Source organism: Phascolarctos cinereus, unplaced genomic scaffold (genome assembly GCF_003287225.1).
Source record: "Phascolarctos cinereus isolate Bilbo 61053 unplaced genomic scaffold, phaCin_HiC Scaffold_4;HRSCAF=312, whole genome shotgun sequence".
In the NCBI taxonomy this organism is placed as follows: domain Eukaryota; kingdom Metazoa; phylum Chordata; class Mammalia; order Diprotodontia; family Phascolarctidae; genus Phascolarctos; species Phascolarctos cinereus.
Genome location: NW_027555847.1, coordinates 604235276 through 604523633, shown reverse-complemented (window position 1 = coordinate 604523633; position 288358 = coordinate 604235276). Strand labels below are relative to the sequence as shown.

Below are 288358 nucleotides of genomic sequence, written 5' to 3'. Positions count from 1 at the left end.
TTATCCCCATTACAGTTAAGAAAACTGAGTCAGACAGAGGTTGCAACTTACCTAATATCACACAGCTAGAAAGTATCTGAGGCTGAATTTGAATTTAGGTCTTTCTAACTGCAGGCCCAGTGTTCTATCTAACTGAACCACTTAGAAAGGGTGAAAGATATTTATATAGATCACATAACTAGTAAATGTAGGAGCCCAGCTCTTCTGGCCCCAGGTCCAGTGCAAAATCCCACTGTCAACTCTACAGCAAACTTGAGAATTTACCTTATTCAGAAAATTAACACTCTAATCCTTAGGTCAATCAAAATTGTCCTAATAGGTCCTTGGTAACATTTCCTCACTGCCAAATAAAGAGAAGTGCCCTAATAAGCTATGCTTCTTTCCTAATTTTTGGTATGTTCCTCAAAGGACTGAAATGTTATCTTTAATATATAGAAGGTCCTCCTGTGTGAATACGGACAATAGACCTCAAAGTTCCAACCTAATAAAACCTATACTTTTAAAAGAGCTGCTTCTTTTCAATCTACTTCTTTACTTCATTGGACCATAGATTTAGAGAAGGAAAAGACATTTGAATCAACCCCCTCATTTTACAATTGAGAAAAATGAGGCCTAAGGAAGTTAAATGACTCACCCAAAGTTAATGTGGTAATTTGTAGCAGAGCCAGTTAATGCCACTAAAATTCTCACAGCCACCCACCTTCAAAATGTAGGAGTCATCTTCGACTATCCCCTGCTGCTTTCTACCTCTAATCCAGAACATTTCTCCAACCTTTTCTTTTCTCCATTTACTCTGTTAGGACCCTAGTCCAACTAATCATTGCCTGTTTCCTGGACTATTATAATATATCCTGAAGTGGTCTCTATTCCTCTCATCTCTCCAATCCATTCTTTGCATGAGCCACACTGCAAAACAATCTTCATAGGTCATGTATCTGAACATGCTACTCTTCTATTCAAAAATCTTTAGCCTAGCATTTAATGTCTTCTATAATATGGCTCCAAACATACTTTTCAGCCTCATTTTAATTATCCTCTCCTTACACATACTACATTCTTGCCAAATTGGGCTACTGCTGTTCCACATACTAAAAGTGATTCCCCAGATCCATGTGCATTCCCATATTGGCTATCTCCCATTCCTGAAATGCACTCGCCTCATTTTTGTTTTTCACGATCCCCTTTCTTCAAATACTTATTAATCTCCTCCTATTTACAACTCTAGATACTTTGGAAGATACAATCACAGAATAAGCTAAGAGAACCTCAGAGATGATGTAGTCCAACTCATGTCTATAATTGAATTCCTTCTACAATTTCCCAACCAATGCACATATGTCCTCTACTTGAAAAATTCCAGGAAGGGGGTAACTGCTACTTCCTAAAGCAGCCTATTCCACTCTTGGATAGCTCTAATTGTTAGGAAGATTTGATTAATCTCAGAACCTTCTACACTTTCCTCCTTGTTCTGCCTTCCATAGTGCTTGCCACCTATTTGTATGACCTTAAGAAAGCACTCCTAGGCTACAAATTTCCTTCTAAAATGCAAGGTTTGAACTAGTTGAACTCTAAGCGTCCCTTCAGTTCTACATCTAAGATCCCTGAAAACCAAGTAACAAAGTAGGAAGTTCATCCTATCCTTGGTGCAGAAAGAACCAATTCAGGGTGGCCTAAGACTTTGTTTAATGTTTTCTGAAATTCCCTCTTTAACACATAGTAGAGTCAGAGAATGTGTCACTTAGGTAGAACATTGCCAAGGACTGGTTTTGGCAAGGCAGTCCAGGCTAACCTCTCCCTACCATCTGGGGCACTCCCGTATTTTCACTAAGCACTGATGTGCTACATACCCATGAGCAGCTACAGGAGCCAATATAGTTTGCAGACTGAGGACTTCCACTTTCTCAAGCCAAGAGGTGGTTGATGGGAAAGCAAGAAGTAGAACTCTTCTCAAGTCCACAGCTATACCCCTTCCCCTTCTCTCTGAGATTTCTCTCCAAAGCTTGAGCCCTTCTTGATGAACTGTCTCTCACTTTGCTTATTTCTGTCTCTAAATTAGATCCAGAGCTTATTTTAGTACTTCAGCCAAGCATCCTTAAGTCTACATTGTGAAATTAGTGATGTAAAAATAGGAGAATCAAGAAAAATTCGGTTGAGCAGAAAGGGAAACCTTGGCCTGTGGGGTGAAGTCCTAGGAGAGAGCACTATAATTCCAAGGTGGGATGAGCTCACATGGTGGGAAAAACACAAGGAAATGTACCACCAGCTTAACTTCGTAGGTGAATAATTCTTCCTACTATAAATAAATGCTAAGCTCAGTTATTTCTACACTGCTAAAAGAGTGAGAGTTGTCAAAACAAATTAATTTTAAAATAGCACAGTCATTGTAAATCATCAATCAATAAGAATTTATTAAGTACCTACTTGGTCCCAGGCTCGGTGGTAAATGCTGGGGATACAAAGATAAAAGTGGAACAGTCTGTGTCTTCAAAGAGCTTCTATTCTAACCAGGAAGACATAACATACATATAAGTACATGTATAATATTTAAATTTTTGCCCCTTCCAATTTCGGTGATCTATAACAAACCGTTGCTCTAATTATTGCTAGGTTCTAAATCTCCCAATATCTTTATCCTTCTGGCCTTTTTTTTTTTTAAATGGCAAGGCAATTGGGATTAAGTGACTTGCCCAGAGTCACACAGCTAGTAAGTGTCAAGTGTCTGGGTCTTGATTTGAACTCAAGTCCTCCTGACTCCAGGGCTGGTGCTCTGCCTTCCTTGTTATTTCCTTCACCAGAGATAAAAGTTTCCTCCTAGTACAGGGAATGGCAAGCTAGTTGTAGAGTGGAGGGATCAATTATTGATGGCTTTCCCGAGAGGTTTAGCCAGGAAGCCAAGGAGAGATAGAGGATAATAGGTATCAGGGAGAGTAGTCATAAGGATTTTTTTTAAAGGATGGAAAAAACATGGGCATATGTGTAGGTAACAGGAAAGGAGACCAGGGAGCAATGGAGATCAAGTAAGTTAGTGCTTAAACTAAATCTTGAAGGAAGAGAGGGAGTCTGTAGAGGCAAAGGGGGAATATATTCCAGACATTGGACACAGCTAGCCTCCCCCATCCTTAAAAAACAAAAGCTTTCCTCCACCCTCCCCCTTTCCTGTTTAACTACTTGAAAAAGCCATCTAACCTTACTCTCCACCTTCATCTCCTCTTACTCTATTCTGAAATTCTGCCCCCATCTTTCAACTAAACTGTCCTCTCCAAAGTTACTGACGATCTTTGAACTGCCTAATCCAATGGCCTCTGCTTAATCCTGATCCTTCTGCACATTTCTGTAGCATTGAACACTGTTGTTGATACTGTCCTCTTTTTGTAATGCTGCTTTCCCTTTGGTTCTTTTCCTGGTTGTCCAATCACTCCTCAGATGCCTTTGTGGGGTCCTCATCCATGTCACACCCACAAGCTATGGGAGTCCCCTGAGGCACTGCCCAGGAACCTCTACTCTTTCTATTGTACAATATCTCACTTCATGTTCTCATCAGTTCCCATGGGTTTATCATCTACATGGCAGATTTCAACAGAAAATTATTTGAAAACACAAAATTACACAAAAAGATACATGCAAAAAATACCCCCACAGAACCAAAGATATATAATGAGATAAGAAAGGTTCTTTCAAGACTCAAGGCTACCTTTTACACGAGGTGTCCCTTAATCCTGTGAATTCTAGTGCTGTCCTCTTCCATCACTCTATACCTATTTAAAATGTACTTTTTATATGTTCATGTTTTCTCCCCTGTAATTTCCTTGAGGGTACGGAATATTTTTTGTATTTTCTGTAATTAGCACAAATAGTACATTGCCAGTCACTAACATTTACTGATTAATTTAAAGAGAACTTAAAACTAGAGAAATCTTGGCAATGTACACAACCAAGCAATAACTGGGGGGGGGGAGAGGAGGGGGAAGAACAGAAAGATTGCTGCAAAGAACTGGGATTCTTAAACAGGAAGTTCAATGGCAGAAAACTTCTCCAAATACTTAATTTGACCTTCTGAAGGTGCTCTGTAGGGCTTCAACAAAAAGGATTTTATTTTTTAAAGTCACCTTTGTGTAAAACCAATAACCACATATGTAGGTGTTGGAAACTTAACAGATCACTGACAGATGCTCCATCCATAAAAATCCAACTAGATTCTGATTGGATTTTTTTATGTGCCTTTACAATTACACTATGGAATATATCTTTAACTAAACTGGCATATTTTGTTAAGGCTGTTTATGTTTGGAAGTGAGAAATAGAGCTGAGAGGGAAAAAACACATTGAAAAATTCCAAAGATATTTTAGGATGGATCAATTACCATGGGCAAATTTTAGTTCTTGAGTATAGAAGCCAAGGGTTTTGAGATTTTGTAATCACACAAATTTTTTAATTAAAAAAACTAGTAAAACTTTTTAGTCAAAATGGCATTTGAGATTCAGAATAAGTTAATTCAGAAGGATGTTCAAATCTTATATGATAAAAGTTACTCCTATCTTGATTTACTTTATAAATAATTTAATCAATAATATTTTTATAGTTAACATAGGAGACCTGCATTATGTCAAATGTATGCAGTTTATACTAAAAATCCATTATTATGCTTCAAAATACTAGAACTAAAGGCTTTCTGCATCTGTAAAAGTTAAATTGATGGATTTGGGGGACTAAAGTAATCAAGATACATTATCTCTATAAACCTGAAGAAAGAGAAATTCTATTAGAGATTTGTTGAAATGTCAGATGTAAAAATGTCTACCATAACTGTAGATGACTTGTTATTTGTCCATATTTACACATGCAATATAAATTTGATAAAACTGAAAAATGTTATAGCTTGCAGGAAACTCTAAAATTATATAGTCTAATACACTTATTTTAGAAATAAGGAAACTGAGGTCCAGAGAAATTTAGTTATATATTACATGACATGTATTAGCTATGTATTACAACACTTTCTACCAAAAAATCTTTATGATGCAGAAAGCCTATATGACAGTCTGAAAGGAAAACCAAGCATTCAATGGCTTTTCTTCAACAAAAATAAAATTCTCAAATTCCTCAATGCTGTATGAAATTTTAACATTGACATACCACTCCAAATCAGAAGAAACATGTGTATATGCCAGCTTGTAAAACAAATAAAATAAGAAAGTTAAAATAGCAGTTTAGATATGATTCAGGATAGGTAACCATGTAGACAAAGTATTTTTTAAAATTGTTTATTTCATTTTTTACACACATTGAAGGAAAGCATAATGGACAGCAGAGTAGGTTCTCCCACCAGAAAATTATTTACACCCAATTTTTTCCAAGCTAGAAATACGAACTTGAAGAGGTACTGGTATATTCCAATTGTAATAATTTCTCTGCAGCAATCAATTTTCTTATATGTTTGGAAGATACTGAAGAAAAATATTGTCTTATAAGTCTTTTCATTTTGTTTAAGTCCCATCTACTAGCAGTTCAAGTGGCGATGAGAGAATCCTGGTATCCTGGATGGTCTGACGAACACATCAAAATCAAGCAGCTTGTCTGTGTTCTAAAAATACTCTTAAACCCATATAGATGAGGCTCATATTGTGGAGCTCAAAATCCTTCAAATGGAAGTGTCAAACATCTGTTATGACAGTTTCACACCAATTTTGTTCTGTTCTTTCTTCATTAGTCGTTGTGCTTCCTTTTCCATTTTCTTCCTTTGTTGTTCTGCTGCTCTCTTTTCTCTGTCGGCTATTTTCTGCTGTCTAAAATTGAAAAGAAAAACATGTATTTTCTCATGTTTCAAAAATGACATACCACTAAATCTAGAAGCATTCCTCAAGGAGAAACATTATCTTTATCCACAGTCAAAAAAAGACTATAATAAATTATAGGCCTAGATAATGCAAAATTTTACATCCATCATCTCATTTAACCTTCAAACTATCTTAGTTTTATCTTTATAACATCCATGTAGGGGTAAGCTGGATATTAATTTCCACTTTATAGATAGGGAAACTAAGTCATGGTGGTTAAGTGACTTGCCCAACATCATATAATTAGTCAGTGGCAGTGTATATGGATGAGAAATTATGTCTCTCAATATTACTGGTTACCAATTATACCAGGTGTCACAGCAACAAATATGCTACAATCTTAGGCTGAATCAATAGAAACAAAATGTCCAGAAAGAGGCTAATGATACTGTAGTTTCTCTCTATTCTGACCTGGTGAGACTATACCTGGAGCATTGTGTTCAGTCCTGGATGCAATACTTTAGAAAGGAAACTAACCAACTGGAAACAGCATTTTCAAAGGAGGACAATCAAGATGGAGAGGGGATTAAAAACCATGCTACATGAGGATTAAAGGAACTGGGGGTATTTATCTCAGAGAATTTAAGATTTAATGGGGAAAAGGACAAAAGATAAGATTTGCTTTCTTTTATATCATCAACATTTAGCACAGTACTTGGCACCTAAGGGGGCACTTAATAAATGCTAACTGACCAAGAGACACTAAAGAAGATGAAAACAGGAATATGATCTTATCAGAGAAAGTACACAAAAAGGAAATCCATACAGAAGGAACAATTTTAAGAGTGCTGATATTTGATCCTCAAGGTTATCTGAAAAGGGTGTGGGGGGGAGAGAAAGAAGGAGGAGGGAGAAAGGAGGAGATTTTTAAATGCATGGACAATATTACTACCAAAAGAAGGTGACTGGGATTCATAAATAAGTAGCCTCTGACTCCATCTACCTACTATTCTCATCTGAATAAAATACGAGAATGATCTGCATATGTACTCAAGACATTCTTGACATTATTAGTAACGCAGAAGAAGATTAAAAGCAAAACAAAATAGCGCCCAAAGGGGGTAACCAAGGAAAATATAAGGTGTAGGTATATCTGCAAACTAAATAATCCACCTCAGAACTAAGAGATAACTAGATTATGAATTAAAGGATAGGGATATGGGCTAGCTAGACCTATAATTTCATTCCTATAGGGAACTCCTGGGTAAGAAGTTCCCTCCACCAATGCAGGTTAGAACCTTCAATGCAACTTAGTCTTACAGAGTTGTTTAGAACATTGAGGGGTTAACTGACTTGTTCAAGGTCACAGTCAGTGTGGGAACTGAACTCAAGTATCCCTGGTTCTCAGGCCAATGAGTTCAATATCAGTTAAATACAATAAATAAAAGTGTTATTGGCACCAAAAGCCATAAATATTTTTATAGGCAATACATTGTACATAGCAAGTATTTAATATCTGTTGAATTAAATGTTTTTGTCTGTACAAGCAGGGTTAGATTATAAATGACTTCAATCCTTTGGGACCCAAAGATAGTACTCCTTCCTCTTCCTATCTAATGCTCACCAGAAGGCCTTAGGAGGCCAAGATATATCTTTATAACTTCTAAATGTCCCTCTGAGCTGGCAGAGGCACATTACAAGTTGAATCACCCTTTGGTTCAGAGCATGTACCATTCTGTTTACCTAAACATGACCTGTTCATTGCCCTTATGTTCTTTTGTCGCACAGTAGTAGCTTTAAAAATACTTAATGATTGATTAATGGAAGAACCTAAAACCATATTGGAAAACTGGGAAGGAAGGGGAGGATTTGAATTATCTATATTCAATGTATCAATATTCAATGTGAGTATGCTTCTACTTAGAATATATCATAACCATATGTAAGAGTCTCATTAGGGTTACCCTTAACTGAAATTTTAAAACTCCTTAGGTTTTCATCTTCAGGATGATTTAACTCATATATACTTTGGGGATAATAATCACAGGTTAAAAATAAATAACATGAAGCAAAAATTATATGTGTCATCCTCTTACATGATATATCCAATATAACATTTGCAGTTTACATATGCAAATTATTTCCTTTGAATTAAGATGTGATCTTCCATGTTATTGACTAAATATTAAAAATTCTTAGTGTTAGTAGTGTTTATGATTTTTTAAAATAGTGTGCTTAAAAGAAAAAAGAAAGAATAATTCTTATTTCTAAGGACTAAATCCTGAAGGCTACACAACAGTAGTTTCAGCTGTTATATGGCTCCCTCTGCTGGCTAAACAAATTAGTTTTAATTTTCTGTCCTTAAAACAGCAGAACAAGAGTCATATGATTTAAACCACCGCAATTTCTTGCAGTGATAACTTCTCATCATTGGATCCTCTCAGATGTTAAAATTCTACCTTGGCCTACAGTCCTGGTGACAAGTTAGGTTCACTGCAAAGCAAACAGTTCAGAACAAAATTATTATTCAATATTTTTTTTTCTTATAAATCAAATGCATTGAAAAAATCATAAATTTAGAATTCGGGAGTTGTAAAATTTAGAGAATTTATATACCCCAATCCCATCAGTTTATAGATGAAACTGAGACTTAGAGATGCTTTGTGTCTTTCAAGGTGAGAAACACATTAGCAAGAGAATAAGGACTATAAGATAGGCTTCCTGATTCAAATCCTGTGCTAATTAAACCCAGTGCTAAAATTCTGAAATCTTTGTTGAACACTTTTCTGATCAATTCATTAGCTAACACAACTAAATTGGGTGAAGTATTTATTATTAGCTACATTTCAAGGAAAGGGTGAGGTATGTCTAGAGGAAGTTAAAACTGCTTTGTGAAAACATTTGTAAAAGTTCTTTTTCATTAATAATTTTTAGTGAGCGCCTAGTGTATGCTAAGGACCGTAAAGGGTAAAAAAACAAAAGACATATGTCCCAGTCTTCAAGATAGCTTTGCAAAAGAGATAAAAGTCTGGACTTGGGGCCAAGTTCAAATACTACCTTTGATACTAGCTGTAACCATGGGCAAGTCCCTTAGCTTTCTGAATCTCAGCTTCCTCATTTGTACAATGGGCCTCCTGACACAAAACCAACCTTACAAGGTTCTTAAGAGCATTAAATGGTAGGATCTAGATAGGTGCAATAAAAAAGAGCTAAACTTGAGTAGGAAATAGCATAAACAAAGGCCTCAGTGTAGGAATATTCACAGTATAGAATTCTTAGAGCTATGAGGGAGCTCAGAAGCCATCCAGAATAACCCTTATACTAGATTTAATTTTTAACTCTTTGGTACTGTGGAATGACATGCCTAAATGAACAAAGAAAAAGGCAATTCCTTAGTTTTCCAGGAATTTTAACTAAGGTTCAAAATAAATTTCTAAAACCTATGGCATATTGAATTTATTATATATTTAAAGTAAAAAGTAAGTTGTATGTAACAGGAATTCACAGTTTCATGGACAACCTTTTTTCTGTTACACTTTGTATATGAAAATGCTCATTTTATTTGGTGTTTGTTAAATTAAGTTTAGAATAAAAAAGTTATTGAAAATAAAATAAAAACTGTCATTTCTTCCTACAATTGCAAAACCCTTATGCTTCCATGATAAAATAAATATTTCAAATGCAAATTTTGAAATTTGAAAATAAAACCAGAAACGTTATTTCTAAATGAAAAAAAGGTCTTTAATATTTCTAATAGCAGTGATACCTTGACAGATCAGAACATTTACCTACGAAACTTAGTAACTTTCCTCATCTTCTTTCCTAATCTCTTTCCATCTTGCCTCACTTCTCTGTTTCAGTAAATAACAATAATGACTGTAACAACAACTCACCCTTCTATTGGGCTTATAAGATTTCCAAAGCATCTGTCTCTTCTCGCTAAATATCATAATTCAGGTTCAATCCAATGAATCTTTATTAAAGTAAAGAACCTTTACTTAAAGTAAAGTATGGGAAAGTCACTAAGGAAAAATCAATTCGTCTGGCTATGAGAGAACTCTCAGAGTCAGAAAGGACTGAAGAGGTCACCTGCTCAAACCCATAGCAAACAGAAGCAGTATTGTAGGACTGGAGGAAAGCATTCATTTTTTTTTCTTTTTGTAAAGAGAAGAGAGTGACATCTTAGAAAAGAGAAGAGTCTAGAAACTATTGGCCAGCAAGGCAGGTTTCAATTCTTGCAAAAGTGGATGGTTTGTGAGTAGTTAGAAAGGATGTAGTGATCAATAAGCTGGAACGGCTTCATTAAGAACAAGTTATATGGGACTATTTCCTGTTTGACAGGGTTTCTAGACAGATGGATGGTAATATGCTTTAGACATTGTCTGCCTGAATTTTGGCAAGGCAATTCACATCACAAGCTAAAATGGAGATATCTCCACATCTCCATGCTAAGATGGAGAGACATCAGTTAGCAGATAGGACAATTAGACTGAAACTAAGAATCCTAAAGGTTGTCAATAATAGGTTAATGTAAACTTGGAGGGAGAAGAATCTCAAGAGCTGTCCTCGGTCCTAGTTTAATAGGTTTGTTAATTATTTACATGATAGTATAGGTGGTGTCCTTTTTAAATTTCCAGAAGATGCGAAGTTTAGAAGGACAGTTAATGTTAAAAGAGAGTTAGTAGTAAAAAAGATGTGTGAATCCATGTAGTAGAATGGAAGGGGCACTGAGTCTGGAACAGGAGGGACTTATGTTCAAATTCTTCCTCTAAATCTTACTACTACCTCTGTGACTTCAGGCAAGTCAAATTTTCTAGGTCTCAATTTCCTCATCTATAAAATGAAGGGGTTAGACTACAAGGCCTTTAAGGTCCCTTACAGCTTTAGATCTACAATCCTATACTTGGAAACGGCAGGAAATTAGATGTAGGAAGTTCTATAAACAGGATATTGCAAATACATGGGTGAGTTGTTAAAAGGGCTTATGACTAGGGTGGTAGCAATGGGAAGAGAGAGAAGCAGATAGATATAAGGGATATTTGGGAGGTAGCAGAAATAGGATTTGGTAGCTGACTAAACATAAAGATACAGGAAAGGGAAGAGTAAAAGGTATCCCAAAGATGGTGGTGATCTATTGAAGAAACTACCATACCTCGTTCCAGTCATACAGATTTGAAATTTCATCCTTCTCTGAATCAATAAGTCGCCAAGGCTAGTCAATTCTACCATCACAAAATCCCCTTATTTCCACTTATGTAACCTCATCTCCTTTTGCCAGGCCTACTGCAATAGTTTCTAATTAGCTTTTTTTGACTCTAGTCTCTTCCTTCTTAAACAATCTAACATAGTTGCCAAATGCAAAGTCCTAAAACACAAATCTGATCATGTCAACTCTCCTGCTTAAAAATCTTCAGGGGCTCCCTTTTGCCTTTAGAATAAAAAATGAAACCTGTAGTACAGCATTTAAAGCCCTCCATGATTGGGCTCCCACAATCCTCTCTTCAGGTCTTTTTCAGATTATTCCCCTTCATTTACTTTTTATGCCAAGTGGTAGTAATGTTCTTTACCTCAAGACTTCCTCTGCCTGCCAGGTTGCATCTTCTTCTTCTTCCCATGCATTTGTATTCTCCTGCCAGGTATCCAAATCACCTAATTCAGGCTACAGTAAAGAAGAAAAAAAGCAACTAATTATAAGAAGATTACAGAATGGAAAAAAAAAACTACAAAAATCAGTGACAATACATGGGGTTCTAAAACAATTCTGTGGAGCATATGAATGCCTCAAGGCAACATATAATTAGCAGTTTATTATATGGAGCAGTGGTCAATAGCCTTTTTAAGTTAGAGCCATGCTACATACAATTTGATATTATTACATATTTTTGATATCATATTACATATAATTTGATATTATCGATTGCTTCAACTTCCTTGTCTTTACTACATTTACAAGGTCAAGCACTATATTATTTTAGACTTAAAACTACATCAGTTACACACAGACCCTGAAAACCTAACAATTACCAGTAAATAAATTTCCTTTATTTCCTTTTACCAGAGGGAAAAAATTTAGTACTTGTAACTCACATTTATATACCACTGAAAAACCCTTTCTTCGTAACAACCCTGTTAGTTAGGTAAGAGAGGACATCATGAAACAATGCAAGAGGAATTTCAACTACAACAAAGCCTTCAGCATTTGTGAAAGGGTGCCATAAAATAAGACATTTATTGGACACTGGATAAAAGATGGAGAGTAGGATGCAGAGTACATTATGTTTCTATGTCTTCATTCTTCAGGGAGAGGGCAAAGGGATACCAAAAGGGACTTGACTAACTTAGCCTTAGGCGAGAATATAATTAAATTTGGTGAAGCAGAGGTTTTACAATCTTCTAAACTCATCATAATACCTTGTTCTGGCTATCAGAAGTCATTTTTAGTAGCACATTAGAAACTGTTAGTACCATTCTCATACTCCTATCTCCCTTTCCAACTCTATATTTCATCTCCTGTATCCTTTCCTGTGCTCTCTAGAAACCCACTGTGATAGCCCAAAACCCACATCACTTAGTCCTGCCCTTGAGAATGTACCCTTTCTCCTCATCTATAAAATCAAGGTTTTATTCTCTGAATGCAGAAGTAGGTTCTACATTCAGGATCTGATTATATGGATATAATCATTCACATTAAGGTATGAATGAACAAAGGAGTAGTGCTCTGGATACTGATGGCAATGAAAGACCAAGCCAGAGAATACCATGGGGCTGTGGTAGGCTGCCTGGCAACTTTGTTGTCCCAGGCTCTGGCAGGTATCTCTCCTGTTCTGATACCAGTCTTTCCCAGAAGCTTGCCTTATGTGAGTGGTGTACTTGGCCTCAGTGCCTCTGGGTTCCTGTTAGACTCTCTTCTGGCAACAGGTACGTGGTGCAGTAGATAGAGCACTGGGCTTGGAGTCAGGAAGACTCATCTTCCTGAGTCCAAATCTGGTCTCAGACATTTATTAGCTGTGTGACCCTGAGCAAGCCACTTAACCTTGTTTGCCTCAATTTCCTCATCTGTAAAATGAACTGGAAAAGGAAATGGCAAACCACTTCAGTATCTTTGCCAAGAAAACCCCAGATAGCATCACAAAGGGTCAGACATAACTGAAAATAAATGAACAATTTCTTAACCTAAAATAATATTGAATTGGTAAGGACGATATTTTTACAGAGGGTGAGGAAGACATTTCTTTGAAAGTCTTTAGCCTCTACTTGCCTATTTCCTATGTTACTTTATCCTCTCCTATCCATTACCAAGACTCCCCAAAAGAAAAATATATTCAATCAACAATGTAACCACGTACCATCCCTCTTTTATTTACTCACAACTTTAAGAGGCTCTGCTAACAAATAGCTCAGTAAAACAGTCACTGCCTGAGGATAGAGCATGGGGTGGCATAGCTGACCATAAACACCTGAAAGCCTAAATAATGAATCTGAAAAACACGGAATATTATGATACCTTATCAAGTAGTTCCCTAGTCTGGGGCAGTAACAGAACAAAATTGATAAGATTTTCTTATATGAAGTAGCTTAAAATTACTCAAATTTATCCATTATTACATAAAATAATGCCTTACTGATGGAAAGGAATATTCAGACATTCTAATATCTTGCAATACTTGAGGCTCTAAAATTGAAAATAAGCATAAAGGTACAAGTTATATACTTCACACACACCAAAATGTTTTTGAAAAGATGCAAACTTAATTTACTTATACCTTCACTTTCTAAAGTGAAAAATATTTTGATTAATCACCACTAATTTAAAGATCAGAGTTTTGAGTACAATATTCAGTATCCTCCCACTTTTAATGTGTATGCATGAACTAAGACCTCAACATTTTATGAAAATGTATTCTTCTAAAAGGCTAGGTAGAATAAAAATGCCAAATTTGTCTATGGCAGGCATGGAATTTCTCCCACTGTAAGTGTCTTCATAGATCAGAAATAGTAATTACTTTTATTTCCAGATAAAAAAATTCTACCAGAATACTTACAGATTGGTGAATAAAAGGAATATCTTGCGTAGCTGCTAATCTACTAGAGAAACCTGTAGTACCATCTGGGATGCCAAAATTTAATGGTTCTCTCTTCTTAATAATAATCTGAAAGATAACACTGAAGACAATCAGGACTTTTTTATTCACTGAATTATAAATAAACCAGCTTGTAAAACATATAAATTATTCACTAATTTTTGATTCACAATGTGGACATAGTCACTTAAAGATACAAAAAGTATTAGGTAGCAATTTCACAAATTTCCCATTAAATAGTAGGAAGAGTCTATACTACTTTACAGGATCATAGGATTTAGAGCTCCACAGGTTCTTAGCAATCAGCTAGGCTAAGCTCCTCATTTTACAAATAAGGAAACTGAAACAGAAAAGGGTAGGTGGCTTTCCTAAGGCCACATCACAATATAAGCACAGGTTTTCTCACTCTACCATTTTGCTTTAAATGCAAACATGCTGAGTTATATCCTGTCAAATGAATAATTCTCTTAATTAGTACTACATACTTCTAGAACTAAATTAATCCTTTCCAAAGACAGAATATAACATCCAGGGAAAAGTTTATTAAATATCCAGCTGATGGAAAATGCCCAAAGCATACACACTTTAAAAAAAATTCTGTTAAAAATAATTATTTAAAATATCTTCTATTTATTAAGAGGCATGGGTTAGAAAGTATGGCTGATTTAGCACAGATTTAACACTACTACTTAAACAATTCAGAGCACAACTGTAGCTTGCAATGGGTTGGCTGTGTGTTATCTGGGAATATGATGGACAGCACAGTGTCAGAGAACAAAATTTAAAAGGCAAATATTGCTACAGAAATATTGGAATAAATATGGCTTATTTATTTCAACAAATATAAAGGGGCAGGTAGGTAATACAGTGGACAGAGCCTGGGCTTGGAGTCAGGAAGACCTGAGTTCAAATCCAGCCTCAAACACTGACTAGCTGTGTGACCCTGGGCAAGTCACTTTAACCTCTATTTGCCTCAATTTCCCTATCAGTAAAATGGGGATAATACTAGCACTTACCTCACAAGGATACTGAATCAAATTAAATAATAATTGTGAAGTACATAGCATAGTGCCTGGTGCATAATAAGCACCATATGAACATTAGCTATTATTATTGTGGTAGTAGTTATTTTACAGATATGTGACCTTTTTTTCATCGTGATTACTCTCTTACTTAACAGAGATTACTAACCTAACATTACTGGCTGGACAGTTTTTGTAAGTTGTAGCCAAAAAATTCATCACCTTCTTGACAACCTGGTGATGAATCTCTCTAAAACTTGAGTAGGCTGGTCCTTAGACAAGGGACAAGAGCCTATCAATGGGCTCATACTCAAAAGCCTTTCTAGCACAAGACTTGCCAGAGCTTGTACTCCACTAGCACAGTCTTCAAGAATACAGGTTACAGATTGTGAATAAAAGGAATATCTTGTGTATATCTTGTGTGTAACCTCCACAACACAATGGGGCATTGGGACAGGACTTTGGCAGAGGAGAAAAACAACCACCACCAAAAAAATTCATCATCAAGTGGTTAATTAGAAAAGGGTTTTCTATGATTTCTATGTTAGCCAATTCTAATTAGAATAAGAATATGTTTTCAGTTACAAACTCTTTTAAATATAATTAATCAATTCCAAATAATTCCACTGACTCCCTCGGACATACTTTCTGTGTTTTCCTTATAGTTGGTGCCATGTCTTTAAAATAGTCAGGTTCCAACTGTTCCATTGTATTTTGCTGCGCTGTCCCATTTCCATTCCCTCCTTCAATCTTTATACTTGTAGGTGCATCTTCATCCCAGGAGCTCCAGTCTTCAATTTCTGACTAAATGTAGTTGAATAACATCATGTTAACCACAAAAGAAAATCAAGTTTATATGTAACAATAATCATTTAAATGAGAATTAGCTAAATCAAATGAACCCTTTGCAGAAGTTACCTGCTTAGGAACTGGCGAATAATCCACTGTGGTTGGCAAAGTTATTTGATCTCCACTTAATTTCCGTCCTCTGCCAGACCTGAAATAAAAATATGAATAATTCCTTTCCAAAATTACTAAATAACAAATAATATCAATCAATGGATGGAAAAAAAGGCTTGCAAAATCAAATAGTAGAATGACAAACTTACTTCTTAATAGAGCTACTGGTTAACATGCCAATAAATCAAGAAAAAACATTAATAAAAGATTTTTGAGATTTAAAAAAATACCAGAAACGGGGAGTGATGGTATGACAAAATGTCTAGCATACTTTGGATTTTATTAGTTATGAAGAGAAAACTAAATTGTTACTTCCTTCCTGAGGCTAAAGAAAATAGAAGTTTGCTTCCCCCCCCCCCAATTATTGATCACATCTTAGAAGATCCAGGAGAAAAGAATTTAGCTCCTTGGATTACAGAAGCAAACTTTTTGTTTTCTTCTCCTGATTGCTATTAATGTAAAAATGTATTCTATGTGTAATAAGAGAATCTTACTAAAAGCATTTTCTGACCAACTGGAAGGATAGTTATAGAAGAGTTATCCAAACCAAAGACATTTTCATTCATGCAAAAATTATCAGTTACTTGCTAATTTTTCAAAAGTTGATACACGTTTAAACTATAGCAACTTTGTCTTTATGCTTTCGCATTCTTCCTGCTATCAACACAATGATCTGTGAAAGTAGGAATCACTTATAATATTCTTTATATGCCCCATAACATCCAGCACAGTGTATTGCACATAGAAACTCAATAAGGATCCACTGAATGAATGAAGGAATAAAAACTTTAGTAGTACCAAAAGCCAACACTAAAGATGTTTTCATTTTCCTCCAGCTGCTCTGCTTGGTTTCTACTCCAGGAACATCATGCTTTCCCCCAGGATAAGATCATCATTAGAAATCTCATCATCATGAAGCCTACGTCAACTCTGGTCCTCAACACCTCTTTACTATCCTCAATTGCCTCTCCTCTCTAATTGGAGTGCAGAGCAAAAAAACAAACAAACAAAACAAAAAGAAAAAGAAAAAAACAAAAAAAAACACCCAACAACAACAAAATAACAAACTCCCTCCAAAGCGAGCTCAGAATTCCCAAACCTTCATTTCCTACCAACTGCTCCACTTGGTTTTCAATTCCACAAACATCCTATTGCTGAGAAGCTTTGGTGAGTCCCCACTTCACCTACAGCTTTCTTTTGTGTAGTCTCTTCCCCTGTTAGATTGTAAGCTCCTTGAGGACAGGGACTATCTTTCTTATTTGTATCCTCATTAATAAATATTCACTGACTACTAACTAAATAACAAAGATAATAGAAAAAAAGCAAAAGAAATCACTAATGTTAATTTAAAGGAGCAATAAAATTTTTACCCATTTTTTTCTTCTCCTATAAACATTATAAAATGTTCCTCTTCAATACATGAGTGAATCTTTTTTCATTTAAAAAAGACACTTAAAATGTTTAACAGATTTCCCTACTTTTATTACCATAAATTAATTTTATAAATATATTTAAATAAAAATTCCAACTTCCCAGAAAAATTCAGAAATGAATTCTATACCATTGAGTCTTCTAATAATGTCTCATTTTCCTCAGTTGTAAACAGAAGTGTGTCTGATTTATCTTTGCATTTCAACTAGTTACTAGTACAATGTACCGCATGTTATTAAATGTTTGTGGAATATTGAGTGAATATGATACCTTTTTGAAACAAAATAATTAAGACTCTGTGTGTGTGTGTGTGTGTGTGTGTGTGTGTGTGTACCTTTTCAAGCAAACAATATGCAGAATTTCAAACCTGAGCAATTGAAAAGGTAGCAGAGGATAAATCCCAAAGTCTATAAAGTGCTTCTGAAGTTTTGAAAATGCTACAAAATAGGCTTTGCCACCAAAGCACTGATGATTAACCATCTTAACTAAACAACTTTCCACAAATAGTCCAAATTGTTTGTTTGTTAATCTGAAATGGGGGAAAAAGCATTTGTCACTGAAATCTGCTTGTGAATAAATAGTCTAGAACCCCTACGCCCCATAACAAAAAAAAAGGCATTCTTTATTCTATAGAAGAGGGAAAACTAATAACAATGTACCTGCTTTCCCTAGAGACTTTTGATAAAACATTTCTTAGAATACCTTAACCTTGGTGTAATAAATATAAAACAAAACTTTCAGAAAAAAAGTTTGATTTAATTCAGCATGCTACTTAAAATAATAGAGATGTGGCCAAAAAAACCAAAACAAAATCCTACAAAATAATTTGTACATGCTTCAAATCTCATTCAGTTCTCATAAAATACTGGCATAAAACAGTATATAATCATTGGAAAGAGATAGGGTCTTGTTTTGAGAAGCAGTTCGTAAGAACTGGAGGCTAATAGCTGCTAAGGCAACCTCAGTACTTCAAAAAGTACTATTGCATTGAAAATTTGGGCATGTCTTTACAGAGTAATATCAGCATCTCTGCCATATACAATTAATTTGGGTTGTTTCTACTTCAGGTTCACAGAGTTTCACTAAAAAAGTTCAGTTAACATAAAAACAACCTTTAAAAAAATATCAATGATGATTTCATCAGTATCAGGAATTTCCAGAGGAAGTCCCTCTACCAATAGAGATTGGCACTTACTTTCATCAACATACAGTCTTATACAGTTGCCTTGGGGCACTGAGAAGTTAAGTGACTTGTTCACTGTCACAGAGTCAATATGTGTCAGAGAGGCCTTAAACCTAAGTCTTCAGACTCTTGAGGTCAACTTTCTATCTAATATGCCATGCTGTTTTACTTAAAGCAGTCCTAAGGTAACACTGAAAAAACAAAATGGACTAAGTAATTTGCTACTTAACTTCTAGCAGGGAAATCCCTCTTATCTGCTTATAAAATATCAGAATTGTGAAGTAATAGTTACTTCAAAACTGATTCAATAACAGTTCATGTGCAAGATTTGGGAATTTCAGTGGACTGCAAGCTCAATTAGAGTAAAAAAAGATGACAAGCTAACTTGGTCTTAGGTTGTATTAACAGAACTACAATTTCCAGGACAAAAGAGGAGACAGGTACAAAGCACTTTAAGAGCACATGTGGAGTTATTACAGTTGGTCCTGGGTGCTACAACAACACAATGAAGAACATGCAGAAGAGGAGGAACAGGAAGGCGAGAAGTCTGGACCACACAAAGGTATATGATAATAAGTTGATGGAATTCAAGAAAAGACTGAGGGATAGCATGTCAGCTGTCTTCAAGCATTTGAAGGGCTGAGAGGCCAAAAGAGATTAGACTTGTTCTACTTAATATGAAGAGGCAGACCTAGGAGCAATGGATTGATGTTGCAGGGAGGTAGATTTAATGTGAAGAAAATCTTCCTAACAATTAGAACTGTGCAAAACTGGAATGGGCTACTTCAAAAAGTGGTAGTTTCCATTACTGGCTGTATTTGCTTGTAGACAATCTAGAACCCCACCTATTCCATAAAAAAAAAGGCTTCTTTATACTAACAAATACAATAAAGGGAAACTAATAACAATGATTCTCTACTTTCCCTAAATAGAGTTTTGTAAAACATTTTTTAGTCTATCTTAATCTTGATATATAAATTAAAAAAAAACTTTTGAGAGAAAGTTTGATTCAATTTAACATACTACTGCTCAGCTCTTTTTAAGGGGAAGCTAGCTGATCTCATCAAGGGCATTACAGAAGGCACTATTCAGGTACAAGTTGGATGGGTCTTTACCCAGGCTCAGATTCTATGATTCAATGATGCCTATACCTAAAGTACACGCACATCATTCTTAGAAACTCTGATAGTATACAATTGATTTTAGCAGGTCTACAATAGGCTGTTCAGGAGAAATAAAATATATATGCAACTATAAAAAGGCATAGTAAAGCTGATAATCTAATGCACTATTAAAATGTAAAACTATTTCTGTTCTTAGATAAGAGAATCTGTAGCTTTCTCTTAATGGCTACCTCAACAGTACTATCTTAAACAAAACAGCTTCTTCAAGAGTTGTAAGAATACTTTGTTACTTCTTCTTCCCTTTAAGAGGAAATGTTTTCTCATTTGATAATGAATCCATCCAACTGCATTCCAAAAATTTCCCCTTTTCTCCCTTGAATGATTCTTCTTTTCTTTACACATCATTTTTGTATCAAATGCTTTATTTATCTTAATTTGCTACAGAATGCTGCTTATTGGCTATGCACTCTAAGAAGGCCAAAAAAGTATAAAAACCCAATCTACACCTTAAGAAGCTGAAATTATTATCAGAACAAGCAGTCTTTCCTAGAGTATTAATACATTTCTTTTCCTTTCAGTTTGGTTACTCATTTCATCTGACCACCAGTCTTAAGGATTGATGGGTAAGACTGTCCCTTTGCTTCTCAAAGAACTCAGGATGAGAAATTAGTGGCAATACATAAGGTTATTGTTTTGTCTCTAAAATTAAAGGTATTATTTAAATTGTATATCTAGGAAACATAGATGTTTTAAGGAAAGAAATAAAAGAAAGATGGGGAAAAAAAAGAGTTGAAGGTATTCCACTGTGTAGTCATACTGGCATTTAAGAGTTTCTTCCAGCAGAAGACATATTCTTGTTTTGGTAAGTATACCAAAGAGAAAGGAAGTAAAATTCTAGGAAACTAGTATCAATGTGAGAATATAATTTGTTTCAAAGAACTGCATGCCAAGTGAATATTAATAAGGTATTTGGAACAATCATAATTTGACTGGACAACAATTAAAAAACACCATTATTCAAACACATAAAGAGCAGAATAGTTGAAGCAAGATATAAAAACTTCTATTTACCTGCATATTAACCTCTTAATGAATGAGAGCACTGTGGCTAGGCAGGTACAAACTTTAAACAACCGGAACTGTGTGATAGCCATGATGGGAAGCAGAACCTGTCAAAAACAAACAACACAAATGCATCAAGGAGATGTCATGAGCCAAATGCTTCTCTCCAAGCTGAAAATGTCAGATTTAATAAAAGGAACAACTCTGACAGAATGTGATAAAACATTTTAAAACTTTTCCTTGGTAACCACAAATATAACAAGGTATATTTTTGAAAGCAAATCCTTTGTCAAAAGATCATCTAGAAGACTAAAGAGAACCTATTTTTAATAACAGAATAGGCTAAACTTTTAAAATTCTCTATAAAACAGGGTATTTACATTGAATTAAGTTGCTTAATTAGACTGCTATTCACAATGATGTGAAATACAAAGATGAGCCATATAAATGGGACTTGAGACAGTGGATTAATTCTAACAGAGAACAAACCTTATTTATGCATAGCAGTACCAAGGTAGAAAGAATGCATAATTCCAGGAAAAGGACATTGAGGGAGTATTTTGGGAATAATCTCTTTGAGTTGAGATAGCATAAATTTACCAGCTGTTCTGACAGTGAAAGATATCCTAAGACTTTAGGATTTAGGCAAAGTACTAAAAGTATAGAGAGTTTGAAGAGGTTGAAGAAATTTATTTTACTAAGTCCTATTAGTTTCAATATTCCACTACACAGAAGGTGTGAGTGGTCAGTCTATCAAGTGATGGCCCAAAGAAGAGGACAGAGAGGAAAAAAAGATCTTTCAGAATTGTAGAGTATCTCATAACTAAGGAGTAGTCCAAGAATGGAAGGAGCTGGGGTCTTGAATGGACTGGTCTCACTGGAATAAAGGACAGTCATGCTATAAGGAGGGTAAGAAAAAGTTGTTGACATATCTAAGTGAAAATTCAATATCTAAGAATGTCCTTAACATGAGCAGAATCTAGGATAAATAAGTTTAAAAGGGTTATATAGGATGGGAAAGGTCAATGGATGAATATCTACCGTGTGTGTGTGTGTGTGTGTGTGTGTGTGTGTGTATATACTTGATGAATCTTGTAAGACAAAAGCTAATTTCATAAACACAAATTTTAAAAGTTAAGAATGAATATGAAAGTCTTCTTAAAAAAACTAAAACAATATAAAATGGTTATTTTTACTACTGTTTCTAGTACATATCAAGGTAACAAAGATACTACCTACATGAAAAACACATAGGGAAATACAGATCAACTGCAGCATAAACATGAAGAGAATATATTGCATTAAAAACCCTTTAGATCCTGGAAAGTGAAAAAATAATCATCACATAAAGCTTTGTTCAAGCTTTCCCTGAAGTAATTCTTCCTAAAGACATAGTTTTAAAATGAAATGAACAAACATTTAGTGATCTAACAGGTAACACACAGCTAGACCTATCTCTAGCAATCAACAAGCATTATTAAGAGGCCACTATGTTTATCCCACAATATTTTACAATCAATCTAATGAAAAGTGGCCTGAAAATCTGATGCAATTCACCAAATACATATTAAAAGGGACAGCTAGGTGGCACAGTGCATAGAGCATAGCCATGAATTCAAATGTCCTCAGATACTTACTAGCTGTGTGACCCGGGGCAAGTTACTCAACCTCAGTTTGTATTAGTTTCCTGATGTATAAAATGAGGATAATAATTGCATCTTCCTCACAGGGTTGTTGTAAGGATCAAACTGATTTTTCTAGCTGAGTCAACTGTTTAAGCATCCAAACATTATTTGTTTCAATTCTTTAAAATAAAATTCTTACAGAAATGCATTAGTAAACACTATATTGGGGCACCTAGGTGGCACAGTGGATAGAGCACCAGCCCTGAAGTCAGGAGGACCTGAGTTCAAATCTGACCTCAGACCAAATACTTGACACTTACTAGCTGTGTGACCCTGAGCAAGTCACTTAACCCCAATTGCCCTAAAAAAAAAAACACCACTTATGTTAAACACATTTTGTGAAGATTCATGGTTACCATAATGACTAGTTACTACTCTGCACTGTGAATATTTTAGAATACAGTACTGGATTTATATTAACCCAAAGGCCGTTTTACAGAATTTTTTTTGCACAAACTTATGATGATGAAAAAAAAGCTATCTTTCCATTTTTCACACAAAGAGCACAGAATGATGCTTTGTGCTAATAGCTTAAAACTGCACTAAGACTTTTTAGACACCTACATAAAAGATGCCTTTTAGCAAAATGAATTACTAAATCAAAGCAGTCTTCTTTTAATCTAAAATTATTTTAAATGGAATATCCTATACTGTGGTATAATAGAAATAGAACTAGACTTAAAGTCCTAAGAATTGGGCCCAAATTGTGATTCTGACATTTCTTAGTCATGTGACTTTTGGTCCTCAGTTTCCTTGGGAATAAAATAAGGGGACTAGATTAGACAAATTACAGTATAATATCCTTTTCCAGATTACTATAATTTTACATTCCATTATCTCTACATCAGTAACTATTCTAACCTCATTTAACTTCAGGACATTAACATTTCCCTCTTATGTAATACATGTTTGCAGGAAGACTTGCTGCAATGCTGGATACTTGCAGGCATCAAGAATAAGGTTTTACCCTGAATATATACACACACTGCTGTAATCCTGGATATATGGTTATTACTGAGCACAAAGTTACTGACCACATAACCAAGATTATCCTACTATGACAGACTTTCTTTTCTTTTTTTAACCAATAAAATCTTTTTTTCAGCAGTAGCTTTTTTTTGTTTGTAAAATGACACCTTTTGGAATATACAAACAAAATTTAGAATATTTTTTGGTCTCTTGGCATTCCCTCTTATTCCTTTACATTTCTTTGGCTTAAGTTACCCACTTTCTATGGATAGATTACAAGGAAATTTAATCTTCACCCCAACTTCTCTCCCTAGACCTTTAGTCTAATATCTTTAAGGGCCTACTACACATCTGCACCTAAATGTTCTGCTAGTACCTCCAACATATCCAAATTGAACCCAGAGGATCATTGATTTAGATCTGGGAAGGACATTAGAGGACATCAAGATCAACTCCCTCATTTTACAGGTGATAAAACTGAAGTTCAGAAAATTATTTGCCCAGAATTGCACAGCTACTCATCAGTTTTCCTTGCAAAGTTCTCAACTCTAAATTATTCCCACAATCCACCTCCTTCACCTCTATTTACATGATACCAAAAGGGAGCTGGAGGAAATTACAAAGCCATGTTAATTAGCCACTACACATTTATGTTCTCTAATCTCAGTTGCAACCTCATAGCAGTAAACCTTCTCCTCTTCTAAACTTCCCTATTACTGCCCAGGGAATCACCATCCTTCTAGTCACTCAAGTTTGAAACCATAGAGTTTAACTCATTCTTCCTTACTCAATATAGCCAATCAACTACCAAGTCTTGTTAATGTTACCTTCACAATACCGCCTCTCTCCCACTCACCTTCTTCTCTCTACTTTTGCTACAACCACCCAGTCCAGGTTCTCATCACATTACACCTAGACTACATATAAAAGCTTCCTATGTGATCCTGCTGCCTCAGCTCTTTCCTCTCTTCAATCCATCTTCCATTCCTAAGTAATCTTCCTAAGGCACAGTTCTGACCAAGTCACTCCCCTCCACAATATATTACAGCAGTTTTCTATTGCCTCTAGGCTCAAATATAAATATTTCTACTTGGCCTTCAAAGTCCTTTACCATTTGGATCCAAGATTTCCTAGGATTCCTAGGTTTCTTATACATTACTTTCTCTTCATGCCCTCTTGACTGCTAGGTGACTCAGCAGATAGAGAGCTGGGCCTGGAATCAGGAAGACAGTTAAATATGGCCTCAGACACTTACTAGCTGTGTGATGCTGACAAATCACTTAACCTCTGTATGCCTTAATCTACTGGAGAAAGAAACAGCAAACCACTCCATTATCTTTGGCAAGAAACCCCATGGACAGCATTGCCATGTTTATGGTCCACGGAGTCACGAAGAATCAAATACTAGTAAACAACAACATGTCCTCTTACAGCACAATCAAACTTCCCTCCTGTTTGTTCCTTATTCGGGCAGGACATTCTCTCATTTCCATCTGTCTCTTAGAATTTGTCTCTTTCAAAATTCATCTCAAACACTATCTTTTATAAGAGGTCTTTCAAGATCTCTGTTCCAGCTGCTAATACCTCACAACCCCTCCCCTCCCCCAAAAAAGGTTATATTTATTTCACATGTACTTGTAAGCATATAAGCTGAATGCCTAGATAGTAAGTTTAGGGTCTGCTAAACTTTTCTTTGGGCACTCCCGGAGCCTTGGCCATTAGGAAGTGATTACCAAATGGTAGTTAACTGATTACCTTTAGTCTATTCCCTTTTCAAGATCCTTCACACTAAAAGGCTAAGTAATTTTCTTAGCACATTCCTCTGATATTACTCTCCCTATTCAAAACAGCTGGAACAAATGTACTTTTCCTGACTTCTCATACTTAACCTCTTTCATGTATTCTGCTTTCTAATCTAACTAGACTACTACACACTCCAAAGATTCAATCAAATCAGCAAATTCTGCTCTGGCCAATCTCCCATGCTGAGAATGTTTAAGTTCCTCCTTCAAGGCTAAACTCAAGAGTCAATCTCTTCCATAAAGTCTTCTTAACTTGCCCTCCTCTACCTCCATCTAAAAGTGATCTTGGTCCTCAAATTTCTCCTTCCACTGTTGCTTGAACTTTTCATTCAATTACTTGGGTACATTTCACATTCCCTATTAGACTATAAATTTCCTGAAAGCACAGCCTGTTAAACCTTTGTTTTCTCATAACCTTGCAGTGCCTTGCACATGGTAAGCCATTAATAATTTGAATTGAATATGAATCAACTTTCTTGTGCCAACTTAAGTTATACATGTGTGTAAGTATTCTTAATTGATATGTTTTGTTACAACTGTTACTTCCCAGCAAAGACTCAAAAGTACAAGCTGTCTAACAGTATGATTAGGACTAAATTGATTTTCAAAGTGGTAGAACAGTTCTATCAACAATGAATTAGTGGTCCTGACTTCCCATAATCTCTCCAACAATATATTTTTCAAATCTTTTCAATCAACTAACAAGCATTTGTTAAGTGCATACTTACTATGAGCCAGAAATTGTGGTAAGCTTTAGGGATACAAAGTAGAAAACAAAACAAATATTGAAGGATGGAAGGTATATTACCAAAGGGTTGTTTTTATTTATCTAATTATTAGTGATTCTGAACAATTTTTCATATAACTATTGGAAGTGCATATTTTTTTTTAAAGTTTGTACTTGGGAATATACGTTAAAATTGAATACTGACAATAAGCATGTGCTGAAAATTCTAGGCTCAAGAGGTTATATAAAACAATTTTTGGACTAAAAAAAAAACCAGGATGTGACAATTATGCGTTGAAATGCTGTAATTTCATAGGTGTTTGTCAATACCCTGTTGCATTTTTATCAGAAGTACTAAATGATCCCCCTGCCCCACCAACACATTTTTCTTTTCCAGAGTCATGCTCTTCCAACACGGTTCTTCTCCATATATACTTGGTTCAATCTGGATGCAATTCCCATTTATGTTTTCTTTAGTGCCATTTCTACCCCATCATAAGAAAATGTGGGTCTGTAATGTTAGTATCTGAGTGTTGTGGTTCCAATATTCTCAATGGTTAAACATTTGTTAAAGTATGCTTTATAGCTCTTACCCCCACTTTTTCTTTTCTCTTTGTGGTCCTCAAATATTTGCTAAGTCGATTCTTGATGCTTCTCTTTTCTTTATGTTACTGCTCAGAACTGTCCATCATTCATTTACCTTAAGATGTTACAAACAAGTTTATATACTAAAGCTCAGAAAGATGTGACTTACCCACAAGACAGAACCAAGATCTTTATAACTAAAAGTCCAGCACCCTATCCACTACAGAACTGCTATAACAGTTCGAATTACATAAATACTTTAACTTGAAATTGCTTGTTCAAGGGTGAACAAATTCTTAGCTAGGAGAATAAACTTCCAGAAGCTACAATCCAACATGCATAATTTCTTGCTAGTATTATTTAAAATAAAGAACAAGAAGGCAGTTAAGAAATAGTGTGATAGACTCAGTTGTTCAAGAGTCAATAATCTTTCTGAAACAGTGTATAAAGGTATGCATTTGGAAGGTACGCAAGAAAGTTACGAAACAGAATTAGCAATTTTGTAAGAGGTACAAAATCTTACTGAAGAAAATAAACTCCTTAAAAAATTAGAATTGGCAGGGCAGCTAGGTGGCGCAGTGGATAGAGCATTGGCCTTGGATTCAGGAAGACCTGAGTTCAAATCCAGCCCCAGACATATAACACTGGCTGTGTGACCCTGGGCAAGTCACTTAACCCCCAATGCCTATACTAAAAAAAAAGTAGAATTGGCAAGAGGATTCTAGGAAAATGGTGAAGTAGGTCAGAAATTCCAATCTCTCCAGATTTCCTCCACCAACCAGACAAAACAGTGTCTCAGGGTAAATATAAAGCAGCAAAAATAAACCAGAGTTGGGGTACAGCAGTGTTCCTCCTGAGACAACTGGAGAAGACCTGAAGAAAGATCCTACCTAGCCTGGAGGTTCAGCCCGAAGGGAAGCACAAACACTTCTAGGCTAGCTCCACTGAAACAGCAAGTGGTGAGCCCTGGGGGTAGCTAGGTTAGGAAGCAGCCTAGACCTCAGCCACAGGAATTTTCACCTCTCAGACAGCGTGGGGAGTCAGGTGTCTGAGCAGGGGGGAAGAATGAGGGAGCCTCTGCTGATAAGGGACTCCAGGCCCAGCTTCGCTGCTGAGACTTGGTCTTGGGTGAGAAGGAACCAGCACATGCCCAATGAGTGCAGAAGCAGTGGAGCAGGAATGCTGCCGGATGTGGGCACTTAAAGCTGAGTTCTTAGTTTGGGTTCCAGGCCAGAAGTGAGAACTAAAGGTCACAGCCACTGGAGGGTTTTCAAGGAGCAAGAGCATGTCCAGCACAGCATGCTGGGGAGCTCTTGCTGTGGCTTGGAGAGGAAAAGGAGTCCAGAAGGTGGGTCCAGGACAAAGCTCAAAAAAATAAAAGCAAGAAGGACCTGAGGCCAGAGACACCATTCCCCACATCCCAGAATTAGAAGTGATTATAATAACAAGCTGCTAAAAATAAAAATTTTAAAAAGAGCAGGCAAAGGAGATGTAACTCAACCACAGACAGTTACTACAGGAATAGAGAAGACTAGGGTTTGTCTTGAGAGGATACTGAAGCAAAAAAAGTCTCTCCTACCCTAAAGAATAACATCAAATGGTCATCTGCCCCCCCAAAAATTCACAGAACTCAAAAAAAGACTTCAAAAATCAAAGGAGAGATTGAGGAAAAAATTTTTAAAAGTAAGAATAATCCAAGAAAAACAAGAAGATTATGAAAAGAGTCAATCAACTAGAACAGGAGATCCAGAATCTTAAGTAAGAACAATGACTCCTTGAAAATTAGAATTGGGCAAGAGGAAGTCAGTGAAGTTGTAAGAGACCAAGAAATAACAAAACAAAATATAAAGAATGAAAAATAGAAGAGACTGTGAAACATCTCATAAGAGAAACAACTGATCTGAAGAACAGATCAAGAAAACATAAGAATAATCAGACTATCTGAAAGCTACAATCAAAATAAAGATTCTTGATACAATAATACAAGAAATAATTAAAGAAAATTGTCCTGAAGTGTTAGGACAAGAGGAGAAAGCAGAAATACAAAAAAAGCCACTGATCACCACCTGAAAGAGACCCTATGAGGAAAATCTATGGGAATATCATAGCCAAATTCAAAACCTCCAGGTTAAGGAGAAAATATGAGCAACAAGGATAAAAAAAACAAAAACAATTCAGATATGGCAGAGTCACATTTAAAATTACACAAGACCTAGTAGTGGCTACACTAAAAGAGGGCAGGTCTTCAAACACTATATATCAAAGAGCAAAAGAACTGGAGTTATGGCCAAAAATATCATACCCAGCAAAGTTAAGTATAATCTTGAATGAAAAAAAAATGTTCAATGAATTAACAGACTTTTAGGACTTTATTGCAAAGAACAATATAAAATTTGACAAACAAGATCCAAGAGAAATATAATGTAAACATCAAAAACTAATTATAAGGTACTAAATATAATGATAAACTGTTTATTTTTCTTATATGAAAATGTAAACTGTTATGCCTAAGATTGTCATTACTAATTGGGTAGTTTGAAAAAGTGGGGGGAGAGCTGAGTATGATGTGATTCTAAAACACAAAATGATGTAGGAAAAGGTAAAAAAGAGTAATTATCTCATACAAATGAAGTGCAAGAGGAAGAACTGATACAGAGAAATAAGATGGGAGAAGAGGGCAGGTAGTTCTGGAACCCTACTCTCATCAGGAATGGGTTAAAGAGGGAACAATACATACGTGTGTGTGTATATATATATACATATATAGAAGGGTATAAAAGTCTTCTAAATTCAGAAAGAAATAAGAGGGCAAAGGAGGGACAGGGAATAGGATGGGGGGGAATTTTGAAGGGTGTGTACATTAATGGGAATGGGATAGAAAGGAAAGAAGATATATATTCAGAAGGGTATAAACATCTTCAAATTCAGAAAGAAATGATGAGGGAATAGGGTACAGGGAGACGATAATGGAGGGATAGTGGGGGGGATAGGTTAAGAAATAGGAGGCTAAGGTAGTGGGTAGAAGTAAAGTAGAGAAGGGAGAAGGGATAGGAGTAGGGTAAGAAGAATAGTGAGGAAAACAGAAAAAAGGAAAATATACAACAAGTAATTATACTTTAGAATGTGAAATGGAAACTGACAGATTAAAAATCTGAATTCAACAATAGGCTGGCTTTCAGGAAATGCTATAAAAATGACACAGTAAATATAAAGGTCAGGAGCAGAAAAAAAGCAGGGATAGTAATCACAATCTCCAAGTTAAAGCTAAAATCAGATTTAATCAAAAGAGAGAAACAGGTAAACTACACTACGTGTCAGCTATATTAATCAATAGTTTTAGACCATATAAAATAACTAGACAGCATAAAAAAATTGAGTATACCTGCCAAAACAGACATGGGAACTACACAAATATAAACACAAAATACCTTTTATACAAAGTTAGATCCAAATAACTGAAGTAATATTTATTCTACATGGGTACGTAAAGCCAATACAATAAAAAATGATAATTTTACCTAACGTATTTGTGTAATGCCATCCCAATTAAATGACTAAAAATTTATCTTACTGAGTCAGAAAAAATAATAATTAATAATAGGATTTATTTGGAAGAATACAGAGTCAGGAACTTCAAGGAAACCAAGGGAAAAAGATGTAAATGAACTAGATTCAGTAGTATCAGATCTTAGATCGTATTATAATGTGAGAGCAGTGTTGAAGTGTAAAAGGGATAATTTTGGTTATTTTAAATTAAAATTTTCCTGTAGGAATAAAATCTATAAAGCCAAGAATAGAGGGAATGAAGAAAATTAGGGGAAAAACTCATAGACAACCTCCCAGATAGAATGTGATTGGGTGGGGATATTGTTGCGGTGTAGGAAATGACAAGATGGTGGATTTAGAAAAATATGGAAAGACTTGGACTTATGAAGGAAGATATATACTATCCACCTTCAGAGAAACACATGCCAAGTGGAAATAAAATAATACGGCTTTACGTATATGCATGAGTTTATATGTGTGTATATATGTGTATGTTTATGGATACCTATATTTATGTATGGATATATGTATGTGTGTGTGTGTGTGTGTGTGTGTGTGTGTGTGTGAGCGTGCACGATAGCCATGCTTAATTGTAGCTTCCTTAAGGGCTGGGGGGAGTAAGCGGGAAAAACGTAAAAAGTGTGTAGCAGAGGGCAAAAGAAAACACACAAAGAAGCAAAGAAAAGATGGACACCTTTGAAAATAATATGTAGTCTAATGCATTGCTCCAACCACTCTGGAGACCAATTTGGAACTATGCCCAAAGAGCTGCAAAATTATGCATGCCCTATGATCCAGCAATACCAATACTAGGTCCGTATTTCAAAGAGATCATCAAAAAAGTGGGAAAGGACCCACATGTACAAAAATATTTATAGCTGCTCTTTTTGTGGCAGCAAAGAATTGGAAACTGAGGGGATGCCCATCAACTGGGAAATGGCGGAACAAGTTGTAGTATATAAATGTAATAGAATACTATTATGCTATAAGAAATAATGAGCAGATTTCAGAAAAAACTTGGAAAAACTTAATGACGCTGAGTGAAGTAAGCAGAACCAGAACATTGTACAAAGTAACAGCAACACTGTGCTATGATTAACTTGGATAGACTTGGATCTTCTCAGCAATACAACTATCTAAGACAGTTCCAATAGACTCATGATGGAAAATACTTCCACATCCAGAGAAAGAACTATGAAGTCTAAACACAGATGGAAACATATTATTTTCACCTTTTTTGTTGTTTTTTCTTTTTCTTGGTTTTTCCCTTTTGTTCTGATTCTTCTTTTACAACATGACTAATGTGAAAATATGTTTAATATGATTGTACATGGCAGATTGCTTGCCATCTTATGGAGGGAGACCAGAAGGAGGGAGAAAAAAGTTTGGAACTAAAAATTCTATAAAAGTGAATTGTGAAAACTTTCTTTTCATGTAACTGTGGGAAAAATACTATCAAAGTTCAAAAAAAAAAAAGAAAAAGAAAAAATAATATGTAGTATTCATAATATAGGTTTTCTTCAAATGGAAATTTATTGCTTTATATTGAATCCTCTCATGTTCTGCTGTGTACATGGCAATATATTTTTTCTTTTCTTATTTAGTATTTAAGTTTTTAAAAATTTTTTAAACTATTTAAAAAATTAGAATTGGCCAAAAAGAAGTTAATGATTCCATGAAACATGAAAAAACAAAACAAAGTCTAAAGACTTGAAAAAGTAAAAGAAAATATGAAATATCTCACAGGAAAAACAAAGGATTTGAAACACAGATCAAGGAGAGATAATCATGGACTACTTGGAAAAACTATGAAGGAAAAAAAAACCTGGCCATCATATTTCAAGAAATTATAAAGCAACACTGCCCAGTTATCTTAGAACTAGAGGCGGAGTAGAAACAAAAAGAATTGACAATTCACCTCCTGAAAGATGCCTCAAAATGAAAACTCCAAGAATATAGTAGACAAAATCCAGAATTTCCAGATCAATTAACAACAACAACAACTGAAAAGTCAGAAAGAAAGAATTAAAATACTGAGGAACCACAATCAGAATTTAGCAATCAATCAATCAACAAACACTTATTAAGTACCTATTACATGCCAGGTGCTCTGTTAAGTGCTGGGAACAAAAAAGAGGCAAAAGAAAGTCCCTGCCCTTAAGGAGCTTACAATCTAATGGGAGAGACCACATACAAATATATGCAGAGGAAACTACGTACAAGACAAGTAGGAAATAATTAACAGAGAAAAGGCATTAGAATTATGAAGGGCTTGAGGAAGGTTTCCCGTAAAAGATGGAATTCTAGTTGGGACTTAAAGGAAGTGAAGTGGGACAGCAGGCATGGAGGATAGCCAGAGAAAAGTGCCCAAAAGCACGAGTTGAGGGGCAGCTAGGGCACAGTGGATAGAGCACTGGCCCTGAAGTCAGGAGGACCTGAGTTCAAATGCGGCCTCAGACCAAACTTTTGACATGTACTAGCTGTGTGATCATAGTCACTTAGCTCTAATTGCCTTAAACAAACAAACAAACAATCAAACAAATAAACAAACAAAAGCATGAGATTGAAGTGTCTGGTTCATGGAACAGCCAGTTCTATTTAACTGAAGAGTAGGTGGTGGGGAGCAATACATACTAGAAAGGTGGGGGGGGGGACCCCCTCAAGGGCAGGCTAGGTTATGAAGGGGTTTGAGAATGCCAAACAAAGGATTTTTATTTGCTTCTACAGGCAAATAGGAAACCATTAGAGTTTTTATAGGGGGAGACACAAATAACCCCTCAGAACTTTATCATCATAAGGAGTCTTAAAGGGAGTGTAAAAAACAGAGAGCCTTAGTATGATTTTATATCAGGATGATATCAAAAGAAGAATAGAAAAGTGAGGAAGAGGAATATACTGGGAGAGGGTTAAAAGGAGAAGAATGGGGAAAATTACCTCACATAAATGGAACACATAAGGAAGAATTTAAACAATGGAGAGGAAAGTGGGCAGGAGAAGTGAGAACACTTAAACTTCATTCCTATCTGAACTGATTCAAGGAGGGAAGGACATATATTCACACAGTTGAGTACAGAAATTCATTTTACCTAACATGGAAATAGGAGGGAAAGGTGTTAAGGTAAAGAAAATAGGAAGTGAAAATAAAAGAGGGTAGATTAAGGGAGGCAGTGCTCAGAAATATAACAAACTCTTGATAAGAGGACAAGGTAAAAAAAGAGGAGAGGTATAAGAAAATAGGAGGAAGGAAATATATAGTTAGTTAGTACTCATAAATGTCAATGTGAATGGGAGGAACTCACCCAAAAAACCAGAAGATGGCAGAATGGATTAGACATCAGAATCCAACAATATGTTGCTTACAAGAAACACATTTAAAACAGAAAGGAGCTAGAACAAAATCCACCACGCTTCCATTTAAATGAAAAAGGAAGGAGTGGCAATCAGTGACTTCAAACAAAGCAAAAGCAAAAACACCTAATTAAAAGTGATCTACAGGGAAGCTACATTTTGTTAAAAGGTATCACAGACAATGAATTAACATCAATACTGAACATATATGCATCAAATGGCATAGCATCCAAATTCTTAAATAAAAAGTTAAATGAGGTATAAGATAAAACAGAAAGTAAAATTATACTAGTGAAAGGCCTTAATTTACCCCTCCTGGACCTACATAAATGCAATCATAAAATGAAAAAGGAAAGATGTTAATAAGATGAACAGAATTTTAGAAATGTTAGACATGACAGACTAACGAAGAATACTGAATAACATAGAAAAGAATATATTCAAGTCTCAGCTAATACATGGTACCTTCACAAATAACTGACCATGTATTAGGGCATAGAAACCTCACCAACAAAAGCAAAAAAGGAGAAATATTTAAATGCATCTTTTCCTGAACATAATACAATAAAAATTACATTCAATAAAGGACCTTTGAGGAACATATTAAAAATTAATTGGAAACTAAACAACAATCCTAAAAAAAGAGTGGGTCAAAGAACAAATCACAGAAACAATCAACAAATTTATTAAAGATCAAGATAACAATGAAATAACACACCAGTATTTGTAAGATGCAGGTAAAGTGGTACTTAGGGGAAATTTTATATTTCTCAATGCTTATATCAATAAAAGAGAAAAACAGTAGATCAAGTAATAGGGCATACAACTGAAAAAAAAACTAGAAAAAAAGTTAACCCCCCCCAATTAAAAAACAAAATAGAAATCTTGAAAATAAAAGGAGATTAGTAAGAATGAAAGTTTAAAAAAATCCATAAATAAACATTGGCTAATCTGATTTTTAAAAAAATAAAGAAAATCAAATTACCAATATAAAAAATAAAAAGATAAACTTACAATCAAAAAAGAAAAAAAATTAAAGCAATTATTAGGAGCTATTTTGACCAACTACATTCCAATAAAATTGATAATCTAAATGAAATAGTTAATATTTGCAAAAATATAAACTGCCAAATCAACAGAACAGGAAACAGAATGACCCTCCCCATCTTAGAAAAAAAAATAAACTGAACAAGCCATAAACAGGTTCTCTAAGGAAAAAAAAACCTTAATTTTTTTAAAATTTATAAGCAAATTATGCCAAAAATCTAAAGAACAATTAATTCCAGTATTATACAAACTATTTGAAAAAATAAGTAAAGAAGGTGTTCTACCAAATTCCTTCTATGACACAAATATGGTCTTGACACCTAAATCACAGACAGTTAAAACAAAGAAAATTATAGACTATTTTCCATAATGAATGTTGATGAAAAATTTAAAATACTAGTAAGGAGATTATATCACAATATATCACAAAGATCATACACTATGACCAGGCTGGATTTACATTAGCAAATGCAGGGCTAGTCTAATATTAGGAAAACTATAAGGATAATTGACCACATAAATAACAAAAGCAACAAAAATCACGATTATCTCAAAATATGTAGAAAATTCTTTTGACAAAAAAACACTAATTCCTGTTTAAAAAAAAACAAAACAACACTAAAAAGCACAGGGATAAATGGAGCTTTCCTTAGTATGATGAGTTGTATCCATCTAAAACTATGAGTAAGCATTGTTTGTAATGGGAATAAGCTAGAAACCATTTAAATAAGAACAGGGGTGAAGAAAGGATGTACATTATCATTTTTGTTGTTCTTTCTTTTTTTTGGAGGGGTAAATTAAGGCCAACTATCTGTGACCCCATTTGGGGGTGTTCTTGGCAAAGGTATTGGAGATACTTGGCAAAGATATTGGAGTGATTTGCCATTTCCTTCTCCTGCTCATTATACAGATAGGGCAACTGAAGCAAAGAGGGTCAAGTGACTTGCCCATGGTCATAGAGCTAGTAAGTGTCTGAGGTCAGATCTGAACTCAGGAAGATGAGTCTTCCTGACTCCAGGCCCAGTGCTCTATCTACTGTACCATCTGGATGCCCTATCCACTATCACCATTACTATTCTATACTGTACTAGGAGTGCTAACTACAGCAGTAAGACAAGAAAATGAAACTGAAGGAATAAGCATAGGCACAAAGGAAACTAAGCTATCATACTTTCTGCAGATATCATGGTTTACTTAGAGGACCCAAAAGAGTCACCTTAAAAACTAATTGAAATAATTAACTACCTAAGCAAAGTTGCTGGATTAAAAATAAACCAAAATAAACTTATATAAAATCATTCCCATTTCTGCACAGTACCAACAAAATCCAACAGGAAGAGATAGAGAAATCTATTTAAAATAACTACAGAGAGTATAAAATGTTTGGGGGTCAATCTGTCAACTTACACACAGGAACTTCACACTAAGGCACCTGAATAATTGAAGAAATATTAATTGTGTATGGGTAGCTAAGCCAAAACAAAAATGACAACACTACCTAAATTAATTTATTTTTCAGTATCATGTTAATCAAAATACCAAAGAATTACTTTATAGAGCTAGAAAAAAATAACAAAATTCATCAGGAGGAATAAAAGGACAAGAATATCAAGAAAACCAATGGGGAAAAAATGGGAAGGGGGCCTAGCTGTATAAGATCTCAAACTATACTGCAAAACTGTAATCATCATAACAAGCCCCATTCTTAGATCACTCCCACCATTTCTCACCCTTGCTCCTGAACACAGGTGCTGCTGAAAGAAGGGGGAGAAAATCAAGAAACTCTTCTGACTAGATCCTCAACAACTTTGTTACATAAACTCCACTGGGCCCTCAATGATCCTAGGCAATCCTACTATTAGCTCATTATCTCAATGGCTAGAGCAGCTCTTCCAAATTTCCTCATCCCTCCTCAAATCTCCCATGGCCCCTCTCTCCCCCCACTCTCCAGTGAGAACTTTTCATCATATTTTATGGAAAAAATTGGGGACATTTACCACGAACTCCCTCTTCTCCCCTCATCTCCTAACACTAAGATACCTTCTGCCACTACCTCCTCCTTCACTATTGTCTCACATGATGAAGTAGCCTTACTTAGTTATTTACCAAGGCTAATCTCTCTACTTGTTTAAGGAATCCCATTCCATCCCATCTCCTCCAACAGACTGCCTCCATTGCCATCCCTACTCTTTAACTTATTTCAATTTCTCTCTCTCTCTTTCTGTTCATTTCCTCCTACCTACAAACATGCCCATGTCTCCCCTATCCTGGAAAAACCTCACCTGACCTTCCCATACCTGTTATAAGTCCTGTATCTATCTTCTGTCCCTGGTAAAATAAACTGCTCAAAAAGGCCATCTATTATAGATGTTTCCACTTTCTGTCCTCTTCTTAATCCCTTACAATCTGGCTTCTGTCTGACCTTACAATTCCATAGAAAGTGCACTGTCCAGAGTTACTAATGATCTCTTAGTTGACAAATCCAATGGCCTTTTCTCAATCCTCATTCTTCCTGACCTCTCTGCAGCCTGTGACACTGTTGATCACTCTCTTCTCTCTAGGTTTTCATGACAAAACTCTCTCCTGGTTCTTCTCCTACCCATCTGACCACTCCTTCTGTGTCTCCTTTTTTGGATCTTCATCTAGATTAGGTCTCTAACCATAGGTGTTCCTCAGTGTTCAGACCTAGGCCCTCTTCTCTTCCCCCTCTATACCACTTCACTTGGTGATCTCATTGGCTTTGATGGATTTAATTAACATCTCTATGCTGACAATTCTCAAAATCTATATATCCTGCTCCAAACTCTCTGCTGACCTCAAATATTGCATCTCCAACTCCCTTTCAGACATCTAGAACCAGATGTCCAGTAGACATCACAACATGTCCAAAACAGAATTCATTTCCCCCCCAAACCCTTTCCCCCTCCTACCTTCTCTGTTACTGAAGAGGGCAAAACATCCTCCCAGTCTCTCCAACTAGCAACCTAGGAGTTATCCCTGGAATCCTCACTATCTCTCATTCTTTCCCCATTTCTGCTCTGATGTCAAGGCCTGTATATTTTACTTTCACATCTCTCTCCTCTGACACTGTCACCAGTCCCAGATAAGCCCTCACTACTGCTTCTGGACTACTGCAATAACCTGCTAGTGGGTCTGCCTTCCTTAAGTGTCTCCCAAATCCAATCCATCCTCCATTCAGCAATTGAAGGGTTTTCCAAAAGCACTCATGTCTCGCCCTCCTACTCAATAAAACCTCCAATGGCTTCCTACTGCCTCCTCACCTTTTATTGGAAGCCTCCTCCAACCTCTCTTAATTCCAGAGCAAGGACTGTCTTTTGCCTCTTTTTGTATCTCTAGGGCTTAGTATTGTGCCTGGTACCTAGGAGGTACTTAATAAATGTTTATTGATTGACTGGTACTAGGTAAGAAATAGACTGATGAGTGGAATAAATTAGGTACACAACATACAGAAGCAAATGAGTTTCAGTAACCTAGTGTTTGATAAATCCAAGATTCTACCCATTAAAGTAAGAACTCACTACATGACAAAAACTTTTGGGAAAACTGGAAAGTAGTCTGGTAGAAACTAGGAACGGACCAACATCTGACACCACATACAAACATAAGCTCAAAAGGGGTTCATGATTTAGACATAAAAGGTGATAAAATATGTAAATTAGCAGAGCAGGAAGGAAATTACCTGTCAGATCTATGGCTAGGTGAAGAGTTCATGACCAAATAAGAGATAAAGAGGTTCACAAGATGTAAAACAAATAATATGGTAGAAAATTAAAAAGCTTTCCATCAACAAAACTAATGCAGCTAAAATTAGAAGAAAAACAGAAAACTGGGGCGAGGGGAAAAGGGAAATCTTTGCAGCAAATTTCTCTGATAAGTGCATCATTTCTAAGATAAATAAGGAACTGAGTCAGACTTACAATAAGAGCCATTCCCCAACTGATAAAAGAGTCAAACAGGCAATTTTCAGAAGTTAAAACTATAACTAGTCATATACAAAACAAGCTCTAAATTTCCATTAGGTGTTCAGTCATATCTGACTCTTCATGACACTATCTGGGGTTTCCTTGGCAAAGATGCTGGAGCGGTTTGCCATTTCTTTCTCTAGCTCATTTTATAGATGAGGCAGACAGGGTTAAGTGACTTGCCCAGGGTTACATAGCTAGTGTCTGATGCCAGATTTGAACTCAGGAAGACTAGTCTTCCTGATTCTGGCACTGTATAGCACTGTACCACCTAGCTGCCCAAATCTCTATTAGAGAAACACAAATTAAACCAATTCTGAGATACCACCTCATAGCCCTAAGATTGGCTAAGACGACAAAAAAAGGAAAATGATAAATGCTGGAGGGCATATGGGAAAACAGACACATTAATGTATTGTTGGTGGAGCTGTGATCTAGTCTGACCATTCTGGAAAGCAATTTGGTACTATTTCCAAACTATGCATAGCATTTAACCCAGCAATATTGCTACTTAGGCTATACTCCAAAAAGAACAAAGAAAGAAGGAAAGGAGATGTGTATGTACACACACACACACACACACACACACACACACACACACACACACACACACACACACGCTTTAATCAAAGCTCTTTTTGTTGTGGCAAAACATTGGAAACTGAGGAATGTCAATCAACTGGAAAATTGCTAAACAAGTTGTGGTATTTGAATATAATGGAATACTATTGGGTTATAAGAAAATGATGAAGGGGATGGTTCAGAAAAACCCAGGAAGATCTATATGAACTGGTACAAAGTGAACTGAGCAGAAACAACAGAACAATGTGCACAGTAATAGCAATACTATAACAGTAACGGAACCTGAAAAACTGAGTAATTCTCATCAACGCAATAGCCCGATACAATTCTAAAGGACTCATGATAAAAGATGTTATCAAACTCCAGAAAAAGAACTGACAAACTCAAGGGGGAAGATAGAACCATATTTTTCCCTTTTTCTTCCTTCCTTCCTTCTTCTTCTTTTTATTTTTTGGAGGGGGGGGGAACATGGCTAATGCAGAAATCTGTTTTGTATGACTATACATATTTGTAATAGGTTTTATTTCTTTTGCCTTCTCATTGAGTGAGGAGGGGAGGGAGAGAATTTGGAACTGGGGGGGGAAGTCTCTGTGCTTTAAAAAAAAAAAGAAAAAAGGAAAACGCAAAAACAGCTTAAGAGTCATTCATATCTTAAATCCATTATTTTAAAGGGATTACTTGCCTGATGAAAGCTAGCAGAAAGCAGCTGCATACAAGGAACTGGAATTCTGAATGGGGGAGAGAGCTACATTTTCAGCAGGGTAGCTTTGAAAAGACAGACAGCCAATTAAGAGTACTTTGTGCTTGAATGGCAAGAATTAAAGGGGGTGATGCAATGTTCATGATTTTTGAGGAGGTTACAGAAGAAACCATCACAAAATCAAGTTATATCACATTTCAGGAAGAGCACTGGACCACCTTTAGCCCAAGGCAACTCATTTCTCCTCTCTGAATCTCAGTTTCCTCAACTATAAAATGAGAGAATTAGACTTGAACAGTAAGGTACCCTCAACCTCTAAATACATGATCCTATGACCTCTACTCTACAAAACCACCCTGGTAATCCCTACAAATGAAAAGTACCCCCTACCTCTCCACAGGTCTGATATCTATAAATAAAAACACAACTCTTTTCTTCTGTACTTTAAAAATCAAAAAGCATTGCTTTAAAACAACCCTATGAAGACAAAGATATTAGATAGAAGACAAAGATATTAAATGACTGGCCCAGGTATTTAGATAAGAATTAGATAAGAAAGTCACTCCTCACTTCAAATTCACTGTTCTTTCAACTATGCCTTTTCACTGCTTCCTCTCTATTAGTTCACATTCAAGAAACATTTGATGAACTGAATAACCAGAACTAAAGAGTAAACCGGACATATAGCTAAATTGTGTTTACCTACTGAAACCAATTTGGAAATGACAATTGTTACTCATGGCAAAATACAGGTAATACAGGTAGGTACCATTTGTTCCCCACACTTTGCTTCCCAAACGATCAAGAATTTCCTCATTCCATGCTAACTTCATCTTTATTATTAAAGATGCTACTACTGAATTTGGTGGTAATAACATATTTGCAGCATGGCAAAGTGGATAGAGTTGGTCTGGAAGGCAGGTTAACTTAGTTCAAGTCTTGCCTAAGTGACCCCTAGCAATTCACTTAGCCTCTCATTGTTCTAGGAAACTTTCTAAATAAAAGTCAACATCATAGGTGCTGACCAGCATTGGTTAAGGTAGTTTCCTTCCTTATACAAGAATTCTCTAAGCCAAAGATATCACTGATCAAGTCCCTATCTCTAATATATTTGGTATACTGAATTTTGCAATATAACAAAAGCATCATATAGTCTGTGAATACTTCAGCACAAGCCATCTTATCAAGAAACTCGAGTTTGTGCTACCCATTCATACTTCTTTGCTAGCATTAAAGGTATAGAATTTTACTTTCTTTAAAATACACTATGATATAACTTTATGCTCCAAAACTTTTTGGCACCAACTCAAAAATTTAGGACTCAGCAAAAAGGGGAAAAATTTGTCATCATTCCATAGTCAATAAGATATATACAACAGTTACTAAGCATACAGTTGACACTCATAAAATGTTCTGAATTAAGCTGAAACAAATTTTGTTCTACATGTGCATGGAGATCCTGCCTAAAGCAAAAATAGTAGGTAGAACTGTGCTAAGTAATCAAAAGGATTTTAAAACCCTCAAAAGCTGCTTTAGTATTTGTAGGAAGCTAGCACGGATGGACAGAGTTATTTTCTATCTCCTTTAAATGTGCAATAAGCATACCTGTCAGGATCACAAAAGTATAAGAACAACTCAAGACGTTATTTAGTATGTACTCTACTACACTCTTCTGGAATATTTCTCATGTAATTTCCATGAAAAACCTAACATTTAAAGCAAACTGAAACCTATAAAAAGCATATGCTGTTGACAAAGTCCTATATAATGATTAAAGAAGGTACTGTTTTCTTTTCCAAGTAATAGCTCTAATACATAGAAGTATTGAATGTTACTCATTTACGTGAATGCCAGACACAAAACTATCCAACTACTAAATCTCATTCAAATCAGCACATCTCTCTAAAATCATGCTCACTATTTTATTGAAATTTTTGAAATTCAGTTATAAAATGAGATAAAAACAGGCCAATTAAGTTATTTTTTGTCTTAAGCCACTTTGTAAAAAAATAAAAAGTTACTAATCCAAATTTCTGATGGGTTTACTCTAATAAGTCACCTAGATCGTTAACACTTCTATTTTTAAGAAACCAATAGGAACGTTATACTGAGAAAGTAACACTAAAGGATGTTCAACTCCAAAACCAAAAGAAAAAAAATGGCATCACAAGTTGAAGGTTCAAATTTACCTTTTGCCTAGGTAACCGCCAGCAGAAATCAATGCATGCACATAAAATAACTAGAATTAAGCTGTCAATGTCACTTCGAAGAGTATTTTCTATCTGCATTTACCAACCCATAATTCAGAGTTAAAGATGCATTAAGTAGAATCATTTTTAGTAGAAAATGAATTAGACACTATGTCCTGTGCATTGTGGTTTTGTAATCTTTATGCCAAATTAAAGAAATTACGTGATCAAGCACAACATAGCCCATTCCTACTTTTGTAGCACTAATACATGTCCCTCATTTTATGGGTCAAAAAATGAAAAAAAAGAAATGAGTTAATGCAGCTTCTTAGAGAAAGGGGAGTAAAATATTGTGAAATTAAACAGGCCACCTAGAAATAAAGATGATAGACTATCAGAGAGAATTTGAAACGCATTTTTGGGCATGGTCAATGTGAGAATTTCTTGCCTGACTTTGTTTTTATGATACAAGGGTTCTGCATTTCTCTCTTTCTCTGTCATTTTTATTTCTTTCAAGTGGTTAGTGAGAAGAGAGGAAAAGGAAAAAACATGATAACTGAAGAAAAGTATTTTAAAAAGTCCAAAAACTTAGGGAATTACTGAGTCTATTAATCTCCCGGAAGTATTTTCAGGAGACCTGTGTTCCAGTCCTAGCCACGTTTTTTGCCAAAACTCACACAGGGAGTCAAGCCACTAAATACATGCCACCTCAGGGTTCTTCGTAAATCTGAAGAGGGCAAGATTAAAGTTCTTTAATCAAAAGCCAAAGAGCCCTTTGAGCTTTTCCGAAGTGATTACTGGCAAAACATAATCCTAACGTCTAGCAACACCTTTACTCTTAGGAGCTCCATTTGCTTTAACCCAACAACGTACCTTAAAATGGGGGGGGGGGGAAGATAGGGGAGAGCGTCTGGGGAGCTATTGTAGCTACTTAATCTAAAGCTAGACAAAGTGACATTTCAGGTCCACACACGCCAATCAATGCCCGTGCACGCAACATGAGGGAAAATGCCCGGCTAAGGAAACAAGGGGGACGCACAACTAGAAATAGCTGGCAGGGGCCAGGCCAGCTGGCTGAGGGCACAGAGCTAGTCCTGGGGCACTGGGTGCTGTTGGAAAAGCAGCCCCACATTTTTAAGAGGATGTGTTTTGTTATGGGGGAGGTTAAGAGCAAAGTGAGGTGTCCCCTAAAGAACGATCCCCCTTCCAACCCCAGGGCTACGTAAAGGAGCTAGGATGCTAGCACCTCTCCGCAGCGAACCTGGACATAGCCACCCTCACCTCGGGGTGGGGTATAAAAGGGGGGGGGTGTCAGCCTGACCCGGAACCAGTCCCCAGGCTTGTGATGGCAAAGGGGATAGGGGGCGAAAAGGAATAAAGGAGCGGGAAGGACCGAGAAAAAGGGCAGTTGGGGGAGGGGACGTGCGGGGATGGTGGGGAAAGAAGGGGGAGGGAGAAGCCTGCAGGACTGAGGGGAGGGGGACCCCCCCAGTCGCGGGCGCGCGCGATTCGCACACTCACCTGCCCCTCCCCCTCCCCGCCAGCCCGGCGGAGGCTCCGAGTTGCCGCGGGCCGCGCGCGCACCCAGGCACGCGCGCGTGCGCTCCTCCTCGGCCTTACTCAGAGGCTCATTCAAAGCCACGCGCGGGCTCGCCGCCGTCGTCTCCGTCGAATCGCTGCCATGGACCTCCTCCTCCTCCCGGGAAACCCTCCTCCCGCCCCCCCCCTCCCTCGTCGCCCCTCCCCACGTTCCCTTCCTCGGATCCCTAGTCTACAGCTGCAGCCTTGTCTTCCTCACTTCTTCACCCCACCCCTTGGCTCTCTTAGACCAATTGGCCCGGGGCCGCTGGTCACGCGGCGGAACCACGAGCCAATGAAGACTACGGTCCTGGGCGGCGGGGTGGGACGTTTGCCTGCTCTGTCGCGTGTTGCTTTTGTGACCGTTGCGCCAGCCGCCAGCCTCTTCCTCCTCCTTGCGCAGCGCTTGGTTGGCGGTAGTGTTGGCCTCCGGTCGGGCTGTCTCCCTGGACCCTGTGTTCCCTCACACCCTTGAAAGCCTTCTCAGCAGAGTCACAGACAGTGGAGAAGCGGAGACGAAGAATGAAACTAAATGCCCTTTCCTGCGGGCTGGGATCGGCCTGGCCCCTCTGCCCCGTTCTGTAGGAGTCCGCTTGGTTCAGAAACCTTACGGTTCACGACCTTGTCTTTTCACCGCCAAACCCAAACCCAGCTTGTGCTGTCTGTACTATTTTCTGGGCTCCAGCTGGGCACTGACCACTCCAGCTTATGCAGCTTCATCCTCTTCCTCAATCGCAGACACCTCAATATCCTTCCCACACCCCCACACCCTGCCCTCCAGCTGTTTTCCTTTCTCAGTCTTGTGGTCCGGTAAAAGCCAGGCTCATTGATCTCTAAAATCTAAAAGTCCGATACCCTTTCACCAACCACATCCCCAAAGCTTTAGCTAGCCATAGATTGAATTTAGAAGACCGACTGCCTCACTGGGTGGTATGTAGAGATTTCCTCTGAGGTTCTTAATAGTACTAATTGGTGACCACAGTTGATTAAATATTGTACCTTGATGCTCTCCAGCGAGCGCCCCTTTGATTAGTCTGGGACTTGAACCACATAGCCCTGGGGAATATAGCATTGAACTCCTACTCTTCCTCCGCTTGCGTGCCTACGAATTTCATTGCGAACATATTTTTCTTTTTCTTTTTCTTTTATTCCTCTTAAAATACGTTGGAAGGACCCAGCGACTGCCAACTTTTCCTTTAGGTTGGTTCGAGGTGTCCTTACAATTGGCTGCTACGTGGCGTGACGGACGGTGTACTGGATTTGGAATGAGGCCGACCTGAATTTAAATTATGCCTCCTTTATTAGCGGGGTTACCTTGGGCAAGTTACTTAACCTGTCAGCCTCATTTTCCTCTTCTATAAAATGGAGAGTTATAATACACCTGCCTTCCAGGGTTGTCTGGATCAAATGAAATTCAAGACAGTTTGATTCACTGATTATCTTCAGTTCAGGTAATCTTTTTTGTGGCATGATCTCGTTTCCTCGCTAGTCTTAAGGAATACCCCAGTTGATTAGTGTTCTTTCTAAAATGTGACACCCAGATTGGAACAATGCTCCAGATGAAGTCTGACCAGGACAGAATAGTATAGCAATGATCAACTCCTGTGTTCTTTTAATATTACATCAGCTTGCTGTTGTGATGATAGAATCTTGACTCATTGACCTTGTAGTCCACTAAACTAAATCTCTTTCACATAAACTGTTATCTCATCATTTGCCCCTCATCTTGTGAAGCTGATTTTTTAAAACCTTAGTTAGAAAAATGTATATTCTATTTCAATTTATTGGATCTTGCCCATTAGCCATTCAGGATCTATTTTTATACTGTCATTACATGTGGTAGCTTTACCTCCTAGCTTTATGTCATCTGAAAAATCTGATCAGTATGCTGTCATCCCAGTCACTAATAAAAAATGTTAAAATACCAAAGACAAATTTCATTTGACCTCCCTTCAAGTTGATGTTAACCCAAAAGGCAGAAAATACCCTCTTTACAGACAGTTCATAATATCCCAGATTTACTGAAATTAAGAAAAAATAAAAATTCTGTACTAGCAACTCTTTGTTTCAAAAATCATATTGTATATGCTTTCTGGAGACATCATATAGGGTCACTAAGGAGAATCGCAAAGAAGGACTTATTGGTTTCTGCTATGCTGCTGATCTCTGTTATCCTGAGCTGGCATTTTTCTCTTTGAAGATTTGCTACCACTTCGTCAGACACCTTTCTGGAAGTGGCAAGTTGGCACTCCTACACCACTCTGGAAGCCTGAACTCTTGATTAGTGAGAGTTTACCACAAACTCTTTCCACCTCTTGCTCTAGGAACAGTTACCAAATCAACATTCCTGTTCCTGGAAAGAACAGGTTAATCAGTTGTCCTGTGATCCCACTTATCATACTTGTCAGACTGAAATACTCCTCCTTGGCCCTATTTGGCTCTCTTATTTGTGTTGTATTCCTCTGTTGGAATGTGAATTCCTTTAGAACAAGGACTATCTTGTTTTTTTGTATATAAAAATATATGTTTCTATCACTAGGACTTTGTATACTCAGAGATAAACAGTGCCTGGCATAAATGTTTATTGACTTGACTTGGCTCTATTGTGATTCATTGGGGAGGGACATTGGCATGTGTTCTAAGCTAAATCTGGATGGTATGTCATCACTACTCACATTCCTTCCCCTCCTTTGGCTATGTAATGACACAGGCATGATAGGTGTGTATAGACATAACTGAACAATATGTATATACATTTATAGACACATGCATATTTAATGTAAAACAAATGAAGTATGAAATGACTATCATGTGATAAATGGTATCATGCATGTAGCATATCATGTGTGCGATAACAAAGGACATGAATCAATAAATATTTATTAAATGGCTACTGTGTGCCCCTCTGTGCTAAGTGCTAAGGCTACAAAAAGAGGCAAAAGACAATCCCTGCCCCCAAGGAGCTTACAATATAATGAGGGAGACACATGTAAACAAATATGTCAAACTATATATAGGCTAAGAAATAATTAAGAGGGAAGGCACTAGAATTAAGAGTTGAGAAAGGTTTCCTATGGAGGTGAGATTTTATTTGGAACTTAAGGGAAGACAGTAGACAGAATTGAGGAAGAAAAGCATTCCAGACATAAGGGACAGCCAGAGAAAATGCCCAGGGGCACGAAATGGTGTACCTTGTTTGTGGAACAGCCAGTCCCTCTGGATTGAATTTGTGGCTGGGAGTAAGGTGCAAGAAGACTGGAAAAGTAGGAGGAAGCTAGGTTATGAAAGGCTTTGAATGCCTAACAATAGGCATTTGATTCTAGAGGCCACTGGAGTTTATTGAGTACAGTGTGAGGGAGGGTAATATGGTAAGTTCTTCACTTAAGGAAAATCACCTTAGTTGCTGAATGTAAGGTGGATTGAAGGGAAAGACTTGAGGCAGGCAAACCCACCTGCAGGCATGAGGTGATAAGGGCCTGTAGTAGAATGGTGGCAGTATCAGAGGAGAGAAGGGAGGTATTGGAGAGATTTTGCAAATGTGAAGTATACAGGCTTTGTCCACAGATTGGATATGGGGGATGAGAGATAATGATGAGTCCAGGGTGACTCAGATTTTGAGAGACTTGGAGACCTCAACAGTAACAGGGAAGGCAGGAAGGGGATTATTCAGCAGACAAGAGAATAAGTTCAGTTTTAGACATGTTGAGTTTAAGATGTCTATTGGACAGGCGGTTGGAGATGCTAGATTGAAGGTCAGCAGAGAGTTTGAGGCAGGATAGATAGATTTGAGAATCATCAGCATAAAAATAGTAATTAAATTCATGGGAGCTTAGGAAAACACCAAATGAAATAGCATTGAGGGACAGTTGTGGTTAGAGGTCATGATCTAGTCCCAAAGTGGACAATACCACCCTATGGAGTGCTAGAACAATGGGGGGACAGTAATAGCCTTGGGTATAATGAGGGGGAGGTGTTGAATAAAAATAAGGGAACAGTGGAAGCATAAGAAAAGAAGAGAAGAGAAGAAAACTTTGAAAAACTGTCCATACATGTTGCATCTATTGTGTAATAGAGTTAAAGTCAGTGATTACATTATTTTCCAAGTAAACACACAAAATGTGAGTTATAAACAATCAGTGGTTAAGTCTGCTGACAGGTCTTAACAAGCAAGTATTGGCAGGTGAGCGTGTCCTCCATTATCAGGAAGTCTAGCATGCATCAGCAGGAATATGTGCATGTAATGACCTTTTTACAATATGATACTATATAGTTACATGATACAATATTGCATCATCAAAATTTCAATGCAGGAAAAAACCCACAAATTTACAATAAATTATTAAACTTAAGATGCATCATTTAAAAATATATTTTATATATTTTTTGAAATGATGCAGATTTTTCTTTAAGAAAATCATTAACAGGTTAAAGAAAGTAGATTTCCAGGGGAGCACTGAGTACTTTTTTTTAAAAAGGGGGCAGTAGCCAAATAAGTCTGGGAGCCTCTGATCTAGATGAACATTGACCAAAGGAGAATGAGAAGAAGTAATCAGATAAGTAGAAGAATGAGGAGAAAGTTGTGTCCTGAAAACCTAGAGAGAAGAGACTATCAAAGGAGGAGAAAGTGATCAAGTATGACAAAGGCTGCAGAAAGATCAAGGAGAATGAGAATAGAGAAAAGGCCATTGGATTTGGCAACTAAGAGATCACTGGTCATGTTGGAGACAACAGTTTTGGTGGAATGATGTGGTTAGAAGTTGGATTGTAAGGAGTTAAGAAGAAAGTGAGAGGAAAGAAAGTGGAGGCATCTATTATAGAAGACCTTTTTGTGAAGTTTAGCTGCATAGGGCAGAAGAGATATAGGAAAATAACAGGAATGGAAGGGTCAAGTGAGGGTTTTTTGAGGATGGGGATATCTGTAGGAAGTAATGAATGAACCAGCAGATAGGGAAAGATTCAAAGTAAATGAAAGAGTGGGGAAGGCAGAGGGGGCAATCTGCTGGAGAAGATGAGATGGAATGGAATCTCTTGAACAAGCAGAGGGGTTAGGAGTAAGCCTACTTCATCATGTGAGACAGGAGTGAAGAAGTGAGTAGTAGAAGGCATCTGAGTGAGAGATGAGAAAGAGGGAGCTTACAGGAAATGGCCTCATTTTTTTTTTCTGTGTAAAATATGAGGTAAGGTTCTTAGCTGAAGGAGTAGGGGAGAAGGAACTATAGAAGTTTGAGGAGAGATTAAAAGGTTTGAGAGAGCAGCTGTGAAGTGTGGGTTAATGAATTGATTAGGCAGGTCTAGGATTGCCTAGCAACGGTGAAGGCCCATTTGAGGTTGTGTAATGTAAATTTGTAGTGAATCCAGTCAGAAAAGTGTTGTCATTTTTCTCTGTTCTCATTTTAGCAGTATTCGTGTAGGGGTAAAGATGATGAATGGTAGGAGCAATCCAAGGCTAAAGCATGGCAAGATATAATTGGTGAAATAATAGGGGACTAGGGATTTAAGAGAGAAGGACAGTGTAGAGTTGAATTGGTTCACTAAGAAGAGTAGCTAGTTCAGCAGAAATAGACTGGGAGAGAATTGAGGGATCAAAGGAATAGAGGTCCTGGTGTGGATGAAGAATAGTTGGTTTTTTTAATCACACATATGTGATGAATGTAACATTGTACATGAGTGATAAATGATATTACATGTGAGATATGTGTATATATGTGCATATATGTTGTTCAGTTGTTTTCAGTCATACCCAATTCTTCATGACCCCATTTGGGATTTTCTTGGCAAAGACACTGCAGTGGTTTGCCATTTCCTTCTCTTTACAGATGAGGAAACTGAGGCAAACAGGGTTAAATGACTTGCCCAGGGTCACATAGCTAGGAAGGGTATGAGGCCAGATTTAAACTCAGAAAGATAAGTCTCCCTGACTTCAGGCCCAGCACCCTGTCCAGTGTACCACCTAGATGCCCCAATGTGTATGTGTATGTATGTATGTATATATGTATGTATGTATCTATCTATTTATCTATGGGGAGAGAGACAGAGAGAGTTAGTTAGGATATTACCAAGGTTTACACCAAATGTATGTTACTGGGTTATTGAGGAGGGGGTGGTGCAAGGGGAAAGCACAAAGCATGAAAAACATGTAAAGAACCCAAATCCTACTGCTCCCATTCTTTGTATTAGACTATAAGCTCCATGAGGATGGGACCATGTTTTTTTATTATTTCCCCTAGTGCTTAACACAGTACACTGCATATAATAGATTCCTAATAAGAGAAATGATTATTAATAACCAATGATTTGGGGAGGCCCAGAGTTCCCCCATTTTTCTAAAGGCCTGATTTTAAAAGTTCAGTCTCTTGAAGGACATTACTGAATGAGATTGGACTAACTTTGGTTAGATAGCATCCCAGTAGGGTGGCCATTGTGCTCTACTCAGGTTTAACCAATCAGAGTTGATTGCCACCCTGGGAACAAACCTCTCTTCCAATGGGCATGTAAGTGGGAACCCACCACCATGATTGTCTTTGGTCTAAAAGAGAGACAGCCAATTGACCGCCCTTTTATTAAAATGTTGGCATTATTAATAAAATGATTAAATTACCTAGAAATTATGTCTCTTAAATCTTTTAAAATGCCACACTAATAAATATTTATTGAATTGAATTCTCCTTGAAATTTATTGTTTAGGCCTGGAGAATATCAATGCCTTTTAGGACAAGCAACATTTTTGAGAAGCCACTATGGATTCTTCTTTCTAGCCTAATACATAGAGTTGTACTATTTCACAACCCTGGTTTTCTGAGTTTCTGGTTGGTTTCCTTCTCACAAACTGACTCTCAGGCCTCTAAGTTCAAATCAATTAACAATTCATTCACAACTTTTCAGGGCTTTGAGGGGTAGTCCTGTGAAGAATGGGTTTGTAGTAGAAAGGAAGGGAAATTTGTTATCCTCAGGCTCATTTTGCTCTCTCTGTTGCATTCAAAAGAGAAAGCTATTAAATAGCAAAAGCAGCCAGCTGGAGAGTTAATTTCAAACCAAGTGAAGAATTTTTAAAAAGTCAATGGAAACTTATTGGGGCTGGAAGTCTGGACATCTATATTCCGTTCTGACTCTGCTGCTAACTACAGATGCTATGTCATGCACAAATCACTTGATCTCCTTGATTTCCCAGTTTCTCAGCTATAAAATGAAGGTATTGGATTAGATCTCTAAAGTCTCAGACATTCTAAGATTCTATTTGACTTGAAGACACCAGAGGAAAACTAATATGTCTTTCAAAGTACAAACTGCCATCCTCCAAAGTTCAGCAGCCAGGGCAAAATGAAACAAATACAGAGAGAAAAGGTAAAGAAACCCTCAATTACTGAACTTGGCTGTTCAGTTTTTATCTTGCCATGCGCGCGCACACACACACACACACACACACACACACACACACACACACACACATACAAATAGGCTGGTTTGATCAGTAAATATTCATCACCAAGTATAGTGGGAGTATTGAGGTCTAGCGGGTGCTGGGACCCCCCAAATTCAAGGGCAAATGATGCAGCTCCTACCTCGAATGAATTCAACTCAAGCTTCAGCCAGAGACAAGGTTTATTAAAACACCAGTTGGGATGAGTGAGATTCCTAGTGAGTCTGTGCTATTGGCCAAATTTTAAGAATCTGAGCTTTTGTGACACTTGTATTAACAAGTGGGCCAGACTCTTAAGGAATTTAACTATTTAATGGGGGAAAGATAGACACTTATATACAGTGGTCAAGAAGGGGCCAATAGCTTGGGTGACTGGGAGATAACAGAGAAGGACCCAGAAGGGCTGGGTGCCCCAGCCTAACACCAAGTGGGAAAGTACAGAGCCTTTTAGGAGTCCATCATTACTGCCCCATCAGGAACCTGCTTACTCTTTCCCAAACCAGATCCCAGAAATTCATTCCTGGGGCATGGCCCCAGATGAATTCATTACCAGCACAGAGTTCTTGACTAGTATACTTGCTGTAAGTTGTGAAGAGGGAACCAGAACTCAGTTCTCTTGCCATCTAGTATTAATTTCTATTTTATTTCTTATTGTCTGTGTGAACCTTGAACCCCCTGAACCCCACAAACCACAATTTGAAACAGAGTCTGCTCTAAGAAAGAGACAAATATGGGGTACATGTGTCCATGGCTTAATTTCTCTCAAGGTGGATTGACATGCATTACATGGGAGTTCAGTCCAAAACAGGGCCCCCATAAAGGAGCCAGTTCAAAACTATCTCAGTTTGGGATTTGGGGTACAGCCTTATATGCCCTTCAAAGAGAAGGTATTCCTAAGGGGTGCCAATCAACTGTGATTGGTTGACATACTAGGAGGTAGGTCATATAAAAATGAGGTCTTGATTATGTGCTTTAGATCACAGTCCACAGAGGCCAATATTGCCCACCATCAAAGGAAACACCAGTCTTGGAAGTCTGTCTCCACCCAAACCTGAGTAGGATAATATCATTTCAGGGCTGGTTTGGCATTTGACCAAAATAAGAAGATTTCACAGCAATATCATTATCAGAGATGTCCTTCTGAAGAACTGTGGTCAGAACGGTGATGGTGGAGGTGGTGGGACTTCTGAGTCTCTAAGACACAGATTGCCAAAAGAAATCGTTTTAAACATTTGTAACATAGTTTAATCAATCAATCAATGAATAAACATTTACTAAGCACTTACTATGTTCCAGGGACTGTACTAAGCACTAGACTAATGCTTAATTATTGTATCTTAAATAAATATTTCTAGACTTTTGTGTATTTTGCCACCTACACGACAATTTTTTAAGGTCAGAAACTGCATCTTAAACTTTTAATTTCTCTTATATATAAGTATAATGCAGCTAAAATTGGATCATTCAATTCAGTTCTCAATGAATATTCATTGATTGCCTACTGAACTTTTCACTGACTATTTTTGCTTGACCCAGGTAAAACTTCCTAAAAGAAACTGACTTTGAAGATTTATTTGACCGTGGCACAGGGGAAGATACTAATCAGTTGGTGAGAAGAATTTTCTTCCATGCTTATAATAGCAGAGTATAAATACTTGGCCTGATTGGTTTCTATTGAATGTATTAAAGGAAGATTTTTTTTAAGCTTTTCTGTATAATGTGAATTATATATTATACTCAGCAGATATTAACAGTGTTGGATTAAATTATGAACTTGTGAAGAAATTAACTTATTGCCTTGCTTCTTATTTACTTTTAAAACCAGGTGTACCAGTGTTCCTTAACAAAAGCACAAAACCACTTGTGCATGTAGTACCTTTTATATGGTTGAAATCATATAAACTCATAATTGAAAAACATCACTTTGTGCAATTCTTGCTTTAATTACATAGTTTAAAAAGTTGAGAGGAAAAATCTCTAGAAAGTTTCAGTCAATCCTATCTCCCAAACCTGAATAGACTGCTTTCCTTTCTAAAAAAAAAAATCTGCATTTGCATCTGAAAAGAACTAGCTACTCAACTACTCTGAATATTCTAATATTAATAAAAAAAAATTTTGATTCTGTAATTAGTAACGTAAATGGATGTTTGGTCTTGGGCAAGTTACTTAACCTCTTTGGGTCTCAGTTTCCTCATCTGAAAAATAAAGATGTTGGACTAGATGACCTTTAAGATCTCTTCAAGTTAGACATCAATGATCTTATGATCCTGCCTGAAGAAATCATTTGTCATTCTCATAGCATTGAGCTTATTACTATAGCAACCACATTTGAGTGGAGCTAGTCAAGATATAATAGGAAATGAATTTTACACTGTTATTTCCTTTAAAATTTAGAGTCTCCCACTTAGATCAAAGTTTCTAAGATTTTCTAAGGATGATATGTTAAAAAGAGAAGATCTAATGGAGTGTTCATTCTTTTTTTCCCCTTATTTATTTAGTAAAAGTATGCTGGGCAGAACCAAGATGGTGGAGTAAAAGTAGTGACTTGCTTGAGCTCTCCCCCATATCCTTCCAAATACCTGTAAAAAATGGTTCTAAACAAATTCTAGAGCAGCAGAACCCACAAAAAGAGAGAGTGAAACAAATTTTCAGCCAAAGACCACCTCAATGGTTGATTGGAAAGGCATATTGTGCCAGACTGGGAGAGGAATGCAGTTCAACTTGGGTGCACAGACAAAGACCAGGCCTCAGTGAACTTGGAGCAGGCCTCAGGGGACTGAATCACAGGGAGCTGTGGTAGTTTCCAGACTTCACAAACCAAAAATGCCAAAGACAACTTAGAAGGTCAGTAGGAAAAGTGTGTGACCACAGTGGGAGAGAAGCTTGGTCCCAGCCCCAGTCCTAGCACAACCCCAGGGAGGTGGCTGCTTCTGGAGCTTCAGGCCCACAGACTAAGGGGGAATAAAGTGGCTGATCTGAGGAGAATTGCCGGGATCTCTTTGCCAGTGCTGAGGCAGGCTTCTCTTGCTTTGCCTGTGCGTGGATCTGGTCACAGTTCTGGGTGATGATCCTGGGGTAAAGAGGAGTGCTGGAGTGGTGGAAGCTTGTAGTGGTGGTATAGAGAAAATCCTCCTCAAAGTTCCAAGACAGAAAAGAGTTCTTGTGGTCACTCATAGCCCAGAGCACAGGCCAGGAAAAGAGTAAACACCTTGCCTTGATCATACTACCTTGAAAGAACTGAAAATTTGCAGGTCCCTAGAAGTATCTCTGAAAACAGCTGCACAAAACCCCTGAAACTTAGGACACTACATTCTTCATACTGGAAGCAGACCCCAACCTTAACAAAGAGTTTAAAACTTAAGTAATTGGCTAGGAACATAAGCAAACTGTGCAAAAAAAAGTCAGACCATAGAATCTTTCTTTGGTAAGAAATAAGATCAAAACATACAGCCAGAAGAAGACAACAAAGTCAAAACTCCCACATTCAAAGCCTCCAAGAAAAATATGAATCAGTCCCAGGCCATGGAAGAGCTCAAAAATGATTTTGAGAAGCAAGTAAGAGAAGTAGAGGAAAAACTGGAAAGAGAAATGAGAGCGATGCAAGAAAATCATGAAAAACAAGTCAACAACTTGCTAAAGGAGATCCAAAAAAATACTTAAGAAAATAACACTTAAAAAAATAGCCTAATCCAAATGGCAAAAGAGGTCCAAAAAGCCAATGAGGAGAAAAATGCCTTAAGAAGCATAATTGGCAAAAGGGGAAAGGAGGTCCAAAAGCTCACTGAAGAAAATACTTTCTTAAAAATTAGAATGGAGTAAATGGAAGCTAGTGACTTTCTGAGAAATCAAGATATTGTAAAACAAAACCAAAAGAATGAACAAAATAGAAGACAATATGAAATATCTCATTGGAAAAACAGCTGATCTGGAAAATAGATCCAGGAGAGATAATTTAAAAATTATTGGACTGTCTGAAAGCCATGATCTGGAAAAGAGCTTAGAAATCATCTTTCAAGAAGTTATCAAGGAAAACTGCCCTGGTATTCTAGAATCAGAGGGTAAAAGAGAAATTGAAAGAATCCACCGATCACCTCCTGAAAGAGATCCCCAAAGGAAAACTCCTAGGAATATTGTAGCCAAATTCCAGAGTTCCCAGGTCAAGGAGAAAATATTGGAAGCAGCCAGAAAGAAACAATTCAAGGGGCAGCTAGGTGGCACAGTGGATGTCGCCATCAATCAGATAGTGCACTGAACAGGAAGGCATGAAATAATGTGAGACGTGGGCCAGGCGGAGCAGTACAGACTGACTCAGTTTATTCATCTGAGGGTACAGGATATATAGAGAAAATCTAGCCTAACTTCAAAGAGTCCTGTCCGTGAGATACTCCCCAAAACATCTGCTGAGGATGTGACAACATACATTTACTCTTTATCAGGGTTCCTAGATTGGGTTGTATTTTCCAAGGTTTTCCCAGGTGCCTTGGCACCACCTGCATAGAGGAGTGAATGTGTAAATCTAAGGTTCAAAGAATGAGAAGGAATGTCTCAGGAGCCTCCCTTGCAGGGGGAGATTTGGAGAGCCCTGCTTTCTAAATAATTGAACCCTGTGGGTTAAGACTGGGCAAGAGTCAAACTCTGTCCTGGATCTTAAACCCAGATTGGACTCTTTAGAGCTGGTCCTCAACAAATTCCCCCTTTCAGTTTTGCAAGCAGCTTGAGGCAATGAACATCCATTCCTAACACTCTGATCCTTAATGCAAGGAATAATGGAAAATAATATGATGAATAACATTGCCCAAGAAAATGCATGAATCTCACCTAAGCTGTGGTGAGTCTATCTTAAGAGGCAGGGAAGGAGGAAACACAAAATTAACACAAAACATAGCCAAGATAGAAAATACAATAGCAAGCTAAATACATTTTTAAGAGGATTAAGTTGATCTATCCTAATTAACAATTTGTTTGCAATATCTTGAGGATCAATACCATCAATATGAGAATCAGCAATTTCATGTGGTATTTTAGATAGTTGGTTAATTTTCCATGTAATATTTTCAGAGTGCCATGTACCCTAGAGCTTATTAAATATTTGTTCAATGATTGCATTAACATTAGCGAAATTTGAATACACATATGGAATTACACAGATAAAAGAATAGCGATAATTATATTTCAAATTGAAGTGCATTGTTAATAGTTCTATTTGTCTTCCTAAAGCTATCACTGACTGCTCTAAAACATCCAATTCTTGTTGCATCATAGCATCTATTTTAATTTGATGTTGTAAAACCACGGACCAATTGTTAGCATACTGAGCAGTTCAAAATTGGCAGTAATATCATGAAGGATATTAATACTGTGGGTAATATTAGAATTGTGCCAGGCCCCCAGTAGGCAGGCACTTGTCTTGTCTCATGAGATATTAGGATTTGAAGCATCATAGGGTAGCAGGGTAATGTAAATATATGAATATCTATAATCACATTGCAATAACAACCTTGCTTTCAAGGTTTCTAACTTATCTGCTAAATACAATACTGATTTTCCTAATAAATTGACTTTATACAATACACCAGCAGCTTCTTGTGCATTAAGTACTAAACATATATTTTTTGCTAAGTCACATACAAATTATGCAGTTTAGATTTAAGATTGTAGCACAATAGATGAAACAGTAGTAGATACAATAAAAGAAGCAACAATAATTAAACCAGTAATAAGGAAACCAATAAATTGTTTTAATTGACTTAAGGAGGAAATAATAATGTGAAGAACATGTTCACCAGAATTCTGAAACTTTTCATGTAAAAGTTGGTAGGGAAAATGGCAAATGATGATCGTTCTACCAAAAGTACAATATAGTCATTATTATCAATACATTGCTTGAGAGTACAATTGACACAAGTAACATACTATTCAAAAGTAGTTTTAGATTGAATAAAAGTTACATATCCATTAGACAAACTGGTATTAAAAAATGATGTAACAAGGAAAAAACAGGATTCAATATTGTTGCTAAATTTTGAAAAATATATAGGTGTCCTGGATGCTAGAGATCTGAGGGTAATTGTAACATTGACTTTATCCTGGAGGTAGGCATCTTCTTGTCTTCTGAATATACAGGTGTTATTAGTATATGTGTAGTCCCAATTTGTCCATATATGTGAGGGTTGCATCCAGGGTGGAAAAGGAAAATAAGTCCAGTGCTGAGCACTCTGTACATTACACACTTGAGCAAAAAGTAAAGCTACTATTACTAAAAATACAAGTTCAGAAGTCTTTTATCACTCGATGAGAGGGAGCTTTCACTGGACCCCATGTAAGGGAACTGTAGATTGGCTCCTTCTGCACTTTCCCCGAATTCTCATACTCTGTATTCAAGCTATGAGTTGTTATTCATGCTCTGATATCTTTCTCCAGTATCTGGACAGGTTTATCAAGATTTTCTGAAAAAATATAAGCACACCCTCATCCCCTCGTTAGTAATGAATCCAGTAATGGATCTGGGCCTCTGGATGTTTTTAGGCTGGAGTGTACTCATCTTTGTTAATATTTAGAAAATTAATAGCCAATTATAAAAATTAATAGCCAATTGTCAAAAATTAATAACCAATTATCAATGAGGGGTATAGCCCAGATTCCCCCTTTTTTTTTAAAAAGAATAATTTTAATATCTTTTTTTAATTATATAAATGTTTGTGATCAGAGAAATGTTATAAAAAGCATAAAAGGAAGAAAATGTTTTGCTAATGGAAGCTCCTCAGGAGCATTATCTGTTTTGATTCATTTAAGTACACTCATAACTGTGAAGGCTTGTAAAATATGATTGATCACATTTAATTGTCCACTTGTTTGTAAAGTGGCAAAAATGAAAGAAGAAAAATATCCATTATAACATGAATATAAGAAAGCTTTTCAAAAGAAGGCATATAGTTACATCCAATTGTCAAATATGTTTGGGAGAAAAGCCTCTTGATACATTTGAAACAGGCTGTTAATTAAAAAATAATCATTATTCTTTATACTATGTTTCTAATACTGTAGGAGTTTATTTATTCAAAAATAGTCACAAAATGTTATCCTTTCTACTGTTAAGATTGTTGTATTGGCAGAATACAGTTAATAAAAGGCTCAAAAAAGCTTAATAAAAGTTAAGTGGCAGCATTGTAGTTAAGAATCAATAATGGCATTGCTTTCAGTATATAATTGTGTATTAGTAATATATTTTAACTTTGCATCTCTCTATTTTGAGAGACATAAACAGATTACTTGTTATCAGAAACAACATTAATAGGCTCATAATATCCTGCTATACCTGTACTTAACCCATGATGAATGTCATGGGTGCTGAAGGAATGGGGTTAAATCTAACAATCTTTTTGAAATACCTATGAATAATTAGTAAAAAAGGTTAATATCTTAAGAAATGGTAAGTAATTATCAATATCAATATGACCAGAAAAAATAGTAATAGCAATTTGCCAGTCCTCTAAGAGGAAACAAGAGTGTCTATTTGCCTTTTGTTATAAGGTTGATTAATAACAGAAAGTAAATTTCCTGTAAGTTAAAAATTGTAGGGACACTGGAGTACTAAGAATAGCACCTGGTACCTCTTCATTTAAAAAAATATGGGTGAGTTGAGCTTCAGGAATTTTTCTGTACGACTAAATAAAGCTTCTGTTTTGCTTCAGGAGTTAATGTCCTAGGGGAATTTTGATTAGGATCTCCTCTAAATGTAAAAAAGAAATTAGCAGTTGTTCTGTAGTAATTTGGAATGTGGTCAAAACTAATTAGTATCCTCTAAAAGTTTTTGAAAATCATTAAGTGCTTCACTGTTGTTTCGTGACAATATGACCTAGGTAGGAAATCAGAGATTTTTCTTAAACTTTTTCTGGGGCTGTAATAAGCCCACATCCTTGTAAAGCTAATTGAGGCTGAGCAAATAAATGTGTGTTTTCAGTTGAACAGCTACAAAGTATGTCAGTATATAGTGTATTATTTTTGCTTTGAGAAATTTTTTCCTAATTGGTTGTATAGCTTTATTAACAAAATTTTGACACATTGTAGGGCTGTTTTTCATGCCTTGAGGAAGGACTTTCTATTGAAACCTGGTTGCAGGGTGTTCTGCATTAACACTGGGTATTGTAAAAGCAAAACAACATTTGTCAGCTTCTTGCAGTGGAATAGTAAAAAAGCAGTCTTTTAAATCAATAACTATCAAAGGCTAGGAAACAGAATTCATAATGGGTGAAGGGAGACTTCATTAATAGCTCAGAGGTCATGAAGCATCCTCATTTCACTGACTTCATTTTAATAACAAAAACAGGTGAATTCCAAGGATTTGTAAAGAATTCTATATGTCCTTTTAAAAGTCTTTTCAACTAATTGCTTTACTGTAAAAAGCTTCCTTTTTGTCAAAAGCCACTGTTTCACCCAAACAAAATAATAGCTCCCCTTAGATGTAAAATATCTTGCCCCCACAAATTAAAGGGAATTAATTGAGTTTCAGCTATCTATTATTCTACTTAGTTTAAATTCATCTTAAAATAATTGATTAGTGGTGATCTACTAGGCAGGCTAAAGCTAATTAATATCTTTAAGAGTTTTTAAAGAATCTTGCCTATTTTGTAATATTTTGGGGGTCTAATTGTAGGCTGTGAAACAATATGTCTAAAGTAAGCAAAGGGTGATTTCTTTTGTGCCTTATCAGAAGTAATTATAAATCTTTGAGACTGAAGAGCTTGTTAAAGCTCACACATTAATAAGGAAAGTTGCTAATAGAACAACTAAATTTATCATCCATATAATAAATTATTTTTGTCTGGGAATATTTTTGCCTAACAAGTTTAATAGTGTTATGAACAAAATTTTTGCACATGGTAGAAAACATTCCTTCTTAAAGGAACATAATAGGAAAACTTCAAATACTGTTTTAATGGAGACAACTACACTGAAATTCAAACTCAAAACGAAATTAGTTATAATCCTAAGAGTCTTTTACTTTAAGCTGTAAGTTTCACTAATCATGGTTTAAAGCCAGATACAGTTAATTTTACTCCCATGGAGTTGTAATAAGTAGGAAAGATTTAGTAGGACTCACATATATAAGAGATTTCACTTAACATCTTTCTTTCTCAAATTTAAACTTGTCTGGTTCAAAAGCCAATTATTAGAAACCATTTCTATCTATTGTACATACAGTTGCAACTTCTCAGCAAGTTAATTAATTGTTTAAGAACTGCATAATCCTAACAAGTTCTCTCTCTCTCTTTTTTTTTCCAAGGCAGATCACCTTGCCCACAACAGATAGTTTCCAGGAGCCTGAGCAAATTTACAAAGTAGAAAGAATTGCCTTCTGCCCCTCCTTTTCACTCATAAGTAATTAAAAATTCTAGGTGTTAACATTAAAACAGTAACTTCAAATAACTTAATTAACAATGTGGTAATTTTCATAAGTGATAGTCAAATTGTTTTAACTATAAGCTGTTCTTTAATTACAGGTAAAGATGGAAATACCTGATTTTCTAATTCACAGTTACAAAACATTACAAAGCAAGATTAACTGGACTTGATAAAATAATTTAGCTAGCTTTTACACAGCTTTCCCACTGTCTTTCAGTCTTTTTTATTCACATTTTAACAACATCTAAATTATTAAAAATTGTTTGACATAACACAAAACAATACAAAAGTTTACCAATTTGTAACAATACTAGATTTTTAAAACTTGGAACAAACATATTACTAATTTGAATGAGCTAAATTATCTTTTGATTGTCTTCCAAATACATAAAAAAACTTTTCTTTACAATCTGAGGGGGTGTACCCTCCTTTTCACTATTCTCATTCTGTCTCTCACACCCTAACTTGCCCAAGGTTGGAATGTGAGAGAAAGCAAGAGAATATTTTCCAACAAATCTTTGATAATCTTTCAATTTTATACCCAAAGCTTTGGCCAGAGCTTTAGAATGCAAAAAATAAAGAATTTTTTCCTAACAATTCTCAAAAAGTTTCAAAACTTTTTTACTTTCAAAACCTCTAATCACACTGTGCAAATAAATTATACGTTCCTTAAGCTTGCTACACATACTCCTCTCTCCTACATGCTTAAACTTGCTTGCCTTTTTCCAATCATATAACCTATATAATAAAATATTTTTTCTCTCCTTCTCCCCTCCATCCACCCGCTCCCGGGAGGTGGCTGGTATTAGGGAGTGGGGAAAGGGGAGAAAGCTAGCTAGCTGCAAACGGTTTCAGATTACACACATACACACAGATACTCACATAGAACAGATAACATAATGGCAGAGAGACTCTTGGTTCAGAGTTTAGTCATAAATCCCCTACATAAATCAGACAACTTGTTTGGAGAATGAGCTTTCTCCAGTACTGTTGTTTAAGAGAAAGGGAATTCACATCTTTCACCTCATCCACTTCTGCAATTCTAAGCTTCTCATCAAATAGTCTATTCCTTTCTTCTTCTTCCTCTGTTCCCACCCCCGCATTTACCGTGGGCACTTTTGTTGCTAATGGCACATTCTCTGGAGGAGTGAGACATATTTTAGCATGTTCCGAAATTCCTGTAGCTGACTATTTGTAATACATAAACCCCTTTCTGTCACTATGTCCTTGAAAAGTTTTAGATAGCATTCTTTGTCTATGATTCCACTTTGTGTTTCACCCACACTTTTGATCTCAGGCAAGCCTCCCAAAACCGAAAGTAACTGTGTGTGGCCTTTCCAAAGCAACACTATTGGGGCAGCTAGGTGGCACAGTGGATAGAGCACCGGCCCTGAAGTCAGGAGGACCTGAGTTTAAATCCGGCCTCAGACCAAACACTTGACACTTACTAGCTGTGTGACCCTAGGCAAGTCACTTAACCCCAATTGCCTAAAAAAAAAGAAAGAAAAGAAAACAAAGCAACACTATTTTTTATGCTTAAGCCCCTTTTCCTTATTTTTCCTTATGCTCTAATTACCGAGCCTGTTTCTAAACTTTTCTTCTAATATTTTTCTTCTAGTTTCTAGTCTCCCACTTAAGCCTGGTGAGTCCCTTTAGCCCTAAAACTGCTAAAGGATAATTTGTAATGACCTTTGCTCCCTTTACCTTGAATCCACAGTGTCCAGCTACCAAGGACCTTATTCCACAGCTTAATAGCTGCCAAGGGTTTTTTCTTTTTTCGAGAGTACCCAAGGGAACCACCTTCCTCGGATTTCCAATGTTGTCACTGTTTGGGGCCACACGTGTCACCAGCAATCAGATAGTGCACTAAACGGGAAGGTGAGAAATAAATGTGAGACGTGGGCCAGGCGGAGCAGTAGAGATTGACTGTTTATTCATCTGAGGGTACAAGATATATAGAGAAAATCTAGCCTAACTTCAAAGAGTCCTCCCCGTGAGATACTCCCCAAAATATCTGCTGAGAATGTGACAACATGCATTTACTCGTTATCAGGGTTCCTAGATTGGGTTGTATTTTCCAAGGTTTTCCCAGGCGCCTTGGCGCCACCTGCATAGAGGAGTGAATGTGTAAATCTAAGGTTCAAAGAATGAGAAGGAATGTCTCAGGAGCCTCCCTTGCAGGGGGAGATTTGGAGAGCCCTGCTTTCTAAATAATTGAACCCTGTGGGTTAAGACTGGGCAAGAGTCAAACTCTGTCCTGGATCTTAAACCCAGATCAGGCTCTTTAGAGCCAGCCCTCAACAAGTGGATATTATCACTCCCCCCCCAATTAATCTTTTATATATCTTATCAGTATGTAGTTTCTTTGTATATTGTGTTCTCCTCCTCCTTCCTCTCCCAATTAGTCCAAAGACTCAGAGGGAAAGGGACAATTACTTGATAAAAGAGTAGCCCTATGATCTCTAGGGATCCTTATCCCAACTCCCATTCTCACTAATTAGTTGGATTCACAAAGATAAGGCTATAGCTCCCCCTCATATTTCTAGGGGTACCCCTGAGTGTCCATGGGGAGGGGATTTCTTTCTTAATGCTTTCAGCTCAAATCCCTATTCCAATATTCTCCCCTAATATCAATCTACAGTTAATGTATCCCTTATATCATCAGCATCCTCAAGTGATTAGTGCCCAATTTTTATTTAATTAATAATAGTAATTAGCTTTTACAAAAGAACATTTACTAAAGAAATATAACAAGAACATTCCTCCTAACACTCTCCTGTATACATTCTTGGCCCCTAAAAAGAATGGGTTTGAAATTAAGGCAGTTGCTACAAACATTTGCCCCAACAAGTTCACTTCCAAATATGGTATAGCCGATGGATGGCTTCACTCCAGAAAACTTTGTCTTGGCTGTTGTGTCTAATATGCTGCCCAGCTGGGGTCTACAGGTCACTTTTTAGGGCCTTGATGGTGTTCTTACTAGATCACTGGTCCTCCAACATTTTAAATTTCACAAAGTCAGTCTACTCTATTCTGTCTCCAATGTTCTATTACCCAAGAGCAATTGTGGCAAAGATAGAGAAATAGAAGGGCCACGTGTTCATAGCTAAATGTTAGCAGCCCAGGTGAGGAGATAAAGGTCTGAGGCTTTCCTCCCCATTTGAAAGCTTATAGCATTCCTTTCCTCTATACTTGAATGTAGTCAGCCAGTCAACCAGTATTTGTTAAGTGCCTACTATGCACCGGACTCTGCTAAGAACTGGAGATTCAAATCAAGGCACAAAACAGTTTATGCTGTCTAGGAGCTCACACTGTAATGGGGAGATGGGGGAGGAGGAGAACATAATGCACAAAAAACTACGTACTGATAAGATATATAAAGGATTAATTGGAGGGTGATAATATTAGAGGGAAGACACTAAGATTAAGGAGGTCTAGGAAAAGCTTTTCATAGAAAGTAAGAGTATAGTTGAGATTTGAAGGACTCCAGAAGTTAGAGATGAGGAGGGAGAGAATTCCAGGAATGGAGGACTACCAGTGAACATGCTCTGAGTTGAGAAGTTAGGAGATGAAATGTCACATGCAAGGAATAGCAAAGAAGTGTGGAGGAAAGTAAGGTGTTAGAATAATAGAAAGATAGGAAGAGACCAGGTTATGAAGTGCTTTAAAATCTAGAAAATTTTGTATTTGATCCTAAAGAAATCGGTGGGGATTATTGAATGGAGGGGTAATATTGTCAGACCTATGCTTTAGGAAGATCACTTTGACAGCTGAGTGGAGGTTGAATTGGAGTGGGAAGACATTTGAGGCAGGGAGACCAACCAGCTGGCTATTGCAATAGTCTAAGCATGAGATGATCAGGGCTTGTATCAAAATGGTGTAGTATAAGAGAGAAGGAGATGTATATGAGAGATATTATTTAGGTAGAAATGACAGGACTTGACAATTGTTTGGATATGCAAGTTCAGGGAGTTTGGATATGAAATGTTAAGGATAACACTTAGGTTTCAAGCTGTCTGACTGGAGGGATGGCAATACTCTTAACAGTAATAGGGAAATTAAGAAGAGGGAAGGGTTTGGTGAGATAATTATTTCAGTTTTGGACATAGCTAGATTAAGATGACTATTGGACTTCAATTTAAGATAGCAAAAAGAGACAGACTGAATCATTGGTTAGCGCCTTTTGTAAGCATCCTTAGTTCTAGCTCAGCAGTCATTCAGGAGATTCCTACTTCCTGGATAAGCAAACTGGTAATAACTGCATATACCTCACATATGGATCACATCAGGCAGAGCACGCTGTGTGTGCTCCTAAGGACTGAATTCTCACTGGCCAGTCCCAGTTCTCTGTTACACAGTATAACAATGATAGCATAGAATACATTGAAAGGTTGATTGGGGGGGTCTGTCTGGATGAATTCTCCATTTCCTTTGATAAGATTGCAGAATATAAGAGCCAAGTAAAAGAGACAATGAGGTTTTAAAGTAATTTAATTTGTACCTAAGGGTGTGACACCTTAAGCAGTTCACATTTTATTCACAGATTTTAAAGTGAAACTAGGAGTGACCCATTTATAGATTATAAAGGAAGTGTACTCAAGTATTTAGTTTTGTTTCTTCTTTAGGAGGCATTAAGTTCCTCCATCTAATTGAATTACAGGGTGGCTAATCACTGGCTGGCAGAAGGCTCAGCAATGCCCCCTGGTAGCCTTTAAAAAGTTAGGCAGCTCTTCAGTCTCAATATATATCCTTTAAGTCATCAATGGAGACAAAGAGCTTTGTCAGCTGAGAGAGATTCATCCCTGGCACTCAGGGAGTGAAGGTCAATTATGGAAGAAACCTCTAAGTTTTGAAGAGGAAAAGCTTTTGTCCTCAGGGCTGGGGAGGGGGTTTCTCTTCCAATTCCATTAACAGTGGAGTCTTGCATCAGTCATGGAACTAAGACTTTTTATTTGGCCATAGTTATTGGCATGTTATCTTCATTATTAGACTGCAAACCCCTTAAGAGCAGAAGTTCTTTATTTTGTTCAGTTTGTTTTGTATCCCTAGTGCCTAGCACCCACTTGACACATAGTAGGCTCAACTAATATTATTGACTGGCTACAGTTACATAAACAAGAAAACAATCAAAATGACATATTGTGATTTTATAATAACCAAGCTAATTCCCAAAGAAGAGATGCAAGAACATACCTCCTCTGCTTCTTTCACAGAGAATGTGAATGATGCAAGATGATGTCAGATTTTATACATACATATATATATATATATGTCAGTTATGTGGCTAAATGTTTCCTTCTCTTCTAAATTCTTTGTTTAGGGGCATGGCTTTCTGGGAGAAAGAGTGAGGGATAAATTGGGAAATGAAATTGACATAAAAGCAAAATTCAATAAAATTTTATCTTAAAAAAATTAAAAAGCTATTTGCATTAGATTTCTTCAATAAAAGTTTGATATCTAACATATAGCAAATTAATATGATTATATAAAACTGAGAGCCACTTCCCAATGTATAAAAAGAGATGAACAGTTCTCAAAACAATTAAAAAACCATTAACAACTGTATCAAAGATTGTTCTAAATTGCTAATGATAAGAGAATGGAAAAACAAAATAAAAGAAAAAACTTCTGAGGTTTGAACTCACAAAGAGTAAATTAAGAAAATTGAAAAAAAAATGAAAAAAAATGTCTGAGGGCCTATAGGAAATGAGATTCACTGATACATTTTTGGTTGAGCAATGAATTGTTTCAACCATTTTGGTGAAAAATTTAGAAGTACTTTTCTCAAGTGACAAAACTGTCCATACCTAGAGTTCCCACTGCTTGACATATTCCACAATGATGTCAAGGACAAACAAAACAAAACAAAAAACCATTTCCATATATACTAAAGTATTCAAAGCAACATTTTTGTGGTAACAAAACCTGTAATCAAAATTTAGCAAAAAAGTAGGTAGACAAATTGAGAGAAGTATGAGAAGACATATGAACTGATGTAGAGTGAAGTAAAAAAGAACCAGGAAAAAAATTAACTTGGTTATTAAGATGAGGAAAATGCTGACCCAATGGAACAAAGAGATATTAAAGAAGAAAAAAAAAAGGTGTACTAAGCTGGTAAGTATACAGTTGTCAAACACAGGACAAGGAAACATAGTACAAGATAGGATACAATTAACAGTTGCACTTAGTAGATTGTTCCTCCACAAAGAGGCTGGCTTGTCCCAGGTTCCAATCACAGCGGAAGATGGGTTTCCTCAGTTTAGAAAAACAGCAGCCCTTCTCCCTGCAATTGCTTTTATACCCAAATGTTAGATGTTGTATTTACCCAAGGCTTTTGTGGCCTATTGTCAAACACGATCTATTTCACTTAGGTTATGTCATTTTACATTTTATAACTTTGTCCTTTCCTCTTTTCCTCCCATTATAGCCTTATTTACAACTCCAATTTAGTTAAATTCTTTGCGCTTAGGTTATTTATCTATATATATATCAATCTGGTCTCAGTGGGTGAGTTGTAGCATGAACAGTCCAAATCATACCACAAATGTAAATGAAAGGAGCAATACAATGACTCGGAGCACTATATAATTACAATAACCAAGCTAGAGAATAGATGGGGAAATGTACCTTTTTCATTTTGTTGGAGAGGTGGGACACTATAGGTTTGTTTTGTGATGTACACTGTCAGATGCAGTCAACTTGCCCACTGGTTTTGCTGAACTTATTTTTAATAAGGAAAGTTTTTCTGGTGAGGGAAGGAGGCAGAGTATATTCAGAAATGACTAAGATATGTATATGTATACATACACATATACATTTATATATGTATATATATATATATATATGAAACTTACCACAAAAGTAAAAGCACACAAGATTTATATATAATTTTCACTTATTTGTGAGAACATAAACATTTCTCCCAAGATTACAGTTGATTCATGTGAATTAAGTTTCTGAATGAAATTGTGTCACGTCAGTGAACTTGCCACCCTCTATTTGCCTTTGTTGAAATAAGTTGGATTAAGTTGTTTTATTTAAGAAAATAAAATCTTAATGATTTTTTTTTGTTTTCACATTACTTCTATTTCCCAATGTATCCCTTTTTCCCACTCCCAGGTATCTGTATTACCAAAATAAAGAATTAAAAAGAAGGGGGAAAAGTTTAGCAATACTAACTGACATATCAAAGAAGTCTGACAATATATATAGTGATCCATACTCATAGATTTCCACCTCTGCAAAGAAATAGGGAGAGGTATCCGCTTACATTTCTTATTTGGGGCCTAGTTTGGTAATTATAATATCACAGCATTTATTTTGTTGTTATTATTATTTTGAAAGAAATTATTATTAATAACCAATTTTGGGAGAGATCCAGGCTTTTTTCCTTGCCCTATTCCCTTGTTCAAAGCCCAGCCTTGGAAGGACACTACTGACCTCTGCCAAAAATTTACCCTACCTAAACCATATTGTTTACGTGATCTCCTGCTCGTTGTGTTCTACTCAGGTTTGGGTGGGGATAAATTCTCTGATACTGAGCAATTTAGAAGTAAATGACAAAGTTACATCCCCTGATCCTTCATTACAATTGTTCTACCTCTCATTGTAATATTCATTCTTCTCATTAATTGATAACCAATCAGAATTGATTGCTAATCTTAGCAACACCCACTCTTCCAAGGGCACATAAATTGTGAGCCAACTCAATGATTCATCTTTGGCATTCAAGTGTGCCATTGATGTCTTTTGTTAATAAAATGCCAGCATTATCAATAAAATAATTACCCAGACTGCACAAAAAAAAGTCAGACCATAGAATCTTTCTTTGGCAACAAAGAAGATCAAAACATACAACCAGAAGAAGACAACAAAGTAAAAATTCCCACATCCAAAGCCTCTGAGAAAAATATGAATCAGTCCCAGGCCATGGAAGAGCTCAAAAATGATTTTGAGAAGCAAGTAAGAGAAGTAGAGGAAAAACTGGGAAGAGAAATGAGAGTGGTGCAAGAAAATCATGAAAAACTAGTCAACAGCTTGCTAAAAGAGACCCACCAAAAAAAAAAACACTGAAGAAAATAATAAATAATAAAATAAAGCCATGATCCAAAAAAGAGCCTAGACATCATCTTTCAAGAAATTATCAAGGAAAACTGCCCTGATATTTTAGAACCAGAGAGTAAAATATAAATTGAAAGAATCTACCAATCACCTCCTGAAAGAGATCTCCAAAGAAAAACTCCTAGGAATATTGTAGCTAAATTCCAGAGTTCCCAGGTCAAGGAGAAAATATTGGAAGCAGCCAGAAAGAAACAATTCAAGTATTGTGTAAACACAATCAGGATAACACAAGATTTAGCAGCTTCTACATTAAGGAACTGGAGGGCTTGGAATATAATATTCCAGAGGGCAAAGGAAATAGGATTACAGCCAAGAATCACCTACCCAGCAAAACTGAGTATAATCCTTCAAGGGGGGGAAATGGGTATTCAGTGAAATAGAGGACTTTTAAGCATTCTTGATGAAAAGACCAGAGTTGAGTAGAAAACTGAACTTTCAAATACAAGACTCAAGAGAAGCATGAAGAGGTAAACAGGAAAGAGAAATCATAAGGGACTTATTAAGGTTGAACTGTTTACATTCCTTCATGTAAAGATGACATTTGTAACTGATGAGATCTTTGTCAGTATTAGGGTAGTTGGAGGGAAAAAAATATATGGATAGATAGATGGAGAGAGAGAGGGAGAGAGAGAGAGAGAGAGAGAGAGAGAGAGAGAGAGAGAGAGAGAGAGAGAGAGAGAGAGAGAGAGAGAGAGAGAGAGAGCGCACAGGTGAGTTGAAGAGGAATGGGTGATATCTGGAGAATAAAATTAAGGGGTGAGAGGATTATACTGAGAGAAGAAGAAAGGGAGAAGTAGAATGGAGTAAATTATCTCATATAAAACAGACAAGAAAAGGCTTTTACAGTGGAGGGGAAGTGGAGGAAGGTAAGAAGGAAAGAGTGAATTTTATTCTCATTGAATTTAGCTTAAGGAGGGAATAACATACACACTCAATTGGGTATGGAAATCTATCTTACCCTACAGGAAAATAAGGGGGGAAGGGGACAAGAGAGCAAGGGGTTGACAGAGGGGAGGGAAGATTGGGGGAGGGGATAATCAAAAGCAAACACTTCTGAGGAGGGACAGGGTCAAAAGAGAGAATAGAATAAATGGGGGGGTGGGATAGGATGAAGGGAAATACAGTTAATTTTTTACAACACAACTACTATGGAAGTGTTTTGCATGACTGTGCAAGTATAACCTGTATTGAATTGCTTGCCTTCTCAATGAAGGTGGGAGGGAAGGGAGGAAGGAAAAAAATTTGAAACCCAAAGTTTTAAAAACAAATGTTAAAAAATTATTTTCACATGCAACTGGGAAATAAGATATACAAGCAATGGGGTATAGAAATCTATCCTGCCCTACATGAAAATAGAAGAGGAAGGGGATAAGAGAAGCAGGGGGGAAGATAGAAGGGAGGGCAGATTAGGGGAAAGGGTATTCAGAATGCACACTGCCTTGAGGTTGGGGGAGAGATAAGATGGAGAGAAATTTTGGAATTCAAAATCTTGTGGAAGTGAATGTTGAAAACTAAAAATAAATATAATAATGTATCTTTTAAAAAAGAATAACAAGAGTTAATTTGAAGGGGAAAGAAGCTGATGAAAGAGAACTTTAAAACATATAGTAAGGCAATTGTTATCATAATCACTCCCAAAACTGGTAAAAGAAAAGAAAAGTCCAATGGAATAAACTAAAGATAAAGAACAGGCAAAGAAAAATAAAAAGAAGAGCTATGAAGCAATAGTGGCAGAAGGGCCCCATGCTGGACTGTTTCTTGTAAGGTAATGCTAAGGATTATGTTCACCTACTCCTAATGAGCTATATGAAGATGGAATCAGTCAGAGATCTTTGTCAACTGGAAAATTATGGGGCAAAATGTCAATTGTTTTTCGTTCACACTGGATACTTTGGATCTACGTGCCATGTGTCCCAGGCCAATGTGAGTTCTGTCAAAATTTTGGCTTCAGCATCTGGTGATTGGTCCTCCTAAAAATGTGTTAAAAAAATCCTTTGGTGACCATCCTTTGGTTTTATATATTTCTATTAGTCGTCTATATATCTTGGATATGGGACCCTTATCAGAGATATTTGTTACAGAGTCCATTTTCCTTTTTTGTCTAGTTGCATTAGCTTTATTCATGCAAAAGCTTTTCAGATTTATATAACCACATGTTTATATTTTAAAAGCATTTGATTCAGTGGAGGAAAAATATAACTTTGAAAGCTTTCTCCTTAGTGATGGTGTCTTCAATGTGTTCACTGAAATCACATAACGGTGTGACATATGTGATTATAAATGTGACTAATTTAAATCTAAACTGACATGGCTTCTCTTCTGTAGGCTAATCAATAATATTTCATCTCATACTCTTGTGGCATTTAAAAAGGTTTGAGAGACATAATTTCTGGGTAATTTAATCATTTTACTAACAATGCCAGCATTTTTATTAATAAAAGAATCATCATTTGGCCATCTCTCTTAGAACAAAGACAATCATGGCAGTGGGCTCACAGGTTTATATGCCCATTGGAAGAGGGGTGTTCCCAAGGGTGGCAATCAATTCTTATTGGTTAACAATTAATGAGAGAATGAATATTACAATTAGGGGCTGGACCTGAGCTTTGATCATGTCATTTACTTTCTAAGTTAACCCCAGGCTTGGGCAATCTGTTCAAAGAACTTATCACCATCCAAACCAAATAGAGCACAATGGCTTCCCTACCTGGGTGGATCTGAATCCAATCTCATTTTCAGTAATGTCTTTCAAGAGACTGAACTTTTAAAATCAGGACTTTAGAAACAGGGGGGAAACTCTGGATCTCCCCAAATCATTGGTTATTCATCATTTCTCTCGCTCTAGTGTTTTTTCTCTTTTCTCTACATTTCTTTCTGGGTGATCTCATTAGTTCTTATGGATTTAACTATTATCTCTATGCAGATAACTTCAGTTTCTATGTACCCAGCCCTTGTCTCTCTACTGAACTCCCATCCTACATCTCCAACTAACTGCCAAATATCTCTGCTTGAATGTCACATCTCAGAGTCTTGAAAGTTACTGCTTCTTCTAACTTTACTGTTTCTGTTGAAAGCACCACCATTTTTCAGTATCCTAAGTTCTCAACCATAAAGTTATTGTTAGTTTTTTATTCTAAACCTATATTCAATCAGTTGCTATCTTGTCATTTCCACATATTCAACATCTCTCACATCCCTCCCATTCTTTCTACATCACAAATCATCCTAGTTCAGCTCTCTCATCACTACTCAACTGGACTATTCCAATAGCTTCCTGATTGGTCTTTCTACATGAAATCTTTCCCCTTTTCGGAACATTTTCCATAGATCTACCAAGCTGTTACTTCTAAATACAGGTCTGACTATATCACTCTTCTAGACAAAAAGCTTCAGTGGCTCCCCATTGCCTAAGGACAAAATGATCTGGCATCTAAAACTCCTTTGCAATCTGCATATTTCTCCAGGTTTATTACACATTACTGCCCGCAAACACTTTACACTCCAATCAAACTGGTTTACTTGCTGTTACCTGACCACAATATCTGATCTCTTGCTCTATGACTTTGTAACGATTCTTGTCTATGCCCAGAATTCTCTTCCACTTCAACTCTGCCTGGTTCCCCTCAGGTCTTAGCTCCAAATGTTACTTTCATGAGACCTTTCTTGATTCCCCCAATTGTTTATGCCACACCTAGTCTTTCTATATTTATTTTTTAAATATCCTGCATTGAACTACTTGTGAAAATATTTTATCCTCCAAAAGAATGTAGTCTCCGTAAGAGGAGGAACTACCTCACTTTCGTATTTTTGTCTCTAGCATCTAGAATAGGCACTTAATAAATGCTTATTGACTTACTACTTAGATGACTATATCATCAGATCAATCTGTTAACATGTAGCTTATAGATAGACATGATTAAGAAGAGGTGACTGGGCTGGATTACATTTGGGTAATTATGGAGTGTTTTCAATGCTCTGCAACTACTCATTGCTACAAAGCTCACCTTTCTTCTAAGAAAAAGATACCACATTCCTGGAAAATAAACAATTATAGATGACAAAGGTCAGTTGAATGATATATACTGGCTGTAAGGTAGACTACAGCAAGTTACCAATGGTAACCTCCAGGAAAGAAATAGTGTGTAAAAGGCCTATAGGCATGTCCAGATCACCTAACATGGAGGAAGACTGATTATATATTCCCCTACCACATGGGTGGGAATAGTCTCTTCCATGTTCCCTACCACATGGATGAGAATAGGCTTTAACAGCCAGCTGTTTAGCCAGCTGAGTCTTTATAACAATCAGACTGGAACAGTCTCATTCTATTTTCTGTGTGCTTTTTCCTGCTTCCTGCTATGTCCAAAGGATTAAGATTATGCACAATTCATTCACAATGCAAATGCTATGAACTGAACTCAGAAGGGTGAATACTTTCTCCTTCTCTTGTTTTATTCCATGGCTCTGAGAAATGGGTTGGAGGTATTTCTATTTCTGTTCTTTTTCATTTGTTCTCAGTTTCAGTGGTAGTCTGTAATCCCTGTTGGACTCAGAAGTTTGAGTCACCTTGAGCCCAGAATTCCAGGTAGGATATTTCAGTCAGCCAACCTATCAAAGAAGCCCAGAGAAACTAGGGTGATTGGGACTCGAGCCTGTGTGGGATTTTGGGTTTAAATCTTGGGGCTCTGCTCTGTAGGAACTGAGCCAAACTGTGAGCCTAATCTCCTTTCCCTCTTCAGAGACTGAGATGATACAGGGGGCATTATGCCTCCCACATGTTGTAGAGTATATTTGCGCATTTGGTATTGTATTTTGGAAGTAAATATTTCTTTTTAAAACCTAATCTGACTATTAGTGGCTAAATGGAATTAGGGATAGGGGGCCCATATCTTAAACTTGTAAAAGACCACTGATGGGGGACTAGAGTCGTTGGTAGAGAGCTTTGATATCCTAATCTCCTTTAAAGGTATTAGAAAACTTTGAAGGGAGAGGTGAAATATAACATACCTTGCCTTGAGGTAGTGGGAGCCAAGGTAGTTAGTGTTACAGATGTAACAGACATTATTAAAGACATGTGTCACCAGAAAAGTAGGTGGGCTATCTAGACAGCAAGAATAAAGAAGTATCCCTGGTGTCTTTAAAAACAAGTAACAGAAGTCAGTATGTGAATTGATATTTCTTGAATCTAGATTTCTTATCCTTACAGAAAGGGGATCCAGCTCTGGACTCACATGCATTGGTTAAGTTCTGGAGGAACTATAAAAACAGGGAGTCAGGCTTTTTATCATCCTGTCTGGCTCATTGCCACCACCTTGAAGTTCCAGAGAAATTTTCTTAAATATTAGGTATGATTCATTTCTATGGCCTCCACAAAAAGGGCTTAACAGGGCCCCTTCTAGAAAAGGCATTCAGTATACAAAGTAGATATTAGATATGAGACATACATTTATTTCTTCTACCATGAAAGGCATTATTAAAACATGAAAGACACATAAGCACACATTAACAAATATTTAAAATCCTGAGGAGTAACCCATCACACCAATCATAAATTCCTTAAAAAAAGTAAAGTTGCTTTGTGGGTCTGATAAAATTTTCACCCCAGTCTTATCTGCTTGAGAAACTTGCAAGGCCCAGACCTGTTGCCAACCATAGCACAGCCACTCCACATTTTTCTGACAGTGGATCCTGGCAATGTTACATCTTCTTTGAGAAATTGTATTCTTAAGGAAGCAACAACATGCAGATACTGGGGACCTTTGGAACTGTAGTAGTCCTAAAGGCTTATAAGTATACATTTTCAGGATTGCTGCTCAGTTAACTATAAACAGTGTTTAAAGAGAGAAACACAAAGAAGAGAAAGCCAAGGTCTTGAGGTTCTTTCTCATGCTCACCTAGTCAAGCATGTTTATCACTATTGCCATATACATAAGCTTTGGACTACTAGGATGCTGGGTGGAAGGAGTGAGAAAAATTTCCTCCCTTTCTTTGGTAGGTAATACAAGGTATAGATATTCAAAATCAAAGAAAGGTTAGAGGAGAAAGAAGCAGAGTTTTTCTGTAATACTTGGGAGGCTCCTGGGGAATGGAGTGTGTGCAGTGGTAACATTTCCTTTTCTGGCTGTCAATTGTCTTTAACCCAATCCCTAGTCACAGGAACACACAAAGACTCTATGGGAGCCTCCAGGAGCCTCTAGTCTTGAAAGTATTAGCAAGGAACCAGGGCATTTGGCTCACTGGAACGGACTAGAATACATGCTCAGCTCCGAGGCATCTGCTTTAAAAGATCAGAGGGGCTCACTTGAAGATTCCTATTAAACTAAAAATTCACTTATTAAATAATAATAAAATAGGAATTTTTCTATCAAAACTGAGTGAAGGACTGTTGTTCAGTTGTGTCTGACTCTTCATGACCCTGTGGACCATAGCATGCCAACACTGTCCATAGGCCTTTTTTTTTTTTTGGCAAAGATACTGGTGTGGTTTGCCATTTTCTTCTTCAGTAGATTAAGGCAAACAGAAGTTAAGTACCCAGGGTCACACAGCTAGTAAGTGTCTGAGATGGGATTCAAACTGAGGTTTTCCTAATTCTAGGCCCAGTGCTCTATCCTTTGAGCCACCCAGCTGCCTCAAGTTAAGGGTGGCTTCTATAATATTTAGAAAATTTAATAGTCGTGAAGAAAACTGAGAACCTTAAAACTAGAAATTATTCAAAATTTTTGGCTATAAAACACATTTTGAGATGTTTTCTTCAGTTGATTTCCATGATTAAATCAGAGATAAAGTCTCAATGGAAAATTGAAAATCTTTTTTAACAGGAAGAGTTAAAGAGTTGGCCAAGCCTATGACATTTTGTGGTGTTTTAATTTTGGGAGTATTTTATAGAATTTTCAGCGTGTGCAGTTCCTTAGCTCATAGAATTGGAAGAAGGGCTATTTCATCTGTATCTGTAGCTTCTGGAACTTAACTCTCCTGTGGGACTTCTCAGCAGATTTAAAAAAAAATTAACATGATTTTTTTTTCTGTTCTACATTCCCTCTCTCCAGCCCCTTCTGCACTGAAAAGGGAAGCAATGTGATACCGATTATACATATGAAATCATGAAAAACATTTCCGTATTAGCCACATTACAAAAAAAAGCAAGACAAAGAAAGTTTAAAAAGTGTACTTGTTTGCACTCAGAGTTCATTAGTTATTTCTTTTGGGGTGGACATGATTTTTCATCATGGGTCCTTTGGAATTGTGTTGACAGAGTATTAAGTCTTTCACAGTTGATCATCATTACAATATTGTTGTTATTGTGTGCAATGATCTCTGGCTTCTGCTCACTTCACTTTGTATCAATTCATACAGGCCTTCTAATGTTTTTTTTCTGATGCCACTCCCCCCTCATTATTTCTTATAGCACAATTGTATTCCATTGCAATCATATGCCACAACCTGTGCAGCCATTTCCCAATTGATGAGCATCCCTTCAGTTTCCAATCTTTGCCATTACACATAAAAAGCTGAGATAAATATTTTTGTATGTATAGGTCCTTTCCCCTTTTCTTTAATCTCTTTGAGCTATAGATTTAGTAGTAGTATTGCTGGGTCAAAGGGGTCACAGTTTGATAGCCCTTCAGGCATAGTTCTAAATTGTTCTCCAGCAAGGTCAAACCAGTCACAAGTCTACCAACAATGGAGTAAATGCATGTTTTAACTTTTCCAGGAATTCTTGTTGGGATTATGTTCAATTTGCATTTTCTTTGAGGCTTTGGTTGTAGCTGTTTTCTGAGTTTGTGTCTTGGTCTTTCCTGCCACTATAGTAGATTTTTATGGTCAAGTTTCTTTTTTTTGTTGTTGTTTGCTTATTTTTCCAGCCTATTTCTTGACTTTGAACTTTATGGTAAAGTTGGGTTCTGCTCATTTGGAGGTGGGGAGGCACTGTCTCAAACTTCAGGCTTTTTTATGCTATTGTTTTCAGAGCTAGATATGGGGATCTGCAAATTTTCAGGGCTTCCAAGGTGGTGTGATCCAGTGATATGTGTGGTCACTGTTCTCCTGGTCTGCTTTTTGGCCTTTACCCAGGAAAGGCCCCTGTTCCCCTGCAGTTGCAAGTGCTAATGCTTGTCTCAGCTCTGAGACTGTGATCAGAGCTCTTGTTTCCTTATGACCAAACACAAGCACTCTTCTCTGCCCTGAAACTGTGACCCAGAACTACACATGGGCAATAGAGTTGCCAAACAGCTCTCAGTTCTGTACCCAGTGCCAGCAAAGGGTTCCTTGTGATCTCTTTCTGACCAATTGTCTACCTCCCCTTACAATTTCTGGGCTGAAAGCATTAAAAGTTGCTGCTGCCCCTCTTGAAGCTACCCCCAAGGCCCCCTGCTGGTGGTACAGCTATGAGTACCCCTGGCAGGCCCCTACCTTGGTGTCACAGACTCTCCTGATGACCTAAAGTTTTCTGAGGCTGGAAAAATGTCTCATCTAGTTTTTTGTTGATGATCTAGATTTAGAATTAGATTTGAGGTGTTATTTTAGAATTGTTTGGAGGAGAATGTTGGGAGAGTTCTACTGGGTTGCTGCCTCTATTTTGCCATCTACTTCTCAACTGATTTTTAATATTCCAAAGCAGCTGTTATTCTAAGAGTTCAACTTTTCACATACTCAAATGGGTCTATAATCTTTTTGATTTGGGTGTTCTCCCTAATGAGGTAGATCACAAACTGTCCACATCTGCACATCTTATAGGACTCCTATCTATTTTCTCCCATAAATTCACCACATTGTGTTGGGGGTGCGCCTCACTGTCTCTTGTCATTGCAAGGATATCCCTGGAGCAATTATGTCTTACTAGCTTTAGCTACATGCAACCAGTCTGTTCTCTTTATTACTCATATGTTTCCCTGATCATATCCTTTACTCTAGTTTTTTTCATTTCCTTATTTGTCATACATTGTAGCTTATTTAATTTCAATCAATTAATTTTGAAAGTTCTTGATGACAAACTATAAAAAAGCCTAATTTGAACTTAGGCTGCATTAGTAGAAATCATTTATCAAAATGAGGGAAGTGATCCTCTGCTCTCATCAGACAACCTCTTAAGTACTGTATTAAAGTCTGAGCCCCACATTTTAAGAAGGGGATTAAAAAGATGATCACACTGTTGAAAGATGTGGAAACCAGACATTATGAGGCACTATCAAGGCCTGAAAAAGAGAAGAATTAAAGTAGGGGAGGGAAGAAGCATTTAGTATGTGCTTACATGTCCCAGACCCTGTGCTAAGAGTTTTACAAATACTACCTCATTTGATCTCATTTAAAGGTAACATGGTCTCTGTATTCAAATATCTGAAAAGTTGTAATATGGATGAAAAATCAGATTTGTTTACTTGGCCCCAAAAGACAGATGTAGGACCAATGCAGGGAAATTGTAGAGAAGTTTATTACATCTTGATAAAGAAAAAAAATACTATCTACTAGAGGCATCCAAAAGTCAAATGGCTATCTCACTTCAGGTCTTCAAATAAAAACTGGATGATCATTTGAGGATGTTGTAGACATAATGCATATTTCAATAATGGATTGGACCGGAAGACCCCTGTGTTCTTGTTCAACTCTGAGATCTTGCAATTATTCCTGTCTAGTATTTGGTGAATACATTGTAGTTTGTGACTCAGTTCTTGGGTAATTATTTGAAAGCTTTTACAAGGTGTTCCAAAAGTCTTAGTGCAGTTTTAAGCTATTAAAGTTTAAAATTGCACCAAAATTTTGAGGATACCCTGTATATTCTCATTCTTTGATATGAATTGATTGCAATTATAAACAATTTCTTGTAATAAATAATCCAAACAATACAGATGTCTAGCATATATATATTTTTAAAAAGCTTATTGTTGGGCTTATTAACATTAGTTGTAAAGATTATATTTTACTTTATAAAATAAACAAATTTTAAAAGCTGGAACTTATAAAACCATCACTTTATACAGTATCAGAGTAGGGAAATAGTAGTTGAACAAGGAAGGAAATGCTATGTTATAGTTGTTTTATGTTTTTTGCTTTATTTACCCCCACAGGGCCAGAACTTCTAAAGGGATACTGAAGAAGTCAAACATCTTTTTAATATAAATAATAAATTAAATGAATAAGGAAATTAGGTAAACCTTTTTAGAATAAAATGGTCCAAAATGTCAAAATACACAAAAACCATTTATCTTTATGTCTCTTGAGACTTGGTAATCAATATATGTAGGAATTGAGATAAGATATAGTTTTTACCCTGGTCAAGTTACAGATATGATACACGACCCATTCATGGTATGTACTTCATTTCAACCTGATTCCACTTTATTTTCTGATCTTGCTACTGTTACATCCCAATCTCATTCACCCTCCTCAGTTTCCTCATCTATAAAATGAAAGAATTGTGTTAGATGTTCACTAAGTTCCCTTTTAATTTTAAACCATATGATCCTTAAACTTTTTTTACAAGCAGGTGAAGTTTATCCTCAGTGTCCTCTCATTTCCCTTTTCTCTGCCCATTTCCTGCCTTCTGTTAAATATCCCTATCCCAAATAACAAGTGTCCTTTTTTCTGCTATACTCTATCTAAAATACTTGCAAAGTACTTTCAACATTATCCTTCTCTTCCTAATCATTAACATTTTTATTACCTTGGGCTGTCAATAAGAAAGGAATTTGATAAAATAACTCACACTAAATGACAACTTAATGAACCACACCTCCTGAGATTATTTACATTTTCAAAGAGGGTGCTCGAAGTCGATACTTTAGCTAGCAGGAATGTCTCTTGAATGATGGAATAACAGGTAGAATAACTGGTAGCATACAGAATGGGAGAAATATTTTTCAGAAGGGAAGCTTTTAGGGGCCCTTAAAGTTATGTCATCTAAATGCCACCTTCCTTTCATACCCCTGAGATTCATTCTGCCTAGATATATCAGTGTTTTTGAAATCCAATGTTGGGAAGAATCTCTAGTACTGATGTATTATATGAGAAATTAGAATATATGTATACAGGTGAGCACCAGACAAGACAGGGTCAGCTGATGGCAGCAGTAAGAGATTGATACCTGTGTTCCATATCTCGTTATTCTTCACGAGATTATTCAGGTGCATCTCTAACATGATTCTTGCCTCTTGAAAGTCAGACACAAAAACTTTTTCTTTGCTAAATATTCGGTCTACATAGTAAAGTAGGCTAATAATAACTAGAGTAAAACTAGTAGATAATGCTGGGAGGGGGAGAAGTATCATCCTGGGAACAGAAGTTGAGTGATAGAGGAGCTGCGTGCCACTTTTACCCTGCTGTCTTAAATGACCCTGGAGTGACACTTCCTGGAAAGTTAGGAAACAATGATAGAAGATACTGAAGATATCCAACCAGGTTTAGATGACCAAGGTAAGTCATATGTGTATCACCTACATTTGCCATGAGCATGGCTGATGTACCATTGACTATAGCTGATAAACAAGAAGTAAACATTTTTGGAATTTGCTGAATAAGATTCTGTATAAATTGTTATTATTTTTTTAATCTGTGGTTCCCCCAATGGATGCTTATTTCAGACTGCTTCCAATCTGATCTAAAGAAGTTAAACTGGAATAAGATTGACCTCTGGGAGACAATGTTTCAAATGCATATTTGATGACCTACTATATTAGATTGATTTATAATGATTCCATGACTTTTTGGAACAAGAATTTGAAAGTGACACATCCATATCCAAATCAGAGATTTCTTCAAGTTTTAAAATTATAATACAAAATAATCTACATAACAAAAGGAAATTTTCACATTTTATCATCAAATTGTTACTTTAAGGAAGTTTGATTATCTTTAATGATCTTTCTAGCTCTAAATCCTATGATACTATGATTATTTTGAAGGTAAGTGATGATTTTTACACTTTTTAATCTATAAAAGTAAATGACTTGAACATTTAAAAAAATCTGTTGTCGTTTTGTCTGCATTATGGTTACCAAATAGTTCATTAGTATGTTGCTTCTTGCATATCTTGGGATTTCAGCATGCTCTTCATTGTAATATTTCACTGATTTCATCTGTAATATAAAAATAATACTGATTCAAATGTGATTTAACACCTGTGTTAATTTTTGTCTGTAACAATTTCATAGTTATGCTGACAATATAGCTGTAGTTTATCATGAAATATTACTATGATAAGAATCAATAAAATGTATAGTGAGAAACCCTCATATTTGTTTTGTAGGAGATGCTTATGAATTTCAGTTCTCACTGAAATTTTCCTGATGGTTGATTTAACTAGAATTAAAGATTCTCTTAAACTAAAATCTTGTGAATTCAAAATACAAAATCCTGGAGAATAGGGATCTTAATTATGTTATTTTTACAATATATGCTTTTTACTATACTAAGAGTAAATCAGTTAGGTGGCCACAGAGCAGCAATTACTAAATGTCCAGGCTGGAAACTAAATTAATCACCAACATCTAGATAACAGATCTTTTATATTTTAACTAGTACATCTTTAGAAAGAACAAACATCTCAGCCCCTTCAACAATAAATAATGGATAAAATGAGTAGTGGAGGAAATAAGGATGCAATCCATTTTGGCAGTAGCTCAGAATGCTGGTCAGCAGGTTGGAAATGTAGTATTATGAACATACTAGGCAGCTAGGAGTTACATTTGATATGGTGCTAGATTTGGAGTCAGGAAAACTTGAATTCAAATGTGACCTCAGACACTTACTAGCTGTGTGACCTGGGCAAGTTATTTAACCTCTATCTGCCTCAATTTCATTACCTGTGAAATGAGGATAATAATAGCACTTATCTTTCAGGGTCATTGTGAGGATAAAACTGGTTAATATATGGAAAATGCTTTGCAAACCTTAAAGCATGATATAAAATGCTAGCTATTATTAGCTACCAGTGTAAAGTGTGTATGCAACATAAAGGATTCTATCTAAGATGGTATCAGTATGTCAGTATTAGACATGTGCCACATGTTTCAATACTTTAAAAGATCTGTGCCACCATCAATGGGGCTAGTTGCTACACTGATATAAATTGCAATCCCTTCTCACCCTCATGTCCCTCTGGAAACAAACAAACAAAATCAACTTTTCAAAAATGAATCACCCTCATGATTTTCGTATTTCTGCCAAAAGATTATTTTCCTGTGAACACTGGAAAACTTGAAATCATCCTTGACTCATTCTCTTCTTCTGTCCCCCTAAATTCTACCCAATATGTGAAAGTTGCTGTCATAGACTTGTTACTAGCTTCCTTGTCTTTAGTCTTTTCCTAGTCCACTAATTATGCATACTGCTACCAAATTAATCTTCATTAATCATTACTTTCCTTTTGTCTATCCCTCACTTCCCTCACCCTGGAAAACTCCAATGGCTCCCTGATATCCAAAGATTCAAGTCCAAAATCCTTAGCCTGGCATTCCAGGATTTCCATAGTCTTACCCTAAAGTACCTTTCCAACTTTAATTCCTATTACTCTCTAACTGAACTGATTTCTATTTACTGTACTATTGATGCAATTTGAAGTTACTAGGAACCCTGAAATGCAAGGGCATAAGGTGGGTCTGCCTTGAAAGAATTTAACCATTCAAGCCTTCTTTCAGTCAGAGTCATGAAGTTTTATTATACACTGATTGAGCAGGCAAGATTTCTAGTAAGTCTGAAAATCTGATGAGGATGGCCCTGATACTTTTATACAGAAAAAGACTGTGGGAAGATCTTGATGGGATCAAGATGTGGCAAGTAGCCTGGGGTGGGCCAGGCGCAGCAATGAAAGGAGTTAAGTGGTAGGGCCACAATGAAAGGAAGGTAAAAAGATTATACTGGGATGGTCTGGATACTTCAAGTGAATGCCAGAGATTGGGTTCAGGGGCTGGGTTGCTGAAATGTGTGAGAAAGTTCAAGAACTTTTTTTAGGGGTCCCATTGCCCCATCAGCCCCATCACTATGAACATATATAAGTTATTCTCATTTCTATATCTTCATCCATTCTACATCTTTATGCATATTCTCTATATCTGAAATGCCATTTCCTCTGCTAGGTCTTCACTGAGTATTTCACCTCACAGTAATGACATCTTATGCTGAACTCCACTGTATATAACATGATATTGTCACTGCCTTCAATTGTTATTTAACATGCATATGCCTTGTCTTTCCAATGAAACCGTTAATTCTTCAAGAGTAGGGAACATATTTTCTTCTTTTCTGTACCTGGCCTGTCTTTTCCCTTACCCCCACTCCCAACCTCATCCCTAGGGCTTAGCATGGTCCTAGACATAGACACATAGTAAATATTCAACGTTTTTTGTTATTCACTTTTTAAAAAGTATCTTCAAATTTTATAATATGTGAAATAATTTATAAGACAGAAAAATAAAAACTCTTACCTACAGCTCCCTTCAGAATCAAACTAGCAGTCATAACTATTTCTAAGAGAAGTCTTCCCCCTAATAGACATCCAACTACAATGGTGACTTTCTGAGCAGCTGAGCCCATATTTAATGATTTGCTGTCACTGCTGCTGGAGCTGGATTGTACTGGTAAGCTGAAGGACCTCGATTCCACCCGGACATCATTCAACACAAACTCAATCTTATAATTTTTCCCTGTAAGACAAAATCATGACTAGGTTTCCCTGTAAAACAAAATTATAACTCCCCCTTTTCACCACCCCCATACAACTCTTAGTGGTTTCCATTGACTAGGAATATATTTTGGTGTATAAAAGGGTTCTTGGAACTGTCATCTTATTAATTATTATGAAAGAGTCCTTCCAAATTCTTATTAATACACATGCTCTACCTCTCTTCAATTACAAGGAGATACAAGATTGTTTTTTTTGCTATATAGAATTCACACCTCCCATTCTTTCCCACTAGCATCCTTTGGTCAAAAGCAAGTAAATCTAAGTTGTGAAAAATTGATAAAATTCACTATTATTAATCAATCAATCATAATTTATTAAGGGCCTACTATGTGACAGGCAATGTGCTAAACTGGGACTACAAAAGAGGCCATTGCCCTTAAGGAGTTTACAATCTACAACATGCAAACAAATATATCAAACAAGCTATATACAGGAATAATAGGAAATAATTAACAGAGGGAAGACATTGGAATTAAGAGGGAATGGAGAAGGCTTCCTGTCAAATGTATCTCAAGGTTGGATTTTTGTTTTTGCATAATCAGATAATGAATCAATAAATGTTTATTAAGCACCTATTATTTGCCAGGTACTACAGAACAAACAAAGCTTGTGCCTAACAATTTGCATTTTCTATTGAGTTCTTATTTACTGTTCTAGCTATTTTAGGGGAAAACAAGGTTAGAGCTTGACCTCATTGAGTTTTTGGCAAATAATGACAATGTATTTTTACAGCAGTTAGCTTGAAGGGGTTGTGTTCTCATGACTTTCCAGGCACTGTTGCAATTCACAGCAAAAATTCACTTGAAGTTGTTTATGTTTTTTATGTTTGGAAGACCAGATTAAGATAAGGTTCAGGTGAAGTATTCCTTCATGATTTTTAGTTGGAACTTCTTTTTTCTTTCATGTACTTAAAAAAAAAAAGCTAACTCCACCAACTTTTCTCTAACATATCCAGACTAATTACTGATATGGTAAAATGGTGAAATATTCACAGATATAATAGTTTTAAGTATGTTCCTATTAAACTTAAATGTCCGTAACATTTGAAGTTCTAATTAGCCAGGGAACTACTAGTTTTAATAATCAGCATCCTCCTGGGAAGTTCACAGTATCATAGAATGTGCTCCATGCCTGGAATGCTCTCCTACGTTGTCCCTGCCTGTTAGTTTCCCTGGTTTCCTTAACGTTCCAAGTAAAATCTGATAATCATTTAAGATCAATTAAGCCCCAGTAAGGGCCCCAAACCTAAATTAATCTTTTTCTCTCTGAGTGAACTAAAAACACCCCTTCCTGTGTCAGCAAATTCCAGGACCAGATGGGACTGACCATCATTCCTGCTGTTCCTTATCACTGGGACCACGATGTCTGCGACCAGATACTCTCTTGAATAATGGGACTTCTCTTATCTTGAGTTTCTATTGACACTTTGGCATTCTTATGTTAAACAAACATATGGAGGCTGTATTTTTTTTGTAACACAGACATCCTGAGTCTGATCACTCTAAACTGTATAAAAGTTCTCTCATTTTGCTCAATCTCGGAGTCAGAATCACATCTGGCTCCCATGTTAATGTGATTTGCTAGCTAAAAGGGAATAAACTATATAATCATGTATCACCTAACTTGTTTGCCTTCTTTAACCAAACTTTCAGGTTGACAAATCTCACCTTCTATAGGAAGCTTTTCCTAATCCCTCTTAATTCTAGTGCTCTTTTCCTCTTATTTATTTCCTATTTATCCTGTATATAATTTATTTGTGCATTTTTGTTTGCTTGTTGTCTCCCCCATTAAATTGCTAGCTCCTCCAGAGCACGGACTGGTTTTGACTTTTTTTGTATCCCCAATGCTTAGCATAGTGCCCAGCATGGAGAATTCACTTAATAAATGTTTATTGACTATTGAACTGGAAGGGATATCACTAATAATCTAGTCCCTTTATTTTAGAGAGGAGGAAGCAAATCTAGAGAGGTCACTTGCCCAGGGTCATACAGCTACTAAAGTGGTAGTATTAAGATTCAAACTCAAGCTTTCTGACCCTCAAGTCCAATGCTGCCTCCACTATACCATGTTAGCTTTTGAGATAAATATCCCTTATAGATTCATTGATGGGGGATTAATAATAACTTCTTCTTCCCTTTACCCGTTTTAATAGTAGAATCTTTTCAGGAAAAAAGGAGGAAAGAGAATGGTAAAAGATAATTGTAAATTTTTGTGAGCTGTATATATTCATATTTGTGCTAAATATATAAACTGTATAATTCACCTCCATACATATATTTTTACTTTCCTTTTTTTGCCTATGCATGGATACATCTATGCCTTTACATGAAAGGCCCTATAGCACAGTGTGAAGAATGTTGGTCTTAGAGTTACCAAGATCTACATGCCTGTGATACATAGCTGTAAAACTTGAGCCAAATCATTTAATCTCACTGAGTCTGTTTCCTCCTTTATAAAATGGACATGACTTACTATCACTCACTGTTGTGAGGATAAAATAAAATAATGAATGGGAAGCACTTTGTAAACCTTAAAGGACTAGAATTGATGGATAAACCATTCTCTTTTGATTTCCTGTGGATTTCACTAAGGAGGGTTTATAGCATTCATGGGTTTGATGAAATTAGTACAATGCTGTTTTAGAATAGACCATTTGGAAAATATAGCCATCATTAAGGAATTTCCTTCAACTCAACTTCCTGAAGGACATCTTCTATGACAAAGGCAAAGATATTAGAGGATTATATGACTCTATTTCATACCTTATTTTGTGGTAGTACTGAACATAGTTATCTCCAGTGTTGTATTCATCAGTTTTACATAATTTTGAATGATTTATGGGAAATATTTTGTTTGAGGAAAGCCTATCTTTTTTTTTTTGAGTCAAATGTTTTTTTGAAATTCTTTTATGCAGTTGGTATTGCCAGATCCGGTATAGTCAATGCCTTTGATTCAGTTGTTAGTTTCCAATAGTATAGTCTACCAAAGAAAATTGACTGCAAGTTCTTGCCTCTTTCCTCTTTATGCTTTCATAAAGGATATGCCTGATGCCTGATTAAACTATTCTCATAAACATTCTATAGAGAAGAGAAAGGAGGCAGGGGATTTTGTAGTCACAGGTGTCTTCTTAGTTACTTTACCCCCTAAAAATATAATCTGTGATCATTTTCATTCTATTTTTTGAAATATATTGAAAATTGATCTATAAATTCCTTTAAATCTGTGGCCTCTGGTGAAGACTTCATCTGCATGTACTCTCAGTTCTAAGCAGTCACTCAAATGTCACTTTTTAAAGTGCTATGGCCACCTCCTCATATAGTATGTTGGAAACTGAGGTGGTAGTGTTGATGTTTAGGGGTGCTGGATGAGGTCTAGAGGTTTAGGGGTGCTGGAACCCCAAGATCGCAACATGGGCCCATCTGAATGAATTCAACCCAAATCTTCTTTCAGCCAGAGAAAAAATTTATTAGAGATAAACCACATAGGCCAGACTCTTAAGGAATCTGAATATTAATAACACCCTGTCAGGGCATGAGAAAGTCTCAGTGTTTGAAAGGGGGCCAGGGTGGATCTTATATACACTAAAGTAACTTTGGGTGGCCAGAGGAGGGGGCTGGGAAAAGGGCCTAGGTGAGAATTCCAGTTGGAAGTTCTGAGAGACTCAATAGACAGTGGGAATAGATAATGAAGGGAACTGGAAGGAAGAAGTTTGAAAGGCATTTGCATAAGATCAAAAGGTGGGACTAAGGCTTTCAAAGGGAGATGAGGAGCTGGGGCCTGTAGACAAATGGGAGCCAGATTCCCTTTGGGTCAAGGGGCGAAGATCTCAGCTTGGGCCCACACCCCATCATTGGGACCCCAAAATCAGAACACATAGGTCCTGTCCAAAAGATTTTAACCCAAGCCTTCTTTCAGCCAAAGACAAGGTTTATTAGAACATCAGTCACATTGGGCAGACTCTTAAGGAGTCTGAACAATTGTGAGTTACTGGCTAGATTATAAGAATCTGAGCCCCTTAATAGAGACAAAATGGACCTTATATATAGAAAGACTGTGGTATCTAGGAGTGGCCAAGTAATTTGAGATGATTGGAGGAGGGGTCTAAGGAGGATCTGGATGGGAGTGGTCAGTAAACTGGAGTAAACAGAACACTGGGACCTGGACACTTGACCAAGGGAGAATGGAGCCTAGCTAGGGTGGGGAAAGGGTGGGAAATCTCCATAGGGAGATGACACAATGGAGGGTGAGGCTAGGTTAGGGGTAACAAAGAATTGGGAGATTGGGTGTAGCCACGATGAAAGGCCAGTTGATGAGATTATAGCCTCAGGCAAATGTCAGAGATTTGGCCTTGTGGGAAGGTACAGGGTTTTTATTCTTTTGGAATCCAGATCCCATCCTCATCAGTAGCATTCAAATATGAAAGTTCAGCCAACATTACAGTGGAAAATGTTCCACTATAAAAATTTCATAGATTTGTCCCATTTCTCCTCTTTCTTTCAATGTTGCCCTCCAAACAACTCCAAAACAACACCTCAAATCTAATTCTGGAGTGTCAGAGCCAACAAAAGTTCAGAATGAGACATTTTTCTAGCCTAAGACAATTTAGGAGGTCATCAGGAAAATCTATGACACCAGGGTGGGGGTCTGCCAGGAGTTCACATAGCTGTGATGAGGATGGGAGCTAAATCCCAAAAAGGAAAAACCCTGGACTTTTCCTACATGGCCAAGTCTCTGGCAGTCACCTGAGGCTATAATCCCATCAACTAGCCTTTCATTGTGGCTACACCCAATCTCCCAATTCTATTATTTTTAACCTAGCCTAGCCCTCCCTACCATTTCCCACACTTAATCCTAGCTAGGCTCCATTGTCCAGGTCCCAGGAGTTCTGTTCACCCCAGCTTACTGGCCACTCCCATCCAGATCCTCCTTAGACCCCTCCTCCAGTCACCCCAAACTACTTGGCCACTCCTAGATCCCTCCCACAGTCTTTCTGTACATAAGGTCCATCTTGTCTCCATTAAGTTGCTTAGATTCTTAAAATCTAGCCATGGCATAGATTCTTATAATCTAGCTACTGCTTACCCATGTTCAGACTCTGCCTTATATGATGGATGTTCTAATAAACCTTGTCTTTGGCTGAAAGAAGGCTAGGGTCAAATTCTTTAGGGCAGGAACCACATGTTATTTTGGGGTCCCAGGAGCCCTGAACCCCTAAACCATATCAGCTGCAGCTCTAGCAGTGAACCTTGGGGCAGCTTCAACAGGGACAGCAGCAACTTCTGGGGCTCTCAGCCCAGAAATGGTAAGGGGGGTTGGACAACTGGTCAGAAAGAGAACACAGGGAACCCTTTGCTGGTTCTGGGTGCAGAACTGGGAGCTGTTTGGCAACTCTATTGCCCATATGCAGTTCTGGGTCACAGGTTCAGGGCAGAGAAGAGTGCTTGTGTTTGGTCATATTGGAGCAGGGGCCCTGGTCATTGTTGTGGGGCTGAGAAGAGCACTAGCACTTGTGGTCACAGTGGAACAGGAGCCCTTCCTGGGTAAAAACAGGAGAGCAGACCATAATAGTAAAGGGACATGACTGAGATGAAGATCCATTAAAGGAAACACTGAAGAAGTGATCAGACAGGTAGAAGGAGAACCAGAAGACAGCAGTGCCATAAAAACTAAGAGAGGAGAATATCAAAACATCTGATCATCAGTCAGTCTTCTGCTGATGAATCTATATTTAGTTAGTCTGGGTATTAGATAGCAGATATATAACCTAGTTTATCAGAAGTTTAATAGTCAAAATCTTTTCATATTGTTAGAGCATGAGTTCCCTTCTTATCGCATTGAGAATTTGGAATAGAACCTTTGGAGGAAGTAATGTAAATTATTCAGGAAATTTTGTAGAAGAAGAATTCATTTATTACTATTCATAATACAATGTAATCCTTGGTTCTCTGTCAGTCTGTAAGAGGCAACCTTCCTTACTACTTGTAATTTGAACATGGTAAGGAATGTTGTGAGTACCATGTGGCCAAAAAGAACCATGAAAAAAAATTGATGAATAGCTTTTAAAAAAGATACTATTTTATTTTTTCTCCACTTACATGTAAAAACAATTTTTAACATTTTTTTAAAATTTTGAGTTCCAAATCTATCCCTTTCTCCCTTCCTTCCTACCTCCCTAAGATGTTAAACTATCCAACATAGCTTATATATGTGTAAACATGTACAACATATCTATTAGTTGATTTATGGAAGAAAACTAGAACCAAAATAAAAAGAGAGAAAGAAAGAAGGAAGGAAAGGAATGATGTAAAAGCAAACAATGCCCTAAAACCTAAAAGCTTTTCAAAGAAACCAATTTTAATTAAGGGTTGTTTTTCCAGCACCTTATGAGGCTCCTCCTGAACTTGAGGGCATCCTAGAGTCTCTTTCCCTTATCTTGAGATACCATAAAATTTCCCCCTGTCCTGGACCATAAAACTTCCTTGTTTCCCTCATCCTGAGTCATAAAATTTCCTGTCTTCCTTATGCTGGGTCCCCTATTCTGTCATCCATCTTCCTCATTCTGTGTCATGACAATCGCCTCCCCTTATCTTATAAGATAAAACAAAACCCTATCTACCTCTGTAAATTGCTCGTCCTCTTTCCAGGGCTAGCCCTCTGCTTTTGTGTCAATAAAGCTCCCAACAGTTACAGAGAAGGTCTAAGTGAATTCTTTCACACCTGAACCAGCTCTCCCAACTCTAAACCTCAACAGGAAAAAAAAAAGAAAGAGAAAAATAGCATGCTTCAGTGTGTAGACACATAGCTTCCTTAAGAATAGGCCAAATTGCTGTAGAAAGCCTTGACCATTTAAAAAAGGAAATTACTCCATAAATGTGAAGTTATTTGTGTTAATATCATTTTGTTAGCAAAATGAAACGTTTAAACTTGTTTTGTTACTTCACATTTGTTTTGAAGATTGTTAGCTATAAGTATCAGCATCACTTGGGACCAGAGAAACTAATTTGAGACCACAGTTACAAGTTCAGGTTTTTAGAGGTTATGGTTCAAACTGTTGTTTGATGTATAATTCATCAAAATATAAGTGTACATGTCATTTGTTAATCTGTCTTTATAGATACAAAACATTACTTACCAGTTTTAATAAGAGTCAAGTCTGTGTAGTTGGCCCAACAACTGCTAAATGGAACTGTTGTATTTCCAGTAAGGCCACTGACTTGATTATTGCTGGCATCTTTGAGAATTGCCTTCAGGGTCAATGAAGTAATTCCAACGGATACACAGTTACCCTAAAGACAGGGAAAAAACCCAACAAGATCTATGTCTGACTTATGACCTATTGCTGTAACACAGCTTTGGAATATCACTTACGTCAGAATCCATTGCCTTAATTGAAGGCTGCTGGGAAAATAGATGTCCTGGTAGCCCTGCTACTGGCTGAGTAATCACAGAAAGGGAAGACACAAAGGCCAAGTGATTGATTGGAAATGCAGACCTTTCCACAGGCTGTTCAGTCACCTGAAAATAGGTATGAATAATAATTGCATTTTAAGTGTGTTCATAGCATGTAGCAGTAAACTCATCTTACCCAAGCAGTTCTAATATTCATAGATTGTTAATAAGAATCTGTGCTTAATGTGGTGCCATCATTTCTACTATATTTCTTACAAATATGAAAAAGTATGAAAATAATTCATGATACTTTTGTTATTTAAAAATTTAATTTCTCTTCAGAAATATTTTTTTTGTGAAAAGATATGATTTTTATTCAAATAACCTCACTTGATTCTGTTAGTAATGTTGTCAGTGACTTTACAAAGTACCGGTGATAATAAAAAATGACTAAATCCAAAACAATAAAAAGACTACTACTGACAGTTAAAACAGTGCCACTTACCTGAATCCAACCAGAGTCATTTGGAGTGGGGAGAGGATTGGAAATAGACATTGAAGAGACATTAAATCCAAGGACACCATTGATTTTTCCCAAGATTATGGCTTGTCCAAGACAATTGGCAATTTCTTGGAGTACAGATAATTGCATCTGACCTATTGGAAATAATATTTTTATAACAGAATATTGCAAATTTTGGATTTAAGAGGACAGAATGATTAGTGTGGGTGAGTTTTTTATATTTCCTCACCAAAAGGAAGCATTAGCATAGGACTTCAATGGAATACATGAATAATTTCAGTACAAACTGACCATGATAAATATATGACAGATATAAATTGCTAAATGAGTCTAAGGATAGCAAAGTTATTTCCAAATGGAGGGGGCAAAGAGAGGGGATGAGATCAAAAGAGAATTCATGAAGGTGGCATTTGAGTTGAGTGATTTGTTTAAGATTTGTTTCTTAACTGTGAAATTTGTTAATAAAATAAAAAAAAAACCCACCACTGATACCACTCAAAATAACCTTGAAAGAGAGCAATAAAACTTTATTTGCCCACTGGAGTTTTATTAGCCTATTAGTAGGAAGGAAGGAAGAAGGATGTAAAAAAGGGAGGAAGGAAGAAAAGTAAAGGTGGAAGAAAGGAAAATAAGAAATGAAGAAAGGAACAAGAAAGGAAGGAAGGAAGAAAAGAAGGAAAAAGGGAAGGAAAGGAAAGATGAAAGGATAAAAGGAAGGAAAAAAGGAAGGAAGGAAGAAAAGTAAAGGTGGAAGAAAGGAAAATAAATGAAGACAGGAACAAAAAAGGAAGGAAGGAAGAAAAGAAGGAAAAAAGGAAGGAAAGGAAAGAAGAAAGGATAAAAGGAAGGAAAAAAGGAAGGAAGGAAGGAAACAAGGATTTATTATTTTCTATATGCCAGGCACTGTGTGCTAAGTGCCAGGAGTATAAATACAATTAAAAAGATAGACAGTCTCTGCCCTCAAGGAGCTTATATTCTAAAGGGAGAAGATAACATAACAGCAAAATGTTAGTAGCTTTATTAGCTCTCAGGAGATAAGAATGTATTTAACTTGACAAAATGAGCAGTCTTGCATATTTCATTGCTTATCCTAGTCAAATGATTATTTACCATTCTATTATGTTTTAAATACCTTTCTACACCATCTCTCTTGAAGATCTGTTTCATTTTCTCCATAGGTTGAACTATCACCTCTATATTAATGACTCCCCAAACTATATCTCCCACCCTGACTTCTCTTCTTAGCTATGGTATTTTCACCTGAATGCTCTGTCATTATTTTAAGCAGACTAGACCTAAAACCAAATTCATCCCAACTACTATCCAAAGCAGTTTTCTCCTCACTTTTCTGTTTCTGTTTAAGTCATTGAAGTCCAAATCATTGGCATCATCAGGGACTTTTCCCTGTCTATGGATTTCCACACCCAAATCAGTCACCAGATCATATTTATTCTTTCTACACAACAAATCATCTATCTATGCCTTCCTTTCCATTTTGAATGCCAGTGTCAAAATCTTATTCCCTAGGCCAAGATGTGGGGCACTTAAAAGGAAGAGGAGGGGAGAAGGAATAAGTATTTATTTAGCATCTATACCTTGCTTCTTTTCAAATACCTCATTTGATCCTCACAACAACCCTGGGAGGTAGGTACTATTATTATTCCCATTTTACAGGAGAGGAAACTTAGGCAGAGAAGTTCCATGACTTGCCCAGGTCGTGCAGCTAGTAAATGTCTGAACCTAACTCTGAACTCAGGTCTTTCAGACCTCATGGCCTAGTGCCTTGTCCATTGTGCTACCTGTAGAAAAGAGCCCACGTAAAAGAATCTTTTCAGGGAAAAAGGACATGGTCCAGGTTATAGTCTGAGAGAGTAAACAGGATAGCACGTTGACTTAGTTTGAGGGTTCCTACCATTTAGCAATAAATGTTTCTTCTATGAGTGATTTTGTGATTAGTCAGCAGCCACATCAGGGAAGTTAAAGACAACCTCAGGCACAGAGCTCAGTAACAAACTTATTGAAGCATATTTGGAATAAAAAGATGGCCATGGATGGTAAAACTAAGAACATAGTTGCTGGTTCTCTCAGTGCTTCCTTGTGTGAGAAGTATGTTTTCATCTGGCATGTAGAGTTTTGAATTCCCATAACTTCTGGTAAAAAAATGTCCATGAGGTATCCAATATATGAAAGCAACAAAACGGCTTCTCAGATTTCCCCCTTATGTCCCAGCTGAACCAGTGACTTTTCAACAGTTTCCTTACTTCCCAGAGATCCCAGAGCAATGTTTGTTAATAGAGAGGCTGTCACTTTTGCCTCTACTCCCAAATCTATGCTTCAGGATCTCTTAGCATTACACCTCACTAAGGGGGAAAAATAGGGAGAAAAGGAAAAGAAAAGTCAGAAGTTGGTTTCTACCATGATTGATTTTGCAAGTTTATTATTCACCCATAGAGATGAGGCCTTCTCTCACCACTTTGGATTGGGGTCTATTCAACTTTTTTTTTTTTTTTGGCAAGGCAATCAGGGTTAAGTGACTTGCCCAGGGCCACACAGCTAGTAAGTGTCAAGTGTCTCAGGCCAGATTTGAACTCAGGTCCTCCTGACTTCAAGTCCAGAGCTCTATCCACTGCACCACCTAGTTGCTCCTATTCAACTTTTCTTATCTAGGTATTCCCAGAGCTGGTAGCAGCAAATAGAAACAAAGAAAACAATAAAGATGTCATTAAGATTGCCTATGGTCTAAAATTCTTGACTCACAATTTTATGCTTTCCTAGACCAGTCTGCAAACTTCAAAGCACACTATCTATAATGCATACAGTAAATAGGCGAACAGTCATTCAGGGGTTTTGTCAGTATTTTCTATGTTAGAGTGTCTTGCATCTATGAAATGGATTAGTAAGTAAATCCAGAAGCTTAGAAAAGGCTAATAAACACATGGTGAATATAACAAATCCAAGAGCCTTGTGGGAGGCAGAAAAAAAAAAAGTTTAAGGTCTGGAAATCATCATGTAGTCAGGGAGGATATACCATGAAGGTCAGTACTAGTTCATGGTTAATCTTATGCAATTTCTTCATACAAGAGAGCATTAGCTTATGGCCATGTCCCTTCCTTGCTCTGCGGGTCCGTACTGCCATATTCCCCATCACCAATCACTGTAGAAAGGACTTAAATACTTCATGTTTTGAGGGTTGAAATAGCCTCTTAGGTTATGTCATTTTCATTAGCACACTTCACCCAACTCATTATGGCCAAGGAAAGCTGGCTACAACATTCTTTGAATCATATTCCTTTTCTGCTTGAAAACTTTCAGTAGCTCCCTATTACCAACTTAAAATAGGTTCCAAATCAATAGGCTAGTAGCATGTAAAGCCTTCCTGATCCAGATGGCTACCTACCTCCTATGTTGCATTTCTTAGTCCCCTATACCTCTGCTCTAGTCAAACTGGTCTGTGTATTGGCCCCTGAATGTCTTGTGCTTTCCCTTGTTCATTTTTCCCCCTCCACTTGGAATACCTTCCCTATTTTCTACCTGTAAAACCCTACCCATCTTTCAAGGTTGAGAACAAATCTAAAAATTCACACGGTGAAACAAATAATCAACTTATGGATGATTCAACTGATAATAAAGCATAGTTTTAGAAATAAAATAATGAATAATCTGGAAATTTTGACAAAATGACTTTTCTGAGTATAATTTAATTGATATATTTCTTTGGTACTATCCATGTCAAGGCTGTTTACTTTACATTGTAATTTTCCAGATGCCAGGGATTCTGTCAGTTCATGTTTGATTAAGTTCTAAAAATCCCTATTGTTTATGATGATAATCAGCATACATCTATAGGCTCTCTAGCACATGAAGGTATAAAAGTGTTAAGTGGAAGAAGAAAAGTGAAAAGGGAGAAAAGGGAGCTTCTTATTCCATAAGTCATCTCTATCACATGTATTTGCAGTTGCTATTTCTGATGGGAAGCCACAAATGGCTTCTGGGGTCATCACTGTATTTAAACCTTCCTTCAAAGGAAGGCTCACTTTGTTTTGTATATATCACATACAGATGACCAAAATGAGGCAGAGGGAAAAGTTTAGTATCCTCAAAGCCCTCTTACAACATCTAGGAATTATCATAATACTCATGTCCTGACCTCATGGAGTTGGCTTTGTTGCTATAATACCAAAGCAGAAAACAAGGCTCCTCTGCAGTGCCTAATAATTGCAGGAGCAAATATGGCCATATGGTGCATTGGGTAGAGTATCTAATCAAATTTGGATCACAGGATCCACTAAGGCAGTGATGCACTTTAGCAGTTATCTAATCCAACCCTTTCATTTGACAGATGAAGAACCTAAGCCAAACAAAGTTAGTTGAATTGTTCAACGTGACAAAGCAAAGATGTGACCTCAGCTTTTCAGATAATAAAATCGGTGCACTTTCTTCCAAAACACACTGAATCATACTTTATGCATTCAGGTTCCCTGTTCTCTAGGGATTCAAGCTGTGTCCTTAGTATCTACATGTTTTATACTAAGCTATGAATTCATATCCATTTACTATATAATATACACATAATTCTTATGTCTCATGTAAAAAAAAAATATATATATATATACATAGCACATCCTTCTATTATACATGCCTGCAGTACGATTGCTTAGAATCTGGGAGGGTGGTTCTCCAATTTCTAGTTCAATGTTGATCACTGCCATTCTCTTCTTCCGTCGGCCATTTTCTCTAATTATTTTGGTGATGCGAATTTTGTTGACTGGGATCTTCAGGAATGAGGCAAGGTTTCTAACCAGATTATGAGAACTATAAAAATGATCTTCTGTCATTGCTGGTAATTTAAAGGAAACAAATAAGATCGCAGTGGTGTGGACTTCAACAGGAGTAGATCCTTTAACTAAAAGGTAAAGCATCTGGTAGGTTCTGTCAAAATAGTTTTCACCTGAGACAGCAGAATTCAGGCTAGGAAGGTATCCCCCTGTTTAGGAAAACAGCCAGAATAGTGAAATTCAAGATATTTTATCTCGTCTATTCCATTTATCATGTAGCATTTAGTACTCTGAATTTGGAGAATTCAGAAATTTTTCTTCTTAGATTTTATCACTTTGTCCCTTTTATTAAAGACAAGAGCATTTATGGATGCTGATATGGAAAATGAAAATACATTATTTAGCAACTTATTATTAACATCAACAACAACAATATACTAGCATTAAACTTATTATGTTACTCTATAAATAGGTATTAAATCTATTATAAATCCACCCTATTTGCTATATACATGATGTACCTCAATATACTTATATCTTTTTACCCTCAGTACCTAGAATGGTGAATGAAGTATATAAAAAAGCATTTGCCCATGTAGTTCTATTTAGATGTTTAATATTTCAAAGACCTGATTAAAAATTCAGCTCAATTCACCAAACATTTATTAAGCCCCCACTATGTGCCAGGCATTGGCTAGGCACTGGAGATGGAAAGTCAAAAATTAAACAATCTGTGCCACAAAAATCAACTTGACTTTCACTGCCATGTGGTTTTTGTTATACCTCTTATCAAGTATCAAACTATGCTGCAAAGCATGCTATTTTCACTAAAAAACAAAAGCATATAATAAAACAAAGTGTGTACTAAAAGTCTCGAAGGTACATTACTGCAATAACACTGATTTACTGTTCAGCTTACAGAAGCCTTGGCGAATTCCAAATAAACACTTTTTTTTCCCCCTAGGACTGATTTCTTCAAAGGTGACACAGAATTCACATGAAATTTATTACTCTTTTAATAATGTTTAAGAATTTGTGACTGGTTCATTGCAACATAACAAATATATTTTTAAAAAGATAAACTTGTGTAAGATTAATATAATGTGAAACTCTCAGGATTAAAGCATTCCTGCCAAAAAGGAAATTTGAAATTTAGAAAAATCAGGCACTTGGTTGCACCCTTTAAAATCAAATAACCATCATGGTCCAGTAGTGAGTGTAAGATGTAGACTCAGAGGACTTTAGTACAAATATTGACTCTGAAAGTTAGTAGCTACATGACTGTGATCCCTTGGTAAATCAACTAACATTTCTGGGCTTTGCTTCCTGATTTGCAAAATGAGAGAATTGGATTAGATGGTCCCTTCTTGGGTTAAAAAAAAATCATTTTTACAAGGTGATTAATGGCAAAGACATGGTTTGGCTCCAGAAAGCAGAACTAGGAACACTATTTGGAAGCTGCCAAGGCAAATTTTGGATTAGTGAAAGAAAAAAAAATGAACAAACAATAGCAGTTAGGTCTATGCAAAAGTAGAATGGGCTTGGAAGGTATGCATGTGTTTCCAACTAGAGATTGTCAAGCAGACTATATCACCATCAAGTGGGCATGCTGTAGGAGAGACTACTGGTCTGGTAGGAGTTAGACCAGAAGATTTCTGAATCTTCTTCCGAATGCGAAATTCTTAGATTCTGTGATCACTCTCCACTATGCATTATTTGTGGGTGGATTTATTGCAAATCTTTTCCCCCTCAGAATAAGTGTGGAGCACATATATTGGCCTTTGCAGTTAATGATTATTTATCATTCATTGGAACTGATAATTTCATTCTTTAAAGGATGAAGGAAGCAACCAAATGATTAATTGATTAACAAGCATTTATTAAGTGCAGGCCATGTGTCAAGTGCTTAAAAACAGACAAGAAATATTTTAGTTAACAAAGGAAACTCCAGCCCTGTACCTGATTCTGAGCAACAAGAAAGAAGTCATTGCTGAACAAGAAAAAAAGGGAATCTGGGAACAAAAGATAATAAAATCATAGGTTTAGAACTAGAAGGTACCTCAGAATTAACCCTTACAATCCTTTTATTTTGCATGAGGAAACTGAGGTCCAGTGACTTGCCCAGGATTACAATGGTAGTGAAGCAGCAGGGCCAGGATTCAAACGCAGGTTTTTTTACTCCAAATTCTATGATCTTTCCATTGAAATATTCCATCTCAGTTCATTTCCCTCTTCCTCTTTACCACAAATTCATTGTTGGAGGAATATTTCAATGGAAAGACTGAGATGAACCACTAACAGGATACAGAAAGATATTCCTGTTGAGCCATTTTCAGAAATTTTTGAAAGATTGTGGAAAGTGGGATTGATGCCAGAGGGTGTGTGAAGGGCAAATAACATGCCAACTTTTAAAAGAGGGTACATGTAGTACATGGTGTGGTCTTACCTATGTGAGCAGTGTGACTATAGCCTCCTTCCCTCTCTTTAGGCTGACTTATTCAACTCTGATCTGTACTCACATTGGCAGATCTTGGGGGTATGGAGGGTTGGAGTAGAGGGACAGTCACATTCATAGCCAACTGGCTCTTTCCATTAGGATGATCCTGGAATGTGGAATGATGTACTCTGACTATTAGCCACTTTAGCTTCTAAGGTCCCACTGGTGTGCTTTTGAATTACACAAAATCAGTCACAATCACACCATTAACTCTTATTTTTAATGCATTTTTGGTACTGTAATTTCAGCGAGATTACCTGTCTGTAGGTGAATATTAAATTCACAGTCCTTCTGTTGATGGTTCCATACTGTATTTTTAGGACAAACCAGAGAATTGTTCACATAGACATCCAGACGCTGAAGAGTGGAAAAAAAAACTGCTACTAGAACAGCCTGTTAAAAATAAATAATATAAATATATTAGTGTTGCTTTATGATTTCAATTCATGGAACATTATAGTCTCTGAAGACTTAAGAATGAGTAACACACAGAAGACTATAGATAGGCTTACAATGGATATGATTAAGCTACATGACAAATAAGAAACTATGAAGGAGAATCAGAATAAAGAATGACATCAAGAAAATGTATGATAGAAAAAATGATGGTTTAGTCTTTTGGTCAGAGAGGGATGATGAGATAAGCACATGTGCTCCACTGATATCCTTAATATGTCAGAAGAAACTGAGGAAGTTCCCTAAGCATGTTGAGTGGAGACTCTGTGGTAAACTTATGGGAGAAAGGGGATAAGAGTAACATAGAATAGTCATACATTAATTGATTGTGATCCATATAATAGGAGGAACATTCACATCAATGAGGTCACAGATCTGTTTCAGTATATGAGTCTGCATATAATATTCCAGCTCATTCTACTTAAAATTTTTTAAACAAGTATTTATTAAGTGCCTACTATATTCCAGGCACTGTGCTAAGGTCTTTATAAAAATCATCTCATTTTATCATCACTGTAACCCTGGGAGGTAGGTGCTAGTATCACCTCCATCATATAGATGAGAAAAACTGAGGCAAACAGAGGTTAAGTGACTTGCCCAGGGTCACACAACTACTAAGTATCTGAGGTTAGTTTTGAACTAAGGGCTTCCTCAGTCCAAGTTCAGGGCTCTATTCATAGTATCAACTAGATGCCTCTGTTTTTAGTCACATTTTTGATATATGATATTTTTCTTCTTAGTTGCTTGCAAAATTCTCTGCAATTGGAGTTTTAGAATTTGAAACAATGTTAATGTGAAATGAATCTGGGAATTATCTCTGTTGGTTTCCTGTGAATTCTGTCAATTTGTAATCTATCCCTTAATTTTAATAAATCCATGAAATTTGGGGGTATGATTCTTAAAAAAAATATTATGGTCAGATTCCATCTTTATTCATATTTTTGGGTAGTTCAATAACTCTTAGAACGTCTTATCAAGATGTCACTTTATTATAGTTACGTTAATGTTTGAGTTTGTTTTGCTGTTTGTTCTGTTGTTTCTGCTGTTTTATAATCCAATGTAATAATTAATTTCTCAATAAATTTTAGTTTTATTTATATCATCCATGGATAATTCCAAGTTGTTTTCATCTTTATAGTCTTGATTTTTTTCATTTAGTGTGCCTATTATTCCTTATTTGCTTCATTTAAGATAGTCTCCAAGTCACCTTTCTACTTAGCTATGATTTCTTTATACCTTCTGGCATCATTTATAGGAAGGTCCTCGTATAGAGTATAGATATGATTAATTTCCTCCAGTAACACATTCAGTAGGGGAGAAGGCAGGGTTTGAACATGCACAGACATAGTCCACCTAATTTTATTATGGAGCTGTTTCTGGCCATAATGAATCAGAGGTGGTACTATGTGATGATAAATCTTCTTGGCTGAATATTTAAAGGAACCAATGACTTAGAAGTTAGTCAGCCAGAATGAAATGTACATACAAGAGGTAAAGCATCCATTGGCTAAAAGGAACACTCAGTTCATTAGTTATTATGGCAATGATTGAGATAACAACTTCTTAACCAAAAAACAAAAGACGCTCATTTTTAAATACTTCTTAATGGTTCTGATGAGATATTCCAAGTTTATCTGACTACTTCTTTTTCAGTTTATGTATCTTAAATTGCAGTTAACAATGAAGGCTATTTTTCTTTTGTACCTGGTTCTCTTCTAAATCTCTTGTCTTTGCTTCTCTCAGATTGGCATAATTAGTTTAAAATCCATCATCATACTACTAGTAGAAAGGCTAATCCCACTAATCCAAATCCTGCCACTGCCATCATTATACAGAGAGTACTGCTTGGGTCACTTGGTGGGGTGCTGGCTTTTTGCTGACATGCTGGTGAAAGCCAGTCCAGACTCCTAACTTCTGCAGTCACGTCCCCTTTTACTCCAGAAAGTTGTAGTTTTTCAGCAAGGATCTAGCTGGTTTCTCTGCAGGGCCACTGCATCCTTTCTTCCCTCTGCTGCTCCTTAGACTTCACCAGTGCCCTGGCAAAAGCCACCCACACCTTTAGGTGGCATCACTTGAATGCATGGTCCTCACATATCTGCACTGCCCCCTGAGCAAAGGCTTGCTTAGGAGTTGGGTAGTCTCTTTCCTTAGTAGCTTCCAGGAGGCAGGACTCTGAGCTGTCCAGAGGGTCAGGTGTGTCCTTCTTTCCAGCTGGCCCAGCACATGATTGCTTCTGTTTTTTTTTTCGCAGGGAGGAGGGGAGGAAATTGGGGTTAAGTGACTTGCCCAGGGTCACACAGCTAGTAAGTGTTCTTTTGTGTGTGTGTGTGTGTGTGTGTGTATGTGTGTGTGTGTATGTGTGTGTGCATGTGTGTGCTTATTCTTTCCTGACCTTAGGCAAACAAGTATCCCAAGCTGGATATGTCCAGTCAGTAACTGTGTGAATTCAGGATGTGAGAAAGAGTATCAGAGGTCTCACTGGCAAACAGAGGCAGTAGGAATGCCCTCTGGAGAAGCACCCTCAGACAGATGTGGAAAGACCAGGGGAAGGCAACAGCTTCAGGAAGTGAGACCCCTGTGGGGAAAGAGAAATGCTGGCTGTGGAGTCAACAGAGGTACTAACTCTCAAGGGAGAGCTATATCTAAGGGAAACTTGATGAGGACTTAGAGAAAAGGACTTCGATTGCCCCATGTAGCTGCCCCCACACATAGACTGCTGGGCCTAGAGTCAGAATACCTGAGTCCAAATCTGGCCCCAGATACTTACTATCTGTGTTGTGCCTTCACAGATGATCAGAGTTCTGGACAGTTTAGGCATATGGTCACACATTTCAGGTGAGACTGGGAGAAAGTCTCAGACTCTACCATGCAATCTTTTTGACACACTAAATAAATGATGGAGCCCAGTATGCCAGAAAGAGTGACTGTCTACTTACTTGAGTTTGGTAGCATGATCCTTGCAACCTGCATCTGAACCCATATACTTATTCACAGGTCCTTTCCCAATAAGGGAGCCACATAATCTAGTAGGGACCCCAAGCCTCAGAGGCACTTGGGGGGCTAGTGGAAGTGGTATTATGGGCCATAGATTTGCTGATACACTCTTTCAGTTTGTCAATGATCATACTAATGGCTTTTAAAGATGGCATTGATAGCTCCAGCCTGAGAAGTTATTCTCTAGGGACAATTCCATTCTAGGATGCGTGTGTGTGTGTGTGTGTGTGTGTGTGTGTGTGTGTGTGTGTGTGTATTCTACCTTTAGTTAAGCTGGTCTTTTAGGGATTAGGACTTTATAGAGCAGTGAAATGTTGGGTCACAGGTAGGGGTGGAAACCCAAACTGGCTTTCAATGGTAGGGGTAACTACTTGTGGGTGGAGACAGATGAAGGGGAAAGAAGCGGGTAGAAGTGCTGCCTCTGCTAGTCAGGGGTCTAGTTCTTTCAAGCATACTCCATCCCAGGCCATCACAGTTTTTGTGACTTCTGTCTTGCCACTGGACTTCCATGAAAGTAAGGCTGATGAATGTGTCTCACTTAAATCCAATTCATGTGCAAGTCAAGACATTGTCTTGTGATTTCACTAGTGCTCTTCAAGGCCCTTTGTCACCCTAATTCCCTTTACTTGACTTGCTTTAGCTCATCAATGTCCTTTCTTAAACGTGATGCCCATGACTGGATTAAATAAGTAACTCAAGAGGGAAAAAGTAGCTAGGACAAAATTTTTAGCTATATTTAGGAAAGACTTAACAATATTCTACCTTACCTTGTTTTGCTCAACATTAAGCAACATTAGTCGAAGATTCTGAGGACTGGTTCCAGTAAAATAAATTTCACAAGATTTGTTTAGGGCAACAATGCTGTGAAATAGTGACAACCTCCTCTGACATGTGTATCCAGCACACCAGCCATGATCCTGTGGACCTAAAAAACAATGAAAGGTCACCTTTACCCAATCTTAAAAATATATTATAAAACGCTCTAAGAAAATTTAGGATAATTAGCTCAAATTATGCAATTATGCCCTTGTTAGACATAATACTTGCAAAAAGCCCTGTATGGTAATTAACCTTATAAGGAAAATAGCCATAATGAAGCTCAGCATTTATATAAAATTATCAGAGTAAGATATTTAACAATGGAACTTATTATCCTTAGCCCAAAGTGAACCCCTCTTCAGGTCACTATCATCTGTCTGTCTAGTCAAAAAAATAGAAATCTTAGAGTCATCTTCAACTCCTCATTTTTCCATATCCCACCTATCCACATGATTGTAAGTTTTGTTGATTCTACCTCCACATTATGTCTCACATCTATCCCCTTTTCCACTTACACTACAACCTTTCAAGTTTGGGCCCTCATTACTTCTTGCAAGGAACATGGCAAAAGCCTCTAGATTGGTCTCTTCTACATGCCCATCCCTTCTCCAATTCATCTTCCACATAGCTTTCAAAGCACAGGTCTGACCATCTCACCCCCTTATTCAGTAAACTCCAGTGACTTCCTATTACCTTTGGGATTCAACAGAAGCATCTCTGTTTGGCTTTTAAATCCCTTTCCAATCTGGAACTAACTTACTTATCTAGGCTTATTAAGTCAATATGCTCTTAGTCTACTTCTAGTCCAGCCAAATTGGCCTTTTTGCTGTTCCTCACACACAACATTCTTTTCTGGTCTTCACGCCTTTGAATAAAGTTGTCCCCATTGCTAGAATGCATTCTGTCCTCCCTTCTGTTTCTTAGAATCCCTAATTTTCTTCAAAGCCCATTTCAAGTGCTACCTCCTTGGGCCTCCTCCTCAAAATTACCTTTTATTTATTTTATATGCATTTTATGTGTAGTTACATGAGTACATGTGGTTTACTCCTATAGAATATAAGTTTCTTGAGGGCAGGGAATCTTTCATTTTTGTCTCTGTGCTCTCAGTCCCTAGCACAGTGCTAAGTACGTAGTAGCTACTTAATACATTGTGAAGGCTCTAAGCCCCATGCACTCAGGCTTTAGAGCTAACCTGTTATTTTTCCCTTCCTATATTTATGAGATGCTGTAACACAAGCAAGTTTTGTGCGCAGCAAAACACTGCTTTAGAGAACTACATAGGTTCTAAGTGTGGTAAAAGTTGTTAATGCAGAGTTAAATGAAGCATCCTACATAAAGGATTCTGTGACTAGCTTAAAGCAAATTTTCAGGTATGTTACTGAACTTGTAATGAACAAGAGTGAAGTAGGCAGCACTAATATTTTTCAATGGAAATTCATATTATATGTTTTATAACATTGGCATGCCCTCAATCACTTTCACGTTAATTTTATAACCTTTGTCATAATTCCTAAGCTTCTTAGACATTCATGTATTTACTTTTATATAATTGTTACTTTAAACATTTTAAACTCTCAATTTGGTCTTATGATGGAGTTAACTTTTTGATGTTATTCTGTGCAACGGGAAATTTTTATGCACTTCCTCTTGTTAAATGATTGATTAATACAAATGAATACAAATGAGGAAATGGACTTTGAGTGGTTCAATGACTTGACCATGGACATAAAGCTTGTGAATGTTTCAGGAACAATTCAAAATCAGATTTTGCTTAACTTCAGGCATTAAACCCCACTGCCTTGTTAGAAGATCCTTACAAATATTTAGAAAAGATATTTGGGAGCCTTATGATCACATCTCAAGAATGATCTCATGTTTTTGACTTCATTCTAAAAAATGAAATCTTTGTGAAATCTGTTGTCCTTTTCCTGAATATCAGCTACAGAAACTTGACGCAAATGGAATAAGCTTCAGCACTCAATTAGCCTAAAAGAAATTCTGTCCATTTGGCAAGAACATTCAATGGAGAAGCTCCTGTTCCTCAACCCCTGGATAGTCCACTCAGAGCACAATGGATGCCTTTCCATTCAGGTCCAGGTTTTTTTTTTTCGGTTATAGGTATGTCATATTAAAGTCCAATGTTCATAGAAAAAAAATATTTCCCCATTACTTCAGTTTTGAAGTGTCTGGGATAATAAATGTATGAAACACTGACTGAAATACTGAATAATGGATCTTGATATATTTATTCATAAGCTTTTATTGAATTTCTTGCCTTCATGAAGAATTATCAATATTCAGAGCTGAACTTCAGTCAGAATTATAAATCTATCCAAATTTAGAATGCAAAAGTAATGCATTTCCCCAAGTGAGCCTTTTATTTATCAACATATGGGAACATATCCTACTTTGGTAACATCTCTTTTGTGTCCTTGATGTGTAAGCATTGGGATGGGAGTGAGAGGAATGGGACTGAGAAAAACTACTAGGTATGTAGATATGGGTTTTAAAGAAAAATATAAAAAAACATACCATAAAACATATGAAAACTGATTTTTATATGAGTGTTGTAGTGGATAGAGAGCTAGACTTGAGAGTCAGGAAGACCTGATTTCAAATCCTGCCTTTGTGACTAGCTTTGTGACCTTGGGCAAATCACTTAACCTCTCTCAGCCTCAGTTTCCTCATCTATAAAATGGAAATAACAATATGACCCAACAGAGTTGTCATGAAGATTAAATGAGATAAGATATGTAAAGCTCTTTACAAACTTGAAGTGGTATATAAATGATTATTTCACTAATTATTATTATAATAATTATTATTATTGATAATTTCAAGTCTGAATGAATCCCACATACTTCTATATTGTATACTATGCTACCATCTAAGTGGATCCAAATCCATGGAGGTGGGGGGAGGAGGTGGTGTGGCTAGTGAATGAACTATAGCACCTTTAACCAGCATAGTCTCTTATATATAATTGGCACTTTATAAATGTTTTCTGATTCAAAATGTATTAAATGGACCTTATCAGGGTTCAACTATACCAGGACCAGCCGAGAATAACCTTGGTGGATGTAAGCCATTAGTTCCATATCTTTAGGGAGTTTGCAAGACTGATTATACTCTAATTTCTGCGATGTACCTTAAAGTTTTTTTACCCAGAATGAAAAATTTCCAGGTTGTAGATAACTCCTTCGGGGTTCTCTAAATGTCCTTTATTGAATGTTATTTATCTTTTAATTCATGTAAGGCAAATGATAGTTTTAAAGAGTCAGGAATATTTTCTCCTATTTATCTTTAGTCAACTTTCCCCAATACAAATAGGAAGAGCATGATTACATGTTTGTTTGGGTTTTTTGTTTGTTTGTTTTAATGTGGTCAATTTGAAATAGTTGCTGTACTTAATAATGAGTCTGGACATCTAAGAAGTCTTTTTCTTGAATATAGATTTTTTTTAAAACTTGCAAGTAGAAAACATGGAAGGAGAAGATTTGGATTAAGAAAGTACAGTGAATGTTTATAGAATAGTTAAAAATTTAGCAGGTATTTGTTAAATGTCTTATATTAATATAGCCCATTTTGATTGAATACTTACCATTAATTAGGTCAACGTAACTATCAGCAAATACAGCCACTGGAGAAAGTCTTCGTATTTCTGTATCAGAATCCAGGCTTTCAATAACCATCATGGCATATTCCATCCCAAAGCATTGATAGCTCTGCCACTCAGATATGTATTTACAGGTAGAATCTCTAATGATTCCTAGAATCAGATGCATATACAGTTTTGTCAATGAAAACAAAATCTCTTCAGATACATGAATTATTTCTTACTGTAACAAGGATAAACAGTTTATTAAGGAAAGGCTATGCCCAGCTATTGGCCAAGTATTATTTCCATTGCAAAGAACATATTTTGTTTTAAAAACAAGAAAATCTCCTCAAACCTTTATATGGTGCTTTCTCTGAAACAGGTATTTTGCTGCCATTCAAGTATGTGAGCATCACTTTAGGAATTCTATAGTCTCCCACTCCAAGCTGATTATTTCCATTCCATTCATATTCAGCTTGGGGTATCACTGAACCAGGCCTTCCCAGGAAAGAGCCATCAATGTCTTTAAGAAAAGCTTTCTTTTTGGCATCACAGACCATGTCTACACAATCTGATGGATTTACTTTACTGGCAAAAAAAAAAGGCAAAATTAATCATTACTTAGTAACATTATTACTCACTCACTTGCTCATCAACATCCCATTGAATATTTTTGAATATCCACTCTAACTAAATAGCATATGTAACTAATATTTTGTTGAAGTCTGTATTTCATCAATTTATTTTTGGTCAACTGTTGCAAATTTCTTTAAAATTTCAGTAAGGCAAACTATGTTTATGGAATATAATAACAAAATGATTTTGGCATGCCAAATATCATTGAGTTTAATGTTTGTGAGTGTTTGCAATATTCCATGTATTTATTAACCAAGCATGTAAGTGCTGTTATGTGCAGAACAGAACAGAATTGCCTTTATTTGTATTCCCCATGCTTAGCATACTGCCTGGCATGTAGTAGGCATTTCATAAATGCTTGTTGACTAATTGATAGGATATTAAGATACTCCTTCCATTAGTGCTTTTCTTATTTTTTTATTAGGAACCAGCAGACTGAAACAGGATTGATAGTCATTAGTATTAGTAACCATTGCTTTAAAGCAGCAGTTCTCAAACTATGATATCAGAACCCCTGAGGGTTCCTAAGAATCTTTTGGGTATGTGTGGGGTGAGTTTCATGAAGGACCCATGAGACCAAAGCCACAAAGAGATACTCATATTCATACCCCTCTTTTTTACATGGCTACAAACACAAGTAGTGCTGAAAAGTGTTCATTTTTTTTGAATCATGTTTTGTCCTGAACAACTGCATAACATTTGCATTGATGGAGCAAAACCAAAAATGAGTAAAACTGCTGGCACCTTAGCAAGAATCAAGTCAGTGACATCAAACTGTACTAGTAGTCGTATTCTTTACTGCCACACATTTGCAGTTTTAAAAAAATGCAGTTTTGGGGCAGCCAGGTGGCACAGTGGATAGAGCACCGGCCCTGGATTCAGGAGGACCTGAGTTCAAATTTGACCTCAGACACATAACACTTACTAGCTGTGTGACCCTGGGCAAGTCACTTAACCCCATTGCCTAGCCAAAAAAAGCCCAACCCCTCCCCCAAAAAAAGACCCAGTTTCACTTAAGAATGTCCTTGATGAAGAAATGAAAATATTAATTTTACTATATCTCAACTGTTGAATATATCTCTTTTTAGTGGTCTGTGTGATGAAATGGGAAGTACACCTTAAGTACTTGTGCTGCCTACCAAAGTCCAATGGCTGTCTCAAGGAGAAGTACTTGCAAGATTGAGTTTCAAGTTGAACTTGCTGCCTGTTTTCACTGAATACCATTTTTACCTGAAAGGACAACTAACAGACAAACTAGTTGTTCAGATGGGTATTTGGCAGACATTTTCTCAAAAATGAATGAAGTAAGCCTGTCACTTCAAGGGAGATAACTGAAAACATTTGTTGCTAATGATAAGATTCAAGGTTGCGAGTGAAAATTAAAAATTCTGGAAAATGTGTATCTGCTTAGTAGCATTCCAATACTTCAAACTTTTCTGATGAGATTGGTGGTGATATTTATGTTTGTGATTTTTTTTGTATGGTATAATGAAATGTGCCAACATTTGGAAGATCTGCATAACTCACTGAACCAACATTTCCCACGTGACCAGCATATGACCAAATCATGTCTGAATAAAAATAACATTCAAGGGGCAAGATTGATTTATGAATTTTAATGTAACCGCATATCAAAAGTTCATTAATAGTCATATTAATTCAGATTATTCATTGCAATTAACCTTTAAGAAACTACCACTTGTTGAGTGTTGGTATAGTATCAAAGAATAATATCCTCAATTATCTGAAAAAAAACTATTAAAATATTCCTCCCTTTTCCAGTTGCGTATCTTTCTGACACCTGATGTTCTTCATATGCTTAAACTAGAACAACCTATTAAAATAGACTGAATACTACTGTGTTGTAAGAAATGATGAGCTCGATAATCTTAGAAAAACATGGACAGACTTGCATGAAATAATGAAGAGCAAAATGAACAGAACCAAGAGAACATTGTATACAGTAATAGCAATATTGTTTTAAGAACAACTTTGAGTGAATAAATCCTTTTTACTTTTATAAATACCCAAAGTAACTACAAAGGACATATGAAGGAATATGCTATCTGTATCCAGAGAAAGAATTGATAAATAGAAGTATATATAGAATGATTTAACATATATGTGTGTGTGTGTGTGTGTGTGTGTGTGTATACACACACACACACACACACACACACACACACACACACATATATATTATATATATACACACACATACATATTTGTGTCTAATGGTAGCCATCTCTAGGCTGGGGGAGGAGAAGGAAAACAAAGAAATTTACATTACAACTTTATTATATATTTAAAAGGAATAACAAGTTGCACATAAAAGATTTATAGTTTCATGTGCAATCATGTTTTTTATTATTATGCTGTTAATGGAAATACTTATTTTATTCCACAAATTAAAAATAAATAAATTTTTAAAAATAGATTGAAGAAGCAAATATGAGAATTCAGTTATCTTCTATTAGGCCAAACATTTGAGAGAGGTTTGTAAAAATGTGAAATAATTCCATTTTTTCCCCATTTTTTTGTTTTGGAAAACAGTCATTTTCATCAAATATGTTATTTGTGTCAATATAGTGGGTTTATTATTATTTTTAAATGAATAACATTTTAACGTTATCAGTTTTGATTTATAATATGATATCTATATCTATATCTATATCTATATCTATATATATATATCTATATATATATATATATATCTATATATATATATCTATATCTATATCTATATATATATATCCCAACATAAACAAAAGCTTCTCAAGGTCTTTGATGATTTTAAGAGTATAAAGCTGTTCTAAAATGAAAAAGTTTAAGAATTGCTACTTTAAAGCAAGGGAAATGGGAATAAGCATTTATTAAATACCTACCATGTGCCAGACACTGTTCTAAGTGCTTTACAAGTATTTTTTCTCCTCACAATCACCTTATGAGGTAGATGCCATTATTATCCCTGTTTTGCGATTGAGGAAATTGAGACGGACATAGATTAATTGACTTGCCCAGGGTCAAACAGCTGTCTGAGGCAAGATTTGAACACAGGTCTTCCTGACACCAGCATTGCATGCCTCAAATGTCACTGCTTTACACTCTACATTAGTAGAATTTCTGGAGAGGAGGTTCGGAGGATTAATTTATAGAAGAGATGAGAGCTGATTACTACAGATGAAATCTGATGGATAATCTTAAAAAGCATGTTATAGTAGGAAAAAAATCATCACAGAAGGAAAGGCAGAAGGATTATTTTTATGGTGTTTGTGATCCATTTAAGCAAATCAGAATGCAAGGTTGGGAAACCTGCAGCCTTGAGGCCATGTGTGGTTCTCTAGGTCCTCAAGTGTGGCCTTTTGACTGAATCCAAACTTCAGGTTCCCCATGCCTGGATAGAGTATTTCTGTAAAGCAATATGATCATTTGTAAATCCCTGAACAATAAGATGGCCAATTGTGATCTTTTGTGAATTTCTCTACACCTTTGGTATTTCTTTAGATGGGTACTGTTTTGGCTCCACTTAGAGTCGATTAGTATCATCATTAAAAGATACCCTGAAGTTACACTGAAAGCTAGTTTAGTTGGTTAGGAGATTCAAGATCAATCTTGGAATCAGGAGACCTGGTTTAGACATCTATCAGCTATGTGGTCACTATGAGCAAGTGACTCACTTGACCTCTCAGAACATCAGCTTCCTTGTATACATGAAGGGGATAATAATACTTGTATTATCTACCTTATAGGGTTGTGAGGAATGTCCTTGTCATAGGTGAAATGTGTCATATGCAAATACTACTATTGCATTTTATTAAACAAACCAAATATCATTTTGATCCTTTCTTTATCACCTAGATATTAACTTAAACTTTCAATTTAAGAATTATGGAACTTAATAACAATGAAACAACAATATGTAAAGAATCAGAATTGAAGGGAACCTAAATAACAATGGAAAAATATATGATGGTTCTAAGCAGGCTGTAACATGCTACAGCATGTTACCAATGATAGTAGCTGGTATGCATTATACAGCACACACATACACACACACATACAGAAGTCTTCAAGGAGATATAAAACTAGAAAAAGGAAACATACCTGTCATGAAGCAAGAGTAAAGAATAACCCAGAGATGTGCTGATATCAACAAAATATATCAAAAAAGAAAGCAAGCCTCTAGCACCATGGTTTAATACTCTAAGGAAGATTTATAGAAAGACATGAGCAAGAATAGCAGGTGAATAGAAGGCGTATATGAGTTGTGATTTGCCGGGGAAGATATCCACTGGAATGAAATTAGAGATTCGTAGGGATTTTTAAAAGGGATGGGCTTTACATTGTATACTTTGTATTAGGTCGAACACATTAAGGGCATTTTCATTTCATTGAGTCATACAAACAGTAATCATTAGTTACACTACTTAGGGAAAAAACTGTATTTCTTAATATAGACCACAATTTTGTAAAATGGCAGAAATCTTATATTTCCCTATATCAGAAGTTTGTAAAGGGTAATGTGAATGGTATAATGCATTTACCCAGCATCCTCTGATCTATTCTACTGTCTAGGTCTTTTATCCAGCTCTGAGGTGCCACAGAATCAAATAGACAGAAGAGAATCTCTAACAAAATGATAACATTTTTGTTTCATATTTAGCATTATAGATTCTGGGAAAACAGATTAACAGGATAGAAATGACAAAAATTTCAGTTACCAGTGCAAATGAGTATTACCTTAAATCAGGTCTATGTATAAATATTTTTGACTGTTCACTTGTGTTAACTGTCTGTATGTTTTTCACATGGATTGGATGCTGTAAGTCTTCGTTTAAAGGGTTTGTCATGAACATCACAGCAGTTTCATCTGAACAAACATTTTTAAACCCAACAAATGTGGAATCTAAAACAAAAATAATATAAAATCACCTACCACACTTGTTCCTTAAAAGTAATAATGACATAAAAAACATTTTGTATGGCATCTAATCTCACACATTTATCTACAAATCCCACTATGTACAATGGGAATTTTTTGTTTGTTTGGGGAGAATGTCATTTTTTTTGTTGGTCTTGTTATTCACAAGTCCTAATGTATTGCATTTATTCAGAAATATGGACTCAAAAATAAACAGCCACTCAGGCAGACATATACTCAGCTATGTTCATTTCGCAAGTTCTTGCTATCTCTCTTTATTCCAAAAACAGAGAGTCCAACTGGAGAATAAGTTCTAATAGGATACCTCCATCTTTATCATACTGGCTTTTACAGCTCTGTGTTCTGAATTTTTAAAAGAAATGTAGTTATCTATGCTCCTTAATGAAATATGGCTTTACTTTGCAGAGGCATTTTTATGCAAATATACTTCCTTTAATTTTCTGGACACATTTATCATAGAATTTAGGGTTGGAGGCAACCTTGAAGATCACCTGGCCTAACCCCCTCATTTTACAGATAAGGAACTTCATTGAAATTAATATGAAATATTCCATTCACACACTATATAATATTTTAAATTGGTTCCCTGCCATCAAAGGAATACTGAAATTCTGAGGCAGTAGCCTTAAGTCATCAAGAGTAAAATGTCGGAAAAAATGTAGTTAAGGGAATTTGAGGCCAAATTTCTCTCATGAGCTATTTTCTTTGTAGAAGTAACTCCCTAAAATGAAATCCTAAAGAAATTTACTATAGAAAATTGGATTGAAGTGAGCAAAATCTTTCATTGTATGCCTAATGAGTTGGACATAAAAACCAGCTTAATATATTCTTGTCTATATGAACTACTATTATGATCATAACCATTTTCATTTCCTGTCTCACTTTGGTTTCTTGTCACTTTTTCACTTCCTTAGATAATATACTAGGGAATCATTTTTGGAATTTGCCCTTCTGACCTTTGGCTATTTGTTCTTATCTTGATGAGTCATACAAATATTAATTTAAGTTTTTTTCTTTTACATGTAACTATGAAATATTTACATGGTGGCTTCTGCTTTCATTTTCAAATTCTATGAGACAATTTGCTAATTAAAAATTTTAAACCTACCAGAAACTTCCAACAATCCACTAATAGCATTGTAACTCATGAGCCCTGCATGGGGTTTCCTTGGTGCCATGTTGTGTGCAGAGGCAAAGGTAGGCCAGCAGATTCCACTTCTTCCTCCTTGTCCCAAAGGGAAAAAACATCATGAAATTTAGCTAAATATTTATTTGTACAGGCAAATCTCAACTTTGCAAAATACTGTACCTGAGGGAGGTCTGGTGCTCCGATGGGCAGCAGTAAGTTCAATATTGGGATTATCGTTGGTGAGGACATCAGAACAGTTAAATCGGGGGCTGCTTCCTACAACTAATGAGCTCTAGAAAACAGTCATTTATTACATCTGTGATAATATTAAATATTCCTAGGACTAACAATAACAACAATGACACTGAATTTACCTGAAATAAATTATAGTCAAGAAGTTTACAGCACTAGATTAGAAGCCAAGGTGAACCTTCTAAAAAGGTTCATTATTCTTTGGAAACTTTTTTTTGGGTATCCTGGTTGTTATTTTTTGCTAGCAGTATTTTATGAGAGAGTTTTCATTTCTTACCTTAATCTGTACTGTTTTGCTGGAAATTTTGTGAGATGTTGCATCAGGCAGATATATAATGGGAAGAATTCCCATTCCATTGTCAACCAGAGTCACATTAGAGACTTGCACACTCTCTGTAGTCTGCAAAACATTTTTTTTTTGGTCATAGTCCTAGGGACAGGTAATAACACAAATCAATGAATCACTAGGAATAAAATACATTTACCTGAAAATAGATGCCATAATCCCAGCATTTCCAAATTGTAAACCCCTGTATCTGAGAGCACCCAGGGAAGCCATCTTGGTTCATATAAACACCATATAAACCTCCATGGGCTTCATTGTTATGCCATTTTTCTGCAGAATTAGCTTGATCTAGAAAGAAAATACAAAACTGAATTATTAAATGAGCAAAGCATGATATCTGTCTTTATTAAGCTTCTCACTTTTTAGTTTAACAAAACTTTAAGACATATCTTGACTTAATTTTTACGTGATAACCAAATAATGTTGTATCTGTCATTTGTAGGTCATATCATTGACCATTTGCTCATATTATTATTTGAGATGATATATTCATGTCTGATTTTTTTTGTTATGTTGCTCTTTTATTTGAAAAACTCATTTAAAAGAAAGCTTCCTAAAATATACCACATGATTAAAATAAAATTCTCTGAAATATTTTTATGTAAGACTTGTGGAAGATTGGTTCTTGATCCTTCTGTAATGAAGAGTTCTTGCTTCTTCAAACATTTAAAGAGATATAAAGAAGAAAGGAGTCAGTGTGGCGTGGTAGACTGAGCCAGAAAAACCTGAGCTCAGGTTTCACCTGTGACACATCCTAGCTGTACAATTCTGGACGAGTCACTTAATTTCTTAGAGCTCTAGTCAACTTCTTAAGGCTATTAATTGGAGAGCAGATACTGACCTGCTTGGGTAGAGGGAATTTCCTCACCTAGGAGTTTCCTATACCAACCAATCACAAGTCCTGAAGCAGAAAATTCCTTAAGTGCAGTATGACATAGATAAAAGGGACCAGCTGTTTGTTAGTAATAACAGTGTTTATTATTATCATCATTATTATGCATATGACAAGAGCAAACATGGCACAGTATACAGAAGATATGATCTGAATTCAGGAAGGCCAGGTTTCAAGTCTTGAATCTTGTATCTTCTGGTTTTTGCCCTAGGCAATTTCCTAAGTCTTTGAGTTACAGAGGAGCTTCAGTAAAAGGAGTTCTTCATACTGATCAATCACAGCTTTGGACCAATATATTTAAGCAGACACCTATGCTTAGGAATCATATTTTGACATTCAATAATTGGGAAAACAAAACCTTTTACAAAGAAGTTGTAGAAAAATTATGTATTTTAAAATATTAAATCAAAGAAATATTAACTTGATTAATTAGGTATTAAGACCATTTAAAGCTATGATTAGAGTATATATCATGACATCAGTTCTTTCTAATGTCAAAAAGGCTTAATTTTTTTTAAGAACATGCTTTAAAAGGGAATATAAAAATAATGATTATCTCTTTTGAACTCAAGAACTTAAGAATTGTCTAAAGAAATGTTGGTTCAAACCATCAGTATATCCCATAGAAAGAAACTATTTTTAAAAAGAATAGTACAACTTTGGAATTATTTTCCCCAGTGATTAGTCTAGTTGCCTTTTACTTGACTCTTCTAAGCATCTCTGGAATTTAGAATTAGTAAACATCTATCTATCTATCTATCTATCTATCTATCTATCTATCTATCTATCTGTTTTCCAAATTAAGAGAGTAGATTTACTTTAGGTCCAAATAGAAAATGGGTTTTTTTGTGTATTTAGGCCAGGGATGTTGATTGTGTGAGGTGTTTGAAACAAAAATTTTAATAAAACTCCCCCTTAAAAGTACCCAATTTTCCTTGGGATTCCATATTATCCTGGGACAATTTCACTCACTCAGCTTGCTCAATGCTATAATAGGGAGAAGTGATGTCACCTACTGAATTATACTGACATTATTTTTCTCTCAATCAAATGGCAGATGATCTATGCTATAGATATGCTGTATACCAAATAACTTACCTGGACATGGTTCACCATCAATATGGTAACCAATTCTTTCAAATCCTGCAACAACATTATCCCGTAATATTGTATTGGTAGCCATATTTATCTAGTGCAAAAATAAAGGAAATACTTTGGGTTAGATAACCATATAACAGAAATTATGCAATAGGTAGATGCCTTGGTAATGTTCCACGTGTATATTACAAAACACACCAACTTTGTCTCCATTGTAAAAGATAAAACAATTAAAATTAATTACTCATCCAATTTGAGCTTAAGTTATGCTATTAAATTACACTGGAGTCCTGGCATAATGCTATTCTTGAGGTTCCTAGGATTGCCTCATAGGTTGAAACTACCTTATAAGAGACTTTTGATATTTTAGTAACTAAACTCCTTTTGATAGATTCCATGCTTAACCTGACGTGCCCAATTCCACTCTATTAAAAGCAATGTTATATTCCTGAGTTTTTATTTTACTTGTTTGAGCTTCTATTATGTTATCTATTTGACTTACTTACTAAAGAGAAAATGGACATAATCATAAAGGATTTTTAAGCCTCAGTACAGCCATTAGAAAGTAATTCTTTTAAGTTAAATAGATTAGAATTAAAAAAAGCTAGTTCCTGTTGAACATAATTACTTGAACAGATATTTTCATATGCCAAGTAAAATAAGAGGATAAAATAAAAATACATAACCCTTGTCATTTCTGAAACCTGGGAAAAGGATCAAATGATTAATGTAGAGGAATGTAAAGGAAAAATATACTAAGACCAAGAAATGTTAAATCACATTATTTAAAAAACAAGAGTTTCAAGAAAACAAACTAAAGCTAAATGAGACAAATACAATGAAGTTATAATCAATCAGCTAAAGCTATGGAGTCAATATTTAGTTATTTCTTCTTATAAAAGGTTTTAGATCAGTTACTGGGACTAGAATAGAACAATTTTTACTTCCCAGACTCTTATAATAAAATAGGAACTGAGATAAGGACTGGACCTGTGTTTTCATTGGCAAAGGGAACTTACAGGTGAGGAAATTCTCTCTATTAATGTAGCTTGGCACCTACTTTCTCTGCAATTTATAATCTTAGAAAGCTGTCTAGAGAATTGAGAGGTTAAATGATTTGTTCAGGGTCATGCATACAGTATGCATCAGAGTGAAGTTTAAACCTAGGTCTTACTTTGACACCAACTTTATTCACTATGCAATATTGCCTCTCTATAACATACCACTTTTAATATGAATATTATACTATATTGATAACTAAGCAAACATAAAACTTATGCTTTCATCTTATCCTTTCAAAGAATACTATGGGCATCTTAAGTTGGTGAAGCTGTCTTTTTCATTTACTTTCTTAACGGTGGAATAAGGATAGGCACTAAACCTGATTTCATTGATATAGGGAACTACCAGAAAAGGAAACTACCCCCCCCCAATGCTGGCCACCACTTTCTCTGCAACTTAGAATCTTAGAAAATTGCCTATGGCAATGAGAGGTTAAGTTAATTGCCAAGGGGGGCACAGAAGTAGGACTTGAATCCAGATATTCCTAGTTTAAGGATCTCTGTCTCTCTCTGAGTCTGTGTCTGTGTGTGTCTCTCCACTGTCTCTCTCTCTATCCTCTATCTCCATCTATTTCTATCTACTATCTCCATCTGTATCCACTATCTCTGTCTCTATCCACTATCTCTAACTCTATCACACTGCCCCTACATTGGTGGAATAAATAAATGAAATATAAAGGGGAGGAAATTGCAGCATCCCTCCCCCAAATCCTATTCTTCTCCATACTGTACTTCCCTCCTCCTAATTCCATCCCACTTCTAGTCAAAGAATTTTGACAACACATTCCCAACTTCAAGGTATCCAAGAGAGGTCAAATGTAATAGTAGCAGGAAAATATTAGGAACTTTACTTGTAAAATCATGTGATATTTATACCCAGAAGGAATCTTAGAGATTTTAGGGACCCTCATTTTGCAGCTAAGTAAACTATGAGAAAGTTGTAGAGAGGTTTAGGACTTCACCAATTTAGCACTAGACCTGAGATCATAACCCAAATATTTAGAATTTGAAAGCAGTGGAAAATTTTAGAGGTGGAAATGATAAAGTGAGAAAAAAATTGTATGAATTAATATTAAGAGAAAGGAGACTCAGAACTTGTAGTGCTATCCTCCTCTTCTTTCTCATGCTCCTCCTCACCATCATTCATATTTATACAGAGGTCTACAATTCAATTTCCAATGAGTTTTTTTGGTGTAAATACTTCCTTCATAATCACATAATTCATAAGTGTTAGATGAGGGCTTTGAATCTAGTTCTATTCTGACTACAAGTTCAGGACTCGGTTTACTATGACATGCTCTCTCTGTATGTCTATAAGAGAAACATAATTTAATTTTACCTATCATAGCATTGCATCAATTACCATGTAGGCAAGATAGGTTTTCCCTAGGATAATGAACTGGCTGCCTCATTTGATAAACTTTCTGTCAGTGAAGATATAAAACAGAGTCATGCAGTATGTAGAGAGTTGAATTGGATAATCTCTAAGGTCCCTTCTAACTTCATGAAATTATAAATTCCTTCTTAGTACCTCAATTGCTGCATGCCACAGAGTTGAAGTTAGTTCTTTTCTGTTTTGGTATGTTCCTGGCCAAACTGAAAAACTAACCAAATTTCCTCGTACTCGGTTGCCATTTCCCCATATCTTTAAGCCTGAAAATTAAAAGAAAATACACAAGGTAAAGAAATAAAATTACCAATAAAGTTATTTTGGCAATTTGGGGTCCTTAGTACTTTATAGTTCATTGTATCTTACAGAGGAACTTATAGTATTGTGTTTCACTAAGGATGGAGGGAAAAATAGATGACTAGTGAATAAAGAATAATAATCTTGCCTTGTGGAATGCCAAATGTTATGAGAACTGGGATAATTTTTAAGTAGGCAAAGAGGCTGTTGGGCTTTCTTGCCTCCTGAAGCATAAAGGGGCCAGTTTACAGGGTGCTGATGTCAGTCCTTCCTATAACCAATAGAGAATGGTATTCCTAACCTACTATGATAGGTTGCCAATATGATTGCAGAGATGGAGGGGATTAACCATTATCTAAGTTACTGTCTTTTAAATCTTAGGATTATGTCCTTTTTATTCTTTGTTCTGAGTAAAGTTGTTTTGTTGCATTTTTATAGGCCACAAATATCTCACTGAATTCTGACCTTTGGGTGGAATCAATGAAGTGATCTGAGTCAGGCTGGGCACAGAATATGCCACATTAGTAAGTGATAATTTTATATTTTCAAACTAATTATTGCTAATTATTTTAATAATACTAATTATTTATATTTATGACACATTGCTAAAATACTTTTATTTAATCTACATTTATGTCAAACCATCACATGACCAGTAATAATTTCTTCCCTTTTCTATAAGTTTAATGAAACATGATACCTAAATGTAAGATTCAGACCAAAACATTTATTTTACCTTCCCCCACTGTTAAGTGAATGATGTTATCCTCAATGTCCAATCCACCAGTACCAAACACACCAATTGCTGGAGAAAAACCATTGTGAAAAGCACAACCACGGACATAAGATGAGCCATACTCTTGTACCTATTAAAAAAACACTAGGACTCAGTTTATGTGTTTGAAGTAAAGATGAAATGCATTTCAAGAAAAAAATACATTTGTATTATATGTTATTTTCAGAAGAAACTTCTTGTGGAAAAAAAGCAAAAGAAAAATTGTTTTCCATTATATGAGGAGATCTTCTAGTAGTCCTTTTACCTGAATCCTGAATATGTGTGTGTGTGTGTGTATACTGAATATATGCATATATTCCTATATACATACATATTCATACATACATACATGCATATATGTATCGATATACATATAGTCTACATATGTCTGCAAAATCTGTTTAGCTTAGACTTTTAGAACTAAAAGGCAGCTCAATATCTTCTAGTCCATCATTATTTCACAAATGAGGGAAGAAAGGCCCAGGGAGGTAAGATGTTTGTTCAATATTATATAATTTGTGAGTGACAGAACCAGAACTAGAACCCAGGTGTCCTGACATTATAGAATGTTTTTTTTTTAAACTATATCAGGATCTTTCTCTTTAGGCTGTCTTTACTTAAATTCTAATAAAAACAAAACAAAACAAAGTAAAAACAAACTATTACCTCTATATTTTGAAGGTTGGAGACACTATTTCAGTAACAATTCCCTCTTCATTATTTGGTAAACAGAAATTCCTTCTCACTCCAAAAGATGATGATTTGGACAGAGTTAACTTTATTTAACATATTCTATTTGGGAAAATACTTTGTGGCAATACAAAGTAAATAAAGAATTATGGTATATAAAACAAAGTCTTAACCTCTTTCACTTTTTAAAATCTTTTATTTCTTTTTTTGTTTGTTTTTATTTTTAGTCAATTGGGGTTAAGTGACCCAGGGTCACACAGCTAGTAAGTGTCAAGTGTTTGGTCTGAGGCCGGATTTGAACTTAAGTCCTCCTGACTTCAGGGCCAGCATTCTACCCACTGCACCACCTAGCTGCCCCTAAAATCTTTATTCTCCCACTGATCTAAAGCAAATTACACAAATGAAATGGACTTCTGATTGCTTTTTTTTAAAAAAAAAAGTAATGGAAAATTTATTATGGTATCTGAGGACTAATTAAACTATTAATCTAAAAGAATTCAATTAGGATAAATTATAAATATTTCTGTATTTGTATAAATACAGATTTTTTTTAATACATATAAAAATACAAACCTGTCCGAGGTTAAGAAAAGCCAGAGAATATCTTGGATCCATATTGTCTCTGTAGCCTTCCTGACCACTGTGATAAAATTCAACATTACTGATTCTTGCATTTCCTAAGGAAACACATATTGAGTTATATAGTTTTCCTGTGAAGTAGCTACATTAAAATAGCATAGAAAGGCTGAATAAAATTCTTTAAAGGTTATATGGAAACTTAAATTGACCTATTTTTACTTTGCTTCTTTGTACCCAAGCAAATCAGAAGATGTCATTTTACCTCAAATTTAAATTCAGAAGTTTTGGATTGCTTTTAGAATTATAGATCACTATTTGTGTATTATGTATATCAGAAGTGGTAGAAACATAACAAAAGTCAGCTTCCCAGTGACTGGTGCATAGTAGGCACTTAATAAATGCTTACTGATTAACCAACTGATTTTCCAGAAGTCAGATAAGATGAAGGGAAGGAAAAATAAAATACTAATGCTATGGAGAGATTGAGGAAGATATGATACTTTTGGATTTGGTCAAAAGAAGTGACAGTAAACTTTGATGAAGAAGGATACCACAGAAAGATGTAATCAAAAGCTAGATTTTAGGGAAGCAGGAAGGAACCTTAGGGAGAAGAAGAGGCAATGAATAGGACCAACACTGCCCCTCGAGAGAAGAGGCTATCCTGGGAAAGAATCCATTTTAAAGTTTTTTCTTGCCATCTTTCTCTAAGCAGATTTGTCTCTGCTAGGTAGAGAAGGTAGCATATGTAAGAAACTTCCAAATGAATGGTCAAGGGGGAAAGAAAGTAGAGAGAAGGTAAGTGGTAAGATTCTAGAACATTTCATTCTCATTGTCTCTCTCTGTCTCTCCCCTTATCTATCTATCTATCTATCTATCTATCTATCTATCTATCTATCATTTATCCATCTCAAAGACTCTCAGACTATAAAGAGAAAAAAAAAGACAGATCCTTGAGAAATACCAAATTAAAGAACCATAATTTGGCCCATTATTCTAGCCTATCAAAGTCTTTTTAGATCTTAGTTCTGAGGCCAGACATACAGATTCTTCTCAGCTTGATGTCATCTGTAAATGTGATAAGCATGTCATTCATTTCAATGTTGTATAGAACATAGCCAAGGATGGAGTGGCATTCTGCTAGAGACATGCCTAGTTTGATAATTTGATTTCAATTATAGTGTCACTTTTTAATCTGCCCGATTATCATCATTTAGTTACTATTGGTCTAGAAAGGTAAGGTTTTTTTTTTTTGGCTAGGCAATGGGGTTAAGTGACTTGCTCAGGGTCACACAGCTAGTAAGTGTCAAGTGTCTGAGGCTGGATTTGAACTCAGTTCCTCCTGACTCCAGGACCTGGTGCTCTATCCACTGCGCTACCTATCTGCCCCCAGAAAGGTATTTATGGTTGAAAGGTAAACATGATGGATTTGGAATCAGAGAATCTGGGTTCAAATTCTAGCTCTTCTATTTACTATCTGTGTAATCTTGGAGAGTCATTTGATCTTTCTGGGCCTCATTAATAGAATGGAGGAGTTGAAGTGGAAGAAGTCAGAGTCCTACCACCTTTAAATCTGTTATTTCCATCTAATTCAGAATACCTGTGAGAGACTTTGTCAAATGACTTCCTTAAATCTGGGGGTCAACATTCCCTGTTCCTCCCCAAACAGATAGTATAGCATGACCTATTCCTGAACAATCCCTGCTGGTTTATCATAACTTCTGCTTTCCTTTAGAGTTGACGCTGGCTGAGAGTAGAGTAGGGAGCTATATACTTGGTAGCAGTAGGATTTGCAGCAGTTTCTTAGTCCCTATTGCTTCTGTTCCCTCAGAGCCTATCTTTCAGTTCCTGTTTCTTTTCTAACTCAGAGCTTAACAGTCAACTTTTTTTGCATGTGCTCTGAATGAGAAATGAAGACTGTCTTTTTCTGGAGCAACTGAAGTCTCATTTTTTGTCCTTTATAATTTCATGTGAAAGAAGATTTAAAAAAAAAACAGCACTGCCACAATTCTAACCTAATAGCAGTTAAAGATGGTGCTCTCTGAATATCAATTTTGAAATGTTCACAGAGGCAAGACAATGATGTGGCACTTCAACTACATGCATATCTACCATGTTGGATACCTTCATTTTCCCATTATCCTCAGCTTCCTTCTTCCCTTCCTGTTTTCCCTCATTAGAATAGAAATTCCTTGGGGGCAGGAATTCTTTCTGCTTGTATTTACATTCCCCGCACTTAGCACAGTGCCTGTGAAGTGGCAAACAGTTAATAAGGGCTTGTGACTTGATGTGGCTAGAAGCACAGGCATGCATAGAGAGACTGACTCAGGTGTATCTGCACACTCAACACACACTCTTTCCACATCTAAAGCTGAAAGTTGTATTCTAGTTTTAAAAAAGGAGCACCTGAAAGTTATGACTTTCTTACAATTTCATCTCCCATGATAGTAGGGGAAGAAATGGGGGTAATTGCGACTCTGGTATTAATTCTGATTAATAATAAAGAATTGGTTAGTGAAGTGGTAGTGATAGAACCTTGGGAGAAATCAAAGATGTTACATTAAAGTTGTCATAACTAGTCAGACATTTAGTCTAAACTTTGGGAAAGAAAATTTCAACTTTTTTTGGAGAAAAAAAAAACCCAAGGCCAAAAACTCTGAAAGTGTGACATTGTACAACAGATGTTAGACTTAGAATTGGGAAGGCCTTGATTTTGTCCTTTCAACAACCTTGGGAGGTAAGTGTTATTATTATACCCATTTTATGGACCAGGAAACTAAGGCGGTATGGGTGAAGTGACTAGTCTAGGTCAAGCGACTATCTAGTGTGTGGCTGGAGTTGAACTTCAGGTCCCTTATTCTATCCACTGTACCATTTAGCTGATTCTGAACAAATGCTGCATTTGGAGTTGGGAAGATCTAGGTTCAAATCCTGACCCTGACAATGTGACCATGAACATACCACTTAGCCTATCTGAGCCTCAGTTTCCTCTTCTATATAAAAGAGATAATTATGCAAATAATTGCTACATCACAATTTTGTTGTAAGGATCAAATGAAATCTTTGCAAACCTTAGAGTGTTATATAAACATCTATTATTATGATTGTCCATAAAATAATAATAGCCAGCATTTATATAGTTTTTTGAGATAGCCAAAGAAGGATGTGAAGCTCCTAAAAATGAAATTGTGACAATAAAATCACAAAGTATCCTGGAGAAGATGAAAGGGTAGCTGAATAAATCAATACAACTACTGAACTCAGGTTTAAAAAAAGATATACAGAAAAGACGAAAGAAGAGTGCATAGAATGCCAGATAACTATATTAACAGTTAAGAAAAGGGTTTAGTCCAAGAACAGGGAAGGGATAGACCCTTGCTTGGGAATGATGGTATGATATTAATATATGATACTGAGAAAGAACTATTCAATTCCTATTTTTCTGCTACTTTGTAGTTTGATAGGACAAAGGAAACATGATGTCAAAGGAACTGAAGGTCAAGAAAAGTGAGATTGTCAAAGTTATCAGACTCGTAAAAATATATCCTAATGTACTGAAAAAACATGAATAATTGTCAATATTCTTTGGGAAGTTGTGAAGAACAACAAGATGGCAGAAGATTGGAGGAAGACGTGCATTTTTAAAAGGGAGTCTGTAGCTTCACAACCCCATCTTTTCCTGTTTTTTGACCCAGTATTCACCAATCTCAATAAAACTTTTGATAGTTTTCCCCAATATTTATGTGAACAAGATGGAAGAATGTGGGCTGCATGGTGGTGTAGCTACATGGCTTCATATCTAGTGTACACTCAAAAGTGTTAATTAATAGAGTGCTATCACCTTGGAAGAGAATGTAATATAGGATGTGGCTGTGTTTTATTCAAAATCTCTTATCAACCATTGAAGGGAAAACATGCTTATGAAATTTTCTCATGACACAAAAGCAGGTGTTATTGCTAGTAGGGAGATAACATGACACAAATAACCATAGAGCTGTTGATTCTTCTTTTCTGGAATGTCTATAACCTCTTTTCATCATTCCCATTGCCACAAGCCTATTTTGGATTGTCATTACTTCTCATCCAGTCTTTTATACTGGCCTCCTAACTGATCTTATCTTGAGGCTCCTCCCTCTCTTCCACAGTATTCAGATCTTAGAACCTCATAAGATCTCAAGTTTAAAGACCTCCAGTGTTGTCAGATTAATCTCCCTAAAGCTAGAATTGTCTGGATTTCTTCGTCTGGCATTTAAAGCCCTCTTTGATTAGATGGGAAACCACCCTTTCAGCCTCATTTCCTGCTATTCACCTGCATATGCACCTTGAGCTTCAGTCAAACTTGACTTCTTTCTGTTCACATATTCTGCATTTTCCTAACTCTGTGTATTTGCTAAGCTATTCTTTTATATTTGGAACGTTATTCTGCATCAACTCTGCTCATCTGCCCTTTTCCCACCCTTTCAAGGCCCAACCTATATGTTAGCTCTTCTAACAAGTTTTCCCTGATCCCACTACTGGAAGAAACCTCTCCACCCTCTGAAGAGTCACAACACCTTGAACCTCTTTATAATATTTTTGTTCTATCTTTAATTTGAATTATCTGTGCATGTTTCATATCACCCTACCAAGATGCATAGCCTGATCTTGTTTGTATCCCCTCATAGCATTTAGCATAATGTTTTGTGCTTAGTAAGAGCTCAATAAATGTCTGCCCAATGGATACTTAAAAGATACTCAATAGATTTCAATAGCTTCCTATTGCCTTTATGTTGAGATGTATGCAGTGGGAATTGGTCAATGAGAACCTAGTCCTCAGGAGTACATTCTCCAGGTGGAAGTAGAGTGAGCCTGCTTTGGGGCATATTCAGCAGAGGTCCTGGCTCCACCCATGGGGAATTGTATCAGTTCCTTATCCATGGCTCTGACACACACACACTCTCTTTCAACCTCTCTCTCTCACTCAATCTCTCTCTCTCTCTCTCTCTCTCTCTCTCTCTCTCTCTCTCACACACACACACACACACACACACACACACACACACACACACACACATCCCTGAAATGTATATCATCCTCACCTCTGCCTTCTTCCTTTAAGACACAGCAGAAGTACCACTTTTCTGCATGGATGAGGCTTTTTCAATTGCTAGGGCTCTCCCTCCTACACCACCTTGTATTTAACTCTTTTGTATATATTTGTTTATTAAATTATATTTATGTTGTATATATTTTATATATACTTTCTGTATCCCCAATTAAAATATAAGCTTATTGTGGGTAGGGCTTATTTCCTTCTTTGTATTTATATCCTCAATGCCTAGCACAGTACCTGGCACATAGTACATAGGAATAAGTATTTGTTGAATGATTGTATCAATTAAAAAACCACTCTCCCTCCCTTATTTAGAAAACAAACCAAATTTGCATTAGGTAAACAATACCTTTGTAAGTCACCATGTTTTCAGTGAATGAGCTGACCAACACTCGTGCTCCAAAGGATTCCTTGAACAGACCTGGATAATCTTCACCAATTATTTTAATATTTCTGCTCAGTATACCAACATCCGCAGCCAATGTATAGTTCTGGCCTGTGCCTTGTATCTGATATCTTTCAGCTGCAACAAAAATTTATCCAATTATTGATACTAAGAAACAGCTATTTTTTATGAGTCAATTTTCTTTCCAAAGTAATACGGTGAAGACCTTTCTATTTGTAAAATGTCAGCATAAATGTATAGTAAATTAAAACTGAACCCATGTTGATTTACATATTCAAATGTGGGTATACTGCATATTGAAACTGTCACTTTTTTTTTCACAGATGGAAACACAACTAAAAATATTTCTTCAAAATTATTCTAATACTATGAATATAATCAATGATTTCAGAGTTATTACTTATTAGTTCTTGAAGGTACTTTGTAACTGTCTCAAATTATTCACTAAAATATGGCTATGTGGTACATTAAGAAGCTTGTTATCATTTTGATAGATGAGGAAATTAAATAGGGTGGTTAAATGATTTGCCAAAATGACAAACTGTTTCAGCTTGCCTAAGTTCAACGCCTTAGTTTGCTTCATGTGTACTGATAGCGTTGTATATTATCCATAGAATCATGGAATTATAGAATTTGAGAGTTGGAAAGGATTTCACCAATCACATAATTGAAAACAAAAATTACTTTGATAATTAAACCAGTCTGGATTTTTTCCCCCTGACTATAAATCTAATTAGGTTATATTAAATCCAGAATGACAGATTTAATGACATTTAATTAAGTTTAGCAGTGAGTTCAAGGTTAAAGAGCCACTTACTAGTGACAGAGCCATAACCTGAACCCAGGGCCTCAAACTCTAGGTCCAATGCTCTTTCCACATAAAATTTCCCTTACTTTTTGCTATTTACTGAAAATTCAATTTAATTTCTTGTATTAAGTTCAAGTAATAAGAAATGGTTGAGTTTATTTAAAGTTATGTGCTTGCTAGCAAAGCTTATTTTTTGAAGATTGGTTATATTCTAATTGGCACTGATGGGAGCTCTGTCTTTAGCTATTTTATATTTGTTCTTTTCATCTTGGTCAGCGGTAGGCATAGAAAGTGGCTATAAAGGAAAGTTGGAGAGTCAGTGACTCAGTAGGAATGTGGGCATATTACCCACAAATATTCCATACAACCAGCAAGCTTTTTGATTGGTAAAGAGTGAGTCTGAGATCACTGAGTTCAATGTATTCAGATGAGCATGTTTCAAATTAGAGGGGGGTTCTAGGGTAGGAGACACCATTTTCTTTTGGGACCATGAACAAACCAGATGGGGTGGTGTAGTACATCCCAGAAAGTTATTGACCAATCTTAACATGTAGAATTATAGATATAGATTAAATTATAAGGTTCATATGTATTTATGTACTTTAATTATCTTACTCTGGGGTGTTATATGAATTTGTATTTTTCCCCTGGGGGAGAACTCAACACACTGGCATATAGTAATAAATGCTTGTCATTGATACAATTATGGAAGAGCTATCCTTACAGTCTGTAATATGTGATAGAGATAAGGAAAAAATGAAAGTTACCAGATCGAGGCATCCAGGTACATAGGCTATGACAAAAGATAGAAAGATGGATGGGACATTTATTAGGTGCTTGCTATGTGACATGAATTGAACAAAGCCCTGGGAATGAATTTAAAGCTGCCCCTGCCATCAAGAACCACTCATTCTAATAGAGAAAGACAACATGTAGAAGGATGCTGTTAAGTGAAAGGGGGTATGTTACTGAACATGGCAGGGATGCTGCAGGAATTGGCATGGAGGTCTGGTTTCTAATTAACTTGGGCAAAAAGCTGACTTATTGGAGTCAGAAGGAGCCAGGAGTCCCAGTTTCCAGTATTGTAGAGATGGTCAGAAAGTAGAGAATGAGAGGAAAGTAATTAAGTCTAAATTCAGGGAACCATGGAGGCTTTGGGACCAGGGAAGGTTAGAAAACATGGTGCATTGAGTTGAATGTTTAGTAATTATGGAAGTAGTCAAATGTGAAAAGTGGAGCAACCTAGATTGACTTTAAGGAGGAGAAGGAATCTTTAGCAAGTTGATTTGATATATTGAACTAGAAGCCTAGAATATGACCCTTACAGTTTATGGAAAGGACATTCATTCTAGAATTCAAGGACTTAGTTATAAATCCCTCCTCTAACATTTACTACTTGTGTGACCTTGGCAAATCATATCACCTCCTTAGCTTCAGTTTGATCATATGTAAAATGAGGAAGTTGGGCTAGATGGCCTCTGATGTCCCTCCTACCTCTACATCTATGACATTATGATCCTGTGGGTTTTTTGTTAAGAAACTCACATTCTTGAAAGATATGCCTCAGTTCCATCATCAAAAAATGGTACAAGTCAATTTCTATGCAAAGCCCTTTCTAATTAAAATGCAAATGACAAAATCTGCTGAATTTTTTTGGCCTTGAAATTACCATCTTGAGAGATAAAAAGCCAGGCTAAGCACAGCCTGTACATAAAAATCAATATATGTGGTAAAAAAAATGAAGGAAATACTTCTCTAATGTACTTGGTAGGAGTGGTTACTTAAATTAATTCCTCTGTTCCCATTCCTTAGGTATAACTTCAAGACAGTATTTTATTTAAGTCGGAAGACCTGAATTAAAATCTTGACATCTATTTACTATTGTGTAATGTCAGATAAAACACCTAAAATCTTTGGGCCTCACTTTCTTCATTTATAAGAGTAGGAATTTGAATTAGATAACCTCTAAAGTTTGTTATGGGCAGCTAGGTGGCAGAGTGAATAGAGTGCCGGGTCTAGAGTCAGGAAGACTCATCTTTCTGAGTTCACATCTTGTCTCAGACACTTGCCCTGGGTAAGTCACTTAGCCCTGTTTACTTCAGTTTCTTTATTTGTAAAAACAAGCTGGAGAAGGAAATGTCAAAGTATCTTTGCCAAAAAATAACCCAAATGGGGTCACAAAGAGTAGGACATGACTGAACAACAACACCACTTTTATAACTGTTGATCGTCTGACCCTATGAACTTTTCATCATATTCTATCCCTTCCTCTTGTAAATGTGAACATTTAATAATATTTCAGTCTTAGTTTTTTGTTATAAAACAACCTCTTACCAATGTGAGTATAGGAAAGAGAATCATTTAGGATAAAACTTCTTTGATCAGCCAGGATTTGGGTAATCCTTCTGGTTTCTGTCTGTCTGGAGTCATAGCTTGTGGTTGTTATCACAATATCTTCTCCCACCTTGTAAAATTCAAGGCAAAAATTCAAGAATCACTTTCAAGCAGTAGGTTTAGAATTTAATGTGTATAGTGAGTTATCATAATTTCATAATTATAAGAGAAACCAGAGCATTTTAGTTAATTATTGCAGCGATTAACATAGATTAGCACTAGAAAAAAAAGAAATTCAGTTTTCTAATGGTAACAAGGCCTGGTTTGAGTTATTAGTTCTTTTAAATCATCTCTGACTTTCCCCTATATCTCATTTCATAATTTTGAGAGATCACAGTACTATAACATTGTACAGTAAAACAGACAAAAACAAATTTGTCAATATTTATATTAAAAACTGCCCAGTGTATATTCAGGTTGGGATTCAGCAACATTTTCCTAACTTGTCAGAAGTATTACTTCAAATTGATTATTCTGTCCTGTTGAAAGTTGTTAGACCCAAAGGGAATTTGAATTTGGCAAGGACCATAATCTTAGGCTCACAAAGGATCTAGAAGGTGATCTAATCCATCCTTTTTTGGGGGCAGGATTTTTTAGGCATGTGCTGGAGCCAGCTCTCACTCACTTGGGAAGGTCTCTTGTTAAATTCTTAGTTTGAACATTTACATTTCAGTCAGCAAACTCTATAAATTAGGGTTTGATTTATTGATTGTCTAGTGAAGAAAATGCAGATTAAACCTAAAAGTGTGTCATTCATACTTTTTTTTTTTGAAAAGCCAGTCGGTCAACATTTTCAGCATATCACTGATTGTACCTAAAATGTTACAAAGAGAAATCTACAGTGAAAAGATCCTAAATTTTTCTCAAAAAGACATTTCCTGCACTTTTCAGTTACAGAAAATAGCAAAGCAATAATAATAGTTGATTTTATTACACAATAGCTGTTAATGATGCCCTTCAATGGTAACTGACCCTTATCATGAGACTCTGAAACAGTTTTTTTCTTCTAAACCAGAATACTAGTGAATCAAATACACTGTATTTTATAATCTCAGGTGTTGTTTGCAAATACTATACAGATGAGTATTTGATGTAGGGGTTTTTCTCCATTATATTTAACTTAAAACCCTCATGTGACATGAGTATTAAAAAATTGAACTTGGGACTATCTTTCCCTTGAAGCTTTAAAATGTTTAATGACAAAAGGCTGAAGAAAAACAAGCAAGCCAGGAATAAAATGCAGTTGAGTGTCTGGCCTTTTCGGGTTTACATTGAATATATAAACTATTCATAGGAGAATATTTTAAATGCAACAATTCAATAAACAAGTCTTTGTTCATCCTAGAAAACATGCATGCTTTCATTTAAGGCAAAACAAACAAGAAATGACTCTTGCAGACAGCATTCCATTCTCTAAGGTAACTTGGGAGTCAAAGTTCTATGATGATCAATCTGTTTTTAGCATAATAATTATATATACAAATAAATGTTTTTTTCCTACTGTAAAAAGAATTGTCTATGAAAGGAAGAGGCAACTTTTACAAATGTGCTTCTTTGTTTCTATGATCAAGTACTGTCTCTACCTTCCAATCGACAGCATCCATCAGTGATATGACTTTGGAACCTGCCAGGGTTGTTTCTGAGAGCTTCGTTTTATATACTGCTCGTGTGATTCCATGAAGATCCAATTCACCAAATATTCCTGGGAGAAGGAAACACATGTGTGGAATAAAGATTATGTGATCTCTTTCAATAAGATATTGAAATATTTAGGATGGAAAGAGAGCATTGGAGTTGACTGGCTACATAAGAAGGCAACTCCATCATCCAGAGTACTTCCCCACTTTCCCCACAGTGCCTGACAAATAGTGAGCTCTTAATAAATGTTTATTGACTTGTTCTGACCCTGGCACCTCCTGATGGGGCTTCCCTGGATGTTGTCTTGGTGGCAGAAGTAAAATGACAGAAACATTTTAAAGGTTATTTACATTGGGGTACACCTGTACCTGACCTAGCTACTGACTGTCACTTCCTCCTTGTTTTAAGGTTGTTTCAGAGAATTTTAAATCCTTTCTCTCACAAGACAATAATTTAGCAGAATCAAGATTCACCCTTAGAAAAATGCCTTACCATTCAATATATAGCAAAATGTACCATAACACACTATCCCTTCACCCTCACTTCCCACCCATCATTGCACTGTGCACAAGTGCATGTGTGTATATGGTATTGAGAAGAGCAGCTGCTTGAGTTCATCATGGTCTCATCCTCCTCCTTTGGCCTCACCAGTCTGACACTATAGATGCCAACTAAGACCAAGGTGAGAAATGGGAATAGGGTGAGGGTAGGAAAGGATTATCTTAGCAGTGAAGTGAGGAAGGTGAAAAGGGGAGGTAAATTCAAAGCAGTGGCAGAGGAAAGAGAAGGAAGGAAAGAGGGAAGTGGCTGGGGTGAGCATCCACCCCAGGGGCCAATCATTTATAAAGGATGCAGAATGGATGGACATACATAATCGTGTGACTGACTACATTAGATAACAGAGAAAATCAGAGCCAGGTGAAGTGAGGATATACTAGTCCACTTTTATAAGAGGGAAGAATTTTTGATGGTTAATGGATCTTAGGGAGATAGGAACTGGGACTCGATTTCATTGGTACAGGGAACTCCCAGGTGAGGAAACTCCTTCTGCCAATGCAATTCAGTATCTTCTCTACAATTTGTAGACTTGCCTAGAACACTGAGAAGTTTAGAGACTTGCCCAGGGCCACACAGTCATTATGTGTCAAAGACAAGCCTCTAACCAGCAGAACAGTAGAACAGTTCTAACTAGTTCTCATAAGCTGATTGAACATTTACACCTCAGAAATTAGAAATTGCTACAAATTTGATTTGATTCATTTTTCTTTTGATTATCTAGATTTAAGAAAGTGTTAATAATGAGATTAAATTTAAGTGTGTATATATATGTATATGCATGTGCACACACATAGATATAATATATACATATATATACATATTTTTCCCCCTAGAGAGCCTAGTTGTTAAACATTTACCAGCATACCCCTGTACTGTTCTATAAACATTTCTTGAGTTCAGAAAGAGGAAAACAGAAGGCTGAGGGAATGAAGTCATCATCAGACTAGAGGCCAGGTGACTGGAGTCTAATAATGATGATGATTATGATAATAATAATAACTGGCACTTATATAGTGCTTTAAGGTTTGCAAAGTGCTTTATATACATCATGCCATTTGAGCCTTTCAAATACTCTTGGTCTGTTTATATTTAATGTAAGACATTAGCTAAGTGAAAACTTGTCCAGCACAACAGGAATTCCTTTCATGCCTTGGTTGTACTAGGTGGTTGTTGAGCTCCCTTACAATTCTGTAAAGCCATATTCCTTAAGTCTAATGATGTCCCGTTAACTTTTCTAGTTTACCCAGTCAATAGAAACAAATGTTCACATAACATTTGCAATATTACAGAACCATCAATCTTAAAATAAATATCTTTCTATTTTGCATATGTTTTTAAACACCATATCAAAACCCAAATTCTTTGAGTATTTGGAGATACATACCTAAGACCTTTGACCCTTGATTTGGTCCATTTGGAAGAGACCACTCTGGAGTAGAATGACTGCCTCTCAATATAATCTGTAATTCTCCTTTAAAGGGATTATCTTCCCAGCCCCCAATTAATCGACCACCCTGTCATGAATCAGAAAATTATTAGAACTTAACAATTCATAGGAAATTTTTTGGGGAGCAAGAAGTCTGGCACTGTGATTTTATTAATATAGAGAATTCTCAATGAGGACACTCCCCCTAACAATGCAGATCATTATGTTTTGCAATTTATGGTCTTAGAAAATTGCCAGAGTACACTGAGAAGTTAAGTGGCTTGTGTAGTAAGGTATCAGAGATAGGCCTTGGAGGCTGCTATACCCTACACTGGAAAAAACAAACAAACAAAACCCTTATCTAAAAAAACAAAACCCAACAACAGATTAAAGAATAATTAGCATTTCTATCTACACTAAAAATTAGTGAATTATTTTATATGGTTGGTATTCATCCCAGAGATATCTGGTGGACTCAGTAAATTTAGCTTACTAACCAAATGAAGATCTGATCAGACTGGCTTATGTGGCATGGGGAACAGAGGCTGCTATGAGATACGTAGGATGCAGAGTTAGAAGGGACCCCAGAGGCCACCACATCCAACCCCCTCATTCAGGATGCGAGGAAATTGAGTCCCAGAGAAGATAAACAACTTGCCCAGGATCACACAAATAGTAAGTGTCAGAGGCAAGATTTGCACCTAGATCCTCTGACTCCAGAGGCAGTGCTGAAGTTGGTGGACTATTTCTTTGAATTCTGGAGAGTCCCTCATATAGAACGAGAATCCTCTGGCTTCTCTCTCTCTCTCTCTCTCTCTCTCTCTCTCTCTCTCTCTCTCTCTCTCTCTCTCTTTTATTTTTTAAAGTTTGTGGAGTTGGGTATCATCCTTGCATATTGTCTTTTAAGTCAATGCTTAAAAGTCCTCAAGAGACTCTTCACCCATATACAGTCATAGAATCTTAGAGGTGGAAGAGACCTTACAGATCATCGAGTCCTTCTCATACCTGAAGGTTGCCCCTTTCATCCAAATGAACCTTTTTGCTGTAAATTCCAACTTGCATACATTTCTTATAGTATTAACAATTTTGTGCAATAATATTTTCTCAATTCTAGGCTCTATCATGGAGGTGTTAAGATATAATTTTATTGTGCAATGCTGAAAGCTCTATATGTTGAATTCCTCTTAATGGGAAATAATTGATGATTGATCAACATAATAAAAATACTACAAGTTCAAGAACAAGATGTACAGGACTGAATGGGGATGATTTGGTACAAACCGCTGAAACATTTTTAACAGACTTTCACCTTTAATCACATTTCTATCATTCAATCTATGTTCACTGGTTTTAAGGAATGACACTTAAAGGCTGTCCTCAACCCCTTTAACTGTTCAGGATCTCCTAGAGAATCTTGCCAAGCCTGTTTCAGGGTTTAGTCCCATCTGACCTAATCATTCATGTGACTAATCCACATGAATTCAGACTAAAAATGTCCAGATAATGGGGCAGTCACAATTCATACTTAATAGTGACATGACAGCCACTTCCTAAGGAAAGCCCAGACTTAGGAATCGGGATAATGGTGAAGCAGAACAGTAGGAAGGTCTCATCTAACCCTAACTTAAAACCAACTTGGGCTTTTGAGTCATAAAAGTGTATTTGCTTCTCTGTTACTATCTTCCTAGCCTTACTAAAAACTACTCTTTTTCTCTCACTCTGATTCAGTCAAATTGGCCTTTTCTTTGTTCTCTACTCACAGAATTCCATTTCCCATTTCTATGTCTTTGTGCTGATTGTTCTTCATGCCTGGAACATAGTTCTTCCTTACCTCCACCTTATAGAGTCCCCCTCCTTCTATAATTTGCAGTTCAGGCATCATCTTCAGCATGAAGCTTTTCCTAATCCCTCTAATTGCGAGTGTCCTCCTTCTCAAACTACCTTGTACACATACATATATGCACACACGTATATGTATGTGCATACATGTATGTTCATAAATGTATATATATACACATACACACATACTATATATCTACAACTATATGTATATATGCACACATATGTATATAGTGTATGTGTGTCCATACACACATATTTGTGTTTACTCATTTTATATTAATGTTATATGTATTTTTATACATACTTGTTCACTCCATTAGAAATGCAAGTTCATTGAAAATATGGATTGTTTTATTCTTTTTTTTTCTTTTTGGTGGGGCAATTGGGGTTAAGTGACTTGTCCAGGGTCACACAGCTAGTATATGTCAAGTGTCTGAGGTCGGATTTGAACTCAGGTTCTCCTGACTCCAGGGCCAGTGCTCTATCCACTGTGCTGCCTAGCTGCCCCTGTTTTATTATTTTTATCTGTATCCTTAGCATCTAGTTGGCACATAGTTGGCACTTAATAATTACCTATTAATTGATTGGTATCTATTAGGTAGCATTTAAGCTCTTTGAGAGTAGTAAATAATTCTTTTTCTTATTTTGTAAATCTATTACCTAACATAGTACCTTGTATGTAGCAGGAGCTTGATAAGTATTTGTCAAATTGAATATCTCATGATTATATTAGCATAGAATATAACACAATCTCCTTCATGATAAGCAATCATATTTCTAAAATGCCTTCCTCCTTCTTACCTGTACTGATATGTAGGTAGCATTCAATACAAGTTTTCTGTAAATGGGTTTTCCAGTGCTTACATTATTTTTACTATCTTCTAGTTCCAGAACTCCCAAAATAATAAGTCTTTCCAGTGACGGAATATTTACATCCACTACCATCCATGTGCCTAGAAAAGAATACTTTCATTACAGTATGCAACTAACATAATAATTTACAGACTATGTCCTGCATAAATGTATATATTCATGATATACACCCCATCAATTAGCCTTAGCTTCCAAATTGAGTCCTAGTCGTATTCCAGAGGCAGGCCATCCTCTTTCCCTGAGTCCCAAAGAGAGCCATTATCTTCTTCCAAACTTCCTGTTTCTGTTGAAGGTACTATGGTATTTTGAGTCACCCAAGTTTGCAACTTCAGAGTTATCTTTACTCTCCTCCCTTCCCATATCCAGTCAATTCCCATGTCTCTCCAATTCTACCTCTACAGCTTCTTTCACATTCATTCCTTTCTTTCCATTTGCAACAGCTGCTATTCCAGCTTATACTCCCATCACTTATCATCTGGACTAGTTGTTGCAATAGTTTTACTGCCATAAAGCTGTTTCCAGGCCTTTTTCTCTTCACATAGCTAAATAATGTTCCTATGGTACTAATTTGCTAAAAAAAATCTTTGATGGCTGCTTATTGCTTCTAGTATAAAATGCAAAATCAACCTCAGCCCAGCAATTAAACATTGTCCCAACTTACTTTTTAGATTTCTTTCATGATTCTCCTTTTACGTTCTACATGTTTCTGCAAAACTAGACTCTAAGTCCCTTAACTTCATTCAGCATTTCATCTTGTCTCTGGGCCTCCAAACAGTGTCTCTCACGTCTGGAAAGTTTGCCATCCTTACTTTCCCTTATAATCTTTAGCTTCCTTTTAAGAATAGTTCAAGTACTACCTCCTAAGTGAAGACTTCCCTGATTTCCCCAATTTAAATTCTTTTCTATTCCCTCAAGCAACTTTGTATTTATTATGTGTACATGTTTATTCTTCTCAATAGAAAATAAACTTCTTGAGGGCAGGAATTTCTTTCAATCCTCAGTGTGTAATATAGTAACTTGTACATAATTTGGGTACTTAATAAACATTTGTTAAATTAAATTGAAACTCTTCATTCTAAGTACTAAGGTTTATCTTTATACTAGCTCCAAGAAGTTGAAATTTATGACAACAGAAACCTCACGAAGGAAGGAGCTGGTTCCCATAGCCATGAAAGAGGGAAGGAAAGAAGCATTTATATAGAGCCTACTATGTGCCAGGCACTGTGCTAAATGCTTTTTTAACAAATATCACTTCGTTTGATCCTTAAGTCAACCCCAGGAAGTAGGTGTTATTATTATCCCCATTTAATAGTTGAGGAAACTGAGGCAGGAAGAGGTTAAATGACTTGCCCAGGGTCACACAGCTACTAAGTGTTTGAGGTCACATTTGAACTCGGGTCTTCCTGATTGAGTCCAGTGCTCTATTTCCTGTACTATCAGCTGCTTCCATGTTTTTTCTTCTTCTTCTTAGTTTTCTGTTTTCACCTTCTATCAGCCAGCATGCAAAAGGTGGTAGATAGTAAATCCTTTTTCATCTCTCTACCACTACCACAAGTCCCTACCTAGCACCACCATGGATGCTTCTTTCCTTTCCCTTTGTGTTTCCAAAGCACACTGGATTTTTCAAAATTATTTCACTAGCACTTAAGGGAAAGAGGGTAAAACAAATATTGAACAAAATAAAGAATAATCAGTTTACAGATATTCCTAGACTAGCCATAAATGGCCAATACCATTTCCTGGGTTATTCTCATCTGTCTAGTATCTGGTGACAGAATCAGAGGAATAAAATCAGCCATTCTCTATGAGAGGAGGTAAAACACAAGGAAAATCAACAAAGTGAAGTGATAATGGAGAAGAGATGTGTGGCACGAGTATGGCAGACCTAGACAGGTATTTTCCTCTATGGTCCCAGCTAGTGCCCCTTAATTCTACTTCTTATCAACTAGGATTAGTGCTTTTGGGTCTCAATCTAACATTGTCAGAGCTCCAAGTTCTAATGCAAGAGGAAGCTTATTCCCTCATATCCTTTCCATCCTCTGGCCTTGAAGCATGATTTAACTGATAATCATGGCTGCCTCTGCCCTGAGTCTTCTGAATGTAGCAAAAGCATAGGGATATTCAGTGTATGTGTTTACCTTCAGGAATCACCACATTTGCTCCTTCTTGAGGGATACTATAATTATTTTCTGGTGATGATTGCCAGAAAGAATCATTAGACCATAAGCTGAAAGAGGAAAAAAATTCAGTTAAGTCTTACTGTTACTGTCACTATCAACACTGCCAATAATATTTGTGGAAAATGTCCCTAAGTTGTAAGTAACTCATACAAGATGTTTAGGATAATAGAGTGCCCATTTAAGCTAAGAGACTGCTCATTTGTTTACATTTGAGTTTACAATATTATGGGCAAGATCAGACATGTACAGTGAATAAAATAATTTACAAGGTCCCCCCCCATATTACACACTGGCTTTTCTCTCATTAGGACAAGGATAATGGGGTTTGTGTTCAGGTGTTATGGGAAATATTTGCTAAATATATTTTCCTATTGTAATATTCCCAAAGTAGTGTTTTAGTGGGGGAAAATGCAAATTGAAATAAATATTTAATGACTTTATGATACTAAAGATGTTAAATATGGAATAAAGTTTTCTCTATGAAAAATTATTTATCCCATTTCTTATATGCAAATATATGGTAAACTTTATATATTACTTCTTCTCCTCCTGAAGCCCCCATTTTGTGAGGTGGCCCAAGCTGGCCTTCATTCCCTCCCAGCCCTGTACCTGACTTTCTAGATTTCAAAATTATATCTCTACTGGGGTCTCATCCTGGAACTTCCCTCAGTGCTTGGTGCTACCTTTCTCTAGAACAACCTACCCTCCGTGAGGTTCTGATTACCTCAGTATATCTCTTGTAAGTGTGCTTCCTCTTCCCCCCCTCATTAAGTTCCTCCTTTAGTCTCCATATTGTAAAGGGGCCCAGGCTGGTCTGCTTTTATTTCCCTCCCAGCCCTATTCCTGACTTTCTGGAATTCAAAATTATGCCCTTATACCTCCCCGCTCACTACACCTGCTTTTAAGGTCCTTTTTGTATATTATCTTTCCCTCTTAGAATGTAAGTTCCTTGAAGACAGGAGTTATCTTTTTTTTTGCTGTATATGTATCCCCAGTACTTAGGTGCAGTTCTTGGCATGCTACACATATTACACACATACAATGCAGTAACTATCAGATAGTAAGGGTTTAATAAATGTTTCCTTCCTTCCTTTCCTCCTCTCATATTGAATTCGGGGAACAGGAAAATATTACTGAAATCTAAGGGGTACCAGGACTGAAAAAGATTGGGAATCCCTGTACTACATCATCTTCACCATATCTGCTATCATATTTGCAATGAAAATGTCACGTGGTAAGAAGTGATTTTGTCTAAATTTAAAAAGGTGTTATGTGTTGCTGTCTTTCATGCTGCAAAATATGCTTACTGCTATTTGTGGGATATGGGCCTGTAACATTCTGTCAAGAGACAGATAAATAGTAAGAAAGGGAATATCTCTGGATGGGAGGGTTTAATCGGAAAGGATGTATTTCTGAGCTATTTAGGCTAATGGGAACTTTTGCTTGAAACAAAAAGCATAGACAGGTCAGTGATATAGCAGCGCATTAATACATCAAAGACCTGTTATCTCAACCCATCTATGACTTAAGGTCTTTGAGAGAAGTTTGCAACTCAGACAGGCTAAGTAACTTCTTATGGTCGCTCAACTAATAAACGCATGAGGGATAGACTTGAACCAGGTCTTCCTGACTTCAAGCTTAGCATTCTATCCACTGCCAGGTTATCAATAAATCAATAAAAATTCATTGAATGTCTAATACGACAAGGATTCTGATAGATGCTGAAATACAAAGACAAAAATGAAACAGTTCTTACCATCAGAGAATTTGCATTTTGATAGGGGAGACAACAGATATAATATATAAGTATATGCAATCTAAGTATATGAGAAATAAATATAAAGTAGTTTTGGTGTGGAGATATAAGCATTGGAGGAGATCAGGAGAGGCCTCATGGAATTTGAACTGAGTTTTGAAGAGAACTCTGGATTCTAAGAGCCTGAAGTGAGTAAAGAGTTCATTCTAGGCATAAACATATAATAATATTATTTATATAGCATTTTAATATTTTTAAATCGCTTTACAAATATCTCAGAGCAACCCTGGGAGGTACGTGCTATTATAAGTCTTCATTTCACAGATAAGGAAACTGAGGCAGACAGAAGTTAAGTAATTTTGGCAAGGTCACACAACCAGTAAGTGTCTGAAACTGGATTTGATTAAAATCTTCTTTCTCCTGGTCTAATACTCAATCTATTGTTATCACCTAGCTGCCTCTAAAACCTGTGTTAAATAAATACAGAGAGAAGTAGTGCAAGGCAGACAAAATACAAAGTGCAATGAAATATAGACATTTCCTTATTTTTTAACATGATGAATACCTACAACCTGCATCTCTCTCTACTCAGCGAACTCCGATGACTGCCTATTAGCCTCTAGGATAAAATATAAACTCTATTTGGCATTTAAACATCTTCACAACTTTACTGTGTGTTAATGGAGGCAGGGTGGTAGAACAGAAAGAACATGGTCTTTGGACTCTGAGAACCTGAATTCAAATCCTTCTTCTTACCTGTGTGACCTTGGAAAAGTCACTTTTAAACCTCTTGGGCCTCAATCTCCTCATCTGTAAAATAGGAGGTTGGACTAGATAGCCATTGTGGCCGCTTTGAGATCAATAATCCTACTTTATTGTTTTCTTATACATTACTCCATGCATTCTATGATCTACATCCTTTATTTCCCATCTCCATGCCTTTGCCCTAACTGTATCCCATGCCTGAAACACTCTCTCTTGCACTCTACTTCATGGAATTAATTAGCTTTCTTCAAGATTCAGATCAAGCGCAACCTTCTCTATAAGGCTATTTCTGGTGTGCTCAGGATTCCCCTCCAAGGCTACCTTGTATCTGCTTTATAATGTGTGTGCATGTGTGTTGTGCATGTGTGTATACATACACATACACATATATGCATACAATGCCCCCACATATGTGGAAACATATGAGTACACATTCACATACACACATATGTATGCATACACATATGCATATGCACATATGTATACAAACATACCTAGTATCTTCCCCATTGGGATGTAATTTTCTGAAGGCAGATCCTATTTTGCTTTTGCCCCTAGCATAGTGCTTGGCACAGGATAGGCACTTACTCACCTACTTGCTTGCTTGTTTACATTATAAAGGAAATCACTATAAAGCAAATCACTAAAAGTACCATAAAGCAAAACATCACAAAGAGTATCATATTTTCCTGTGGGAACATTGTGAAAGGTAAAGGTTGCTATTGTGACCAATAACTCAGTAGTAATTATTATTATTAGCACTGTTAGAAAAAAGAACAACAACACTAAGATAATTTTTAAGATAAAATTTTACATCATATAAGTGTGCGTGAATCTATTGGGAATAAATTCAACTATGATATATAAGAAAGAATATCATCATGAATGGCATAAGACAGAGAAAGTGTTATTTAAAGAAAGATAATGGAAGATTATTAAAGAGAAATGACATACTTGTGTATTTCTGGACGTTTTCGAGGAAGAGGACCTCGTGTTGAAGCATCTATGGGAATACAATCCTCAAAAAAGCAACAGTAAGCTTGGAAATTCACAATAACATCTTTCACATCAGGATCCAATGTCCTTGAAATAGCTTGGTTTGAAGGTAGGTAATTTCTTCCTGACACTGAAAGCAAGACCAGAAATAGCTTTAATATATTCAATTACCAAAGACTATCTAAAAAAACTATAATTTAGAAAATTTCTTTGAAAATTATTTTCAGATTACAAACTTGACACATCCTAAAGCTGATATACTATAATTTGATTATACGTATTTTGAGGAAAATACATCTAAAGTGAATGTAAATCATGAAAGTGAATTTCTAGCGATTCATTTTGGGGTAAATGTTGACATAGGTTATCTAGCACAGACAAAAATTGTTGGCAACAACTGATAAAAACTTTAGAAACTTGGCTAAAAAGACTTTTTTCATAAACATTTTCAGTCTCTCCAAAATAATGAAGCGCAAAGGTATGTAATAATAATGCGAAAAATTATAAAATCTGGTGCCTCTTTTGAACATATCTGGCCTCTTTGTGAAAGAAAAAAAAAAGCTATGACTTTGCATAGGAGTACTTAAGCTAATCTCAGGAAGTCAAACCTATACCTTTAATTAAAATATACTGAAGTATAAGTTATACAATGCATTAATTAACACTATAACCCCTTCCTGATGAATACAGACTTCAATACTTCAAGGACCTGTGATTTCTTCAATGTGCTGGCATCCTTCACCTCTGCAAAATGAGACTCACCCTCTTGCCTCATTAGACTGATTTATTGCTGTGTTGGTAAAAATGTTAACTGATTGCAGTCATCTGATGTGAGCCTTGCTTAACTTAGCTAGGTTGGTTTTAGAGGGCAGACATATGATCAACAGCCAATTCCATACTGAAGCTTTTCCTGTTTGGTAGGGATGGTTAGAAATACTTCTTGGTTCACCTACCCTTTGTGAACTCAGCATTAATTCCATGCGTAACGAGACATTGGAATAGAACACTGCAGTAGATGAATGAATACCCACCTAGGTAGTATAAAGTACTAGTGTTCTTCTCGAGGTGCCAGTCTCCATTCCTACTAGTGTTCAAGTCAAGAGGATTTGAGGATCCATTCCTCATATCAATAATATTGAACATATCAGCCTTTGGAGTGAAATTATGAGATATCATGACATAGTCTTCATCCTGTGTTAAAAAAAAAACCCTACATTGTGATTTTCTTTATATATTAATGTGAATATTATAAAATATAGTGAATTTTTACAACTATATAACTAAATAGCTGCTACCTGACTTTAGGGCTTTGAAAGTTTTGGTTTGCTTTTCCCTTTGATTGGCTATATATTTATAATATATTTGCTCACTCTTGTATCTTTTTAAAAGTGAAAATACTGTGACAATGAACAAATTAACAAATTTCAGAGTTAGATCTTGTAAGGAAGATATGTCCTTTGAATAGACCAGTGATCTATAATAATTCCACTCCTAAAGTGTTTAACTTAGACTTCAGGGATAGCTTATGTAAGTGTAGATAGCACATGGCCAAGATTTTGTAAAGGTTTCAATATTTAGATAAAGAATATTTATGAGGCAGCTAGGTGGCGCAGCAGATAGAGCACCAGCCCTGTATTCAGGAGGACCTGAGTTCAAATACAGCCTCAGACACATAACACTTACTAGCTGTGACCCTAAGCAAGTCATTTAACCCCATTGCCTAGCCAAAAAAAAAAATAATAATAATTTTCAAAAGCAGTTAACTAATAATTATAAAAGATTATTTTGACAGCCAGTGGAAGGAATGCTATACCTGGATTCAGAGGACCCCAGTTTAAATCTCAGTTCTGACATGCAACATCTGTGTAAACTCTAGCAATTCATCTCATTTCTCTGAGCCTCAGTTTTCTCACTTGTCAAATGAGACTAGCACTAGGTACTTCTCAGGGTAGTTGTGAAGGAAAAGTACACTTAAACCTTAATGGCCATGGAAATGTGAGTTACTATTATTCTAAATGGTTTTTTTCTTACCTTAAATCCATAGAATGTGGAGGCATAGGATATATTAGTAACGTGCTCTATACCTTTAAAATACCAATTAATATGACTTGCATTTGGGATCAATGCCATCCATCCAGACATATGAGTCAGTCGTTTCTTTTGAAATGGAATAATGCTTGTGCCTATATATAAGCATGGAAAAAAATCAATTAATATCTATCAGTGTCTCTGAAAAGCTCCTACTTTCATAAGTTGAGTGCAAATGGGAAATCTCTCCTGGCTTTTGGTATTATCCAGAAAGTCTAGGAAAGCATTTTCTTGTATATACCCCACAAGAGTTCTTAACCTTTTTTTGGTGTTATGAACACTTTTGACAGTCTGCTGAGGCCTATCTACCCTCTTCTCAGAATGATATGTTTAAATACATTAAATAAAATAAATAGGATTACAAAGGAAACCAATTATATTGAACTAGTTATCAAAATATTTTAAAACCCAAGTATATATGCCACAGGTAAAGAACCCCTGCTCTAGAATTTCTTTGCTTTACTTAAAGTTCTAAATGTTTCCTATTATAAAATGCTAAACCCTTTTATTTTCTGTTCAAAATATAAAATTGTAGATCTATTTATATTTTGGTAATAATAATTTTTTTAAAGTATCTGACAGTTTTGGTTAAAGTATAGGTTAATGATTCACCTTCCCATCTGTATTTTAAGTTAAATAACCCTACCCAGAGATGGGAGAGAGAAAATAGGAGCAAGGCCCTGGTATCACATGTCTGGATGGATGGCATTGATCCCACTTATTACCAAAGCTTTTAGAGAAGATTTAAATTCAGGTGCTGGGAGAGGTGGCAACATGGAAATGGATACATTACAAGATTCCAGACTGGGAAGGGAGAGAGAATGAGTTATACTGGCATGAGGCAGGGAGTACACTTAACATAGAGATAGTGTAAGTTGATACAGAAGGCACTCAGATTTTAAGTCATTTCATAGAATCATAGAACTGTAGATTTGGAAGGGACTTTAGGTGGCCATTTATCCCAACCCATAACTAAAAATGAATTCCCACTATAAACTACCCAGCAAGAAATCATCATTCTTTGAAAGGCTCTACTAGTGATTGTGGAGGGAAGGGCAGGTAATTTTCCAAGATATCTCATTCCATTTTTAGATAGTTCTGTTAAGAAGTTTTCCTATGTCAAGCCTTAATTTGCCTTTTTGCAACTTCTAGCCATTGTACTTAATTTAGCCCCTGCAACCAAACAGAAGTCTAATCCTTCTACTTAAAAATCCTTCTCCTTGTATTTAAGTTGTACTTGGAAACAAATCTCTAACAGTCATGTTTCCCTGGAGACTTCTTTTCTCAAAGCTAAACACTTACCATTACTGTCTGTGAGTAGTCTGAGCTGCCCCATTGGGGACCCAACTGGCTAGTTCCAATTGGGCAGCTCAATTCTTCTCCTCTTCTCCCTGCCCCTCCCCTTCTCCCCTCCCTCTCCCTTCCCTTTCCTCTTTCTCTCCTCTCCTCTCTCCACATGGGGTATGATGCCCTTACCTGAGGGTGCTCTGCCCAAAGGAAGGTAAAGTTTGAAGGCTGAAACATACCTAGATATCTTAGGGTTTATTGGCTAGATTTCTTTTTTAAAGACCATGCCTTAAACCCAATTTACTCTGGCTCTTATTCATTGGCCAACAATACGTTCTACTCAAGTATCACTTAATGGTCACTGTTTGAGCCCTGCTGGCTCAGGGTGAATGTAATTGTTTCTCTTTTGGCCAGAAACTCTGAGGGTCTTCCCCTCCGAGTTAGATTTTTTTTTTTATTAAAGGGGCCGTCCCTTGGCTCACTTCTTAAACAGCCCTAATCACTGAATGGGCATCGCCTCAGTCAAAGTAAGAAATTGGAAAGACCTTAGCTTAAAAAGGCCAAGGCCTCCCACTGCATCCTGAGCCATCTCTATTGTCCTGATCTATATCTGGCTACTGGAACCAGATGGCTCAGAGGAGAAAGTGAGGCTTGACTTTACACAGTCCCTTGTCACTTCAATTGATTTGCAAGTCATGGCATCATCTTCCTGATATCACAATCCTCTTCAAGAATGAAGGACAAACTGACACGGTATGGGCCCTGAGAAACCCCCCACCCGCTCACACATAACTTGAATTTTCCTACATGGCAAAGTCTCTGGCGTTTGCCTGAGGCATCGACCCATCCCAGCAATCCTCTCACCTGGCCTTTCATTGTGGCCTACCCCCAATGGACCAATTCTCTGTTACCCGTAACCTAGCCCAGCCCTTCATTGTCTGTTACCCTGGACAGCCTGGCCACTTCCCACCCTTGATTCCATCTAGACCTCTTCCATGTGGCCCAAGTCCCTGGTATTCACCTGGGCTCTTTTTGGTACCTCCCAGTCACCATAGCCTACTGTCTACTCCCATCCAGATCTTTCCACATACCTTTTTCCTATAAAAAACAGTCTCATCTACCAAAGAGCAGATTCCTAGAATCTCGCCCACCTTGATGGGTGTTCTAATAAACCTTATCTTTGGCTGAAAGAAGGCTTGGGTGGAATTCATTCGAGGTAGGACCTGTGAAGCTTGCCCTTGAATTTCGGGGTCCCACCACCCCTAGACCTCAACAGTCCCTCCTACTCCAGATGTATATGACCAGGGAATTGAATGCTGACACTGTCTCCTTATTCCTGAAAATTATGCCTCTCCATTTGAAAGAAGAATCCTTTAGTTTTTTTGCCTACAACATCAAACATTTGTTTTTATATCTTTCCATCAAATTGTCTCTTTTCATCATTGTTAATTTTGCATATGCCAAAAAAAAATCACATTTTCCTAATAATTGAATTTACTGAAAGAAATTGTACTCTGGAGTCTTCCCTGGGCCTGTATATCAGAAGTGCTGCTAAATTTCTTACACAGCACACAACCATGCCATCTACTGGTAATTCAAGCAAATAGCAAGCACAGGACCCTCAAAAGTAAGATGAGAAACATTAGAGCTGGAAAGGCTAGTAGAGTCAAGTAGTCCGACCCTCTAATGTTATAGTACAGGAAACTGAGGCTGACAGAAGTGAAATTATCTATCCAGTCATCCATGGGTAATGACAGAGGAGGGATTTATACCCAGTTTTTCTCACTCCAAATCTAACACTCCACTTCACAAAAGTGAAGAAATGAATAGTGTATTATTACCTACCACTGCTTAGACACCATTGTTGCCATGAGAACAACGAAGGTGGCGGCAGTGATTGTTACCCAGCTAAAGCTAATTCAGAGGAAACTAGAGGGCACAGCCAGTCAGGCACATATGTGCATAAAAACACCTGGCCAGTAAATACACTCACAGAACTTTGAGTGCACCTAATTGAAAGAAGGCCTTTCTAAACTTGAGTTGCTATTATGTGTCTCAGGGTCAAACTCCTTGCCTCTACCTCCTCACCCTGGACTCTGTGCTAGGCAACTTGGACGCCAGTGATCTTGGTTTTTGACTGCTTGTATTCCAGATACCCTTTCCCACCTCTGGCTCTCCATTCCATTATGTAAGTCTTACCTCAGTTTGTTTGCTCAATGGTTCAAGCCACTAACTATTCAGGAATTTCCCTGGCCCACCCTTGCTCCTCCAAAGCTGGAAGCCATCAAACTGCTTCATGGAATCCATAAAGCCACAGCCCAAGGGCAGATTTTGAACTTGGGCTGGACTAGGAAGAAACTACCATCATAGAGATCAAAGTGAATTATTCAAAGACCATGACAAGCCCAGATACAACTAAAGAGACATTTTGCTGTGGCATCTTTATAGCTTCAGTTCCTAATCTGTAAAATGGGAATAATAATAGCACCTATCTCACAGAGGATTGTTGGGAGGATAAAATGAGATAAAATATATAAAGTGCTTTGCAAATCTTAAAGTGTTATTTGTCTCAGCAGTTATTATTACTACTACTAATAGCTAATGTTTGTCTCATCTAATAATTTAATAATAACAATAATCTAATAATGACCCAAGCCATAATCATTAGTAGCAATAATCACAACTAATATTTATATAGTGTTTTCAGGTTTGCAATGTGTTTTAAAATGCTTTATCTCACTTTATTCTCACAACAATACTGCCATGAAAAAAGTGCTATTACTATCTCCATTTTATAGATAAGGATAATAACAGTATCTATAATGGTAACACAATAAAATAATGATCTAAACTATTATTGATAATAATAATAATAATAATAATAATAATAATAATAAATAGTTTAAGTCAATCTAGTCCCCTCAAACACATTTACATAGAATTTATGAGAAGTTGGACAATTAAATTAAACTTGCCAAAAGAGTCTGAAAGAACCACATCTTTTTCCAACAGAGAGACTGGGGAAGGTTTGTTGAATGCTAAGCGATGAAAGCTGACAGAGGAGTCACAAACTGATCCAGGGAAACCAATGCTCCATTCGGTTTCTTGTTTGCAATGTGCAAGGTCTAACAATGAGCTGTGTGGAACAACTGAGCGTCCTTTGCGTTCTGTGGAATAAACACACATTTTATTGCTCTTACTTCATTGTAGCATATTAAGAAATGATGGATTGCTTACACACAGCAGAGTCATAATTTTCTCATCCTTGGCAAGTGACATGATACAAAACCTCAGTTGAGCAAGAGGGGACAGAGACCCTAAGAAACCAGCAAAAGCAGCTGGCAGAGAGGCTGCTGAAGGAGGGAAAAGGAGGTGGGAGAAGGAGGAATTCATCTCAGTCTAACCTCTGTTCACCCCCCCTTTTTAAACCAATTATCTTTTGCTAACTAAAACTGCTAATTCTACCTGCTAAAATACAAGTGCTCTCAGATCCTTTTAAATTTGGCATCCTCTAAGGTCAACACCATTGGGCAAAGCCCTGAACACCCTATCCTGGTTATAGTTCTCTCTGATATACAGGACCTGTGACCTATTTAATTACATATTTTGTTATTTTCTTTCTGAATTCATTGCCTTAAAGTAAAGGATTTTATAAGTAATATTTTATTCCCCCCCAATTACATATTAAAATAATTTTTAACATTTTTTTTGTTTTGAGTTCCAAATTCTGCCCCTCCCACCCTTCCTCCTTCCCTGAGATGATAAACAAGCCAATTTAAGTTATATATATATATGCAATTATGTAAAACATAAGTACCTGGATTTTAAAAAGAATAATAGCTGACACTTTATATAATGACTTTAAAGTTGCAAAACATTTAACATACATTTTTCATTTGATCCTCACAACAGACTTATGAGGTAGATATTATACCTCTTAACTCTATTTTACAGGTAAGGAAACTGAGGCTAAGTGAGCTTAAATAACTTGTCCGTGATCATATATCTAGCATCAGAAACAGGACTGGAACAGGCTTCTCTTGCCTTGAGGTCTAGAATTCTAAATATTATAGCATTCTGCTTCTAAAAAAACCAACAACAATAGACCAATAATATACAGCTCTACCCAAACTCACAGAAACATTGATGAGAAGAAAATGAAACTATATAAAATAAATAAAAATAAATTAAAAGTGCTACACAGAATAAAGTGTTATTATTGTTATGAGACTAAAATGATCAAAGAATCTATAATCCTTCCCAACTGGCATCAAATTTGAGTGGATATTTGAAAAGAAAAAAATGCGAATACTTTTAAGATTCACAACATTTTTTCTTCCAGCCAAAGACAAGGTTTATTAGAACATCCGTCATATTGGGCAGACTCTTAAGGAGTCTGAACATTAGTGGGCTATTGGCTAGATTATAAGAATATGAGCAGTGGCCGGATTATAAGAATCTGAGCCTAAGATTCACAACATGTTAAAAACTTCCCTAAAATGACTTTTTAGAACTCAAAGGAGGATTGTATGTTTCAAAAATGATTTTTTTTTAAGTGAGGCAATTGGGTTAAGTGACTTGCCCAGAGTCACACAGCTAGGAAGTATTATGTGTCTGAGGTCACATTTGAATGCAAGTCCTCCTAACTCCAGGGCCTGTGCTCTATCTACTGAGCCATCTAGCTGCCCCTCAAAACTGCTTTTATCAACCTAATAATCATGTATGTCAAATAAAGAGAATTTGTCATAACTTGTCATTAGCATAAAAGACTGTATACTTTCAATAAACTTTCATTTTCTGAGGATGTTTGAGGAAGATGGGCTTTGGTTAATTGAATATCCTGGTTTTCATAGAATCAGAATACAACAAAATACTCAACACTAAAAATCTGCTTCATATAATGTTATCTTTGGTGACTCGTTGGCACACCCGGATCCTGCTATGTTGTCTGGGGGCTTTTGCCATGAATGCTAGGTATCACTGCATGCTTTGGTGGAGTTAGAATGGGCTGAATCTGTACCAATTCCATGTTGTACATACATTTTAAAATAAATGCTTGTTGTCAACTTGTTTATTTGTCACTGGTCTTTCTTCTGATCAATGAAGAGTGTACAATTTGTAAAAGAAAATTCTATTACTCTTTCTAGTTTCCTAAATTTCGGATAAGTGACTGAACAGTCAGTCTTGTTTCAATTTTCTCAGGCAATGAACTATGAATATTTGTTTAGAAGATGTGCCACTCCCCTTAAAAGGCTACATAGCATGGTGGCTAAAGTGTTGGATTTATAGCAAAAAAGACCTGGTATATGGTGGAGCCAGAGCTTGGGAATGTGACCTAAGACTACACAGAGAATGTAAACAGCAAAAGAAGCTCCAGCCATCCCATGGGAGAACTTGCATGTGACCATGGGCCATCCCTGGCACTGTGCCTTCTTTGTTCAGTTTCTATATAATACCTGGCCTGCCCTGGGGTTGGGGAGAGGATCCATTTTACTCTGTTTTGCTGCCACCCAGGACTGGCTTCTTGTGAGTAAGCTCTGCAATTAACCCTAATAAAACCTACTAATAACCAAGTTGGCACGGGCCCTTATTTCTTCAGTATCTCATTATTCTCTAGGAGAATATGCCACCCTAAAATTGGCATTATCAGGACAGAACAGGGTCTGCCTGCTTGCCCTTAGGTGACTTCCTACCTCTGAAATATATTAGCTACAGGAACAGTGCCTACCTTCCAAGGCTATCGTGAAGACTGAATATGATGATATACACAGAGAAACTTTGCAAATTTTAATGCACTGTTATTATAGTGCTTATAATTAAATATGAAAAGCTAATTTTAGAATTCACAAAAATTGATTTGGCTGTAATATAAGAAATATAATATGCCTAGTGCCTGAAAAATATCTGAAAAGGTTAAAAATAGTCCTTTTTGTACTAAATTAAATATAATTCAGATATATGTACATACTATATGTTATATTATAAATGGAAATATCATATTTCATGGAAATATGCTGGAACAGGTATGTGGTGCAGAGAAGAGAGCAGCAGGCCTGGATTCAGTAATAACTGAATTCAAATCATATATCAGGCACATGCTAGCTGTGTGACCCTGGGAAAGTCACTTAACACTAATTTGCCTCAGTTTCCTCATCTGTAAAATGAGAATAATAATAGCACCTACCTCCTAGAGTTATTGTAAGGATAAAATGAGATAATAATAATGATGATTATTATTATTATGTTCCATTATATGTGGAATGTTAGGTTATGTTATGATATAGAAGTAGCTAGGTAGTTCAGTGGATAGATCACTTGTCCTGGAGTCATTTAGATCTGAATTCAAATCCAGCCTCAGACACTTTTAACTATCTGTGTGACTCTGGACAAGTTACTTAACCTTTCTACGATTCAGTTTCCTCATCTGTAAAATGGGTGTAATAATGGGATCTGCCTCCCAGGATTGTTGTGAGGATGAAATGAGGTAGTTTATCTATAAAGTGCTCTGCCAACCTTAAAGCACATTTTTATTTTTATATCAGAAATAGCAATACCTGTAAGTGAACCATCAACATCAATCAGTACAACTTCATGTTCCCATCGAAATCCGGCTTTGTTTGGTGCATGAAAGTACTGAATGTCTATAAATTTGGCACTCCAGCCTCCACATGCATCATTGCAAACTCCAAGAATGGATGTCACTCCCAAGGCAACACAGTTTGGACGGTCAAAGTTCATGAAATGTACAGAAGACACTGTTAATCCTTCATTAAATGGGAGAAGTAGACCCTTTGAAGTACAGTACAAAGGGCCCAGTCCCAGTTCATCAAGGTGGCCAACTATTTTGGCATTTTTTATCAGTGCTCCATTGATTTCACCCCACCCTCCCACGTATGTAGCCAGAATTCTCTTGGTTTCTATCCCAACATCATCATTATTGACCATCACAAAGTTGTGGAACTGAAGGGCTCCCCCATTGACCCATTCAGCTCCTTTTTGGCAATTCCAGGTAGTCAATGAGTTAAACACTGCAGGCAAAGGAATGGTGGATGTACAAGATCCTGCTTGCATGGGGAAATATTCTTCAAAAATCCACAAACCAAACCAACCTTGTGAATGAACAGTATTGTTAAAGAATTCTCCTAGGGGAACTCTTTTTTGGCAAATATTTGGGTCATAGGATGGTCCATCAGGGTGGTTGTTCATTCGGTACCAGAAACCGAAATGAGTGCCACCAGCAGCAACATTGTGCCTTATGGTATTATTTGGGTTGGTCACCCAAAATGCAGCTGGAGTGACATCATCATTTAGCAGGCTAGTGCTTTGCTGTACAAATATTGCCAGGTTATATTGAAGGATATTGCCATGTTCAATCCCATCTTCTATGAAAAATGCTCCTCCTTTGATGTCTAAATGACGTTCCTCTCAACAAGAAGGTGATGTGTGTTGTGAATGGTAACTGCTCTGTTATAGGTCTGGTGAATAGCACAGCCCCTTACATAAGATCTGAACTTCAAATCTCCCAGCAGATGCCAGTGTATGGGATATCGACCCAACCGGAAAGCCTGACCAGCATGGAATACCTATTAGATACAAAATCCACAATTACATGAGTCAGAATAGTATAGTAGTGGCTAGTGCTGGAGCAGTAAGGACACTCATTGGTTTTGTGACCCAGGGCAAGTCACTTAATTTCTCTGTCAATTTCTTCATCTATAGAAATGAGGCAGTTGGACCCAATGGCCTCTGAGGTCCATTCCAGCTTTAAACCTATGACCATTTTCACTTAGATATTTCTTAGATATTTTCTTCTCTAGTATGTCATAGTAGAAAGGTCTTTGGGCTTGGAATCAGAGTACCAGCGTTCAAATCTTAGCTCTGCTAATTGCTACCTATAGGACCACAGTCAAGTCACCTAATTTCTCTGGCTCTTTGTTGTAAAATAATCAGGTTATACCAGATGATCCCAAAGGTCTCTTCTACCCTTTAAGGATTAATAGTCACATTTTAAGGGGGCAGCTAGGTAGCATAGTGGATACAGCACTCACCCTGAAATCACGAGGCCCTGCATTTAAATCCAGCCTCAGACACTAACTGTGTGACTCTGGACAAATCACTTAATCCCAAGTGTCTCAAAAAAAAAAAAAGAAAGAAAGAAAGAAAGAAAGAAAGAAAGAAAGAAAGAAAGAAAGAAAGAAAGAAAGAAAGAAGAAAGAAAAAGAAAGAAAGAAACAAAGAGTCTCATTTTAAAGATGAGGCATTCTCTGTCAAACATGTAAGGGGAATTGCCCATAATCACAGTTTTAACATGAGGAGGTACTAAGACACTAAATTTCTTAAGTCCAGTGATCCATTCACAGTGGGATGCTGCTTCTCATGACCTAATGTAGGAGGTGATGAGGGGCAAAACTAGGATAGTGGCTGAAGATAGAGAGGAGGAAACACTGTTGATAGGATCATAGCATTAACTGCCAATAAATTGCCACTGACAAGGCAGGAAAGCCAACCCAGCTGAAGCAGTCAGTAAATAAACTAGTATTTATTAAATGCCTACTATGTGCCAGGCATTGTGCTAAGCACTGGGAATACAAAGAAAGTTAGAACACAATCCCTGGTCTCAAGGAGCAGCAGAGCACCCTGAAGGAGAAGCAGGAGGCAGCATGTTCCAGGTGAGTCTACCCGTCACCACCACATTACCACCTCAGCCATCACTTCTCCTAGACCCTGAGGTCCAGCTAAAACAACCTTGCTCATTTCATAGATGAGAAGCCTAAGACCCCCAGAGGTTAGGTAACTTTCTCAATCTTACAGCCTAAGAACCTGAGCCCAGAGTTCTAGAAATAGCAATGCTCCCCCCCCCCATAGCCCTGCTTCCAGCCCCAGTCCTTACAGCCACTGTCCAGGGAATCCATGCCTGCCAACTGCTTTTCTTGGGTGCTGTAGCCCATGTCTTCTCAGCAACCATAGTTACTAAATTACCATCCTCCCTCCAAAAGTCTTGAGACTATCAGATGGTTTAACATCATAACTAGATATAATTTTATCAGTGAAAATAATGTTAAGGAATATACAGTGCCTTCTCTTTTGCCTCTGCTTAACAACCATAACAAGCCTTTTGACCAGACTTGCCGCTAAAACTTTCTATCTTTCTTGTCTCCCCCCATTAAAATGTGAGCTCCTTAAGGGCAGAGACTATCTTTGTTTTTCTATTTGTATCCCCAGTGCTAAGTACTAAGTACAGTGGTATGAAACTAGTAAGCCCTCAACAAATGCTTTTTCATTCATTCATTCATTCATTCATTCATTCATTCATTCATTCATTCATAGGTCTAGAGCTGTAAGGGAGTATACCTAGCGGTGGGCTGATAAACGTTTAACAACTGGCTCTCCAGGGAAAAAAATGTACGTTTTAAGCTCAATCTGCATTATTAATATTTGCCTATCACTTTATTGTCTACACAGTCAACAAAAAAGTAAATTAAGCCTTGATTTGTGGTGTTTGCCAATTTCAGAGGTGTAAATGCCCACATTGAAAACCTAACATTTGGCTCTCTAGATTCATTATGAGCTATATAATGACCCATTATATAACATACCATACATCTCAGAGGCCAGGTAGACTGATCTGCTCATTTTACATATGAGGAAATTGAGGCCAAAGAGGTTACATAACTTATCCAAGGTCATAGCTTCAAGAGACAATTTGCAGGTAGAACTGACAGAATATAATTATAGTTTGAGTATGAGGAGTGAGGGAGACAGAGGAGCCAAAGATGAGGGACTTGGATGTCACCTTGATGATAGCATGGATGTTGATATCAACAACAAAAGGTGGAAGTCAGAAAGAGGAGAGACCATGAGACACTTGGAACTATGCAGAGAAGAGAATACATGGTGGGGAGGGGGAAGGAACTAAATACCTATCTTCTGGAAAAGCTAAAGAAATAGATAAAAAAGAGAAAAATGATTTTAAAAATCACAACAGTAGAGAAAAATTGGCCTTTTTGCCTTTTTCTTCCTACTAGGCAACAGAACTAAGAGAAATGGGTAGGAGTTGGAGAGGTACAGACTTAGGTAAGGTGTAAAGAGAAAATTCCCCACGATGAGAGCTATTCAAAAGTGAAATGGGTTATCTCAGGAGCTAGAGGTCCCCAAACCACTAGAGGTTTGCAAGCAGATAGATCTCTACTATAAATGTTGAAGAGGAAATTACTATTCAGGTATGGGCTGAGATGCAATGAATGTGGCCCTGGACTGGATGAGGTTGAAGTACTCATGAGGCATTCAGGTAGTGATCACAGGATTCAGAGCTGAAAGGGATTCTAAAGAGCATCTGGTTCAACCCCTTCAATGAAGGTGTCCAGTAGGTAGTTGAAATTGAAGATCCAGGATGTGATCTTTAAAAAGTTCAAGAGACATAGTTTCTAGGTAATTTAATCATTTTATTAATAATGCCAGCAGATGGTCATTTGGCCATCTCTCTTAAACCAAAACCCCTCATGGTGGTGGGCTCACAGTTTATATGCTCTTGGAAGAGTAGTTGTTCCTGAGGGTGGCAATCATCTCTAACTGGTTAACAATTAATAAGAAAATGAATATTACAGTGAGAGGCTTGGCTATATTATTAGTGAGCGTCTTGGGGTATGTGACTTGGATCGCCCAAATCTTGGTGAAAGAGACTTCTCAGTTTCCACAACACTTGTCTGACAAAAGGGAGGACCCACATTTTCCCAGACTAGTCCGAGCAAACACAATGAGCAAGAATGTAACCATTAGCCTAAATTTGGAATTTCTTTTACTGTCTTTGATTAGGTCTTTGCCATCCTGGTTGGGTAAGTCGTTTACAAAGATTTCCCACACTGGTTGATTTCTGGATGAGGAAGTAGGAAAGGAAAAAAAAAAACCTTGGTCTTAATGCAATAATTAGTTATTAATACAAGAGAGGAATAGTCATTTCTCTCAGGGGCTTGTGAAAAAGGTCATATTTGAGACCTAGATCAAGGAGCTTGCATCTAGATGAGATAGCTGAAGCTATGAAAGTGGGTGGGATAGTCAAAGGAGTGAATTTAGAAAGAGATAAGATCAAGACAAGACTAAAATCTTGGGTAATGACAACATTTTATGAACAGAATGAGGAAAACAAGTTAACAAAGAAGATTGAAAAGTATGGAATATCTGGGAAATTTCCCTTTTTAATTTCTTGAAATATGAAGTCTAGACTTTTTTTTTCTTGTGGCTTTCAGGAAGTCCAATAATTCTTAAATTATTTCTCATCAATCTCTTTTCCAATGAGATAACTTTCCTATGAGATATTTCAATCTATTTTCTGTATAAATAGAAGATATTATTTTATTTTAAAACTCTTTTGACTTCATTTTATTGTTTCTTGATGTCTCATGGAGTCTTTAGCTTCCACTTGTCTAATTCTAATTTTTAAGGAATTATTTTCTTAAGTATTTTTGCCCCTTTTACCAAGCTGTTCTCTTTTCACAATTTTCTTGTACTGCTATCATTTCTTTCCCCAATTTTTCTCTACTGTTGTGATTTTTAAAATATTTTTCTCTTTTTTACCTATTTCTTTAGCGCTTCCAGAAATTCTTGTTAGGCTTGTTTCCAATCTGCATCTCTCTATGAGACTTTGTTTGTAGATAGTTTTAAGTCATTGTCTTTTGAGTTTGAATCTTGCATTTCTGTCATCACAGCAACATTTTATGGTCAGGTTCTTCTTTTGTTGTTTACTCATTTTTATAGTCTGTTTCTTGACTTTGGACTCTGTATTAGAATTTGGCTTTGCTCACCTCTGTATGTATGTGTGTGTGTGTGGCTTGATTTTATGACTTTTATGTCCTGTTACTTTAACACCTTGGTCTGGCAGTTTGTAAGTTTTCAGTGCTTCCAAGATGGTGTGATCTGTGGAGAGGTCTAGTCACTGCCCTCCTGGTTGTTACTTTGAACATACCCAGGTAGGGACCCTGTACTCATGACTGGAAGCACTGCTCTCCTGTGCCCTGGAACTGTGACCCAGAAATGGGTAATGGGCAAAGTAGCTGTCAAATGGTGCCTGTCCCGCTCCCAGTGCTAACATAGAGGTCCTTCCCAGAATCCCTTTCTAACCATATGTTCAGTCCCCTTACCAGCCCTGCACTTGGGGCATTCCTAGTACTGATGCTGCTGCCAACACTGCTACCTCGAAGGCCCACAGCTGGTGTGACTTCCACCTCACTCTTAGTCAGCCCCCGCCCCAGTTTCTGCAGACCATTATTTCTTTTTTCTTATGCTGTCTAGGGTTGGAAAAAAAGTGACTCTGTTACTTTTTGTTGGTCATCTCACTCAGAATACAGTTTGGTGCACATTTAAAAATTTCTTTAGAGGGGTGTGTGGGAATACTTGGAAAAAAAACAATCACTTCACTCTGGCATCTTTGCTCCGCCCCTGCGATGATGTTTGCAAAGCATTTTACCAACCTTAAAGCACTATATAAACACTAGCTATTAATTATTATTACACTAGCTATACATTCATTTGTCACGTGAGAAGAATGTGAACCTATTTAAAATGCACTGCTTACCTCCACATATTCTATTCTTCCCGTGACTAGATCTGCACTAGGTCCAGGAGCATGAAACATAATGCAGGCTCCAAACTGGTCACTTCCTATTTCTTCACCAAACTTCCCTTGTAGACATGTCTGGGTGGCAAATTCCCCTTAAAAAAAGATGTTAATGTATAATTTCAGCAGTGATTACATTAGTCCATGTATACTTTTAAGCATATTGATAAAGGGATTTTGATTCATTTCATCAAGGCTTTTCCATGAGTAATTTAGGTGAATGAGCCCAGTCCATTGTATAGCACTTTTCAAAGCATTCACATCCATCATATTCTTTCATCCTTGTTTCCTTTGAGGTAGATAGGGCAGCCATTATTATCTGCATTTTACGAAAAAGGAATCTGTGGCTAAGAGATGTGAGGCGATTTGTCCAAGCCATATTACTAGTTAGCAACTGAACAAACCAGAACTCTATTCTGAGTGAATTTCTATTATGCCACCTTGGTTCTGGACAGAGAAGGGACTTTGCAGAGTCTAAGCAGGGTAGGGACTTTGTTTAGTTTTTATATTCCCAGCATCTCACATTGCAGACATTTACTGTAATAAAAAGTGAATTGAATTGAATTTATCTAAGCCCTTTTTCTACATAATGCAAAGAATTTTGTTATTAGTTGTTCAGTGGAATTCACTGTAGTAACAATCATGCTTGAATAAAATATTCGGGAGAAATGTAAAATATATTGGGCCACATTCTGTAACTGTATATTTATATGCCAGTCCTCTAATAGCTCTATTTTTACAGATGACATCCCAGAAGACAGGAGTTGTATAGCTTTTTGAGAACAAAAAAAGAGGCTAAATGAGTGAAAAATTGGATAGCCAATTTTCTGTCAACTTTTCATATAGTCAACTGATTATGATCTTGCAGATTCATAATTGAAACTAAATTACATAGAACACTAGATCATAATAAAAGAAAATTCAAACATTGTGGAATAAACAAGTCTATAAATGTAGCAAAAGTAAAGGACCATATGATTTTCTATCAAAAGGGTAAATAGTTTCTGTTGCTACAGAAACTACTGATTTTCTTAAGGCTTTGTCTCAAGGGTATTTAATTTTTTGTGCAGCCTTCAAACTAACACATTTTTCCATATTTCATTTTTGAAAATGTACTGCTTACATGCTTTGCTTTTAAGAACCTTAACTGCACTTCTGAATTTCAGCATACGATAATATGGTCAATAAGTACTTTGACTTGCATTTTAAAATGAATGTACCTTCAAATAATACAAGAAAATTCTGAACAAGGGTAGCATGATTAAACTAGCTAGTTACACTAACACTATAAAAATACCTGTATCAAATCCATCAGGACATGCTGGTATTTTATCATTCCACACTACATTATTGGAGCCTCTCACTAGAATATTTCTTGTAAGAACACCAACTTCTGCCCTTGCTTCAAACAATGATCCGTCAGGAAGTGTGATGGTCTTTCCTAAATGTGTGTATTTCAAGGGACTGGTTAGCTTTACAGACATGCCATCCTCAGAAATGGATGCAACTGTCTTCTTTTCATTCTCTCTTTGACTGTGTCTATGAAACAAACACAAAATAAAACCAAAAGATTAATATGAAATGCATGAGCATACTATGTGTTTATTATGTTATATATTATATTATATATATATATGTTATATATGTATATATAACATATATGTTTTATGTTAAACTTACTATCTGTGAAAAGATTGTGGGTGAGGAAATGAGAAGGAATATAAGCGCTCAAAGGATCATGGATCAAGCTGTTTATTCTTCACTGGCATGCAAGAGTGTGGCTATCCAACCCTACAGGGCTATGGGAGCACAAATGAAGAGTGGCTTAGGCATTTAGTGGCATTGTATCCTGATTGAGAGCCCAGATCTCTAGGTCTCTGTCCTTCTGTCTGATTGTTGTTTCTGGGATGATTCACAAGAAACCAATTATATTGAAATACAGTTCTCAAAATATTAAAAGTTCCAAGTTCACAGATTCCCTGAAACCTATTATTAGACCCCATAGGGTCCCGGGTTAAGAGATTCTGGGTCTCCCTGTTTATGACCCTGCTTTAAAGCCTACTCTAGGAAGCTTTCCCTGATTTTTTCTCCACCCCCATATAATGTTCTGTCCTCTCTTTCTGTCCCAAAGTATTTGACTTTTCTTCTTTTGGGAACTCATATATTATTTTGAAATATAGCTATTTATATGTGTCATATACCACTACTAGCATATTTTGTTTAAATTTCTGATCTCCCTAAGCACCTAGCCTGGTGTTTTGCATATTGAGGGCTCTTAATAAGTATTTGTTGAATTGAATATAAAGTTCTAGGATATAGGAACTGTATTTTTTCTATGCTTTATATAACAACTAAGAATACTTTCTTAGTTTTTGCTACATAGAAACTGAGAAGAGAATGGTTGAAAAGGATGAAATGGAAAGAGAGAACTCAGTATGCTTAGACCAGAATCTAAATTGCACAATTCTCAATGATTTCTCATTGAAAGACATTTCTATAAAATAGACTTTTAAACATTCTACTGAGACATTCTTGCTAATGTGATGCTTTTGATAATACACTATTAAAGTTTTTCTTCAGATGTCAGAACATAAGCACTTGGAAGTTAAGTATATACTTAACTCTCTCTAGCATCTGCATGTCTATTTTTAACTTGTAAAATGGCAAAGTGACAAAAAATGCCAGCTTGAGTCTTAATTTCCTTTAAAAAAAAACCTCTGAAATTTAATGTGTGTCACAGCCTTAACATTATTGAGTGGTTTTCTGTCTTGAATTGCCATTTATTTCTTGATAAATGTAGGCATTTCTAAACTTACTGTTGCCTGTGATTTGAGCAATAAAGTGAAATTAATTCTTTTCTTTAAAAACAGTATAGTGATAGTGTTAGGTTGGTGATCTTTATTTTATTTCCTGTCTGCTAAAGTATGTGATTAAACAGAAGGAAGAATTGGAGGTAATTTTAGTAAAAAACAACAACAACAACAAAAAACCATGATTTAAAAGGTCCTGTGGATATGAACTCCTGTTCTTGTGGATTCTTCTTCCCCACCCCCCACCCCCAATCATTGCAAACAACTGGAATCAGGACAGGCAAGTGCCACAAAAGGCAAGCTACAGTCACTAAGCAGACGACCTCTGTTTCTTTAGTGATCTCTAATTAAGAAACCCCATTAGAGTTTGGTATTTTGGTAAGTGCCACTTGATTCACTTGAAGTGTTATATTAAGTGAAAATCACCCGCTATGTCCCATCTTGGTTTTTAGGGCCTTCTCTTGCTGTACCTGTGTCCAGTAGTTGCAATCACAATTTCATCTCCCATGTTCCATGTTACAGCTTCCTGTAAAACCAGAGTGCTTTCTCCTGCTTGTGCAGTCTGAGCCAATCGAGTCCAGGTCACAGGAATAGGTAGACCTAGAGCAATACAAATTCCAAACAAACATACAAATCCCAAATTTGTACATATTTTCTTAGGCATTCATATCTTTATAAGCAAAGGACTAAGGTTCGATTTTACATTGATTCATATATATAATATAAACATATATATATATATATATATATGTATACATAAGTAGATATAAATATAGATACATTGCATCTTCCCCTGGATTATGGACAGATTTGTAGTAAGTTTTTACCTTAGCATTTCATCCTCCTTCATATTTAAAAAAAAAGGAAGTATAGTGCCTTTTGCTATACAACTATTATCATAGGATTAATGGTTGGGAGGGCCCTTAGAGACCATCTTATCCAATTCCTTCCTTGCATAGATGAGGAAACTGAGGCCCAGAGAGGTTAAGTGATTTTTGTAAGGTCACATAGGTTAATAAAAAAAGGAGTCAAACTCTAAATCAAGTAACTCATTCAGTGTATTAGGGGAAAGTGTATTAGATTTCAAGTCAGAAGACTCAGAACCTCTGTCTGCCATTGGTATGACATTGGACAAATTGTCTGACCTCTCTGGGCCTCAGCTTACTCACCTTTAAAAAGAGGGGATTAGATAGATTATATGACTACGAAAGTATTCTTAAGCCTAAATTTACAATTATAGACCTATAATTATTGGCAGTTAGGTGGCATAGTGAATAGAGTGTTGCACCTACAGTCAGGAAGGCTTGAGTTAAAACCCCATCTTAGACACGTAGTAGCTGTGTGACTCTGGGCAAGTCATGTAACCTCTGTGCTTCAGATTTCACGTCTGTAAAATAAGGACAATAGGTGCAGCTAGTTGGTATAGTGGATAGAACTCTGGCTTTGGAGTAAGGAGAACCTGAGTTCAAATCTGGCCTCAGACACTTGACACTTACTAGCTGTGTGACTCTGGGCAAGTCACTTACCCCAATTACCTCACCAAAAAAGCAAAAAAATTAAAATAAAGGGATAATAATAGCCCCTGCTTCTCAAGGTGGTTATGAGTCTAAAATGAGATATTTATAAAGCATTTTGCAAGCCTTAAAGTGCTATGTAAATGCTAGATATTATTATAATAAAGGAACCTTTTAATAAACCTTATTAGAGTTTCCATTATTGTTTTTCTAGAACCTCAAAACAGTTATCTCTTTATGGAATATATCTTATATCTCTTTTATATAATAACAATCCAAATATGGCAAGATCTTACGATCTTACAGATAGAATGCTGATTACTTTTTTAATTGATATTTAAATTGATAATAATTGATTGCAGATGGAAAATGTAGTCTCTTGTAAGAGACTGTATTCATACAAATAAATCCAATATCCTATCTGATATTTAGAAGCACAATATATAAACTCATGTGTAAAAATTCAGGCCTATAAAAGACAGAAATGAATGGGTGCTTATTGGCATTACTGAGTCATTCATTTTATGTGGAATTAATTTAAATAGTGAGTCCTTTGGGGGCTTTAAAAATGATTATGCTTGCAATAATTCTACTTACACACAACTTTAAAAAATATTTTTGGATTCTGAATAAAAAGGCATGAGATCTGACTTCAAGTTCACAATGTGCTACATATGTGACCCTGGGGAAATATTTTCCCCTCTCTAGGTTTCATCTATAAACTGAAAGATTTGGATTAGATAATCTGTAAGGTACCTCCCAACTTGAAAATCCTACAATTACTTACATTTAGTGTGTAGGAAGCCACACCAGAATATTTGATATTTAAATATTTAATATTTAAAACTCAAGAATAACCTATTTTCAGATGAATGACCATTCTCTATTTCCAGATTTCATAGAATCCTTAAATGCTGTTTTATATAAAAACCTAAAGAATTCCATTCAATAAATAGTTCTACTTGTAACTGATGGATGGAGAACTGAGTTATCAAATGGCCAAACCAGTAGTACAGTGCAATAGTCTTGCCTCTAATCTCTAATGCTACACTTCTATAATCAAGTCCCTTAAATATTGGCTGAAATACCATGAAGATCAAGTATCCCCTCTCGTACAGCCAAAGTTTTTGCTCCATACACTGGGAGCTCAGGAGAACGAAGATGTCCATGAAGCGTAATAACTGCTTTGTGTTGGAAGGGAGAAGTTTCAGTCCCAATCTAAATGAGATAAAAGTCATATAGTAAAAATGAAATATTTTCATTTCTGTCACGTGAAACCATGCATTACTTATTTTTTATGTTATGTGTATAGAGGGCAGGGATGGATTCAGCCTCATATTGCCATCTGAAATATTCCACCCAAAAGATTGTTCCAAAATTGAATGGCCTTTCTCTCTCAGGAGATGCTGTGTTCTTTATTTCTAGAGCTTTTCAAAAAGAAGCTGTGTGATCTCTTGTTGATGATGTCATAGAAGGGTTTCATGTTTCTGATCGTTGCTCTATATAACTTTTGATGTACCTTTGAACTCTGTGATTCTTTGATCAACTGAGTTTCTATTTCCTAAAATCTTTAGTTTTAGCTTTTAGCCATCTATTGCATGCCTTCCTCCTTTTTGGAGGAGTGAATAGTTTGAACAATTCTTACAATTGAATTTTGCTACTGCTCAGTGTTCAACTTAACATCACTTTGCTGTTTTTGTATTAAAAGACTTCATATACCCCCAGAAAATATTCCCAATTCCTCATCCTCCTCCCACTCCACAGATGAAGGTGGTATTATAGATCATACTAGGTTTGGAAGAACTAGGCCTCTTTCTAAGAATGTACTATGTTTAAGGAAAGAGTGGAAAGGCAGAGGTAAACCAATAAACATATGAAGTCCTTGTACATACCTGGAGAATGCCTCCATCTGTAATCAAAATGTTCTCTGCCTGAAGCTCAATGTCTGCCTCATCAAATATTAGACTTCCCCCTATGAATCAAGCCATTTTGAAATTCATTACAATCAAAAGTACAATTAAAAGTTAGAAATGAAAATGAGTTTATAGCATTTAAAGAATGTGTAAATTAAATCAGAGCTTTTAGTACAGTAAACTTTAATTTTCTTTCTCACCTCATGCATTTTTGGGGACATGAATAGAATAGACTAACTTTTTAAGTCTTTAGCAGAAAATTATTATTAGTGGTTAGAAAGCCATCAGACCCACACACTAAAACTTAGGGTAGAATTCTCCTGTATTTCTTTTTATTTTACAAGTGATAATATAAAACAGCTATACAAAATATTATACTATTATAAACTCAGGGCTTTAAAATATCAATATGGGCCTAAAAACTGATAGTAAAAAAAAAAAACTTCCATGAGGAGAAAAACTCTGATCTATAGATTTAGTAATACCCTTTAGTCTGCTAATTTTCACTGACATCTACTAAAAATATCAGCATCATTAATAAACATTTTTGTGGAGTAACATTTTTTCTACCTATTGGCCAGATTAAAATAAAGGCACCATTTTCTGAATAAAAAAAATTTATATTAATATTCTTTTTATCTTAAAGTCAGATTTTGGGCAATCACTTTCCAGTGAGAGTGCAGCCGTGGCCCCAAAAAAGTATTTCTTTTAAAAAAAAGTATCTGAGTAGTGGAAACAGCAGGGACAAAGTCTATGCACTAAAGCACAAGCAGTTTGCTTTATAAGGTGAGTCCACAGATCTTCAACATGGAAGGAAAGAAACACACTTTTATGAAGTGCCAGGTATTGTGCTAAGTGCATCACATATATTACCTCATTTGATCCCTACAACAACACTGCTATTATTATCTTCATTTTGCAGGTAAGACAACTGAAGCAGTCTGCAGTTAAATGACTTTTGCCCAGGGTCACACAGTTAATAAGTGTCTGAGGCTGGATTTGAATTGAGGTCTTCCTGACTCCAGGCCCAGCACTGTTACTCTACCACCTAAATGCCTCCTGATTTTACATGCAATCCTAACAAGCTTGACCATCAGCAGATTTGAAGGAGCAAATTTTAAGAGGCTGAAGTGGAAATAAAGGAGCATGGTTAGAAGCAGGTATACTGATAGCAGCAATAAGGCACAACCTGACACTGAAAGAAATGACAGGTGGTCATTTGATTTAAGAACAAACAGTCCTATAAGCCCTTGGGATTCTCTGCAATGTCCGCAATGACCATGAATCATCAAACAGAGCCTGAACTATTTTCACAGACACAGAAACAACTATATGAATAGGCAAGAGAGATAGAGTAAAGAGGAAGAGAGACAGGGAGAGAGAGGACAGAAAGACAAAGAGACAGACACAGAGACAGAGACAGAGAAGTAGAGAGAAGAGAGAGAGGGGGAAGAGAGAGAGAGGGGGGCAGACAGACAGACAAAGACAGAGAGACAGAGAGGACGACAAAAACAGACAGGCAAACAGAGATAGAAGATACAGACAGAGGCAGGGAGAGAGAAAGAGAGAAGAGAAAGAGCGGAGAGATACAGAAAGAGACAGGGAAAGAGAGGAGAGACAGACACAGAGATAGACAGAGGCAGAGAGATAGAGACAGAGGAGAGAGAGGAAGAGAGAGATAGACTGAGACAGAGAGAGACAGACAGAGAGATAGAAACAGACAGGCAAACAGGGAGAGATAGAAGATACAGAAAGAGGCAGGAGAGAGAAAGAGAGAAGAGAAAGAGAGGAGAGAGACAGAAAGAGACAGGGAAAGAGAGGAGAGACAGACACAGAGATAGACAGAGGCAGAGAGATAGAGACAGGAGAGAAATAGAGAGACAGGCAGACTGAGACAGAGAGAGAGGAGAGAGGAAAAGAGATAGACAGAGGCAGAGGCAGAGAGAGAGAGAGAGAGAGAGAGAGAGAGAGAGAGAGAGAGAGAGAGAGAGAGAGAGAGAGAGGGAGAGAGAGAGAGAGAGAGAGAGAGAGAGAGAGAGAGAGAGAGAGAGAGAGAGAGAGAGAGAGAGAGAGAGAGAGAGAGAGAGACAGACAGACAGAGAGAGAGAGAGACAGAGAGAGAGAGAACAGAGAGAGAGAGAGAGAGAGAGAGAGAGAGAGAGAGAGAGAGAGAGAGAGAGAGAGAGAGAGAATTTTAGAAGTTTACCTTGAATAAGCAGCATTTTAAGAACAGGGGTACTTTGATCCAACAAAATTATTTGTCCTTTTGTAATTACAACAAGTGACCCTTCTTCTGGAGGAGCCTGACCTCCCCATGAAAAATTGGAGGACCAAACATCAATATAGAGGAAATCAGCATTATCCTGTAATAGAAAATGATTGTGTCAAAATTACAAGACTTTAAACATTATTGAATTTTATAGAATGTCTTGGGATCATTACTTTGTTTCAGACAAACCAACAAAAAAAATTAACAACTTCCATTTTTACAACATTTTATAATTTAAAGTACTTTCAGATTTGATCTCAATATTACTTTGTGAAGTATGTGGAGTAGGTGCTAATATCCTTATGTTATAGATGAGGAAATGGAGATTTAGAGGGTTCAAGCGACCTGTCAATGAGAATACATCTAATAAGGAAGGAGCCAGCATTCAAACCTAGGTCTTCTGACTATGTATAGGGCACACTCTCCACTATATCTTATTTCCTCCAAAAATGTACATGCTTATATATATCTATATTGCAGTCAACGTCTCAATTTTCTGTGTTAGGAGTCATTGAGTATATAATGCATAGCCATTTGCCCCTCGTCCCCTAATGCTAAAGTGTGCTAGACTTAGTTACTGTGGTCATTGTGCCCAATAGTACTTTTACCAGTTTGGCAATGCCATTGCTTCCAATGCTGACATAAATTTTAACCCACTGGGAAGAAGAATGGGCATTCGTAATACAGATAATGTGTGTCTCATTGGTAGATTCCACATTGCACACAGCTTGTCCAATTGTGATGTGAACATCCTCCATATTTGAACTACAAAGAAGAAAAACAAACATACCAAGACATTTGTGTTTGTTCACCCCAGTATTTTCTTGTCACAGTCTCAAATTCTTTTGTTTATATGTTTAAGATACTAAGCTAATTTTTTTTGATCCATATGAATTCATTTTTTTCATGAGTTACTTTGAAGTCTTAGAACTATCAGCTGTCATTCATGAAGCTGCCAGATCATATTTTTATGTAAATACATGAAATAAATGTCCAGAAGAAGGAAACTAAAATGATGAAAAGGCCAAGAAATAAGACTATCTAGTCTCATTACTGTTCCTTCTTTTCTCCTGGTAGCTTGCCTCATTACTCATTAGCACAGAAGGAGAATACAGAAAATAAATGGACCAAAACCACAAATTAGTAAATTGAGCTACTTTCATTTTTTAGCACGCTGGTTAAAAGATTTAGTTGGAGAGACATCTGGGACTATTTGCTGAAGTGAATTTTATGGATTATCTGTGGATTCCAGTTATCCTTGCTATTTATGTTCTCCTTTAGCATGAATAAATAAATAAGAGTTTGGCATATGAAGAAAGGATGATTTTTATTTGAAAGGAGTGAAGGGTGGGATTAATAGCCATTTTCCAGTGTTTTGAGGGATTCCAAGTTGAGGTGTTGACCTGTTCTGATTCAAATAATGAGACAAGAGAAAGTCAGTTAAAATTCAAGATGTTTTAGGAAGACTTTCCTGACTATAAAACGTCACTAGGGGATACTGCTTAGTACGTTCCTCTGGAGATTTGTAAGAAGTGGAATCCTGTTTGAAGTTAGGCTAATGATTTTTTCAGGTTTTCTTTTTGTTTTATCATTCTAAAAGACAATATTTATGGATAGTCTCATTAGGAAATAAGTGTGGTATTTTTTTTCATCAGTATATTCAAGCAAGTATCTACCCTGAAATAAGACAAGATATGTATATTTGAGGAGAAGGGAGGTGGGAGAGGTTTCCACAGGCATCAAACGCTATCAAAAGCAGTACCTGAATCCTGATCCTCTGATTGTGAGTCTTGTGCCTCCTTCTGTGCCTCCTCTTCTGGGTGCTACTTCAGTAATGACTGGAGTTAAAGAGGCCATATACGTAAAGGTTGTGTTTGATTGAAAGGAGTACTCCCCATTAGCAACCCTCACTTCACAGTCTTGCTGAGCTCCACTGCCTGTGGGAGTAAGATCACAATGAAAAGAGGATTACTGTTTCACTTTTTTTTATACCAAGCACATACATTTTCACAGTTAAAGAACACATATGTTATCAAAAGTTGAGACAGGCCCTTGGCTGTAATTCTTGACTATATTGAGCATAGGCTACTGAGCAGCCAAAGAAATTGTCACAAAGTCCGTGAACTAAAGCTTGGCCATTTTTCTTCTTCTTTTTTTGGCTAGGCAATGGAGTTAACTGACTTTTCCAGGGTCACACAGCTAGTAAGTATCAAGTGTCTGAGGCCAGATTTGAACTCAGGTCCTCCTAACTCCAGGGCTGGTGTGCTATCCACTGTACCACCTAGCTGCCCCAGTCATTTTACTTCTAATAGAACCCTGCAGGCCATCAAATCAGACCTTATGGTTGTGCCTTATCCCTTATATCGGGGATTCATAACCTTTTTTTTTTAATTGGACTCCTGTAATAATTTGGTGGAGCCTAAGAACCTCTTCTCAGAATTATGTTTTTAAATGCATAGAACATGAAACAGATTGGTGAAGGAAGACAATTTTGTTGAAATGTGGTGGTATCAAAATAATAATAAAACAAGGTCACTGATTTCAGGTTAAGAATTCTTTCCACATGAGATGATGATGATGATGATGATGATGATGATGATGGTAGGCAGCATTAATATAGCACTTGAAGTTTTGTACAATGACTAAAGTACGTATTATCTCTTTTGACTCCCTCCTCATACCCTGTGAAGTAATTACTATTATTATTACTATTTTACAGGTGAGGAAACTGAGGATTACATTGGATAAGTGACATGTTCAGGGACACATAGGTAGTAAGTGATTGGGGCAGTGACTTTGGATGTTTTATCCTAGGGATGAAACATCAGTAGCACCCCCAAACCCTGAGGAATTGCTGCAGGTTTTTTGCAGATTCCAAGGTCCCTAACCTGCACGGTTTGCATGGGGTCATTTGTACTCCCCTCTGGCCTATTATATGTCCCAGAAAGTCTATCTCTTCTATTTTGAGTTCATTAAGCAAACAGCCAGTGCCTATGTAGGTAGTGGAGAGTGGCCCAGAGTAATTTTGGGTGCTGGGTGGATTTCTGAAAGTAGATGAGAAAATTGCTGAAATAAACCATCATAGCATAGTTCAGCAAAGCCTGGATTAATGACCTCTGAAAGACCATGAGGTCACTACACAGTCAGAATAATATAAACTGGCATTCATATATACCACATAGGGTCCTGAATTCTATTTTCTGCTTGCTATCTTTCTATATCCAGGTCCAGCTTGTATCCCAATCCTGAACTCCCAATTTGGGTTCATTTTGGTGAATATCACTAGCCCAGTCAGCTGGCTTGGTAGGTTAGTCAACAGAGAAAGAGGTTCTGTCCCACATGGTTATCAAGTTCAGAACTTGATCATCATGATGGATCCACAACTCCTCACTTTTCTTCACAAATAGTACCAGTGCCCCTGTGAGTGAGGTGGAGGACCAGATGAACTATTCTGGTGATTCTTCTGCTCTAGAAATTCAAAGCAATAATTTTATGCCTAAGGAACAAGTGCATATGGGGAAATTGGTGACCGTAGGCCTAGGATTATATTGCAGTCATAAGAAAAGTGCGGTAGTGAGGCTTCTGCTACAACTGTGCTGAATGCACTTCTAAATTTCAAATTCTGGGAAAGGACTTGAGGTTCATGTTTTGGCAGAAGATCATAGCTGGACTCAGCATATATCAAACCCAGCTGACAATATAAAGAGTGGAACATAATTGTCCTGGAGTCTTGTGTGGTGTCCATATGATCCTAAGGCATTTAATGTCCTCTTCATATAACTGGGAAGAAAGGGAAGTATACATGACATCCAGGCTAAGAAATTTGCAATGATTCTCATGGAGTTAGTTTCATGAGTCACTGATGCTGAAGGAAGAGAATGCCTATAGATCATTTTGTCTACCACAAAATGGTGGTATATGTTTTTGCAAGGACGCATTGGTTTTTCCTACTGAGTGAGAGTCAAATCCACAACATTCCATGAAGCCTAATGTCTGCAAAATCAGAAACTGAAAATATCCAGAGATTGAATTGTTCAGACCCAACGATTAAGAACAGAAGAGACATTGGGTATATATGTATGGGAGGTGTGAGGGGGAGGGTGGTAGAAGTAGGGCTATGAAATTCAATAGGTATGAGAACTTAGGGAAGATATGGTCTTCAAGAGTACTGGTCTTCTCACTAATGATGTCAGATAAGTGATGTGTTATTGTAGATGGGAGTGAAAACTGGTATTGAAATAGTAATGAGGAGCTCTCCATTTTGAGTGCTGGGGTATGTATAATTTGTGGGTTAAATAAAAATTATAACATTTTATTATGACATTATAATATATTATCATAACTATCCATAACTAAGTCACAGGATATGCTTCTTGAAAGCTACATGAATCAAGAAAACCATCTTTGGGGAGGAAACTAAAGAAAGAGGGAAACAGAGAAAGGAAGGAAGGAAGAAAGAAGGAAAGAAAGAGAATGACACAAATTTTTCAAATAAATTATTACCAAGCAAATTTTATCTCCCACTTTTCATGGCACCAGTATCTTAAATCATCACTTACCATTATTAAATGGAACTTTACAAAATAAGGTGTCATAATCAGATTGAAGTCTATCTACTTCACATTCAGTGTTGCATACTGATAGCATTGAGCTTTGTGGATTAAATCCAGAACCAATCACTGTCATTGTTAGCCCACCACCAAAGCTCCCTGGGCATAGAGATAAAAAGAAAAGGAGAAAAAAATATCTAATTAGGAGAAATCCCACCAACAGGAGTATCCTTAATTAATATGACTTGTAGTCTTAAAAATGCCATCTAATCATGATAAATAAGTTTAATCATCTGAAATCTTATAAACAGGATAGTTGCTTAATAGAATTTCTTTATGTAGCAGTAATTAAATATTCCCACTATTTCTCTAAAGAAGAGCAAAGAGAAAAAAATTTAAATGATTTCATTTAAAAAAAACCTTTTGATAATTTGATTATATAAAATGTCAAACAGCATGCTAAATTACTCTTCTAATTTAAGTACCTGCTGCTTGTAATTAAATATTATAAAACTTGTCTAACAAAAATTTTCAATAGAAAAATATTTAACTTAAACAGAAAAGAGTATCACATTCATAGAACTTGATTACTTTCTACTTGGTAGCTCTCCCCCTCCCCTCAAACACACACATACTGTGTGTGTGCTTTTTTAAAATTTGTTTTTCTTAAAGGGTCTGAATACTTTGAGGATAACATTTTGGTTCATATGGCATATGATATGGTAAGTACTGTCATTATTCAATCAGTACTTTTTGGTTATTTGAGAAGATTCTGATATACTCATGTAGCACGTATATAAATATCTTTTAGCATTTTACAGAAACTAAAAAATGAATGCAGGTGATGAAGTTTGCAAAATACATATGTTATAATCACATATTTATTGAATAGACTTGCAAAAATGACCTTTTTATTTCTAAACCATTAGCTACCTTGTCTTGGGAAAAGATTCTGAATTGTGAGTGAATACTCAAAAGCAATCCTGGAAACTGCATAGCCTCTTGTTAGATGTCTCAGCATAATAGGGAAAATGCCGCCAGCATGGTCCCCAACTCTGCATCGCAGCACACTGTCATTGACCATTGTGATGTTACATTGAGCATCATCAATTGTTACTACAACCTCTGAGACATCAAAACCAAAAGAAGATCCGGTGATTTCAATTTCAGTGCCAGGTGATCCTTTAAAAAAAATCCATAAAAGTTATGTGCACTTATTCACTTACATAGCCAAGATATTCAATAGCATTAACTTCAATAAAAATATAATGTATGCCAATGCATTCTATACAAATTTCAAATGCTATATGGCTTACTATGTACTCAAAATCTAGGTACAAATTATCTGCAATTAGTTTAACAATTAGGGCTCCTCCTCTAATTGTTTCACCAGTTCCTAGGTCACTGACTTGGATTCAGTGGGACAGTAGAAAGTAATAGGCAGGTTCAAGATCAGGCTCAAAGGGAGCATGAATATTGGGATTATATGCATGCAAATGTTAATTTTAAAACTAACTATAAATGATCTGGAATTATTTTATGTATAATTTACCTCTTTCCTTACCCACCATTAGTAGCTCTCTATTTAAGAGTGATTATGTTTAAGTTAATGCATCTTTATCTTTAATTGTATCAAAAATATAGTTCAAATATGTATTATGTATATACATATTCATTTGCCATTTGAAGCCCTCCATGACTGTGGTACAGTGGAAAGAGTATCTGGCTCTGGAGTAAGAGAATATGGGCTCAAATCCTACCCTTAATACTTACCAACTGTGTGAACTTGGGCAATTCACTTAACCTCCTGGGCCTTTGTTTTCTCATTTGTAAATTGAGGTGGTTGGATATGTATGTATTTATATAGGCACACATATACATAAATATGAAGATACATACATATATGTATATACACATACACATATAGATGTGTATGTGTACAAATACATACATATCTGAAATTGTAAGGAATTTTTAGGCAGGAAAAATAAGATATTTAATTACTACAGAGACCAAGGGGGATAGATAAGATATTTCACTCTAAAGATAAAAGTAGTAAAAAGTAAAATTGAAATTAAGTCTTTAGACTACATTTTCTTCTAGCTGAATTGTTAGAACCATTCTAATAGTAAGAAATTGCTCAATTTTTATGATTTTTAGATTAATGACAGACAATTATAAAAGCATCCCAGTGTAGTGGAGAGGGAACAGGTCTCAGAGTAAGGAAGATCTGGGTTCCAGTGTTGTCTCTGACACATTACTGACTTGTGGCTGTGAGCAAGTCATTGAACCTCAATGCTCCAGAAATGCACACACACATACACACACATAATGTGTATGTATATATAAATATACATATATATTTATAAGCATATATATATATAATATATATACAAACATATGTACATATCTAAGAATGATATCAAAAGGAAGATATTTAAATAGAGATGGTCAGTAGAATAAGAGTTTGCAAGTACATGCAGTTACAAAATATGGCTGAAAAAAAATCCCTCTAATTCTTAGGTTTTTCCTCACGTAAAGCCTAAATTAGATTCTTTAGAACTTTGAACTAAATGCTCTTCTGCCTTCTGAAGATAAACAGAATGAGTTCATACCCACTTCTCCTTTAAAATCCTTTAAATACCTGAAAACAGTTGTCATGTATCCCTCTATCTTCTCTTCTCCAGTCTAAATATTCCTAGCTCCTTTAACTGATTGTCATAGGTCACAAGGTCTTTCATCATCCTGTTTGTGCATCTCTAGGCATTCTTCAACTAATTAATGTCCTTTCTAAAATGTGGCACTGAGGAGTAAATATGATTTATGATTTATGTATTCTATTCATAGCTTTATTCTCTGTCTCCACATTCACAAGCTTCTTTATCACATGGAAGTCCTAAGTGAAGTTAATGGGAGTTTTTTGTGAGTAGTTTTTTGGCCGATTTGACTAGGTAGTTCTAAGAGAGTCTTCCACTTGAGTTCAAAAATTCTACTTCACCAGTAAAAGATGGAGAGGGTAAGATTAGATAGCTCTTTGAAAAAAAAATGATCTGAGGGTTTTAGTGTGCTGCAAGCTTAATATGAGTCAACATTGTAATACAGCAGCCATAAAAAGTGATCTTGAGTTGTATAGAGAAGTATAGTTTCCAGGAATAATGAGACTGTATTTTCATTATACTCTTCCCTGATCAAACCACACCTGGAATATTGTGTTCAGTTCTGGATACTACAGTTTAAGAAAGGCATTGGTAAGTTGATAAATGTCCCAAAGAAGATAATCACAGTGGTAAAGATCTTTAAATCTACACTATATGAGGATGGGTTGAAGGAACTGGGGATTTTTAGGCTGGAGAGAAGAGTCAGAAGAGACATAAAAGCTGGCTGCAATCATTAAAAATGATATCATGTGGTAGGGTCATTAAATCTGATCTGTTCAGCCCTAGAAGGCAGAATGAGGAATGACAGACAGAAGGTGCTGAGAGGAAAATTTAGGCATGATGTCAAGAATAACTGCCCAACAACTGGAGCTGTCCAAAAATAGAATGGGCTGCCTTTCGAGGTATTGGGTTCCTCCTCACTGGAAGAGGTCAAACAAAACTAGGTGACCACTTGTTGGATATGTTATAGTAGGTATTCCTTTTTGGGAATGAGTTGGCCTAGCTGGAGGCTTAGGTCTATTCTAATTCTCAAATTCTGTGATCCTTAGAATTATATAATCTTTTTTAAATGCCATGAAATAACATAGAAGCAATTCAGAAATTCTAGCACATGCACTAAAGCAATCACTGTTCAACGGAATTATGTGCAAGAAAGTACTCACATCACCTTTTGCACAAAATAACTGCATTCAAATTCATTATTATTAAATGACATTGATGAGATAACACCAACACAACAAACTTGCAATTAAGAAAGTACCTCTGTCTGGGACAACATCTTCAAGCAGTGGTGTATCATCCAATGAGTATGTAAACCACAATGGTGGGGAGGCAAATGAATTTACAAGGATCCTCACACGGACAGTTGCAGCTGATCTGGCTGGAGTGTCACAGTGTATTTCACTGGGGGTAATAGATACAATCTTACATGGGTCATCCCCAATCATTACTGTTGTATTGCCTGGAGAGAATCCATTTCCCTTAATAATCAAAGCAGTACCACCCTCAATGCTTCCAGAAGTTGGCAATAAAGATGCTACTAAGGGACTATTCACAGTGAAATTTCCAGCAGCCAGGCCTTTAGTCATCACTACCACTCTAAGGGGATAATAACCAGCTGGGACTGCATTCACAATCACAGCAATGCTTGTGTCATTCATAGTTAGTGCTCTGAACTGTCTGTCTCCAATATAAACAAGAACATCCTCCAAACGTTCCCCAAATCCTTGTCCATCTATCAGAAATGTTGTAGACACATTTTGTAATGTGTTTGGGAAGACTCTTGTTACAAAGGGTGTGGTGTTGTCCAAGTAAGAAAAGTTACAGTTTCCTTGGCACTGAGCAGGGATATCATGTATTCGAAGATCTATGTCCATACACTGTTCAGGAGCAGGTGATGTCTCACACTCAATCATGGTGTAATTTACTGACAAAATGGTGCATGGAAAACCTCCAATGACAGCTTTGACATCAGCAGAAGAAGCAGCAAATCCTGACCCTTTAATGATCACTCTTGTCATCCCATTGGTAGATCCAACATTTGGAGTCACCGTATCAACATGGGGCAAAAGAACAAACCGTCTCTCCAATTCTTTGCTCAAAGTGTTTAGGGCTGTACCCAGGTTGTACACAATTAATGTGACAAGTTCCCCAATCCCAACAGGCATTGAGTTTTGAGGGTCAATATGACACATGATGACATTTTCAGAACTTTCTTCTATTACACAGGGATAGCCACCAATGGTAACCTGAAAGTGTTTCAATTGTGAAATGAAATCAGCAACAGTTTACATGGATGGACAATTAAGTATCTTGATTTATTGTATGTAAATTAAATTGGAAAAAAAATTTCTAATTATTTTTAAACACATTATATTCATGAAATTATTATATAATAGTAATAATAATATTGCTGCTATTTATTATTCATATCAGCACTTTTAAAACTGTGACACAAAGCTACAAGGCTTAGAACCAAAAAAATCATATTATTACATTGAAGACTTTACATTGTATATGCAAAAATTAGTTCCTACCTTATTATCATATCCAAGATTGCTAAAGCGATGTCCAGTTATTGTTATCACTTCATTTACTGTGCCATAGGATGGGTTAATGTTATTTATGGATGGTGAGTAACAGCTCGAAAGCTCAAAGAAAATTCCATTAGGATTTTTAACTCCAGTATTATTCTGGATATATGAAGGCTCCTCTGCTATACAATCTGCTGCTGATATCCTCATGTTTGATTCATTAGGTGCTCCTTGGTACAAAAAATGATGTGTTACAGATAATTATTCTAAAGTAAGAACTGTTGTCAGTCTTCATGAAAGTGGGGATGGTAACAATATTCTGGCAAATATGCATAATCTACTTAATTAAGGGGCACCTAATATATCTATAGCAATGGCATTTACATATCATTTTGTGGTTTGCAAAGCACTTTGTATATGTTATCACTTTTAGTTCTCACAACAGCCTTGTGAGGTAGGTATTATTTTGATCCTCATTTTATATATGAAGAAACCAAGGGTGAAAGAAGTTAAAAGTGCCTGAGGTAGGATTTGAACTCAGGTCTTTCTGAACTCAAGTCCATGACTCTATCCCCTTATCATCTTAAAAAAATATTATCCCCATTTTACAGATGAAGAATCTGAAGCTAAGAGAAATTGGGTCACATGGCTAGTAAATGAGTAAGGTGACATTTGAACTCAGCTCTTCCTGATCCCAAAGTCTAGCACTTTATCTATACACTACCTAGTTGCTTCACTGATCATTAGATAAGCTACTCTTGTAAAATTAACTGAACAATTGGGAAAAACTTTTATTTGAGTGAAAAGTTTTCACTAATGAATGGGTACACTATAGAATTCTTCTTTATGGCCTACTATGCATGGTAAAAATTGGTCATGGTTCTATACCCTCAGAAATATTATTGTAACTATGATTTGCCAACTAATTAAGAAAGGCTTTGAAAAATTGAAAAAAGTTTCTTGTACCAGACTCAGCACTAGGTAGAGGAAGGGACATGACTGATTTTTTTTTAAATCCAAAAATCATTATAACGAGCATTTAAAATACAGGGTGTCCCAAAAGGTTAAGTGCAGTTTTAAGCTGTTAAAATTTAAAGCGCTGAATTTAGGGATCAGAAAGGCCTGAATTCAAATTCCACTTCACCCACTAATTAGTTGTGTGACCTAATCTCTTAGCTTCAGTATCCTGATCTGTAAAAACTGAAATCAGTTAAAGCTTAAAACTGCACCAAGATTATTGAGATACTTTGTGTATATATATTGGGATCTTCAAGGCAATTATCTTCTCCATTCATCTAAGGGGAAATCTTAAGATATGTGACACAAATTATTCATTACACAGTCATAGCTTTGGTTGGGTAATTTACACTCCACTTGAGTTCTTTCTCATTAGTATTTTAAACGAATCCCCACTGGAGGGGAAAAGCAATAGGAGGCACAGGCAATGAAGGAAAATTAGCCTAATTTAAAGTTTCAAAGTTTCACTCAGTCCCGCTCATGGGAAAAACCTTAACAACAATAATAACAATAATAACAATAACTTAGATTTGTGTAGGGCTTTACAGAATCTTTAAATGCTTTCACATTATACCTCTTATTCCTCCTGACAGCATAAATAGACTATAACATATCAGTTAGTCCATAAGCATTTATTTAACATCTACTACATGCCAGGTACCGTGTTAATCACTAGGGACACAAAGAAAGGCAAAAGATAGCCCTCTACTCTCAAGGAGCTCATAGTTTAATGGAAGAGATGGGTTGGAGGGCAGATTACTATCTCCATTTTATACATAAGAAAATTGAGGTATTGAGAGTATAAGTGACTTGCTCAAAATCACATGGCTATTAAATGATTGAGCCATAACTAGAATCTGAGTTCCCAAATTATCTATCAGTACTAGAATTCTCGTCAAACATCAGAATAAGCTATTTTGTCTTCTCTTACCTTGAGCATATGTTGCCTCAGTTCCACCAATGAATAGATGTAATGGAATGTATTTATTTTCAGCTGGCAAAACATTGATTACTCCTTGCAGAAATATAGATTGTGCTTCATTGATGAAGCCACTGCTATAATAATATATACCAGGTGAAGTAAATTGGTGAGAAAAAGAACCTGCCATGTAAGATGATATATAAACACAAATTATCAAAAAATACTTGGATGTACTAGGGAGACTGTACTGTAATGCAGATTCAGATGCTCAAATCATAGATCTCTTAATTTTTCATCAATATTTGCATGGTTTAAATAGGGCATAGAAAACAAATGACCCACTTCCTGACTAAAAAAGTTTATAGTAAAATTATGCCCCTGTATGAACAAGTTCCATATTTTTAAAATAATAACTAGCATTTATATAGCACTTCAAGTTTTATAAAGAATTTTTAAAATATCTCATTTTTTCCTCACAACATCCTCTTCATCTTGAGAAGTCAATGCTATTATTATCATCATTTTACATATGAAGAAACTGAGGTAGACAGAGGTTAAGCTAGTAAGTGCCTAAGTCTGGATTGGAAGTCATTTCTTCCTGATTCTAGGACCAGTACTCTATCCACCGAGATATCTAGCTGTCACATTTTTAAAAGCCAAAAACTAAAACCAAAGTCACCCTAGAATGTGTCACAATTTGCAAAATTTACATATATATATGTGAAAGTAAAACAATATTTAAAATGATTTTCCGTGAATGAAAAACTCCAGCTGCTACATCCAAAGCTAAACTGAAAAAAAAAATTGGGGTTCTAGAATCATAAAGCCGGAAGGATTTTTCAAATAAGAAAATGTATTTAGTACTTCTAATTTTAATCAAGGCCATATCTCAATTATCTGTATATAACCTGGGAAGTAAAAATGATGATAAATTTACTAGAATTTATTAGACTAAAGTAATCTCCTAATTAAGTCCTCACACTGTGTCTCGCCCCTCCCATCTCATTTAACCATCTTTGAATGATAGGATTATAGATTTAGCACTGCTAATTATTATTTCCCCTCACAAGCTTTCTGCCCTAATTTTCTCTATTGTTTATACTTTTCTTATCCAAAAATGCTAATGTCCATGTCTAGACATTTGCTATTTCTGCAATCTTCAATTTTATTATTTTTTGACAATGTCCTGGTTGTCTTCCATGATTGATCACATTTGTGTTCATGTTTCTAGTCAGCACATCTTTACTTTGTACAATATAGATGCAGCTCTACAACTAAATTATTTATTTATTTATCTATTTATACACGTGTTTCTTGTCTCTTCACATCTATTTTAAGCTTCTTGAGGGCAGTGACTATCAATACCTTGTAATTTTTTTTAAAAAAAGTCACCTTTGCATCTAATATAGTACTCTGTATATAGTAGGTGCTTAATTAATACTGGTGACTGAGAAAGGTAATTTGTAACTGAAGGTTTAGCTAAATGGGCAAAGTCTTGCAAAGCCAGTTAAGCAATTCCTCTCAAACTATCTTATATTTAACTTCTTTGTATTGCTTTGTCTTTATTCTCTTTTATGAATCGTTTTGCATATATTTATATATTTATTTCTTGTCTTCCTTATTAGAACCTAAGAACATTGGGAGTACAAATTTTATTCTCTGCATTTGTCTCATTAGCCATTAGCAGAGTGCCAGACACATAGTAAGTACTAAATAAATGTTGATTAATTAGGTATCAATTCACATCTGGACTGTTGCAATAGCCTTCTGGTTGGTCTCTCTGCCTCAAGTCTTTCCCAATTTCATCCCATCCTCTCTCTATCAAGCTGCCAAACTGAGCTTCCTAAAACACAAGACGGGCCACATCAGCACTCTTCCTCCCCTCTACCTCCTCCCCTACTCAACAAACTCCAGTGGCTCCCTATCATCTCCAGTATCAAATATAAATAAAATCTTCTGTTTGGCTTTTAAAGCCCTTTGCCATCTAGCCCATTTCTACCTTTCTAGTCTTCTTAACAAACACTTTACTTCTTACTGTATCTGCAATGCAGTGGCCTTGCTGTCTTGAGTACACCATCTCTGTCTATGCCATGCCTTTTCAAATGGCTGTCGCTCATGCCTGGAATGCTCTCCCTCCTCATTTCTACTTTCTGGCTTTCCTGGCTTCTTTTTGGACCCAGACTGAATCTCACCTTCTTCTGCAAGAGGCCTTTCTCAATCTGCCCCCATCTCACCCCACCTAGACTGCTAATGCCTTCCTTCTGAGATTACCTACTCTATACTCTGTATATAGCTTGTGTCTACATAGATTGCATATTGTCTTCCCCCTAAGAATGTAAGTTCCTGGAAGGCAGGCTCTGTTTTTTGCCATTCTTTGTATCTCTGTCATTTAGCTCAGTTCCTGGTACCTAGTAGGTGCTTAATAAACGCTCGATGGTGATGATGGTTATATGTCAGACACCTGAGGAGGAGAATAACTCTTTCTGAACACTAAAGTTTCTTTTAGTAAAAGTTGCTTTTTCATTTCCCTTTAAAGTACACCCTTCATACTAAGTAGTTTTAGTGAAAAGGGGGGAAAGACGGTTTCCTTGCACTTGTTCTCCCAGCTATGGAAAATACAGCATGAGTTAGATACTGAGGATGAAAGGAGAAGCTGCAGTCTGGGAAGCTGTGCTTTCTATTTATTCACTGAGCCTTTTTAAGAGCGTTGAAACTTGGTTGTTGGAAGGTTAGCGACTTGCCTGGCAAAAGAAGGAGCATTGACCCAGGGAAGCATGGAGCTAGGGTTTATATGGAGAAAGTATTTTGTTTAGATGAGGAAGAAAGGAGAGAGATTTAATTGGGGGGTTAAGACTGGACAGAGGATTCAGAGAGGGAATGACTGAGTGAGTCAGTGAATTTCAGGGCTTGGCAGAGGTGCCAAACCCCATTTGGACACAGAACCCTGGTCTCCATATAAAGGAAATGTGGTAACTTGAGTCTTAGTTACCAGCCCTCCATCCTTAACAAAGAGGCAATACTAACACAGAAAACGCAGTGATGATGCAGTAAGATCAGATTTGGTCTCTTACAACATTTGGTCTCTTACAACATCTCTGAATCATGTGTTTTCTTAGCTCCCCAAAACATTTTGGGAAGAGATTGGGATAGGGAGGGGAAGAGAAGGAAAAGGGTAATATAAGGGCCAATGTGTGGGTGACAGAACAGTGTGTGTGACTACAATCCCAGCCTTACTATGAAAGTGACTTCCTACTTCTCCTACTTGTCCTTTTGGAATGAATTATAGAATTATGGATTTAGAAGTAGAAGGGAACTCAAAGATCATAAAGTTCAACCCAGTCATTTAACTGATGTGGAAACTGAGGCCTAGAGAAATTGTCTTGTCTAAGTTCATACAGATAAGTAAATGACAGTGCTAGGATTTGAATCCAAATCTTCTCTCTCCAAATCCAGTCCTCTTTCCATCAAACCGTGCTGCCTATTAAGTGCTGCATAGGGGGGAAACATTGGGACTTTAAAGCACGTTTTATTAAGTTCGTGGAGCAACAAAATCACCCAATGCAGGTCCTCACTGTAAGAGCTCATCATTATTCCCTTGCTAGTTTTCCTGGGAAAATCGTCTTTGAGGGGTAGTGGATCCTGGTCATTAGGACACAGCCTTACATATCTGCTTTTACCAGGCCTGACTAAGCTATGTGATGGGCAAACTGTGGGTGATTGCTTCGGACTGAGTGGTGTCCTGGATGTAGAAGGATTGTATTAAATTTGATAAATACTTACTAAGCATCAACTATGTGCTAGGCACTGTACTAAGAGTTGGGAATACAAGGAAGTAAAAGATAGTCCCTACCCTCAAGGAGTTTACAATCTAAAGGGAGAGACCACAAGCAATCAAATATATGCAAAGCAAGCTATATACAGGATAAATAGGAAATAATCAACAGAGAGAAGGCATTGGAATTAAAAAGGATTAGGGAAGGTTTCCGGTAGAAAACGGGATTTTAGCTGAGACTTAAAGGAAGCCAGATAGGTCAGTAGGAGGAGAGAAGAGAGAGCATTCCAGGCATGGGAAACAACAGAGAAAATACCCAGAACTGAAAAATGGAGTGTCTTGTTTGTGGAATAGGCAAGAGGTTAGTGTCACTGGATCAAAGACCACATGTAAGAGAGTAAGGTGTAAGAAAACTGGAAAGGTAGAAAGCGGCTAGGTTATGAAGGGCTTTGAATGCCAAATAGAGCTCCTGAAGTCAGTAGAAAGCGACTGGAGTTTATTGAGTAGGAGAGTGACATGATCAGATTCCAGGAAAATCATTTTAGTGACTAAATGGAGAATATATTAGAGCAGGGAGAATCTTGAGGCAAACAGAACCATCAGTAGGCCATTGCAATAATTCAGGTATGAGGTAAGGAAGGCCTGTACCACAGTGGTGGCAGTGTTAGAGGAGAGAAGGTGGATTATTAGTGAAATGCTACAAAAGTGAAATCAACAGGCCTTGCAAACAGCTTGCATGTGAGGAGCGAGAGATAGTGAGGAAGCCAGGAAGACTCTTAGGTTGTGAGCCTGAGAGACTGGGAAGATGATATTGGCCTCTGCAGCAATGGGGAAAATAGGAGGTGGGGTGGGGAATGGTTTAGGGGAAAAGATCATGAGTTCTATTTTATACCTATTGAGCTTAAGATGTCTATTGGACATCCAATTAAAAATGTTCGAAAGGCAATTGGAGATGTGAGATTGGAGGTCAGAAGAGAAACAGGGTCAAGAAAAGTAGATTTGAGAATTATCAGCATAGAGATGATAATTAAATCCATAGGTACTGATGGGATTACCAAGTAAAATAGTATAGCAGAAGAGAAGAGGACCCAGGACAGAATCCTGAGGGACACCTATAGATAGAAGGTGTGATCTGAAAGTCTTGAAGCATCAGTAAGCAACCATTCACTAAGTACTCACTTTGTGCCAGGTACTGTACTAAGCACTATGGATACAAAGAAAGGCAAAAATGTGGTTCCTTCCCTCAAGGAATCAAAGCTTGATGTTTCCTGGCAGAGAGAAGTCTTGGTCACAGCAGAGGTGTTAAACATGTATCCTGCTATCTCATACAGCCCATGACACTACTGAGTAGGACTAAATCCAAATCAAAATGTAATTGGGAAATATTTAACAAAATAAATAAAACTATAGCACAATGTTAATTTGTGGTTTTCTAGGACAATATGTGGCCAGGAGGGTTCTGTTGCTGTTTGAGTTTGACACAGGTTGATGTACAGGTTGAACTAGTTGACCTATATGGACCCACCCAACTCTGAGGATCTATGAGAAGGAAAAGTTGCTAGTGACCAAAATGAAGTATGGAGAAGACAAAAAGTAGATCAACATTCTTCCAGGTAACCAGACACAAAGCGTAAATGACTGAGTGATAGTTTCCTGACACTGGAGTTGAGCTCTGTAGCTTCCTGGAGATTCACCGGAACAGCAAGTATAGGAATGTACAATACTTCACACATAGTATAGGCTGTTATCTATGAAATCCTTTCAAAACTTCTCTATCTTCATCAGAAAATGTTTGAGATGGGTCTCTCAAACATTACAGCAGACATTATAGCAGAAACATAAAATAGTTGCTTTCAAGTATTTAAAGGGTTTTCATGTGGAAAAGCAGTAAGACTAATTGTATATCATCTTAAAGGGCATAACTAGGACCAATGATGTTTTAACAATGCAGTTCCATATAATGAAGATATTTTAAATAATGAAAGCAGTTTAAAAATGAAATGGGCAGATTTATGAGGCTGTGAGTTCACCTCAGTCCCAGAAGCTTTCTAGCAGTGGTGGATATACAGAATAGTGATCGCCTGTCAGGGATGTTGTCAGGAGCAGTTGCTGCACCAATTTAGAGGATAATGTCTGAAGTCCCTTCTAAGACCGTAGGACCTCTGAAAATGTACTTAAATATTTAGGATCAATCATAGGATCATAGATTAAGAGGTTTCCTAGTCCCCTCTCCTCATTTTACTGATTAAAAGACAAATCCAGAGAAATTAAGTACCCTGTGGGTATTTGAGTGTCAGAGCTAAAATTTGCACTCTGCTCCTCTGGCTCCAAATCCAGAATTTCTGTTACTGTGTCACACAATTTGAACAAAATTGATTTCTTCTTACATTCAAGGAAAAGATACATATTACAAATTGAACAGAAAAGAAACATACCTGATGGGGTTTTTTGGTTTCCACTAGTAAATCCTTTGCCGTCGTAAATCACATTTCCAGGACTAGAAACCGAGAAAACGCGATAGCCTATTCCTCTGATGAAAGGCTGAGCTTGCCATTGCCATATCACTGTGTCACCCACAGATATATTTAAGACTGATGGAGACCATGCATATCCTTCTCCATAAACTAAGACCAAAAAGAGAGAGGCCATTTAAAAGGGAAAGAAGAAAAAGAGAAGAGAATGAAAGTTTTATTGAATATACATGTTTACTGAGCTTAAAATAGCTTATAATTAACATTCTAACTTCCTCACATACAGAATTTAATTATTTGGTAAAATAAGCTGAAATCAGAGGAACTAAGATGGTGAAAAACTAAGGGGAACCACAAAGATTAATTAAGTGTGATTCATCAAGAGGCTTCATCTGGAAAGCAGGAAGTCGCTAAAAGACTTAGTCACAAAAAGCACCAAGATTTAGAATATTTTCTACATGTCCAAAATCGAACTCATTATATTTTCCCACAAACCTCCCACTTCCTAACTTCCTTATTACAGTGAAGGGTATAACCATCTTCCCAGTCACCCAGACTCACAATTGAAGTTACTCCTTATTCTTTCTCATCCCTCATATCCAATCTATGGCCAAGTTTCATTGATTCTACTCGCATAACATTTTTATATGTCCCTCTTCTCAACCCTGATACTGTCACACCATCCTGGTCCAGGCCCATATCACCTCCCACCTAAACTCTTGCAATAATCTTCTGGTTGGTCTCCTTGCCCCAGGTCTCTCTCCAGACCTCAGTTTTCAGCCTTCACTCAGCTGCCAAAGCAATGTTCCTAAAGCACAGATCTGACCATGTCACTATTCCCCACCACCACCATTACCTCAGTTATCCAAAAGATCCATTGGCTTCCTGTCACCTCCATGATCAAATACAAAATTCTCTGTTTGGTATTTATAACGTGCCCCATCCGTTTCAGTCTTCTTATATCTTATATATTCTTATACCTTCTATACTTATACCTTTATGCATTATACCCCTCATATACTGTGTGATCCAGTGCCACTGGTCTCCCTGCTATTTCTTGCACATGATACTCCATTTCCAGACTTTATACACTGTCATTAACTGTCTCCTATATCTGGAATTTTCTCCTTCATCATGTTCACCCTCTGGCTTCCTCTAAGTCCCAGTTAAAATCTCACCTCCAGGAAACCTTTCCTTATCTTCCTTAACTCTAGTGCTCCCCTCTGTTGATATTTCCAATTTGTCCTTTACATAGTTTGTTGTACATATTTGTTTTCATGTTGTCTTCCCCATTAGACTGTGAGGTCCTTGAGCTATGATACTCCCTGAGAGTGAAGACTGTGTTTTGCTTTTCTCTGTATCTTTAAGTCTGTCACATAATAGGTGCTTACTAAAGACTTATTAACTGATGACAGTTAACTGATACCTTTGAACATATCAAGCTGTTTAGAGCTAGACACACCCAAGAATCTAAATACCTTCCCATCTCCCATGAGCAAACATTCATATGTGTGTGTATGTATACCTATATCTCACCAATAACAAACTAGGGAATAATGGCAGAGGTCCCATATTTCTGGGAAAAGGTCTAGATTTGAGCATTGGGGAACCTCTGTATCTCAGATTGCCCAGGTAAAAATGGAGGTAATAACATTTGTTTTTAAAGTACTTTGTCAAAAAGTTGTAAGATAAGATGAAATAAAAATAATTTTATTTGGTTCCTGAGGACTTCGTTAAATTCCTACTCCAAGTAGTCCATGTAAGCTGAGTGCCCAGCAGATAGTAGTGTAACAAGTGTGATTTTTTTCTTGTTGGAAGTCCAAAGAAGAGCTGATACTGGATGTGTCCCAAAAGAGAGATTTTCTCTTCTCTTATAGCCAACCAAGGGTGGAGGAGGGGATATGGAGAAATTTTTCTAGGAGTTTTTCTCTACTTGACACAGTGGCCCATCCTATTTGACACAAGTAGAGAAAAACTCCTAGAAAAATTTATTAGTGTGGACTCATACCTGAATCTTCTCCTTGGTTGGTAACTCTGAACACATTTGCTGTTGAATGAAGAACACATGTTATACTGTTCTCTGAAGAGGATGTCACATCGCAAGGAAATGATCCTAGAGAGGGTCAAATAAAAGTTGTTTTCTCAGGTAACTATTTTAAGGAGAGATATAGTTGTTTGAGTTGTACAGAGCTTTTTAAACCTTAAAGCCAGAAAAATTGGCTGTGGCTTAATCACTTAGGAACCAAAGGTCTTCCAAATATTTTCACCCAAAGCATCAGGCTCTTTGTTAGGTAGACTTTAACATAGAATCTAGAGTTAGAGGGACCCTAGAGATAATTTTACTTCAGGCTTCCAAAGGAGAAGGCTGAGTGGCAGAAGTGTCTGGAGAAGGACTTGAGGTGAATAATAAGAGCAAATTGTGGATGTGATTTCAGGGCTTCAGAGGAACATCAAAGACTTTATTTAGGAAGGAAAAATTTGGGAGGACTTCAAGAAGAGTTGAAGAAAAAGGGCCTGAGTTGCAGGAAGACAAAGAGAAAGAGACTTATTCTCAGGAGGACTCAGACTGAAATACAAGGATTGAGGAAAAGGACCTAAGGGCAGGAGAAGTGGGAAGAGCAGAAGCAGTGAAGGACTCAAGGAGAAGGAAAATAAATGATGGGAGTTGAAGGAGGAAGAAAAGGGGAAAAAAGATAAGGCAAAGTAAGAAAAACTCAAGGAACTTGGAGCCGGTTGTCAAGTTAAGAAGGACAAAAGAGTCTGTAAATGTTTAACAAGATTTGAAGATGAATTCCAGGCATCCTCAAACAGTTTGAAAGACAAGTACTAAGGAACTTATTTCTGGTAAGTATGGAGAGCATGGGCAATCTTTCAGAGACTTGCTTTGACTGTGTAATATTTATATTTTTTTCCAGAATCAAGACACTGCTATCTAGGTTCAGAATGAAGGCTGGTCTATCTCCTAGATGGGGAGGTGAAGGTATTTGGGCAATTCCTTTCCACACTCCACAGTATCAGAGATGATAAATTCTTTCTAAAAGAACTAAAAGTCACTCAGTCAATAAGCATTTATTAGTAATGCCTACTATTAAGTGCTAAGAACGGTGCTAAGTGCTGGAGATATGCAGAAAGTGCATATCTCACAGTACAATGGGAGAGACGACAGAAAAACAATTATGTACAAATGAAGATATAGACAGGATAAACGGGAGATAATTTCAGAGGAAAATTAAGAGAGGATCAGGAAAAGCTTAATGTAAGAAGCAAATTGTAAGGATAAGGACATGATCATCATTCTGTGCAGTCTGCCCTTTTCAGACCGTATCTAGAGTACCTTTGAAAGTCCTGGGCATCACATTTCAGGAAGAACATGAATAATCTGGAGAGCATCAAGATGAACAAAACCAGGATGGTGAAGACGGTCAAGTTTATATCATGTAGAGATAAGTTGAAGGAATTGAGGACACTTAGCCAAAAGATCAGTCAGTCAACAAATATATTAAATGCTTACTGTGTGCCAGGCACTGTGTGAAGCACTGGAGAGTCAAAGAAAGATGAAAGGTCTCTGCTTTTGAGGAACTCACAAGTTAATGGGAGAGACAATGTACAAATTACTATGTGAGAACAAGCTATATAAAAGATCAATTGGAAACAACAGAGGGAAGGTACCAGAATTAAGAGGGATCTTAGTAAGGGACATAATAGCTAAGTTCAAGTACCTGAAGGGCTGTCATGTGAATGAGGGATTAAGTTTGGCCCCAGAGGACAGAAGCAGGAAAAAATGGGTGGAAAGCATAAAGAAGAAATTTGGGACTGATATTTGGAAAAACTTCCTAACAATTTGAACTATCCCAAAGAGGGCTGTCTCAAGAGACATTGGGGATCCCCATTTCTGAAAGTCTCTGAGAAAAGGCTGGATGACTATTTTGGGGTAGATATTAGAATGGGATTCTTTTTCAGATATAGGTTGGATTAGGTGGCTGCTAAGGTCCTGTTCAACTCTGAAATATAGATTCTGTGACTCTTTAATATGTTCAATCTCAGTTTAGCCAATGGTTCTATTCATAAATGATCCCACACTCCAATTAAACTGGAACTGTACCCCTCATACTGATGCTCAAGCAATAGTCTGTTTTTCCCATTTGGGCTTCATATTCGCTGTGAGATTTGGTGGGTCTTTTTCATTTGTAAAAGGTAGTTAAATATGGCAGATTGAAAAGAGCCCTGGATTTACAATCAAAGGTTCTAAGTAGAAGTAGGGAGAATGAGTTTGTCTATAACAGAAACCTTCCTAACAGCTAGAGATGTCCAAAGCAGGGTGGGGGAGGGGAGGTGTTACCTTTCTTGGGAAGGTGTGTGCTTCCCCTTATTTGAAGTCCTCCAGGAAAGGCTGGATAACTACTTGAAGTAGAGAAAGTGCTATCAAACTCAAACAGAAGTGGGGGGAGTGGGAATAAGCAATAAATAAGTATCCCTGCCAGCTTCATATTGACTTAGAAAATCTAAATTAACATTAACTATGTTTTATTGTATTTTTATTCATTTTGTTAAATATTTCCAAATTACATTTTAATTGGGTTTTGGTAGCACTCTGGAGTGTTAAGCAATGTGTATGAGAGTTCTGCTGTTGAAGATATTTCTGGTTAAACACAGATTAGACTAGTTAACTTCTAAAGTCCATTACAACTCTGACATTTTATAATTGTATAATGAATTATCTAGTTTCACCCCTCATTTTACAAATGAGGAAACTGAGGCCCACAGAATTGTGAAATGATTTGCCCAATGTCATGCAGAGCCAGAATTCAAACCCAGGCCCTATGACTTCAAATCCGGTGATGTTACTTCAAGTTTGATTATTTTGGTTCTTAGCAAGATAGGGAATTATTTTCCTCTTTGACTCGATGTTCTCTATACAGTACATATTCAGTAAAGTATTTCCAAGCAAATGAGTGAACTAAGGCAAGCCCACTTACCAAAAATAAATAATTATATACTATCAAAGAACATTGAGTCCCATGAGTTTGTAGCATTCATGTTACTAAAAATGCATCCAGGTTTTGCTTGCATCTTCCAACTATCTTGATAAAAAGATATAATTGAAAGCATTCTTCCAAGGAATAATGAAAAATCTTACCAAAGAACACACTGTTTTCATTTGGTGTTGTGCTGAATCCAAAGCCCATTAAAGTGATTTCAGAACCACCATATAATGAGCCTTTCTGTGGAAATATATTGGTCACTTGCAAAATATACTGTATGGAAACATTTAATTCTTCACTATAAAAGAAAAATAAAAAAAGTTTTCATTGAGTATTCCATGGGCTCACACCACTAAATTTTTGCCATGAAATAAATTCTTTAGGAGAGGAGAAAGATATGAATACTTAATATTATAATATCCAGGAATTATAATAAGCTAAAAGGTGACTTGATTTTATACCCACACATGAATTTATTTATGCATACACATACATTGCGTATATATGTACATACACACAGATTTATTTAGCTAGAACACCTCACCCCAAAATCTAGAGACATATTATTGCTTCTGAGACACACTTTGGGTCTTCCATAAAGAAAAGTAGGCAAATAATTGAAATTATAACATATGTACATGTATATGTAAAATTAAAAGCATTCTCATTATCCTCAAGATAATACCAGCATCAATGCTACTACTGTAGATTACTCAGCACTCCTGGAGATATCCAGAAATCTATATATCTTTGTGATTGTTCATTTAGTTGGGAATCTATCAATAAACAACAAACATATTGATGTGAGTTCCTTAGTCCCATAATATTAAAAGAGAAGAATTCTGAATTTGGGAATGTGGAAACTTGAAATTTTATTTGAACTGCAGCACCAGCTTACTTGAATTTCCCCAGTTTCATTTTGCTCAGATGCAAAACGTAGATTATTTTTATTCTTTGAGGAACTCAGATTCATAACTTGTACCTTGATGATGCAAATCCCCAGTTTCCAACTTCTACACAAATGTCGTAGTTCCCAGGAGACAATTTGGGTAGAAGACATGTAATATCTGTGAAGTTCCAGTGAAGAATAGTACAATTTTCTCCTCCAACATATACCATATTCTGTGAGTAATCATTTCCAAAATTATAGCCTTTAATAGTTAAATTTACTTCTCCTATGATTGCAAATAAAAAAACAGCAGTTTCAAATGAAGGGCCACCAGAATATCAAGTTCAAAGTTTGCATCATGTGTAAAAATAAGAATTAACCTATTCATCTTCTATGGTTTACTATGCCTAAAGAATTCCTCCCCTAGTTGGTAGTCAACCTCAGAGTGATATGTCCCTTCACACTGGTCATTGGACAGAAAGTCACAGGAAGATTAAAAAACTTTTGGAGGCAATTGAAGAGTCAGTCAAGATGTTTGGTCACTAGATAGAACATCCTGACAAAGGGTGCCACACAACTCTTTCCTTTGCTATTTCACTCAGAAAAAAAAAAAAAAAGAAATCCGGGACACTTTACTTAAATATTTCTATTCTAGTATCATAGCTTAAAGTAAAGAACTGGTACAGCATCTGTGATAAAATTTCAAGTTAAGCACATAGTAGGAACTATCCTTTTAAAGTAACCTATGTATGAGATTTCTTTGATCTTATAAAACAGTTCCTTACCCTGCAGCATTCGTATTTTTGGACTAAAGTACGTTATACTGGGAGTCTGTGAGATGTTGTAACTAAACGCAGAATTAGCACTTGCTTGTAGTCCATTGGTGATAACAATAATATTAAAAGTTCCCTCAGCTCCTTAAAATAAAAAAAATACTGTAAATAACTAGAAAATGTAAACCCTTTAAATGAAATCAACTAGAAATATTCAAGTCTAGCTGTTTCCTTCTAGCTCAAAAAACATTCATTTATCAAGTGCCTATCTGGCACCTTATTATAAACATTGGTGATACAAAGATGAAAAATAGAAGAAGCCTTGCTCTCATGGATCATATCATCTTTTTTTTGGAGAAGGGGAGACAAAGTATATATAGATAAATAAATAATAGACGTATGCAAAGTAAATACAAAGTTATGGTGGGACAACAACAGGAAAGGAAAGACCTTGTGTAAGAGATAGTGATTGATCAAAGACTTCAATGCAACTAGGGATGTCAAAAAGCACAGGTGAGGAGGGAGAGCATTCTGAGGATGGAGTACAGCCTTTGAAAAGGTATGGGGGCAGGAGATGCATTACTGTGTACAGAAAGTACAAGTAGGACAATTTGCCCCACACTTGGCTCTCTTTTCTGAGCTTGCCCTCCCTAACTTAGATAGACAACAGAGAAAACTCAGAATTTTGTCTTCTAACAATGATACCCTTAAATACTCTTATGCAATTGTTTTTAAAAGCATAGTTTACAAATTTAACTCACAATCAAGATAAGGAGGACTAATTTTGTTGAAATGATTTTTTTAAAAATATAATTAAATTTCAATTTTTCAATGAATCAGACTTAACAATGTAAACAATATGAATATTCATTCATTCCTCCATTCAACAAGCAATTATTAAATATTAACTCTATGCAGAGCTAGATTGTGAAGATTACAAACATGATCATGACAGGTTCCCTACCTGCAAGGATATTAAAAATATAGTATAATCTAGATGTTCTAGACATGATTTTAATATATAAGTAGTATCTAAAAAAACTGGAAAGTTTTGACTTTTCCTCCAAATGTCAATATACCTGAATGTGACTTGTGAATTTCCTGTATTGACCAACTGCTTTCATTTTTTTAGTGCTCCATTCTAAGAGATCAAGATCACCACTTGAGACAAATACAAACACTTGATGGTGTTGGCTCAATTCCCAGTCAAGAAAAATGTTCTTTACACCTCCTGGCCCAATATTCTATACAAAGCATATATTGAATAAATTCTGGTTGATGAACTGGCATGATTTTTAAAAAGTCAGATTTCTTTATTTCTCTACCACTCAGATGCTCATGTGTAAAATAGTGGTTCAATTTCATGTTTTTAGAAAAACCTCCTAAGTTGCAGTTTAAAAAAAAGACATGTCTATATTATTTGTGTGATGATAAGAAAGTCACTTCATCTTTCCAATCCTCAGTTCCCACATCCATATAATGGGAATAATCTTTGCAACCCTCTTTCATAGGGTTGCTCTGAGAAAAGTGTTCTGTGTGCCTTAAAACACTATTAATGTGAATTATCCCTATCATTGCTTTAAAAAGACCCACATTCTAAGCTTCTGTCATACTGACTGAAGTTTGACATTGACTTGGCACATTTTGCTGCAGCTCTTATGTCTCATGTAATTTGGTTTTAAGTTAAATGATGATTTTCCCTTACAATGTCAAATTCTATGAGATCAGTAAGATCTTTGGTTGTATTTGTGCGTGTTTTTAACACACATAGAAACACTTTGTTTACATTAAGCCTTTCTGTAACTCTTCTAATTTTGTGACAGGGTTGATCCCTAGGGTTGTGTTACTTCATATCAAGCCCAATAATTAGCACTGGAAGCAGAGCTATTCCCACCTCTTAAAATCAAGGGATCACTTACGGATACATTAGAAAAAAGTTGAGTAACTGGTAGTTTACCTTTGGAGTTCTGCATTTTATCTCATTCAGATTTCCCTTAATCACACTACAGCTTTTATTTCCTACTAGTATCTTGGAGTCTTCACCAAAGCCAAATCCAGATAAAGTCAGCAATATGCCTCCTACAAAAGGAAGGGGAAGTGGTGGACAGATCCAGGTTGAAAACAAGAAAATGCAATTTAATGCACCTCAAATTTTGATATTCATAAGAGAGATAATAATAGAGGTCTAAAGCATTATCTTGATATCATGTTTTAAATAGGCTTAGGGTACACAGTCTGCTATCATGGAATCACTGCTGGCTTATGCCCTGAAACCTGGAAGTACAGAGTTGAGAGTGGGGGTCTAGAGATGAATATGGTGATCTAAGAAGAAAGCATGCTCCAGTGAACCATCAAGACTTTTTACCACTATTCTGGGGGAGGCAAGGCAGCATTCTCATATTGGCCCTACTTTCCTTATTATCATACCATAGGTTGGATATAAGACTAAGTTAAGACTTGCTACTACCAAGCTCCCAAATTTTTCAAACTTGATTGAAATTTAGAACTGAGCAGAAAAAAGGAGGGAAAGTGGGAGACAGGAAGGAAAGAAGGAAGAAAGAAGGAAGGAAAGAAAGGAGGAAGGATGGGTGGAAGAAAGGAAGGAAAGGGGGAAGAAGGAAGGTAGGAAAGATAGAAGGAAGGAACAAAGGAAGGAAAAAAGAAAAAATGATTTTCTGCCTTCCTTTCTTTTTTTCTTGTTTTCCTTCCTCTTGTCAGTTAGGTGGCATAGTGCATAGAGCACTGCTCCAAAAGTCAGAAAGACCTGAGTTCTATATGGCCTCAGATGTTTCCTAGCTGTGTGATTTTGAGCAAGCCACTTAATATCTATTTGTCTCAGTTTCCTCAACTGCAAAAGGGGATAATAACAGTACTTACTTCCCAGGGTTGTTGTGAGGATCAAATGAGACAATATTTGTAAAGCACTTAGCATAGTAGGACCTATACAAATATTAGTTGTTGTTGTTATTGTTAGTTACTAGTAGTAGTGGTAGTAGTAGTAGTAGTAGTAGTAGTAGTAGTAGTAGTAGTAGTAGTAGTAGTAGTAGTAGCAGTATCTTGATCACAAGACTTTTGTTGCTACTATGCAACTCAGGCACAACATAGTTTGCTATGAAAAGTGGAGTTGTTGATAGTGGGTAGATAGCCTGATGATGAATAACCCCTTTCACACAACTAGTGATACTGATAGAGAAACATGTAATAATTAACAGTGTTATTATATGAATTGAAAGGCAAAGTGATGGCATTGAAAGAGCAATGGAGTTGGAGTTAGGAAAGACTTGAGTTCACATGGTGTCTCTGAAGCGTATTAACTTTATGAACATGGACAAGTTACTTGAGCTAAGCTTCAATTTCTCATCTATAAAATAAGGATCAATAAAACTTATTAATTTATTGACATTTATTAATAGCCTATCTCAAGTGGTTGTTGTTAGGATGAAATGAAACAATGTATGGGAAATCTACCTTCAACTACTATGTGTCAGTTGGTATTACTAAATGAGAATATAAACAAGTAGTTAATCTGATTTATGTTTTGAAGGAGAAAGAAAATCAGTCAGTCACTCATATTTAGTTCATATTACCTTTCATTTGAAAACCAAGAAAATAAGAGTTTTAAAAGAGATGCTTTAATTTATTTTGCTCATGTGAACATTTGTATGACTTTGTTTTCAGCCTGTTCTAGGAATGTCAGACAAAGTAAAAGAAAACATGTGCATAATCTTTTGGTTCAGCATAATTACCTTCAAGGCTCCCTGAAGTTGGCCAGATTTGCAAAATCTGAGTGTTATAGGTGAAGCTAAACATTTCTCCCCCTTCGTGGTGTGCCAATCCCATTTCAGCTACGGAAACAGCAATGGGAAATTTCCTGCTTTTCCATTAAGGATGTGACACTTGATTTCATTTTCTTGCATTAAAAGTAAAAGAAATAAATTATTTTTGCCAGCTAAAATTATAGAAATGCTCATTCAATTTTTTTTCATATTATGCCCTGACATGTTTTGCACTGTTACCCTGTATAAGAAAATTATCTATTTCATGTCTTCCTATTAAAGATATAAAATCTTTACAAACATTTGCTTACAAAGGACAGGGTGTCTCACAAGTCTTAAGCTTTAATAGCTGTTTTAAAGGCAACAGCCCTGGGAGGTAGGTGCTATTAAAATAGCAATTATATAGTTATTAAAACTTAAAACTGCACCAAGACTTATGAGATACCCTGTATCAGATGTTCCATGGAGCCAGTTAGCCATTACTCCAATGAAAACGCTGAGCATAGAAGACTTTCCGTGAACAGTGTTTTCTCAACCAACTCTTACTGTTTTCTGTGAAGTAAATTTCAAGCAGCAGATAGATACACACACAAACTTTAATAGCCAAAAGGAAAAAAAGAGCTCAATGAATTTATTGAAAAGAGACAATATACTCCATAAAGTACATCAGCATTGGTGACCCCTGACATAGCAATGCATCATACTATTTGCACACAATACATCAGACAAAATAATGCTGGGATTATCGGGAAAGGCACTAAGAACCGAACAGCAGATATAGGTATCTCTTAGTACGGAATTATGGTGAATCTATGCCTGAAATACAATGTCCAGTTGCACCTACAAGAAGACATCAAACTGCTGGATCAAATCTAGAGAAAGACCACCAAAATGAGCAAGAGGATGTTGCCTCTGAGGGTGGACTAAAACCATTCTGTGTTCCAGGCCCATTGGACCAGGGAGATGGTCAAAGTCTAGAAAAATCATAAAGTCTACATGTAGCAAAGGGTGAATATAATTTTGCCTATCTAATTCCAGATTGTTAACCTTAGGGATCACACCTAAAATGATTAAAGAGGTCATTTTAGAAATGAATATTTTCCTATAAATTTATCTGTTAAAGAATTTTTAAGAGAAACAAACATTTGTGGGGTTCATTACCCCACAAAGACAATAGAGGCTTGAAAAATAAATAGGTTTTTTAAAGCTATAAAATGTTTTAAACCTATAAAAATTCACTCATTCTTTCCCCTCTGTCTAAAACCATATTCATATAAAATTATTATTATTGTTATTCTAATTGTTATTCTCATTAACATTTACCTAAAATGTGCTAAGCACTCTGCTAAGTACTTTATATCTTTCTTATCTTTAATACAAAGCAAGACAAAAAATTGGGAGGTTTCTTGCACTTCCTTAAAGGATGTGACCTTTTTGTGTTAAAAAAAAAAGCAAATCTGCAATTTTTGCTAGCTAAAATTACAGAAATGTTCATTCAATTTTCTTCTTATTGTGCCCTACCATATCTTGCATTGTTTTACTCTGTACAGGGATACCTCTAAACCTTCCCTTGACCTTACTAGCCCCTTAAGCTATCATTCTCCTCCCCTTCACAACTAAATTTTTTTAGTTTATACTCCTTTCTCCAGTTTCTCCTATTTGCTTCTACCACAATGGTGGCATTCTGGCATATGGCCACAAGATTACTAAAAACAAAGCTGAATTAGAGATTCATAATGGGCTGTTAAAAGAGGCAAAGATTTGGATGGGGAGTCAAAGGAGAAAAGAAGTTAGATGAGGTAGCTAGGTGGTACAATAGACAGAGTGCTGGACTTGGAATCTGGAAGACCTATGTTTGAATCTTCCTTCAGATATTTATTAGTTGAGTGACCCTGAGTAAATCATTTAACTTCTCAGCCTTAATTTCCTCAATTGTAAAATAGTAATAACAATAGCATTGACTTCAAACGGTTGTTGTGAGAATCAAATGAGATAGCATATATAAAGCACTTTGCAAACCATAAAATGCTATATAAATGCGAGCTATTATTTTACAATAGACAACTTAACTGTGTCCTATTACAACACGTCTGACAATGACATTGTTAGAGAAAAATACTGGGAACAGCAAGAAAAACAATATGGCAAACCCAGTACAGCAAATCTTCCATACTGGTGTTCTTAAGGCACAACTGGGAGCAAATAAGATTTTAATCGGTCAGTTTTATGAGGTAAGAAATCAGCAAAGCACGGAGGTCAAGATTTCCATCCATTACACTAAAGGAACCAGTTTGATATAGCAACCTAAATTGAAAGGGAAAAGGCATAATCCAAAGCATCTCCAATTTCATTTTACTCCTACAGAAGAATTATTATTTTAATATTCCAATTTGATTTCATTTCATCTTAAAATTTATATGTTAAAAATATGTGGCTTACCATAAGCAGAAAGAATAGGACAGTCTACTGAACCAATAGTAACTGATGTTGCTGGATTTGAAGAGAATCCAGAGCCTGATATTGTTAGAATTGTTTTTTCTTCATATGATCCTGGGAAGATTAAATTAAGATGTTAGAAAAATAGAGTCTGGTATTATTAAACTACATTTTGATGGAGGGGAAAATTGCATTACAATGTAAACAGTGAAACAAAAAGTAAATCTAATCAGAGATTAAAATATATTTTGAGCAATAAAAATGCTGATTACTCTACATTGCTCAATGCGTATGACCATTGAAGAAAGCATAACAGCACTGAGTTCAATAGAAGTAAAAATATACACAAACTAAATACTTAGTAAAGTAAGAGAAGGGAGATTATTTCTTTAGGAAATTGACAACCAAGTTACATTTATAGTGGAAGAAACTGTTTTTCCATTTTTGAAGATAGGTTTGGGGACAGGGATTAAATTTGCAGATTTATTGGTGGAGTGGATTCCCAAATGAGAAAATTCCCTCCTCTGAAGCAGGTCAGCACCTACTCTGCAACTTGCAGTCTTAGAGATTTGGCTAGAACACTGAGAGTTTAAATGATACTCCCATGGTCACACACAGGATATAGGATTTGAATTCAGGTCTTCCTGGATTTAGGGTCAGCTGTCTATCAACCATAGCAATATAATTGGGGTGTGCGTACGTGCGTGCGTGTGTGTGTGTGTGTGTGTGTGTATGTATTTGGAGACAGAGAGAGAAAGAGAGAGAGATAGAAAGAGAGAGAAGCCTTGGTACCAGGAAGATCAGTGTTCGAGTCTTGCCTGCAAACACATATTCAGTCACAGACAGACTACAAGGAAGTCACTGAACCTCTCAGCGCCCTAGGAACTCACTTATACCAGGAAGTTTTCATACTGAGACTCCCCTAAGTGAACATAATCATGTCTAAACCAAAACCAAAAAAATGAAATATATTATCAAGTAACAAACAGGGACAGATGCAAAAATAAGTGCAAATAAAATTAAAAAGCAATAATGAACTCACAGGCACATCATCTCAATTCTACCAGGAAGTTTGTACAACATGAATTATCTTGAAGTGAACCAAATTACTAACAAAGGCCCTGAAGAATACATGATTTCCCTCAGAAAGATGCATTACTTGTAAAAATGCCGAATTTTTCTCATACCTAATATAAAAATAGCACCAAGTAATGGTGCCAGGATAAGGCACTTCACCCAAAGAAAATAGGAATTTTTTCCAGCTAAGCTTATTTATTGGTATTTATTTTAAAAAAGAGTTCTCTTCTTCCTTACAATACTGATGCTAGCTAATTTTAATTATGGGGAACATTAGGCAGACACAAATTACACTTCATCATTTTTTCTAAACACTATCAAAACATTTCTTTGATGAAAAGATAAAATGTGTGCTCTACAGCTCTCAGCAATAGTTCTGGTCCCACTCATTCATCAATTCTCCAACCTGATCATTGCCTTTTATGAGAAAACAACTGTTATGTTACAACCCCTTTAATAATAAATGCACTAGAAAAAACAGTCACAGATGAAGAGAGATGCTAATTAATGCAATAACCAGCATGGATGGAAAAAGATGCTTCAGTGTGTGGAATGAAATGTAAAAGAGAGAAATTTCACGCGGTTGAAAGCAGAAATAGATACAGAATAGTGGCTTTAGCTTCAAAGGGAAAGCTTCATTGTCTTTTCAATGACAAGTAATTAATCCCATTTCCTTTGCTTTCTTTGCTCAAAGGATTTCATGCTCTCATGAATTTTCTAGTATGTGTGGACTGTCTGACTCTTTGGAGTGACATTGTCATACACAATTTTTAACTGAGTTAGCCTTTCAGTGATAGTATTCCTTCTATACCAAATATAAAACATAAGAGGAAGTTACCTTGACTAGGACTTGTGACCAAAATTATGGGAGTGTTCAGTGGATCCCATTTATATCCACAGTTACCCGAACATTTAGCTGGAAGTCCATTGATATAAACTTCAACCTTCAAATAAAAAATCATGGGGTTATAAATCATACCTAATACTATTCTTCCGCAAGCCACAAAAAATTATTGGGTTAACCCAATATTAACACATGGGGTGTGTGTGTGTGTGTGTGTGTGTGTATGCATGTATGCATATATACATACATACATACACATATTTGTATATGTGTATGTATATATATAATTTGTGATACATATCTTAAGTGTACCTTAAATTTCTCTCCTCCTACCCCCATTCATAAGGGAGACAAACACTACAGGAAGAGTGTTTCATAAATACCTGAGGCTGCTGGTTGGCTGTACGAAATAGGTCTCCTAGTATGTGCTGTCTGAATAGGCCACCTTCAGTTATCTTTGTAACTGTAACATTAGCCTCTTCTCCAGTGATGTTGAAATCTTTAATCTGTTTTTATATATAATTACTTGATAAGAAAGACCATATGATAAATGTGACATGCTACATTCCTTGCTTTGTTTTTTTTTTCTAAATCATTAATTTTAAACATGGAAAGAACAAATTAAAAAGAAAAAAATAAGTATAGAATGGTTTTCATTATTACATTAATATTCTTTGATAATAAATGCATTTTAGAAATTGTCATATTCTATACTACTAGGAAAAGTTGAGTAGAACCATCACATTATTATAAGAGCAGGAAATTGTTTTTACAAGTAATTGGGGCATATTCAAGGAAATAAATAAAAACACATTTTTAAAAAAGAATAAAAGCTCCTTGAGAATAGGTACTGTCTATTTGTATCCCCAACATTTAGCAAAATGTTTGACACACAGTAAGTGCTTGATAAATGCTTTTCTATTTATTTATCCTCTCTCCCCATATCTTTAACATTTTTGCATCTACTGACTCCTTTACTATTGCCCACAAACATGCCCAGTTATCCCTCATCCTTAAAAAGTTTCCCATGACTATATAATCTCTTCTAGTTATCTTGCTCTACCTGTCACTCCTTTAACAGCAAAATTCCTAGGAACAGTAGTCTATACTTTTTGCCCCCATATGCTTACCAAATGCTTGCTTACCAGTCCCTTGCAACCTTGCTTTCAATGGCTGAACAAGTTGTATATGAATGTAATGGAATACTATTGTGCTATAAGAAATGATGAGCAGGTAGACTTCAGAAAAACCTGGAAAGACTTATATGAACTTTTGCTGAGGGAAATGAGTAGAACCAGGAGAACATTGTACACAATAACAGCTACAACATGAGATGACTAACTTTGACAGACTCATCTCCTCTCAGAAATGTAAGGATCCAAGACAATTCCAAAGGACTCATGATGGAAAATGCTGTCCACATGCAGAAAAAGAACTATGGAGTCTGAATGCAGATTGAAGCACATTATTTGATCTCTCTCTCTTTTTTTTTTTTTGTTTCTTCTTTCTTGTAGTTTCTCCCATTGGTTCTAATTCTCCTTTACAATATGACTAATGTGAAAATAGGTTCAATATGAATGTATATGTGGAGCCTATATCAAATAGCATGAGGTTTGGGGTGGGGGAAGGGGAGAGATGGGGAGAAAATTTGGAACTCAATATCTGGAATATGGAAGTGAATTTTGAAAGCTAAAAATAAATAAATTTTTTTTAAAAAAGCAAACTAATCTTGCTTTCAATTTTACCATTCTATTGAAAACATTCTCTCAAAAATTGCAAATTCCTATGTTTCTTTCTCAGTTTTCATTCTTTTTGACTTCTCTGTAGCACTGTTGCTCAACATCACCTCCTAGACACTCTCTTCTCCTTTGAATTTCATGACACGATTTTCTCCTGATTCTCATCCTGTCAATATGACTGCTCCTTCTCAGTGGCTCTTCTGAATCATCATCTCTGTACTACTTTGCAACACTCTTCATCCCAATCACTGTTCCTGGCACCTTACTCATTCATTTCTTTGTTCTCTTCGCTGAGGAGTTCATGAGATTCTATAGGTTCAACGATCATCTCAATATCAATGATTGCAAAATATAAATCCACACCTAATTTGTATTCTAAACTACGGTACAGGACTGGCAATTGTCTATTCCACATTTCTATCTAAATGTCCCATCAGCACCTCAAATTCTACATTTCCTAAAATGAACTCATCGTGCCCTTTAAACCTACCTCTCCTAATTTTCATTTCCATTGAGGGCACTGCCATCCTCATCCCCTGGGTTTGTAACCTTAGTGACATCTTTGACTGTCTCCTTCTCCCTTTCTCTCCCCATCCCCCCTTCCTCCAAATCTAATCAGTTGCAAGGTCCTGTCAATACTATCTCACAGGATCTCTTCCCTTCTCTCTACTCATATAACCACCTAGTCTGGGCTATCATTACGTCTTAGCCAGACTATTCTACTAGTTTTCCTGATTTGTCGCCCTGCCACTAGTCTCTTCCCTTTCCAATTTTTCTTTGTAGCTAAAAAAAAAATAGTTAATGATTATAACATAGCTAGTGTTGATGAAGAACTTTAAGGTTTGTAAAGCACTTTTCAAATATTAATTCCTTTTATCCTCACAAAAAGCCTGAGAGGTAGGTGTTATTATTATCCTCATTTTACAATTGAAGAAACTAAAGTGAAGCGACTTGCCTAGGGTCACACAACTGGATGCTGTCTGAGGCTGGATTTAAACTCAGGTCTTCTTGAATCCAGTTCCAATTTTATAACCACTGTGTCACCTAGCTCTCATAATAACACTCTGAAAGCATTAGTCTAACTATGTCTCTCCCTTGTTTAAAATAACAGCAAAACCACTAATACCACCACCATCAAAGTGATCACCTTAGCCTGGTATTCAATGCTATCTATAATCTGGCTTAAACTTTCATTTCTATCTTTAATTCACATTATTCCCCTTTATATTTCAGCCAAACATGACTACTGTCTATTCTTTGATCATGCCTTTGGAGAAGCTAATAATGCTACACAGAGTCACAAAGACTTGATTCACTTACTAGCTGTGTGAAACTTTGGAAAATTCCCTGAACCTCTCTCAGTCTCGGTTTCCTCATCTGTAAAATGGGTATAGCAACAGTACCTACTTCATAGGGTTATTATAAGGATCAAATGAGATAACATACACAAAATGCTTTGCAAACCTTAAAGCACTATATACCTGCCAGCAATTATGATTAAATCATTCCCTCTCCTCCTTCTGTGGGTTTGCATAGGCTATCCTCCATCCCTGGAATGTACTTCCTCCCAGTCTCCACTTGTTGACATCCTTTCATTTCCTGAAGGCTCAGCTCTGAAGCCATCAGGTAGCTCCATGGTGAAGGCTCAGCGCCATCACCACCCAGACTTCCTCCCCTCATTTACTACTGCTTTCTCCTTCCTTAAATTCTCCTAGAGCTATTTGTCTGCTCTTTGGTCCCTTTGGTTCCTACCTTGTATTATACTAATGCTTATTTTGTACTGCATCTGTAGACTGTTTTGAAGGCAGGGGCTGTTTTGTTTCTGACTTTATATCCCCTACATAACAGTGCCTACTATATAGTAGGTGCTCCAAAAATGTTTGTTCAATTGGCATACGCTAGAGCAACTATCTAAACTGTGCAAAATCCCAACTGTCCTGCCCGATGTAGAATATCTGGCCTAGAAGGATCCCGAAATCAATCCAAAGGACAGAACCTGCAGAAGATTCTGTTTTCCATATGCATTTCTCCACTTGATTTTCCATGAATACCCAGCACAGCTTCCTTCTCTTTTCACTGAGACTTGGCCCATTTCTGGAATACTCTGGAGTGCATACTGTAAATCCACAGCTGAAATGTCAGCAGACAGACCTGTGTATACACAAGGAAAGCAAACAGCAGATGTTGTAAATTCACAAAACATTTTCAACATGTGGGAAGTTTGCATTATATATTACTGTCAATCCTCTACCAGTTCCACGTCCATCTGAGGAAACACTCACACCAGTCATCCTCACTTCAAACGTAGCTCAACTCAGGCACTTTTCCACCTCCATCCCAGCTGCCTTCTTACACTGACAACAATTCCACCCTTATGGCCTCTTCCAATTGGTGAGTTTTTTCCTGAAACTTCTATGTGAGGAAGCATACACATCGGTCATATTTGCTTTATACAAAGTTCAGCCCATGACTCCATTACTTCTTCACCTCTCCTCCCACTCCTTTCAATTTCCTTTTATGTGTTGACTTCCCCAAAAAGAATGTAAGCCTCTCAAGAGCAAGGACTGTCTTTTTTTTCTACTTGAATTTGTATTCTCAGTAATTGGCACAGTGTCTGACCCATAGTAAATTCTTTTTTTAAAAAATTTTTTGCTAGGCAATGGGGTTAAATGACTTGCCCAGGTCACACAGATAGTAAGTGTTATGTGTCTGAGGTCGGATTTGAACTCAGGTCCTCCTGACTTCAGGGCTGGTGCTCTATCCACTGCACCATCTAGCTGCCCCTGACCCATAGTAAATTCTTAATAAACATTCTCTTTTTGTCTATGACTGTGTGTGTGTCTCTCTCTCCCTTTCCCTCCCTCTTTCAGTATATTACAAATAAGGTCAACTTTCCCAAGAGTTCAGGTGTTTTTAGGCCTCATAAGATATGTGGTCAATATTTCACTTAAACCTGAGCTTTGGCTCATACACCTTTCATTAAGATATTATTTAAGTTTTGTTGATAATAAATAAGCATCATGGGCAATAATAGCTGCTATATTATAAGATGACATAAATGCAGAGGTAATAAGTAATTGATGCCTCAATGTGAAAATCTGTTCCGCTCTATAAAATGTTTCATTTAAAATTAAGTCTTAAATATGTTGGGGTTTTTTTACTATTATCCTGAAGGAAATTTTCAAGACATAATTGACTTGATGATTAGCTATGATTAATTAGGTCACTGTGTATGTACATACACACATACATCTATGTATATATGTGTGGGTATATTTATGTATATATATTTTTGTGTTGTGCACATGTGTATACACACATGCACATAGCCACATAAAAATATCTCATTTGATCCTCACAATAACCCTGTGAGTTACATGCTATCATTATCTCCATTTTATATTTGAAGCAAACAGAGTTAGGTGATTTGTCTAGGATCACTCAGCTAGTAAGTGTCTGAGGCTAGATTTAAACTCAGCTCTTCCTGATTCCAGGCCCAGTGCTTTATTCAATACATCATGAGTTGCATACATGTGTATAAACATATACACACATATATATACACATACATATATACATACCTCTATATAATGCATACATATAAATATATACGTTTCTTTGTAACTAAAATCGTAGTCATCCGTAGTAATATTTTGCCCAAAATACCAATCAGTACCCAAGCATTTTTCTTATACCTTTAAGTACTTGGCCATAAGCTTGAATGTCAAAGCTGCCACGTATTGGTGGAGATGCTGCTTGAATTCTTTGGATACGAATCTGTGATTCTCCAGGCCAGCTCAACCCTCTATACACTGATTCATTCTCTGTGCTGTTAGTGATAACCTAAGATTTCAAGGTAAATATTTATAATAATGATTCATTTTGACAATGCTAGCATAATTTTCATTCCAACCTGGCATGACACAATGACAGCATTACAGATGAGTCTAACAAGTTTAGGAATATTCAAAACATTCAGAAAAGTCTCATAAATCAACAAAAATTGTACCTCTGTGCCTGAAATAAGCAGACCAAAACAAATCCAATCATCTACATGGCAATCAGTTACTTCATCAAAATCTCATTAATTTAGACCCCACTATCACTCAATTGGCAAATATTTATTGAGAAACTATTATGCATAAGACATTTTGTGGACTGCAAAGAAATACAACATGAGTGGTCCTGCTGCTAAGTAGCTTAAATTGATTCAAATGTGAGTTAGGTTATAGTAATACTCATATTAAAAAGTAAGCAACAAAGCAAAGGCACAGGTAGTCACTATGGATTGGAGTAGTCACGGACAACTTTATAGAGTGCGTGGGATTTGAGTTGACTGAATGAAGGTTAAGATTTATTAGGAGAATACCTACTTTTGGAATTACAAGGCCTATCCAGAGTACCTAGTCTCCTGCTTATGCTTTAATCACAAAGCATAAGCACCTCTTGAAACCTACTTCATTTGGATACATCTATTACTCCTGATGGTACACATCATGAAAAATGGTTTGGATCAGAGCAGAGGTACTGTTTTGTAAGTTAACTTGTCTCTGCCAAACTCTGAGCTGTTTCTCACAGGCTCCTTTTCAAGATTCCATTCTCCAACTATTTTTCATGCCAAATTTGAAACCCAGACCATAGATCTCAACTGTAAACACATACTCTGCCTATACCCTTCTACCTAGTCAGGATCTCTAGGCATAAAATCCTCCTGAGTGATCAGAGTAATACTTTGCCCTCCTGTCTGGATTTGTGGATACTGGTCCCAGCCGATATGAACACCACACTTTATTATTCAGGTTTCAAACATCCACTCAGTATTCTCTAGTGGCTTATGCCACCTCTGTGTCTTGATTCCTCCTGGTTTCCCTGTCCCACTGCCAACTCTGATCCAGAGATGACAGGAAGAGTCTGAGCAAAGGCATACAGGCAAGAAAGTACTTGGCATGACAGTTAACCTACTAGCATAATATGATAAATGTTACTATATGCAAGACACTCTGCTAAGTGCTGGGGATACAAAGAAAGGCAAGAAAAAAAAGCCTAACAACAAACAACAACAACAACAGAAACAACAAAACCCAGTCATCAAACGAATGGATAATTACTTATAAACAGTAAGAATTATAGCTACTTGGAGATTTACCTGTGCAAATCCTACAGCCAGTAAAGGTATTCTGTAACTACAATTACATGACGTCATTGTCACAGTGTACTGAATGGTCTCCGATGATCTAACTATTTTAGTCTGCTTCACTTGAAAGTGCTTTAAAAATATTCCTCTCCTGGCCAATGCTGGAAGTCTTCTCTTTGGTGCTTCTAAAAAATACAAATGAATAAAACACAATAAGAATCATGGCTGATCTTGAATTTCTTTAAAACCAAAATCATCAAATTGCATTCATAGGTTAAAAACTGAGCTGTTTAAAGTAAAAATCTGAGAAGTAACCTTCAGGCAAGCAGTTCAAAAGACTTAAATTCAAACGATTTTTACTTTAAAAAGACAGATCAAAGTACTGGTAGCAAAATCTCTGAAGTCTATTAGTAGTGAGCTTCGAAGGTTAGAGCAAGCTTAGAAAGGGCCTAGTGGCATCACTTCCATTTCCATGAGGACTGGTTGATTTACCTCTATTCGACTACCACAGATGACACTTCTTCATTGTGCCAGTTGTTCTGTGAATATGTGTTATCTGTCACAAAAGGGGATGGGGTAAAGATGGGAGGTGGCAAGGACCAACATAGTGAAAGGGATTTTCTTATAGGGCTTATCAGCTAGTTTTAAAAATATTTCAAAGAAGAATAGCGAAAGACATTTGTTCGATTGATTGATTACACATTTGTGTAAATATGAGCACCATTTACTCCTGTTGTAACCCCTGTGAAAAATATTCAATTGGGTGTATATGTTTAGGAGGTTTGTTAATGAATGCTTAGCACAAGTGGCATCTTCTTAAAGGGGAACAAGCCCATTATTAATGACCTATGTGAGCTGAGATTTTCAACTCAGTCACTTGTCACACAGAATAATGCTTTGGTTTGTAAAACAATTTACCCATACTATTTCACTCGATCCTCATGACACCCTTTGAGGTAGGTGTAATTATTATTCCCACTTTACAGAGGAGAAAACTGAGGGTGAGATTAAGTGACTTGTTCAGAGTCACATAGCTAATAAATGTTTGAGAATGGATTTGAACTCAGGAATTTCTGACTCTATTCCCAGTGATCTTTCCTTTTTGTCACTGTAACTTCTCTACTGTACCATCTAGTAATATTAGTAAGCTAAATGCCTGGTACTAGCAGTAATTTTCTGAGTCTTAAAATGAACAAAATTCTATCAATGACTCTAGATCGTATTTATAATACCACTGCCCTACATAAATATTTTAAAAGTATTTTTTGGCTCAATACAACATTGTAAATGGCAAACCACATAAAATACCAGCTGTAGTAGAGATCGTAGCTCTCTGTCCAAGATATACAACATCCACATAGAAAGACTGTACTTCAGATGCTTTTTTCAGACTGATCCTTTGAAGAAAGAAGTTTTTTCCAGAGTATTTTCCTTGTATGAGGTAAAGGAGATCTATGCAAGTGTAGGTCCAGCTGAAATGAATTCCATATGAAATCAGTGATAGTGTGCCATCAGAATGAACAAATAGTACATCAACAAAGGGAGTAATATCTCAAAGAGGATCAAAAATTAGTGAGATGCTTGCTGTATTTTTTTTTTATCCACCTAAAAGCTTATTTGGCTGGATTGCATGCCTGATGCTGTGAAGATGCAAAGAAGGGCATAATTCATCTATTTTGGAAGTAATATTACTAGAGATAGTGTGACCTAGTGAATAGTGGCTTAGCCTTGGATTCAAGGAGCACAAGTTTCAAATCTAGCCTCTGGCATATACTAGCTATATGATCATGGGCAAGTCGATTAACTTCTTGGTGTTTCAAGGAAACTCTCTAAGACTTGAAGTTATAGACAAATTGCTGACCTGCGCAGGTGGAAAGTGTCTTCATACCAAGAGTTCCCCGTACCAATAGAATTTTAGGTCTGATTAAGTACAATAGACGTCATATATATACACACACATGCTCTCATATGTACCTGTGTGTGCACACACATATACAATGCATTGTGTGTATGTGTATATACACACACACACACACACACACACACACACACACACACATATATATATATATATATATATACTATGAGGGTAGATAACTCTATTACGGAATTGCCTAGAAAACTGGAAAGTTAAGTAACTTTCCAGTAACTAACAGAGCTAATATGTCAGAGGCAGGACCTGTACCTGAATTTTCCTGTTTCCAAGGCCAGCTCTCTGTCCACCACACCAAGCTATCTCTAAACTCTTACTACCCAAAGTAACTCTTTAAGATTCTAAGTTGCAGATAAGGTACCGTCTATATTGGGAGAGGGAGATTCCTCACCCAAAATCCTCTACATAAATGGAATCAAAGTTCCAAACCAAAAGGCAAGTGTGTATAATATATGTATATATGTACACATAGGCACTTGTGCATGTGTATTATGTATGCACATTCACATATATTTTTATATCCTCATGCATATCACAACATAAACAGGGCATTTCATAAGCCATGATGAAGTTTTATACAACAGAAAGATACACAAATATCATTGGTATCATAAGCCAGGAGGGTCAGAAGCTTGAAAGTGTGTATCTAGACTAAACTGATTCATACAATTTTTACCCATAAACTCAAATTTCCTTTTCTTGAGCCTTTACTCTATATAATTAAATATATTAAAATATAAAATATAGCATATATAATATGACATTATAACACCTATAATGATGTACTCTATCTTCTCTTCTTACCTGTTTATTTTTTCAAGTAGCATTTAATCATATTCCTATATATCCTCTTTCCTGCCCAGATATCAACCATATAGCTCAAGAAAAAAAAAAGTCTAATCATTTCTATGATGGAGGGAAAATAGATGTTATTCTCCTTAAACTAGAAATCATCCCATGCTTTTAAAACAATGATGTTAGTAGGATATCTAGCAGCTTAGGAGACAAATAATATATTAAAAGAGAAATTTCATTTGAAAAAGTAACTTGTTTTTTAAAAATCATCATAAACATACAAATGCATGATTACAATATGAAAACCAGCCTGTTATGTATGATTCAATAACAATAAAATATGCTTTTAAGAACAATTGGGAAATATAAAATATACTAACTATGATTTAATAGAATTTTGAGTTGTTAATGTGAACGGACCTAATCTATTAGTTCCATAGGCATTGGTTATCTATATATGTCTTTTACTTTTTCACTTCTCTACTTGCAACTTGTTTTTTATAAAGTATAATTTCTAGCATTTATTTTATACATATATCCCTTTATTTATTCCTAGAAGTCCTGTTATATTCCCTATCCTTTGCTAATAAGAAATCAGTTTTGAATGTTCAATTTTTTTAAAAAGTGATACTCTGGTAGCAAATTATTTTTTTCTTTGAATAAGGAAGCAAACCAACTGCTTTAATGACCTAATTTGAATTCTTTTGTTTACCAGGACATTGTGGCTCTTCTCAGACTCATTTGTGTTATGATACTACTGAACTAATATTTATTTCCTTTTGTGACCTTTATATTTGTTTTTTTTTAACAGAACTTTCATGTATTTCTAAGCAAGCATCTGCACAGTCACTGAATCCTTGAGTGAAGAATTGAGCCTATAGTGAATCTGGTCCATGACAAAATCACGTAAGAACAACTTGATATATTTGTGCAGCACGTACGTCCAACAGAGCATTTTACCTGCTCCCTTGAATAAAGGGAAAGGAGAACTGCATATAGGTGCCTTTAATTTCCTTGCTTTTACTGTCTTGGTACTGAAATTTTAGGCCAATATGATTTGCCAGGAATCCTTTGTAGGCAAGACAAAACTACACCAAAAACAGGAAAGAAATTAAAAGTTATTATAAAAATCTCAATCAAACCACATTAATTATACTGATTATTTTACATTGTTTTCTGAAGTATTGATATTTGGCACAATAGGAGAAGATTTACTTCCTAAATTCACTTGAGAATTATATGAAAATTTGGGGCAATCTTTATTGAATTATTCAAAAATATTTTAAAAGTAACTAAACATTTTAGTGATTTAATTTAATGTAGGAGCATATTTTAGGAGATTAATTTGCATGTAAATCTGCTCCAGTTTGCACAGATGGAGATAATCACTAGAAGGTTTGATATGATATGATATAATGCTATCACATGATATGATGATATTATATTATTTTCAACATTTGGAAATCTTTCAGAAAAGTCTAAGACATATTTTCACACTGGAGACATAATTAGAGTATACTATTACATCCTTAAAGAAGAAAAGGGCTGTGTTCTTATAAAAGTTGGTCTTAAAGTCCTCATTTTATGATATTTATTAAAATATTCTTATTTGTACCTATGATTTTTTTTCATTCTTGCTCAGTAATCTGCATCCTATTTATATTTGTATTTTTCCCAGCACCCAGCAATATGCATTAGCGTAGGGTAACTACTTAATGTTTGTTGTTATGAATGAATGAATAAAAACATGAGTCCTTCATCTAGGAATATGTTTATCTCTTCTTAATTAACAGTGGGAGACAAAAGGCTTTACAAAGATTTTCTTTATTCCATAATTTTAAATGATGTCACTCTAATGTTCTTTTCAGATAACTAATGGCTTACTGAGAACATTATAATTTTTGAATACTTGTTTAGTCTTGTTTTATTCTTTTCTTTGATAGCTATCATAACTGCAAATTATAAACATATAACATTAAGTGCAGCAGTTGCCCAAATGACATGAAGTCAGAGAACACTTTCCAAGTTATCAGAATTTTTATTTTTATTATGTGATGTTTCCCTCATAAAATATTTCCCTCATAAAATCATAAATATGATTTTCTCAAAACTTACCTGATTATAAGGAAATAATGAGATAGCTCCATAAGGCATTCCATTTGGCCTAACATCTGCTGAATCAAAGAGAACGGCTGGATCTTTCAGGGAATAACGACCACAGTAAGCTACAGTTTCAGAGGTCATCTGACCTCGATTAATGTGCTTCTGTGGAAACAACGTAGTTATAATTTAACATAAATATGGAAGTGCCTACCACCCAGACATGAAAGCCTGCCTATGTGTCTCACGGTCCAGTTCAAATACTGCCTATTCTTTGAGAAATTACTTAATTATACCAAACTACATTGATCTCTTCCCTACTATAAAATCTTAAAACCATTATTGTTTATGTCATTCATTTTGGTACTTTGTATTGTAATTTAACTATTGGAATTTAAATGAATGTTCTCCATGCCTAGAACTCTCTTCCTACTTACCTTTACCTCTGGGCTTCCCTGGCTTCCTTCAATCATCAGCTAAAGTCCCAGCTTCTACAAGAAGCCTTTCCCAGTTCTCCTTAATGCTAGTTCCTTCCTTCTCAGAATACCCCCAGCTTATCTTGTCAATATCTTTTCTGCACATAGTTGTTTCCAGGTTGTCTCCCCAGTTTGATTGTGAGCTTCTTGAGAGTAGGTTTTGTTTTTTTCCCCAAAAGGAGTCTATTTATTTATTTAGGTGAGGCAACTGGGGTTAAGTGACTTTCCTAGGGTTACACAGGTACTGTCAAGTGTCTGAGGTTGGGTTTTTTTGAGTATTTTTTTTTGCCTCTTTTTGTTTCTCTGGCACTTAGCAGGGTGCCTGACAAATAGTAGGTACTTAATAAAAGCTTATTAACTTGATTTGACATGGAGAATTTATATACACATTTGGCGTGTGTACATTATTTTCTCCCCAACTTGACTATAGGGTTCTTGATGACTGATACCCTGTCACGTGTTGTTTTTACCTCCACACAGTACCTAGCACAGTTATGAGAACATAGCAAGGCTCAATAGCATATATAGCTCCCATACTGAGAAAGATGGACACTGAAAGACTTCCTTTTAAACATTTAACTCTTCTCTTCTGAGTAAAGACATTCCTATAAAGGAATCATGTGGCGTACATTTTCAAGGCTTCAGTAGGTGTGTGGTATTTTGGAGGGCAGTGGTTGAGAATGGCTCTGTGTCATCTTACAGAGAAGTCTCAAGTGGCATGTCCTTGGCCCTGTGTTGTTTAGAATTTGTATTAATAATGTGGATGAAGGAACATGACATAAATGACAGATTTTCAGATGACCCAAATCTAGGAATGATGGGAAATACACTGTGTGACAGTCAGGAGCCAAAAAGACCTTAACAGGATAGACTAAGCCAAACCTAACAAGATAAAATTTAACAGAGGTAAATGGAAAGCCCTATAATTTTGCTTAAAAAATTCAACTTCATAAATAAATCTAGACTATAGTTCATATGGAAAGGATCTCATGGAACACTAGAAAGAGTGTTAGATCTAGAGTTACAGGAACTGGATTCAAATCCTACCTCTGCTTTTTAGAAGGTGTATGACTGTGGGCAAATGATTTAATCTCTCTAGGTATCAGCTTTCTTCTCTGTAAAAAATGAAGGGGTTGGACTCAATGATCTCTAAGGTCTATTCTAGCACTAAATTCATGATACTGTGATCGAAGATTTTAGCAAACTGCGAACACATATGACACAGTGTGACATGGAAGCCAAAAAGGTTAATGCTAGGTGGTAGAGTGAATAGAGCACCAGGCCTGGAGTCAGGAAGATTCACTTTCCTGAGTTCAAATTTGGCCTCAGACACTTATTAGCTGTGTCACCCTGGGCAAGTTCACTCAATCCTGTTTGTCTCAGTTTCCTCATCTATAAAATGAGCTGGAGAAGGAAATGGCAAACCACTCCAGTATGTTTGCCAAGAAAACCCTAAACGTGGAGTCTCTAAAGAGTTAGTAACAGCTGAAATGACTGAACAACAACAAAAAATCAATCTTTGCAACACCAAAAGAAGCAGAACATTTGGAACATGGGAATTGATAGCTTTAACTGTTGCTTGCCCTGAACAGGCCATTTCCAAAGGATTCTTTTCATTTCTGCCTGCCACATTTTAGAGGGACATTAATAAGTTGGAAAGAATCCAGAAGAGTACAGTTAGAATCGAGAAGTGCCTTGAGGCTATAATAAATGAAGATTGGTTGAAGGAACTGAGAGTGTTAGGCTGAAGAAGAAAAGATTTAGGGAGCTCATAATTGCTATCCTCAAGTATTTGTATAGCTGTTATGTGGGAAAATGATCCAACTTATTCTGTTTGACTCCAAAGGGTAGAACTATAGGGAAGCTGGGGTCAGGAAGATATAATTTTAATCCTGCCTCTGACAGATAAGAGCTATGTGACCCTGGGCCAGTTAGCTTCTGTTTCCTCATTTGCAAAGTGGATATAATAATAGCACTGACTTCACAGGGATGTTGCAAAGACCAAATGACAAAATGTATGCAAAGCACTTTGCAAACTTTAGAGTATTACATAACTGTGAGCTATTAGCCAATACCTGATGGGGAAGCAGAATTAAACTATACCTAATAACTGTAGACAGTTCATATTTTCTTCCAGATATTCTATGCTATTATGCCTTTCTTCTAAACATGTATATTGCCTTGTAGTGCTTCATAGTAAATCTTTAAATAACTAAGAGTTTTGTGTGCTGCCATAAGGAGTATCAAAAGTGGTGGCACACTAGGAAAAGGACGGACTCTGGAGTCAGAGGGTCTCCATTTATATCCTGTCTTATAGCTTGCCACCACCTCTGTGACCTTGGACAAGTCACAGCTTCCTGGGTCTCAATTTCCTGATTTATAAAATGAGAAAGTTGGATTAGTTAGTCTCTTAGGTCTCTTCCATCTTTATAACTATGATGACTATAAAGGCTGTGGTTAAAAAAAAAAACTTTGTGCTCTTCCTCCTGCCGTGACCTGTGGCTTGGAGACTGATAAGCATGGAGAAATAGTGAGATCTTGAAACCTGGAAGAGACAGCAATAACCTGAGGCCTGGGTTTGCCAGTAATAAATAAATAAAAAATAAAATTAGTGGGTTACAATGGGGTTACAAAATTAAAAAGTGGGGTTAAAATGTTTACTCCATGGTATTACAGCTGCACATTAGTCTTTTTATCCTCCCTCCCTTCATAAAGATGGGGATCATCACTTTCAAGCTTACCTCAAATATCAAAAAGAGCATTATAAAATAAAAAAAGAAAATGGATCTTTGGAAGCCTATGAAGTTTTATGAAACAAGTTCCTGCTGAAAAATATTGTGGCGATTTTTGCCCATCCTAAATATTTTCCTTTTGGCCAATAATTTATAACAATTTTATCATAAATGAATTCCGAGGCCAAAAATACATTGGAATGAGTCCAAAAATTTTAAACTCACAAACCAAAAATTTTTCCCAATCCAGAAATCATTGCTAAGACAAATACAAAGAAATTAAAAGAAACTGCTTGCAATTAAATCACTGAATTCCATGTATGAATTCTATATCATTTGTCTCAGAATTCGTAAAGAATTCCTTACCATGCTGAAGTCAGCTTCATAATCTCTGAAGTACTTCACAGCAAAACCTTCCTTAAGGTGGGCAATTTCTTTTGGACATTTGGCACTAACCATTTCTTCCATTGCTGCTTGAACCTAAAACAATATAAACACAAATAATTGATCATAAATACTGCTGCTTGAGATGTAGCGATTTCATATGTCAGTGCCCTGCTATTAGTTACTTTTCCAAGTTATTTTTAGGTGCACATTTCATTTTTGTTAATTGTTAAATATCATATTCAGTTTCTATTAAATTTCTACTTTAATCTTCATTGTGGTGCAGAGTTCTTTAATGATAAAAAGACTTAGAATATAGATTTATACTATTTTGTCTATTTATCCAGGGACCAGCCTAAGTAAGTACTCATATCAAGGCTCAGAGAGGCTCATATCCAGAAGACTGATCATAGGTTTTGAGTTTCTTTTTGGCCAGAGTAATCTGTGAAATTAATAAAACTACAAAATGGCCCTTAGTCTTTCTGTTTCTACAATGATAGGGGCAGAGGAGCAGAAAAGAGAAAAGACGATGCTAAGAATCGTTTAAGTTCTCTGTCTACAAATATTCATTTAATTGTTAGTACTCTTAATGTCAATGTCCAAGAGCCTACATGTTGACATACTACCAGGGGAATTGAATCCCATACATAATGACATTCTTGTTTTAAATGAAACCAGAAAACATAAAGTAATTTCAGCAAATGGTGGTCAGGTAACCAATGAGCATTTATTAAGCACTCACACAGTACTAAGTGCTGAAGATATAAATAAAGTCAAAAAAGACTCCCTATTCTCATGAAATTTATATTCTTCTGGGGAAGCAACATGTCAATAATTAGGCATATGCAAGAAATGCAGAGTAGATGAGAAGTCATTTCAGAGGGAGGGTCTAGGAATGGCTTTCTGTGGAAAGTGGAATCCAATTTTCTCCAGAGGCAAAGGAACAAGTTGAGAAAGATGGGTTTTAGCATGTGTTCAAAGGCAATGCAAAGTGCCATTCATGAGACACATTTTGCCTAGAAATTCTCAATCATGAGCAAAAGTAAACTGATTATCATGAAGATAAATATAGCTGGTGTGTCAGTATATCCATGGCTGTGAGCGAAGTAGAGAAATTCTATGAATTCAACATCTTTTCAGACTAAGTCAAAACATACGATATATTTAGTAACTTCAGTGTAAAATCACAACATGGTTAAAAAAAAAAGGATATTGGAAAATAAGTTTAGGTGGCAAGAAATCTAATATACCAATACCTTTTTTCAAGTATTTTTTTTCAGTGATACTAGATGGGAACACAATTTCTTTTATTTATTAAATGTCAAATGCTTCAATATATAATAAAGCTTCAGTTAGTTGTCACACAACTCCTGGAACTCTGCAGTCTTTAGCATTATTTAAAGGTAGTAAGTATTTTTGGAGGGCAGAAGTTTTATACTCAAAAGTTGGGTATCTGACAGTCAAAGAAGATAAAAATGCTTAAGAAGTCAATTAGAAAGACTGCAAAATGATCATCAAAGCCATCAAGGCCCAATCTGGAATGACAGATATTGTTGTCCATAAAATCTGTCTCTGTGTAACATAGGTAATTTACTAAATCTGCTGGGACTTTTAAAATGGAAAATTTTAGTTTTTAAAGTATAAATACATGCAAAATTAGTTTTATAATATTCCAAAAAAAAAAAAGATGAGAGTTGATTGTAAATGCAGTCATTAGATAAATACTGACTTTTTCTCATTTTCAACTAAAAAAAAACCCAACTAATTTACTCCAGAAAGAGGGTAAATGGAACTTTCACGGGGAAACATCTCCATCATGGGAGTTTTCTGGAGATGACAGACAAATTATGTTTTTGATGTGCTGTATTTTCATCATAGGCATAAAAAGCAATTACCTCCAGTTAATAAGAAAAAAACTACACTGCCATATACCATTCCCTAGTCAAACTGATTAATCAGCTTGTTTAAAACAGGTGTCACTACAGAAATTAAAGGGTTTGATTCATTTTTTTCTCTCTGAGAAAAGGCAAAAACATTCTGAAAGTAAATTCATGTGCTATAGCGTCATTCAATCTAAACCCCACAAAATCCTTCAAATGACAGGGAGAAAATAATCTGCAATCCCTTTTTAAGAGAAATAGAGAGCACAATAAACTCATAACCAGGATTTAGTAAAAATAACTTCTAGGATATGGCTAGAAGTCACTATGCATTAAAAATAGTCTCTGACACTCTTCATATTTACATTGTTAGTACTATAAAACAATAAATCATGCATAGCTTTCTGAAGTATTATAGAATCATCAATATCATCAAAAATTTAAATCCCACTCATATATAGGAAGTCTCTGACTTAGGAATATTGAAAGTATGAGTTTCTCTAACTCATGAACAGCTAGCTCAGAGGGGCCTCATCTTCCTTCCCAGCTATTGCTGTTGTCTTTCCCTTAGGTCTTTTCGATGGTTACATTAGCCCAGCCAATTTGTGGGTTAAATGTGCTTGATTGGACATAAATATCATTTTAAACATTGAATAGGTGACAAAATACATTCCACATTATTGACTATTGACTTACAAATGAGATTTTAAAATATTTTCAACAGTATGTTAAAATTAAAAAGGTTTTCTATTAAATAACTTAAGATAAAAATTAAATTAATCAGAATGATGTCAAAATGCATTATGAATGAGGAACGATTTTGTGTACCAAAGAGCAGTTCAAGAACAGAAGTTGTTTCAGTTCTCTGGTCCTCAGTTTTCTCATTTGCAAAATGAGGGAATTGGATAAGATGATTTCTAATAGTCAGTTACAGTTATAATTACCATGATCCTAATGGAACTAAAGCATCAAATTGCAGGTCATGGTCAGTTTCTACTGGCATATTCTACATATTCAACAATATTCTACATCTTAAGGGTCAACAACAAACCTCATTTTCTGATGACCAATGGGTTAGAGGCTTAGAAGAAATGCCATCCCAAGTCAATGTGAAAGTATCCAAACTGGGTATTCCTCTGGTTTGTTCAACAATATCCACTGTGATGTTACTCCCTTCAAGTATCTCATAAGTGATCAGATCAAAATCACCTAAAAGAAAGTGCTGAATTCTTAAAAGAATTATTTTATTTATTGGAAGTTACATGATAGATCATAACACACAAAAGGATTGAATAAAGCACTGTAAATTCCAAAGCACTATGTAAATGTAAGGATTTGTTATTGCTATTGATAACATTATTACGAGATACAACTGGAGAAAAAACTAATTTTAATTACATTTTTAAAAAATATAATGCAAAGAATGTAATGCAAAAGATGAAGATGAAAGAGTTCATAAATTAGTCATCCACATAGCTTGGCAAAGTCAGATTATAATTTGCCTACAAGTTAGACTGTTCATACTATGTTACACACTTTTGCAATTCATCTCATATTTATTGGTTTAGGTTGGGTCATGAATTCCTTGAAACATGATCAAAATATAAACTACAGGGAAAAAAACTAAAAAACCCCAAAATAATTGATGATTTAATCAGTTCTCCCTGAAAAGGTAGACAAAATGTTTTTATCGACCAGGTTATGGATCAAAGTTTTTACTCCATGTTTCTATAGCTATCACCAGGACTAAACATGATATAAATTCAGTACTTTATAACTGGAACTTAGAGCAGGGCCAAAATAGTTCCCATACTCACCTCTGGCTGATTTAAAGGTTACAGTATAAACATAACTCTGGCTGCCCTCTGTTCTTACCACATGTACCACATCAGGTTGTATAGAGAACAGAGCATTTAAAGCTGACTCCATGGCAGTGTCTGAAGCATCAGCAGGTAGCAAAACTACAGAAAAAAGCATAAAAGAGTCTTTAAAGTTGATGCCTTCCTCAGCTGCTGCAGCTCACAGATCTTTATCTGTTCTCAAGCATGAGTAGTTTCTACCATACCATTTATCGTCTCCTCAAAGTTTTGTGAATATTGTTTTGGTCTCTTTAATGAAGTTGTTAGAGCCTTGTAGGAGCCTACTGTTTTTCTTTTCCTAATTTATTTTTGCTAAATTCTATTTTTATGTCATCTTCATTTCTAAATATATCCCTCTTCCCTCTCCTACCTACATATTCCCTTATTTTAAAAAAAGGGAAAAAATTAAAATGAGGAAAAAACATAGTTCAACAAAACAAACCAATATATCAGCAGAGTATGCAACATTCCAGACCTGCAGTTCCTCACCCTTGCAGACAAAGGCAGGAAGTAAATCATCTCATCTATTTTCTGAGGCCAAGCTTAGTGGATTATAATTTCATAAACCTCAGTTTTCTTTTATAGTTCTTTCCAGTTGCATTGTAGTAGTCATTGTGAGCTAAAGTACTTCCTGAGAACATACGCCCTTATCTTCATACCATTCATTTTCCTTCTGGCTATTATTATTGCTGCATCATCTTCCAATGTGGACCACTAAAACCACGCTCCAGACAAGTTAAGCTACTCAATTGCACTGTCTGAGACCAAGCATTCTTATCTTCACCTTGGCCGTTTTCTGCCCTGCTAAAAGATCATTCTCTCCCCTATTCCCACCCCTACTCCTACCCCTCCCCCGCCACATACAACTTTTCTCTCCTTGCTCTGAAAGCTATGATCAGATCCCAATATGCCTCCAGAAAGTACATGCCAATGGACTGCCCTATTGTTTTCCTCATCATCTTTGTGACTTTCCAGAACAAAATGCCCCTCTTTGGCCATCACTTCCATTACATGGGTTATCTCCTCCAGTAGAATATAAACTTTTTATTTATATTATACAAGAACTGTCACTTTTGTATATGTATCCCCAGTGCTTAACACAGTATTTAGAACACAGAAAACAGTAAATAATTTTCATTCATTCATTTATTGTTTATGTTGTCTTACTGGTTCTAGTTTCATCACCTTGCATCAATTTATATGTCTTCCTATGGTTCTCAGAATGACTCGTAGTTATTGTATCTTCATTACTTTATTATTTATTCATTTTCCTATTGATGAGCATTTGCTATTTTCCATTTCTTTGTTAATACAAAAGATGCTAGTGTGAATATTTTGATTTATATTGGACCTTTCTTTCTACCTTTGACCTCCTCGAAATATATACCTGGCAATGGAATCTCACAAAGGGTAAGGTCATTTTAATCACAATTTTTTAGCAAAATTTCAAATTAATTTCCAAAATGATTAGACCAATTCAGAGTTCTACCAAAGTCCCTCTGACATTGATTATTTCCAGCTTTTGTGATCTTTGCCAACTTGCTGAGTATGAGTTAAAACCTCAAAATAGATTACAATTATCTTATTAGTAACTTGGAACAATCATTCATAACATTGCTAACAGTTTGCTGTCTTTCATTTGAGAACTGCTCATTCTTTGAACACTTACTTATTGGGAAATGTCTCTTGATTTTATGTATTTATGTTAGTCCCCTATATATTATGGATTTCAGACACATCAGAAAGAGATGATGCAAAGATTTCTCACCATTCAATAAATTTCTTTTTTATATACCAGTTGCATTGATTTTGTTAGTGTAAAAGCTTTTCATTTTCACAGAATTTGAGAGTTTGAAGTAATCTTAGAAGCCATCAAGTCCAACCTTTTCATGAAAAGAATCTCCACTAAAATATACCCAACAAGTGGTTGTCCAGCCTTTGCTTAAAGATCAAGGAGGATGGGGCAGCTAGGTGGTACAGTGAATAGATCACTGGCCCTTGAATCAGGAGGACCTGAGTTCAAATCTGACCTCAGACACATAACACTCACTAGCTGTGTGACCCTGGGTAAGTCACTTAACCTGATTGCCTAGCCAAAAAAAAAAAAGAGAGAAAGGAAGAGAAACCTACCACCACCTGAAATACTCTATTCCATTTTGGGGTAGCTCTAACTGAAACCATATTTTTCCTGACATCAAGCTTAAATTCACCTCTTTGCAACATCTACTCATTCCTTCTGGTTCTGTTTTCTGATGGGCAAACAGAATAAATATCATCCCTTCTCTATATGATAGACCTATGCCCAATTCCTTCAGCTGGTCTCGTATGACATGGAATTAAGGTCTTTACCATTCTTATTGCCCTTCTCTGGATACTCACCAGCATATCAATGTACTTCTTAAACAGTGGTGGCTAGAACTGAACACAATGCTCTAGATTAGTTCTGATGAGGGCAAGCTATAATAGCACTATTAATAAAGATGACTAGTATTTATATAGTGCTTCAAGATTTGTATATACTTCCTCTAGTTCTCATATTTTTTATGGTATGACTTTTAACAATCAGGTCATATATCCCGTTTTAACTAATTGTGGTATTTAGTGTAACATATTGCTCTAAATTTAATTTTTCCCAAATGACTTTTCACTTGTTTTAGTGGTTCTTGTCAAAGAAGGAATTCTTCCCTGAAGTAATTTATCTTCTTAGATGTATTGAAGACTAAGTCCCTGAGTTATCTGTAGCTTTTCAATGTTCATAGTATCTAGTTTAGTATTAAACACATAATAGGCACTCAAGCAATACTTATTGTTTGATTAAACAAATTTATTTAAATAAATCATTTAAGGTACTTAAATTTTAATATGAAGGTTCTATACACATAGAGATGATATTTGTTTTCTGTCTCTAAATATTTCTATCAATCCATTAGTTATATTGTCCAATACCAAATATAAGAATAGAAATTGAAAAAGAATATCTAACCATTCTAGAATAATAATAATATGCTTACTACGTGCCATGTGCTGTGCTAAGCATGTTACAAATGTTATCTCATCTAATCGTCAAACAACCCTACAAGCTGGGTGCTATTGTTAACCCTATTTTATAGATGAAGAAACAGAGGCAAACACATGTTAAGATACTTACCCAGGGCCACCCAACTAGCAAGTGTCTGAGGCCAGATTTGGACGTGGGTCTTCCCAACTCCAGGCTCAGCACCCTATACACTGTATGACCTGTTTGTGAGTGTGATCATCCCATAAAAGTAACATTTTGAAGAACTGAAGGGTAGTTATCCTGGAGAAGTTTAATTTTTTGAGGAACTAGGTAGTGCAGTGAAGAGAATGTTGGGCCTGGAATCTGAAAGACCTGAGCTCAAATCCTGATTTAGATACCTATTAGCTGGGGGCCCTGGGTAAGTCACTCAACCTCTGTCTGCCTCAGTTTCCTCAACTGTAAAATGGGATCATAATAACACCTACCTTGTAGAGTTTTTGTGAAGATCAAAAGAGATAGCATTTATAAGGTGCTTAGAACAATAGTAGGAACTTTTAATAAATGCTTGTCTCTTTCCTTCCTTTTTTTTGGGGGGGAGGAGTAGTGAGTGTTACATGTCTTCAATGTATATGTGGAGGAGGAATTAAACTCATTCTGTTTAGTCCCAAAAGAAAGAAATAGGAGAAATGGGCAAAAGTATAAGCGATGAAGATTTTGGTATAATGTAAGGAAAATTTTCCTTAAACATTAGAAATTGCACATTGAAAGTATCCAAAAGTGGAAAGGGGTTCCTTATCAAGCAGGCAGTGAGTTCTCCTTGAGGATCACAAGCAAAGGTTGTACAACTGCTTGATAGGGATGTGCAGATTGGATTCTGATATAAGCACATATTGGACTAGCTGGTTTGCGTCAATGGAACAAGTAATCACACCTATGAAATTACAAACCCATGAATGAACAAATTATGAAAAAGCATTCATTAAGCCTTTACAATTTGCCAAACACTGTGCCAAATGCTATGGATACAAAAAGAAATAGAAGACGGTCTGTGCTCTCAAGGAGCTCATGTTAATTGGTAAAGACAACATTTGGAGGAAAGTTCAGCTGCAGGGCTTATGGAAAAGACCAGAGATCCTACGGGTGCAACTTTAGGGGCCAATGGTAAGGCCCAGAAGTTCTTAGGCTGTGTATAGGCCTATATCTTCCACAGATGTAGCTCACCACCTTTGGAAAAGGGGGAATGAGTCTATGGATAAAAGTAAAGATGGGATTTTGCATTCCTTTTGACAGGGGTGGGGATGAAGGTTCAACATTAGACCAAGAGGGGAAAGGGGGAAGGCATTATTGGCAGGAAGGTTGGAAGAGCCTTCTGGCAAAGGAGAAGGGAAAAATGGGACCTTAGCCAAGCATCGGTTCAGGCTGGGACCCTCAAAACATCTCCAACCCCCACCATGGGAGCTGGGGTGACCTGCTAGATGGGAAGGAGGAACAACGAAGTTTATACAATAATTTCTTCCTTCTGACCAAATGTGTGTTTATACATACCCATAACCATATATCATATTATGTAAGCACATACATATATACATATATAAATATATGTGCATACAATAATGCTAACCTGGAAAAAGACAGTGTTGATGAAATGGTTATCCATGTGACATGTAATTGAAACCATTTTCTGAACTTTCTGAAAGTTATGGTGTTCTTAGCTTCACTTTTACTGTTTTGTTTATTAGTATATCCTTGGACATTGTGTCCTCTGGGTAATATGATTTAGTTACTCACTCTTTCAAACACATCCATACATGGATTCAGTTACAGTATTTTTTTTATTAAAATAATTCACCTGTTTTTTCCCTGTTGTAGATTAAGCTATACTGGTAAAATGAACATGTATTTGATTTCATACATGGGCTGGATACTGTGATCTTCTGAATTTCATTATTTGGGTTAGTCGTTCTCCAGTTTTCCAAAGTTATGACCTATTAGTAAAAAAAAATGCTTAAAATATAGACAAGACCACTTTTAAGTATATAAGAAATGAGGTGTATGGTTTTATATTCTACTTTACTGCAAATACTAAAAAAATACTACCTTTAAAATTTTTTAAACTTCTACACTTTCCTTTCAAGTTATTGATCTTTAACTTCAAGGTATCTATGGGTAGATTATGAGTGTGTATGTATAAGTATATACACATATATGTGTATATAATATAAAGATATGTATGTATGTAGATAGATAGATAGATAGATAGATAGATAGATAGATAGATAGATAGACAGATAGATCTCCTGAATGATGAAACTTTATGTTATCAGGGTAACTTGTCACCTACTCTATTACTTGCCAAGAACTCTGAAATATTAAGTGATTTGGGCAGAGACACAGCCTAGAATATAGGTCTTTAAATACATTTCTATAATTCTATACTTCCACTTTGCCCAGAAGTAGCTTTTTATCCAGTAGAAATTATAGAAAATTATAGGCACCTATTTTCAATATAGTTACCTCTAAAAATGGCAAACCTGTATTTCCTGCACAATTATAGACTGGGTTTGAATAACTTGCTCTTCATTTACAGCATCTCTTGTTTGTTGTTCAGAATAGGAATTTCTATATTGGTACAATCCAACATCAACAAAAGCACTTTGTCCATATTCTTGCAGTAATATTTCAATGTAATATCTAAAAAAAAATAATTAGTGAATTGGTTGTTATGAAGTCAAAAGGAATATTCATCTATTCTAGTCAATGCAAAATAAATCAACATTAAATAAATAAAATTCTCTCTGTATTGTAAGTGGTGACTTCCACTATTCTGTTTTCATTTTAAAATGTTGATCTGCTAAATAAGTCACAAGGTTTTGCTGACATCAAAATAAATCAGGTACAGTTTCTGTTATCAGCACCATAAATGTTCATACTACTGACTGTCAACCTGTCTTGTTAAAATCATGTCATTATATATAAATTCAATGTTACTACATGTCAGAAAACTACAGACTTTTAACTACTTCAAGATTCAGATGTTTTTAAAGTAAGATATGATTAGAATAGGAAATTGATTTCAAATACTTCAAGTACTTGGCAATGATTATGATGCTGAGGGTGATGATGATAAGGATAATGATAATTGATTCAACTGATTAGTGTTAATGAATGTTCTCATCTATACTCAACAATATGAGAATCTAAAGCAGAGTTTCTCAAACTCCTGTAGTCCCTGAGATCCTTTTAGATGGTCTAAGAGGACAAAACTGCTTTCACAATAATACTAAGATGTTTTAATTTATAATGCAGTAAACATCAAAGGTGATAATACAAACACAAGCTCTTTCAGGAGGGATCTTCAATAATTTTTAAGAGTATAAAATGGTCCTTAGGCCAAAAAGTTAAAGATCTAACTGATCTAAAGAATAGGGGTAAGTCAACTTCCCAATCTCCCTCATCAATTCCTTAGGAAAAGCTTAGAATTCAGAGCAGCCAACTATAAATTATTTGCCGAATGACACTGATTTTCTGATAAATAAATTTTATTAACATGTCTCTGCCTCAAATACAAGAGATTCCAAATCTACCATTTCTGAAAGTTCCTTGACATAAAAATCCACAAATACCTCACTTAAACACACTCAATTTTAGAATGTCAGTATTTTAGTCCTATTCTACATAGATTCTTCATATAAAAATCCAGACACAATGTCTACACATTTACAATTTTAAAAAACACATTTAAACAATTTAATAAAGGAATGAAACTTACTCTTTTCCTTTTTGAAGCTGGAAAACATCTGATTTTGTGTCGAACTGGAAAAATAACTATTGGCATGTGAAGAATGATATGCAATCTTCACCTAAGCTCCAAAAGAAAAGCCCAAAAGAAAAAAATGCACATTTTCAGCATAACCATTTAAAACCCAAGGATAACAATTTCTTCCTTCTAAATTCTAGATATCTTTCTGATAAAATGACAGATTAGGAACAAGCACATTTCTTGCTTCTGGGCTCTTTCCCCCATAACAAAAATTTTATTTTACAAATACCTTTTGAGCTTTTGCCTCCTGCCCACAACCTCAACTCTATAACCATCAACTAATATGGTATTATTTCAAAATTTTTTACTGAGATCATATGAAAAATATTTACATAGAAAGAAAGTTTAGTCACCGATGACTATAATGAAAAGTTAAATACCAAAATTCTTGGTTCTATAAAAGACAATATTTGAAATCCATAAGAATTTCAGTAAAAATAACAATGCTTCTGTTCCTTAGAGAAATAAATTTTTTTCTTTCACAGAACTTTGACTCAAAGGAAAAATTATCATGTGCTTTTACCACTCAAAGTCACAAATGTCATGAACAATTATGGTTAGAAAACTAGTTATGGCCATCATACTAATATGAAAATTGTCCTATTATTAATCCTATCATCAATGTATTTGAATAATTAATGGCAATGGACCAGATATACTTTTAAAAAACTATTTTAAAAGATTAAAATATTCTAGTTATAGATCTGTATTTATTTTAATTTAAAAAAATTTTTTTAACATGTATTTTTAAAACTTTGGGTTACAAATTTTCTCCCTTTCTCCCTCCCCACTCACCCTCATTGAAAAAGCAAGTCACTCAATACAGGTTATACACATGTAGTCATGTAAAACACTTCCATAGTAGTCGTGTTGTGAAAAACTAAGTATATTTCCTTCGTCCTATCCTACCCCCCATTTATTCTATTCTCTCTTTTGACCCTATCCCTTCTCAGAAGTGTTTGCTTCTGATTATTCCCTCCCCCAATCTGCCCTACCCTCTATCAACCCCCTGCTCTCTTACCCCTTCCCCCCTTATTTTCCTGTGGGGTAAGATAGATTTCCATACCCCGTTGTGTATGTTGTTCCCTCCTTAAGCCAAATCCTATAAGAATAAGATTCACTCCTTCCTCTCACCTTCCCCCATTCTCCCTCCACTGTAAAAGCCTTTTCTTGTCTGTTTCACATGAGATAATTTACCCCATTCTACTTCTCCCTTTCTCCTTCTCCCAGTCTAATCTTTTCTCACCCCTTAATTTTATTTTCCAGATATGACCCCTTCATCTTCAACTCACCTGTGCCCTCTATCTATCTATCTATCTATCTATCTACATATACATACACATAATTTTTTCCCTCCCACTACCTCAATACTGACAAAGGACTCATGAGTTACAAATATCATCTTTCCATGCAGGGATGTAAACAGTTCAACATTAATATGCCCCTTATGATTTCTTTTTCCCGTTTACCTCTTCATGTTTCTCTTGAGTCTTGTATTTGAAAGTCAAATTTTCTATTCAGCTCAGGTCTTTTCATCAAGAATACTTGAAAGTCCCCTATTTTACTGAATGACCACTTTTTACCCTGAAGGATTATACTCAGTTTTGCTGGGTAGGTGATTCTTGGTTGTAATGCTATCTCCTTTGCCCTCCAGAATATTATATTCCATGCCCTCCAGTCCCTTAATGTAGAAGCTGCTAAATCTTGTGTTATCCTGATTGGGTTTCCACAATACTTGAATTGTTTCTTTCTGGCTGCTTGCAATATTTTCCTTGTCCAGGGAATTCTGGAATTTGGCTACAACATTCCTAGGAGTTTTCCTTTGGGGATCTCTTTCAGGAGGTGATCAGTGGATTCTTTCAATTTCTATTTTACTCTCTGGTTCTAAAATATCAGGGCAGTTTTCCTTGACAATTTCTTGAAAGATAATGTCTAGGCTCTTTTTTTGATCATGGCTTTCAGATAGTCCAATAATTTTTAAATTCTCTCTCCTGGATCCATTTTCCAGATCAGTTGTTTTTCCAATGAGATATTTCACATTCTCTTCTATTTTTTTTCATTCTTTTGGATTTGTTTTACAATGCCTTGATTTCTCATCAAGTCACTAGCTTCCAATTGTTCCATTCTAATTCTTAAGGAAGTATTTTCTTCAGTAACCTTTTGGACTTCCTTTTCCATCTGGCCAATTTTGCTTTTTAGGGCATTCTTCTCCTCGTTGGCTTTTTGGACCTCTTTCGCCATTTGGGTTAGGCTAATTTTTAAAGTGTTATTTTCTTCAGTATTTTTTTGGATTTCCTTTAGCATCACTCTCAGTTTTTCCTCTACTTCTCTTACTTCCTTCTCAAAATCCTTTTTGAGCTCTTCCATGGTCTGGGACCAATTCATATTTTTCTTGGAGGATTTGGATGTAGGAGCTTTGGCTTTGTTGTCTTCTTCTGGTTGTACATTTTGATCTTCTTTGTCACCAAAGTAAGATAATATAGTCTGACTCTTTTTGCTCTGCTTGCTCATGATCCCAGAGAATGTACTGTCCTAAGCTTCAGGGGGTTTGTGCAGCTGTTTTCAGAGATACTTCTAGGGACCAGTAAATTTTCAGCTCTTCCAAGGTGCTATGATCAAGGGCAAGGTGTTTACTCCTTTCCTGACCTGTGCTTTGGTCTGTGAGTGACCACAAGCAGTCTCTTCTGTCTTGGAACTGTGAGGATTTTCTCTTCACCACCACTACAAGCTCCACCATGCCAGTGCTCCTCCTTGTCCCAGGACCACCACCCAGAACTATGATCCAGATCCAAGCACAGGCAAAGTAAGAGAATCCTGCACCAGCAGAGAGATCCCTGGAATCCCACTCTGATCAGCCACTTGATTCCCCCTCAGTCTGTGGCCCAGAAGCTCAGGAGGCAGCCACCGCCCAGAAGCTGAGCTTGGGTACTGGAGCTGAGACTACCCAGCTTCTCACTCTCACCTCAGAGACAGACTTTTCCCACTGACCTTCTAAGTTGTGTTTGGCGTTCATGGGTTGAGAAATCTGGAAACTGCCACAGCTGCCTGTGATTCAGTCCTCTGAGGGCTGCTTCAGGTTTGTGCACCCACACCAAACTGCGCTCCTCTCCTAGCCCTGCGCGATACACTTTTCCAATCAACCATCCAGGTTATCTTGGGCTAGAAATTTGTTTCACTCTGTCTTTTTGGGTTCTGCTGCTTCAGAATTTGTTTAGAGCCATTTTTATAGGTATTCGGAGAGGTTTGGGGGAGACCTCAAGCAAGTCACTGCTTTTACCCCGCCATCTTGGCTCCACCCCTCTGGATCTGTATTTAGAGAACAGACTTCCCATGGGCCAGAAGAAATTCGGGAATGATCAACTTTGGGTCTGGGGCAATAGGATTTTCAAGTAAACTTTAGAACTATTATCGTGACTACATTAATAGCTAACATTTATGGAGCTTACTGTGTGCCAGGTGCTATGTTAAGTGCTTTACAATTATTATCACATTTGTTTCTCACAACAGCTCTGGAAAGTAGATATTATTATTATCTCCATTTTACAGATGAAGAAACTGAAGAAATTGAGGTTAAGTGATTTGCCCAGGGTCACACAGCCTAGTGACTGAGGCCAAATGTGAACTCATTTTTCTAACTCCAGGCCCAGCATTCTATCCACTGAGCCACCTAGTTTTCCCTATTCACAGAAGAGACCCCAAACAAGATATTTTTCTTATAAACCTTATAATGTACTAATCTCTCTATTTATAATACTTTAATGCTTCAATATTTGTGATTTTGGTGTGAGTACTTCCTTCACCAGGGCAAACCCTTAATGCAAATAGGTTGCAAAACCTGCCCCTTAGTATTTACTAATTAATTCCTGATCAATCTACTTCATGAATTTCTATGGCCAAAAAAAAAAGTTAAGTAGTTAGCCAACCTTCTGGTTCTGAGCCTTTTTAAACTAGGTAATCTGGTCTTTGATTAATACAAAACAAATTAAAAATTTGTCATTTCTGGGCTAGGTGGTACAGTGGACAGAGCACCAGCCCTGGATTCAGGAGGACCTGAGTTCAAATCTGGCCTCAGACACATAACACTTACTAGCTGTGTGACCATGCATACTGGGACTGAGTCTAGAAGGAAGATGAGGATTCTGATAATCAGATATGAAGAGGTAATGCTTTCTTGTCCTGGGAACAACTTATGTGAGTACCCATGAGGCAGGAAGTGCGATGAATTTCAAGGCTATTACGTTATTATTTCAAAGATTCCTGATTTCATTCATATGGGTGTATCCTTTCCATGTCTAATTATAATAATAATAAAAATAACTAAACACATAGCACTTTGAAGTTTGCAAAAGTTTTTAACACATATGTTATTTTATCCTCACAATAACCTTGAGAAGTTTATTATCCCAATTTTATGGATGAGGAAACTGGGGCAAACAGAGATTAAATGACTTGTCCAGGGTCACACAGTTAGTAAGTATTTCAGGCAGAATTTAAACTTGGGTCTTCCTGACTCCAGGTTCAGCTCTTTATCAACTGCACCAATTTCATGGGTTGATGTGCTCTAAAATTTCATCATCTTATAACCATTCCCATGCTGGTCCTTGTATGACAGACATAATCTAGACCCATCATAGAAGCCTCTCCAGGTTTTTAGGACTTGCTAGAGCTTGAGCTCTCCTTGCATAGCCTTCAGGAATCCACGGTCACTTCCATACCAAGACAAAAATTCAGAGTAGAACTTTAGTGGAGGATGAAGACTAATACTTTGCCTTTGGATTGGCAAATGGATGACACATGTTATGGCTTTCCTACCTTGTCTGCTGGATTTCCAGTTGGGCTGAAATAAACAGCATAACGGTCATCACCTTTAATGTAAAATCTGTAGCCATCAGAATTTGGGGCTACTAGAAATCCACTGAATCGGGCAACAAACATGTCTTGTTCCATAGGCCAAACATAGGAAGCTGTATCTACCCAAGTGTCCCCCATGTATCCTTGTGTGCTTTCATTATACTCTAGTATTTCTTCAAGATGAGTAGGTCGGCTATTATTCCATACTTCAAGCTTTAGGCCTCTGCCACCTATATAGAATAAAATAAAAACAGTCTATGTTGGGAGTATCATATATACTAGGACTCATCCAGTCTTGCAGAGGTTACAGATGCTTAGTCCACACTTATGGAGTGTGAATGTGTATGCATATATATATATATATAGTGTGTGTACACACATACATATATAGTGGGCAGCAGAGAAAGCTAAAACAACTCCATTTTGTCTGCAGTTCCTCTATCTTGCTCTGACATTGTTTGTATCGCAACCTCCATCCTGTCGTCAACTTTCCTTATTGTTGAAACAGCAAGGACAGTCCTATCTATTAAGGTGGGGTTACAGGAGATAGCTAGCCTGAAAAAGATCCTTTCTGGTTACCAGCCCCCAGCAACAGGCCTGGCCAATCACAGGATACCACACCCTCTATTCCTTCCCTACTAGCCCTCAGCAATTGAACTTGTCCAGTCCTAAGGTACCACATATCCAATTCACCTGCCTACATCAAAACCTGTATTAGCTTTGTCCTTTTGTTCCTTGCGCAGTCTCTGGCCATGCGGGTGGGACTCCTTTGCTGGTGAACTCATGTTTGATTCTGGTTCTGGTTTGTGGCGGCATCAACAATTTTACTCACAATAATATGAATGATATAATAATGAACTATGTTCTACTTTATATAGATGAATATACAGGGTGTACCAAAAGTCTTAGTATAATTTTAAGCTTTAACAGTTTAAAACTGCTTTAAGACTTTTGGAACGTCTCGTCTGTCTGTATCTACATGTGTGTGTACATCTATATATGAATGCATATATACATAGTATATGTGCATGTATATATGTGTGGGTATGTGTATATACAGATACATATAGTATATGTGTGTATATGTGTATATGTATGTGTGTGTATATATATATCTATATATAAATACATATATATAGATATACACACACACACACACACACACACATACACACATAAATAAATACACACAGACAGACAGGAGGTTCCAAAAGCTTTAATTGTTTAAAACTACACTAAGACTTTTGGGGTTTTTTGTTTTGTTTTGTTTTTTGGTGAGGCAATCCAGGTTAAGTGACTTGCCCAGGATCACAGAGCTAGAAAGTGTCAAATGCCTGAGGCCAGATTTGAACTCAGGTTCTCCTGACTCCAGGGCCGGTAGTCTATCCTCTGAGCCACTTAGCCACTCTACACCAAGATTTTTGGAACATTCCATAGCTCCATATACGTAGAGTAGAATATTTCTATGACATGGTTCACTATTATATTAGATTTGCACATCTAGGAGTAATAGCTAATGAAACAAAAGATAGAATTAGAACCCCAAAAGATCCAGAGGAGGGCAACCAGATGGTAAAGGACCTTGAGTTCATGTCATATGAGGATTGGTGAAAGAACTAAGGATGTTTACTCTAATGAGAAGACTTGGCTAGGGTTTGGGGTAATGTTGGGAAGTCACTTATCGTGACTCAATGGACCATAGTATGCCAATATTGCTCATGGGGTTTTCTTAGCATATGATACTGGAGTGGTTTGCCATTTCTTTCTCCAGTAGATAAGGCAAACAGAAGGCAAGTGACTTACCCAGGGTCACGCAACTAGTAATCATCTAAGGCCAAATTTGAACTCAGGTCTTCCTGACTCCAAGCCCAGTATTGACTCCAAGCCACTGGGCCAGCCACCTAGCTGCCTCATGTCATGATAGCTATCTGCAAATATTTGAATGTCTGTCACATAGAAGAGGGATGAGAATTATTCTGTTTGGTTCCAGAGGGCAGAACCAAAAGTTACAAATAGATACATTTAGGCTTGATGTCAAGAAAATTTCCTGACCATTAGAGCTGTCAAAAAGTGGAATGGATTGCCTCAGGAGGCTCCCCTCGTTGGAGGTCTTCAGACTGAGGTTGGATGACCACAGACAGATCTGTTATGGTATGGATTTTTTTCAGGTATGAGTTGTTCATACATGGTTCAGAGTTTCTTAAACTTTTCTGTACCATGGACCCTTTTGGCAGCCTGGTGAAGCCTATGAGTCCCTTCTCAGAATTATGTGTTTGTTGTTGTTGGTTTTTTTTAGGGATAAAATAAAATACATAGAATTACAAAGGAAACCAATTATAATGCAAATAAAGATGTATTTTTCCCATCAAAGTTCACAGATTCCCCTGAAAACTATCCATAGATTCTTGGAAGTAAATGGATCTCAACTTTGGAACCCCTGGACTAGAAAATCACTGAGCTCCCTTTCAAGTCTTAAAATTCTGTGATATTATAGTGACTTAGTTCCTACTTTCTGCAGATAGTCAGGAGCAGGAGGAGAACAAATCAGAAGTGCCCACCACTTCCAAGTCATGTCTTTGGCCAAGAAATCAGTCTATAAAGCACAGGAGAGACCATGGGTGAAAAGTGCTAAGCAAAGACCAAAACAGAAACATTTACCAATTTGCTCCTTCCTAAAAGTAGTGACACTATTACTGTTGATCTGAACTGAGTCTTAGAGCTTTGATTTACAACTAAAGATTTGCACCTCACTTCTTGAGGGGGTGGCACACATGGGTGCTAATGTTTGGACTGGGATGGTTGGAAAAGTTTAGCTAAAGAAATGTAACCCTGGTGATGAATTTTAAGGATTCATCTAGTACCTGCCAAAAAATCCAGTGAAAGCCCTGATGTTACCAGTGAATCATGAAGGGCTCTGACTTCTGCCCCCATCCTTAAAAGCATCTATAGTTGGTCTCAGGGCAAGGAAGGCCTCCAGAAAAGTTGAACTAGAAAGAAATTACTTGGTTTCCAAGATCATGGCTAGCTTTTACCTATTTGGACCACATTCTTGCCACCTCCTTTTCAAGGGTGCTCCAATCATCTAAAGTTGGTTGGCTAATGAGCACCAACCAATGCTAACATTTGTGGTATTAGCTGGAGTGTGGTTCATATTTTGTCCTGAAAGTGTAACAGTTTTATTTAATAAAATCCTGATATAATTAAAATTAGCCTGTACTTTGCATTTCCTATGACATTACTACTATCGCATTTATGCATTAAAGTGTCAAGAAGCTTTCTTTCTCCTCTTGAGCACTTTGCCTGTAATTACGGTTTGCTGCTACCGAGTAAATGCTGGTGCCTTGGCTATGGCATCTCAAACAGCCAGCTTTCAAATAGTGGCAAGATTCACTGAGAAAGAAATTGACATATTTCCTCATTCAATTATTCTTTTAAAAATTCTATTTTATAAGGGCAGCTAGGTGGCGCAGTGGATAGAGCACCGGCCATAGATTCAGGAGGATCTGAGTTCAGATCCTGCCTCAGACACATAACACTTACTAGCTGTGTGACCCTGGGCAAGTCACTTAACCCCATTGCCTAACTAAAAAAAAAAAAAGAGAAAAAAATTCTATTTTATAAAAAGCACTACATTTACAAATATGCTTGTATGGCACTAGATCTATCTATCTATCTATACATATATATATATATACACACACTTGTATATCTCTATGTATCTATCTATCTATCTATCTATCTATCTATCTATCTATCTGGAGAGCACACTAGAGGGCACAGAGGATAGGGGGTGCTGGACCTGATGTCAGACCTGAGTTCAGATCTAGCCTCAAACAATTACTAGCTGTAAGACCCTAGGCAAGTAAGTCACTTAACCTCTGTTTACCTCAATTCCCTCATCTGTAAAACAGGGATAATAGTAGCATCTACCTCACAGAGTTGTTGTGAAGATCAAATGAGATAATATTTATAAAGTGCTTAGCACAGGGCCAGCACCTACTAAGGTGCTATATAAATGCCAATTCCCTTACTTCACACTCATGTATTTGTATTTGTATATACATATAGGTATATGCATACATATATACATACACACATGTGTATTTGGTAGCTTTGTTACTGATGCTCAACTATTTTGAATCCTCTTTTGTAATGCCTTCATTTCTTTCAACTAAAGTATAAAATATAATTTGCCTTAATGAAATTGTTGTAGTTCAGGTGTGTCTGACTCTTTGTGACCCCATAGATTATACTGTTCATGGGGTTTTCTTGGGAAAGATACTAGATTGGTTTGCCATTTCCTTCTCCAGTGGATTAAGGCAAAGAGAGTTTAAGTGGCTTGCCCAGGGTCACACAGCTAGCAAGTATTTGAGCTGGGATTTGAAATCAGGTCGTCCTGACTCTGCGCCCAGTACTCTATCCATGGAGCCATCTAGGTGCATAGTAATTTACCCCTCTTCAAAACAGAGAGCAGCTATTCCTGCAAAACAACTTTCTACTTTCTTAGAATTTACATACGATGGTTCCTGTCTTTAGGCAAGGTTGCTTCATGTAATTTGGCCACCTCTGCACTTTATAGCTTGATTTCTGAGATAGAAACCATACTTTTAATGTTGTAATATCGGAGATTGAGGAGTGAAAGGGACCTCAGTGTCCATCTAATCCAACTTTCATTTTGCAGAGTAGTCAACTGAGTCAAGTGAGTTTTGTTCAACACACACATGCAAATAAACCATGAGGTAGGCAGCGTAAGCCCCACTCTCTTCGTTTGACAGATGAAGAAAGTAAGGCTCAGAAAAGTCAAGACACTGCAAACATCTTATTTTCTTCTCTATTTTTACCATGGGCAGTTATAGATAGTAGGGCTTTGGAAAAACAAATCCTTTGCGTTCTTTTATGAACTTTTGGGTTAATACTAATCATGAATATAATGATCCCTTCTTTGATTCAGCTACATCATTTCAAATAGTCAATGTAGCCAGTGCAGAAAATCCCCATGTAAAATTACAGGAAATTTTGCAGTTGAAGAGATCCTCACAGTTAGCTTTGCTGATAGAATGTGTTCCTCTCTGTCAATAGAGAAACAACTACTCTTTCTTATGACCACTTACCTGGATACATAGCCCTAAGGACAGTAGGCTGGGGTGGTGTCCTACAATATATGTTATTTTCTGTGACTCTCAGGACCTCGCAGCTCTGACCTGTAGTGATTCAAAGAATAGAAAATGTAAAGCTATTGGTAAACTTTTAGAATGTAACCTTTAGAATGTAACTACCAGCTTATCTAGAGGCACAGTTTCACTGAAGGATCAAGTACAATTCCGAAAGTGGCATAACTCAGAGGCAAAGCAAAGAATAAATGGAGAAACTCTTCATCCAAGTTATCTGAGATGAGGAAGGAGTGGATTCCTGGCATGGTGGACAACTCATTCTTTTTATTCTTAGAATTAAGTCATCAGAGTATTTAAATCAGCTTCTGAGTAAAACTAGGGTTTTACTGATCTGACAGCATTTTGTACTTGTCTTATAAGTATATATTCCAATTTGTATCATATTTTCATTACATGTCTTCCCTCTCCTTTCTAGATTCTAAAGTCCCTGAAGGCTTAGTATGTTCCCTCAGTACTTAGCACAGTTCATTATAGAAATGAGGCATTAAATGCTTATTTCATATTGAACAAATGAATTAATTTATGTATGCCCTCCAACAAATCATCCATATTTATCTCTCTTTTTCTAAACTTATTAAAATTAGCCTGAATCTGAAATTTTCACAAGTTCTAGGAAATAACATTTAACATAATTAATTCTTACTTAGGAGAAGTATGTTTTACAATATTCATTTTTGAAAGAAAATAAATGGAAGAAATTTTATTTAATTTAAAAAATGAAAGAATATTTGAAACAAATAAATAGGAGGTCTCAGATTTTGTTTTTTAGGAAGAAGCTGATGAATAAGAAAGCACCATGGTAGCTGAGAAGTCAGAGGACTAGGGTTCAGTCCCTGGCTCTTCTACTTCCTAACAATGCAACTCTGGGGAAACTGTTTAAACTCTCTGAGCCTCAGCATCCTCCTTTGTAAGACGAGGTGGTGGACTAAGTGCTTTCCAAGGTCACTCTAGCTCTGAATCTGATGTCTGGCTAGGGAAAAACTAAAGCACACATTCTTCAGAGAGATCTTTGGTGAAAAGGATGATGAATTTAGCCTGAGTTCTTCCCTGAGAGAAACACACACACACACACACACACACACACACACACACACACACACACAGAGTGATGATTTTATGTTTAAGAATAAATTTTCCTTCCTGGAAAGAATTAGGATAAAAATTAGATTTTTCAGAAGCAAAATAAAACAACTAGGCAAAAGTAGATATGGCCTTAAAAGAAAACAAATTCTATGATGCTTTTGACATAAGCTTAACTATGCTAGTGGTAAGAGGCTCTTGATATAATCTTCAAAAGACAATTCATTACCTTCTAAATGAGATAGTTCCCTCACAATAATTTTTGGAATGAGACTTTCCATACAATAATGTTTTCCCCCTCCCTTTGCTGCCTCTACTTAGAATACTAGATCTTTAAAAAAAAATGGGCAATAAAGGACCACGTGACTGTATTGAGGTAGGAACTTCTTATTGTTAACAGAACTGGAACCTCTTTGTTCAAAACTGGCCTTTTTGAAAAAGGAATTGGTGCCCTGAAAGTAGACCACAAAATATAGGATAGATGTCATCATAGAAAATGCAATATTCTCTCCCACCTTTAGGTGAAACTCAGCATCAGCCTATAAATTCTTGAAGGGTTTTATGATTATTTCAGGGTGGCACTTGGTGTATTAGAAGCCTTTTTTGTCTTCTGACATCATGAGAATACTAGTGGAATACTCAAATTGTCCACCTGTCTTCTTCATCCTTGCCTTATAATAAGCCTATCTTGTTTTTTCAATAATGCATTTCCCTGCTGACATCTTTTACCCCTATTCTTCTTCACATTTCCCCATTGGTTATATGTTACAACCTGCTCACACACAACATGCACTTCTCCATTGCTTTCTATGGTTTTCTTTTTCAGAAGCTGATGTGTTCCATGCCTGACAGCTATGGAATAACTACCATACTTTTCTCCCAATTTTCTTAGTGACGGGAGTTAAACATTGGGCTAAACAGACCGCTCTTGTCCATCCACTACATGATGTTTGGAATGCATTTATAAGTAATTTTTTTTTGGAGAAATGTTATTTTCTCTATTATGTTTTCAAGAAGAAAGCCATACTTCTCTGTGATGCCCATGAAATTTTATTTAACAACAGTACTAGAAAACCCTGAAAATACCTCCAATAATAACACTGACTGGGGAGTCAGTCTGGTCAAAGAAACGTCCAGTTATGGTCAATAACGTGCCACCTTGAATGCTTCCTTTTGATGGTGAAATCTTAGTGACCTCTATGGGAGAAAAAAAAATTTAATTGAATGAGGTTTAGACTAAGGAATGCATTCTTGCAATAAACCCAAGGATTCCTAAGAATAACCATCCCCATGGACTCTAAAAAGAGTCCCCTTTAGAATGTAAGCTCTTGCTAGGTGTGATGGCACAATGTATAATCCTAGTTACCAGGGAGGCTGAGGCTGGTGGATCTCTTGAGCTCAGAAGCTCTTAACTGTAGTGAGCTGAGCTCATCAGGTGTTTAGGCAACTATACTAAGTCCAACATCAATATGGTGATCTCATAGGAGTGTGGGGAGGGGGCAGAGGCAAGGTGGAGATCAGAGTGCTCAAGGAAGAGCAAATCAGTCCAGGTTGGAAACAAAGCAGGCCAAAACTCTTGTAACAATAAGTGACAGAATAAGACCCATGAATAAATCCCTCCACTACAAGAAGGCTGGGCAAAAAAAAAATAATAATAATGAGAAAGAAAAGGAGCAAGAGGAGGGAGAAGAGTGCCTGTCAGTAGTAGGTACTTAATATATACTTGTTGATTGATTGATAGGAATTAAGGAAGGAATTCTCTTTTCCTGCTTGCATGAGAATGAATTTGAGCTTTCTGATGTGAGTGAGAATAATTAAGCAACACAGAATACAGACATCTTTCTCCACGTGACCATCAGTCAGCTTCCTGCAAGTAGGTTTCACATCACTTCATGCAATAAAGTTTTAGTTGTTTTGTTTTGTTTTCATAAGTGCTGCTGATTTTTATTTTCCCTGATTCTGTTATGGTACTATGTAGATGTGTATGTTAAGTTGGAAGGGAAAAGCCACATACCTGCATATGTCTGAAACATTGCAATTTTATTAAGAGAGGAGATAAAATATGCTGATAACTGTGGAAAGCTCCTATAAAAGAAAGCACAATTTTCTTTAAAATTTACCTTCACTTGGGGGAAATGTAGGCTATTACTTGAATGGGGGAGAAATAATGATTGTATTAATTTCTGAGTTAATTTCAATACTTAGAAAACTACTAGGACAAATGATAACTTTTTTTTTAGCATCTGGAAAAACACAAAAGGTTAGCTAATCATCTGTATGATTTTCAGACAAATAAAATTTCCTTCTAGTGATGATCTACCAGGCCTGCACAACCTGTGCCCATGAGCTACATCATAGCAAAGGATTCCGGTGGCCCATGAAAAATTCAGAGGAAAACATCCTCTATATTTTTTGTCTCTTATAGCAGGCTGCAGGTTCACAGGCCTGAAGCAAATGACAAAGCTTTTACCTAGTTTGGCTTTTGCTCCTTCCTATTTAGGTCTTTTAACTGTTTCATTCCAATCCATTTCTTTCCTCTTCAAACTTCCCACATCTCCTTTCCCCTATTCTTAGGACTTTGTCTCATATTTTATTGAGAAAATTCAGGGCCATTTGCCATTCTTCTTCTCTACATCTTAAAACTTGACATCATCCCTCCAGTCTGAAGAAGAGGTGGTTGTTTTCCTTGCCAAGGTTATCATCTTTATGCATACCCTTGATTTCATTCCCTCCCATCTTTTCTAGAAGATTTCTCTAACACTCATCCCTCTCTCAAATCTTCTCATTGTTGAGTCATTTTTCAGTTGTGTCCAACTTTTCATGACCTCATTTGAGGTTTTGTTGGCAAAGATGCTGGAGTGATTTGCAATGTCTTTCTCCAGCTCATTTTACAGATGGGGAAACTGAGGCCAACAGGGTTAAGTAACTTGCCCAAGATCACACAGCTAGTAAGTGTCTGCAGCCAGATTTGAACTCATGAAGATCTTCTTGATACCAGACCAGTCCTGGTTTGAACATATTATACCAGGTGATATTTGACAAGGGCAGGTTACTTGAAACTTCCAGTTCTCTTTACTGGAGCCATCTCTATTCCAATGCAGTGGATAGAGTGCTAGCCCTAGAGTCAGGAAGATTCATCTTCCAGAGTTCCCATCCAGAGTCCCACCCAGAGTTTTGACACTGGATAAGTCAACTAGCCCTGTTGACTTCAGTTTACTCATCTGTAAAATAAGCTGGAGAAGGAAATGGCAAACCATTCCAATATCTTTGCCAAGAAAACCACAAACAGGGTCATGAAGAATTGGACACAAGTGAAAAATGACTGTTGATACAGTTGTTATATCAGTGGACTTCCAGATCACCCTCTTTCCTTCCAAATTGGTTCAGTACTTGGTTTGCAGTCTTTTTCCCTATCTCAGCTCCTGCTTCTTTTGATACTTTGGCCTCTCAGTTCTTCAAACTCAAACAATTCCCATGACCTCTGTTTCTAGTCTGCTTTAATCATACAAAGGAATGGCCAGAACACTTTAGACACATACCCCTACTCAGTGGCACCAGGGGCTGGAATTCCTAGCTATTATAGTAAGCGAACATGGGAATTGTATCCCCCTATATGTTCATATGCTCTGAGATCGCCAGATCCATGATGTTTAATGATCCTATGTCTGAAAAACATATTGAGTTCAGCAAATAGAAATATTTCTAAGAGTTTATAATAATTTTGAATTCTTGAACTTTTTAGAGTAGCATGCAGCTGGAAACTAGCCTTAATTTTTTAAAATCAAAATAACTAAAAGTAGTCACCTCTTGACATTATATGATTGATAATTAAAAGGAATGGCTAACTATTTTCCATAAAATTTCAGAGCCCTAGAACACATTTAGAATTTCTGACCATTTTAAAATGGTTAAAACTAATATTGAGTGATTATTGGCTAAGAGGATGGTACTTTGTTCTTAAAATTACTGAGCACATTGAACATAGTGGTGCCTAATAAAATACATATTTAGAACCAGATTCAAAATTAAATTAAAAGGATCAAAATGTTACATTGTGCCCAATATCTAGATAAACCAAAACTTTTTTCCAGCAAAGTCTAGATACTTAATTTATAAGCAAAATGCTATGCTCATGTTTTACATTAAATGTGGTCATTAAAGCCTCTAACGTTTCTTTGGAGTGGCACATGTTTTTAATTTTATAAATCATGGTATAAATATAAATCATTACTAAGTTAGCATTCCACAGATAAAAATCCATTATGAAAATAGTATTATAATGAAATGACTCACCTCCCATAATCACTATCTAAGATGAAGCTGACATTGTGATGACCTGTCAATTAGAAATAGGACACTTAATTAAATTCTCCATCACTGTTTCATCTTTTCTGATAGAAGAAAAATAACTGTGTTATCAAATTGATGAAAAGATAATAGGGAAGAGAAGTAAATCTGAAAACAAAACTTGTCTTATCAAAGGATAAAATAAATAAAGCTGGAGAAACATGTACATAAATTAAAAGCATGTGAAGTAAAAAGATAGAATCAGAATGAGAACTAAGGGAAGAATTAAAACAAAAACCATTTTTTAAAAAGGCTATCAGAAAAACAGTCAAAGTAGTACAGAAATTACAACAGAACAGGAAAAGAATGGAGAAAATATGGAAGCCTAATTATAACAATAAAAGATGTAGAAAAAGATTATATGCACCTAGAATTAAAAGGATGCCAAAGAAAGGAAGAAGGGGTGGTAAAGAAGTGAGAAGAATATATATATATAGCTAGAAGAAAATTGAAGAGACAGATTGAGATGATGCAAATACTTGGAGGCATTCAAGGAAAAGATGATGAAAAATAACTTAACACTTACCAATATAGGTTCCAGTCATTTTACAAATCATGGAGCCCATGTCACCATTTTCGTGGTCTAGTTTTAGACCATACCTAATAAAATTCATATGTAAATAAATATTAACTCAAGCAGCATCTCCTAAAATTAACCATTAATTTCAAATCATATAAAAGTTCATCAGAGGTTAAGTTATGTTAAAAAAATTTATGTAAAATCAAAATATTCCCTAGTCCTAGTTGAAGGTCTACATATTCAAGTAGCATTTAACATAATGAAATCCTTAAAATATAATGAATTAACATGAATGTCCCCAAAAATTAATTCTAAAGAAATCATAGCCCAATAAAAATTGTTTTATTTATAAAACATTATTTTTCACATACAAGTTCAATTTTTGAAACAATATTTTTCATAGTGCTTATGTGAAAAATACTGATTCATTTTTGAAAATATTTTCATATTATTCATATGAAAAATATTGTTTTATTTTTGAAAAATGAAACATATATATGTAATATAAAATACTTTTTTCAAAAGTGAAACAGTTCATTATATGGTTTCAAATGTAATAATTTCCTGGGTAATACTTTATGTTTTACTAATACTAGATTTGTCTACATGAACTACATATATCTAGTTCCATACAACTGCTACTCATCTGGTTACAAATACTGTGTATAAAGTACTAAGAGAGTTATGTGAAATACTAAAAATCACTTTTTTAATTTAAAATATTTTCTACATTAAGACTTACTAAAGCTATTATAATTTTCTTTAAAGTCATTTTTATATTACTTACAAATTATCTGATTGAGGTATGAGGAGCTCACAGGGCATTCCACCAACATAAACTCTAGACATATTTTTAATTGAGAAAAAGAACAAGTTTAATCCAATAAATTGTACCAATTGACAGTTCTCCTTGCATTACCCAACCCCACCTTTGTATATCTTCCTAATTATTTTCAGCATTATCTTCTATAATGCTGTTAGTATGCTCTTATCTCACTCACTTGGTGGAAGAAGTCACACACCCACACTGATAGAGTCCACCACAAATTTGTTATCTAAACCCTGTCAGGTTCACAATGCTGCAAAGTAATCCTTTTGTTCATCTCCAATTCCCTACTTTACTCTTGGCAGAGATTGTTCAAAACATCTCTTTTCTCCTCAATTCTCTTATGTCATTTTTCTTCCCTTCCTTTCAGCAAAGGTCCAAGTGCCATACCTTACACAGAAAATCAAGGATATTTGCTACAAGCACCCTCATCTTCTGCCTTTTAAATCTCACAAATGCAAAAATAAATGAATGAATGAATGAATGTATGGATGAATGAATGAATAAATAAATACCCCATTCTTTGCTCCTCTATTCCAGTCTCTGATGAAGAGGTGGCCCTTGTCACCAAATTCAATGTATTTACATGTACCTTAGATTCCCATCTCTCTCAAGTCTTCTGGTAAATTACTTCTACAATCATCCTCCCATCCTGTTATCTTCAATCTATATCTACTGATGCTCCCCATTGCCTACAAATTTATGCATGTCTCCTTCACTCTTAAAAAAACAAACAAAAAACCTCATATGTGACCCTACTATCTCCTCACACTGTTGTCCTATATTTCTTCTCCCTTTAATAGTCAAACTCCTAAATAAAGATACTTTGCTTTACTTACTCCAGCTGCTTCCACTTTCTTTTTCTCACTTCTCAAACCTTGGTCATGGCCTCTGACTTTACTACTCACCTGAAACTACTCTGAGTGACTAGCAATCCCTTAACGACCAAATCTGGCTTTTTCTTAATGCTCCTTCTTAACCTATCTACAGCATTTGACATTACTGATTATCCTTATTGCTTGGATACTCTTTCTTCTTTGGGTTTTTGTGACATTGCTCTTTCTTGGTTCCCCTCCCAACAGTTGGACCACTCCTTCGAATTCTCCTTTACTAGATCAACATGCATAGTGTTTTCCCTAACTGTGAATGGAAGGCTCTGTCCTGGGCTTTCCCTTCACAGAATCTGAAATTAGGAAGGGACTTCAGAGGCAATCCATACCCAAAAGGAAGCCATACTATAATGTACCTGATAAGTGGTTAATCAGTCTTTCTTAAAGACTTCCAAGGAAGAAGACTCCAGCACTTCTTGAGACAACCCATTCCACTTTTGTACAGTGCTAATGGTCACCAAGTTTTTTCATGACTCCAATTCTGAATTTGTTTCTTTGCAACTTTCACCCATTGTTCCTGGTTCTGCCTTCTTTAACCAAACAAAACAAATTTAATCCTTCCTCCACATGGCAGCCTTTCAAATACTTGAAGAGAACTATCATGTTCTCCTAAGTATTTTCTTCTCTAGGTTAAACATGCCCAATTTTTGCAATTTCTCATTATATGACATGAAACTAAGGCCCTTCATCATACTACCTGCCCTCCTCTCAGTACTCTCCATCCTTCTTAAAGTACAGTGCCCATGTCTGAACATAACATACCAGGTGATATTTGATAATGGCAGGCTACAGTAAAATTATCACTTTTCTTTACTGGAAGTCATCTCCATCCCAATGTAGTCCAAGATTACATAAGCTTTTCTAGCTGCTACATCATTTTGATGACTCAGATTGAACTTGCAGTCTACCAAAATCCCAAGATATTTTTTTCAGAGAAATGTCACGCTTCCCACATCTTATTGTTGTAAAGCTGATTTTTTTAGTGCCCAAATACAAAATTTTACATTTATCCCTACTGAATTTCATCTTATTAGATTCAGCCCAATGTAAAAGCCTGTCAATATCCTTTTGGATCTTGACTTCGTCATGTATAGCATTAACTATTTCTCCCAGATTTTTGTCATTTGCAAATTTAATGAGCATTCCATCTATGCATTTATCCAACTATTTGTTTAAAATGCTAAAAATCATGGGACCAAATATATATACCTAGGGTACTCCACTGACGGCGTGCCATGCTCACATTGAATCGTTAATGACCATTCTTTGAGTCTGATCATTCAACTAGTTTTGAATCTATTGTCAATATATGATCCATCTCTCTCCATAGTCTCCACAAGAATAGTATGAGAGCTTTACTAGAAGATATGCTTAAAAATCTAGACAAATTATATTCATAGCATTTCCCTAATCAGAGTTTAGTAATTCTGTTTTTTTTTAAAGGAAATTATATTAGTCTGACATGATTTGTTGTTGATGGAGCCATGTGGCTCCATGTAACCATTGTTTCCCTATCTATGTTATTTGTGCACCATATTTTGAACGATCCCTTCTAGAATATTTCCAGGTATTTCAGGTTCACTGGCCTACAGTTTTTAGATGGTTCTCTTCTCCTTTGTGAAAACTGAGATGACATTTACCTTTCTTCAATCTTTCGATAGCTGGTACATTTTCCAGTTCTTCCTAACATCAACTGTCAATGGCTCAGCAGTCATATTTGCTAATTCCTTCAAACATAGTTCATCTAGGCCACATGACTTGAATTCAATATGAGCAACTAAGCAGCCTCTATCTCCTATTTTATCTGGAGTATCAACTCTCTGATAGTCATTTTCCCCCTATCATTTCCAGTGCAAAGGTCATTCTCTTTGGTAGAAAAATAGAAACAAAGCAAAAACTAAGCAACTCTGTGTTCTCTTTTTTGTCAGTTACTATCATTCCATCTACCACACACAAAGTTCATATTCCTTCTTTGGATCTTTCTTTTTCTCTTAATAAAACTTAAAAAAAAAACACCGAAGAATTTTCAAATTCTTGTGAGATGTTTCTTAAAATCCCCAAATCACCTTCTTCATTCTCTGCTCATCTCCACTACTTGTCTCACCATAAATTTCTCCTCTACTCCCATATCTGTTGTTTTTAAATGAATCCCCCCACCTAAAAATCAATGATATTTCAATGTCTTGCTCTTAACTATTAGAAATAAATTTGAAACAAACAAGTATAAAGATAACTTCCTTGCTATCAATGACATTTTTCCTGTCTCTATTTTAAAAGTTAATGAAATTCTTCATCCTCTCTACAATTTCCCACCTTCTTTTCTTAATTTAAAAAACTATCTTCTGACATCTGTTCTCCATGCTCCTACTCAGCAAACCACAACTAACCAACCAAATAAATCTCTTTACTACTTCTGTCACTTCTATATTCAGGTCCAAGAGATGTAGCTTAAGTTATTATCAGTTATCATCACAGTCACTTGGGACTGTGCTAATATCAAAGCAATAATCTTACTTAGCATTATTACATTTAAGAGCTAGAAGAGACATTAGAAATTATTTAGAACATGGATTTTGCAGTTTCACATCATCATTACCACATTTTTCCTCATCTTTTTGTTTGAGATTCAGATAGAAATAGTCACTATCCTGCTATGTTATCCCTTTACATTCAAAGTTTTCTTCTGTTTATGATTTTTGTAAATGATATTAACAGTTAATGCTTTGTATAAAGTACATAAACATGAATTTGGCCTACATTTGGATGGCTTGCTGATGTTCTTATCTTTTGGTAGTAGATATGTGATATTTTTTGTTAAGAAAGATGGGGTCAAATAGGTCAGGGAGGAAGCTGATAAGATTTATTGCTAGTTAATTCACACTCTGAAGTATTTGAGCTAATAATGATGGAATTAGCCTAATACAATTATATAATAATTATAGCAGTAATAGCTAATAATTAGCCAGTCCTTTCACTTTCCAGTTTTGCAGAATGATTCCCTTAATGTAACTATTTTGTCACTAGTAATATGAATAGTGCACAAGCTTTCTGTTTTTTTGTTGGATCCAACTTGAATTGTCATTTCATTGGACTTCTTTTGACTGCATACATAACCACAAATAACCAAATCCTCCTTCTTTGGGGGTTCTTATATATTATCAATACTATGATTTTTATGATTACAAATATGATTCTGATTACTGTGCCTTAATATAAAGAGCACTGGAGCAAGTCATAGCTCTACCATTAACTATCAGTGAGACCTTGGACAAGATAGTTAATCTCTTTGATTTTCAGCTTTTTCATTCGTAAAATAAAATGACTGGACTAAATGATCTCTAAGTCCCTTTCCTTATCTATGATAGCATGATTCATCACCATTATTACTTTCCACTCACTGCTGTCTGATATGTGTCTGGTAAGTATAGGGGGCAACAAAAAGGATTTCCACAAAAAGTGAGAATAGCAAAACAGAGTGACAAGACAAACTCCTTCATAATTCACAATGGACACATGGTAGCTAAAAAAAAAAAAGAACCAGGACCAAATCTATAATAATCACTTTTGTTTAAAACAAAAGCCTTTAAAAACCTCTATTAGCTCTTAAATATTTAATGCTATTATACTATACATTATAGTATAGTATGTCTTATATATAATATATATCATATATGGTAATTTATTGTATATCATATCATATATAATAATATGTTATAATGATTCTTAGAGACAATATAGTATAGTGGAAAGGGCAGTGGATTAAGAATCATAAGAACTGAACTCTAGCCCTGACACTAACACTAACTAGCCATGTGACCCTGCAATAGTCAGCCAGCTTCTCTGTCTATAGTAGTTTCCACATCTGTAAAATGCGTGGGCTAAATAATTTCTAACTTCTCTTCCAGCTCTCAAATGTAATTATACTAATTCCCATTATTGCTATGATACTGATTTAGTTCCAAGCAATTTTGATTAAGATCACTTTTACTTTGCCTAGGAGAGACAGATGGAGCTGACTCAGATGGAAAATGAGGATGACTGGCCAGAGGCCCCAAGTCAATTGCATTCATCTCACAATCTCTATATTTTCATTTCTGTAATACTGCTGGGGTTCATGGTCATGTTACACTATATGGAAGCATTTTGATACCAGAGCAAGTTAGAACCACAAAGTACCTTAGCAATCATTTCATTCAGTCTCTTCATTTTGCAGACATATTTAATGGTATCATACATATTATTGATGAAGTGTTACATCTTGCCTACTAGTTAAATGAATGTTGCTAGATAAAATAAGTACCTCAAAATCCTAACTTTTTTTCCATTAGAGCTCAAAGCTATGTTATTTCCATAGACATCTGTGAAGATTCTGCCTTGTATTGTTATTATCGAGCCTAGAAATAGAGAGATAAGGTGGTATTGGTTAACTAAAACTATGTATTTTAAATGTATGTTAGGTTATAATACAAAATAGAATATCACAAAATTATAGGCAAAATGAAGGCATTTTAGTTGTTTTATAACTGACCTGGTAATCCAGTCAAAGGTGTGATGTTGCTTATTGTTGGAGTTCTGAAATTTTTGGTCTGTAAAGCAACAAGAATACATATGAAGCACTATATCTTTGGCACTTCCTAAACATTACATATTCCAATTTGTATATAAAACTGATCTCAACTATATGAATTGTCCATATATATTTATTTTAATTGACTATGCATATAAATTGAAATGTTGAGTTGAAGTAATTAACCTGATAATTCTGATCCTTTGAATATATTTTCATGTCAATTATTATTTAAAACTACATGTGACTTGAATTTTAAAACTGAGTTCCCTACTTTGTGTTTCTGTGCAGAGAGAGCCATAGTTTCCCTGAAACTCAAGGCCTGAGAATATCAACAGCCTTGCTCTGCCACTTGTATTCAACAGTCTCACCTCCATTTAAGTTCATTTCATCCAATTTAGTAAGATAAAAAAAGCACTGGCTATGGAGTGAGATCACCTGGGTTCAAATCCCACTTCTGATGTTTACTATCTGTGTAGTCTTAGACAAGTCACCTAACCTCCCTAGTCCTCATTTTGCTTAGCTGTAAAATGAGGGGTTTGGACTAGATGGTCTCATATACTAGGTGATCTTGCTTATCATTATAGATCTGAGTGTGCATGTGACCCTCTCCCAATGCTTCTTCTTGTCACCTATTTGTCTATAAGATACTCTCCCACCTATGCTAATGCTTCATTACCAGCCTTATTCCATATGACAAGTGTAAAACCAACCTCCACTGGCCATTCTATGCCGTCTGACACTGGTGACTATTTCTCATTTCTTGATACTTTCTCCTCCCTTTTATTCTGTGATACTTCCCTCTCCTGGTTTTCCTCCAATCTCTTTGACAGCTCTACTCTGGTCTCCTTCCCTGATGCCTGATCCCTCTTATCCTGTTACTCCTTAAGGGTGGTAATCCCCTAAGACTCTCTTCTTGTTCCTCCTTCCTTCTTTTTCTACACTTTCTCAATGATCTTATCAATTTCAATGGTTTGAATTTTCACTTTCATGCATACAACTCTCAGAGATAGATGTTCAGCCCCCAATTTCTCCTCAGAGCCCCTGTCTCAAATTTCCATACCTGCTGAGCGGCTCCTCCTTGATGCTCTAGCTTCAAAAGAAACTCAACGTGTTCCAAAGTTACCCATTTTCTCCCTCAAAATCAGATTGTCCTTCTAAATTTACTACTTCTGTTGATGTTACAACCACACTCCAAAATTTGGAGTCATCTCTGACTCATCTATATCTTCATTTTTTACACACAATCATTATCTCTCACATCTGTGTCCTCCTTTTTACCTACCACTCCCACTGCCTCTATTCGCATCCTTTTTACCTCTTACTTACCTTCCTAATTAATCTTCCTACTTCCAAGTTCTCTCCTCTCCAATTCATCCTTCATGCTGCTGCTAAAGTAATCTTTCTAATACATACATCTGACTATAACCCTCCACCATGCAAAAACCTTCAGTACATCCTTCTTGCCAAAAGGGCACCAAAAAACCCTTCTTATTCTGGCATTCAAAGCCAGCCACGGTTTGGCTTCAACTAAATCTTCCTCATCCTAATGTCTTACTACTTCTCATAGCTTGAAATTTCACATTGGACTAGTAATCGTTCTCTGATCTCATACTGCCCTCTATTGGCTCTATGCTTTTTCACAGGCCATCTGCCTACAACTTGGAACAATTATCCCCAGATTCTCTATTGAAATTATTTTCTCCCTTCAAGGACCAGCTCAGATATCATTGTGATTCTTCCCTGGTTCCCCAGCTAAAGATGACTACTCCTTTCCCATTAAATATATCATACTCCTTGTATAAACCTTTTTACATAAACCCCTTATAAACACCTTTAAACTTGTGTTATTGCTATTTCATCTTTATGTATACTCGCTGTGCCTAAGAACATGGACAATATCTCCTGATTGACCTGGAGATAAGATCACAGAATTGTTGCCAATAAACTTTGAGTAACTGTGGCAAATAAGAAGATTGGATATGCTCAAATGTCTTAATTTTTTAAAAGGGGGAAAAGATGGAATCATGATATAAGCTAGTGAGCTGATGCCAATTTTCCACCAAATCTGAGGCAAATTGTTTTGAGTATTTAGGAAGAGAATGATAATTAAACTAGGAGACAGCATGAATTAACTAAAAATGGAAGGAAGCTTTCAATAACCAATCAATTAATTAATGGCATTTATTAAGAGCCAATATGCTAATATTGACCAATATTGCCACTATATGCCAATCACTGTGCTAGGGACTGGGGAATCAAAAGACAAAATTAAGTTGCCCTTGCCCTCAAGGAGGGAAAGAACATATACCTAAATAAATAAATACAACAAAATGCAAAGTAATTTGGGGAGAAGGGTAGTAGCAGCTGGAAGAGGGGATGAGCAGAGTGTAACAAATTTGTTAAGCCTTTCTAAAGAGCCATCTGGAAATATATAACAAAAGCTATGAAATTTTTTATCTATTGACCCAGAAAAAACCACATGTTTTAAACAGATTTGAAACAATAAAATGTCATATACAACCAAAATACCTGACAACTTGGCAATAGCTGATCAAATTGTGGTAAATTAAATTGTGATAGAAAGCTATTTTTAAAAAATAACCCATGATTTCAATGATAAAGGGAATGGATAAAGAAATTCTTTCCACCTATGGGCACCTGCTATGTATGTAACAAAGTCTCAGAGAGTTGCCTCCAATGGAATGTTATATCATTCTGAAAAAGGACACAGATGTGAACCATCAATGTCTTTTTCTTTGTTTTTAATCATATTGATTTTTTTTTTCTTTCTGAGGCAGTGGTGGTAAAGTAGACAGAGTCCCGGCTCTGGAGTCAGAGGACTTAGATTCAAAGTCCATCTCCAACACTCATTACCTGTGTGAATTAAACAAATCACACACCTCACTGGGCCTCATTTTCCTCATCGATAAAATGAGGGGGTTGCATCAGATGGTCTCAGAGATATTTTCAAGTCTGCAGCTAAAATTCTGTAATACAGCAAAGGAATTCCCTATGAGAAAACTCAATTTACCAAATTCAGTTCCTTAACTATTTTGCAAGTTAGAGTCTTAGAGATTTGCCCAAGGCACTAAGAGCCAAATTGACTGAGCCAGAGTCACAGAAACAGTTAAGTGTGAGAGAGAGGATCTGAACCTAGGTCTTCTTAATTCCAAAACTGGCTACTATGCCACACTGCATCTTAGGAAATATTTACATACATATTAAATTTTAAAGGCAAATGTATGGTACTATATTAATAACAACTATGGAAAAATTATTATATAAACAAAGGCTAGGAAAGAATTGGTATTAGAGAAAAACATGTGTTTAATATTCTTTTCATTTCCTAGACTGATCAATAATGGATAAAAAGGACAGATCCTTAAAATGTTCAGTTAATCACAAAATTATATCTTCAATTTGAAGATGTGGCTAGAACAATACTTACTTGTGTCTTGCCACATGGGCAAAGTTAATATTCCCTAAAGGGACCTAAAGCTGTCTAGAAGTCTTGATTGACGCAAGACATCAGATATGGGACCAGATATCCAGCCATTGCCACAGGTTTTCAGTCACTTGAGGGATAAAAAGCTTGCCCTATGAGGAATCAGAGAACTTCAGCCTTGAGAGAAATTTCACTGCTATATGAGTTCACACACTTTTCTCTATTTGGACATGAGGGTGGCCAGGACTACCTGAACCATTGCTATACCTTTTTTGAATAGCCATTGCTGCTCCTGTTAAGTAAACTTCCTTTTTGTCAAACTTTTAAAAAATACATAGCTTTATTTGACATACTCATAAAAGCAATGATTAAGAGTGGATAACCCTATAGGTGCCTGCAATCTTTGTATAAAATGTTATGAAGAGATAACGATGGTTCATATTTACATAGTTCTTTACATTTTGCAAAGTACTTTTCTAACAACTCTATGTGAGATAAAGAATAAGAACACTATTATTCCTATTTTTCAGGTGAGAAAATTAAGTCTAAGAGAAGTCAAGTGCCTCAACCAGTGTCACACAAAGCATAGCATATAATGGTGTCAGGATTAGAGCCCAGGTTTTCTGATTCATTTTTGGTTCAACTGACAGTGTAGAAAGCTAACAATAGGAAAAGAGAAGGAAAGGGAATAAGCATTTAAACAGCACCTACTATGTATCATTGTGCTTTATAAATATTATCTTAATTGGTCTTCACAGCAACCTGTAAGATAGATACTATAATTATCCTCATTTTACCATTGAGGAAATTGAGGTAAATCAAAGTTGAAAGTTAAGTGACTAGCCTGGGGTCACACAGCTAGTAAGTACCTGAGTCCAAGTTTGAACTCAAGTCTTCCTGATTGCAGGGCCAGCACTCTATCTACTGGGCCACATCACTTCAATGATAAGAAAAAATCCTCTATAATATCACTTTCTGTGAAAATAAGGTCTTCATTTGTTAGTATTTTAAAACTGATTTACTGATTGTGTTCCCTACCACATTTAAAAGAAAAGAGATGAGATATCTACACACCTGGAAGCTACATGCCCAACTGTTGATATGGCCTCTGCAGATATTGTCATTTGTGATAGGAACTCCATCCACACTGACTTTAACTGTATAAGGATCTTCAGGCATTGCTCTAGAAAAATGAATTGAAATCACATTTGGGATTTAAATTTAATATATAATATTAATAAAATAATCCTCCCCAACCCAAAATATTTTCTAAAAATATCAATAAATTCCAAAGTCTTTCAAGTTCAGCATTTTAATGAGAGATACAGCCCTCCAATCTTGTCTTAGGGCTGCAAGTTCAAATAGAAACCAATCTCATACTATTATCTGTTTTATCTTTAATGTAGTTGATGTAGTTGTATTAAATGACTTTTTTTTTTAAGGCAATTGGGATTAAGTGACTTGCCCAGGGTCACATAGCTAATAAGTGTCAGGTGTTTGGGCTGAGGTCAGATTTGAACTCAGGTCCTCCTGACTTCAGGGCCGGTGCTCCATCCACTACACCACCTAGTTGCCCTTTAAATGACTCTTAAAAAGTCAAAATGTATCACCACTGTTATTTAATATGGAACCAGAAATGTTAGCTTTAGCAATAAGAGAAGAAAAAGAAACGGAAGGAATTAGAATAGGCAAAGAAGAAACAAAACTATCACTTTTTGCAGATGATGTGATGATATACTTAGGAATCCTAGAGAATCAAGTAAAAAACTACTTGAAATAATAAACAACTTCAGCAAAGTTGCAGGATATAAAAATAAACCCACATAAAGCATCGGCATTTCTGTATATTACCAACAAAGCCCAACAGCAAGAGATAGAAAGAGAAATTCCATTTAAAGTTACTGTAGACATTATAAAATATTTGGGAATCTACCTGCCAAGACAAACCCAGGGACTGCATGAACTCAATTACAAAACACTTTTTACACAAATAAAGTCAGATCTAAATAATTGGAAAAACATCAGTTGCTCATGGGTAGGCTGAGCTAATATAATAAAAATTACAATTGTACCTAAATTAATTTACTTATTCAGTACCATAACAATCAAACTACCAAAAATTATTTTATAGAGCTAGAAAAAATAATAAAATTCATCTGGAAGAACAAAAGGTCCAGAATATCAAGGGAATTTGGGAAAGTGGCCTAGCCATACCAGATCTTAAATTGTATTATAAAGCAGCAATCATCAAAACTACTTGGTACTGGCTAAAAAAAAGAGTGGTAGATCAGTGGAACAGGTTAGGTACACAAGACACAGTAGTCAATGACTATGGTAATCTACTGTTTGATAAACCCAAAGACCCCAGCTTCTGGGATAAGAACTCACTATTTGACAAAAACTGCTGGGAAAACTGGAAAATAGTACAGCAGAAACTAGGCATAGACTAACATCTTACACTGTATACCTAAATAAAATGAGAATGGGTACACAATTTAGATATAAAGGCTGATAGTATAAGCAAACTGGGAGAACAAGGAATAGTTTACCTGTCAGATTTGTGGAGAACCAAAGAATTATGACCAAACAAGAGATACAGAACATTATGAAATGCAAAATGGATAATTTTGATTGCATTAAATTGAAAAGATTTTGCACAAATAAAGCCAATTCAACCAAGATTAGGAGAGAAGCAGAAAACTGGAAAAGAATTTTTACAACCAGTGTTTCTGATAAAAGCATCATTTCTAAAATACATAAAGAACTTACTCAAATTTATATGAATTCAAGACATTCCCCAATTGATAAATTGTCAAAGGATATGAACAGGTAATTTTCAGAGGAAGAAATTAAAGCTATCTATAATCATGAAAAAAAATGTTCTAAATCACTATTGATTAGAGCAATGCAAATCAAGATGACTCTGAGGTACCACATCACACCTATCAGATTGGCTAACATGACAAAACAGGAAAATAATTAATGCTGGAGAAGATGTGGGAAAATTGGAACACTAATGCATTGTTGGTGGAGTTGTAAACTGATCCAACCTTTCTAGAGAGCAATTTGGAACTATGCCCAAAGAGCTATAAAAATGTGCATATCTTTTGACCCAGCAATGTCATTTCTTTTTTTTTCTATCCCAAAGAGATCATACAAATGGGAAAAGGAACCACATGTACAAAAATATTTATAGCAGCTCTTTTTGTGGTGACAAAAGATTAGAAATTGAGGGGATGCCCATCAGTTGCGGGAATAATTGAACAAGTTGTGGTATATGAATATAATGGAACACTATTGTGCTATAAGAAATGATGAGCAGACGGACTTCAGAAAAACCTTGAAAGACTCGTATGAACTGATGCTGAGTGAAATGAGCAGTGGTAATCATACACAGCAACAGCCACAATGTGCAATGACTAACTCTGATATATTAATTTGTTTTTAGCAATGCAAGGATCCAAGATAACTCCAAAGAACTTATGATGGAAAATGCTGTCCACATCCAGAAAAAGAACTATGGAGTCTGAATGCAAATCAAAGTATATTATTTGCTGTCTTTCTGTTTCTTTTTTTTTTTTGTATGTTTCTTCTTTTCTGTGGTTTCTCCCACTGGTTCTAATTCTTCTTAACAACATGCCTAATGTGAAAATAGGTTCAATATGAACGTGTATGTAGAGCTTGTATCAAATTGCATGCAATCTTGGGGTGAAGGGGAGATAGATGGGGAGAAAATTTAGAATTCAAAATCTTATGGAAGTGAATGTTGAAGACTAAAAATAAATAAATTTTTTTTAAAAAGGTCAAAATGATCACTGATCATGTATTTCATTGAAGTGACTATGCACAAAATGATGTAGTAATTATGTTTCTATATCATTTAAAGGTTTACAAAGCATTTTGTGCAATGGGGGAAAGATGATTCCCCCAGTTCTGTAAGATGCTGGGCCCCTTCTGGGAGACCACATGAGCTTTAACCCCAGCACTGAAAAATTTGACACCTTGACATGACACAGCAATTCCCTGGTCACTGTGATGGAATAGAGGGAATATGTTTTAAAAAATGGCCATTAAACCAGAGAGAGCCACCAATTCAGTAGACTTTAAATGGAAAGATAACCTCTGTTCCCATTTCTTATTCCTCTCTCTGGAATGTGTCAAATGGAACTCTCTTTTTTGAGACTTCTGTGTGTGTGTGTGTGTGTGTGTGTGTGTGTGTGTGTGTGTGTGTGTATGTGTTTTAGGGAAGAAGGAGCAGGAAACATCTTTCCCCTTTTCCTAAACTTCTAAAGCAGCTACTCACATAAGACAGCTAGGTTAAGTCTGAGCCCAGGTCTTAAACCCCTGGTTGTCTCTTTTCTCTTCCCAGTCTTGGGAGCACATATAATGGCATAGATTATGGGACTCAGGCATCGAAACATCCCAGAAGATGGGGACCCCCGTCATTCTCCATGCTATCATGGGTAAATTTTCAGCTCCTGCTCTCTTAATCCACATGATCTAGAATCATTGCCCAGAAAAGGTAAGTAACTTTCCCAAAGTGATACACATAATTAGCACAGACAGGATTCAGACCCAGGTCCACTGTCCCTCAGATCTAGTACTCTTTTCACTAACCCATATTGCCATGTTCGGCCCTCATCTCCTTCCCCTATCATTACCTTTCCCTACTCCAACCATCATTCTGAATGTAATTAGTAATAATTATAATTTATTACCCTGAAATCTAACAATACTCTTTATCTGGGGTTCTTGACCTTTTTTGTGTCATGGACCCCTTCCTTTGACAGTCTGGTGAAGCCTATGGACCCTTGCTCAGAATAGTGGTTTTTTTTTTAATGCATAAAATAAAATATATAGGATAACAAAAGAAAACAATTAAAATATTTCATCAAAAATATTTTTAAAAATAAGGTTAAGAATCCCTGTTCTGCATGTTTACAATATTTAAAAATAATCACTATAATGTTACAACAATGATAATGTTAATTATTACTTTGAAGTTTAGACTAACACAAATTATAATATATGTGAGTTTTATATATTGCTACTTTAAAAGACTTTTAAAAAAACATCTTTTTTTAAGATACCTAGTGTAGCAGGTTATGTGAGTTGAATGACTTGCATCCTTTTCAACATCACAAGGAATTGACCGGGCAGCAGAAACAAAATGAACTGTTCCCCAACAACTCATTATCAACTCCATAATTAAACTGGTTTGCTTGAGCAAAGCCTGAAAAAGAAAGTAAACTCACTGATAAATAACAAGAACATATTGCCATAAATCTAACAGTTTTCATTCAATTCAATCAATTCAAGGATTTAATAATCATTTACATTTATTTCATTCAATTCAACAAACATTTATTAAGCAAATACTATGTACAAGGATCTGTATTAGCTACTAGGGATACAAAGATGTAAATAAACATAGTTTTCAGTTGGCTTTAAGTTGCTCATAATGTACATAAATAAGTGTAATTAATACTAGGTAGAATGTGATAGAGGAAAGAGAAATCCAGATGAAGTGTTCTACGAAAATTGGAAGAAAGAGGGAGAAATTTCTACTGGGGAAATCAGAAAGGCTTCATGGAGGAGGTGATTCCTGAGCTAAGTCTTCAAGGGAGAGAAGAATGTGTCAATAGGTAGATGGGAGTGCATTTCAAGAATGGAGGACAACCTACACCAATGCAGGGAAACAGAAGACAGCAAGACGAGACTTATACATTAGAAAGCATCCAGAGGAGGGCAACCAAAATGGTGACGGTGTGTGTCACATAATCATCAGTTGAAGGTACTGGGAATGTTTAGCCTGAAGAAGGAAAGAATCAGGGCAACATGGCAGCTTCTTCAACTATCTGAAGAGCTGTCATGCAAAGATGGATTAGACCTGTTCTTTTGGTCCCAGAGGCAGGAATCGGGAACAATGAGTGGAAGTTGCAAACAGGAAAATGTAGACAATGTCAGGGAAAATTTTTAACTTTGAGTTATCCAAAAATGGGGTGGGTTGTATTGCTAGGTTTCTTCTCATTAGAGGTTCTTCAAGCAAAGTCTGGATGTTATGATGGGGATTAGTCTGGGGTGTGGGTTGGACTAGAGAGCCACTGAGATCATTCTCTTTTAACCCTGAATTCTGTGATTCTGTAAGATAGGGAAGAGCTAGTAGTCTCATTTGGTTGAAGCTCATGTAGAGCAATAATGTGAAATAAAGTTGGAAAGGATAGGGATAGGAACTTAACCTGTGATTTTATTGGTATATGGAACTCCAAGGTGAAGAACTCCTTCCACTTGTAGTCTTTGAGAGATGCCTAGAATACTGAGGTTAAGTCACTTAACCTCAGTAACTCAGGGTCACATAGCCAGAATGTGTCAGAGGCAGGACTTTAATCTTGGTATTCCTATCTTCAAGGCTATCTCTCCATCCTCTCTGGAAAGGCAGGGTGGATACAGATCATGGAAGGCGTTGGCTACATTTATACTCTATCTTACGGACAATTCTAAGGCTTTTAAATAGAGGAATGATATGGTTGTACTTGTGCATTGTGAGGACATTGTCCCTGTCACTTTCAACAATTTGGAAATTCAAAGGTTTCATAAAATGATCAGGCAGGTCAGGGGAGCATATAACAATAGGTCTCTATTATGGTGTGTCCTAATAATAATAGTTAGAATTTACATAGCACTTTAAAGTTTGCCAAGTGCTTTACAAATATGATGTCATTTGATCTTCACAACTCTGACAGGTATTTCACACAGCTAGTAAGTGTTTGAGGCTGGATTGGAACTCAGTTCCATACTCCAGGTCCAGTGCTCTATTCATTGTTATACCTCGTTGCTTTATTTTAACTCACACAATAGAAGGCTTAAAAACCTTAATCTGAGACTCCAGGATAAAGAATATGGAGAAGCCATGGAGATAAGTTAAAGATACAACTAGTATGAGTGTCAGAACCTCACGTGTAATGGGCATTCCAGCCGTGTTAAGAATGGGGGAGGGGATGGGATATTCAGCAGTAATGCCACAGGCTTGAAATATTCAGTTTTGCTAATTCTCCCATCACTTATGGCTAAGGTTCCATCACCTCCACACTACGATAGTTCAACAAGGGCAATGGATTTCACAGAGAGGGGGTGGGCTCTCCACTCTGTTGGTCCTGGTTGGTTTACTCTTTCTTTTTGTCACAGGCTGGGAGAGAAATACTAGCGATTAGTAGGGGAAAGTACTCATATAAGTATGGAACATGAGCATTATAGAAGTTTCTAGAAAAAGGAAGGAAAAAGAGATGCTAGGCAAGAGAAAGAACATATCTGGAGCAGAGGCAAACTGCTACAAGAGAGTATCCAAAAAAAAAAAAGGAGAGAGGTTTGAAATCCTTTCTGAAAAGAGGAGATCAGATAGAAAGGAATGAGTTCCAGGCATAGGGGTTGGCTTGTACAAATGCAGGAAGGATGGAGTGTAAAGTTCAGGAAACAGCAAGTACTCAGGGAAAATTCTGAGAGGATGGTAGGTCATGTGAGGCACTCACCAGTTGGGACAAAGTGTTCCCAAGATGAGAGTTCCAGAACTGAAAGGGTCAAGTCCCCTGGGGCATGGTCTCTGGCCCAGAGGGGTCAGTGGCAAGGCAGATGAGTATAAACAAACCATGAGGCCATCTAGCTAGAGGGAACAATGAAAGGTGCATGAGTCAAAGAAATGTGAAGTTCCAGGGTTAGAGCTCAAGAATGTGTTCTAAGGTTAGGAATGAGTGCTGTCTCATCCTCTGGACTAGTCAAGGAGAAAAAGGTAGAAGGGAGAGGAAAGTTTTGAAGTATGGAGGACAGGCTCTTGACATAACCTTCATCTCAGTAAAGTAACAGAAAAACATCTGCTGAAAGAGGAAGGAATACAGATGGAGAAAAGAGGGAAATATAGGGAACAGCTACCATGAGCAGTGTGAGAGACATCCCATCGGAGATCAATAAAAAGGTTGTTGGGTATCAGTGAGACCCAAACTGAGTTCATACTGCATAAATTTTTAATGGATCCCTTCATCATGGTTTGATGACCACTTCTAGCATTATTTGGTACTTGGGAAGTAGAAGTGAAAAGGGTTTAATGGAGGGATTGCCCAATATTTAATAGTCTAATCACTAGTCTCCTCCATTCAATTACTAATGCTCTACATGGGCAAATTTCTCAATGATTGCTATATTCCTCATACTTTTCTTAGTCCAGTGATTCTGAATCTGGGGCTGCCATTATACAAACCCTCTTCCCTATCCTCAAGTCTGTTACTTATTTTCATATTTTTCACCCAACCCCACTCCCACTGTCCTATTCTAGCTCTGCCTGGCCCCTCCCACTATATTCTCTGGAACGCCTGGTCCATAATAAACTTCATTTCACCTTAATCTTTTTCCTTTTTCACTCTTTTTAGCTTCTGGCACTGAGACATGGATCCTTTCTGATGACACTGCTTTCTTAAAAACTATTTCTAGTACTATCTCTACCTTCTCTCGTAATTCCCAACTAACTGTGTCAGAAAAAGAGATAGAGAGTCACTGGAATACTTTTTTCTCCTTTGCTACTTCCAGATTATCCCTCAACCATTATCAACTCAGCAACTGACTACTCCTCCACTCCACCTCCTCTATACACAGAGATAGTCATATCTTTGATCTTGTCATTATCTACTTCTTAAACAGCCCTAATCACTGAATGGACATTGCCTCAGCCAAAGTAAGAACTCAGACCTTAGGTTAAAAAGGTCAAGTTCCCCCCCCCCCATCCTGAGCCATATCCAGTTGTCCTGCTCTCTATCTGGCCATTTGCCTCGGATGGCTCCTAGGAGAAAGAGAGGCTGGTAATTTTGCACAGCTCTCCCTCAATGTAATCCAATTCACTTGTAAGTCATGGCATCATCTTCTTGACGTCATGGTCCTCTTCAAGAACAAAGGATAAACCACAACACATTATCCATTAGTGTTCCACTTCCATGTTCATGAACTCCAAAATTCCTTTACCTTATCTTTGCCTTATGATTCCTAACCTTGTTCTTCATCTCCACTGTGACTTTCATTCCATAGTTCTTTCCAAGGCCATCACCTCTGAACTCTTTTCCATTCTCTGAATGGACTTTGTAGTGAATGACTTCAGCTCTATACTCTCAGACACTCTCAAATCCTTTGCCACCTTGGACTATCAAAAATCATACCTTGCTGAACCCTAGATCTGCATTACTCTTACCATCTGTCTCTGCCACATCTATTTATGTGCTGCAGGATGGAGCTGATGAAAATCATAAAGCTGCTGGTTACATCCACCACAAATGTGTTATCTAATCTCAACTGGGCCTTTATTTTGGTAAGAAAATAATTCTGTTGTTCAGTTATATCCGAGTCCATGAACCATAGCATGCCAATATTGTCCATGGGGTTTTCTTGGCAGATACTACTGGAGTGATGTGCCATTTCCTTCTCCAGTGTATTAAGGCAAACAGAGGCTAAGTGACTTGTCCAGGGTCACACAACTAGTAAGTATCTAAGGCTGGATTTGAACTCAGATCTTCCCGACTCTAGGCCCAGTGCTCAGTCACCTGAGCCACCTAGCTGCCTCCAAGGCAAACAGAGTTAAGTGGGGATAAGTGGCTTGCCCAGGATCACACAGCTAGTAAATGTCCGAGGCTCGATTTGAACTCAAGTGCTTTTGAATCTAAGCCCAATTCTCTACCCACTAAGCCATCTAGCTGCCCCCAAGGAAATAATTCTACTCCTCCCTAAATAATTCATTTTCCCACTCTCCACAGCAACTTCTCATTTCTCCACAAGCTATCACAGTACCGTAACCCCTCTAAAATGACCCTTATACTTATACCTTATAAAAAAATGAAACCATTTGCCCAGAACTCCCTCTTATCTCCCCCTCATTTCATGTCACAGACATCACTCGAGCATCTTCTCCTATTCCCTCCTTCACTCCAATCTCTAATGAAGAAGTGGTGTTTCTCCTCTCCAAGGCCAACTCCTATACATGCACCTTTGACTCCAATTTCTTCTGTCTTTTCCAGCAGATTACCCCCACTATCATACACAACGCATCTTTAGTCTTAAATCTCTCTCCTATTAAATGGATCCTTCTCAGTTGCTTATAAACATACCAATGTCTCTTCCATTTAAAAAACAAACAAAAACTCTCAGTTACTCCAGTCATTCCTTTTAGTTATGTTTCTACATCTCTTCTGTCCTTTTTAGTTGAACTACTAGAGAAAACCATCTATCCTAGGTAGCATAACTTCCTTTTTTCTCACTCTATTTTTAATCCTCTGCAGTATGGCTTCCAACTTTACCTTTCAAATGAAACTCCACTGTTCATAGTTACCAATGATCTGTTAACTGTTAGATTGAATTCTCTTTTCTCAATCCTTATTTTTCTTGACCTCTCTGTAGCAGTTGAGATCGCTGATAATCTTTTCCTCCTAAATGCTATCATCTTACTAGATTTTCATGATGCTGCTCTCTCCTGGTTCTCCTCCCACATGCCTGAATGTTCCTTCTCCATCTCCTTTACTAGATCTTCATTCAGGTCGTGCCCACTAACTATGGGCATCTTCCAAGGCTCTGCTCTGGGCCCTCTTTTCTTTGCTCTCTACATGATAGTGATTTTACCAGCCCCTATGTGTTCAATTGTCATATTTATGCAGGTGATTCTCAGATCTATGTAACCAGTTCCTGGCTCTCTTCTTTGCAGTTCCACATAGTCAGCTTTTTTGGGGATATGGTACTAGATATCCCATAGGCAACTCAAACTTCACATTTTCAAAATGGAACACATTCCCCATCCCCATCCCTGAAACTCTTCCTTCTTTGCAATGTTCTGATTATTGTTAGGGGTGCCACTATCCTCTCAATTACTCAAGACTCTCAAGCTCAGCGTCATCCTTGAGTTCTCACTCTCACTCACTCCTCAAATCCAACGCATTGCTAAATATTGTCATTTCTACTTCACAACATCTCTCATATACATGCCCTTCTCTGCACTCACAAAGCTACTTCCCTAGTAAAGGTACTCAGCACCTTTCTCTTGTTCTATTGCAATAGAATAGAATAGCCTTCAAATTCTATGGGTTGGTCTCCTTGCCTCAAGTCTCTCCGCACTCCAATCCATCCTCCAGCTGCCAAAGTGATTTTCCTAAAGTGCAGGTCTGACCATTTTACCCCTCTCCCCTTTAGTCGATAAACTCCCCATTACTCCCAGAATCAAATATAAAACTCTTTATAACTTGGTCCCTTCCTACCTTGACAATCCTTTTGTACTTTATTCTTCTCCACACCATAATCCAGCTAATAGAAGCCCACCTATCGCTTCTTGTGGGTGATGTTCCCTCTCCCCTTGGCTGGCCTTTGGGGACTGTGTTCTATGCCTGAAATGCTCTTCCATGTTGCTGCTGCTTCTTAGTTTTCCTTGCTTTCTTTAAGACTCAGGTCAAATCCCACTTTCTTCAGGAGGCTTTTCCCAATCCCTTCATGGTTCCCAGTGCCTTCTCTCTGAGATTACCTTCTAACTAATCTGCATATATCTTGTATGTATTATTTTCTTGTAGTATCATCCATTAGAATGTGAGCTCCTTGAGGACAGAAATAGTCTTTTATCTTTCTTTGCATCCTCAGAACTTAGTGTAGTCACTGGTTCAAAGTTGTAGTTTGTCCCTCATTCTCGAAGAGGGCCATGACATCAGGGAGATGATGACATGACTTGCAATTGACTTTGATCTGAGTGAAGGAGGGCTGTGCAAAGTCAGCCTCACTTTCTCCTCCAGAGCCATCTAAGTCCGGTGGGCAGAAATCCATCAGGACAACTGGAGATGGCCAGGGTTGGCTCAAAGCAATAATTTAATAAGAGCTTAATAAATAAAAGCTTCAGTTAGTGAAAACAACTGAAATTGAAGATAATTAAAGCAGGAATAGCAAAAAGAAAAAAGAGGAAAAAGAATTCAAAGGATATGGCAGTTCCTTATTAAACTGGCTAATTATAGGATCATGACTGTGAAGGGAAGGAAGGGAGACCATAGCATGGACGAAATGGGGAGAACTGAGGGCAGTGACCAAGGGACTTATGGCCACAATGAGGCTGAAAAGAAGGTTCAGAAAGAATTGAGAAATAGGGAACTGTGGTTGTGGAATATTGCATATACTGTTAGAGTTAATGTTGATTTGGCTGAATTATTTTTTTCTTTCTTTTTAAATTGTCACAAGGGATGGTTCACTAGGCAAGGAAGAGAGAAGGATATATTTAGGAATGCATCAATCAATATGTTTTAAAGAATGAGGCAGTGGGAAGTTGGAAAGAATGGATATAGTGATCACAAAGGAGAATTCCAAAGTTTGAAATCTTAGTGATGGCACTGTTAGGGATGCTCATGAAATCTAAAGTGTGAACACTCTGGGAGTGGCTGAAATAGAGTACAGATAGAGATTTTGGGAGTTGAGAAGTTTCATAAACTGGGAAGTCAGGGTATTAAGAGGTTTATCAACAAGATAGAACTATGGAGTTTGAATGCAGATCGAAGCATACGATTTGCCATTTTTTTTCTTCGCTGTGTTTTGTTTACTCCTTCTGATGGTTCTTCCTATTGGTTCTAATTTTTGCTAACAACATCACTAATGTGAAAATATGTTTAATAGGAATGTATATGTACAGCCTATATCAGATTGAGAGCTCGTCTTGGAGAGTGAGGGGGGAGAAAAATTTAAAACTTATAAGCTTATAGAAGTGGTTGTTGATGATTCAAAATCAATTAATTAATTTTTAAAAAGGGGAAAAAAAAGATACTGAACTCACCAGATGGTGGTAGGGGTTGGCATGTGGGGGATACTGTAAGTCAAGTGCTTATGCATTCTGTAAAAGAGGGAAAATGACCCAAGGGTGAGGAAAAGACAAGGGTAATATAATTGGACAACATCCACTTCAAAAGAAGAGGAGTTGTTAAGTGATGATGACAGAGAAATGACTTAAGAGCAGTAGTATGGAACAAAGAGTATGCCAACTACTCCTGTCCCTACCCCCAACATAAGTGGCCACTATTCCTGAAGGTAGTAAGTAATGCATTACCTTTACAGAACTCTCAAGTTTTAGTTAGGATATGGAAAGAGTGTAAAAGAAGAGTTGTAGGGAGTAGCTTTTTTTTAATCCTCCTCCTTGCTCTTCCCCCCTACCCTCAACTGGGAATCAATAGCACAAAGTGAAAGAAGAGGATTTGGGAGGGGCACGGCAGAGTTAGAGAAGAACTAATGCAAGAAGAGTTGGAGGGCAGAAGACCATTAGCAATTTGCTAGACAATTAGTTCTAAATCACTGGGAATAGATTATTGTTGTTCCTCCTTCCTTCTTGAAGAGGATCTATGACTTCAAGAAGGTGATGTCTTGACTTGCACATAAATTGGATTTAAGTGAGGCAGGGCTAGGCAAAGTCATCAGTCTCACTCTCTCCTCCAGAGTCCTCTAAGTCTAGCAGCAAGACATGGTTCAGGACAACTGGAGATGGCCCAGAGGCAGTGGAAAGAACTTGGCTTTGGTTGTCTGAGGCAACACTCATTAGGTGATTCAGTGATTTAAGGCTAGGTAAGAAATGGGGTAAAAGATGCCCTAGTTTGCCTACTCAAAAAAAAAAATCAACCTGGGAAGGAAAGATCCTCAGGGTTTCTGGCCAGAACAGAAACTATTGCTATTTACACTCACTCTGAGCCATCAAAACCCCAAACAATGGCCAAATAAGGCTTGGGCTGGAACCTAATATTGGCCAATCAGTGAGAGCCAGAGTGACTTGGGTTTAAGGCATAGTCAAGTAGCTCCATTAGAATCCCAATGGGTTTTATCAAAGCCTGCTTTTCCAGAGGTCTATTTCAAGCAATCATAAGTGAAACTAAATGGTACAAAAGAGTTAATTGTCCCAGTTTTTTAGGGAAAAAATGATAGAATAAATAGAGGGGGGTATCAAAGTAAAGGGGAGTAAGAGCAAAAACTTTCAGGATACAAATTCGAATAAGAATGTGGCTGTGATGAAGCCTCCAACAGGTACCCTCTCAGATTTTACCCACTCCCATGAAGGTATCAAGCAAAGTCTATTTAGTCTTATGAAAATAAGGGTAGAATTTGGTAATAATAATAGCTATCATTTATAGCATGCTTCAAAAATATTGTTTTTATTTGATCCTCACAACCCTAGAGGTAGGTACTATTATTATCCTCATTTTACAGATGAGTAAACTAAGGCAAACAGAGGTTAAGTGACTTGCCCATAGTCACACAGCTAATAAGTTTCCTAGCCTGTATTTGAATTCAAGTCTTTCTGACTCCATGTCCAAAGCTCTTTCTACTATATCACGACTCATTAAAGCCTGAATATTTCCTTTGAGATCATCATGCATATGTGAACAAACAGCAGAATTAGTTTTTTTGAAATCCATTAAGGAGAAAGGTTTGAAGAGGGAGACCTTGAAAGCAAGGAACAATTAAAAGGCTATTGTAGTGGGTCAGGGAAGAGGTGATATGGAGCTGAAACAGAATGAAGACTTTGTTAGAGCTCTATCATGATGTGATTCTGCCTTCTCAAAGGACATCAGACTCTAACAATAATCTGGCTTGGAGAGCTTTCAAAAACTCCATCAGGTAGGCCTTCTTCTCTGCTTTTAAGCCCTATCTGGGAAGAGAAGCTGGTATACTACTCAGGCCTGTTCGCAGCTGCCTTCCAGTCTCCAAAGGTCAACCATTCCACTTTGTTTACTGCTGTGGCTTGTATCACTAATGAAGATCAGAAAGTCAGGAAGATGTACAGCAGGTTTTCAGGGGGAAATGAGGTATCTTTATAATATTGTTCCACAACATAACATTTTTTAGTTTTAAAACAACATTTTTTTTAACATGAACTGTGACTTCACAGAAGTAGGGAACACTGGGTGAGGAAACTCTCTCTAACAATGCAAATCAGAAGCATTTCTTCAGAAAGAGTTGCCTGAGGCACTGAAAGGGTAAGTGAATATATTGCCCAGGGTCACTCAGATAGTATATGTTAAAGGCAGGACTTGAACTCAGGATTCTCTTTCTCAGAGGTCCGGTCCCTTATGCCACACTGCATTTCCCCCCACATACTCCAGATTCAATATTAATGAATTGAGAGAAAAAAATAAAAAAGCCAGTGATGTAGCTTAAATTCTGTCCATTCATGTTATTACTATTATTATCATATTATTATTTATCCTTATTACTGTTTGGATTATTATGACAGGGAAATATAACACAGACCGATAATAACAGTGCGCATTTATATAGTTCTTTGCAGTTAATGAGCACTTTACATATACTCTCTCATTTAATTTTCATCATCTTGCATTGCATTTTATGCAAATAGTTATTCTCATTTTACATACAGGAAACTGAAACTTAAGTTCATAAAGTTCATAAACCAAGTTCATAAAGCAAGTAGAGTATCTAGGACTTGGGTCTAAGATATGGGTCTTTTGACTCTAAGTTCTGTTCTCTTTTTATCACATATATTAAATATGATTTCTATAAACAGTAGCTTTCAAAATATTTGAATAAAGTATTGGAAATTTCGATAATGCTTAGTTGAAGTTGTCCAACATTTTGCATACGTGATTTTTCCTATCTATACACACTCATCTCATCCAGCTGCCCAAGGATTCATAAACATCCCATTTCACTAAATCATCAGTCCATTCCTAATGTTCATGATGCCCCTGACTCCAGATTCTGGAAAATCTGAATAAAGTCAGTCTGATGGCTCCATAAGCACCACAGTCTCCACTAGTAGAACATAAATTCCTTGAGGGCAGGGACTATTCTGTTTCTGTCTTTCTATCCCCAGTGCCTAGCAGAGTACCTAGCACATAGTAGACACTTAGTTAATGCTTGTTGTATTCACATTGCGGCTAAGGTAAAAACAATTGATGTTTACATAGGACTTTAGCTGCATGATCTCGCTTAATCACAACAGCCTTGTGAAGTAATTAGCACAAATATCATTTTCCTTGCTTACTACATGAATAAACTGAGGTTGTGGACTTTTATGCTAAGATCACACAGGCTAAGTTAATGATAGATCGAGGACAGAAGGGACCTCAGAGGTCCTCTAGTTCTAGCTTCTCGTCTTCCAGATAAGGAAACCAAGACTCATGGAGGTTAAGTGATGTGCCCAAGGACACCCAAGTAGTAAGTATCAAAGGGAGGATTTGAACCCAAGTATTCTTACTCCAGTCAGGATTTTTTTCCAAGGCACTATACTAAGTGTTGGAGATAGGAATTTTAACCTGATTGGTCCTGGCTCTAAATTAACTGCTGTTTCCATTATAGCCTACTGCACCATCCATCAGAACTTAGGCAGAATAAATATGAGAGGTACTTAATCAATGCTTATTGAATAGAATTGAAATTATTTGTTTACTGCAAAATTCCTACAATAAGACATTGATGTCTATTCAAGTATAAAAATCTGACAACTCAGGACTTGATCGTCCATGTTCCTTGACTATTTTCTTTTCATTTTATAAGTCAATACATCTCCCAGGTGACCCTGGTCTCTGCGAATATGGGAGAAAAGCTTAAAATACAGAGTGAGAGAAGAGAAACAAAGTCCAGAAAATTTAAATTTCTCCGTATCCTGAAGAGAGGAATAATTTGACCTACTAAAGAAAAGTTTGTGTGCTATATTTGTCTTTTGTTCAAATCTGACATGCTTAAAAGTAAATGTTTGTTTGAGTCATTAATATTTGGTTTCAGCTGATAGTTTTGAACCTGAGATATCTCTACAGTGAAATTATTTGACTACATAATAAAACAGTTTTTAAAAAGCCTTATACAGACTAATGCTGTCATTTTGCCAGTTTTTGCTTATCTTCAGCATTCACAATGGATTTGAAAAAAGTAAAAAGATTTCTGGTAATTCACTGGGGCATGGAAACTTTTACTTGTGCTGCTACTAAGGGAACACTTTTTCATTTATTTTTTCTATGTGGGTGCACATCTCACCAATGGCATAGTAACATGGAATCTAACCTTCAATGAATGGAATTATTCCAAAAATAAGAAATAAAAACTCTAAGTTCCATAGGAAATAACTATTGGCTTTGGACTTTGTCATAATAACAATAGCTGGAAGCTTTTTATAAAGTAAAAGACTAACTTGACTTTATTATATAGAAAAATGAAGAAAGACCATTAGGTAAAGACTGCATCACAGTCAATAAGGTGTTTAAATGTCTTCTGATTTTAGTTACTAATTTAACTTAATATGATGTAGCACTGGATAGAGCCTGGGCCTGGGTCAGGAAGACCAGAGTTCAAATCTAGCCTCAGACATTTACTAGATATGTGACAACAGGCATGTCATTTAACCTCTATTTGCCTCAGTTTCCTTAATTGTAAAATGAGGATAATAATATCTATCTCCCAGAATTGCTGTGAAGATTAAATGATGTGATAATGATAAAGCCTTTAACACAATTCCTGGCACATAGTAAGCATTATATACACACTAACTATTGTTACTGTTGTTATTAATAATAATAATGATGATGAAAACAACTATTCAAGCAATTTTGTTTTTATTCACACAGCTTATCTCAAAGAGTTTATTGAGATATAGAAGGGTACACTCTTCCGTGAATAATTTAAATTAAGATGTAAAATTCTAAAAGTGGAATTAAATGTGAAGTCACTAAGGACCAAGCTCAAAAATCCAGGACTAGAGGAAGAGGTATATTGATCTCCAGGAGCAAGAAACAGCCGAAGTTTTATTTTGAGACTTCTGAGATATAAGGTGCTTTGGGTACCAGGTACTGAAAACCATAGCCTCTTGATATTAGTATGATTGATGTTTCTTCCCCATGCTTTTATCATGGGAAAATGTCAGTGAGAGCAAAGATGACAGAGGCATACACAATAGATAGTTAAAAAGTATTTTCCTAAGAGCAGAACAGGTCAGACTAGATATGATGACTATCTTGTTCCCAGACTATTTACTGAGTCTAGGCCAGAGTTAGTTTGGCATTTAGAGACAAGGAACAGTTGAGTAATTTTTGCCAGGGTATTAGCTCCATAATATTTAATACTTTTTTAAATGACAAATTACTATTAAACATTAGGTTCACTATCTTAATTGGCAATTTGCCATCAATCGAAAAGCATTAATTAAGTATTTACTGTTCCAGGAATTTGCTAGGTACTTGAGATACAAAAACAAAGACTGAAACAATTCTGACACTCAAGGAACTTAAATTCTAACAGAAAAGATAAGGGGAATATATATATATATATATATTTATTTATTTATTTGTTTGTTTATTTATATATATGTACATATACCCATATGAACATATGTAAACATATATAAATATATTTGGAATAAAGTTACTATATAGGAACAAGTATAACTGTTAAATATAAGAGTTTCAAAGGGTAGGAAAGGCATCACAAAGATAACAATGCATCTTAAGGGAAGAGAGGTATTATTCGAGGTATGAGGGGAGGAGGGAATGTATTCCAGATTTTGGAAATAACAAGTCCCATTGGAGATGGGAAATGGAGTGTCACATGTGAAGAACAAAGAGAAAGCCAGTTTATCTGGATCTCAGAGTGTGGGAGGGGGAAATAATAACAAGGCTGGAAAGATAGATTGGGGCCAGATTTGTGAAGGGATTTAAATGCTAAACAGAGGAGTTTATGTTCTGTCCTAGAGGCAACAGACAGCTAAGAAATTGATTGAGGAGAACGACATAGTCTTATCACGGTGCTTAAGGAAAATTACTATGGTAGCAGTGTAAAAGGTGGACTGAAGCGGAGAGAACTGAGGCAGGGATATCAAATAGAGGTTCACGGTAATAATCTAGGTAAGAGGTGATGAAGGCCTGAACTGTGGTCAGAGCTGTATGAATCAAGAGAAGCAGTCAGATATGAGAGACATGGAAATAGAAATGACAAGGTTTGACAGATGACTGGATATTTGGAGTGAGGGAGAGTAAGGAGTTGTAGATATCTAAAATCAGAGAAAATAGAAAGATGATGCTTTTGACAGAAACAGGAGAGTTTGGAAGAAGAATAGTTTTGAGGGGAGAGAGGAGGAATAATGTTCCGTTTTGGATACATTGAATTTGAGATGCCCATTAGACATCCAGTCTGAAATGTCCAATGACATGGTATTTCTAAAGGGAAGTACTAAGGGGATTAGGACATAGATTGAGGGAATGCTTACAGTTAGGGGTCAGGTTATGGCTGATGAGCCTCAAAGGACACACAAAAGGAGCTACAAGACAGGTAGGAAGAGAGCCATGAGAAAATTAGCTGACATTTATTTTGACTTTTAAGGTTTGTAAAGTGTTCTACAAATATTATATCATTTGATCCTCACAACAACCTTGGGAAGTAGGTACCATTATTATTCCCATTTCAGAGTTGAGAAAACAGAGGTTAAATGACTTGCCCAGGATCACACAGCTAAGGAGCATGTGAGGCCAGATTTGAACTTTGGTATTCTTGACTCTAAGTGCAGTGTTCCATCCACTATGCCACCTGGATACCTCTAAAAGCAGGAGAAAGCATCCAGATGGAGAAGGGTGGTCAACTGTGTCAGATTCAGTATCAAGAAGCACTCCAGGGGCAGCTAGGTGGTGCAGTGGATACAGCACGGCCCTGGATTCAGGAGGACCTGAGTTCAAATCTGGCCTCAGACCCATAACACTTACTAGCTGTGTGACCCTGGGCAAGTCACTTAACCCCATTGCCTAACCAAAAAAAAAAAAAGCACTCCAAAATTCTGGAAAAATTATGTCACATTTAGCAGTTAAGAGATCATTAGTAACTTTGGAGAGAACAATTTACTTTAGTAATGAGGTCCAAAGCCAGACCGAAAAGGAATAAGGAGAGGAGAAAAAGCAGAGACAGCCATTTTAGATTCCTTTTTCTGGGGTTTAGCTGAGAAAGGGAGAGATATAGGACAACAATTGGAGGGAATAGTGGAGTTTAATGTTTTTGTTTTGTTTTATTTTTTTTTAAGGATGAGCAAGACTTGAGCAGTTTGAAGACAGTAGGGTAAAAACCAGCAAATAAGAAAGAAAGAGACAGACAGAGATAGAGACAGAAACAGTGACTGAAAACAGACAAAGAGCCAGAGACATACAACATAGAGAGACAGACAGACACAGATACACAGAAACAGAACTGGAAGTATAGATAGAGACAGAGACAGAAAGACAGAGAGTGATAGGAATAGAGACAAAGAGAAACAGAGATAAAGCTAGAGAGAATGGTTGAAGTGAAAGGACTGGCTATTTTTTGTTTTCTTTTTATCCCTGGTGCTTAGCACACTTCTGGGTATAAAGTAGTCACTTAATAAATGCATATTGTAGTTATTGTTGTTGTTAGAGAAGATGGCAGGACACAAAAAGGTCACAAAAAGAGGAATTTGCTTTGGTGAGAAGAGCTACCTCATTGTCTGACACTGGGAGGAGGAAAGAAATAGTACGGGGTATTGTCAAGGTCTTTTGAGATGAAAGAAAGAAGAGGGAGCTCAAGTTGAATGACCTCATTTTTCTCAGTAAGGTAAAAGATGAGGTCATGAGATGAAAGTAGGGGAGAGGAAGATCTTTAAGGTTTGAGGAGAAAAGCAAACCTTTGGAGTAGCTAAAATAATTTCCAAAAGAATTAAAAAGCAGATGGACTTTTAACAAATATGGCTTGCCCTGGTTACAACTCCAAATAAAAGTAAAGGAATACTATACAATGGTCAAGGAACGGGGGAGGGAAAACTGAACAAGAATTGGAGTAAAAAACCTAGAAATATTCTCCCATACTGCTTCAGACCTTTGCAGAATCATTAACTTACCCTATTGCAAATCATTTGAACCTGGTTTACATTTATTTCTTGATGAGAGTGAGGCGTGGACAGACTGTATTACATTTATATTCATGAAATATTAAACACTGGAGTTAGGCCTCTGGAATTGAGGAAGGTCCTCTGTGGAGGATTTATGGAAATCATCCGTGGTCCAAAATTACACAGTTAAAAAGTCATAGACGGGTTGTCATTTGCTTTGGGGGATGATCACCTACACCTGTGAGTCTGCAAATCCATTGAAGTATGCTTGTTGTCGAGTCAAGTTAATAAGAATTTATTAAGTGGCTACTATGTTCCAGGCACTGTGTTAAGTGTTGGGGATAAAAAGAAAGAAAGAAAAAAAGAGTTCCTAGCCTCACTTCATCATTCTCTTTTTGTCTCTGTCTTTGTAAGGATACAAAGAAAGAAAAAAAAATTAAATCCCTGCCCTCAAGGAGCTCACAGTATAATGGTGGAGACAACATGCAAATAACTGTATACAAATAAGATTCATACAGGACATATCGGAGATAAACAATGTAATGTAGGCACTACATTAAGGAGGAATCTAGAAAGGCTTCTTGTGAAATGTGATTTATCTGGGTTCTGAAAGATGCCAGTGAGGAGGAGGGAGAGAATTCTAGGGATGGAGGACTGCCAGTATAAAAAATACTGAGTTGGGAGATGGAATGTCTTGTTTGAAGAAGAGCAAGGAGGCCAGTTTCACTGGCTTATTTAATATGTGGAGAGGAGTGAGATGCAAGAAGACTCCATAAGGTGGGAATGAGTTAGGTTATGAAGACCTTTAATATGGAGCATTTTATATTTAATACTGGAGGTAAAAAGGAGCCACTGGAGTTTATTGAATAGGAGGATGGGTCAGTCTAGTTATTTAAGAAGATTATTTATGAAAGCTGAATAGAGGACTGGAGTGGAGAAGAAAAGGCAGAGAGAACAATCAAAGGCTATTCCAATAGTACAAGTCTGAAGTGATGAGAGCCTATAATAGTGATGGCATTTTCAGAAGAGAGAAGGAGACATATATGAGAAATGTTATGAAAGTAGAATCAACTTGGCAACTGACTAAATATGGGGAGAGTAAAGGATAAAACCTAAGTTGAGAGACTGGGAGGATGGTAGTGTCCTCAACAGTAATAGAGAAGTCAGAAATGGGAAAATTTTCAGGGAAAGATAATGAATTTGGTTTTAGATATGTGGTGTGTGTAAATAACTAACAATGTCTTCCAAGTGCAAATACAACTTACCATGCTTCTCAAAATTGTACATTAGTTCTAAAGAAAGACAAAGTAGGATATTTCATTGAATTTTAAATTTTTCTTTTCCACCACCTAAAACATGTTTACAGGTCAGAACAATACTAATTTTTAGCTTTCAGAGAATACAGAATTGAAAGAATGAGGAGGGAAGGTTAGGAAAGGAAAGCACATTTCTACCTGCTTCTAGGAACCATTCATTCATTCATTCATTCATTCAACAAATTTTTACTAGAAGCCTAATATGTGCTTGAATTGTGGCAGACAATATGAGGGACACAAAAAAAAAAGGGCAAAAAAGAAGACTTTGTTCTTAAGTAAAAAATGGTATTTAATAGGTTAGATAATCAAGGTGATATGAAAGAGACAGGGTGAGCAGTTGAGGAATTTTCTTTTGTCTTCTTTTCTTTCAATACCCCCCCTCCAAAAGAAGAAATCCTAGTCCTTTTATTTGGCATCAAAAAAATCTCAATAAATGAAGTGACAAGTATGAACTCTTTACTTATCCAGGCCTTAGATCCAAGCAAGTAATTAAAAACAAGAACTCAGTTGGGCAGGTTCCCAGGAATTCTTGGAATGTTGTTGATCAGGAGGTTAAGGAATGGAATTTTACTTTGCTGGCCAGGTAGAGAGAACAGTCAATCAATCAATTAATCAAGAAGCATTAATTAAATGCCTACCAAGGGCCACACACTAGAATAGGTACTAGAGATACGAATACTCCCAGCCCTCAAGGATTTTACATTCTTAATAAGATAAAAAGTAATACACTGGATAAATCTTACATGCTTTAAATATATAGAAATACATTTCATATAAATGAATACATATGCATATATATCCACGTGGATATATGCATATTTATATGTTCATTTGCATTCATGGCAATAACAATGTTTAAGGGATACATTCACACATATCCTATCTTAAAATTGGAAACTGACAAAAAGGAAGCATACCTTCTCCTTTGATAGTTAGTCGTGTTGCTCCATTTATGCTGCCATATTTAGGTAATATTTCTGTGACTTTAGAAATAGTCTTATAGCCATCTGAAAGGTAGTCAAATGATAAGAATGTAAAAGCATAAAGTACAAAATTCCTATCATTAATCAGAAAGTCTGATACTTATGTTTTCTAGCATAGCCACGTAAAAGAAAGAATCCCTGAAATTATAGAACTGGCAGAAAAGGCACCTAAATGTTATTTCCAGTTACGAACACCACATATCTAAAACCAAATTCATTATTTCCCTGAAAATTCTCCCCTCTTTCTAACTTCCCTATTACTGTTGAGGACACTACCATCCTCCCAGTCTCTCAACTTAGGTTTTGTCCTCTACTCTCACCATATTCAGTCAGTTGTCAAGTTGATTCTACTTTCATAACATTTATCATATATGTCCCCTTCTGTCTTCTGAAAACATATGTATATATTTACTGCATATCTGAAACACATTTATTTTGACTTAATAAAAAATGATAATGGAAAAACACATAATTTTTGGCTCAGAATTAGTTACTCATCCAGTTAACACTATGTTCAAATCACTATTAATAATTACAATGGGGGATAGAGAAGTAAGCAAGCATTTATTTTGTTTTCTGAGTGCCAGGCACTGTGCTAGACACTGAGGGATATAAAGATACAAACAAAACAATCCCTGCTCTCACATTCTAGTGGACACAATTCTTTATTATTATTAATTTTCAAAAAGCAATTATTAAATTATATTTAATTACATATGACACTGTTAGACAAAGTGTCTTACAACCTTGTAACATAACATAAAAATGTGAAAAATTTAAGGATAAGCATGTATTGGGGTGAAAGTGGAAAAAGTAATTATGAGATTTCAGGGTAGAGTTAGAGAACAACTTTGCCCTAATTTACAGCATAATGAAGATAAATCTGGACAAACATCTGTAAAGTGTTTGGTCATGGCAGAAAAAAGACATGAACAGGTTCAAAATTACATACATACATACATACATACATACATAATATACACACACATATATTTAAAATCAGAGCTTCACAAAAATTAATAATAGTCTAGTCTCTGTGAAACCTTTTCTAATTAGAAATTTTAACTGAGGTATTCACAGGAGAAGAAAATACTTTAATTTAATTTAAAAAATTTTTTGGTGTTAGATCTCAAATTTCATTGGTACAGGAAGAATAACTTCTACCAGTATATGCCATCACCTGCACCAGGAACTTCTAGTGTTGCCAGGGGCATTGAGAGTTTAAGTGACTTGTATAGTATCACGTGAACAGTGTGTTTCAGAAGTAGGATGTGAATACAGGTCTTCCTGACTATAAGGATGTATATCCACCATACTAAATTTTACTTGTGTGTGCTAGGAATCAAATCTGAAAAACATCATTGGACATTGCCACAGGAATCAAAAGAAATTAGAAATCTAGAAGAAACTTGTCACTTTTTTTTTTAAGCAGACATCAGGAAAGTAAGCATAGCATTTTTTTCAGTTACAAATGGGAAGATAATATGTGAGAATCAGGTGAAAATGTCACCAGTACTATGTCCTTATTATACTACTATGCCAAATTCATAGTTTAGAGAGAGGGATAATTTTGCAAAAGGCTGAAAGAAAATGCAATAAAAATGTAAAATGGTTGGAAAATGGGACATAAGAAAAGAATAAAGGAATAGTAATTAAGTGGTTTAAGATTAAACACATACCTCCTTGCTGTTTAAAATATATTTGTATCTCCAGACAATGTACAGTCAAAGATAGGAAACCTAGTACTTGTTACTATATCTTATCTAGCCCCATAATGTGTCTCAAGTTCATTCTTTTACAGTTATCTGGCCCTGCGCTTCACTCCAATTTCTTATCTCATCAGTCTCTTCCCAGACCTCTCCCTGGTAACAGTCTGAGGACACTAGGCAATCTGCCCTGCTGGCACATACCTCACCTCATTGCTCTCCAGTGCTTTTGCTGGTTTACCTTTATTGGAGCTTAAGGGGCTTTACAAGTGTGAAGGGTAAAATATTCCTGCCCAAACCTACAATCCTGTTTGCTCTCTTCCCTGGTGAAACACTAGGGGAAAATTTAAATAAATCAATTACTAAAATGAAATAATAAAAAACTTAACATAAACCATTTCTGTCTTGAACTTGAAGTCTATTGGAAAAAGCACTGACTGTGGAGTCGGACGACATGAGTTCAAGTTCTGCCTCTGATACTTACTCTCTGTGTAACCTTGGGCAAGTCACTTAATCTCCATGAGTCTCAGTTCGTCTGAAAATGTAGTTCCACTACCTGGTCTCTAAGGTCTTTTCCAGCTCTATATCTATAATCCCCTTCTGCGCTTTACCCTCACAATTCATCCTTCCCAACAGACGCCCCTCCTCCGACTCCTACAAAGCTGGTAACCAAGTTAATGTCTTAACCGTCCCCCGGACACCTGGCCAAATCTGTTTCTCGTATGCTTTCTGGCTTCGCCCGAAATTTTCCTTGGATTGCGAGCTTTCTCTTTCTGGCAGAGCAGGTGCTTCAAAGTTTCCACTTCTCCCTGGCGAGGCTGCGGCTGGGGTAGGGATTGGGAATAGGGAAGAGGTCGTGCCAATAGTATGCCTGCGATACGGCAGTGCCCACCCCATCTTTCACCCAGTTACCTGTGCCATGCTCCGATGCGCTGAAGAGCAGCGCCAGCAGGTACAACGTAGCGCACACGCTCTGGCGCTCCATGATCTGTGCTGTCAGCAGCTGCTGTTAGGGCCGCTGCTGGGGTCTGCGCCCCGAGCGCCCTGACAGCCTCTGGCAGCTGGAGTAGCAGTTCTCTAATGAATTCCACACCCAGGACCTAAAGCACACCAAATGGGATGTTCTCGCACCCTCCCAGACACTGGCACGCTAGCAAACCGCCTGCCCCGCCTCATTTATTCTCCGACCACTTGCTAACCCAACCACCAACGAACAGCTTGTCATGCTGATAACAAAGCTTTGCAGATCCCCAGGGAAACAGAGCCTAGCCCGAGACACACTATCAGTCCAGTCCTGGTTTACCCAGCAGAGAATCCGGGTGCTCTTAATTTATATTGAGTTCTCTGCTCACTGTCTGCCTTAGCTCTCTATGTGCCTTTCTTTTTAGGCCCTGGAAGCTTTCGTTTTAGCTCTGCTGATTAAACTGCTGTTAATCATCCATAGGGTCTTCCTGGACACAACAGTCTGCACCTATTTGGCTCACATAACTTTTTAGCAGTATAAGAGACCGTATAGAGAGACTATAGTGTAGTGATTAGAGAACTACACTCACAGTCAGGAACATCTATGTTTTGGATACTCCTCTGACACAAACTGGCTATCTGGTCCTGGGCAAGCCTCTCTCTTTTTAAATTTTTTAAGTATTTTATTTCTAATTTATGGAATAAAATGAGCATTCCCATAAAAGGTATAATAATAATAATAATAAAAGGTGATTGCACATGAAACTGCAAATCTATTATGTACAATTTGCTATTCCTTTTTAAAATATGGGCAAGTCTCTTAATCCTTAAGTATTCCTCAGACCAGAGTGTCAGACACTGGCCCCAACACATCAGAGTGCAGCCTGAACCAGATAAAAACATAATTGGGAAATATTCAATGAAATAAATAAAAATACAATCAACATACATATTGTTAATATATGGTTTTCTTTTTTAAAGCGTTATTTCCTTCATTAAATATTTCACAATTATATGTAAAACATTTTTAACATTCATTTAAACATTTTTTGAGTTCTAAATTCTCTCCCTTCCTCCTGCCTTGAGAAGACAAGCAGTTACATGTGAAGTCATGCAAAACATAATACTGCATGTGGTTTTCTAAGCTGGTGTGTAGCTTGCAGGGATCCTTGTGTATGATTATTGACCCTCTTTACTTCTTTCTATTTGATTTTGATATCACTGCCCCAGATAACTTTTTCATATTAGAATCTTCAGAGGAGGTAGAGGTCAGCATTAGTAGAGGGAGTTTCATATATACCAATGAAATAACAGGTCTTGAAAAGAATAAACTAGTACATTCTGTCATGCTTCTCTGTATTAGTGATATTTTAATTATCTTGTAATATATATGAATATAGGAGGTCCACAAGAAGAATGGAATATTTACAAGAATAAAGTAAATGGAAGGAACTATATACATCCTGGCCACTTCCTCCTCTGCAGTTGTACTAGGTCAAGCCTAAAATAACAAAATGATACCACAGAGATCCTGGCTGTCCCTACTTTTACATGATTTGCTTTAAATGGAGGGACAGGGTGGTTCCCTCTTTAGAACTCTGGCCTTTCTGCCCCACAGATCAACTGTCTGCCTGCCATTCCTGACTGTGGTAACTGACTGGTATGATCTCTTGACCTAAGACTCTTAAGGGGAAATGGGCTCATAAGGGATGAAGACTTTTCAAGAACGAAATTCTGAAAATTCATACATTATCCTGACACGGATTAGATAATTTCTCTGTTCCTCTCTAATACTAAAACCTGTGACAAGGTAAAAATTACAGAATCTCATTTTGAAGGGGTCGGAGGTCACCTAATTGAACCTGTATAATGAACAGGAATTCTTTCTATAATATCACCAAGTGTTGATCCAGCTTCTTGTCAAAGGACTTGAAAAAAGAAGGAAGCCATTTCCTCCTGCGGCAGCTCAGTTATTTTTGTTACTTTGGGGCTTACAGTGAGAAATGGAAGATCTGAAGTCAAAGATTCAGAATTTGGATATGAATCCTGGCTCTACCTCTGCCTGTTTGATATTAGTTACATCACTTTTTCTTTCCTAGCCTCAATTTCCTCTTCTACAAAATTGAGGGGTTGGACTTACTGACCCTTTCTGTTGTAAATCTAAGATCCCACTATCCTTCCTGCCACTTTGTCACTATTATCATAGAAACGGTAGGTGGCTTTACATGAGTGAGGACCATTTTATTTCTTCATTTCATAGTTTGTCGTGGCTAATTAATTCATTCTTCATCAAGCGGCAGGCCTCCAGGCAGTGAGTTCCTCTGTACTTAGGTAGGTTGGTCCTTGGAAAACAGTTTTGGTCTATTGCTAAGGCCTAAACTTTTCCAACACAATAGAACCTGCTAGAATTTATTCTCTGCTGGCATTCTATTCATGAATGCAGGGTCACCACCATGCTACAATGAGGCATCAGAGTAGGACTTTGGGGAGACACTAGGGGAGTATTGTTTTAAAAATGGGTTTCTCTATCAGGGAATAGCTTAAGATCATTGAATATGCTGCATTTTTTTTGTATCTTTATGTTTTGTTCTAATTTGGTATTAGCATTCCTGTTATACTGACATTTCTAAAAGAAACTTGAATGAATTATCTGCTTCCTATTACAAAGATTCTTACAAAGTTCAATATTTTCCAATTTCCTTATCTTATCATGAAAACCAAGAAGAATTGGTCAAGTCATAATAATTCAGCAGGCTTAAGGTAGAAGTGACCATATCTTGGGGCAGCTAGGTGGCACAGTGGATAGAGCACCAGCCCTGAAATCAGGAGTACCTGAGTTCAAATATGGCCTCAGACACAAAACACTTACTAGCTGTGTGACTCTGGGCAATTACCTCACTACAACCCCAATTACCTCACTACAAAAAAAAAAGAAAGTGACCATATCAATACTTCTGGTGGTATTTAGTAAGCACTTAATAAATATCCATTGATTGACTCACATGCTACATGTAATAGTAAATTAGATTTGATTGTAACTTGTGAATACCTGTATGGTATTTCCTTGGGATTATGTTGTTTGTTTGACTTCATCTATTTATTTGTTCATTTATTTTTAATTTATGAAATAACACAAGCATTTCCATAATATAGTAGAATTTTTTAAAAAGATGATTGCACATGAAACTGCAAATCTATTATGTACAACTTGTTATTCCTTTTAAATATACAATAAAGTTATACTGTAAGTTTTTGCTTGTTTGTTTGAATGAACTCTGTATCATTATCTGAGTTAATGGCATGGCAGTGCTTTACTTGTGCTGTTTTTCCATGTCTTCTAGTGCTCAAAACCTCAACCTGAGTAAGACTGGTGACATTATCTCACTGTCTACTCCATAACTTGGCTTTTAATGAGTGATCTTTTCTCATTTCTCCAGATCCCAATCTTGTCAAGGAGAAGAAATGTTGATAAAATATTGCAATATGTGATTTAATAATTTATTTTTAGCTCCACCCTCATAAGACAGTTTTTCTACAATCTATTTCTTCAGCACCCATAGGTTTAGAAACTCAGTTAATAATTCTGTAACTTCAATAATGTAGAATTAAAATTGAAAAGAGATTTTAAACCTCCAACTTTTTGTAGGAGCAATCATCACTATCTCATCCCAGTCTTCCTTACTCCCAGATCTTCTCTATGGACATGGTGAGATTTGCTAGTGTATATACCAAAGACTCATATAGGAACAGAAAAAAAAACAACTTTCACTCACCTTACTTAATGACAAAGGCTGAAGAACACGGATGAATGAAAAAGATTGGGTTGCCTCTTCCCCTGGCTCACTAGTTTATATTGCTTGCAGATTTAAGGTGGATAAATTCTCCCTGCAGCCCAGATTGGTTCTCTCTGCCCCAGTGCCTCATGCTACACTCATTGCTCTGGCCCCAGCTGCTAGTCTCTCGGCAGGAGGTACTGCCGTCTCACCTCTGGAAACCAGAATAGGAAAAAAACAGCAAACACAGGCAGCTTCCCTTCACTCTGGCATCATGGGTCTGGCTCCAACCATACTCTTATCACAAAGGGATTGATGGAACCCCAGGTGACAAAAAGAGAATCCTTCAATGTAGAATGTTAGGATTCGTTCCACTAAGCTTCCATTATGAGTCATCTTAGTCCTAGGGAAATTTAAACAAGCTGATTGAAAAATGGAATAGGCTTTATTATTAGTAATGATTTAAAAGTTTCCTCTAGAAGCCTTGAAGAAGTTTGATGATGGCTTGTCAAGTGTTCTATAGGGGGGATTCTTGCTTCAGGTAACACCTGGACGATATGAATTGTAAGGTACCTTCTGACTCTAAGACTCCATGCTGTGCAATACATCAGATGTCTAGAACAAATTTGAAGGTCTTCCAGACTTTATGTTTTCCATTTATATACTATCTGCCATAAGTTAGGAGATGTGAATTCTAGAATTAACAATTTTGTCAAAGGATTGTTGATTTAGCACCTGGTGCTGTCCATTTTACTGATTCATTAAGGCTTAAGGAGTGGCGGAAGCCTCAGCTGCTAGCAATATTTCTTAAATGCTACTTGGTAGGTGTTGCCCTTCTGATAAACTCCACATAACTGGTACAAAAAAAAATCTGCAAGTAATGCAAGTCTAGTTTTGTTATTTCAAATACTGTTTTCATTTTACTGGGAAATTCTTATTAGGGCATTACTCTGAATAATGATAGGGCAGATGGATTCTCAAAGAAACCATATATCCAGAGAAGCCTTCCCCCATCCATATCTTGGCAGCTGGCTCTTTTTCCATCCTTCTTTCTGAATTTCTGAGTCCTAACTCTCATAGGAGCACTTGTGACTCTGTTTAGGGATTCACTAGTTTTTATTTTTTGAAAGAATCCTAGAATTGACTGCTGAGTAGCTCAATCTCCTAGAAGGTAAGGCATATAACATTGAGCATGGTGCATCTGCATCAAAGAAAATGCTGTGCTCTCTGAACAAAGCAGAATTGCAGTAGCTCAAAAAGAAAAAAAAGGAGATGTACAAATCTGGAAACATCTCCACCAAAAATTTTCATATGTCCTGTTTGTGCCTAACTGGTTGTAAAGCATTCTGAGCTCATATTGGTCTGACCAGCCACAATCAGACACGTTGTACCTCGACTCCAACATAGTGATGCCATTTATGTCCTCTTTGAGAATGGACAACGACAACCAAATGTGCATACTTCTACTTACTAGTTCTTTCTCTGGAGGTAGATAGTATCTTCTATCATAGGTCCTTTGTATTTGATTTGAATATTTATAATACTCAGAATAGCTTAGTTCTTCACAGATACTCTTTGAACAATATTGCTTTTACTGTATCCAATGTTCTCTTGGTTCTGTTCATTTCACTCCATTATTTTATGCAAGTCTTTCTATGTTTTACTAAAAATGAACCTGCTCATCATTTCTGACAGCACAGTGGTATTACACCACAATCATATACTACAACTCGTTTAGCCATTCCCCAATTGATGGCCATCCCCTCAATTTCCAGTTCTTTGTCACCACAAAGTGAGTGGCTATAAATGTTTTGAAACATATAGGTTCTTTTCCTTTTTCCCTGATCACCTTGGGAAGCAGACCTAATAGTGGTATTGCTGGGTGAAAGGGTATATATAATTTTATAACTCTTTGGGTATAATTCCAGATCACTCTCCAAAATGGCTGGATAAGTTCACAGTTCCACCAACAATGTATTAGTGTCCCAATTTTTCCACATCCCTTCTGACATTTGTCAGAAACTAGGTATAAACCAGGATCTTTTACCATTTACCAAGATACAGTCAAATGGATACATGAGCTAGATAAAGGGAGATATAAGTAAATTGGAAGAACATGGAACATATTACCTAAAGACTTATGGATAGGAAAAGAATTTATGAATAAACAAGAGAGAGCATTGTAAGATGAAAAAATGGATAATTATGATTACATTAAATTTAAAAGGTTTTGTACAAATAACACCAATGTAGCCAAGATTAGAAGGAAAGCTCTTTGAATTCCTCTATGTTTAAGAGATTCTTGCCAGAATGACACTTACTGCTGCTTTATATCTTGGGCATGATAGAACTGTCTGTCCTATCTAGGTTTGATAAAGATTTCTGGGAAATTAAAAGAATCCTGGCAAAGCTATTGAGATAGTATTTCAAAAGGAACCCAAATGAACTCTCAAAACACTCAGTTCAGATATTTTAAAATTTATATTCTGGGGAAAAAAACAACAACCCACCACCACTAGATCATAATGGAAACCAAGAGGAGACTCTATCTTCAGCTGCAATGGACAACTAAACTAGATTTGGAAAAATTATCATCTAAGGGGAATTAGAAAGGCATAATTGGACAACTTAGTGCACTTAACTTTATAGTTCTTTCTTTCCTGCTAACACCCCCTCCCATTTTTTATTGTAAAATTAATATTATACAAAAATCTAACATTTTTCCACAAATGCCCCAAGTACCTGGCCTTTTCACCCTCAGAATCACACCCTGCATAACCTTACCCCTTCTTCAACAAATGTCCTCTCTCCCCATCCCTTCTCTTTTGCCTGAGGACAGTAAGCCTGTAGAGCATTAGTACATTTGGGCAGATGATGGAGGAGGGGGGAGAGAAAAAAAGGGTAAGACAGGCAGTGTGGCAAAGTGAAAAGAGTACTGGCTCTGGAGTCAGACATGTTAACTAGGTGACCTGTGGTATGTCATTTAACCTCCTTGGGTCACAGTTTCCTCATCTGTAAAATGAAGGGGTTGGACTATATTATCTTTGAATTCTCCTTTTGGCTCTGGTTCTCTGATCTTATAAGGAAAAGGAAAGAAGTGGACACATGGCTATGTATTTCAGATCAAGGAGTATATGTTTTTATGATCCTGGGCCTTTCTTAACTTCAATCTAGTAGCTTTCCATCCTAATGTATCTAAACAAGAAATAAGTCTATAAAGCCCTCTTAATACCATTGTTTATCTCCTGCCCTGGGTGCTGGGACGAATCCAGGTCAAATTATTTACCTTAATTAACTCTATGGTGTTACAATGCACAGTCTACCCCATTTTTAGAAAAAAAAAATATTTCACAGCTACAGACTCATTTTTTTGCTATCTCTTTCGACATCCATAATTTGATATTTCAATGGATCTTATTAATATGGTATTCCCTTAACTATTAGACAATTATAATCATAATCCATACTAATAGGATACTAACTCTAGGGCTGAATGAGACTTCTGAGACCATCTAGTCCAATCCTTTTCATTTTTTAGATCACAAAACTCAGGATCAAGGTCACATGATGGGTAGTAAATTGTAAGGGTAGGATCTGAACCCAAGCCTTCTGGCTGGAGCCAAGGCTCTTTGCACTAGACTATTAGCCTCCACAACTTCTCACCCTCTAATTCTAGTACACAACCTTCCATAAATTTTCCAAAAAGGATCTAGTCAATGTGCTGAAGATCGTTGGTATATTAGATATTTCTTAGATATCGGAACAAAACTTCAGCTGGCTATCTTTTATATTGTGCTTTTGCTGCATGACAAAGTATCTCTTTTTATTGTTATGTATGTCCTGGATGTCACTGTTGGTAATGGTCTACAGCTTTACATCTACTATATCATTTTCAAAATTTATGCTTGTTTTCTGTGATTTGTGAAACATAAAAATCTGTGCAAACTACTTTGGGGAACAACAGCATGGTTGAGTGGAAAGAGTGCTGCATTTGAAGTCGGGAAAGATCTGGTTGACTTCCTACCTATAATGCTTACTAGATACATGAACAGGGGCAAGTCATTCAATGTCTCAATCTCAGTTTATATAAAAATACTTGTAGTATCTATATCATAATATGTAAAATTCTTTGTCAACCTTCACGTACTATATCAATGTCAACTATAACTTTTTTTCCCTTTGTATAAGCTTATTTTTCTAAAATATTTTTGTATGTTTTGTTTTTAATACCACTTAAATGCCCCCTTGTATCTCTACTCTTCCCCCTCCCAGACAGTCATACCATAAAACAAAGGTTAAAAAAAGAGAATAAGTTGGAGATGGAAAAAAATCAGCAAAATTGATCAATAAATAAAATAATAATATGTGTGATGTTCCACATTCATTAAGTCCACCCTCCATTCCCCTTTTCAAGGTGTTGCAGGGGTGGAGGGAATGTCTTTTCATATCTCTTCCTCACTGTTGTTGTTACTGTGTGGTCATTTCAGTCTCTTTATGACCTCATTTGGGGTTTTCTTGGCAAAGATACTAGCGTGATTTGCCATTTCCTTCTCCAGCTTATTTTTACAGATGAGGAACCAAGGTAAACAGGGTTAAGTGACTTGCCCAGGGTCACACAGCTAGTGTCTAAGAACAGATTTGAACTCATAAAGATGAGTCTTCCTGGCTCCAGACCCAGTGCATTCTACTTTTCCCACATCTTCTCCAACATTTATCATTTTCCCTTTTTGTCATGTTAGCTAATCCAATTGGTATGATGTGGTGCCTCAGAGGTGTTTTAATTTGCATTTCTCTAATCAGTAGTGATTTAGAGCATTTTTTCCATATAACTATAGCTAGCTTTAATTTTTTCATTGAAAACTCTCTTTTCATATCCTTTAACCATTTATCAATTGGAGAATGACTTGCATTCTTTTAAATTTGACTCAGTTCTCTATATATTTTAGAAATGAGGCCTTTATTAGAAACACTGTCAGTAAAAATTGTTTCCTAGCTTTCTGCTTTCCTTCTAATCTTGCTTGCATTGCCTTTGTGCAAAACCTTTCTCTGGAGAGTAGTCTTCCCTTGCATTGGGAGTGAGGCCTTCCTGTTGGCTTCCTCTCCATATGGGGTTTAGCTGCTGGCTTGCTCCAGGAGTACGGCCTTGCTGCTGGGTTGCTATTGAAACAGGGTCTCTGTCCTTGTAGGCCACAGGATGGAGGTCTCCCTGTTCACTGGCCCTGGGGTGGGGCTTCACTACTCTGAGCAGTGGGGTCAAGGCCTCACTGATTGCTTGTGCTGGGGGTGGGGTCACATGGGTGGGGTCTTGCTGTGCCTGCATAAGACTGGTCACTTGCCTAGGGGGCTGCTAGTTTGCAGGAGGGAGAGGCCTTACTGATGAATTGCCCCAGGCTTGGAGCCTTGCTACTGGCCACTTGCTGCAAGGCTCCCTGCTGCTGCTGCTCCTCTTAGACATGAGCTCCCCTGCCACCCCAGTAAGACAGACCTTTCTTCCCATGTTGGTTAGCTGCTTACCTGCTTCTAGGTCAGTTCTGAGGTAGATTTTGTAGTTGTTTGGAGGGAACAATTTGGGAGGGCTTCACTCCTTAGCACCAGAAGCCCCTGTTTATATTGTTGTAGTCATTGTAAATATTGTTTTATTGGCTCTGCTTACTTCACTTTTCATCAGTTCATGAAGGTCTTTCCACACTTCCTGTATTTATCATACTTATCCTTTATTATAGCACCATGATATTCCATTACATACATGTATCACAATTTGTTTAGCCATTCTCCAATCAATGGGAATCTACTTTGTTTCCAGTCTTTGCCACCAAAAATATTCTGTTGTTAACTCAACAAATTGTGAGACTGGGTCACTCAATCTATAATATAATAAATGATAAAAAAAATAGGTTCTTGGTATAACCATTACACCTCTGATCACTGTTTTTTCTCCTTAAAAGAAGAGCTAAAAAAGCAGCATAAGACTTTGATAAAGCTCTCATAAGCTTTTAGCAATATAAATAGGAACCAGTAAGGACCAAACTATAATCCTATTCAAGACCCCCATTAGTGTGTCATTGTATCTATGTATATTTTAATGATATCATAATACTGTTGCTAAAATCAGAGGATGTACAAATAGCTTTATGATAGATGAAATTTCCATCTTAAGGGTTGTAAAGCAGGTCATTTAAAAATTTTTTATTTAGAAGACTTAGCTATTATATGATTTGCATGTATGTCATTCAACTATATTGTACATATTGGTGAGTTAGAATATCTACCTCAAGCATGTGAAGACTTCCCCCAGCAGAACAGATGGATGAGTACAATTTGTTCCAAAGGCCAGGAAGGCAGCTGAGGAAGGCAGCTGAAGAAGGCTTTGTAGAGTGTTTAGAGCTTGGTTGGATATGGAAGACACCCAGGTTATCTAATGTATCCCAGGCCATTGCCAATTGTCCTGACTTTTATCTTGTCACTGGACTTGGATGACTCTGGAAGAGAGAGTGAGACTGATGACTTGACGCAACTTTGCCTTACTTAAATCCAATTCACGTGCAAGTCAAGATATCACCCATGATGTCATTCACCCTCTTCAAAACAGATGGGTAAACAACAGCAAGGCAATGGCATGAATCTGTCATCCCAGAGTAGGAGTGTGAATGCAAGAAGCAGCTAAATCTGCTAATTATTACCAGAAAGTGCAGCTTAACTAAACTAATTATATTTATGTAAAGTTGACATTGCATTTGTTAGACAATCTCCATCATTTGAATTGATGATACTAAAAAAAAATCTCATTCAAGAGCTAATCCCATATTAATTACATATAATAGCTAACATATTCTCAGCCATTCAGAAAGTTCAGCTCAAAGCTAGACATTCTAGTATGGTCAAAGTAAGCAATTGGTAACATGACTTTTTTTTTTCTCATCAAAACCACCACTTTCATGGGATTTGGCAAAAAATTCTAGAATCTTTATTGAATACTTGTCCAAATGCTTGGGGGACATTTCAAAGTTTCTTTTTGATGACAGCATTTCCATTATTTGAAAATTCCTTTATGGCTCAACATCTGTGCGAAAATAGCATAGTCATCTATTTGAGCCAGAATACCAGCTCAACCTCTCACATATCTGATATATAAAATAATTTGGTCCCTCCTTCATCAACAGTGCAGAATGGAATTTCTGGATTGCAATGGAGAATCCAACCATGAATTGATAATAATTTGATACTTGCCAAAAACTTGCTTTAGGCAGTTCATAGTTCAGAGAGGATACTCTAAGTTTAATTTTTTTAAAACTCATGGAATTAATGAAAATAAGAGAGTGAGTGTTCATCTGAGGAAGGAAAGACATTAAAAACAAGATGATGGTGAATGCTTGTTTAAAAATAGCATTCAGTACTGTCAGAGAGGGAAGAGACTGCAGAGGCCAAGTAGTCCAAATGGTACTTGAAAAGGAATACACTTGGGGACAGCTTGGTGGCGCAGTGGATAGAGCACCAGCCATGAAGTCAGGAGGATCTGAGTTCAAATCTGGCCTCAGACCAAAAACTTTACACTTACTAGCTGTGTGACCCTGGGCAAGTCACTTAATCCCAATTGCCTAAAAACTGAAAGAAAAAAAGGAATACCCTTTACAGTATCCTCAAAGAGTGAATGTTCACCCTTTGCCTCCTCTTTTATCACCCTGGCCACACTACTTTGGGATTTCTCTGATTTTTTCCATCCTGCCTCAGAAAGATCTTTATTGGGAAAACCTCATCACCTTTCAAGATGTGATTAGCCTTGGCATTCCACCTTATCACCACCTTATGTCCCTCTGATTAGAGGATGAAGCCATGAATTCCAGAACCTCCATTCAGATGGGAGCTCAGCTTAGAACATTTCACTTCTCACCTGGCTTCACTACTTTGGTAGTTCTCTGATTTTTCTATTGTGGCTTGAGTAGGGTACTTCCCCAGCTCCCTCTTCTCCCCCTTGCTTTTCAGCTTCTTTTTGTTTGTTGGGAACTACTTGATTATGCCTTTAAACTCAAATCATACTGGCTCTCACTGATTGGCCAATAATAGGTCCCAGACTGAGCCTCATTTGCTCATTTTTGGGGGTTTTGATGGCTCAGAGGGAATGTGCAATAGCAAATGTTTCTGTTCTGTCCAGAAACTCTGAGGGTCTTCCCCTCCCAGATCTATTATTATATGAAGGCAAACTTTTGCCTCAATTCTTACCTAGCTTTTAACTACTTGAATGAGTGTTGTCTCAGACAAACTGAGATTTGGAAAAGACCTTAACTTAAAAAGGTCAAGGTCTTTGTAATTGATCCAACCATTTTGGAGAGCAATTTGGAACTATGCCCAAAGGGCCATAAAAATGTGCATAACCTTTGACCCAGCAATAGCACTTCTAGGTCTGTATCCCAGAGAGATCATACAAATGGGAAAAGGACCCACATGTACAAAAATATTTATAGCAGTTCTTTTTGTGGTGGCAAAGAATTGGAGATCTAGAGGGTGCCCATCAACTGGGGAATGGCTGAACAAGTTGTGGTATATGAATGTAATGGAATACTACTATGCTATAAGAAGTGATGAACAGGCTGACTTCAGAAAAACCTGGAAAGACTTGTATGGTCTGATGCTGAGTGAAGTGAGCAGAACCAGGAGAATGTTGTGCACAGTAACAGCCACATTGTGTGATGACTAATATTAATAGACTTAACCCTTCTCAACAATACAAGGATCTAAGACATCTCCAAAGACCTCATGATGTAAAATGCTACCCTCAAAGAAGAAAGAACTATGGAGTTTGAATGCAGATCGAAGCATACTATTTTTTTTTCTGTTGTATTTTGTTTCCTCTTTCTGGTGGTTCCTTCTATTGGCTCTAATTCTTACTTACATATCACTAATGTGAAAATATTTTAATAGGAATGTATACGTATAGCCTATATCAGATTGCATGATTTCTTAGGGAGGTAGGTGGGAAGGGAGGGGGAGAAAAGTTTGAAGCTCAGAAGCTTATGGGAGTGACTGTTGATAATTCAAAATAAATTAATTAAATAAAAAAATAAAAAGGTTAAGGTCTCCCACTGCATCTGGGGCCATCACCACTCATCCTGACCTATGTCTTGCCGCTAAAATCAGATGGCTCTTGAGGAGAATGAGG

At 36.5% G+C, this 288358-nt stretch overlaps 2 protein-coding genes and 1 long non-coding RNA gene across 4 annotated transcripts; 1 reads left to right on the top strand and 2 right to left on the bottom strand.

Annotated features, from left to right (window-relative positions):
* Positions 1–5246: 5246 nt before the first annotated feature.
* Positions 5247–43493, bottom strand: EBAG9 (estrogen receptor binding site associated antigen 9). 2 transcript variants are annotated; one of them, XM_020970342.2, is made up of 7 exons: positions 43323–43493; positions 20648–20745; positions 15797–15875; positions 15524–15682; positions 13818–13925; positions 11343–11434; positions 5247–5784 (listed from the first exon to the last, which is right to left on the bottom strand). In XM_020970342.2, the coding sequence occupies exons 2-7, from the start codon at positions 20728–20730 to the stop codon at positions 5664–5666; spliced, it is 642 nt and encodes a 213-aa protein (XP_020826001.1). In that variant the 5' UTR covers positions 20731–20745; positions 43323–43493; the 3' UTR covers positions 5247–5663. The 2 variants fall into 2 exon arrangements, with proteins under 2 accessions (XP_020826001.1, XP_020826008.1); XM_020970349.2 differs by lacking the exon at positions 43323–43493 and adding an exon at positions 26415–26506.
* Positions 43494–43571: 78 nt separating this feature from the next.
* LOC144457024 (uncharacterized) lies at positions 43572–46270 on the top strand. Its single transcript, XR_013486308.1, has 2 exons — positions 43572–44830; positions 45478–46270. It is a non-coding gene; the product is annotated as an uncharacterized LOC144457024 (long non-coding RNA).
* Positions 46271–73744: 27474 nt separating this feature from the next.
* Positions 73745–275790, bottom strand: PKHD1L1 (PKHD1 like 1). The gene is given in 83 exon segments (XM_078153706.1): positions 73745–80387; positions 82734–82952; positions 90126–90279; positions 90362–90508; positions 90888–91039; positions 95545–95889; positions 98435–98570; positions 102395–102552; positions 106048–106215; positions 106400–106632; positions 111421–111586; positions 112731–112847; positions 112932–113043; positions 113281–113403; positions 113489–113637; positions 115340–115430; positions 117932–118053; positions 118824–118953; positions 120126–120229; positions 125570–125743; positions 128769–128898; positions 130412–130530; positions 132409–132538; positions 135094–135245; positions 137304–137392; positions 140821–140992; positions 141894–142053; positions 142894–143045; positions 147213–147404; positions 150792–151649; positions 151652–151820; positions 156806–156942; positions 158145–158386; positions 160128–160257; positions 162260–162389; positions 163064–163143; positions 165291–165447; positions 165962–166118; positions 167116–167290; positions 169913–170062; positions 170837–171085; positions 173822–174809; positions 175098–175324; positions 177043–177213; positions 183241–183429; positions 185285–185389; positions 188414–188556; positions 189241–189433; positions 189933–190064; position 191725; positions 191878–191999; positions 193667–193786; positions 193789–193830; positions 196136–196246; positions 198048–198153; positions 198437–198559; positions 201789–201943; positions 203488–203635; positions 204939–205111; positions 206235–206398; positions 208615–208742; positions 209770–209919; positions 213329–213442; positions 216278–216435; positions 217044–217187; positions 221933–222068; positions 222615–222774; positions 223853–223889; positions 223892–223943; positions 228716–228984; positions 233866–233955; positions 236092–236202; positions 237020–237090; positions 239299–239341; positions 239879–239952; positions 240660–240713; positions 245889–245982; positions 246117–246174; positions 250678–250786; positions 254694–254780; positions 254782–254836; positions 272697–272786; positions 275381–275790. Coding segments are annotated over 83 exon segments (12726 nt in total). The 5' UTR covers positions 275454–275790; the 3' UTR covers positions 73745–80361.
* Positions 275791–288358: the final 12568 nt, after the last annotated feature.

What these genes read in the sequence shown, in the direction of transcription:
- EBAG9 (XM_020970342.2), bottom strand. Translation starts at nt 20,730, where the DNA reads ATGGCTATCACACAGTTCCGGTTGTTTAAAGTTTGTACCTGCCTAGCC. An exon ending in ATTCGCCAGTTCCTAAGCAG is followed by an intron (nt 15,683 to 15,796) that starts GTAACTTCTGCA and finishes AACTACATTTAG; the next exon opens with TCAGAAATTGAAGACTGGAG. An exon ending in CAGGCAGAGGAAGTCTTGAG is followed by an intron (nt 5,785 to 11,342) that starts GTAAAGAACATT and finishes TTTCAATTTTAG; the next exon opens with ACAGCAGAAAATAGCCGACA.